Source organism: Delphinapterus leucas, chromosome 1, assembly GCF_059928025.1.
Source record: "Delphinapterus leucas isolate spDelLeu-1000000601 "Yukka" chromosome 1, BTC_Dleu_Yukka2, whole genome shotgun sequence".
NCBI lineage: Eukaryota > Metazoa > Chordata > Mammalia > Artiodactyla > Monodontidae > Delphinapterus > Delphinapterus leucas.
This window is the reverse complement of record NC_143129.1, coordinates 81,768,330-82,012,070: the sequence shown is the minus strand read 5'-3', so window position 1 is coordinate 82,012,070 and position 243,741 is coordinate 81,768,330. Positions and strand designations below refer to the sequence as shown.

General features: G+C 45.3%; 17 protein-coding genes across 63 annotated transcripts; 10 read left to right on the top strand and 7 right to left on the bottom strand.

The window, feature by feature from the left end:
* The first annotated feature begins 3,730 nt into the window (after positions 1-3,730).
* On the top strand, positions 3,731-34,052 carry SETDB1 (SET domain bifurcated histone lysine methyltransferase 1). Of its 4 annotated transcripts, none has more exons than XM_022564175.3 (22): positions 3,731-3,850; positions 4,813-5,083; positions 5,779-5,930; positions 16,774-16,808; positions 17,742-17,841; positions 18,598-18,723; positions 18,891-19,092; positions 19,781-19,854; positions 20,793-20,983; positions 21,773-21,902; positions 22,582-22,738; positions 22,822-22,980; positions 23,617-24,249; positions 24,698-24,814; positions 29,156-29,325; positions 30,056-30,684; positions 31,472-31,500; positions 31,614-31,746; positions 32,022-32,187; positions 32,530-32,741; positions 32,989-33,077; positions 33,243-34,052. In XM_022564175.3, exons 2-22 carry the CDS (start codon positions 4,824-4,826, stop codon positions 33,358-33,360), a joined length of 3,882 nt encoding a protein of 1,293 aa, XP_022419883.1. In that variant the 5' UTR covers positions 3,731-3,850; positions 4,813-4,823; the 3' UTR covers positions 33,361-34,052. The 4 variants fall into 4 exon arrangements, with proteins under 4 accessions (XP_022419883.1, XP_022419884.1, XP_022419882.1 ...); XM_022564176.3 differs by having other exon boundaries at positions 3,739-3,908; positions 22,825-22,980; XM_022564174.3 differs by having other exon boundaries at positions 3,739-3,908.
* CERS2 (ceramide synthase 2) lies at positions 34,001-42,806 on the bottom strand. Of its 4 annotated transcripts, none has more exons than XM_089915908.1 (11): positions 42,665-42,804; positions 37,751-37,924; positions 37,207-37,324; positions 36,895-37,013; positions 36,608-36,665; positions 36,452-36,502; positions 36,123-36,215; positions 35,808-35,936; positions 35,475-35,581; positions 35,184-35,364; positions 34,001-35,004 (listed from the first exon to the last, which is right to left on the bottom strand). In XM_089915908.1, exons 2-11 carry the CDS (start codon positions 37,921-37,923, stop codon positions 34,864-34,866), a joined length of 1,170 nt encoding a protein of 389 aa, XP_089772034.1. In that variant the 5' UTR covers position 37,924; positions 42,665-42,804; the 3' UTR covers positions 34,001-34,863. The 4 variants fall into 4 exon arrangements, with proteins under 4 accessions (XP_089772034.1, XP_022419885.1, XP_089772044.1 ...); XM_022564177.3 differs by having other exon boundaries at positions 35,184-35,337; positions 42,665-42,802; XM_089915918.1 differs by lacking the exon at positions 35,808-35,936 and having other exon boundaries at positions 42,665-42,806.
* Positions 42,807-48,225: 5,419 nt separating this feature from the next.
* On the top strand, positions 48,226-55,115 carry ANXA9 (annexin A9). The gene is given in 8 exon segments (XM_089908038.1): positions 48,226-48,321; positions 49,206-49,338; positions 49,461-49,575; positions 50,065-50,146; positions 50,315-50,402; positions 53,652-53,723; positions 53,726-53,763; positions 53,990-55,115. Coding segments are annotated over 8 exon segments (687 nt in total). The 3' UTR covers positions 54,053-55,115.
* Positions 54,969-64,248, bottom strand: MINDY1 (MINDY lysine 48 deubiquitinase 1). Of its 4 annotated transcripts, none has more exons than XM_022564258.3 (10): positions 63,500-64,234; positions 60,471-60,939; positions 60,055-60,112; positions 59,595-59,659; positions 58,825-58,983; positions 58,386-58,488; positions 57,882-58,024; positions 56,617-56,808; positions 55,765-55,914; positions 54,969-55,488 (listed from the first exon to the last, which is right to left on the bottom strand). In XM_022564258.3, the coding sequence occupies exons 2-10, from the start codon at positions 60,921-60,923 to the stop codon at positions 55,408-55,410; spliced, it is 1,404 nt and encodes a 467-aa protein (XP_022419966.2). In that variant the 5' UTR covers positions 60,924-60,939; positions 63,500-64,234; the 3' UTR covers positions 54,969-55,407. The 4 variants fall into 4 exon arrangements, with proteins under 4 accessions (XP_022419966.2, XP_022419967.1, XP_022419968.1 ...); XM_022564259.3 differs by having other exon boundaries at positions 60,471-61,281; positions 63,500-64,233; XM_022564260.3 differs by lacking the exon at positions 56,617-56,808 and having other exon boundaries at positions 60,471-61,281; positions 63,500-64,248.
* On the top strand, positions 63,697-87,300 carry PRUNE1 (prune exopolyphosphatase 1). 4 transcript variants are annotated; one of them, XM_089915900.1, is made up of 9 exons: positions 63,697-64,759; positions 65,163-65,232; positions 72,476-72,568; positions 73,119-73,321; positions 74,957-75,141; positions 75,871-76,029; positions 77,338-77,432; positions 79,569-79,727; positions 85,434-87,300. In XM_089915900.1, exons 1-9 carry the CDS (start codon positions 64,704-64,706, stop codon positions 85,860-85,862), a joined length of 1,449 nt encoding a protein of 482 aa, XP_089772026.1. In that variant the 5' UTR covers positions 63,697-64,703; the 3' UTR covers positions 85,863-87,300. The 4 variants fall into 4 exon arrangements, with proteins under 4 accessions (XP_089772026.1, XP_022419969.1, XP_022419970.1 ...); XM_022564261.2 differs by lacking the exon at positions 63,697-64,759 and having other exon boundaries at positions 64,835-65,517; XM_022564262.2 differs by lacking the exons at positions 63,697-64,759; positions 79,569-79,727 and having other exon boundaries at positions 64,835-65,517.
* Positions 87,301-87,759: 459 nt separating this feature from the next.
* Positions 87,760-95,310, top strand: BNIPL (BCL2 interacting protein like). 4 transcript variants are annotated; one of them, XM_022564271.3, is made up of 10 exons: positions 87,771-87,999; positions 88,800-88,895; positions 89,097-89,161; positions 89,372-89,596; positions 92,162-92,344; positions 92,514-92,616; positions 92,780-92,911; positions 93,870-93,956; positions 94,146-94,244; positions 94,706-95,310. In XM_022564271.3, exons 1-10 carry the CDS (start codon positions 87,956-87,958, stop codon positions 94,740-94,742), a joined length of 1,071 nt encoding a protein of 356 aa, XP_022419979.1. In that variant the 5' UTR covers positions 87,771-87,955; the 3' UTR covers positions 94,743-95,310. The 4 variants fall into 4 exon arrangements, with proteins under 4 accessions (XP_089772047.1, XP_030616487.1, XP_022419979.1 ...); XM_089915921.1 differs by lacking the exon at positions 94,706-95,310 and having other exon boundaries at positions 87,760-87,999; positions 94,088-94,174; XM_030760627.2 differs by lacking the exon at positions 88,800-88,895 and having other exon boundaries at positions 87,769-87,999.
* A 123-nt stretch (positions 95,311-95,433) lies between these two features.
* C1H1orf56 (chromosome 1 C1orf56 homolog) lies at positions 95,434-98,400 on the top strand. The gene is given in 4 exon segments (XM_022564272.3): positions 95,434-95,708; positions 95,710-95,801; positions 95,804-96,621; positions 97,522-98,400. Coding segments are annotated over 4 exon segments (1,017 nt in total). The 5' UTR covers positions 95,434-95,622; the 3' UTR covers positions 97,543-98,400.
* On the bottom strand, positions 98,078-105,838 carry CDC42SE1 (CDC42 small effector 1). 3 transcript variants are annotated; one of them, XM_089915959.1, is made up of 5 exons: positions 105,687-105,838; positions 102,240-102,557; positions 101,598-101,708; positions 100,787-100,875; positions 98,078-98,360 (listed from the first exon to the last, which is right to left on the bottom strand). In XM_089915959.1, the coding sequence occupies exons 2-4, from the start codon at positions 102,291-102,293 to the stop codon at positions 100,801-100,803; spliced, it is 240 nt and encodes a 79-aa protein (XP_089772085.1). In that variant the 5' UTR covers positions 102,294-102,557; positions 105,687-105,838; the 3' UTR covers positions 98,078-98,360; positions 100,787-100,800. The 3 variants fall into 3 exon arrangements, with proteins under 3 accessions (XP_089772085.1, XP_022419982.1, XP_022419983.1); XM_022564274.3 differs by having other exon boundaries at positions 98,078-100,516; positions 105,687-105,832; XM_022564275.3 differs by lacking the exon at positions 105,687-105,838 and adding an exon at positions 105,509-105,609 and having other exon boundaries at positions 98,078-100,516.
* Positions 105,514-110,662, top strand: MLLT11 (MLLT11 transcription factor 7 cofactor). 2 transcript variants are annotated; one of them, XM_030760630.2, is made up of 3 exons: positions 105,514-105,814; positions 106,652-106,724; positions 110,384-110,662. In XM_030760630.2, exon 3 carries the CDS (start codon positions 110,390-110,392, stop codon positions 110,660-110,662), a length of 273 nt encoding a protein of 90 aa, XP_030616490.1. In that variant the 5' UTR covers positions 105,514-105,814; positions 106,652-106,724; positions 110,384-110,389. The 2 variants fall into 2 exon arrangements, with proteins under 2 accessions (XP_030616490.1, XP_030616489.1); XM_030760629.2 differs by having other exon boundaries at positions 105,514-106,034.
* Positions 110,663-113,347: 2,685 nt separating this feature from the next.
* On the top strand, positions 113,348-144,885 carry GABPB2 (GA binding protein transcription factor subunit beta 2). 6 transcript variants are annotated; one of them, XM_022564269.3, is made up of 11 exons: positions 113,348-113,461; positions 117,475-117,582; positions 119,306-119,473; positions 120,030-120,224; positions 122,349-122,487; positions 127,824-127,940; positions 130,409-130,594; positions 134,654-134,784; positions 134,911-135,093; positions 140,245-140,286; positions 143,324-144,885. In XM_022564269.3, the coding sequence occupies exons 2-10, from the start codon at positions 117,475-117,477 to the stop codon at positions 140,266-140,268; spliced, it is 1,251 nt and encodes a 416-aa protein (XP_022419977.1). In that variant the 5' UTR covers positions 113,348-113,461; the 3' UTR covers positions 140,269-140,286; positions 143,324-144,885. The 6 variants fall into 6 exon arrangements, with proteins under 6 accessions (XP_022419977.1, XP_022419976.1, XP_022419974.2 ...); XM_022564268.3 differs by lacking the exon at positions 140,245-140,286 and having other exon boundaries at positions 143,324-144,882; XM_022564266.3 differs by lacking the exons at positions 140,245-140,286; positions 143,324-144,885 and having other exon boundaries at positions 134,911-140,014.
* Positions 144,886-146,084: 1,199 nt separating this feature from the next.
* On the bottom strand, positions 146,085-158,195 carry SEMA6C (semaphorin 6C). Of its 2 annotated transcripts, XM_089915883.1 has the most exons (20): positions 157,800-158,195; positions 157,086-157,135; positions 155,183-155,354; positions 153,511-153,625; positions 153,163-153,226; positions 152,951-153,007; positions 152,487-152,588; positions 152,171-152,261; positions 151,844-151,963; positions 151,576-151,664; positions 151,027-151,244; positions 150,611-150,742; positions 150,185-150,337; positions 149,771-149,944; positions 149,353-149,499; positions 148,983-149,060; positions 148,803-148,858; positions 148,579-148,623; positions 148,124-148,219; positions 146,085-147,732 (listed from the first exon to the last, which is right to left on the bottom strand). In XM_089915883.1, exons 3-20 carry the CDS (start codon positions 155,298-155,300, stop codon positions 146,687-146,689), a joined length of 2,901 nt encoding a protein of 966 aa, XP_089772009.1. In that variant the 5' UTR covers positions 155,301-155,354; positions 157,086-157,135; positions 157,800-158,195; the 3' UTR covers positions 146,085-146,686. The 2 variants fall into 2 exon arrangements, with proteins under 2 accessions (XP_089772009.1, XP_089772006.1); XM_089915880.1 differs by lacking the exons at positions 148,124-148,219; positions 157,086-157,135; positions 157,800-158,195 and having other exon boundaries at positions 155,183-156,676.
* A 10,014-nt stretch (positions 158,196-168,209) lies between these two features.
* TIPE2 (TNF alpha induced protein 8 like 2) lies at positions 168,210-171,026 on the top strand. 2 transcript variants are annotated; one of them, XM_022564189.3, is made up of 2 exons: positions 168,210-168,306; positions 169,951-171,026. In XM_022564189.3, exon 2 carries the CDS (start codon positions 169,956-169,958, stop codon positions 170,508-170,510), a length of 555 nt encoding a protein of 184 aa, XP_022419897.1. In that variant the 5' UTR covers positions 168,210-168,306; positions 169,951-169,955; the 3' UTR covers positions 170,511-171,026. The 2 variants fall into 2 exon arrangements, with proteins under 2 accessions (XP_022419897.1, XP_022419896.1); XM_022564188.3 differs by lacking the exon at positions 168,210-168,306 and adding an exon at positions 168,337-169,131.
* On the bottom strand, positions 171,025-178,638 carry LYSMD1 (LysM domain containing 1). Its single transcript, XM_022564186.3, has 3 exons — positions 177,863-178,638; positions 173,078-173,436; positions 171,025-172,257 (listed from the first exon to the last, which is right to left on the bottom strand). The coding sequence occupies exons 1-3, from the start codon at positions 178,040-178,042 to the stop codon at positions 172,119-172,121; spliced, it is 678 nt and encodes a 225-aa protein (XP_022419894.1). The 5' UTR covers positions 178,043-178,638; the 3' UTR covers positions 171,025-172,118.
* Positions 178,639-178,843: 205 nt separating this feature from the next.
* On the top strand, positions 178,844-181,462 carry SCNM1 (sodium channel modifier 1). Its single transcript, XM_022564185.3, has 7 exons — positions 178,844-178,987; positions 179,233-179,303; positions 179,853-179,941; positions 180,042-180,139; positions 180,259-180,347; positions 180,773-180,967; positions 181,116-181,462. Exons 1-7 carry the CDS (start codon positions 178,937-178,939, stop codon positions 181,213-181,215), a joined length of 693 nt encoding a protein of 230 aa, XP_022419893.1. The 5' UTR covers positions 178,844-178,936; the 3' UTR covers positions 181,216-181,462.
* TMOD4 (tropomodulin 4) lies at positions 180,917-186,910 on the bottom strand. Of its 2 annotated transcripts, XM_022564184.2 has the most exons (9): positions 185,141-186,910; positions 184,777-184,933; positions 184,347-184,463; positions 183,774-183,863; positions 183,461-183,591; positions 183,258-183,365; positions 182,718-182,861; positions 182,309-182,453; positions 180,917-181,904 (listed from the first exon to the last, which is right to left on the bottom strand). In XM_022564184.2, the coding sequence occupies exons 1-9, from the start codon at positions 185,261-185,263 to the stop codon at positions 181,882-181,884; spliced, it is 1,038 nt and encodes a 345-aa protein (XP_022419892.1). In that variant the 5' UTR covers positions 185,264-186,910; the 3' UTR covers positions 180,917-181,881. The 2 variants fall into 2 exon arrangements, with proteins under 2 accessions (XP_022419892.1, XP_089771930.1); XM_089915804.1 differs by having other exon boundaries at positions 184,777-186,910.
* Positions 186,911-187,018: 108 nt separating this feature from the next.
* VPS72 (vacuolar protein sorting 72 homolog) lies at positions 187,019-197,801 on the bottom strand. Its single transcript, XM_022564183.3, has 6 exons — positions 197,601-197,801; positions 194,129-194,281; positions 193,836-193,950; positions 193,259-193,435; positions 188,113-188,257; positions 187,019-187,608 (listed from the first exon to the last, which is right to left on the bottom strand). The coding sequence occupies exons 1-6, from the start codon at positions 197,715-197,717 to the stop codon at positions 187,221-187,223; spliced, it is 1,095 nt and encodes a 364-aa protein (XP_022419891.1). The 5' UTR covers positions 197,718-197,801; the 3' UTR covers positions 187,019-187,220.
* A 4,353-nt stretch (positions 197,802-202,154) lies between these two features.
* PIP5K1A (phosphatidylinositol-4-phosphate 5-kinase type 1 alpha) lies at positions 202,155-242,806 on the top strand. Of its 21 annotated transcripts, XM_089915732.1 has the most exons (16): positions 202,158-202,630; positions 211,432-211,470; positions 218,519-218,550; positions 220,451-220,531; positions 224,363-224,493; positions 224,930-225,047; positions 225,224-225,376; positions 231,612-231,911; positions 234,531-234,736; positions 236,414-236,497; positions 237,306-237,354; positions 237,559-237,643; positions 238,711-238,857; positions 239,053-239,182; positions 242,029-242,077; positions 242,326-242,806. In XM_089915732.1, exons 1-16 carry the CDS (start codon positions 202,549-202,551, stop codon positions 242,326-242,328), a joined length of 1,689 nt encoding a protein of 562 aa, XP_089771858.1. In that variant the 5' UTR covers positions 202,158-202,548; the 3' UTR covers positions 242,329-242,806. The 21 variants fall into 21 exon arrangements, 19 of the variants coding, with proteins under 19 accessions (XP_089771908.1, XP_089771837.1, XP_089771828.1 ...); XM_089915719.1 differs by having other exon boundaries at positions 242,029-242,806; XM_089915702.1 differs by lacking the exons at positions 242,029-242,077; positions 242,326-242,806 and having other exon boundaries at positions 202,157-202,630; positions 239,053-242,022.
* Positions 242,807-243,741: the final 935 nt, after the last annotated feature.

The following is a 243,741-nucleotide window of genomic DNA, read 5'->3' as shown; positions in this document are numbered from 1 at the left end:
TGTGGCTCGCAGGCTCAGTAGTTGTGGCATGCGGGCTCTAGAGCGCAGGCTCAGTAGTTGTGGAGCACAGGCTTAGTTGCTCTGTGGCATGTGGGATCTTCCCAGACCAGGGATTGAACCCATGTCTCCTGCATTGGCAGGCAGATTCTTAACCACTGTGCCACCAGGGAAGTCCCTAGAACAATGATTCTTAAACTCTGGTCCCAGTACCAATGGCATGGGCATCAACTGGGAAAATTTTAGACATGCAAATTCTCAGACTCCACCCAGACCTACTCCAAGCGTGGTGTGGGGACAGCAATCTGTGGTTTAACAAGCCCTCCAGGTGATTCTGATACATACTAAAGTTTGACAACTTCTGGTCTATGAAAACTTCACAGAGAAGACATTTGAGTTGGGCCTTAGAGAATTAATATTTCACCAACAGAAAGGGAAGGGTCATTCCAGGAGATAGATCACAGTAAACAAAAGTATGAAGATATAAAAGTGAAATGCATAAAATTGTTGTGTAAAGAGCATATAATCAGGAGTGTGAAAGGAGAAATGGGAAACATGGCCAGAGAGGTAAATTGGGGCCAAATTATGAAGAGCCTCAAATTTTATACTGTAAAGTTTAAACATAAAGAAAACAGTTTTAAAGCAAGGGAGTGACATGATCAGAGCTACTGATAGAACTGATCTACAATAAGGCCTATCAATTAGGAGACTATTTTGTCCCGGCAAGAAATAAGATCTAGGGGACTTCCCTGGTGGTCCAGTGGTTAAGACTCTAGGCTTCCAATGCAGGGGGAGCGAGTTCAATCCCTGGTTGGGGAACTAAGATCCCACATGCTGCGTGGTGTGGCCAAAAAAAATAGAAAGAAAGAAGAACAAAATAAAGGCAGTAGAATAGGAAAAGAAAGGAGGGAAAAGATATAAAAAGCATTCATAAGCTAGGATAAACAAGCTGTATTGTATAAAGGTTTAAAACCACAAGCTGTAAGGCCAAACTGCTATGCTCTGACACTTTTTAACTTTGTGGTTTGGGAAATTTATTTAATTCTGTACCTCAGTTTTCTCATCCATAAAAAAGAGACAATAATATATACAATGGAATGTTATTCACCCATAAAAATGGATGAAATCTTGCCATTTGAGACAATATGAATGGACCTGAGGGCATAATGCTAACTGAAGTAATTCAGACAGAGAAAGACAAATACTGTATAATCTCATTTATATGTGGAATCTTAAAAAAAAAATAAAGACCACCAAAAACCAATTTGTACAGAGAACAAATTGATGGTTTCCAGAGACGGCAGGGAGTGGGGGGGTGGTTAGGTGAAATGGGTGAAGGGAGTTGAAAGGTACAAACTTCTAGTTATAAAAGAAGTCATGGTGATGTAATATACAGCATGGCTACTATAGTTAATAATACTGTATTGCATATTTGAAAGCTGCTAAGAAAAAAATCATAAAATTTCTCATCACAAGAAAAAATTATGTATGGTAGCGTGTTAACTAGAATTATTGTGGTGATCATTTTGCAATATACACAAATATCAAAAAAATTATTTGATACACCTGGAACTAACATAATGTAAGTCAGTTATACCTCAGTTTAAAAATTTTAATTTAAAAAAGGAGACAATAATAATAGTTCCTACCTCATAGGATTATTGTGAGAATTAAATTAATGACTGTAAAGTGCTTAGAACAGTGCCTGGTATGAAGTAAACACTCAATAGATATCGTATGTGTGTGTGTGTGTGTGTGTGTGTTTTATAAGGAGTAATATGTCTAAAATTTCTGGCTCAGGTTACAAAATAATACGATCATGAGGTGAGTCTGGAATATTCTGAATTTCAAATATCTAGAGGAGACATTTACTTCTCTGTACCTCAATTCCTGGTGTCTTAACAATTAGAAATAGGCACTTAGTGTGGTCCCAGGAAACTGGTGGGCAGGTGATATGAGCATAGGTGAAAGTGTGGTTACCCGGAGAGGATTTTAAAAACTTTGATAATCCTGGATGCTCAGGCCCTATTTCCAGTGTTACAGAGCAGGTTCTGGGGACTTCCCTGGTGGTCCAGTGGTTAACACTCCAGGCTTCCAATGCTGGGGGCACGGGTTCCATCCCTAGTTGGGGAACTAAGATCCCACATGCATGCGGCACGGTCAAAAAAAAAAAGGAGTCTCTGGTTTATACTTTTTAAATGAAGTTAGATGCAGTTAGTGTAAATATAGCTGAACAAATTAAAGCAATAATGAGAGTCTGTGGTAGTCAATAGTGCTGATTCATCAAATACATCTGCTTCTCCCTCCTTCCAGAGATGAGATGTGACTGTTCTTCCTGGCCCCCTTGTGTTTGGGTAGGGCCTTATGACTCATTCAAGCCAATGAGTTGAAAAGTAGCGTCCTGAGTCACTGTAATTGCCAACGTGAGACCCTCTAGTGTTCTCTCCTTTTGGCAGGGCAGCTCATCAGCCTGGGTTTCTGAGTAGCTATCATGAGCAGAGCTCCACTGTCAACTTTCTAGAGATGATTATGCGGTGTGAGCAAGTAATATGTGTTTTTGTTTTAAGCTTTTGGAGTTGTTTCTGCACATAGCACAGTCTATCCTGATACAGATACTATTTAAACACATATCAAATTCTTAAAAACTAAACAGTTACCAGTGACTTCCCTGGTGATGCAGTGGATAGGACTCTGTGCTCCCAGTGCAGGGAGCCTGGGTTCAATCCCTGGTCAGGGAGCTAGATCCCACATGCATGTGGCAACCAAGAGTTCGCATGCCACAACTAAGGAGCCCACCTGCCGCAACTAAGACCTGGTGCAACCAAATAAATAAATAAATAAATTTAATAAATAAATAGTTAACAAATAGTCCTAATGAGGGTGTGGGGAAAAGAGATGCTTTCACAGATTTGCTAGTGGAAGTAAAAATTGTTTCAACCTTTTGAAAAGTAATTTGACAGCAGATCCTAATAAAAATGGGAGAAAGTACATTATTTTTTTACTCAGATTCCATTTTGGGGAATCTCTTTCACAGAAATTAAAGTACTACTGCAAACGGATGTTAATGTTTATTGTTGAGTTATTTGTAGTGCCTAAAAATTGAAAACAATCTAAATTCCTAAATATGGTTTAGCCATATTATGAAATATTATGCAACTGTTAAAAAGACAACTTTTATCCTTTTTATTGACTTCATGTGATGTCCACGTGCTAAATGAAAACAAAACATAACAAAATAAATCCACATGTTTGACCTTGTACACCCAGGCCTAGAAAAGTAAGCTGTTTTATCTCAAAGGAGCAGGGATGGTTAAGTGATGGGGTGGAGAGGAAATTTTCATATTTTTCTTATTACAACTTAATATTCGACTTGTTACAATTTGTACAACTTACGTAATAAAACAAACTCAAGTAAAAGTGAGAAACAATTCTAAACCTAAGAGTGTTTGCCAACTGAGCCTTTACACAATAAACTTAGTATTGCTGCCACCAATTGGGGGTGGTGGAAGAGGCGGAGCTTCTGTAATATACTCTAGGCCACGCCCACTTTACCCGACCGGTCGTTTCTCACGTGTGCCCTGGAAGGCTCTGCCTCGACGCATGCGTACTCGCCTGAGTTTGCCCAGCCTTTGAGGGTTACCCTGTACCTTTGGGTTTGACCCCGTCAGGCTACCGTCGCGGCGACCGGAACAGCACCTCAGGTTTGCTTCCGGCGTCTTCTTTTTTTTTTTTTTTTTTTTTTTTTTTTGCTTCCCCTTCCCTCCCTCACGCTTCTTCCCCTCCCCCTGCTCCCTTTTCCCTTTGGTTTCGTTCTTTCCTGCAGAGGCCGACCCCTGAGTCGTGAGTCTGTTTGGTGAGAAAGAGCCTTCATAGCTGGAAGCTGGGAGGTGTGGGAAATACTGTTAATTGAGGTATTTGGAGACCAAGGGCTTGTATGGAATGTTTTGTTTGTGGTAGGAGGTCGGGCGAGGGTGGGAAGGAGGTCTTCCCCGGGAGACTAGCGGGGGCGGGGTTGAGCTGGGTTTGCGGGTGGGTGGGACGCACCCCTAAAATGGATAGCGCGGGGGTGGGGCGGTGTGTGGGCCAAAGAAAAATGGAGGCAGTGAGAACTGGCGCTGGGGTCGCACGGCATTATGGCATCAGTTTTGCTTTAACCGTTTGATAAAAAAAGCAGTTAACACCAATGTGAGTTGTATGTGGGAGTATTTGAATTGTCGATTTTAGGTAGCCACGGTTTATTCCCAAATTGCTTTATTTCCTTTTACTTTGGGGAAACCTCTTTGCTGCAAGCTTTTCTGTCCTTAAGTATTATACTTTTCAAACAGAAAATTTCCACACAAAAGCAAAGTAATGTAAAGGGAAAAGTAATTAAAGAGAAAACAACGAATTAGGGAGTTGTAGACCAAACCCTCCCCTCCAGGTGGGGAGTATTTGTTCAAATTAGGCAGAGCGTGCAAACAAAGATTTATCTCATTAGTCAGTTAAAGAACACAGGCCACAGAAATATCTTCCTCAATAAACTGGTTCTCTTCAGTTTCCTAAAACATTGTTTTCAGTAGCTCCCTGTTGCATAATATATGTCTTCCGTGCCCTCTCAAACTTTTGCATTTTATTCAGGCCTATAGTCTATAGCCTACAGGAGATGAGAACTCTACAAAATCTCAGCTTCAGATACTGGAGAATGGGGAAAGAGAACTAACTACATATATTTGAGTAACAAGTAGCAGAGTAGGAATGAGTTTTATTAGGGGACTGAAATTCTCTATTGCAGTCATAATAACTCCAAAAGTAATTCTAGTTTCCTGCTCCATGTAGAGGACAACAGTATGTCCTCCCTCCCTGGGTGCATTGGTTTGGATGCAGCAACAGCTGCAGTGGAGTCTGAAGAGATTGCAGAGCTGCAACAAGCAGTGGTTGAGGAGCTGGGTATCTCTATGGAGGAACTTCGGCAGTTCATTGATGAAGAACTGGAAAAGATGGACTGTATACAGCAGCGCAAGAAGCAACTAGCAGAGTTGGAGACATGGGTAATACAGAAGGAATCTGAGGTGGCCCATGTTGACCAGCTGTTTGATGATGCATCCAGGTAAGAACCACATAGGAAATAGGAGGAAATCTACCTATTGGCAGACATTTTTAAAGTAGTATAATTGTTCATGACATTGTACACTTTGTACTTTAGAAGGTACAGATATGTAGAATCTTACTCTTCCTCAAGGGTGAAGGGCCATAATCTGACCTCACAACCACCCATATAATATAATATTCATCTATCAGAGGCTAATATGCTCAACAGTAGGGGAGTCCAAGTCTTGACTCCCTTCCCCTTCTTTATACTTCACTCTACTTCAGAGCAATTGTTTTGTTTTCTTAGTAGAATCATCTAGGGAGTGCATATTATAAAAACTTGCTGTTTTATGTAACTGCGAAGCTTTAGTAAGTTCCTAGAGCCCTGTTTCTACTCCTAAACCCCCAGAAGATTTGTTTCTCCTGCCCTAGTTGTCACTTAGAACATATTTTCAAATAACAACAAGGTAAATAACGAGGTAAGGTTGAAAGGACCGTGCTTTGGGCTTATTTTGGATTTTTGAAGAACTAGTCTGGAAACCACTATTTAAACATTTTTCTATGGGATAAGCATTTAAAATTCAAAACAGAGACACTTTGGAATATGGCCTGTTTAAATAGAGGTCAGTGTATACTGAAATATATATAAATTCTAATAGCTTTTACACCTGCTTCTGCTGGCTTTGACCTTTTCTATGTGTGTTCCAATATTAGGGCAGTGACTAATTGTGAGTCTTTGGTGAAGGACTTTTACTCCAAACTGGGACTACAGTACCGGGACAGTAGTTCTGAAGATGAAGCTTCCCGGCCTACAGAAATAATTGAGATTCCTGATGAAGACGATGATGTCCTCAGTATTGATTCAGGTAAGAAATGAGGCTATGGACGGGAAAATCTCAGGATTAAAATTGAAACGTGGGAAGATGAGCAAATAGAAGATAAAAGAGAGGAGAAACCATTCTTACTAACTCCATATTCCTAACTGTTGGACTTGTCTGTTACAGAAAAAAAATAGAAGATTGTTAGTATTGATATCATAGATTTTCACTTCTTGCTACTTCCTGATTGAATTATTCTCCTTTCCCCATTCTATGTAACCTGTATTCTGAACTCCCTTGTTTTTCTTTATAGGTGGCATTAGCACCTATGTATATATCTCAAAACAGATTATTTGGTTTTGTCTATTCTTTAACAGTTTTTTATTTGTTTGTTTTTAGTTTATTTATTTTTGGCTGTGTTGGGTCTTCGTTGCTGCGCACAGGCTTTCTCTAGTTGTGGCGAGCGGGAGCTAGGCTCTTTGTTACGGTGTGCGGGCTTCTCATTGTGGTGGCTTTTCTGTGTTGCGGAGCACAGGCTCTAGGCACACGGGCTTCAGTAGTTGTGTCTCGCAGGCTGTAGAGCGCAGGCTCAGTAGTTGTGGCACACAGGCTTGGTTGCCCCGTGGCACTTGGGATCTTCCCAGACCAGGGATCAAACCCGTGTCTCCTGCACTGGCAGGTGGATTCTTAACCACTGCGCCACCAGGGAAGTCCCTGGTGTGTAAGTCTTAATGTCCACATTATGTTTCATGTCTGTTGGATACTCCACCTAGGCGTGGAATTGGTTAAGTCTTAGGTAAGTGCATGTTTGAGTTTTTAAGAAATCGCTGTTGTGTTTTCCATAGTGGCCATACCATTTTACATTTCCACTAGCAAAGTGGGATTGTAGCTTTTTTTTTTTTTGGCCATGCTGCGTGGCTTGTGGGATCTCTGTTCTCCAAGCAGGGACTGAACCCAGGCCACAGCAGTGAAAGCCGGAATCCTAACTGTTAGGCCACTAGGGGACTCCCTCACATTGTGATTGTAGTTTGCATGTTCCTAAAGACATTGAGCATCTTTTCACATACTTATTTGCCATTTATGTATGTTCTTTGAGGAAATAGCTATTCAAATAGTTTTGCCTTTTTTAAAAAATTGGATTGTCTTTTTATTATTGACTTTTCTAAGTCAATATATATAAGTCTTCTGACTTACTATACTTTAGGTACGATTCATTTATCAGACCTATTTTACAAACATTTTCCCAGATGTGGTCTTTTCATTTTCTTAATGGTGTCTTTTGAAGAATAAACATTCTTAACTTAAGAGCTGAGGGTAGTTGGTTGGTTTGTTTTGCTTATGGCCATCCAGTTGTTCCACCACCATTGGTTGAAAAGACTATTCTTTTGGTATTCAAAAATCAGCTGGCTATATGTTGTAGTTGAGGGTCACATTGAACTAAATGTTTATTTTTATACCAGCACCACACTGTCTTAATTACTGTAGCTTTACAGTAAGTATTAAAATCACTTAGTGAAAGTCCTCCAAATTCATTTGTATTTCATATATAATCTAAATAAATTTTAGCATCAGCTTATCAGTTTCCTAGAAGTTTTTTGTGGCTCCCTTAGGATTTTCTATACATTAGACCATGTTGTCTGCAAATAGTCATTTTACTTCTTCCTTTCTAATCTGGATGTCTTGTGTTTTTCCCGTGCCTTATTATGTTTGCTAGAACCTCCAGTATGATGTTAAAAAAAGAGCAGACATCCCTTCCTTGTTCCTGATTTTATCAGGGAAGCATTTTATGTTTAGTCATTAATTATGATGTGAGCTGTAGGTATCCTTTATCAGGTTCAGAGAAGTTGCTTCTATTCCTAGTTTGCTGAGAGTTTTTATAATAGCTGGATTCGATTTCAGATTTTGTCAGCTACTTTTTCTCTGTTGTCCTCAGGTGATCATATGGCTTTTGTCCTTTATCCTATTAATAGGATGTATTACAATAATTATTTTTTATATGTTAAACCAATCTTTTGTTCCTGGAATAACTCTCCCATCCCCACCCGCCACTTTGTCTTAGTGTATAATCCTTTTTATATGTTGCTGTATTGGATTTGCAAATGTTTTAACAATTTTTGCACATATGTTTGAGGGCTGTTGGTTTGTAGTTTTATTGTGATGTCTTTGGCTTTGGTAGCAGGGTAATATGGGCCTTATAAGATGAGTTGGGAGGTGTTCCTTCCTCTGAGTTGTGTGGAATGGTATTATTTCTTCCTTAAATGTTTGATAAATTAAGCAATGAGACCATCTTGGCCTGGACTTTTCTTTGTGGAAAGATATTTTTTAAGTAAGCTTTTTAGTTTGGAATCATTTTAGATTTATGGAAAAATTGCAAAGGTAATAGAGAGTTCCTGCATACCTTTCACCAGTTTCTTCTAATGTTAATGTTACCATGGTATATATTGGTCAAAACTAAGAAACAAACATTGGTACATTACTTTTATCTAAACTCCAGACTTTATTCAATTTCTGGACTTTTTCTGTTCCAGGATCCAATCCAGGATATCACATTGAATTTATCGTGGGAAGATAAATCACTAATCCATTTTCTTTACCTGATATATCTATTTTAATATAATCACTAATCCATTTTCTTTACCTGAAATATCTATTTAGATTTTCTATTTCATCTCAAGTTGATTTTGTTCATTTGTGTCTTTCTAGGAATTTGTTCACTTTATCAAAGTTGTCTAAATTATTGCCATAAAGTTGTTCATAGTATTCCCTTATGATCCTTTTTAATTTCTGTAGGTTCTGTAGTGATGTCCCTTTCATTCCTGATATTGGTTATTTAGATCTCCTCTTTTTTTTCTTGATTAGTCTAGATACAGGTTTATCAATTTTTGTTCTTTTACAAGGAACCAGTATTGGGGATTCATTGATTTATTTTTGCTACTGTTGCTCTGTTTTCTATTTCATCGATTTCTACTCTGATCTCTATTTTCTTCCTTCCACTTTTTTTGGGTTTGATTTGCTCTTCTTTTTCTAGTTTCTTAAAGTCAAAGCTGAGACTATTGACTTTAGACCTTTCTTTCTTTCTAATATAAACATTTAAAGCTATAAAATTTCCCTCTGAGCATGCTTTACTGCATCTCATAAATTTTTATGTTGAATTTTCATTTTCATGTAACTCATAAATTTTAATTTCCTTTGTGATTTTTTTCTTTGACCTTGGGTTTCCTTTTTAACCAGGCACTCTTGGGTCCTCTTTGCATATGCATATTTTAGCAGTCACCCAAAAATGTATAGAGAATTTATCTAAGGCTGTCTGTGACTCTCTCATTTTCAGAATCTCCTGGTTAAATTTACTGGTTTGCCGCTTACCCTAAACAAGAGCTACAACCTCAAATTAGCAAATCTGCTTGTTATGGCTAGCACCTCAGTGATAAAGCTACAGTTTTTGCCCACCAAGCTAGAGGTGGAGCAGGGATGGGAGCTGCCCCAGGCAAGAGATCCATAGATTCCCACCTTTGTTACCAGAAGCTTTAGCAGTTTTTCAGGGATACTTATCAATCTATTTTTTGCCTTTGGTCAAATTTCCAGTGTCCTAAAATGATTTTTTTTTAATTTTTTGGCTGCATTGGATCTTCGTTGCTGCACAGGCTTTCTCTAGTTGCAGCGAGCTGGGCCTCCTCTTCATTGCAGTGCGTGGGCTTCTCACTGTGGTGGCTTCTCTTGTTGCAGAGCACGGGCGCTAGGCGCACAGGCTTCAGTAGTTGCGGTGCATGGGCTCAGTAGTTGTGGTGCATGGGCTTAGTTGCTCTGCGGCATGTGGGATCTTCCCAGACCAGGGATCAGTCCCATGCATTGGGAAGGGGATTCTTAACCACTGCACCACCAGGGAAGTCCTGAAATGATTGCTTTTGACAATTTTGTCCAGTTTTGTACTTGTTTTCTGCATAGGGGGATTGTCCAATCTTGTCACATCACTATTACCAGAAGTGCTGTAGTTTTGCCTGTTTTTGAACTGTATAAATGGAATCTTAGACACTGTATGCATTCTTCCATGACTTCTTCAACATCATGCTGATGTGTAATGCTTGGTTCGGTTGCTACTGCAGTATGGTGTTCCATTATGTGAATATGCCACAGTTTATCTAGTCTCCGAACAGTTGACATTTCATTTGTTTTCAGTTTTTTTGCAATTGTAAATAATGCCCTAAATATTCTTGTAAATGATTCTTGATGCACATGTGCAAGAATCTTTTTAGGATATCCTAGGGTACTGTAAGAGTGGAGTTGCTAGTTCTTAGGATATAGAATTTTCAACCTTGCTGGATAATTAGTGACCAAACAGCTTTCCAAAGTGGTTGTGCCAATTTATATTTATACCACCAGTGGCTGAGAGTGGCCTGTGTTCCACATCCTTGACAACACTTAGCACTCTCATTTTAAAATTTGATTTCCCTGTCTGCAGATGAACTTGGGAATCTTTTCATGTGTTTGTGAGTCATCTGTAGGTTTTCTTTGTTACGTCTGTTCATGTATCTTGCTCATTTGCTCAGCTGTTTTTTTTAATTCATAGGAAGTCTACCTATTATTCCTATAATTATAATTACTAATCCTTTGCAGTTATAAAATGCACATATCACTCCAACCTTATGTTTTGTCTTTACTTTTTATGTTATTTGTTAATAAACAGAAGTTCTAATGTTAACATTTTCTTTTATGGTCATTGCTTTTTATATCCTTACTGCCCTGAGTCTATAAAGATCTTCTTTTACATTGCCTTTGAAAGTTTCATAGTTTTGTCTTTCACATTTAAGTCTTAATTCCAAATGGAATTTATTTTTTTATTTTTTTCATATTGTTCTTAAACAATTTTCCAGCACCATTATTGAAATGCGTCCCCTCCTATTGATTTACATTGCCTACTCTATCATAAATTATTTCCATATATTTGTGTGGGTTTGTTTCTGGACTTTCTGTTCTGTTTCACTGGTCTGTCATTTCCTCCTGTTTCAACTCTATAGAGCCTATCACTGTGGCTTTATAATATCTTTTAACTCTAGTAACCTCAGTTTCTTGTTCTTCTTCACAGATGTCTTGGTTCTTTTTCACCTGTTGTGCTTATATTTATATTTGAGAGTTAGCTTGTCATGTTCCCCACTTCCCCCCCACCAATAAAAACCCCCAAACCATTGACATTATCACAAGATTAATTTAGGAATAGTTGATAATTTCATAGTATTTGACTCCCCTATACAAAGATCATTTATGTAGTCTTTAACATTTTTCAGGAGGGTTGATTAATTTTCTCCACGGAAAGCTTGCACGTCTTTTGTCAGATTTATTCCCAACTACCATTTTCAGTAGCCACAAAAAACATCTTTTTTAAGAAAATACATTTCCAGGGGCTCCCCTGGTGGTGCAGTGGTTGAGAGTCTGCCTGCTAATGCAGGGAACATGGGTTTGAGCCCTGGTCTGGGAGGATCCCACATGCTGCGGAGCGACTAGGCCCGTGAGCCACAACTACTGAGCCTGCGCGTCTGGAGCCTGTGCTCCACAACAAGAGAGGCCGCGATAGTGGGAGGCCCGCGCACCGCAATGAAGAGTGGCTCCCGCTTGCCACAACTAGAGAAAGCCCTCGCACAGAAACGAAGACCTAACACAGCAAAAATAAATAAATTAATATCCTTCTTTTAAAAAAAAAAGAAAATATATTTCCAACTAGTTGCTGCTGGTATATAGACATGCAGTTGACTTTTGCATATAGATTTTTGTATCTGACAATCTTACTAAATTTTTATTTCTATGATTTCATTTAAGTTTTCTATGTAGACTGTCATCTGAAGATAATTGCAGTTTTTCCTCCTTTCCTATACTTATGGCAGATAAGTCTTGTTTTTCTTGTCATATTTCACCAGCTAAGACCTTTATTATAATGTTAAATGGGAGTGATGATGATGACAAGGACTTCCTTGTCTTGTGGCTCGTGTGGTGGTTATTTTTGGTTGTTTTGTTTTTGATAGGTAAGAAGTGGATTTATTTAGAGAGAAACACACTCCACAGACAGAGTGTGGGCCATCTCAGAAGGCGAGAGCGGCCCTTGTGGCTTGTTTTAAAGGGCATGTTTTCATCTTACACTATTAAGGCTGATTGCTTGTTACAGGTTTTCGAAGATGTCATTTGTCAGGTAATAGAACTTGTCCCATATTTTTAGTTTGCTGGGAGTTTTTATCATGAGTAGATGTTGATTTTATTGGACATACCTTATATAGCTAGTAAAATTACTATGTGAATATTTTTCTTTAAATCACTAAGTTTTCCAGCCTTATAGTCCTTGGATGACTCCAACTAAATATATCGTTTTTAAACATTTCTGGATTTGTTGTGCTGATATTTAGGATTTTTGCATCTTCACTTTTATAACAGAGATAGGCCTATAATTTTTTTTTTTTTTTGGTACTACCCTTCTGTGATTTTAATACTGAGATTTTGATGGCCTTGTAGAATGGAATAGGCAGTATTTCTTCTTTTAATTCTTGGGAAGTGTTTGCAAAATTGGAATTATGTATTCCTTGAGTGTTTGATAGAATTTGCCTGTGAAGCCATCTAGGTATCTGTTTACTTTGTGCAAAGCTTTTCTATTTCTTTGAGTCAGATTTGGTAACTTGTAATTTTCTGGTAATTTATATTTTTTCTTAAGTATTCAATTTATTGGTGTAAAGTTTCTGCTTATGTTTTTAGCAAAGCTGGACATTTAATTCAGACCTTTCGTACAGATGACTATACTCCCTCATGCTCCCTCTGTCCTGTTTCTCATGTCTTAACTTGGTGACTTAGAGTTCTGGAGATGACTGATGGTAATGGTTGCACAGTGACATGAATGTACTTAATACCACTGAACTGTGCACTTAAAAATGGTTAAGATGGTAAATTCTGTGTTACGTATATTTTGCCACAATAAAAAAAATTGGGGGAAAAAAGAATCAGATTTGTAGGTCCTGATAGGGAATACTTTCCTAGTAATTTTAAGTGTGGAGATAAAAAGCAACATAAAAACTGCATGAAGGGGACTTCCCTGGTGGTCCAGTGGTTAAGAATACGCCTTCCAATGCAGGGGATGCAGGTTCAATCCCTGGTTGGGGAACTAAGGTCCCACATGCCGTGGGGCAGCTAAGCCTGTGTGCCTCAACCAGAGAGCCCGCGTGCCGCAAACTACAGAGCCCACGAGCTCTAGAGCATGCACACTATGGAGCCTGTGCACCACAACTAGAGAATCCCGTGTGCCGCAACGAAGAGCCCACGCACCATAACGAAATATCCTGCATGCCACAACAAAGATCCCGCGTGCTGCAACTAAGACCCGATGCAGCCAAAAATAAAAACAAAAAAACTGCATGTTGGGACTTCCCTGGTGGCACAGTGGTTAAGAATCTGCCTGCCAATGCAGAGGACACGGGTTCGAGCCCTGGTCCAGGAAGATCCCACATGCCATGGAGCAACTAAGCACATGTGCCACAACTCCTGAGCCTGTGCTCTAGAGCCCGTGAGCCACAACTACTGAGCCTGTGTGCCACAACTACTGAAGCCCGCACACCTAGAGCCCATGCTCCACAACAAGAGAAGTCATTGCAATGAGAAACCCGTGCACTGCAACAAAGAGTAGCCCCCGCTTGCCACAAATAGAGAAAGCCTGTGCACAGCAACAAAGACCCAGTGCGGGCAGACATACATACATAAATTTATTTTTTAAAAAACCTGCGGGCTTCCCTGGTGGTGCAGTGGTTGAAAGTCCGCCTGCCAATGCAGGGGACACGGGTTCGTGCCCGGTCCGGGAAGATCCCACATGCCGCGGAGCGGCTGGGTCCGTGAGCCATGGCTGCTGAGCCTGTGAGTCCGGAGCCTGTGCTCCGCAACAGGAGAGGCCACAACAGTGAGAGGCCCACGTACCGCAAAAAAAAAAAACCTGCATGTTGAGTGTGAGTAAAAGGATGAAGGCAGGATAGAATACATATGTAACTTTGCAGAATATCTTTGGCTGCAAAAGATACTGTTAATATTGGTTATTTCTGAGGCAAGTAACGAGAAGCAGGGGCAGGAGGGAGACTTATTTTTGATTGTGTGTCCTTTTATAATGTTTGAATTTTTTACCACATGAATGTATCTAAATATATTTTAAAGGTAAAAATCCCTGCAAGATTAATAACCGTCCGTCCTTAATTTGTCCTCAAATATAGAACATGTGTTTTGAAGCCTTTTACAGTTGTGGAGTTCTAAGATAACAGATATTAATCATATACCATAGTCACAGTTCTTTGAGGAATGTGTGCACATGTACAGGTGTGTCTGTGTATTCTCTCCAAGGTTGAGTTCATATCAAATAAATAATTTTGTATCCTAACTTTTAAAACTTAATATATATCATTAGCATTGCCTCGTGTTATTGAAGATTCTTTATGAACCTCATTTAGATATGTTGTAGTTTATTTAACTATTTTTGTTATTTTCAGAAATGTACATTGCTTTCCATTTTTTTATTTATTTATTTTTGCTACTTTTTCCCCCCAGTTTTATTGGATATAATTGACAAATAATATAGTATTAGTTTAAGGTATAAGACATAATGATTTGATATGTATGTTTATTGCAAAATGATTACCACCATTGCCTTCCTTTTTTAATTTTAATTTATTATTTGGCTGCGTCAGGTCTTAGTTGTGGCTTGTGGGATCTTCATTGCAGCATGCAGGATCTTTCGGCGCAGCATGCGGGCTTCTCTCTAGTTGTGGTGCGCGGGCTACAGAGCGCACGGGCTCAGTAGTTGCAGTGTGCAGGTTTAGTTGCTCCACAGCATGTGGGATCTTAGTTCCCCGACCAGGATCAAACCAGCGTCCCCTGCGTTGGAAGGTGGATTCTTAACCATTGGACCACCAAGGAAGTCCCCCCATTTTTAAATATATGTTATAAATATCTAAAATTTCACTGTACGATACAGTAGCCACTATCCACACGTGGCTATTTAAATTATGTGAAATGTGGGAATTCCCTAGCAGTCCAGTGGTTAGAACTCCACGCTTTCACTGCCAAGGGCCCAGGTTCAATCCCTGGTCAGGGAACTAAGATCCCACAAGCCACGTGGTGTGACCAAAAATAAAAAAATATATTATGTGAAATGTGAAGCCTAGTATTTTCCAGAATGTATAAAGAACTCTTACAACTCAAGAATAAAAAGACAAATGACCCAATTAAAAATGGGCAAAAGATTTGAATAGATATTTCTTCAAAGAAGATGTGAAAATGACCAATAAGTATATGAAAAGATGTTCAACATCATTAGTTGTTAAGGAAATGCAAGTCAGAACTACTTTATACTTATTAGGATAGCTGTAATTGAAAAGATAGACAGTAATAAGTGTTGACAAGGATGTGGAGAAATTGGAAACCTCTAAATTGCTGGTGGGAATGTAAAATGGTACAGCCAGTTTGGACAAATCTTTCAGTTCCTCAAAAGGTTAAACGTTATGGCCTAGCAATTCCACTCCTAGCCATATACCCAAGAGAAATGAGAACATATGCCCACATAAAAACTGATGTTCAAATGTGCCTATCAACATTATTCATAACAGCCAAAAAGCGGAAACAACCCAAATGTCCATCAACTGATGAATGGATAAATAAAATATGGCATAGCCATACAATGGAATATTATTCAATCATATAAAGGAATGAAGTGCTGATAAATGTTGCAACATAGATGAATCTGATATGATGCACCACATATAATATGACTCTGTTTATATGAAATATCCAGAATAGGCAAATCCATAGAGACACAAAGTAGATTAATGTTTGCTGGGGGTTGTGGGAAGGGTGGAATGGGGAGTGAGTGCTAATGGGTATTTTCATCACTCCGAAAAGAAACCCCATCCTCATTAGTGGGGTTTCTTTTCAGGGTGATGAAAATGTTCTAGAATTAGATAGTGGTGTTGGTTGTACAACCTTGTGAATACACTAAAAACCACTGAATTAAACATTTTAAATGGGTAAATTTCTTGGTATGTGAATTATACCTGATTTTAAAAAAATTTTTAGTAAAATTTAAAGTTCATTTCAGGTGCTTAGTAGCCAAATTTTAACATATTAGGCAGTGTAGATACAGAACATGTTTATCATGGCAGGAAGTTCTGTTGGAGAGCACTACTCAAGAAGAAACATTTTTGCTTAATTCACTGACTGTATTTCACTTTTCAAATCATTCAAATAACCCATAAGTTATTGTTATAAGAATTCAAATATTTGGGCTTCCCTGGTGGCGCCGTGGTTAAGAATCCACCTGCCAATGCAGGGGACACGGGTTCGAGCCCTGGTCTGGGAAGATCCCACATGCCGTGGAGCAACTAAGCCCATGTGCCACAACTGCTGAGCCTGTGCTCTAGAGCCCGCGAGCCACAACTGCTGAGCCCGTGTGCCACAACTACTGAAGCCCAAGCGCCTAGAGCCTGTGCTCCTCAACAAGAGAAGCCACCACAATGAGAAGCCCATGCACCGCAACGAAGAGTAGCCCCCGCTCACCGCAACTAGAGAAAGGCCACGCACAGCAACAAAGACCCAATGCAGCCAAAAAATAAAAATAAATAAATTTAAAAAGAGAGAATTCAAATATTTGAAAATCCCACAGAATATCACCTGTCCCAGTACTTTATCCCCAGGTAAGCACTGTTACCTATTTGCTGTGTATCTTTCTAAATGCTTTTGGTACTTTCACATAGATATGTATATCTATATCTAGTTTTCAGTTGTTATCAATAATGTTTCCATGGTAATCCTGTTAAGTAGCTTAGTTCTTGATTTCTTGGAGATTCTTATGTGTAAGTCCCTTACACTCAAGAGTTTTTCTCATCTGTAGGTGATGCTGGGAGCAGAACTCCAAAAGACCAGAAGGTAAGTTGGGATGGGTAAGAGAAGGGTGAGAGATAAGAATATGAAAATGGGAGAAACTTTTGGCCTGACCATTCGGTCAGTTCAGCTATCAGCATATAATCATTCACCCTGCATAATCAGCCCTATGGGTTGCATTTCTCTAATAGGTGTTAAAAGAATGCAAAAGTTTCTTATAGATGCATGCACTGAGTGCTGTATGAATGTAGAATTTGGCAGTTAAATTAGTCAAGGATAGCTTCCTAAAGCTGATTTCTGAACCAGATTTGTAAGAAAGGGCAGGTTTTGCCTGATAAAGTAACTATAAGCTTCTAAACATAACTCATTCTATTTTGCTTTTTAAAAGACAAGTTCTTATTCTCAAGAACTGGTACTATGTATATACAATGGAATATTACTCAGCCATAAAAAGAAATGAAATTGAGTTATTTGTAGTGAGGTGGGTGGACCTAGAGTCTGTCATACAGAGTGAAGTAAGTGAGAAAGAGAAAAACAAATACTGTATGCTAACACATATATATGGAATCTAAAAAAAAAAAAAAAAAAGGTGCTGATGAACCTAGGGGCAGGACAGGAATAAAGATGCAGATGCAGAGAATGGATGTGAGGACACAGGGAGGGGGAAGGGTAAACTGGGATGAAGTGAGAGAGTAGCATTGACATACATACACTACCAAATGTAAAATAGATGGCTAGTGGGAAGCAGCCGCATCGCACAGGGAGGTCAGCTTGGTGCTTTGTGACCACCTGGTGGGGGGGGATAGGGAGGGTGGGAGGGAGAGGATATGGCGATATATGTATACATATAGCTGATTCACTTTGTTGTACAGCAGAAACTAGCACAACATTGTAAAGCAATTATATTCCAGTAAAGATGTTAAAAAAGAACCGGTGCTACTATTTTAAAACTTGATTCCCTCATCCCTTTCCTTACAGCTCCGTGAAGCTATGGCTGCCTTAAGAAAGTCAGCTCAAGATGTCCAGAAGTTCATGGATGCTGTCAATAAGAAGAGCAGTTCCCAGGATCTACACAAAGGTTAGAGTCAGGAGGCACCTCGGTATAGGTGCGGGCATGAAATCCTACAAAGAGATTTCATGGATAACTGGCTTTGTTTTAGCATTTCAGAATCCTTCTTCACCTCTGTTTGGTTCTTTTAACACCACAGATTTTCCTTGCTGTCTGCTTGTCGTTTCTCCCCCTGCTGAACAGCTTACGGGATCTTAGTTCCCCATCCAGGTATTGAACCTAGGCCCACGGCAGTGAAAATGCAGAGTCCTAACCACTGGACCACCGGGGAAGTCCCTTGGCTTAAGTCTTTTGTCTGCTGGTTTTCTACTGTGTGATGGCTTTGTCCAAATACCTTTTTAGCTCCATGCTCGTGATTTCTTCTTCCAGATGAAGGGTAAAGAGAAGAGAGTAACTCAAACCCTTAAAAAGAGGTCTGAGGGAAGCTTTGTAGAGTGTGGCTGTTAAGAGATCCCTCCCAGGAATATGTTTTATAAAATGCTATGTGACATTTAATGAGTGGTAATTAATGTTATTAATAAGGAGTTGGAAATATTTGGTTAAAGTGAGATGGTCTTGAGTTACATGTGAATTTCAATTCAAGTTTTTCCTGTTAGCATAAACAGTTGATTCAACTGTGTCTTATATTTCTGCCCTTGGCCAACAGAGCAGTAAAAGTGGCTAAGGATCAAAAGATTACCCCACTTGCCCCAATAACCCAGTACTCTCTTTATTTTTCCATTCTTTCCCCAGTCTATGCCATATCTCTTTATGCTTTCTTCCTAGGAACCTTGAGTCAAATGTCTGGAGAATTGAGTAAAGATGGTGACCTGGTAGTTAGCATGCGCATTCTGGGCAAGAAGAGAACTAAGACGTGGCACAAAGGCACCCTTATTGCCATCCAGACGGTTGGTATGTTCAAGCTAGAGGAAGAACTAATGAAAGACAACCTGCAGGTCTCCAATGCTGATTGTTTCTTTTCCCCATAGCCTTGCCTTTTGTCTCTCACGTAGCAACCAGGATTCACACAGAAACTGATGGTTTTTAAAATTTTTTGTTTATCTTTCCCTTTTACTCAGGGCCAGGGAAGAAGTACAAGGTGAAATTTGACAACAAAGGAAAGAGTCTTCTGTCAGGGAACCATATTGCCTATGATTACCACCCTCCTGCTGACAAGCTGTATGTGGGCAGTCGAGTAGTGGCCAAATACAAAGATGGGAATCAGGTCTGGCTCTACGCTGGCATTGTAGCTGAGACACCAAACGTCAAAAACAAGCTCAGGTACCTGGACAGAGGATTGTAAAGAGAGTGGGAGCCGGGAGCACAGCACCTGCCCTGTTCAAGCCACAGTCCAGATCTCACAATTAGCTTTTGTGTTCTTAGTCCCCAGTGGCCAGAAACTCTTTCTTTGCCATGGAGTCATGTGGATGATTCTTTCTCACCCCCCCCCCCCACCACACACACCCTTTTTTCTCCTTTTCTCAAGGAGAAAACTAGGTAGGGGAGAATAATTCAGATTGATTAATGGTTAGGTGGAATAGAGAATTCATATAGAAGGAAGAAATGGAGACTAAATGTTTTTCAGCAGTTTAGGAATCTGACAGTATAATGAGAATAAATGGCTTTTGGCAAAGTGGGGATATGTTGGTTAGATTAAGGGAGAATTCTAATATTCTTTTCCATTATGGTTTATCACAAGATATTAAATATAGTTCCCTGTACCATACAGTAGGACCTTACTGTTTATCCATTCTGTATGTAATAGTTTGCATCTGCTAACCTAAGGGAGAATTCTTAACCCTTGGGGTGGGAAGAGAGAATAGTAGGAAGAAAGTAGTGCACCGAACATCTTCCCTGGAGTGTGTCCTGTTTGTGATCCAGAGGCGTGGAAACTATGATAAGATAATTTCTGTCGGTCGAGTTAAATATCATAACCCCCAATCTTTCTACCATCACTCTTTCCTTACAGGTTTCTCATTTTCTTTGATGATGGCTACGCTTCCTATGTTACACAGTCTGAACTGTATCCCATTTGCCGGCCACGTGAGTGTCCCTCCTTTCTTCCTTAGTTCTATCCATTTCCTCTTCTACCTTGTATTTCTTCTTAAGACAACCAATTAAAAGGCCCTAATGTTTTTGGTGCTTTAGTCTCAAAGAGGATAAGTTTCATTAATGTCCTTTGAGAGTTACAGTTTTATTTGCTCATCTCTAGTGCTGGGTCTTTGCAGCCAAAGAGTCAGACACTAGGATAGCATGACTTACCTTGAGTGGATGCTCATGTTGTAGATGTCTTTTGATTTCATTTCTGAGTGATTTAGGTTTGAGAAGATATTACTTCTTTCCTAGTCTCATGCTTAATCTAACATTTGTATAAATCTGTAGTCTACATAGTGCTTTCATAGCACTTTCTCATGGTGCTTTCTACAGAAGCTGTATTAGATGGGGGCTTCATAGTGTCCTCTGTACTTGTGACTCTGGCTTGGGAGAGACTCTTAACAGAAGCAACTGTTTTTAATTGCAGAAGAGTCAACTAACATAGCTGTGTTTCCACATAACATGGCAGTAAATACATTCAGGGTCCCTTAAAAGCCTGATGGAGCATGAGAAGGAAGGACAGGTTTTTTTAAATCAATTTCATGGTGCCACCTATTGTTTTTGATTTACCTTTAGACTTACCAAGTTAGCAAGAATTTCCCCTTGACTTTTCCTAAGAAGAAACAAACATTTTTATGAAGTTAGTGCCTCACCTATGTTTTCATATTGCTTATTTAGTATTTACTTGATTTGAGTGTACATTTACACATTAGGTTCAGTACTTTTAGGTGATCTTGGTTTTGGTTCCCTTGAGGTTATGATTTCTTCGTTTATTTTTTCTCTCCCTCCCAACCTGAAAAATACCAAATGTCTCCTTGCCAACCATTTTCCCCTATCAAGACATGCCCTACCTGCCCTCTCTCAGCCCTACTTCTTCCTTGGGACAGTGAAAAAGACTTGGGAGGACATAGAAGACATCTCCTGCCGAGACTTCATAGAGGAGTATATCACTGCTTACCCCAACCGCCCCATGGTTTTGCTCAAGAGTGGACAGCTTATCAAGACTGAGTGGGAAGGCACGTGGTGGAAGTCCCGAGTTGAGGAGGTGGACGGCAGCCTAGTCAGGATCCTCTTCCTGGTACTCTTCTTCCCTAGAGTTTTAGAGGCAGGGATTTGGGTGAGATGGGGGAGCATAAGAGGCGATAATGATGATGATTTTGTAGAAATGCCATAGTTTTCCTCTTTCTTATCCTCTTACCTGTTCTTGCTGTTTTGGGTCAAATTTTACTTTATCTTCTTTTTGGTTCCTGTATGAGTGGTTATTAAAAATAAATTCCCTGAATTTAATTATGACACTAATCTGCATGACACTGTTTTTGTTTTTCTCCAGGAGTATCCACAATGCATGTAGGTACAGAGAAGGCGGCTAGTTCTGTTTGCCAGGGTTAGGGCTTTGATAGCATAGTGGGACAAAAAAGAAGGATCAGTGAATTCGAGGTCTTGATGATCTTTCAAGGCCCAGTTTAACTCTTAGATCTTCTATACCTATCCTTTTCTTCTGTCTCATGCCTTTCTTAGAATTATATTTCTTCTCTGAACTATTTCAGCCCTTTGATCCTAAGGCCTTATGATCCTTGTTACACTTCTTATACTCAGTATAAACATCTATCTCTCTTATAATTTTTCACGCAAGGAATATATGTGTTTTTGTTTTGGGGTTTTTTGTTTGTTTGTTGTTGTTGTTGAATTTCTGATGCCTGTCATGGAGCCTGGCACATAAGTTTATTGAATAGATAGGGAATTCAGGGCTCATCAGGGAGATTTCGCCCAAGGGAGGCACATAGTATATATTCTTCACAAGCGGCGGTGTAGATTCTAGCCTTTAACCCATTCGCCCCACCACCTTTCCTTCCTCCCAATCCCCCAGGATGACAAAAGATGTGAATGGATCTATCGAGGCTCTACACGGCTGGAGCCCATGTTCAGCATGAAGACATCCTCAGCCTCTACACTAGAGAAGAAGCAAGGCGGACAGCTGAGGACACGTCCAAATATGGGTATGTCCTGAAAGATACCCTGGGAGAAGGAAGAAATGGACAAACCAGCAAAGGGGTTTATGTACAATGGCTATATCCTTTGTTTGCCAGGATTACACTACTGACTCATTGAAAACAGGACATGTGCCCTGAATTGTTTCCAGTAGTGGTGATGGATTTGTGATGCTGCCTGCACATTCTGTGGCTCTGATTTGTTGTAAAAAACACATAAAAATCTGAAACAACTGGCTTAGGTTAGGGGTATTGTTGGTAGTAATTACCTCTGTTATCCACGTGAAGATTATATGCTTTGTGTGTTATCTGTGGTCAGTTTTTTTAAAGCCCAAACCAGTTTTGTTTTTGTTTTTATATATTCCTGGCATACTTTCTGGTTAATCTTTCCTGACAACATTAGTTGATCAAAGAATGCGTTTTTGAAAAATTTTACCAAAGTATAAGATAATTACTAATGTAAATCGTCTGAGGCAGGAAGATGAAATCTTGTTATTTAAGTAAAAGTCAGCCTGTGCCAGTATTCCCACTCATTGGTGTAAATAGTGAGATCTGACAGTCTTAGCACTTAGTCAAAATGTTTCCATTGTTGCTTTTTTAGATTATATAAATTGAGGATTAGATGTGTGCATGAATATAAATGACACAGTTCTCATCTTCTCAATGGTCAATTTCCTTTTTCCTATAGGTGCTGTGAGGAGCAAAGGTCCCGTGGTCCAGTACACTCAGGACCTGACCAGTACTGGAACCCAGTTCAAGCCAGTGGAGCCCCCTCAGCCTACAGCTCCACCTGCCCCACCTGCCCCACCTGGTCCACCTCTGTCCCCCCAGGCAGGTGACAGTGAGTGAGTGCTATTCCTTCTTTTTCGCTGGTTTCTTTCATATTGTATTTTCTGTATCCCTTACTATATGATCTCTAATCTCCTAGAAGCTTGGAAAGCCAGCTTGCCCAATCTCGGAAGCAGGTAGCCAAAAAAAGCACATCCTTCCGGCCAGGATCTGTGGGCTCTGGTCATTCCTCCCCTACATCCCCTGCACTCAGTGAAAATGCTCCTGGTGGGAAACCTGGGATCAGTCAGACACATAGGTGAGAAAATCTCAGGCTCTCTTTTGGGGGTGTTGGCAGTGTGGACTGAATGGTCACTGTATAGGGAGGTTCCTTAGCCACAAGGGGTCTAGTTAAGATTATGATGGTGAGAAGTTTGAACTTGAAAAGGAAGCTTTAAACTTGGACGTTTCCAGGAAACAGAATGTAAAAATAATTGAATTAGAAACTAGGCACCTAAAAATACAATCACCAGAAAGTCATTTGTTAAGATTGCTTATTGAATATGGTGTCATCATTGGTACGATAGAAAGGGAACTCTGTAGCCTCTTTCCTTGAATCGTGGGAGTCAGTAAGGGCATTTATACGACACATAGCCGGAAAAACTAGCATTGGTAGAAGACTGGACTCTACTTCCATAAGTCTCAGGCAAAAAAAATTTTAGGAAAATATATGCTGTTGAAATAGAGATATTATCAGTCACTGAAGAGTAACCAGAGCATGTCATTGTCCAGGTTTAGTAAGGCAAGGGGAAATTTGACTTTCTTGTATCATCTTTAGCTTTAAGAGGACAGCTATTTGAAAGGTTAGAGAAGTGGTTGAGCCAGCTGATGGGCTAAGTGTACACTAGAGAGGTGCTATTGCTTTCTCATCTGAATTCTTGCATCTCATTTGCAGATCACCTTTAGGATCCACAACCTCTGCCCCAGCACCCCCAGCACCCCCAGCTCCCCCAGCACCCCCAGCCTTCCATGGCATGCTGGAGCGGGCCCCGGCAGAGCCCTCCTACCGCGCCCCCATGGAGAAGCTTTTCTACTTACCTCATGTCTGCAGCTATACTTGTCTGTCTCGAGTCAGACCTATGAGAAATGAGCAGTATCGGGGCAAGAACCCTCTCCTAGTCCCACTACTGTATGACTTCCGGCGGATGACAGCCCGGCGCAGAGTTAACCGCAAGATGGGCTTTCATGTTATCTATAAGACACCCTGTGGCCTCTGCCTTCGGACAATGCAAGAGATTGAGCGCTACCTTTTTGAGACAGGCTGTGACTTCCTCTTCCTGGAGATGTTCTGTTTGGATCCATATGTTCTTGTGGACCGAAAGTTTCAGCCCTATAAGCCTTTTTACTATATTTTGGACATCACCTATGGGAAGGAAGATGTTCCTCTGTCCTGTGTCAATGAAATTGACACAACTCCCCCACCTCAGGTGGCCTACAGCAAGGAACGAATCCCGGGCAAGGGTGTTTTCATTAACACAGGCGCTGAATTTCTGGTTGGCTGTGACTGCAAAGATGGGTGCCGGGACAAGTGAGTTGGTTAGGGAATTGCTGGCCCTGCCTCCAACTTTGTTGTGATTGTCTTTCTTTCCACTTCTTTGCCTTATACTGCACTCCTCCTTTTCTCACCTCCCTTTACCTTCTTAGCTGGAGCTCCTGCCGTAAGGCCTCCATGAAAACTATGAGACTGAGAGGCTGGGGCCCCATAGCTTAACCCTGGGTGCATGTGTCTTATGTTCGTTTCTCTGATTCTCCTTTTCCTTTGCTTCCCTCCATTATGCTTTCGGTTGCCACTTGTTTTGTTCTCTGTCTCTTTATCTTATTCTCACTCTGTCATATTCTGTCTTTAACATTCTCATTTATATGTATGCAAGAAGAAAAATTTCACTACTCTGTCACCATCCTTTTATCAGTAGTAACTTCTTGCCTCTAAAGAAAGTGTCACAGCTGTAGCTGTTGTACCCTTCTGTTCTATACAGGTCCAAGTGTACCTGCCATCAGCTAACTCTCCAGGCTACAGCCTGCACCCCAGGCGGCCAAATCAACTCTAACTCTGGCTACCAGTACAAGAGACTAGAAGAGTGTCTTCCCACAGGGTAAGTAGTCAGGGGAAAGTGAAGCACCTCAGAGACTGAATTCTTGTTTTTCTGTGCTTGTAACAACCATCAGAATTCTAAATATTGGAGCCAAAAATAGGATAACTGAAACAGACATTTTATCAATTAAGCCTCAGTTACTGAATTCTCAGCCCATGTTTCTTCCTTGAGCTTTCCTCGAAATGAATACATAAAATGATTGAATAGTATCTAGCAATTTTCTGTTGCAGTAAAAGATCACCTTGATTTCAGAGCTGTACTATTATTCTAACAGATTGTGGTTTACTCTGGCAAGCGAGATGTGTTCAGAGAGGAGACCTGATTATATAGGACTTTGTAAATCAGAATAAAAATTAGAGTCAAATTCATGATGTGACGGGAAGCTGTTAGGGAATTTTAAGCAGGCAAATGATGTGATCTGCCTTTTAAAGATTACTCTGACTTCTCTATGAAAAATAAGTCTTTAGGACAGCAAAAGTAGAATTTGGTAGACCAATTAGATATTTTCAGGAACATAGGTAAGAAGTGGTGGTTGCTGGGGCTTGTACTAGAATGAAGGTGGCAGTAGAGATGAAAGCGGATACACTTGGGGATGCACTTGGAGGTAGAGCTGCAGAACTTCATAGATTGCGGAATGCGAGGGAAAGAACAGATCAAGGACAAGTCCTAAATTTTATAGTTGAGCAACTAGGTGGATGCTGGTGCTTTTTACCGAGATGGAAGACTAGAGCTAGAGTTGCAGGTCTGAGTAAAAGTCAGCTTCTGTTCTGGCCATGTTAAGTCTGAGATGCCTATTAGGCAACCCAAGTGGAAATGTCAAGAAGGCGTTGAGGACTTCCCTGGTGGCGCAGTGGTTAAGAATCCGGCTGCGAGTGCAGGGGACACAGATTCGAGCCCTGCTCCGGGAAGATCCCACATGCCGCAGAGCAACTAAGCCCATGCACCACAACTACTGAGCCGGCTCTCTAGAGCCCACGAGCCACAACTACTGAGCCCATGTGCCACAACTACTGAAACCCGTGAGCCTAGAGCCCGTGCTCAGCAACAAGAGAAGCCACCACAATGAGAAGCCCGCGCACCACAACAAAGAGTAGCCCCCACTCGCTGCAACTAGAGAAAGCCTGCGCGCAGCAACGAAGACCCAACGCAGCCAAATAAATAAATAAATTTATTTAATTTTTTTTTTTTTTTTTTTTTTTTTAAAGAATAAAGGGCATTGAGACTTCTGAAGAGAAGTGTAAGGATTGGGCATAAAGAATTAGGAGTCATCAGCTCAGGAGTGATAGTTAAAGCCTGGACGAGTTCATCTAGAGAGAATATTGATAATAGAAAAGAGAAGGGGCCCAGAGTAAGCCCTGGGCTATCCAACTAGAAATTGAGCAGAGGAGGTGGAGCCAGCATGTGAGATTGAGAAGGACAGGTCAGGGAGAGAGGAGGACAGTGAAAAAAGTGGGATATAATGTGGTAAGCTGGGTGTATATGAATATGTGAACTAATTAGCCTAGTACTCAAGATACATAATTAACAGAGAGGATGAAAAAGGAAAGAATCATCAGTGAAATAATTCAGATGCTTTCCCATAATGGAAGGGACTGTGTTTCCAAAGTGAAAAGGCCAGTCAGGTCCTAGCATAACGGATGAAAATAGATCCCCACTAAAACACATGATGATAAAATGTGATCATTGTGTCCACAGAACACTGAGGACAAGAAGAAAATACTAAAACCTTCTAGAGAAGAGAAAGAGACCACAAAAGAAACAAGAATTCAAAAAAAAAAAAAGAATTCAAAGTGACTTCGGCCTTCTCGAAATAACATTGGAAGCTAGATGGCAATTAAGGAATCTGTTCAGAATTCTAAGGAAAATTATTTCTAGCCTAGAGTTCTAAACCCAGGAAAACTATCAGTTGTTGGTTAAAGTAGGCTAAGGCCTTTTTTTTTTTTTTTTTAACTTATTTGGTTTTGGCTGCGTTGGGTCTTCGTTGCTGCACACAGGCTTTCTCTAGTGTGGCAAGTGGGGGCTACTCTTCATTGTGTTGCGCAGGCTTCTCGTTGCGGAGCGTGGGCTCTACACTTGCGGGCTTCAATAGTTGCAGCACGCAGGCTCAGTAGTTGTGGCACGTGGGCCCTAGAGCACGTAGGCTTAGGTAGTTGGGGTGCGTGGGCTCTAGGGCTCATGGGCTTCAGTAGTTGTGGCACGCAGGCTCAATAGTTGTGGCTTGTGGGCTCTAGAGCGCAGGCTCAGTAGTTGTGGCACATGGGCTTAGTTGCTCCGTGGCATGTGGGATCTTCCCGGACCAGGGATCAAACCCTTGTCTCCTGCATTGGCAGGCAGATTGTTAACCATGCGCCACCAGGGGAGTCCCTAAAGACATTTTTTAGACATGAAATACCTCAAAATTTTCCATTATTTTCCCTCTCAGAAAATTACTGGAAATGTTTACTAAAATGGGGGGGGAAGACAAGAGAGAAGAAGGCATATACTGATCCAGGAAACAGAGGCTCCAGCTCAAAAGAGGAGTGAGGGGAATCCCACATGATAGTGAAGTCAAGGGGGCTTCCAGGCTGACAGCTGTGCACCAGATGTAGAGAACAGCCAGTGTCAGAGCAGGTCAGATTTGGCTGCAGGAGAGACTTTTGGGAAAGGGGGTTTGATAGAAAACCTGATGGTTTTGAGTATCTTCAGAGGAGATTGAGACTACTGGGGAAATCAGGACATAAATTTGAGCTGAGTGCATATTGAAAACTAAGCAAAGGAAAAGACACCTGTTAGCTTTAGCTGCATTGTATCATTTATGTTTTAATTATAAACAAAAATATTGAATCTTGTAACAACATTTAGATTTGATAATGCTGAGTAGTAGGTGCCTGTTCATTATATCTTTTTTACATGTTTGAAATGTTTCATAAGAATATTTCCACAAATATGTCACTCCCCTGCTTAAAACTCTTTAAAAGCTTTCCACTGCACTTTGGATATTATTCTAACTCTTAATCTTGGATCACAAGACAATGTACTATCTGGCCCCTTCCTATCTCTCTACTTCCAAAACTGTTCCAACCACACTGATATTCTTCAGTGCCTGGATCCAGTTCACCCAGTGTTTGCCAGCCTACCTCAAGAGGCTTTGTACGTACTGTGCCCTCTTCTTGGCATCCTTCCACTGTTGTTTGCATGATTATCTTCTTTAACCTTGAGCTCTCAGCTTTAATCTCATCTCCTCAGAGAGACCTTTCCTGGTCACTCTAAAACTAGGTCATTTTCACTCCCTTAATTCTCTCATTGAGAGAGTGTCCTTTAGTATCTATGACAACTTTATTTTATTTGTTGACTTGTTTTTGTTCTCTTTTCCGTTAGAAGGTAATCTCCATGAGGGCAGGAGCCTTGTCTGTCTTGCTCACCATTGTATCACCAGCAGCTAATTTACCCAGTGCATGGCACATAGTAACCATTCAAATTTTGTTGAATGAATGAATGAATGATACTCAGTATAGCTACTCTGAAAATCTCATGTGTTGGTGATTAGACCTGAGTTCAAATTCTGGTCTTGTTGCTTCCAAGCTGATCCTGTTTTATCAGCTGTAGACAGAGTATATGAGCGCTAATACTTTCCCAACCCCGGTGGGGTTTTAAGGGACCTAACAAAGATGTTTCGTTTCTTTTTTTTTTTAAGATTTATTTATTTTTGGCTGTGTCGGGTCTTAGTTGCAGCGCATGGGCTCTTTGTAGCAGCACATGGACTTCTCTCTAGTTGTGGCGTGCAGGGTTTTTTTCTTTCTCTAGTTGTGGCACACAGGCTCCAGGGTGCGTGGGCTTTGTAGTTGGTGGCACACGAGCTCTAGTTGAGGTGCGCGAGCTCAGTAGTTGTGGCGCGCAGGCTTAGTTGCCCCGCAGCATGTGGGATCTTAGTTCCCTAACCAGGGATCGAACCCGCGTCCCCTGCATTGTAAGGCGGATTCTTAACCACTGGACCACCAGGGAAGTCCCTTAAGTATCTTTATTTTATGTATCTATTTCTACAAATTGACTTATTTTAATGTCTCTGAATCCATATTCACCTCATAGTTTGCTTAGCTTTTCTCCAGTTGTTAGGCATTCTGTTATTCACTGTTACTATCTGTAGTGCTATAAATATCTGTATCAGTCACTTTTCCCGCTTCTGAGTTATTTCTTTGGGCTATATTCCCAAATGAATCAAAGAGCATAGACAGTTCAGTAAATCTGCTCATTTAGATCATTACCTGATAAATGATGACACCTTAAAAATTATAAAAGTTCTGTGGATGTAATGGATGCTCTAGTGATCGTGTTATGATTGATTTTATTGTGACCTCCTCCCAGAGTTTATGAGTGTAACAAACGCTGCAATTGTGACCCAAACATGTGCACAAACCGGTTGGTGCAGCATGGACTGCAGGTTCGACTGCAGCTCTTCAAGACCCAGAACAAGGGCTGGGGTATCCGCTGCTTGGATGACATTGCCAAAGGCTCCTTTGTCTGTATTTATGCAGGTTGGTGATGAAATGAAAGGGTTGCTTTCTGGGGTTAGGACACGGTGGGACATTGAATCATAGACAAGTTGAACTTAAGAATGCTTAACATGTGAACTGGGGGAAAGGGGAAGCCAGAATTTTCTTCTATAAAGAACATGAGTGATGTGCCTGTCTGGGTGGATCAAGAAGGGACAGAAGTGCTTCAGGAGGACGAGAACAAAAAGGGATGAAGGAGTGGGATAGGGAGGGCGGGAGGGAGGGAGACACAAGAGGGAAGAGATATGGGAACATATGTATATGTATAACTGATTCACTTTGTTATAAAGCAGAAACTAACACACCATTGTAAAGCAATTATACTCCAATAAAGATGTTTAAAAAAAAAAAAGGGATGAAATTGTGGACATGATGTTTCAGCAGAGAGACATGATAGTAGAGTCCAGTGTTTCATTTTTTCCCACATCACTCCACTCCACCCAGAGATTTAGCATAACTGAAGAACTCTCTTTTGGTAAACAAAGTAAAGGGGAAGAATGGAATGGCAGAAAGGGCAAGATTTAAAACTATAGTAAGTTCCGCTTACTCTCATAGTTAAGACGCTAAGAAGGAGGTATCATCAAAGAGAAATGAGACACCATAATGGAGGCGATTTGACTCTCTTTGCTGGTGGGCTGGATATTGATGGAATGAACTTTATTCTTTCTAAAAGCACCTCATAACCCTGGAAGGCCTTTCTCTTCATTCCCAGGCAAAATCCTGACAGATGACTTTGCCGACAAGGAGGGCCTGGAAATGGGTGATGAATATTTTGCCAATCTGGACCATATCGAGAGCGTGGAGAACTTCAAGGAAGGATATGAGAGTGATGTCCCCTGTTCCTCTGACAGCAGTGGTGTAGACTTGAAGGACCAGGAAGATGGCAACAGCGGTACAGAGGACCCCGAAGAGTCCAATGACGATAGCTCAGATGATAACTTCTGTAAGGATGAGGACTTCAGCACCAGCTCAGTGTGGCGCAGCTATGCTACCCGGCGGCAGACCCGGGGCCAGAAGGAGAATGGATTGTCTGAGATGCCTTCCAAGGACTCTCGCCCCCCAGACCTTGGGCCCCCACGTGTTCCTGTCCCTCCATCGATCCCTGTAGGTGGCTGCAATCCACCTTCCTCTGAAGAGACACCCAAGAACAAAGTGGCCTCGTGGTTGAGCTGCAATAGTGTCAGTGAAGGTGGCTTTGCTGACTCTGATAGCCGTTCATCCTTCAAAACTAGTGAAGGTGGGGAAGGTCACGCTGGGGGAGGCAGAGGGGAGGCTGAGAAGGCTTCCACCTCAGGGCTGGGCTTCAAGGATGAGGGTGACATCAAGCAGCCCAAGAAAGAGGTAAGCAGCGGCAGGAAACTTGAGAATTGTGGCTTTTGTGTAACTTTTTTGTGGTAACAAACAATGTGGTCTCACCATGAGTCTTTTTTTTTTTTGGCCGTGCCACGCGGCTTGTGGGATCTTACTTCCCTGACCAGATATCAAACCTGTGCCCCCTGCAGTGGAAGCGTGGAATTCTAACCACTAGACTGCCAGGGAAGTCCCTCATGAGTCTTCACATACAGATTATTTACTTGATGGATATTTCTGTGGCAAATCTGATTAACCTACCCCTAATACATTCCTAGTGTTGGTTTAAAGAACCAAATTATTTTAAAGTCAGCCTGCTGGGGGGAAAGTATCTGATTTATTCCAAAGTGAAGGGTTTATAAGTAATTTTTTTTAATTGCTGTTTCAAGTTATCTACATCATTGCTTTCTTTTATTATAGTAGAATGATCTTACAAGAATTGATCTTACGTGTATTTTTAATGATGTTGAAACTTAGCGCATTACAGGTGGTGAACTGTCCCTTGTCCTCGTAAGATTCTGCCCATGGTGTTTTCCATGTACATTTTTTAATACCCTATTGTTGGGAAGGGTTAAAGACCCCTCCCAGGGGGGCTTCCTGATGAGAATGATTGTTACTCTTAACTTGCAGAGTAATTTCTTCACACACACTCCACTTTAGATAGTGTACCTGTTACTGGCTAATGTCTTCGGAGGTCATTTGAGATGAAGTCTGTAATCGTTGGATTTGTTATTCAGGACCAGAAAACATTTAACCCTTCACTTGCTTTCTTTTCCAGGACCCTGATGACCGGAACAAGATGTCAGTGTGAGTGCCTCTCTCTTTGACCTTTTTCCAAGTCTACCTTCTCTAAAGCCTACAGAAGTAGTCTAAGAAACATCCAGTAACCTGACCCCTCTCATGTCTTCCTCTCCCATCAGAGTTACTGAAAGCTCTCGAAATTATGGTTACAATCCTTCTCCCGTGAAGACTGAAGGACTTCGCCGCCCACCAAGTAAGACTAGCATGCATCAGAGCCGACGACTCATGGCCTCTGCTCAGTCAAACCCTGACGTAAGTGACCTTTCTCAAGCTGCACCTTACCCAGCTTTCTGTTTTATTCAGAGTCTGAGTAAAGGAACATTCTCACCTCATCAAGTCTGTCACCGTAATTACTGTTACATATCTTATTTCTCTGGCCTTGACTTCCTGCCTCATTTTCTTTCACCCAGCATCTAATCTTGCTATAGTCTGAGCTCCTTCCTGCATAACCATAGGTAAAAGCAGAGATTCAAAAGGGCACTCTCCATTTACCCTTATTCCTTCTTTTCACCCTTCCGCTTCCCCAGGACATCCTGACACTGTCCAGCAGCACAGAAAGTGAGGGGGAAAGTGGGACCAGCCGAAAGCCCACTGCTGGTCAGACTTCAGCCACAGCCGTTGACAGTGATGATATCCAGACCATCTCCTCTGGCTCTGAAGGGGATGACTTTGAGGACAAGAAGAACATGTCTGGTAGTCTGAAAGAATTTGGGGGGTAGTAGGAAAGAACCAGTTGGAGGGAAAATTCAGATCCTGAGGGTTGAAGCATCTCTGGGAGGGCTCCCTGACTCCCAGCTAAACTGTTAATATCAATGTTTGACACATCCCTTCCCTCTCTTCTTCCCAGTTCCCTACTCTTTTCCTTCAGCCCCTTTATCCAGCAGATCTAATCCTGCTTGAAAAAAATGCCACGTAGGTTCTTTGCCTCAGAGTCCCAGCTTATTGTATTCCTGAGCTGCCCTGGGTGGGATAAAAATGGAAGTAGAATGTCCAGTCATGAGGTAGGACAGGCCTAACCCCATTCTTCCTGTCCAGGTCCAATGAAGCGCCAAGTGGCAGTAAAATCAACCCGGGGTTTTGCTCTTAAATCAACCCATGGGATTGCCATTAAATCAACCAACATGGCATCCGTAGAAAAGGGAGAGAGTGCACCTGTTCGTAAGAACACACGCCAATTCTACGATGGGGAGGAATCTTGCTACATCATCGATGCTAAGCTTGAAGGCAACCTGGGCCGCTACCTCAATGTGAGACCCCTTTCCCTCGCCTGTATGTGCTGATTATCCCACGGTCCTCACATTTCTAGTACTTTTAACACAACTATGTAAACCCACCTTTTCCTGTTATAAATTCTTGATCTCAAAGGATCTTTCAAAACTTCTCTGTTGTGATGGGGAGGATCAAATGGCATTGTTTTCATCCAACTCTCACTCACCCCACAAAGCCAGATTCTGTTTCCTTAGTTCTTATTTGAATCTGTCCTTAACCCTATAGCACAGCTGCAGCCCCAACCTGTTTGTCCAGAATGTCTTCGTGGATACTCATGATCTTCGCTTCCCGTGGGTGGCCTTCTTTGCCAGCAAGTAAGAGGGAGTCAGGAAAGGGGATGGCTGGGGAGGGGCAAGGACTACAGAAATTTGAAGGGTCGCTCCTCCATCTGTGATCCAGCGCCACCTGCATGCTCAGTCACCCCAGGTGCCTGGGTTATCTGCTGTTTCACCACACTCCTTCCTTTTCTTCCTCTTCAGGAGAATCCGGGCTGGGACAGAACTCACCTGGGACTACAACTACGAGGTGGGCAGCGTGGAGGGCAAGGAGCTGCTTTGCTGCTGTGGGGCCATCGAATGCAGAGGGCGTCTTCTTTAGAGGACAGCCTTCTTCCGAACCCTTCCTGAACTGCCCTTTCCTCAGGAACTGGGTCTTCCTGACTTGAATTCTGACCCCCAAGTCTCTAGTCTGGCTACTCCCCCAGCTCCTAGTAGATAGAAATGGGGGTTCTGGATCAGGAGATCCCTTCCACTGTGGTGCTAGCAGGCAGGGCCCCTCCCCCACCTCCTGAGGCATAGAGGTGGGAGAGGTCACCACTCTAACCTAGGCCTGACATCCCTTCAGTCCTCCTGTTGCTCACCCCTCCCATCCTACATTTGTTCAGGTGTTCATGCTTCTAACAGACTTTATTCCTAGAATGAGGGCTGTGTATTTTATTATCCCTGGTTTGTATTGTTTCTTGAAAGTCTTTTAACAAGATGTTAAAACTAAGATTGTGATTTGATTTCTCTCCCTCAACTCCCAATTCGGGGTCTTTTGATGAGAGAGCTGTTTTCCCCCCATCCTTCCCAGTGGGCAGCTGTCATTAATCTTGACCTTTCTCTACTTTTGCTTTTTCTTACTTGCCATCTGAAATTTTTAAATGTTATGTAACCGTGAGGAAGGCATGAGGAAGACTACCTTAGTTTATTTAGTTGATCCCTCTTCTCAGTTCTTAAGAGTCTCAAACACTTGTTGCCGTGTTTTACTTAATCTTTAATATATTTTAATTAAAAAAACCATTAACAGTACGTTTTGGTCTGAAGTGGTCCCTCTGCTGAAACGCCAGGCGCTAGCTGTAATTCTGGCTTTAAAACCAAAACCCCAAATGTTTAATAAATAAAAATTAGAACTAGTTGCCATTCTACTCCAAACCAGCTAGCCTAGGGAAAGAGGCCAGAGAAAGGAGGCAGTAAGATCTTGGACCTGTGACTACGGGGACAGCTGGCAGAGAAGTAACAAAAGACTGTCTGAGCAGTCCCCATTGTGGCCCCCACTTTTTGGCAGAGGTAGGGTAAGGGTCATGTGCACCCTCCTACACTCAATTCATTTGTATCTTAGGAGGGAAAAAGTTAAAAGCTCAGCTTTGGTTTCTGGTCCAAGTTAGGGAGATTAGAAAGGTGAGCCTTGGTCCAACTTTGGCAGAATGAGGCCCACGGGTGGGACAGTAAGGCACGACCCTGGCTCTGGAGGTCTGGGAGTCAAAGGCAGACAGCTAGGGCCAGATTCTGAAGAATAAGGAATGTGAGTTGTGACCCCCACCCCCGGAGCTGAGGAAAGGTCTCGAAAGCAATAGAAAGGACAACTTGGAAAGTAGAGAGGAAAATAAAACCATCCCCCGCTCTAACAAGGATATAACCAACCTCCCCTTCCCTGGGGATAGGCTGGTTAGAATTTGGTTTAAAGGCAACTGGGTGAAAAAGCAGCAGGGGTGGGGACACAGAGAAGAACACCCTCCTCTTGCTTTCTCCTTTCTCCCCAGAGCTTCAAGCGACCCTGTGGGGAGAGTGGGGTAGTTCCTTGGCTTTATGCATTAATCTGAGGGGCAGCAGGGACAACGGTTCAGTCATTCTTACGATGGTTGTTATTGAGGATGGGGTGGCCGTTGGCTAGGGGCCGGCTCTTTGCTCCTCCCCCAGCTGCAGCCTCCTCCCCCTCTGAGCTCTCTGTTTCTTCCCGGTCACTGCGTTCATCTTCTACCAGCTGTGGAAAGGGACGAGAAGGGTTACAAACCCCTAAGGACTGCCTCTCTCTGCAGGCTTTTTCCAGCTACACCCAGGGCCCCCCAGTAGTTTTTACAGGGTTGCTGATATGGGAAGGGAATTTGGGCAGTACTAGAGTTGAGGGGAGTAGGGCCTACACAATGGGGACAGAAGCTTCACCTTTCCAGTTATGAACTTGTGGGCCATGCGCAAAATGAGGTAGGCCCAGAAGATATGCAGCAGCTGTAGCACTCCCATCATGAAATTGAAGAAGTAATAGCCAAAGAAGGCAGGATAGAGCTCCAGTGGGTACACCAGGGTGCAGTGCAGGATCCTTGGGATGAAAAGGGAGAGACAAGAACTGTGAACACAGAAAAGAAGGGGTTAAGGTGGAGGACTGAAAATGTGGGTGCGGAGCAGGGAGACTCCTGATTTCTTGAAAACAGGAGTATAGTGTCGCCTCCTACTCACCAGAAGGGCAGGATGACCAGTCGGGTGATGATGAAGACAATGGCGAAGACGATGAAGATGTTGTTGCAGGTGTTTTTCCATCCCGCATAGTTAAACATCTTGGCTGACTGTGTAGATAGCCCCCATCCATCATGAGCTCCCTACTCTCCCGTATACGTTCCTATGTACGCCCCAGTTACCACACTGGCTCTGTGCCCCCAGCTCCTTAATCCCAGGAACGTCCACCCCCCACCACCACTACCCCACCACCACCACCCCACCGAAAATGGATAGAGGGACAGAAGAACCTGCACCAGGGTCTCTAGGCTTGAAGAAATGCCCAGAAATCCTGACCTCCAGCAGGTAGTCAGAAGAGTCATGCAGAGCCATGATAAGAGTCCCTGCTCGGACGTAACTGGCAAACCAGGAGAAGCTAATGAGGATGATGGTGGCCACGTGGTGGATGATCTGTTCCTTGAAATCCTGTAGAAAAGATGCAGCCTCCAGAGGACCTTTTCCTGGTCCCTAGCCTCCATTCTTCCTCCCCCTCACCTTTAATTCCACTTATCCCACAACTCCATCCAAAGCACCCAGAAGTCAAAGGGGAGGCTATTCATCCCAGGGCTTCATTTTGGCTCCTAGGCTTAATGGCACAGCCCCTTGACCCACCTTTCGCTTGACATCAGAAGCAATGCTGAAGAGCAGGGACCAGTAGAAAGACAGTTCAATCATGTAGTACCAATACTGGGAAGGGATCATGCTCTGGGAGAGGGGAGAGGAAAGAGGAAGGTAAGGGACCCCAGAGCAACTGGACTCAAGGGTCTCACCTCTCCAAACCCAGCCCTCCCAGAACATGAGGTTATGTTTAGCACCATGACTCCAGTCCTTTCTGTCACATATTCTGAGATCATCTCTTCACAAGAATGTGTATGTCCTAATCCTATCCTACACTGGTTCTCTTAATCACCCCATGTAAGGAATCAGGACCCATCTCGTACCTGTATGGGATATCCCTCCCAAACTTTCCTCATGTCATAGAACCAGGGTTTCTGCAGAGAGATGGTGAGAGGTTGAAGGAGAAGGGACCCAAATTCTGTGGCCTCATCCCACCTTGCCGGAGAATCTACTCCCACCTCCCAGTAATCCCCACTCACGTCTACAATGACAGCCATGCCGGCAATGAAAGCAATCAGGTAAAACGTGAATCTCCAGCTGGAAGAGGAAGCAGAAATAGCTAGGAGAGTGGGGTGGGAGAATGGCACAGCCCTCCAACCAACCCCCAAGTACCTCCCTCCAGATAGCCTTTCACGGATATTAATAACCGAATTTCCCTCCTCAGCTGGGTATAATCTCCCTGCATACAGCTACGACCCACCCCTCCCACCAAAATACATCAGACCTTCCTCTGCCGCCCAGTTTCTCTTGTTCCAACCTCCCCTACCTTGCTTCTCGGAACTTCTTGAGGAGACTGGGCCGGTCCTGGTTGCGGCGGCGGCGGAACCAGCGCTCTACCTGGCGGCCAGAGAGCCCGCTCTGCCGTGACAGAAGCTCTACCTCTGCCTGAGTGTAGTGAAGAAGCCCATTACACTCCGCTTCAGAACTCAGCAGCACCCCACCCTCTGCCAGTAATGACCCAAGTTGGCCCCACTGCTTTCCCATCTCTTCCGCCACCAGAGCTGGCATTCCAACCCTATCTCCTCCTCACTCCCCACCAGAACTCTTTAACTCCCAGAACAGGGTCTGCAGCTCATACCTGTTTGGGCTGCTTGCCACTGGTCAGGTAGAAATGCTCCAAAGTGGGGTTGAGAGGTGCACGCAGCCGAGTTTTCTCTTTTACATTCAGGAGGGCAGCCAGTGGTGTAGCCACGTAACTGGGGAAGGGATATGAGTGAGGACCGTCTGGCTCTCTTGAAGCACCTCAGTCTCCTGGTAGCCCCTAAGCTAGGGGGCTGGCGGGGCGGGACTGCAAGCTCAGACAACTTTATCCTGGGCCTCAGTTTCCCGGCAACGCCCTCTCTGGCTGCCTTGGGCTGCCCAGAGCTGACAAAGCTGCCTGTGTTCACTAGCGACCAGGCGGGTGAAGGGTGAGAACAAATAACCATTGAAGGAAAGGGCCTGGGGGTGCTGAGCCCTCAGAAAGACAATGCTGCCTTCAGTAGGGGGCACACAGTAGGCAGGGACCTGGGTGGTGAGAACACCAGGGTCCAGGACCAATTAAACAGCAAGAGACAAACTTGAAGTACAAGAAACTGTGGCTGGCAGCCAGGGAAGGCATAGGGGTATGTTGGTATGCTCACAGCTCAAAGAAGTATCGAATGATGAGGAAGAGCAAGGCCAGGGGTAGTGTGATATAGAGGTCTGAGGCTTTGGCGTAGACACGTCCATCTCGGTCTTCTAGATCAGCCCAGGTTAAGTTCACAGGGAGCCACAGCCGTTCCCACCAGAAGTAGTCATATAAGGTCTGGAGCATCCTGAGTGAGGAAGGGGAAGGTAGAGGGCATCAAAGCAGGCAGCAGTGTAAGAAGAGACAGATGAAAATTTTCACAGTGTTAACAGAAAGAGCAGGGGCAGAGACTCAAGTCCTGGGTTTTGGTCCTGGCCATGTGGACAAATCAGTTTCCCCATCTGAAATATGGTGGCTTTCCAGCTCTAACATTTACTATGCACATCAACCAAAGGTGATGCTAACACCCCGTAGAAGTCCTGATTCCCTAGACTTAAGAATCTTGGGGTCTCTCCATCATTTTGCTATCCTCAAGTGGAGGACAGGCAGGATCTGGCCCTAGAAGCTGTAGCCAACAATCTTAACTAAAGTCAGAGGCATCCTCCCTTCCCCGCACTCTCCAGCCTCCCCCTAGTGCCCCCAAGCAACCCATAACTGGAAGCTTCCTTGCCAGGGAAGCCCAAGAAAGGATTGCAGGGTTGGGGCAAACCCTTCCTCCTCCTTCCCTCTAAGCCACTGAGGCAGCAGGTCCTAGGGAAAATTAAGAGGCCTGAGTAAAGCAAAATTATGCTCCCAAAGAATGCTGAGCTCCAGGACAACCAATGGACATCAAAATAGTGCACACAAGATTAATACCCCATGCCAAGCCATCCAGTTCCAAACATAAGGCAGAAGAACCCAATCTGAAGCCTATCCTCAGAAACAAAATGAAGACAAGGCTTCAGGGAGTCAGGGATTGGGGGACAGAGAGTCGAGACAGCAGACTAAGACATCTGGTAGAATTAGGAGCTATTTCTTATTAAGGCTCATCTAGAAAATAAAATACTAGTCTGCATGGGGAACACCCATCACAAATACCCTCGGCTAGGAAAGAGCTGCTGCTTTCCCCCGCCTCCCCGCTTTCCTCCGCTGAAAGAGAAAGGATCTACAGGGTGTTAGTGACTACCTGAACACCCGAATGAGGAAGGGAGTGATCTGGGCCCCAGGCGGGGACAGCAGCTGCTTGGAGTTGAGAGAAGCAGCAAGATGATCCTTAAGAGACAGTGATGCTGGGACCACACAACACCTGGCAGTCCCGGGACTGAGCAGTGAACCCAGAAGGATGACAAGGGCAAATCTGCCAGGCTCCTGACCCCTCGTCCTCCCAGGAGGGAGGCTCGGTGGGTGGTATCCAGGCTGGCCTTGAGACTAAAAGCTGACACAGAAGGAAGGTAGTCCCCTCCCAGCCAGGGAGGAAAGAGAGTTGGGAGATTGTTCTCCGCTGTGAACTGGAGACCAAATGGTGCCGCTCTACAGCTGAAGGCTGATCGTATCACAGCTGTGCTGGGCTGCTCCTCCGACGGCTCCGCCCCCACCCACCACAGAAGCACTTGCGAAATCCCTCTCAGCCTGTCACGGGTCTGTATTCCAGCTCAAGGACTTTACCCTCTTGTCCCCACTCCTGGTCACTGCTCTCTCAGAGGTCAGCACTGACAGTAAAGGAGCTTCAGCTCCACCCGCCCCCAGCAACACACACACTCACTCACTCACACACACACACACACACACACACACATTCCAGGCCTCAGCTCCTGAGGGTACTGCCACTTCCCCCTCCACCTCAGCCAGAAGAAATACTTAATTAGTTAAAAGAGATGGAAGCCTTTTGAACTAAACAAAATTAAAACACAATTATCCACAGTAGAACTCTCCCCACGCAACCAGGCACACACACACACACTTTTTTCCTGGAGAGAAGTTGTAGAAAATTTAGTAGAGAAGGGACAAGGCAGAATGCCTAGATGTGGTGGCACACCTCTGGCTCTTCCCTTCCAACTTTTTTGCTTAGCTTGATTGGAGATGAGGAAATAGACCTGACCCAGTCACCTCACTGCTATACCTCTTGGAGCCCAACTTCTCCTCCATTGAGGTTTAAAGCCAAGGGCACTGTCAGGCCTAGAAATTGGGTCCCATCCCTGACCCGGCTTCCCGTCAGTGGAAACCGGCAGGGAAGTTTCTCTTGCCACAGATATTGTGAGGATTAAAGATTCAGAGGGCTGGCTGGGGTCCTGGAGGGTATGAGTGGAGCCCCTCTCCCTGATTCCTGGGGTCCAGGAATGTCTTATGCCAGTCTGATCCTGACAAAGAAGATGAGGAGCTGGGGGAGTAGGCAGAGGGTCAGAGAGAGGTCAAGGGCAAGCGCCTGGACAAGATCTCAACCCCAGGACAAGACAGCACCTGTCCCCTTCCTGCTCCAAGCAGGGAGAGTGGAAGATGGTGTGAGCAGGACAGCATGATGTGTCAGGAGTCCAGAGAGGCAGATTCTGAACTAGGGCTCTCTCACACCTGGGTTTCAGGCTTTCTGTGACCATAGCCCTCCCTTGCCACCCAGTACTTCCATTAGCAGAGGAGCAACTGCCCCAGCCCTGCCCGTCACCCCCCAGGGCCTAGCCCAGCAGGGAGAGGCACCAGATTCAGCAGGGTCAGGACTTCTGACTCCATGTGAGGGGGAAGGGAGGACAACAGGGGCTCCCAGCCGGCCTCATTTACACTTCCCCACAGAACCAATCAGTCTGCTCCCAGTGGCATCCCTGGCACACCCAGCCAAGTAAAGGGATCCCACAAACAAAAAGCTGGGTCAAGAAAAGGGGATGTTCCCTCAGGATAGGGAGACAACCCTGCTTTTCTGGGTCACGTTACTTAATCTCCTGGTGGAGAAAATCACACCTATAAATATTTTTCCACTTATAGAATTTACTCCCACACACACATGACAAGACAATAGTGTGTGTGTGTGTGTGTCTGTCTCTCTCTCTCTCTCTCTCTCACAGACACACATCCTCACCCAGAGACCCAGACACCACTTTCTGAGGCACAGGCTGGAGAGGGGCCAGCAGAGCGGGGATTTCGTGGGCACTGGATTACCAGCAACTTGAACAGGGCTCTGCCCAGCCCCCAACATTTGCCCCAACTCTGACTGACCTGTCCCAGACCCTCACCGATGGACGAAAAGGGGCAGAAAGTCCCCATGGGGGCTTGTAGACCCAGCTGGCTAGGAGGGCAGAAGTTTGAGTCTGGGACGAAGAGATCTCACAGACTCAATGGGATAACGGTCCCAGCAGCTCTCAGTTTGGAGGAATAATTAAGGAAAATATAACAGGATCAGTAAGTAAGGGAAGAGAGAGTGACAAAGAGAGGGTCCCACAGACTCCCAGCTTCCACTGAAGCCTGAGGGACTACAAAAAAGAAGTGGAAGAGGACCTGAATAGTCCTCCTTGTTTCAGGGAGCAACAGCAGGTCATGAACTAGAAGGCAGCGAGCAATGGATGAAGCCAAGAAGAGGTGTGTCATTGCTCCAGGCTGCAGTGTAGGTCCCAAAATTTTCATTTTTCTGGGCTGCCCCACCAGAGGCCCCAACGCACCCGAATACTGCATGAGACTACAGCCCCCATGGGCAGGTGGAAGAGGAAGATGGGGGGCAGGAGGGGGTGTGTGCAGAAGGCACAGTAAAGGATCAGCCAGCCCGTGGCCAGTGACAGGGGAAAGTGGAAGCCCTCCTTCCCAGGGGGAAAGCTGGCCAGAGGCCCCAGTGAAGGAAGTGGATTGTGGGGCATCACGGCAGACAAGGAACTCTCTCTCTTCAGAACAGAGGGTGTGCAGGTCACTGTATGGTTAGGGCCAGGCCCAGTGGGAGGAGGCTGCAGACAAGTCCTTACCCTTAGGAGTCCCATCACAAGCACTGTCGGCCACCCACAGGGGCCCAGTCACCTCGACTCTGGTACGGGGCAGCAACCCTTCCAACACAGATGTGGGAGGGAGTGATCACCTGCTGGAAGCCTTCCCTGATTCAATTCTCTGGAAAGAGGGGCTCAATCCATTGCTCAGGATCCTCAGAACCCCCTGCTTCCTGGACCTGTCTACTCAGGTGACAGACCAGATTTTGATGCCAAGAACCTGGCTTGGGAAGTGAACCCCTAAGCTGAGGCCAAAGACTATAATCACACACATGCAATTAACCTACTCTCCAGAGAGCTTCTGGGCCAAAAATTAGCCAGGAGGGGAGGCCCAGAAAACCAGTTTCACCAGAAGCTCCCCCCGACCGCAGCCCCACACACCCCATAACGGTACAAGAGCCTTAGCCTTGGGGGGCCGGGATAGACACTTAGAGCCGCACCTTCCTGTTTCCCGTTAAGCACATGGACGCTCTGACCTCCCTCCCGGAGTGGGCACAGTGAACCGGTAAGAAAAAGCAAGACCCTCCACTCTCCTCCCACTCTATAGCCACGGGACCCTCCGGGCCAGGGGCCACGACGCGGGCCCGCAGCCGGGCAGGGGTCTCTCATGCAAGTGTTCACCGGGGCTGCCTACTCCCCGACAACGGGGCGCCTGGGGCTCAGCTGTCCGCGAGCAGCCCCGCGTCCCCACCTCCCGGTCCCTACCTGTTGCCCAGGAAGGCTCCTCCGGGCTCGGGGCGGCGCGCCCGGGGACGCCCAGGCGCACGGCCAGCCTGCCCTCGGACGGCGCTGGGGGCCCGGCCGCTCCCGCGAGGCGCTCCGGCCCGCCCTCCCCCAGGCCCGCCGCCATGAGCGCACCCGGCAGAGGCCCCGAGCCAGCTGCGGCGCCCCGCGCCCGGGCCCCTCTCCCCTCCTCGGCCCGCTGCCTTCCCCGCCGGCCCTGTGCGTGGAGCCGCGTCCTCACGGCACCCCAGTTCTCCCAACTTTTCCGCGCCGCGTCCCGCCCCACCCCTGCGCGCGGCGCCTCGGGCTCCCGGGAGGCCGTCCCGACTCACTCGGCGGCGGCGGCAGCGGCGGCGGCGTCGCGGAGCTGGCCGGGCCGGGAACCGCTGCTCGGTCTCTCCTCTCGTCCGAGCTCCGGGCCCCCTCCGGACTGGCTCCGCTCACTCCTCTCCTCCCCCTTCCGCCCGCCTGCCCTCCCGCCCGCCTGCCAGCTCCCTCCCTCCTCCCCCTTCCGCCCGCCCGCCTGCCAGCTCCCTCCCTCTCCCTCCTCCTCCTGCCGCCCGCCGAGCCCAGCCGAGCTGAGAGCGAGCCCAGGCAGCCCGGGAAAGAAAGGCCGCGAGCAGCACAGGAGCCGGGAGACTGGGCGTGGGCCTGCGGCCCGGCGACGAAAAGGGAAAGGAGGGCGGGCGGCGGGGCCGGGGCTTCGGCGCGGGGCAGCCGCGCCCAGCCACCGCCGCCTGCCACCGCCCCCTTCCCGGCCCGCGGCCCGGGGCGAGCGGCGGAGACCGAGGCGAGGACCCGAGCCCTCGCGGCGCCCGGCCGGCGGCCTAGCCCAGTAGAATCACCGCACTGGGGGAGAAGTCCCCGATGAGGGCAGGCAGTGTGGGGACTCTCCCAGTCTCTCCGTTAGAGGTGCGCTGTAGTCCCGGGCACCCTGGGACAGACCCGCGAGGTGCCCGGGGATCGGGGCGCGGAGCGGTCGGGCCCCTGCACCACTCCGCCCGCCCCCAACTGAGGTCCTCGACCTCCGCCCGGCTGCGGCCCCCAGTTCTCTTTGCCCGACCAATTGCCACACTTACCCCCTCCAGACCCACTGGGCAGCGGAGGGAGGGGGGCTCCCCGGCTCCCGGCCGGCGCAGCCTCTGCGAGTCCATCCCAAGTGCCGCACGCCGAGGCCGAGCACCTCTCCAGGGCCGACCCAGGCAGCGGACCCTCGAGATTCGGCTGCCCTTCCCAGCGCAGAGCCTGCGACCCCTAGGGCGGTCCCCCACCCAAGACCTGCCTTAAAACAAACAGCGTTTCCACCCAAGTGCTGTAAAACCTACCCCCAGTGGCACACATAACCTATAGTAGCAGACTCTGAAGGAGCCAAACCCCAACTTTTGTTGTGTAAAATGTATTTGAGTTTTAAATCTAGACCACGTTTATCCGTATTCAAGTTCATATTTTAAAATGTTTTTCCCTTGGACTGGTAAAACTGATGTTTCAGGAAGAGGCAACATGTTTATCCTAGAAAACTGGCCTTGATTCCTAATGAGGACAGAGTGTGACTAAGATGTGTTTGAGGGTTTATTTAGAGAGAGAGCCCGCCTAGTAGAGGTAACTTAATTTTTTACCTTAATGAAATGGCATTTTTATACTGTCACCGTTAGAACCTCTGACAGTAGCTTGTTTCATGGTTTATCTAGACAAGTTCAGGTGCTTTGACAGTTCTCTTAGGAAAGAATGTGACCTCCCACTAATCCAGTTTGAGAGCTTGGCCCTCACTTAAGACGCTATCTGGAGAGGTAGAGAGGCAGAGGCTGACTGACTTACAAACTTTTCCTTTGCTCTTTGCAGTGGGACCCCTGGCCCAGGCCTACATTGGGGAAATGAGACTTGGTCCACCCCCTGGCCCCTGGCCCCTCGCCCCCTGAACCGGTACCCAGGGGACTCTCCAGCCTTTTTTTAGCCCCAGACTTGCCTGATTTTCCAGTTCCCAGCAACCCCTCCAGCCCTTAATTTCTTTGCCCCAGGCTGAACTTTATTAGCATATCATATCTTTCTACCCCTTTGTTTCTCCCCCTTCCTCTGCCTTCCAATTCCTAAGTCCTCTGTCTTGAGTGCCCTCCCCAGATTCCCTTTTCCAGCAGGGTTCCAGTGTCTCCTCTTTGGGCCCCAGCTAAACTTTGGGTACCCCTCTTCTCCCTCCCCATCTCTGTCCTACTTGGCTCCCCTCCTTTAGTTTCTGAACCCTTTTCTCGGGCAGTTTTCCTAGACTTTCCCAAGTCCTCACCAGACTTTTTAAATGATTCCTCAGAGAACTGAAGACCAGTTAACTTTCTTTTAAGATAGCAGTGGGAGGGGAAGTTTGGGGCAGAAGCTGAATAGACAAGGCCTGAAAAATAAAGATAAGAGGGTGTACCCCTCCCCCAGGAGACAAAGGAGAAGGTGGATGGAGAAAGGGAAACTGGGCCTCAGGCAGCATTAGAATGATGCTACCAGTTTAGAAACACACACACACACACACACACACACACATACACACACACTCTCTCTCTCTCTCTCTCTCTCTCTCTCTCTGCCTGTTTTGGACCAAGGGATTTTGATCACTGTGACCCATCCCCCACCACCCTGGGCTGGCATGGCCACGCCCACAGTGCCCCAAGCTGCCCGCCTTGTTGTGACTCACTTCCTCTGTATGGGCTGCTGAGGTGTCCGGAGGTGAGGCTGAGGACACAACTAGGCCTTTGGCCTGGGATTTAGGTATCTGGGACAGGCAAAGACATGGACCCCAGTTGTGGAAAGTGGATCTTGGTCTTCCCAGGTCAGGCTGGCTTGTGCAACACAGAAACCTATTTGGATAAAAGAGTAGAGCTTGGCTAGTACGTGAGCAGAGGGATTGAGGTGCCAGGAATTCTGGGGAGAAAAAGTTTTATAACAAGAGGAAATATGGCCAGGAGGAGTTTCTATGTATTCTGAAACCATGCAATGCAAAGTATTTGCAGAAAAGCAATATGGACTTAGAGTTGAACAAGTTTTCATGAGTCAACAGCTAAGACTCTGTATGTTACTGCTTATCCTCCTGCATTCCACTAAGAGGGACCCCAAGTCAGCCATGCCCTTGTGAATGAAAAAATGTTGCCTGCCATATCAGTAAACAAAGGATGTTGCAGCCAGCAAGACATCATATTACAGGGACTTCCCTGGTGGTCCAGTGGCTAAGACTCTGAGCTCCCAATGCAGGCGGCCCGGCTTCGATCCCTGGCCAGGGAACTGGATCGCACCTACCGCAACGAAGATCCCGCATGCCTCATCTAAGACCCGACACAGCCAAATAAATAAATATTTTTTTAAAAAGAAAAGGCATCACATTACAGCTGCCCTGACAGTGAATCCTAAGAGAACTCAGGATGGAAATGGGATGCCCACCATCAAGCTATCAGCCACTGCAGCCACCCCCCCCCAACAATGCACCCTGAGGAGACTCAGGATGGGAAAACACAGGATACTGGCCCCAGATAGCTGAGATACATATCAAAGGAATGATTTCAGTGAGCCTAGACTTTTGCATCTTTCCATACATAGAAAAGCACTGAATTCGTTAACTTGACATGTCTTATTTTCTTTAATGAACAGTAATCTTTTGATATTCTTTTTTTATATAAATTTAATTATTTATTTATTTATTTGTCTGCGTTGGGTCTTCGTTGCAGTGCGCAGGCTTCTCGTTGCGGTGGCTTCTCTTGTTGCAGAGCGCAGGCTCTAGGCACGTGGGCTTCAGTAGTTGTGGCACGTGGGCTCAGTAGCTGTGGCTCGCGGGCTCTAGAGTGCAGGCTCAGTAGTTGTGGCGCACAGGCTTAGTTGCTCCACGGCATGTGGGATCTTCCCAGACCAGGGCTCGAACCCATGTCCCCTGCATTGGCAGGCGTATTCTTAACCACTGCGGCACCAGGGAAGTCCCTCTTTTGATATCCTGACTGCCTGGTTCTTGTTACAAAACTCCTATATATCCTGCTTCTCCCTCACCTCTTCAGAGCAGTCCCTCAGAGCTGTCTGAGAGACTGCGTCCCAGGCTTAAGCCCTCAGTATTGTCTGCCAAATAAAACATAATTCTCAACTTTTACGTTGTGTGTTATTTTTCAGTCGACACCCTCATCTGAGTGATGAGGAAAACACTGAGAAGTTAGGAGACCTGGATTCTGGTTCTAACACGACGGCCTCTGGAAGTCACTCAGCCTCCTTGAGTCAGTAACAGGAGGGTGGTAGACCAGGTCATCCCTAAGATCTCCTCCAACTCTGAAATTCTAAAATTTAGAGCATGGGGTTGGAGGGTGATTTAGTAAATCTGAAAACAACCTCAATCTGGCCCTGGAGTTGAACAAAACAAAACCCAGGGACAAAAGGAGTGAGATTCCACCAGCTTCAGGCGAGCATTTGTAAACACATCACACACACACTCCTAGGCAACCAGGACCACTCTTCTGCCTCCAAATTCAGGATTCAGCCTTGCAGGTCAGCCAGCAGTACCTTGCAGAGGTTTGGACTGGGGAAACAGGAGCCCTCTCTCACCCTTCATTTCCCCCTAAGCCTGCTTGGAACGTGTGCCCAAAGAGATTCTGAAGGGTACAGAAAACCAAAGGCACAGGGACCCTGGCTGTGGAGCCGCTGTACTACGGTCTCCTGCATGTGTCCTGAGGTCTGTCTCAGCAGGGTCGCTTGCGTAGATGTCTACCTGAGGCTCTTCCCCGACTCTGCCTGCCCACCAAGTTCACCTAGGAACCTGATGTCCTCGGGAGACTGTGCTTCCCAACAAGTGGGCCAAGAGAGCCCCTGGATATCTGTGGCTGGAGCCAGAGCCTCAGAGACCTCAAGTAGCCGCCAGGAGTCTCGAGGCTCTCTCTCAGTGGGTTTCGATGGCCTCTTGTGGCCAGATTGGGGATTGGCAAGAAAGAAGTTACAGAAGAGAGCCAAGGTTGGAATTCTTAGGGAGATGCTAATAACAGTTATCGTTATAAAATAACATAACAATATTAATTATTACATATTAGTTAACATTTTGACATGTGTACTTACCATTCTGTGCCCAGCTCTCTTCTAAAGTGCTTTACGTGTATTAATTTATTTAATTCTCACAATAGCCTATAATATAAACACTGTTATTATCTCCATTTTGACAAGGAGGAAACTGAGCACAGAAAGGTTAAGGTGGTTGCCAAGGTCACACAGCAGACCAGAATTCTAAGTCTAAGGAATCTGGCTTCAGAACCTTTGTTTTTAATCACCATGCTGAAACTGCATCCCATTTTTCAGGTTGCCAGGTAAAATATAGGATGCTCAGTTAAATTACAATTTCAGACAAACAGCAAGTAATTTATTAGTATAGTATATCCTACGAAATATATGGGTCATACTTAATACTAACAAATTATGTGCTGTATTTACTAAATCCGGCAACCCTAATTTACAAGGCACTTTTCTCTGCCAAGTGCCATCACACATATTACCTCATTTAATCCTCCCAGGAAGTCTATTCTCAGGTGCCCCAGGATTCCCCCTCCCCACCACCCCCACACACACACAGTTCATCTTCTCCCAATATTGCCTTTTTTTTTTTTTTTTTTTTTTCAGGTAAAGAAAACAGAGGGACTTTCCTGGCGATCCAATGGTTAAGACTCTGCAAACCCAACGCAGGGGGCACAGATTCGATCCCTGGTCAGGGAAGATCCCGCATGCCGCATGGCATGGCCAAAAAAGAGAAAAACAGAGACATGATGGAGACCTGAAGTGACTAGCTGAGGTTGCAGAACATAATAAGTGGCAGAGCTGGGACTGAACCCACATTCTCCAGCAAAAATTGGTGCGTGTTTTCCACTTTAACAGGAGAGAAAAGTGAGAAGCAGTGATTGCCACCATGGAAGTCTCCCTTTATAGCATCTCCTTAGGCCTGGTCTGCTCTGAGGAAGAGCTGCTGGTCCCTCCTCAGAAAGCCAGTGAGGACCTTCCCAGGGTGGGAGAGTGGCAGAGGATCTCTGGCTTCTGTGCCCAGCCCCCAGCAGACCTGTCTAGGGCAGCAGGAAGGAGACTGCTCTCAGACCCTAGGGAGTTGGCTGTGAGATTCGAGTAATTGTCTGCTCAGGGGCCCCTGAGGCTCCCCAAGACTGTTTACCTGCTGCTCTGTGCACAGACAGCCTCCAGCCCAGCTGCTGGGGTTGCATCACCTGCAGCTAAAACAGCCCTGGCAACCAAAAGGCAACACAAGGAATCTAAGACACAGGGACCCAGGGAGCCTCTTTCATCTCCCTGTTGCCTTTTGGAAGCACGGTGCTTCTGCCCACAGGGAACACCCTGTGCGTTTTTCTCTCTTGACTCTGATCTGCTCCTATCCCCGGAATACCTGTGCCCTTCCTTCCCTAAAGATTTACACAGTCCCGTCCCCCCCCCCCCACTCTACTACTCTCTTCCAATCACTCCCACTCGCTACTGCTCTAATACCCCTCTGGGATGCAGGCTGGGGTGCCCTGCTGGTATGTGCCCCAACAGGTTTTTCCGTACCAGCCTCCAAATAAGCCTGGAGCCTTGTCTGACCTGCCCCCACCCCCACGCCCCCAGGGAGCTGGAGTCAGAGGCAGAGCCAGGTCAGAAGCTGGACTTAGAGACTGGGCTTCTGTGGTCCCACCTGGCCCCGCCGGGACGGCAGTGCACAAAGCCTCCTGTGTCGGGGCCGAGCTGCTGAGAGGCCAGCGGAGTTCTCCGCATGGGTTAAGGCCAGTTCCTGGGAGGAGAGATGCTGGGTAGGGAGGTGTTGGCATGTGGGACCCGATACAGCCTGGTCCTCTCCCACATTTGGGAGGGGCCAGAGCCTGAGAGGATAGCTGGGCTGGTCTGCTGGAGAGGTCATCTGACTGGCTGTTCAGCTTGGGCTGCACACACACCCTCTCCTGTACCAGGCCACACAGGAGCTGGTGCCCATACACGGTACGCCACCAGGCTCTGAGGACACCCACTTCGCCCCCAGCGCCTCCGGGTAAGCACTGGACCTGGGCTCTCATGCTGCGGCTGGGGGTGGATGGCGGAACTTGTTGATCACTTGGGGGAGGGAGAAAGGAGTTTTCCTTTTCTAACATGAGTGCCTGCTTCCTTCTCCAGGCACCCATGTACCCACAAGAACACATACTCATGTCAGCTCAGAGATTGCACCTGCTGACCTAAAGATCCCAGCTGGAGACTCTGAGGGTGAAAGGCGCACAGTGGTGGAAGCTCTGTGGGCAGGGCGTGGGGCTTACTTGGAGGCTGGGGCTGAAGGTGGGGGAAAATGCGGTTATCTCCCGCCCCACATACTTAATCCTGCTGCCTCGCCTCGCCTCCCTTACACTGCCCCAGGAACACCCAGCCAGGCCATTGAAGGAAGGGAGGTGACCTCAGAAGGGGATCATCCACCTCAGACCAAGGGCTGGGGAGCCTTGGGACCAACCCTAGAGTCTGGGAGGGTTTGTTTGGTGCTAGTTCTAGCAGCATCCCTGATCAAACTTGCTTCCGGAAGGATGGTGAGTGGTGGGGAAGGTGGAGGCTCGCCTCTTACCCTCCACTTGGGCTCCCAAACCTGCCACGCAGGTTGTTCTTTTTTTCTGCAACAAAGGAGAGGAATGGGTAAAGGGAATCCAGGCTCCGGACCTGGGGTCATAAAGCGGCCCAGAAAGGCTGGGACGTTCCCCTGAATTGGCTCCTGTGTCCCTCCTCCCAGGGCATCCAGTCGCACCATGTCTGTGACCAGTGGGAAGATGGGACTATCCCTGGCTCAGGAGATCCTCAGCCACCTGGGCCTTGCCAACAAGGTAGGTGCTGCTGGGATTGTAGGAATCTTTTCTTTTTTTTTACATCAACACAGGGGCTGGGGGGTGGGACGGGGAATAGGAAAGGGAGACCTGGCCCTGAGGCCATGCCCAGGGCCTGGCCGGGGCACTGGGGAATGGGCAGACTCTGGTACCCCCGTGCTCTTACAGACCGCAGCTTGGGGCATCCTCAGAACCTTCTTGAGCTTCAGTATAGACAAGGATGTGCAGAGGCTGCCAAGGGCCATTGCAGGCCAAGGTGAGCCCCTTCCCTCTGCACTTGGGCATATTACCTTTTAGAAACCAGTCTGTAGACCGAGAAGGAACCCGGAAGGAGGAACTGACGATACTCCATAGAGTATCTCCTGGGCAAGAGAGAGGAGGTTTCACGCTCCTGCTAATGTAACAATCTCATATTATTTTGTAAACATAGAGCAGCTCTCTTTTCCTAGGTTTACAAACTGTCTTGTCAAGAGTAGAGGAGTGAGCTGTGGTTAGAGATAGGTTAGTTGACCCACCAGGGCACCAAAGCTAAAATTTTTGGCCCAATTAATGTCTAGGTGGCCAAATACAGATATGGATTCAGTTGCCAGAATGAGGATGGTGATAACACTAGAAAAAATAGCAAAAGAGCCACCATTTCTTAGGGGCTCCTTGTGTGCCAGGGCCTATGCCAAGCACATTACACATTTCAGTGAATCCTCACATCCACACTCACATCCTTGTTTTATAGATGAAAAAACTGAAGTACAGAGAGGTTAAATACCTTGCCCAAGGTCACACAGCTATTAAGTCACCTAGTCTCCTACAATACACATAATGATCCTATAGGACATGTAACTGCCATGTATCAACTCCTGGTCTATATCATAGGTGTTGGTCTATCCTATAAGCTATAGCATACTCTTGGCACCCAAGACCACCTTTCTCCACACTGGTCAGACTTCGTTCCGTATTATCCGAACTTAAATTGGCGATCTTGGTTTGAGGAATTTCATAAACAGAATCCGGTCATTGTGCTCGTTGAGCTAGGTCTCCTAGTACAACTGTCCCCCAAAACTTATAAATAAAAAAGCTCACCAAAAATTTGAAGATGGAATAGCTTTTTGTATACTGGTTGAGAAACCATCATGCCTATTAACAGCTATTCAAGACAGTACATAGAAGCATTTATTTTATCATCCAGAGATTTCCATTTTGACAGTAGATTACTGTGCTCATCCAATAAAGCCTGTACTTTTATAATGAGTGAACACTAAGATTCATTTGAAGAGTTGTGGTTATCTAAATTCCTGTCATAAAAACAAACTTATACCACAGCAATAAATGATTGTAAAGTATTTGGATTACAGGACTCTGTAATCCAAATACTTTACAATCATTTATTGCTGGTAGACTTTTGGATGTAAATGCCAGATTTATCTTAGAAGTACGAGTCAAAAAATAATACAGGCCTATTTTTCTGAAAAAAAATTTTAAAAAAGGAAAAACTCAATCAAGACACTTCCAAACTATTCTTTTATGAGAGAAATGTGAAAACATAATTGTGATGAATATTTATTCAGAAAAATGACCTTTAAATGACAGCTGATTCAGGACAAATTCAGACCAATCTGAACCATAAAATGAAGGTTCATTATAAAGATCCTAGGGCAGTATGAGATGCCAAATTTATTCTCAAGTAACAAGACAAGAATTATGTTTGATATAGGTTTGGTATAGAGGGTACTTGTACACCATTGGGAATATTCAGTTAATGAGTGACTCCTACCCCAATTCTATAACTATGGAGTAACAAGAGTTGGAAGAAGGGAAGAATGGATACTGGGAAGCATTTGGCAGTCTTCATCACAACATAAAACCAATGATACATGGAATTCAAAAGAGTAGCCATCAGGGAATTCCCTGGCGGTCCAGTGGTTAGGGCTCCTTGCTCTCACTGCTGAGGGCCTGGGTTCCATCCCTGGTCAGGGAACTAAAATCCCACAAGCCACAGCCAAAAACTAAATAAATAAATTTAATTTAATTAAGTGCAAAAAAAAAACAAAACAAAGAGTAGCCATCAGGCCCACTGACAATTAGGTAATGAATGAGTCCAAATAAAATATAGCATCCTGTATTCACTTCATCATTTTTTTTTTGTTTCTTTGTGGGAGTTTATGATCTGTGGGGTTGCCCTAAGTGTAGGTTTCAGGCAGTTCTGCAAAGGGTCTTAGGAGTCAAGTGACTGGGATAACTCTGAAAAAGAGGATAATAGGAAATGATGACAGCACCAGTGCACAGCTCATGACACAAACAGGTTTTTTGCAACCAAAAAAAATTTTTTTTAACATTTCTTTCCTTTTTTTTTTTTTTTTAATATTTATTTATTTATTTGGCTGCACTGGGTCTTAGCTGCAGCATGCAGGATATAGTTCCCTGACCAGGGATCGAACCTGGGTCCCCTGCATTGGGATTGTAGAGTCTTAACCACTGGACCACCAGGGAAGTCCCCAAAATATTTTATTATAATCAGTTATAGCTCATGATTTGAATATGTACTATATCTCTATTATTTCTAAACTGAACCCTCCATTACCATCTTTAACCAAAAGGCAAGAGGCCTGGTGCAGGTATGAGAGAAGGACAGTGATGCTGAACCCCAGGGGTCCAACCAGGAGAAACTGATGTATAAAGATGAGGATAACAAGACGACCCTGGTAGGTCAGGATCAGAACGGGAAGTCACATGACCCTGCTCCCTATCAGAGCCCCATCAACTCAGTTTAGGGACAGGGTGGGTGTATCCTCCTTGGACTTTCTCGAACTTGTAAGTTAAAAACAGTCTTTCTGGATTTCATTCTGTAAATCTTTTTTTTTTTTTTAAGATTTCTTTTTTAAGATTTTTTTTTTTTTTGGCTGCATTGAGTGTTGCTGCACGCAGTCTTTCTCTGGTTGTGGAGAGCGGGGGCTACTCTTCACTGTGGAGCGCGGGCTTCTCATTGCGTTGGCTTCTCTTGTTGCAGAGCACGGGCTCTAGGTGTGCGGGCTTCAGTAGTTGTGACATGTGGGCTCAGTAGTTGTGGCGCATGGGCTTAGTTGCTCCGCGGCACGTGGGATCTTCCCGGACCAGGGCTTGAACCCGTGTCCCCTGCACTGGCAGGCAGATTCTTAACCACTGCGCCACTAGGGAAGTCCCTCATGCTGTAAGTCTTTATAGGTGGCAAGTCTCCTCTATCTTTTCTTGAGTACATGCCCTTGGAGCGAGGTACTCAAGAGCGAGGCTCTAAGCTAGTGGCAGGACCAGGAAAGACGTGGATGGAACAAGTAATTGTCCAGTAATATTCCCCACAGCAATCGATCTTTCCTGCCACATCATTACCCTTACATAATGCATATTTCTCTTTTCCTTGACTCTCTCTTCACCAACACTCCCTAGAATAATTCACCATGTGGCCCAATCCCTAGTCTGTGAGAATGTCACTACCACCACATCCACATTCTCTTTCTTCCTCTACCAGCAAACTGAGACAATTACCAAGTTCTGACGCGTATCCTTATTTCTTGAAGTGAGACTGATCTTCTAAGTATCCGAGCTGAGTTCAAAAGAAATTTGGGAAGTCCCTCTACTCTTCCCTCCAGGTGAGACTTCGCTGGTTCTTAACCTGGAGCCCTGGAGCTTCACCCCTAACCTCCACACTGCACACAGTGGAGCATAGTCATGTCCTGGAGAACTCATGGGTCTTTGGTGAATTTAGTGCAGGACTCCAGGCACCACACAATCTCTGGGCCAGCACGAGGGAGAGGACAGAGTGCCTAAGCCATAGTGGTGGTGGGTCTTTCTAATACTTGACTTTCTTGTCTGCAGAACGCAGTGAAAGGGAACTGCCGGTCAGCCCTACTAGCCCTGTGCAGGGCTGAAGACCTCTGAGACCTCATCCCCATATGACCTTCAAGAATCTGAGATTCCCATGTATGGGTGAGCCTGCAGGAGACCAGCTGGGCCTCCAAATAAGATAACCCCTCACTTGAGCACCACATGTTCCAGCTTCTTGTGGAGTCTGGAACTCCAAGTTCCTCTTAAATCCCTTAATTTCCCTCATTTCAAAGTGATATCTGCACCTGGGTCCCCTAGCTCTGTCTTGGGTATGCGATAATGGGATCTCTTTGATAGTTTCTGCTCTACTCATTCTTTCCGTATTCTGGCCAGCACATCTCACTGATATTTGAATTCTTTTGGCAAACTTCACTGTCATTTGTGTTCCCTGATTGAAGTTTGGGTGGAGCAGGACATGGGCTGGGAGGAGGCCTTGAAGCTGGAGGTGCCTTTCATGTTGGATATTCAACAGGAGTCCTGTTTGAGGCTCTAGACTGCAGTTGTCAACAACCCCCCTCCCCTCGGTGTCTCCCCTCCCCCCCATTAATCTCTCTTCACCAGGAAATTTCAGGTAAAATAATTGAGGACCAGGAACCACAATGAGGTCAGAAATGGTTAAAGGTAGCAAGGGACCATCTGTATGACCTGAGAAGCAAGCAGAGGATCAAGCTACCCCTCCCCTGCACGGGAAGATTGGGTTATCAGGGTGCACAATCCCCAAATTCATCTGTCCAAATCAGGAACTTGGAAACCCACCTCACAAATTATAGTACTACTTCCAAAAGAAGACCTACCGAAAACAGATAAAAAACAAAAAAGGAAAAAGCAGGCTTTGGCTCCCCCTGCTGCTTGTATTAGAAATGACAGGCCACCCCCTCACACCTTTTTACCTCCCCCTCCCCCTTTTTGCATTCCTCAGTTGAGTCAAATACTTAACCCCATAGCTGCAGGGTAAGGCAAACAACAGACCTCAGGAAAGAAGTTTTATTTCCAATCCCCTAGGAAGGCATTACAAATAATGGAGATAGAAACCCAAATTAAACCCTGAAACAAACAGATGGATACGGGTGGGCCTGCAGGAGCAGAAAGTAGGGGAGATGGGTTCTAGACAGGAACCTCACCCTGGAGCCTGAGTCTGTATATTAATGTGACTATTCTGGGGAAAGGGAGTTGGTAATCAGAAATCCTCACCCGACCAACCCCAATGTTGCCCAGGATGGCTGGGAGGAAGAGGAGGCAGCACGTGAGGGCAAAGACGTCACCAACTCTGACCTTGGCATTTACTGCCTGCTCTGATCCCCAACATTCCATAAATAAGTTACCCTGCATATCTCAAGTTGAGCCAGGGAGCAAGCAAAATAGCCCCAGCCTCTGCAAGCGGAGGCAAGGCAGCCTGGCACTGAGCGGGGCTACAGGAGGACACAGTCGGACTCTTGCTTCGGCCTCTGCCGACGCTCGGCAGCTGGGCGTCCAAATGCAGCTCCTCTCCCCTGTATCAGATTTAACAATTGGTCACCCGTCAACTGTGGAAGAGTCCAGGACAGAGACTCTAGATGGAAGCAGGGTCAGGATTGGGAGAGGCAGTGGGGAGAGAAAGACAGGAAGGGACCCAGGGGAGAGGGACAGACAGGAGAAAGGCCCCGAGGGAAACCTTGAAGGGACATGGCAGGAATAACAAGTGTCTGGACCAGGGGAAGCAGGAGTGGCACACTGAGGATGTGGGAATGCTGGAGGGGCAGCGCTAAGGGCAGGGGGAGCAGACCCACCTGTGGTAACAGGGCACGTGCTGCCACGGGCTGGGCGGCTTGGTGCTGTTGGTACTCCTCTTGCTGAAGTTGCTGGGCCAGCTCCAGGTCGCTAAGACCCAATGTGCCTTGCGACGGCTGCTGCTGCAGGGACAAGGCGATCAGGTAGTCCTGGAGAGAGGGGAAAGAACGGGGATGGTGAGGGAGGCTGGGGCGGGGGGATGTCCAGGCTGTGTTTAGGTTTCCAAACCAGCCTTTCCTGGGAGTTCCCTGGCAGTCCAGTGGTTAGGACTCTGAGCTTCCACTGGCAGAGGGCACGGGTTCAATCCCTGGTCGGGGAACTAAGATCCCACAAGCTGTGTGGCCAAAAAAATAAATAAATAAATAACGACAACAAAAAAAGCAGCCTTTCCTCATCCTTCCAATTCTCCAGCTCCTTCTCCAGAGCAACACATATAGCCAAGTTTTTTGTTTGTTTGTTCTTTTGCGGTACGTGGGCCTCTCACTGTTGTGGCCTCTCCCGTTGCGGAGCACAGGCTCCGGACACGCAGGCTCAGTGGCCATGGCTCATGGGCCCAGCCGCTCCGCGGCATGTGGGATCTTCCCGGACCGGGGCACGAACCCGTGTCCCCTGCATCGGCAGGCGGACTCTCAACCACTGCGCCACCAGGGAAGCCCCAGCCAAGTATTTTACCTCTGGTGCCAGAGAATACACACCAAGTGCTGAGATGGTCCGAAAGGTAACAGAGGAGAAGGGCATGGCTGTCATATGTCACAGTCTCTAGATAATAAGATGCAGGCAGCTCGCACCTATGGCAAGCAGCTCTCTGAGGCGGACATGCTCTCTGAGCCGTCCCCAGAGACCCCACACACCTGGTCCACCTGCCGCTGCTTTTCTGGGGAGCCACTCCCACCTTCTGCTCCAGGTCCCTTGCCTAGGGAGTGACTTAGGTGAAAGTCAGAGTCACAGAAACAGCTGTCTCCGTCCACGTTGTGCAGGCTCTCCCACACCACTTGCTCCTCCTGTAGAAAGCCCTGGTCGGTGACCAGTAGGTACAAGTGACCCTGCAAAGAGGAGGACAAAGTGCATTGGTGGGACAGGTGACAGAGGCACCTATCTGAGATGCACAGAGACCATTGGAATCAATCGGTGTGCTAGCTGGAACGTGTCAGTGTGAGCATGTGGATCTTTTATAAATATGCGCGGCTGTGGGGAGAAGGAAGGGCTGTCTGAGTCGTGGTCAGCTGGGTGTGAGTATGGTGGTCACTGTGGTCAAACATGGAGTCCTCGGGCTAAAGTCCCGCATACAACCCTGCTTCCTATCCTACTTCCCATGGTTCTCTGGGCTCGCCTGATGGTTATAAGGATAAATCCTTTGAGAACCAACGACCTTTCCCTCTTCTACTCAATTCCTAGAGAGCTCAGACAATTTTTAGCTTTGGAAAACTATAGTATTGTTCAAAAATTCCACTGCCCCTTCCTGGGAGAGGATTTACACTTTCTTGTCCCACTGATGGCAGGCTTACTCCATATGGCTCGCTCTGGCCAGTGAGATGTTAGCAGAACTGACATTGTCATTTCCAGGCAGAAGCACTAAAAGCACGCATGCGGTGTGTTCCCCACCCCCACACTTTCCCCTCCTATGTTCCAGATAAAGGCTGTTTTGTCAGCCTGGGCCCCAAAGTGAAGATGATGTGGGACAGAGCTGCAGCCAATCTGCAGTGGATGTGCAACATGTGTGAGAAATAAACCTTTGGGGACTTCCCTGGTGGTCCAGTAGGTAAGACTCCGTGCTCCCAATGCAGGAGCTCGGGTTTGATCCCTGGTCGGGGAACTAGATCCCGAATGCATGCCTCAACTAAGAGTCCGCATACCGCAAGTAAGAAGTCTGCATGCCGCAACGAAGATCCCGTGTGCCGCAACTAAGATCGGCACAGCCAAAATAAATAAATAAATAAATAGATAAATATTTTTTTGAAAAAAGAAATAAACCTTTGTTGTGGTAAACCACTGGGGTTCAGGGGTCATTTGTTATCACAGCTTAATCTACCTTATCCTGACTGAAACACTCATCCAGAAGAAAAAGGCATGAGGGAATGACAGCACTCCAAACCCCCACCTCCTAAACCCTCATCACCTTGTGCTTAGTCATAGTGCTAAAGTGGTTGTTCCGGAAGAAGACGCTAAGTTCGCCTTCCTTGGCAGCTGTTGTTAGCTCACACAGACCATGGTAGGTCAGCTGTGCAGCGGTGGTCTCCAGGAACTGCTCTGCAATCAGGCCTGGCAGCAGGGCACAAGAAAGGGGGGGGGGTAGCTTAAATGCAAAGTCCACGGTAGGATCATCCAGAGAGCCCCTGTCAAAGCCCTAGGGGTCAGCCCCACCTTGTGAAATCGCTTCCTTGAAGCCTGGCTGTATTCGTTCATTCAACAGATTCTAACTGAGAAGCTACTTTTTGCCAGGCGTCGCACTAGGTACCGGGGGATACGTCAGTGAACTAAATAGACAGTTCCCCAAACTCCCTCTCATGGAGCTCACATTCTAGTGGGACTTGGTGGTGGGGAGACAGACAATAAACACTAAACCTAAGTAGCCATCATTCCCTCCCCATAAGATCCACAGAAGAGAAGGGAGGGAGGTCACCTTCTGTCACGAGGTTGGTGTCACTGGAGTGCTTGCAGGTGATGATCTTCTCTACCAGTTGGTTATAACTCAGTTTCCCAACTGCACTCACAGCCTCAGGACTCTGCATGAGCAGCGGGGTGGGGTGGTACCAAAAAAATGGAGATCTTTTACAGGAAGGAAGTGAAGCAAGCCCACAAAGACTGCAAACCCTATGACCAAAGCTTCCTGAAACTTTTGATGTCTGAAGAATTTACCTATTTCCATATTGTTTGCTTGTATTTGAATGTTACCCCCCAGAAAGGTGAAAATTAAAGGAATTCTGCACTGGATCCAGCCTCTAAACCCTAATCCCCTCCCAAGCCAATCTACTCCCTACCTCCCTAAACCCCTCCACACAAAATTTTGCTTCTCTCTCAGCTTGAGCTGACTGAGTCTCACTTGCGCCCCCTACCCTCACCTGTGGATCAACAAGCCAGCCATGGTACAGAGGTATGCCTAGTAGGTCAAAGATGCTGCACTCAGGTGTATACTCAAAATCAGAGACACCTGTGAATCGCACATTGACATCCAGACCTGTGGCCAGTTTAGGCAGCACTGTCATTGCATCGTCCACATTCTGGGGTAGAAAAGAAAATAATGGATAGATCAAATCAACACATGTATATTTTAAACTTACACAGTGCTATAGGTAAACAAGGATATACTGTATAGCACATGGAATTATACCTAGTATCTTAAAATAACCTATTATGGAATATAATGTGCAAAATACTGAATCACTACTCTGTACACCTGAAACTAACACAATATTATAAATCAACTATACTTCAATTTAAAAAATAAAATAAAATGGAAAAAAAGAACCTGACACAGTGTTATATGTCAATTAAATCTCAATAAAACTGGGGAAAAAAAAGAAAATGATGGCTATTCTAGCCTCCCCTCCCCCCCCCTCTACTCCCACCTCCAGAAAAAAAAAAAATTTAATCTTGTTGCTTTTCTTCCCTGGTGTTCTCTTACAATGGAAATTCCTCCCTTGTCTCAACCCTTCTTTATCTTATGTAAATGAACATATTTTCTAGGACAGAGATACACCCTCCCCCTCCTGCAGAAAGAAATTATGGTTCAAGGAACCCTCCTGAGAAGCATCAGAAAGGCCTCTCTTAATAGCCTGGGTGTCTCCTTATAAGCCTGCAAACCCCCATGTCCACAGACCTTTCGCCTCACCTGCTGAAAATTAAGCTGAAGTCCTTCTGACTTCTCTTGGGGCTTGATGGATAGAAGGCAGTCTCCTACAAGACAGGATTCCTTATCAGCTTACCCCACCAACAGTCCCAAAAGCTGCTTCCTATTCTCCAGGAGAATGGAGGTAATGTCACAGAACCACAGATTTTCACAGTTGCAAAGGGCCTTAGTTTCTCAGAGGAAGAAATGGGCCCACAAAGGTGAAGGGTACACGCAAGGTTCCATGTGAAAGCTAAGGGAAGAACTGGGGTGACGACCCAGGACTCCTGACACCTTCACTTTTCCTTTTCATTCCCCAGCCTTGCAGAGAAACCCCACAGATTTTTACCTTCCCTGCCACATAAGATCCCCGCATGGGAGTCCCTCAACACTCTGGATTTCTGGCTGAGTAGATAGCACTGGAAGATTTTGGGTAATTCCCCTTCAAGGCCCAGTCACTCACCAAGATGGGCCATGAGCTCATCTGATGCGATCACTTCCTTCTGAGGTGGCAGCTTCACCTGGAGGCAAGGAATGACAAAGTGTTAGCCAGGTGTGTGCTTTCCTTCATGGAGCACTGAAGGAGGAACCCATAGAAAGGCAGGGGGAGGGCAGGGGTTGTCTAGCAGTCAGGTGTGGTGGAAAAGAAAAGCTTGCAACTGGAGCAAGGGAATGAATGTGGAAAACTGCAAGGCATTCCCATTTGCTAGACAGTAGAAGACAGAGGAGTAGGACAGATCATTGTTTTGTTTCGTTTTTAACGAATATCTTATCTCATTTGTTCAAGCTGGAGAAGTAGGAAGAATAATCTGGAAAGTTTGGCTTGAGAAAATCAGAAAGATCAAGGTTTTCTGAGCCCCCATCCAAGCTCTCTCTTACCTTCCACTGAAGAAAAAGGATGTTCATGATGGCGATGAGAGGGCAAGGGCCGTTAGTGCTCTGGGTGATGATGGGTGTCCGTTCTCCCTTCCAGGGGATCCACTTTACACAGTAGAAGTCTAGCTCAGGTTGTCGGGCCCTGGGGGACTGGGGAAGTTCTTGGGGCCAGGAGCAGGCCCCCACTGTCTCTACCTCAGGCTGTGTCCCCTGGGCTGGCCCTTCTTGGCTTGAGCTAGCATCAGGTGGAGGCGACTCGAGGTTATCCTGGCCCTGGGCTGGCAGCAAAGCTTCATCTACTGGCTCCTGTTCTCCAGCTGCCCCATCAGCCTCTTCGGCATCCTTGTCCTGAGGGGGCTCACTGGGTTCTGACAGGACCTCATCGTTTTCAGGGCTGACCACTTCCGCAGTCCTGGCCTCACCACGGACTGGATGCTCAGGCTGATGGTGTTCCATGGTCAGGAGGGGTCAACTGAGGGGAACCAAAGGACTTTATTGTCCTCAGGGACTGGCTTAATCAAGGCTTGATATGCAAAAGAGAGAACGATCCAATAAGAAGGAAATCATTGGGCTGGAACGCAAATAGAGCCAGAAAAATCTTGGAAAAGGAATGTAGTGCAGAAGGCTCGGTTAGCGTCTGTTGGCCACTCCTGGCTACAGGTAGTACAGCTTTGGGGTAAACAGAAGGGCCCCAGGCCGGGCTCTTTCACCTCTAACTTGCTGTGACCAGATAGGACCAACGAGGGTACAGGACTTTCAGGCTTGGGGGGGATGATTCCGGTGGGATTGAAGACATTGGGTGGCGTCAGCTTCCCTGAAACAGGAAGGACAAGGAATGGAGACAAGACAGAAAGGGCGGGTAAAAGGAGAAAGAAGAAAAAGAGATGGAGAAAGAAATGTTAAAACTATACTAATGATTATTAATACAGTGATCTTTAGCTCACCCTGTAATAGGCATCATGTCAGTAAACCCCACCATAGCCAGAATGAGAGTAATTCCTCTGCCCTACCCGAACCCTGTCCCTTGGCTGTTCAGGAAACATCCTGAGCACACATGGCTTATATCCTTAGGGCCATCTTCTCTCTGCCTCATCCCAAGGGCAAAAAGATGAACAGTCATATAGTGCTTGGGGTGAAGAATAAAGAGAGTCAATACCATGCCCCTAAAGGTGAAACACTGTTGAGAAAGAAGTCCTTCTCCTCAAAGGACTCCACCTTCACAACTCCAGATTTACACAATCGCAAACCACAACAAAAAGATCCTGGGAGGAGCTTCCTGTAGGCTGGAGAGGGGAAATGCAGGCCCTGGGGACTTGAATCAGAGATCAGTTCTGATAAGTAATTTCAGATTAGACGTACAAAACACACACACATACACACACACACACCCCCCACCCGACCCCATTCTTCCAGTAAGCTTCTCTTGAGAGCTAGAGTTGGGATCAGCGACGTCTCCTCAGTTCCTCTATGCTCCGAAAACTGCCGAAACCCAGAGATACTCTCTTGCCCACTACATGGAATATAAAAATACTGATTATTGATTTCTGTAAAACAAAAAATGCTCTGTCTCCACTCCTCTACCTGTGCATATGTTCTTTCCATCTATTCCCATCTAGGTCATTTTAGATGTCAACTCTGGACCTGTTTAACCCGCTCTCTACCAGCAGCACTAAGCATAGACATTTAATTAACACCATGGATCGTAGACAATAAAAAGCCACAAACCCTGCCCCCTGGAAAACATTTCCCTTCAACCGCCTTACTTCCCTCACCCCCTTGATCAGGGTGAGAAAGGGGGAGAAATTAAACTTGTCAGAAATCTTTTCTCTTGCTTCCGCCTAACCTGAGACTATGCTTCCTTTTGTAATCCGGCAGGAATTTAGGGCTAGGGTAAAGCCTGGGGGGTGAAGTTGAGGAACAGAAAAGTTACCGAAATAAGCCTAGTCACCCAGATTGATCATCCTCCTGATTCAAATATAATTTATGCTAGCTGCATCTCATTTACATGTTGTTGATTTCGAATCATAGCAGCAAAAATTGCCTGCAGGCCTTATGCTTTTTTTTTCCCTCTCTCTCCTTTTTTCCTCCCTTCCCAAATGACACTTAGGATGAGCCTTAGAAGCAGAAACCAGAGCCTGGGACACTTTTTTAAAAGCTTGGAGAAAAACAGCGCTTATTTCTTAGCTTTTCTGTCCAATGCCAGAAATGATCAATAATTAAGCAGGGGTTGGGCCACTAGCTGGCCAGGCCAGTGGTATCCAGGAGCTGGATACCAGAGGGAGCTGGGTCTCAGAGAATCTGGGCAAAAGGCTAAGTGGGCTAAGTCTTCAGAAGAGGGGCCAGAAGTGTGATGGAGGAGTTCCACTCTACAGGGGGCATGCCTGGTGGGTTGGGCATAATGGAGTATTTCAGAGCAGGAGAGACTCTGAGACTCATAGGTTCTCAAACAAATCAGGATTTCATGCTTTTCCTCTTTTCTTAACTCAAGTCCTACACTTTCTCTCCAGCTGGAATTATCCTCTGGTGGCGGTAAGGGAGTCAAAAGAGCCCTGGACCCTCCCTATAGCCAGAGGCAGTAAATAGCCAAAAGTTGGAAGAAGCATATAAAAGTTGGAAGAAGCATATAAACCGGGTATGTAGCTTCAAGAAGACACCCGTGTCCCCTGCCCTGGCTCCCCAGGAACTTTACTCTCCCCTCAAGTGCCTGACTGTCCCACTCTAATCTCCCTCTCAGTCTGACCCAAATCTTCATGCAACTAATGATTTAGATTTTCCCCTCAGAATAAGGCAACCACAGTGCGCTGTCTACTTGCTAGCAAGGGAGAGGGGGAAGGTGTCATTAAAAGGAGGAAGTGTAGGGACCAAGCAGCATCTCTTTTACGTACTCCTTCTGCCTGAGCTCCTCTCGAAATCCAGACTTATAGAGACCCAAGGTGGAAGGACAGCCAGTGTCACCTCCCCAGAGATGGAGAGGAAAAAGAGCAGTGGGGGTTAGGAGAAAAGGCGAAGGAAATGGTTAAAACAGTTTTTACCTTACAGAAGTGGGTGCTGTTCCAGGACCTAGAAGGGGGGTTCAACTCTGGCAATGCGATGGCGGAGGTGGGTACAGGGAGGGGCGCCACCACAGTCCCAGCTGCCTTCCAGCTGTCAACGCCAGAGCTTATACAGGTTTACCCAGGTTTACGAGCGGCGGTCCTGGCTGGATTGTGGCTACTTCCGGACTCACGCCCACGACCGGGGGGCACTGGAGGAGGGTGCAGGCAGACAGGGGTGCAGCCCAGGTGCTCCCAGGTCGCTCAGAGCGTCTTCGGGATTTCTGAGTCGCCGAGTCTAGGGCGTGCGCTCCAGGCCCTGTCTACAAGCTGGTTTTCAAAGGAAGTTTGTGGGTTTTCTTTTTTCTTCTTTCTCTCTGTCTCTTTTTTCCCATCAGGACAAAGAAAAATCAGTCAAGGACAAGCTCCCCAAAGGAGGAGGAGCCTGCCCAGCACTGGAGGATTTCCATTAGGGCTTTCTGATCTGGTCAGCAGCTTGGTGATCAGCAGTGAGGGAGAGAAACAGGGAGAGAAAAACAACAGACCCTTTCTCTTCCCTCCGCCTGCCGCTGGAAGGGACGGAGCACTTGTGCCTCTCTGGTGAGAATAGGGAAGAGCAAGGGCCCTTGCTAAGTGGGGAGGAGCAGGGCTGGACAGCAGCAGCTTGTTGGATCTCTCCGGGCATGGCAGTCCTTTGCCCTGGATCCAAAGAAGCAGGGCCAAAGAGCGTGATATTTCCATATTTATTCATTTAAAGTGAAAAAATCCCGATCCTTTCCAAGTCCTTAATGAATCATTTTTTTAGTCTAGAAATGAAACCGGTTGGGCTGTGCCTGGGTAGTGCAGAAGAAGGTGTGGAAGAAGCCCCAGGCTCTGGGAAGAGTGCAGCAGGGAGAAAACCAGCTGAGCAAGCAGGAGATCCAATACCCCTGTGCTCTAGTCCTTGTTCCCACCACGGGCCACAGCTTCTCATCTGTCACCTCCTCTCAATTCCTAGCTTGGGGAGCAGGGAAAGCTGGTGTGAGGCTGGTGGTAGGAAATAAAGGGATGGATTAATAAATAGGGGAACATTTGATGATGAGAATACCTTTATTTGCAGTACTCTGCACCACCCTGGGGCTGGAAGGTGGCAGTTAAAGGAGGTTGGAACCCTACTCTACGTTCTGAAGGGCCCTCCAAGCTCTACTTACAGGGCTGCCGCAGGATGAAACTTCAAGCAACTCCGAAGGCTGAAAGAGCAGTTGGAACAATGAGGGAGGCAGGGAGCAAAGAACCCAGGTTACAACAGTCCAGGAAAAGAATGAGACATTTGCCGACACTGTAGAAAAAAAACAGGCTACAGAAAAGCAGCAGCAGGAGTTGGCGAGAGACTGTAGGTATTAAGTAAAGAAGAGCGGTCAAAGACTACTCTAATGTTTTTATAACATGTATAATCACGCAATTGGTGGCAGTTTGTCAGTTTGGTAAGGAAGAGAATTCGAGAGAGAGATGAGGAGCTGTTTTTGCCCAGTGTAATTTAAGATGTCAACCAGATGGGCGGTGTAATATATGGAAAGATGCTATACTTAGCCTGACTCAAGAGGGAAAGTTCAGATGCCACAAAGATAGGTTATGTGACACATATACACTGTGATCTCAGAAAATTCTCCTTCCCTCAATTCTTGGGGCCATTTTGGCGCTTCGAGACTACACTTCCCAGGACGCCCTGCACCACGCCCCATTTCGCGCCTCCAGCCCCCACTTCGCTCCTCCCGTGAGTCCCTGGGCGCAGAACTCGGCCTCCGCCGCTGGGGGCGGGGCGACGTCGGACTCCCGGGGCCCTTGCTTACGCACTTCCTCCCGGGGTCGGGGCCGAGTCGCGGTGTGGTGGGTTCGAGTCCCACCTCCCGACTCGTCTCAATCCCCTGAACCCGGGGCGGGGCTCATTCGCCAGTTAACCTCTCCGCGGCGAGGGGCAGTGGCACACCTTGAGCTTCACCATGGAGGACTATCTGCAGGGTTGTCGAGTTGCTCTGCAGGTAACGGACCCCTGTCTGTGATCGTAAGGAATGGATCCTGGGGTCGCGGAAGGACAAAGATGTGGGACCTGGGGAGCCCCGAGGGTCTATGTGGAGGGAACGCGGAATTGTGGGGTGGGGGCTTGGGATCTGATCAGGCTTGGGGCCTGAGGAGTGAGGAACGAGAACCGATCCCTTGAGAGTGGGAATGCTGCTCAGTCACCCCACTCCTGAGCTGGGGGCTCCTGCCTTTGGGGTCTGCCCGAGAGCGGGGAGGCGGAATTGTGGGTCTGGGTCCTGCCGCTGAGCCGCTGCTCGCAGTTTCTGGGTCAGTTCCGTCAAAAGGATCGGAGCTGTGCCTGCCGCGACGTGTGTTTGTTCCTTTCTCCCCGCCCCTCTTTCAGTTCTCCGCTCACGAGGCCTCCCGGGCCCACTGGCCTCCAGGTGAACCCCGCGGGTACGAGGGAAGCTGCGCCCACGGCTTTGTTGCCTCTGAACGGCGGTTTCTGTCTGGCGGGCCTAATTCATTCTGAATTAAAAGTGGTGGTAGCAGGCATGTCTGTTGACTACAACCTGCATTCCTTTGCCTCCAGTTTTCTTCATTGGCCTTAACACACACAAATTACATAAAAATCCGCGGCCTGGACTGGATAAGCACAAAGTGTGTTTGGCATCAAAACTATAAGCATGACTCCTGAATGCTTTGTGGCTTATTTTTGGTACTCCCTGAGCGGGCTGGAATCTCCCAGCCTTGCTGACTGGTCATGCAGCCTTAAGCCGCTATCCCCAGTTAGCAGCAAAAAGCTGGCCAGAGAGAGGCTCCAGGAGGCCACCTGGCCCCCCCTACTTCAAGTTACACTGCCCCTGGAGAAACCTAGACAGATGGTTGACTTTGTTTCCTTTTTAAATATCTTAAACTCTACAAACTCCCCTGGGTGATAAGATTCTGGTCTTTAACAAATCCTAAAAGTCACCGAATTCCTCCTGCAGACTCAGCTGCTGTCGTAAATGAATACCCTCACCTGAAGAATAGGAGTGAAGTTCAATTTTAACACCAATTACACCAAATTTTTCCTTGTGAAATACAAATTTGGGGAAAGTTGTTTTAATGCATAAGGCAATTTGGGACCAATTCATTTTGGTTACCTCTGATTTCCACCACAGGGAACTCATTGGAGGACTAATATAGAGTCTTTGTGGCACATTCCAAGGGCCAAGAAGTTGGATTTTGTTTCCCCCCGATAACCCAAATGACCAGTCTGTTCTCCACCATTTGGTAGAGTCCTTGAACCTGAAACCTCACCAGATAGCATTTCATTGCATGCATCTAGACTACAGCATCTGAGTACATCTTCCTCAGGAATATGAAGCTGAAAAATACTGGATTTTTTCAGTATTACTGATATCCTGACCTTTGTCTGTCTGCATTCATCCCCCAAGGAGCAAGATCTATATCTTCCTTTTTCCAAACTTGTGAACTTGTGAAGGTGAGGTCATATCTTAGCGCTCTTATCACACAACCTGGCCGGGGCCAGGAGAAATGAGAAAATTAGACTCTAGCAATGTTAGTGGGTGAACTGGTGGCAGGACATACAGGTGGACACCAACAATTTAGATTGCTTTTAATTATAGAAGTAGTAAATGTACATAGGGAAAACTGTTAATACAAAAAGGATATGAAATTAGAAAAAGAAAAAGATCCTTTTTCTTCTCCCTATCCAATTCCCCAGAGGCCACACGGTTGTTTCTTGTGTAAAGAAAGACATGATTTAGACAGAGACACTATTAAGTTTGAGTGTTGCTATTAAACCACATATAACTTTTAGGAAATTGTGAATGCTTGCCTTTTACACAAGACAAACAGCTGATAACCCAGCCACCTCTCCTGCTGATACCATATTTTCAGCATTTGATACCAGAGAAATTTTCTACAGTCTCTGCCACAATGATAGTAGGTTGTTCCATTTAAAAGAAATCCTGTTTGGGGTTCCCTGGTGGCGCAGTGGTTGAGAGTCCGCCTGCCAATGCAGGAGACACGGGTTCGTGCCCCGGTCCAGGAAGATCCCGCTGAGCCTCCTCCTCGTACCGCAAAGAAAAAAAAAAAAAGAAATCCTGTTTAAGTTAATGTCCTATTCATGGTGAGTTATCTTTCACTTTTAGTGGGGAAAAAAAAAATCTTTCCTTCAGGGTGGGGCTGCATTCAAGTTTAGGTGTTCATCCAGAAGCTTTGGATAATCTGTGTTGTCTGCACTTCTCAGGAATGAGGCAGGAATCAGGAGTGGCTGACTATCCTTAGAAATTTGCAGTCCTTGCATCAGTATCAGTCAGTCCCATTTTCCCTGCTGGGAAGGCTTCTCTATCTCTGGCTCCTTGTCTCCTTTTTTCATTTCTCCCTCATTAACTAATTTGTAGAGTAGGCATCAGACCATATGCAGCCTTGGAAGGGAAGTAGTTGACTTTGCCAGCCCTGAAACCCATCCCCTCTCCCCCCCAACTCCATGTTGAGGCCGCAAAGAACATCAGGATACAGTCATTTCAGCTAGTGGGTTTTTGTTTTTTGGGATGTTTTGTTTTGTTTTGGCTCCGTAGCGTCTTTGTTGCTGCGTGCGGGCTTTCTCTAGTTGTGAGCGGGAGCTGTGCGGGCTTCTCATTGCAGTGGCTTCTCTTGTTGTGAAGCACGGGCTCTAGGTGCACAGGCTTCAGTAGTTGTGGCACGCAAGCTCAGTAGTTGTGGCTCGCGGGCTCTAGAGCGCAGGCTCAGTAGTTGTGGCGCATGGGCTTAGTTGCTCCGCGGCATGTGGGACCTTGTTCGAGCCGCACCAGGGCTCGAACCCATGTCCCCTGCATTGGTAGGCGGCTTCTTAACCACTGCGCCACCAGGGAAGGCCTAGGTTTTTTTAAAGAAGAAAAAAAGTTTATATCTACTAGTGGCTCTCAGATTGTATTTCTTCCATTGGCAGCTCAGGTTTCCTCATGCTCTAAGTATAGCTATATTTGCCCGGAACTCTTCCTCTGATGGTCAGAAAACTGAGGCTTGTGCTTTCAGCTAGTGGGGGATGGGGTGGGGGATAAGAGTTAACATGTTTTTCCTAAACAAAGAGGAGAATGGTACCTTGTAAGTTAGGCATCCATATACCCGACTTGCCTAGGACAGTCAGTTTATTGAGACATAATCATTAATTGCACCCCTTTTCATTCTCAAAAGTGTACTGGTTTGGGCTTCCCAGGTGGCGCAATGGTTGAGAGTCCGCCTGCCGATGCAGGGGACACGGGTTTGTGCCCCGGTCCGGGAAGATCCCACATGCTGCGGAGCGGCTAGGCCCGTGAACCATGGCCGCTGAACCTGTGCGTCCGGAGCCTGTGCTCCGCAACGGGAGAGGCCACAACAGTGAGAGGCCCGCTTACCACAAAAAGAAAAAAAAAAGTGTACTGGTTTGAACAACAAAGTATATAGTCACCTAACTTGTATGCTACGTTAAGGATTTGTGATACATGCCTTTGAAAAGATAGCGAGTTCCTTAAGGTAGTAGTTAAGTTCTGTATGAGAATCCCAAGTGCCAGAAGCTGGAAGTGCAGGGGAAGGGACTGCTGTGGCCCGGGTGCAGGGAAGGCTTCACAGAGAGAAGGGGCTTGCGGTTGGGCTTGACTGGACAGCAAGGGCTAGAGAAAGGAGAAGACGGAAGGGAGCTCATCTGTACTACTACAGAGTAGGCTCTTGTGTGCGATCTCATTTAATCCTCATAACAACTTCATGAAATTGCTTACAGTAGTCTCCTTATTTTTATATGAGGAAAAAGAGGCTTAGAGAGGCCAAAGTCCCACAACAAGAAACACAGCTGAGATTCAGCTCCAGCCTGTGGTCTTTTCAAATGGCAGTTCTGCTGATTTCAGACAGAGAAGAACAAATAGTGCAAAGGACAGCGCTGGGAATGTGCACATCATGTATTGTGGGTGGCGAATGGACCAGTCATGGTGGGGTAGTGGTGGGTGCTGACAGGGGAAAGGAATGCCACCACCTCCCTTGGTTGTTCCTGTTCCAAGATTGGCTGAAAGTCCCAGAGTATTCCTTTTGTGTTAGCTCCTTTGGTTTGCTGTCTGAGCTTGACTGAGCACAAGGGGTTAGTCATTCACCTTCCTCTGGGGGTCATTTCTCCTCCCCTCAGAGCCATGAAGTTGCATTTGGTCCCTACTTTCTGCTTTTCTGCTTAATCTTCTCTTGGTGCTGGGGATCTGACTGATCCTGATTCGGCTGCCACTTGGAATAAAACAGCACTAACATGAGTTTTGGAAAGATTCTCCGAGGGCCTCTTCAAGCCCAGCAATAGGCCTCTCCCCCTTGCTCTGCCTTTTCTCTGTTCCTCTTCCCTTTATTCTCCAGAGTCAGGGCCATATGGCCTCTCATGTTTGTATAGTTCCCTCTCTAGAGAACATGGTGCCCTCCCTTACTGCTTCACTGATCAAGTTATCTCAGCAGCCACTTATCTCAAGTGCTTTGTTGCCACTTTGGTCCACAGCCATCTGGGCAGTTCTTGGTATCTAGGAAACAGAGGGGCCTTCTCTGGTATCAGGAGGACGAATTGCAAGTCAGAGGAGTTAATATAGGCCTTGGGTCTTGGGTACAGAATTCTCATATTGTGTTGGCAAAGAGTTTAATATTGAAAAGAATCTTCCCACTCCCATGCTGTTCAGTATGAATGGGTCTTGGCTGCCACCCTCTTGAAATAGGCTTAGAGAAATGGGCACAGGGGAGAACCCAAGGGCAGACTTTCCCCAGAGGCCCTTTGCCCAAAACCTTGACAGATAACCTCTGTCTTTTGTCCTTGTCTCTAGGGATGGGAGTAGGAGATGGAGAAGAGGGTGGTTTAAAAATAAAAACCTTTCTAGTTACGAGATAGGACAATTTATGCCACCAGAAGTCTTCTAAAATTGTCCCTTTCTGGCTTTGGCTTTCTGGGCAAGTGAGGGGAGTGGGTAACAGCCAATACAAGGAAGATGATTCTAGGTTCTCTTTTTTCCTAAAGTTACATTACTTGATAAACTGTTCCTTGTTATGTTTTATTCCTCTGAACACCTTTCCCACTTTTCTAAACTCTTCTATCTAGCAAATCTTCCCTGATTGAAGAAGCCAGAGTAGATTTTCACCTTTCTGGAACCCAGTATTTCTCAACTGGGGGTGATTTTGCCCCGCAGGGAATATTTGGCAAAGTCTGGAGACATTTTTGATTGTCATGACTGGAGGTGCTGCTGGCATCTAGTGGGTGGAGTTTGGGGGATGCTGCCAAACACCCTGCAATGCACAGGACGGCAGCCCAGTGCTGAAATCAAGAAACTAGTGTGTTGCTTTTGTCTCTCTTATTCCTTCCTCTCTTTCAGAAGTAGGCTGAGATAGAAATTCAAAAGTAAACTGGTAAGATAGAATCCTTGTGCCTAAGCTGAGCCATGGACTGTATAGTCTCATTCCACCTGGCCAAATGCTTCTACTTGGAATGAAATAATAATTCTTACAGTGCCTACCCCTTGGGTTGTTTTGAGGATTAAATGATCAGCTAATGCATGTAAAAATATTAGAACAGTACATGGGGGACTTCCCTGGTGGTGCAGTGGTTAAGAATCCGCCTGCCAATGCAGGGGACACGGGTTCAATCCCTGGTCTGGGAAGACCCCACATGCCGCAGAGCAGCAAAGCCTGTGCACCACAACTACTGAGCCTGCGTTCTAGAGCCCGTGAGCCACAACTACTGAGCCCGTGCGCCTACAGCCCGTGCTCCACAACAAGAGAAGCCACCACAATGAGAAGCCCAAGCACCACAATGAAGAGTAGCCCCCACTCGCCGCAACTAGAGGAAGCCCTCACACAGCAACAAAGACCCAACACAGCCAAAAAAAATTTTTTTTAATACATGGCACACTCAATAGATATTTTGAAACAAAACCCCTCTCTTTGCTATTGTGGGCACCTTTAGGTGTTTTTGTTGTTGTTGTTGTTGTTGTTGTTGTTTTTTTGCGGTATACGGGCCTCTCACTGCTGTGGCCTCTCCCGTCATGGAGCACAGGCTCCGGACGCACAGGCCCAGCGGCCATGACCCACGGGCCCAGCCACTCCGCGGCACATGGGACCCTCCCGGACCGAGGCACGAACCCCCATCCGCTGCATCAGCAGGCGGACTCTCAACCACTGCGCCACCAGGGAAGCCCAACACCTTTAGGTTTTAATGAATTTTATTTAAAATTCTGGTAGGGAGATGCAAGGGAACAAGATTAATAATAACGACAGATATGCCTCCCTCCTCAGAGTTCTTATCAGCAGAAACTTTTCAAAGCTTTAAAAATAAAAGTTCCAGCAGCAGCAGCAACTGTTCTTGCTTTAATCTGAACCTGCTGGGGAAAGTGTCTGTTTCTTGCGTGTGAGAGTGTTGTTTATATCTGGTTATGGTTGAAGCTCCTCTGGGTAGGGGGAGTTTTCATGGACTAGATATCTAAATAATGAACTAGATCTTATTTTTACCTTTATTTTCAAAGTCTGTTCACCTATTCTCGTGATTTAGAAATGCAAGGATTCTTTTCCCTATTTTAAAAATGGGAAAAAAGTACAAACCAGGGTTGATATGGTTTGAATACATCAGCTACCCCAGATGCTTTACTTTTGACTTCTCCTCAAGTGCCCAGAGAAGCATAAGAATCAGAGAATGATTTACTGCTGTTCTTCTGAAAGTTAACATTCAAGGAGACAGTGTAGTAGAGAGGAAGGAGCACTTTTCCACTAACTATAGATATGTGTGGAATGCTTAAAGCTTAGCTAAAACACTTATGCCCTCTTAACTAATATCCTTATCCATGAACTGAGGACCCATAAGACTATATGACCTACCTCCTCGGTGAAGATCAGTGAGAGGATGTGTGTGCAGCCCTACATGAGAATAAGGTAACCAGAAATGGATGGAGATGCTTTTGTTAATTTCCCACTCTCCTGCCTCTCTAGGAGTCCCGACCCATACATGTTGTGCTGGGAAATGAAGCCTGTGACTTGGACTCCATGGTGTCAGCTCTCGCCCTGGCTTTTTATCTGGCAAAGGTGAGTACCTAGGAACAGAGTGCCTTAAAATGAAAAGATTTGGGTTCAAGACCCAGCTCTGCTACTTAACAGCATTTAGCCTTGGGTAAGTCAGATCTCTTAACTTTGCTGAGTCTCCTGTCACCAACTATAAAATCTGAAATGATAATATTTTGCAGTGTTGCTGTGAGGATCAAATGAACAAATGTATTTTGAAGAATTTGTAAACTATAAAGCAATATTCAAACAGTTAACTATTGAATTCCTTATGGGTATCAGTGGTCTGTGTATGTTCCTCATGCCCATGTCAGCTCTGGAGGACTGATATTGCCTTCTCTCCAGCATCTAGAAGTAGGTCTTTTCCGTGAGTTGTCTTGTTGACCTTCATGCTATTGCCAAGAAGGAGAGAGGGGAAGGGTCATCCTTTTATTTTGATAAGACTGGGTAACTGCGGCTTTGAGGAAGGCAGTGACTTACCCAAGATCATGTCTCCCTTGGTCCCAATAGTCTTGTGACTTTTCCTATCCTATTACAGAACATAGCCATACCTTCTTTTCACTTTCCTCTCTAGACAACTGAGGCTGAAGAAGTCTTTGTGCCAGTTTTAAATATAAAACGTTCTGAGCTACCTCTACGAGGTGACAATGTCTTCTTCCTTCAGAAGACTCACATTCCAGAGTCCCTCTTGATTTTCCGGGATGAGATTGACCTCCATGCATTGCAGCAGGCTGGCCAGCTCACCCTCATCCTTGTTGACCATCATGTCTTACCCAAGTAAGTGGAAGAAAGTTAAGCTGATACTTACCATGTGCCATGGGCTGTGATGAGTAAGGTTTTTAAAGAGTAGAAGAAAGAATGTTTTCTCATAGGATCTCACAGGCTAAGCATAGTTGATGGGTGATATCAGATATAGAAAGACAATAAAAAAATATTGTCAGTTCTCTAGTTATACAAGTAATAAAAAGAAATAGAAACACGGAGAGTTCAAACTAAAGGATAACTCAGAAATATTGTAAATCTACCTTTGGTATCATTGTTTTAAGATTTCATGGCAGATTTATTACAATAGAAACCTTTGAATAATGGTTACAACGGCATTTTTAACTTTAAAAAGTTAGCAACATCATTTCCTCCATAAAGCAATATTTCTTTAATGCTATTTAACAAACATACACACCTATAATAATCCCATCCCTAATTTAGGACTGGAAAAAAAACTGCCAACAAAGCAATACGAGTACAAGACCTTCCCAAGTGTGTCTAGCTCCTGCTAATAGTAATATGAATATTTTTTCCTTAAGCACACTGGTTATAGCAGGACATTGACAGAGGACAGCCTAAGGGTACTAATCCAGCTATCCACTCACTCATTAATAAACTTCTATTTAGAGGACGAAGGTGAGGTAGAATCTCTGTCCTCAAGAAGTTGTCAGTCAGAGGAGGGAACTAGGTAAACAGGTCATTGTAATGGGTGTTAGAGGTAAGTGGCGACCGTCACTCTAGGGGACAGTAGTTACATGAAGGATGGAGTGGTTAAATATGCAAGAGGGGAGTAGAGAGGAGTGTCAGGAAAGGTTTCCTAATGGAGTTGATCCTTGATCTCAGTCTTGAAAGACTAGGTATTTGCTTGGTGAATGAGGAGTTGAGGTAGTTAGCAAAACGCAGGCAGGTATGAAATAGCATGGTGAGTTGGGAGAACTGAGATTTGTTTTGCATAACTGGAACATAAAATATGAGGGAGGAGTAGGACATAAAAACGATAAGACTAGAGAGGTAGGCAGGGGCCAGATCATGGAGATCTTGTAGGCCTTGCCAAGGAGATTAGACTTTATTTTGAGCAGTGGGGAACTATTGTTAATTCTATTTATTCCAGATCCTAGCAGAACCAAATTTGCATTTTTCAAATGCTCTTTCAGGTAGTCTTATAGAGGACAGTTTCGGAGGGCACTGGAAGCAGGTGTTTGGTTAAGGAACTATTGGAGTAGTTCAGATGAGAGAGATTGAGGGCCAAGAATAAGGCAGTAGCAGAGGGTTGGGAAGGAGGGAATGGATGGGAATTGAGCCAGAAGCCACAGGTGACCTGCATGAAATTTGGATATTAAGTGAATTGAGGGAACAGGAGAGATTTAGATGTTGGGTGTCCAGGTGTCAACTGGAAAGACAACCCTAAAGGATATCAAATATGTGGGTGAGATACTGGTAGCAGATACTTCATCAAATTCACCTATACGGTGTTTAAAGATGGCTTTAGTTATAATATTTAAGAGAAGAACTGAGAGGAGTGAGGCAGAGGTAGAAGTGATCAAAGGTCTAAGTGTCTGCCTATGATGTCTGTTTTCTTCATGAGTGAGGTGCCCCTACCTATCTTTCTTTCTCTTTTCCCCCACATCTCCCCCATTTCCCACGCAGAAGTGACGCAGCCTTAGAGGAGGCAGTAGCAGAGGTGCTAGACCATCGGCCCATCGATCAGAAACACTGCCCTCCCTGCCATGTTTCAGTTGAGCTGGTGGGGTCCTGCGCTACCCTGGTGGCCGAGAGAATCCTGCAGGGGGCACCAGAGATCTTGGACAGGCAAACTGCAGCCCTTCTTCATGGTGAGGGTGGCTTGGGGGTTGGGACCTGATTAGATCCTTTATTCCCATGCCAGAGAAGGGAAAGTGGAGAAGTCTAGACTCTTCCAGCCTGACCACACCCTCTCAAAGCCATTTAGTAGGTATGAAGGAGGGGATTCTTTCAGGGGGCAATTAGGCATTAAAAAGGCTGTGGGATACTTTGTCCTTTGAAGGCCTGTGGAATACTTTGTTGGAGAAAGCAGAAAGGGAGCACAGAACAACAGACCTAGAAGCTGCCTATTAGTAGCATTGTATAATGGAAAGAGGACTAGCCAAAGAAGCAGGAAATGAATTCTAATACCATTTCTGCCCAGGAAGTAGTTATATGACCTTGAGCAAATCTCTTAACCTTTTTTGTTCTTATTTTCTCCATTTGTTAAAAAAAAAAAAAGAGAATTGGATTAGACTATCTCTTCTAACTGGAATTTGGCCTGTGGAAGAGAGATCATCTCTCTCTGACTAGGTTTCAAAATCTCCAAGAATTGAGATATTTACACTTCCTTTCTACCTTTTCCCCATTTCCCTGACTACATTTTAGTTTGGATTTGGGATGTCTTACTCAGGACATTGTCCCAGTTTGTTTTGTCTTCAGTGAGTTGCCATACAGTCTCCTTTGGTATTGTGTCCATTTGGTTTGAGGGTTATGTGTGTTCTAGTTGTCAGGAATGGAGGGCCACAGGATTTGAGTTCTGCCATCGTCCTTCTCTGCAGGAGCAATCATCCTGGACTGTGTGAACATGGACCCTAAAATTGGAAAGGCAACCCTAAAGGACAACCAATATGTGGAGAATCTAGAGGCCCTCTTCCCAAATCTGCCCAAGAGAAATGATATCTTTGATTCTCTGCAAAAGGCAAAGTTTGATGTATCAGGTATGAAATGTTAAACTGGTGGACAAAAGCCTTGTTCATTATGTTCTTGAATACCGTCAAAACAATTTCAGAGCGTGCATAATGATTTAAGCTTTATACCAGAAAGAAGCTAGGTAGTGTGTGAGTCTGATCATGAATTAATCAGTCATTTACTGGATTGTTCTATCCTGGCTATTGGGTGGATGAGAAGGAATATATTAAGAGTCTCAGAGGTTTCTAGTCTAATTAGAGAATATAGACATATAAATAAAGTATGCTGAGGGAATACAGTCATCCCTTGGTATCTGCAGGGAATTGGTTCCAGTATCCCCCACAGATACCAAAATCCTCGGATACTCAAGCCCCTTACGTAAAATGGCATAGTATAATGAATACAGTCGGCCCTCCTTATCCGCAAATGTGAAGCCCGTGGTACAGAGGGCCAACTCTACTGAATTATCAGAGTGAGATCTGGATAAATGGTTAGGGAAGCAGAAGAAACATTTAGGGTGAATATACAAAGGACGAAGGAAGAGAACAAAAAAACTTCCATGATTTGTTACCCAGCTACCGCCTGTTGACGTTAAAAAAAAAGAAAGAGAGCTTCCCTTCCCTGGTGGCGCAGTGGTTGAGAGTCCGCCTGCCGATACAGGGGACACGGGTTCGTGCCCCGGTCTGGGAAGATCCCACATGCCGCAGAGCCGCTGGGCCCGTGAGCCACGGCCGCTGAGCCTGAGCGTCCAGAGCCTGTGCTTCACATCGGGAGAGGCCACAACAGTGAGAGGCCCGCATACTGCAAAAAAAAAGAAAGAGAGGTCCCACTTGTACTTTTAGAAAAGTAAAACAACACAGAATGGGGAAAATCAGGAGTAAAAGCCTCTCTTCTTCCATTTACCCTTCTCCCCAGAGTCCCTTGCTCTAAAGGTACCTATTGTGACCCAGTAATCAAAAGTAATTTTTTATTTAGAGTAAATTTCTATTGGGACTTCCCTGGTGGTTCAGTGGGTAAGACTCCGTGCTCCCAATGCAGGAGGCCCGGGTTCGATCCCTGGTCGGGGAACTAGATCCCACATGCATGCCACAATGAAGATCCTGCATGCCACAACTAAGACCCGGTGCAGCCAAAATAAATAAATATTATTTTAAGTGAATAAATAAATTTCTATTATATAATTACATCCTGAGTTACTAGCCCTGTTCATTGCCCCAAAGAGAGGCTGTGTTTTTCCTCTTCCTTGACCTGTCTTGGTGTCTTCACCTTCCTGGTCTTGGGACCCTGGGTTCTCTTGGTTCTCTTGTTTCACCCTTAGTCTCACATCCACTTTCTAGGACTGACCACAGAGCAGATGCTGAGAAAGGACCAGAAGACCATCTCCAGACAAGGCACCAAGGTGGCCATTAGTGCAATATATATGGATTTGGAGGTAAGAGCAAGATGTAGGTGTGGGTGGGAGAGAAAACCTTTAGTTTTTTATGTAACCTTGCCCCTCACTCCTGGCTCACCTCCAAAATGTATCTTACCCCTCCTTTTCTCCATCTCTACTCCACAGTCCATCGTCTCTCACTGCACTACTGTAATGGCCCCCATGCTGGTTTCCCTGCCTCCACTTTTGACCCCTGCAAACTGTTCTCCCCACAGCAGCCAGAGTGATCTCTTTAAGACATGTCAGATCCAGGGGAGTAACCTGGTGGTCTAGTGGTTAGGACTCAGCGCTTTCACTGCTGTGGCCTGGGTTCAGTCCCTGGTCGGGGAACTGAGATTAAAAAAAAAAAAGATATGTCAGATCCTATTGGCCCCCTCCCTTTACTGCCTTTTCATTGTACTTCTAATAAAATCTAAAGGCCTTACAGTGGTTTATAGGGCCCTCCTTTATCAGGCCTTTGTCCTTTTCTCTGACTTCTTCATTCCAGCCCCATTCCTACACTCACAGTACTGTAGCCACCCCAGTTTTCTTTCTGTTTTTCAGAACCATTAAGTTTACTCTTAGCTCTCAACTCAGAGCCTTTGCACTCCTTTTGCAGAGCTGGCTCCTTCTTTTCATTCAGGACTTAGCTCAGGTGTCTTCTCTTTCAGGAGGTTTTTCCTGACCACCCTAACTAAAGTAATATCCTCCATGCTCAAAAATCTCTAAATATTACTTTTTTTTTTGTACATGCAGCTTGTGGGATCTTAGTTCCCTGACCAGGGATTGAACCTAGGCGCCCTGCAGTGGAAGTATGGAGTCCTAACCACTGGACTGCCAGGGAATTCCCATTTTGTTTTCTTCATAGCACTTAGCACACTGAAATAATCATGTTTCATGGTTTCCTTGTTTACTGTCTGTATTCCTCTGCTAGTTTATCAGCTCCACCAGAGCAGAGACCCTATTTCTTTTGTTTCTGCTGTATCTCCAGCACCTTTGACAATGCCTGGCGCATAGTGGATGCTCAATGAATTTTGTCAAATGGGTGAAGGAATATAACTCCGATAGTGGTATTTTAATACCTGGCTCCATATCTTATTGGTTTAAATCATTCATCTGATCTGAACATGTACTCTCATAGACTGCACAGCTTTCTCCTAAATAACATGTAAAAATTTTTACTAAATAATTAACTGAAACAGAATAGCATGGCCTCTTCCCTTGCTACTTATAACCTAGTTTTGTAACCAAACATAAGAACACAAAAGGCTTGCCAGAGTACCATAATCATAGTACAAATTGACACATTAGAAATGCTAAGGATAAAGAAAAGCCCTGATCTAAAGCAGCTGGTGGTATTATTCATTGGAGGAAATACTGCGTGAGATTTTGGAGAAGAATATAGATAGATAGACAAAGAATGAAGAGCCAAGGATGGAGTTGTCGTGTGTCTGTACTTATTTGTATGCGCCATTGTTCTGCTTTAGAATAAAAATATCCTCAAGGCAAAGACCTTGCTTGATTGATTGTAAGAGCAGGATAGCCTTGGACATACCAGGCACATTACGTACGTTACCTTTTTTTTTTTTTTTTTTTGCATTACGCGGGCCTCTCTCTGTTGTGGCCTCTCCCGTTGCTCCGGACGTGCAGGCCCAGCGGCCATGGCTCACGGGCCCAGCTGCTCCACGGCATGTGGGATCTTCCCGGATCGGGGCACGAACCCGTGTACCCTGCATCAGCAGGCGGACTCTCAACCACTGTGCCACCAGAGAAGCCCCATTATCATTTTTTAATTCTTAAAACAATCAAGTTTGGTAAATGATTTATCCTCATTTTACAGATGAGGAAACTTAAGTCCAGGGATCCTTGATCATATAGCTGATAGGTAACACAGCTGATTTTCAAACCAATTCTGTCTGAACCCAAAGCCTCATTCTGTGAGGCTCATAGAATGGCCTCATAGAAAGGCTCATTCTCCTCATTCTATATATTGCCTTCCAGCACATAAATAGCACAGAGTAAACATTAGATACCTTTTTTATGGAGTACAAGTCCCAGGTTAACATGCAAAGAAACCCTTCGTAAGCATCTTCTGTTGAGGGTGATAATGAGGATCCAGCGGCAGCCCCTCATCCCTGTCCATTTCTTCTGTTTTAGGCCTTTCTGCAGAGGTCTGGCCTCATTGCAGATCTCCATGCCTTCTGCCAGGCTCACAGCTATGATGCCCTGGTCGCCATGACTATCTTTTTCAACACTTGCAATGAGCCAGTGCGGCAGTTGGCAGTTTTCTGTCCCCACACAGCACTCCGAGTGACGGTGAGTCCCTGTCCCTTCTCCAGCCTGAGGACCCTACAGAGTTCTGCCTGTACGCACTGTCCTGTGCTATAAAGACCTCTCCTTCATTCTTGTATTTATCCAGAGGTCCTTGATCTGTTTCCAGAATCGCCACTACCTGCTTTTTTCCATTCTCTCTATGTGTGAATATCCTTAATCATACTCTTGTTGAGAAAGGGAGGTTCCAAAGAGAATTAGAGACACAATTCCTACTTAGAAGAAATTGAAATCAGGTTAAAAGGACGTGTTATAAATCTGGAGTTAAAACTAGATTCTTGGTTTAAGCATTAATTCCTCACCCCTGAAAATCAATTCCTTTCTTTTTACCTTATTGCCTTGAAAATTGGAAACAGATGAGAAACCTTTTCTACTACTTAAGCAGTTTGTGCTAACTCTGTAGAGAAGTGGTCTAGGAGCAGGTTTGGTTTTTTTCCCTGATCTTCCATTTAGCCACCTTTCCCACCTCCTCCCCTTTCTTTTCCTCTGTTGGTTACTGATAAGCCCAGGGAAGAATTTAAAAGTGGACTTAAGGCAGTCCAGGGATTCTTCAGATTTCTTAGCAGCGAGGACTGCTGAAGACTGGTCTGAATACAGCTGGATAATCTTTTTTGTGCATGAAAGGCATGTCTGCCCCTTCCCACCTCTCTTTGTCTTTATCTTCTCCTCCAGGAAGCAAATGTAATTTCATTCAGTGGAAAGTAGTTTGGCATTGTGGAAAGAACTACAGCCTTTAAAGGCAGATATATAGGCTTTTCTGTCCCAGATTTGCCACTTACTTGCTCTTTGACCAAAGGCAAGTCAGTTGACTTCTGATTCTGTAAATGTCATATTACCACCTACTAATTAGTGTGATGTAATCATTAAACATAATATTATATGTAAGGTTCATTGCTGGGCACAATGCTCTCTTTACTAATCATGTCATGAAGGAAAGGGTGCTTTGACCATACGAAGTACCTCTCCCCACCTTCCTAAATCTCCCCTCCTTCTCCCTGCCATGGTCCCTCTGGAACTCTGTAGGTATCTGATAACTCTACCATTGCCCAGGCTGCCTCTGTGCTGGAAAGTGGTAGTCCTCTTTTCACGGTCTGCCCTACCATTTCCTCTCTTCCTCCTGTGTTAGAAATAGTATAATATAGTAATTTAGAACACCAGCTCTGATGACAGACCTGAGTTCAAGTATCAGCTTTGTTTCATTCAAACTTGACCTTTGGCGACACATAGTAATCAAACTGACAACAATTAAAGACAAAGAAAAACTATTAAATGCAACAAGGGAAAAATGACAAATAACATACAAGGGAACTCCCGTAAGCTTAACAGCTGATTTCTCAGCAGAAACTCCACAAGCCACAAGGGAGTGGCACGATGTATTTAAAATGATGAAAGGGAAGAACCTACAACCAAGATTACTCTATCCGGCAAGGATCTCATTCAGATTTGATGGAGAAATCAAAAGCTTTACAGACAAGCAAAAGCTAAGAGAATTCAGCACCACCAAACCAGCTCTACAACAAATGCCAAAGGAATTTCTCTAAGTGGGAAACACAAGAGAAGAAAAGGACCTACAGAAACAAACCCAAAACAATTAAGAAAATGGTAATAGAAACATACATATAGATAATTACCTTAAATGTGAATGGATTAAATGCTCCAACCAAAAGACACAGGCTCGCTGAATTGATACAAAAACAAGACCCATATATATGCTGTCTACAAGAGACCCATTTCAGACCTAGGGACACATACAGACTGAAAGTGAGGGCATGGAAAAAAGATACTCCATGCAAATGGAAATCAAAGGAAAGCTGGAGTAGCAATACTCATATCAGATAAAATAGACTTTAAAATAAAGACTGTTACAAGAGACAAGGAAGGACACTACATAATGATCAAGGGATCAATCTAAGACGAAGATATAACAATTATAAATATATATGCACCCGACATAGGAGCACCTAAATACATAAGGCAAATGCTAACAGCTATAAAAGAGAAAATCTACAGTAACACAATAATAGTGGGCGACTTTAACACCTTCCTTACACCAATGGACAGATCATCCAGACAGAAAATTAATAAGGGGGCTGCCCTGGTGGCGCAGTGGTTGAGAGTCCGCCTGCCGATGCAGGGGACACGGGTTCGTGCCCCGGTCTGGGAAGATACCACATGCCGCGGAGCGGCTGGGCCCGTGAGCCATGGCCACTGAGCCTGCGCGTCCAGAGCCTCTGCTCCGCAATGGGAGAGGCCACAACAGTGAGAGGCCTGCGTACAGCAAAAAAAAAAAAAAGAAAGAAAGAAAATTAATAAGGAAACACAGCTTTAAATGACACAATAGACCAGATAGATTTAATTGATATTTATAGGACATTCCATCCGAAAACAGCAAGATTACACTTTCTTCTCAAGTGCACACAGAACATTCTCCAGGATAGATCACACCTTGGGTTACAAATCAAGCCTCGGTAAATTTAAGAAAATTGAAATCATATCAAGCATCTTTTCCGACCACAACACTATGACATTAGAAATAAGTTACAGGGAAAAAAACGTAAAAAACACAAACACATGGAGGCTTAACAATACGTTACTAAATAACCAAGAGATCACTGAAGAAATCAAGGAGGAAATCAAAAAATACCTAGAGACAAATGACAATGAAAACATGACGATCCAAAACCTGTGGGATGCAGCAAAAGCAGCTCTAAGAGGGAAGTTTATAGCAATACAATCCTACCTCAAGAAACAAGAAAAATCTCAAGTAAACAATCTAAACTTACACATAAAGGAGAGAAAGAAGAACAAACAAAACCCAAAGTTAGTAGAAGGAAAGAAAAAGATCAGAGCAGAAATAAATGAAATAGAAACAAAGAAAACAGTAGCAAAGGTCAATAAAACTAAAAGCTGGTTCTTTGAGAAAATAAACAAAATTGATAAGCCTTTAGCCAGACTCATCAAGAAAAAGAGGGAGAGGACTCAATAAAATTAGAAATGAGGGACTTCCCTGGTGGAGCAGTGGTTAAGAATCCACCTGCCATAAATGCCCATCAACAGACGAATGGATAAAGAAGATGTGGTACATATATACAATGGAATATTGCTCAGCCATAAAAAGGAATGAAATCGGGTCATTTGTAGAGACGTAGGTGCATCTGGAGACTGTCATACAGAGTGAAGTAGGTCAGAAAGAGAAAAACAAATTTTGTATATTAACGCACATATGTGGAACCTAGAAAATGGTACAGATGAACTGGTTTGCAGAGCAGAAATTGAGACACAGAAGTAGAGAAAAAACGTGTGGACACCAAGGGGGGAAAGCAGTGGGGGGTGGGAGTTGTGATGTGGTGAATTGGGAAATTGGGATCAACATGTATACACTGATGTGTATAAAATGGATGACTAATAAGAAAAAATAAAAAAAGAATCCATCTGCCAGTGCAGGGTTTGATCCCTGCTCCGGGAAGATCCCACATGCCACAGAGCAGCTAAGCCCGTGCACCACAGCTGCTGAGCCTGTGCTCTAGAGGCCACAAGCCACAACTACTGAACCCATGTGCCACAACTACTGAAGCCAACACGCCTAGAGCCTGTGCTCTGCAACAAGAGAAGCCACCACAATGAGAAGCCCGTGCACCACAACGAAGAGTAGCCCCCACATGCCACAACTAGAGAAAGCCCACATGCAGCAATGAAGACCCAACACAGCCAAAAGACAATATGGTACTGGCACAAAAACAAATATAGATCAACGGAACAGGATAGAAATCCCAGAGATAAACCTGAGCACTTACGGTCAACTAGTCTATGACAAAGGGGGCACAGATATACAATGGAGAAAAGACAGTCTCTTCAATAAGTGGTGCTGGGAAAACTGGACAGCTACATGTAAAACAATGAAATTAGAACACTTCCTAGCACGATACACAAAAATAAACTCCAAATGTATTAAAGACCTGAATGTAAGACTGGACACTATAAAACTCTTAGAGTAAAACATAGGAAAAACACTCTTATACATAAATCACAGCAAGATCTTTTTTGACCCACCTCCTAGAGTAATGGAAATAAAAACAAAAATAAAGAAATAGGACCTAATGAAACTTAAAAGCTTTTGCACAGCAAAGGAAACTATAAACAAGATGAAAAGACAACCCTCAGAATGGGAGAAAATATTTGCAAACGAATCAATGGACAAAGGATTAATCTCTAAAATATATAAACAGCTCATGCAGCTCAATATTTAAAAAAACAACCAACCCAATCCAAAAATGGGCAGAAGACCTAAATAGACATTTCTCCAAAGAAGACATACAGATGGCCAAGAGGCACATGAAAAGCTGCTCGACATCACTAATCGTTAGAGAAATGCAAATCAAAACTACAATGAGGTATCACCTCACACCGGTTAGAATGGGCATCATCAGAAAATCTACAAACAACAAATGCTGGAGAGGGTGTGGAGAAAAGGTAACCCTCCTACACTGTTGGTAGGAATGTAAATTGATACAGCCACTATGGAGAACAGTATGGAGGTTCCTTAAAAAACTAAAAATAGAACTACCATATGACCCAGCAATCCCACTACTGGGCATATACCCAGAGAAAAACATAATTCAAAAAGACACATGCACCCCAATGTTCATTGCAGCACTATTTACAATAGCCAGGTCATGGAAGCAACCTAAATGTCCATCGACAGATGAATGGATACAGAAGATGTGATACATATATACAATGGAATATTACTCAGCCATAAAAAGGAACAAAACTGGGTCATTTGTAGAGACGTGGATGGACCTAGAGACTGTCATACAGAGTGAAGTAAGTCAGAAAGAGAAAAACAAATATCATATGTTAACACATATGTGTAATCTAGAAAAATGGTACAGATGAACGGGTTTGCAAGGCAGAAATAGAGACACAGATGTAGAGAACAAACGTATGGACACCAACGGGGGACAGCAGGGGCGGGGTGGTGGTGGGATGAATTGGGAGATTGGGATTGACATATATACACTAATATGTATAAAATAGATAATTAATAAGAACCTGCTGTATAAAAAATAAATAAAATTTAAAAAAGAAACAAAAAAAACTTGACCTCGGCAAGTTACCTAATCTAAGCCTCAGTTTCCCTACCTGTAAATGAGGGTAACAGTAATACCAACCTGTAAGGTAGTTGTGAGGATTAAATGAGGAAATTAATATTTGAAAATGGCCAGACGTGGCACAATGCTTGGCATACTTCCCACCCCAACTTGATCTATTTATTCTTTCTGCCTGTATTCTTCTCCTGACCTCAATATAGTAGATGCTTGTCCCATCTCAGCTAAGGATAGAGTTCAAGTTTTTGAGCACAGGAATACCCTTGCAAATAACAATATTCGAGGAGGTGGGAGTCCCAGGTTCTGGTTCAGACTCTACCATCATCTACATTCAAGGCACTTAATCTCTCTGGGCTTTGGTTTACTTATGAATAAAATGGAATATATCATCTCAAATGTTTCTTCTGTTTCTAAAATACTGTGTGTATTAGTTGATGTGCCTTTGTTGCAAGCAATAAAAAAACCCTAGATGACTTAATTAAAAAAATATATTTTTTATCCTCTATAAGAGAAGTCTCTTAGAAGTCTCAGCTTTTTGCTTCACCACCTTATATACCACTTCCCCATCTTGTCTCCTTTTTAGGTCTGTGGAGTCCTGGAACGCTCCCATTCTCCGTCCCTGAAGCTGACCCCTGCCCCAAGCATCCACCCTAACCTCCAAACCTATCTTCAAGGCAACACCCAGGTCTCTCGAAAGAAACTTCTGCCTCTGCTCCAGGAAGCCCTGTCAGCATATTTTGACTCCACGAACATCCCTTCAGGACAGCCTGAGACAGAGGGTTTGTCCAGGGAGCAGGTAGACAAGGAATTGGACAGGGCAGGTAACTCCCTGATTCCTGGACTGAGTCAAGATGAGGAGGAGCCTCCACTGCCCCCCACACCCATGAACAGCCTGGTGGATGAGTGCCCTCTGGATCAGGGGCTGCCGAAATTCTCAGCCGAGGTCATCTTTGAGAAATGTAGTCAAATCTCACTGTCAGAATCTACCACTGCCTCCCGGTCCAAGAAATGACTGTTGGGAGGGGAGGGGGAAGTGAAAGAGGTTGCTTGAACCACCCTGAATGCATGTTTTGAGATGTTTCAGCAATTTTGTCTTCATTGTTCCAGGATCTGGTATACTGTTCTCATAAACCTAGGAGGAGAAAGAAGTAAAAGAAAGCTGAGCTGGCATTCTCCCTTTTCCCCACAATCTCTACCAATCAAACAAATTTTATTATTTAATTTAACTCCTTAAATCTGCACTGACTCTCCTCTATTTCATTTGCCAGGGTCATGATGTGATAACATACACAGTTCCAGCAGAGTGGCACAGAAAGAATGTGTACCCCAAAAGTGCCCTAAGTCAGGCTTTTTAACAGAACCAGTATTTCTTATGGAACCAAACATTCATTGTCTCCAGTGTTCATTTATTCTCTTATTAATTCAAGTATTTATTGAACACAATACCTACTTTTAGCTTCTTCCAGTTTTTAGCCTTTAGTTGATTTTCACCTCCATGACTCCTCTTTCTGCCCCCAATTAGGTGATGGTGTCTCATTCCCAGTTTGCTAAATTTCTACTCTGAGCTTATTGTGACTGTTTCGGGATTGTTTGGGAGCAGATTGGAGGCCATTATCTTCTGTCCTGATCAGCTGGCCTGACTCTCAGTTTCTTTGGATCCCTCTGACTCAGAGCCACAGGGACCCTGAAGAGACCCAGAAGACCCCCCTGGTTCTTGAGAGTTCAGGAGACACCTGGGAAAGCCTTAAGACCTCATGGGCACTCTTCGCAAAAGACAGTAGAACTACAATGAGACCCCTGGCTCTGTCGATTTCTTATCCATCTGATTTTCTCCTTGGGCATAGTAGAAGGAAACACGGAGTTCATACCGACTGCCATCAACTGTGTGTCTTTTGTCCAGACACTCACTCCTCTAGATCTCATTTCCCCGTCTGCAAAACTGATGTTCCCTGGTTTCTGTGATCTGCCTGTTGCCACACCGTCCTTTCTTGCCTCTGCTTCTCTGGTTTTTTGTTTGTTTCTTTTTCCCTGGGAGTGCTCAGGGTCACTGAATTGTCTGTTTATTTGTGATTGTACCAAGGTACTCAGCCTCATGTAGCATGTACAGGAGTATGATTCATACCATAGTGACCCAGCAAAGAGCTCCCTTCCACTGACTTGTTCTGCATGTGTATAGTCTCCCTTTTCTCTTCAGACCAACCTGTTCCCCCTTTTCCTACCCCACAGCTCTGCTCCCTGTAAGTTTTCAACAGTTTTGCTGAACAGTGGGGTATGTGATGGTTTTGGCATGATGTCTTCATATGAGGGAAACTGACTTCACTTTGAGGGGATGTTTGTAGCCATTGGAAGGTAAAAAGTGGCGTGATTACTGAACCAAAGGAATTTATGTTTTGTAACTTGGGTACTTTTATTTTGCATTTTGTTAAAGTATTAAATACTTTTTTCCTGTTTGGGGCCTTATTGTCTCTTTTTACAACTATAATCAGGCCTTTCCCTCTGATAATTGTTTTAACCTTCTCAAGATTCATTTCCCTTCTTTCTGCTGTACATACTGTCTTCCTTCTGTTGACTCTTTTTGGGAATAAGGAGCAACAGTCTTATGTCTCCCCTCATCCTCAGCCTTTCCTTTAATTTGTTTCTTCCAGTTAAGTGTAACATACTTACACATAACATAACATACTTCTGTGTCCTTGATTCTGCTTATGCTTGAAAAGTAGGCCCACGATAGTCTTAAAACTAAAATGGTTTCTACCATTACCTCTTCTTTTTTTTAAAGCAGCTTCCAGAAGGTTTTAAGGAGCCTAGAAAATTGCCTTCTTTGACTCACCCAAGACTAGCCACTTTAGAATACGTAGTCTCCTCCCCAGAACCCGCCCCAATAGGCATGGTTTCTCTTTTGTGCAAACCTGCTTCTTCGGAAGGGAGGTGGCAAAACCTGTTTGAAGGTGAGGTTACTTACCTCCCTTCCACCCTTCCCTCCTCCTTGGAGGCAAGAGCAACAACAGCTGAGACAGAGAAAAAGGGGATACAGAAGTGTTGGGGAGTTGAGACATCCGGCTCCCCGACAACTCCAAGTGTTTAAAGGCGACAGGAAGACTTCTGAAGATGGGAACTATACAAGAGGCAGGAGAAAAGACATTGGATCTCTGGTAAGGAAGACTCTGGCTAACTTGATTGGAAGCAAGGAGTGACTAGTCTTAAGGGACTTTCCCACCATCCAGCTCTTTCCAAGTCAAATCTTGGGTTCCTAGAGGAGATAAGAGAATTAATTTGCAGAGAAGGGATGGAGGTGGCTTTAGGTAGGAAATATCATTAAGGTATGGGAATTAGGGAACGAGGGATTCCAGGATAATTCCCTATTGCTTTTTTTTTTTTTAAAGGAAGTTTCTATGTTTTGTTCTTGATAAATCTGCCCCGTTTTCTGGTTTCTAATACCCACCCTCCAGAATGGCCATCAGGAAAGCTGACCCAGAACTAAGTTAAGGTCCAGGCTCTCCTTCCCAGCAAATCCCTCTTCCTCCTTACCTTCTTCCCCTACCCCTCCACCGTGCTTTCTCCTCACCACTCCCTAGTGTGGTGGAGGAAAGGCAGGCCTGACTAGGTGACATCTTCCCCAACTTTGCCCAGTGACAGCTGGGCAGGTCTGTCGGGCTCCAGCCAATTGTAATGTGAAAAACCTCTCACCCCTACTGTGCAGGTGGAGCAACTGCCAACAGGTAAAAATAATTAGCTTTACCTTCCATGCCTCCTCTGCTCCTAAACCCAACAGTAGGGGTGATGGCTTTCTAACAAGTGGTGAAGGTGGTAGAAGCATCTAGGAGACCAGAGATCTGACTTCTTTTTAAGGCCTGCCCTCTGCTCTGTACCTTCATTACTGCTCTTCATTCCAGTTCCCCGTAAGACACTGCCTAGTTTGTCTCATAATAATCTTTTTTTCGGGAGACTATAGGGTCAGGGAGAATGCAGAAACAGCAGTACTAGGAGCATCCTTGAGACTTGGGGAACTGGAGCTGAAGGAAGACTGGCAGGATGAAGAATTCCCTAGGTGAGGAAGTATGAGCGAGGCTGGGAAAAGGGAGGGCTGGTCACAAATGGAAGGCAGCGATGGTAATTGGGACTTGAAGGAAAGAGGTGGAGAAAAGAAAGAAGAGGTGATATCATGGCGGGGACACGGAATTGATAAGTTGATACCGGCTTAATGCCTTTAGCCTATATTTCTTCCCCCTTTTCATCTTTTCCCCTCTAGATTGCTTCCTGAAGAGGCTGACCCTTCTGGAGATCCTCATAATCCTGAAAGAGACTCACAGGCAGGTAGGTAAATTAGAACCCAGGCCTCCCTGATTCTAGTCCAGGGAAGGGTTATGCCACCCTGTCCCTTGTGGTTCTACTTCCCAAATGTCCCGTGTTAGTCCTTCTTTAGAATTCACCCCATATTGTCACTTACATAGACAGGAATTCTAACATCCCCCACCAACACAAACCCATCTTTCTCTTCTTTTTTTTCCCCTCCTCCAACCCCAGGAACCCCCAGCACTTTAGCCCTGTGTGGCCAGCGCCCCATGCGTAAGCGTCTTTGTGCCCAAGAGTTGCGACTGAATCTGACTAAGGGGCCTGGAGATAACGGAGCCTCTCCCACCCACTCTGTACCTTCCTCTCCTGATGGCAGTTCTGACCTGGAGGTAGAAGAGTTGGAGACACCTTCAGACTCGAAGCAGCTGGACAGTGGACATGAATTTGAATGGGAAGGTGGGAAAGAAAGCTGAAGACTGAGCTGGTAGAAGTAGAGGCCAGTGTTAAAAAAGCTCAGGATGGATTTAATGGGATGGAAGTTAGAACTAATAAGGTGGGGACCAAGAGGTAAGACCAGCAAAATTTCATCAGAATGGAAAGGTAGAGCTTATTGGTCCAATGTGAGAGTAGTCAGTATAGGGGGAGAAGGGGGTACTTCATTTATTGAGGGCAGTTTTATTGAATAACTGTTATATTGCTATCATTGAGCTAGAACTGGGTTATAAAGATGAATAAGATAATCCCTACCCTCAGGGAATTCTCTGTTTAGTATGAAATAAACATATGTACAAATAAGTGCAGTTAAAGGTTATGATCTACATGTGTATAGGGTACAGTGTAAGCAGGGAGAAGGCAAAGGTCAGTTCCACCTGAGAGGTGTTAAGAAAGACTTCACAGAGGATGCCATTCTGAGCTTATCAGGTAGTTGGAGAGACATTCTAGGTGGAAGAAGCAAATTGGGCAGTAGCATGGCATGGTGGGGAATTCAGAGTATTAAGTATGACTATTTAGGTATTAAGGAAAACTTTGTTTCTTCTCTACTCACAGCACTTTTGACACCAAATGTATGGGTTTTCCCCACACCAACCAGTTCTCCAACTCTCCAGACACAAATTGGGTGTCCTACAATTCAGTCACGACACTTAACTGGAGTTAGCACAGACACCACAGGTTAAGGGCTCACCCACAAGACTGCCCCAGACTTCAGACACCAATCACACGTCCAGGTTGTCACCTGTGCATCTGACCGACAGGCGATAAATCAGAGGTGCATGCCACCCCCTCCTCAGGTTTGATAATTTGCTAAAACAGCTCACAGAACTTGGGAAAACAGTTTACTTATTAGATTACAAGTTTATTATGAGAGGATACAGATCAGGAACAGCCAGAAGGAAGCAATACATAGGACAAGTTATGTGAAAGGGGGTGTGGACAAGTTATGTGAAAGGGGGTGTGGAGCTCCGTGGGTGCACCACCCTCCCAGCACCTCCATGTGTTCACCAACCCAGAACCTCTCAGAACCCCTTCAGTTAGGGTTTTTTTATGGAGGCTTCATATGTAAGTATGATTGATTAAATCACTGACCATTAGTGATTTAGCACAACCTCCAGTCTCTCTCCCCTCCTCAGAGGTCAGAGGGTAAAAGTTCCAAACCTCTAATCATGTGGTTGGTTGGCCTGGCAACCAGCCACCCATCCACAGAAGTTTTCCAAAGTCACCTCATTAACATAAACTTCTGTGGTTGAAAGGGGCTTGTTATGAATAGGAAAAGATACCTCTTTTACCTTTATCATCAGGAGCTGTTTTAGAAGCCAGGAACAAAACCAAAATATATATTATTATATCACAGAATATAATATATATTCTGTGGCTGGGAGGTGAAGAGAGAATGAAAAAAGACTGTGTTAAGTAGGCAAGGGACAAATCATGGAGGTCCTTGCTGCCACACTGAGTTTAGATTTTATCCTGTAGGCAATGGGGAGTCCCTTGAATGGTTTTAATCAAGGGACTAACATCAGATTTGATGGCTTTCAAAAGATTGAAAACAACCTAAAGGTCCATAAATAGGATGTTAGTTCTACAATATTACAGTACATCCATACCATGGAATACTAAATACTAGGCACTATTTTTTAAGATGAAGCAGTTCTTTTTATTGCTATGGAAAGATCATGCAAAATCAGTGAGTATAGTATATTGTATTTTATGTATATTGCCATTTGAGTGAAAAAGGGAGAGAAGAAAAGAAAGCTTGCTCTAGCAGTGCTGTAAAGGGTAGAATGGAGGAAAACAGACAAGAGGCAGGGAGACGAGTTAGGAGGTTAGTACTAAGGCCAGATGAGAAAGGCTCAGAACCTGCACTGGGACACTAATAGTGGAAAGAATGATAGAAGGAGGATATAATGGAGATAGATGGAGGAGGACCTGGGGTCCTGTTGGCTTGACGGCTGGTAGAGAAGAAAGGGTCTCGGATGACAAAGGGTTTTTTCTCTCAGGCAACTAGATGGATGGTGTCATTCATCAAGAAAGAATATGAGAGAGAGGAGGAAGAGAATGAGTTTGAGTTGCACTTGGAGTCTGGTGACTTGGAGATGACAGAGAAACACAAAGTAGTTATGTCCACCCTAGGCATTTAGGGATATGGGTCTGGTGGTAGGAGAGAAGTCTGGGTTAGAAAGGAATCATCGCCTTACTGGCAGTAATTGAATACATGGGAATAAATGAGCTCACCCAAGGAAGGAAAAGCATGGGCAGAAAGAATCTGGAAAAAGGCAGGGGCCGTCAACCTACCATAGTGTAAGGTTACCTCCAGGCCATTGTCTAGTGAAAAAGTGAAGATAATGAGTCACAGGAAAGAAACCAGCAAGGGGTTGAGTTGACTGGACAAACTAGGGCTAGAGTCATGGGTAAAAAATGAGGAATTAGATGTTGAGGTAATAAACTCTAAGAAGCTGAGGAACTTACAAGATACTAAAGGTACGTATTCTGCCTTGTTGATCCTTCCCCATCCCTCTTTTTTAGATGAGCTGCCCCAGGCAGAGGGCCTGGGGGCCAGTGAGGCAGCTGAAAGGCTGGGCCAGGATTGTATGTGGGATGTGGCTGGAGAAGATGGTCATCGCTGGAGGGTATTCCGAACAGGACAGCGGGAGCAGCGAGTGGACATGACCGTCATTGAGCCCTATAAGAAAGTCCTATCTCATGGAGGTAATGGAGGGGTAAGAACTGTGACTTCTTAAGTAAAATGCCGAAGCTGGAAATTCAGTCATGGGTTCAGAATCCTTCCTGCAACTTCTAGAGACCCTCAGAGTCTCTCAACCTAAACAGATGTACTGTCCATCAATGACTGAATGAGTTTTCCCCTTCTCCTCCTCAGGCTACCATGGTGATGGCCTCAGTGTTGTCATCCTCTTTGCTTCCTGTTATCTACCCAGAAGCAGCATCCCCGACTACACCTATGTCATGGAACACTTGTTTAGGTGAGGTGGAAGGCTTAAAGTGCTCCAGAGTGGATGTTAGAGAGGGAAACATTAAAAAGAACCCCTTCTCTGATCAGTAACTGATTGTAGAGTCTACAGTAATGTGCCTCTCTCTCCGCACAACCCCAAACGCATACCTTCCCTGACAGTTTCATCTCCCCAGGTATATGGTGGGTACTCTGGAGCTGCTGATAGCTGAAAATTATCTGCTTGTTTACCTGAGTGGAGGCACAAGTAGGGCCCAAGTTCCACCTCTGAGCTGGATACGCCAGTGTTACCGCACCCTGGATCGGCGGTGAGCCTCTAGGACAAGAGGGCTACCACGCTCTATCTTATCTTTTTCTTTTCCATCTTTCCATCCTTTCTTCCATTCAATCTCTTCCACTTTTTTTTTACCGCACCACATGGCTTGCAGGATCTCAGTTCCCCGACCAGGGATTGAACCTGGGCCCTGTCAGTGAAAGTCTGGAATCCTAACCACTTGGCCACTCAGGGAACTCCCCCTTCCACTTTTCTTTGTCCCTCTATACCCTTTTCCAAGCCTCTCCTATCTTCTGTCCTCTCTTGGAGTCATGGAAATCTAGTTTCAAATCTTGCCTTTATCACTTACTACCTTTATGACTGTGGACAAGTCACTTAACTTTCTGGGACTCAGTTTCCTTCTCTGTAAAATGTCAATGATAATACCTTTGCCACTGAGTATTTGAATCAAATAAATCAACATGGCGCATTGCCTGGCACATGGAAGGCAGCCCTTCCTTTTCTCATAGTCTTGCCGTTTATTTCACTTTTCACATCTCCATTGTCTTCTTCTCTTGTCTGCCTTCATCCCTGACCCTTATGCCTTTTTTCCTTGATATCCCTTTTCTTGTTTCCTTTCTTCCCTCCGTTTTCCATTTGCTCACTTTTCTCTTCTTGTTCCTTTTTTTTTTCTCCTCACTGGTCTTCACCTGGTCATGGAGGGATGGAGGAATGTACAAAAGGAACTATGGGAGTGTAGGGCACAGGAAAGAAGTGGGGTAGAGAAGGCCAGGCTAAGGTGTTCCAAGAGGAGAGTTTCCTAAAAATGAGGAGGCTAAGCAAGATGGATGGAGCTGAGATTGCAGTTAAAGGAATGGGGATTCGACCCAACTATCAGAGAAATCTAGAAATTAGAGAAGAAGAGAAGGAAGTTAAAGTACAGAAGGTAGCTCCACCTGATCTTCAGGCATGAAGGTGGAAGGAGAGTTGAATGGGCTCATGTTCTTCTTCAGGCTCCGGAAAAACCTGACTGCCCTGGTGGTTGTCCATGCTACGTGGTACGTGAAGGCATTCCTGGCACTGCTTCGGCCCTTCATCAGGTACTAGCTTGGGGGGCAAAGACCCCGTTTCCACTCTCCCCATTTTCACAATCAAGATTAAGAACTTCTTGTCCCACCCTGACTCTTTCTAGCCTTAACCACTTTCTACTTATTATGTTTCTCTTTGTAAGGATCTCCAGGAGCCCACTTCCCCGTATAAAACACACTTGGTTGATCCTCTCTTTTTAGTTCCAAGTTCACACGGAAGATCCGTTTTCTGAACAGCCTTGGAGAGCTGGCCCAACTCATCTCCATGGATCAGGTCCACATTCCAGAAGCTGTCAGACGGTGAGTCCTGGCTTAAGGATAAAAGTTTGGGATGGGATGTGTAAGAGCCAACTCCCACTTTCTTAATGCCTTGTTGGAACAAAGGAACTAAAAGACAGAGGCTCTGCTTTCAGAGGCTTCACTGTATCTTGGAAGACTCCATACATGTAGGACACTACTGTACCCAACAAGAACAAATGAAAAAAATTAATCCTATAAGTGCATCAAGGAATAAAGGAGTAATCACAGCACAGAATTTAGAGGAAATTCAGACCAGCCCTAGAAATTAAGAAGGGATATGTTGGCAGTGAATAGGAGAGAATATCCAGTGGGGGAGTATTGCTAGAGAGCAAAGGATCCTACATGATGACTGACCCAAGCATCTAATCTACCTCTTCCAGTTCACCTGGCTTCTCTCCCTAAACCCCTGAGTAAAACCCAGTCTGCTCCTGTACCACTTTTTTTCCCTCTCTTTCTCCTAGGCTGGACCAGGATCTCCATGGCTCAGGAGGGACCTAGCATAGGACTGGAATAATGAGCTTAAGAACCAAGCAAAGATATTGATCTGCTTACACCCTAAACACTGAAACATCTGAGCTGTTTTGTAAATCATCTCATCCTCAATCCCAGTACCACTGGATCTAAACATCTCAATGGGATGTCGTTCCTTCCATGACCCTGACTTCAAAGCAGGGCTCTGAGGTCCAGAGCCTGATGTGCTGGGTGACTTTCATTTCAGCTGGAGGGGTGCATGTTGTGGCATTTTATATAGGAAAGTGCAAAGCTGTGCTGCTTTAGCTGTAGAACCTTGGGCAAATAACCTCCTCTCTTTGAGTCTGAGATCCTTTCCACCTGGGGTATTCTAGCAGTCTGTGAACGTGACGGGGTGGATGGGGAGGGCAGGGCTCCTGCTGGGAGCCAGGAGTCAGTGCCCTAAATGTTGAAGAGCCATTCTGTTTCCCTCTTTCCTTCAGTAGTCACGTCTGCTGCCTGTGAGCCTGGGGAGGGGCATTTTCAAAACGTGTGTTTTGTCCTCTTTCGTAAATTCAGATCTGTAGCGATTAATAAACTGCGATGAGAGATTCAAGCGCCGCGCGGAGGAAGTGAACTACTCTTTCCTCAACCCCTTACATCACAATCCGTCTGTCCGTTCTGGCACAGGAGTTCTTGCTGCAGAGTTTCCCTGGGATTTTCAGCTGAGCCCCTGGGCCTGCCGGAGCTGACCCGCGGGGAGAGGGCCTGGGGGAGGGGCGTGGCGCGCGCGTCAGAGCCCCCCTCCCCTCCCCCAAGGGCCTAGGTTCTAACGACCCGGTGGGTCGAGAGCCGAAGGGAGGGAGAGAAGGTGGGAGCCCCGGCCTTCCTCACTAGCCTCCCTCCCAGCCCCACACCGCCCAGCCCCATGGTCCCCGCTGCTGGCGCGCTGCTCTGGGCCCTGCTGCTGAGTCTGGGGCCCCGGGCGGCGGGGGTCGAAGGCCTGACTTCGACCGCGGGACAGTTTCCGCTTCGGGGGCCCTATGACCCGCAGCTACCGGACCACCGCCCGGAGCACCCGGAGCGTTGTTTCCCAGAAGATGAGGGTAACATGGAGGATGAGGATGACGTCGTGGCCGTGGCCGACAGCCTGGCAGGCCCGGCCGCTGCCGAGCTCTTGGCCTCCACGGTGTCCACAGGTAGCAGGTCGCGATTGTCGGCGAAGGAGGATGGGTCTTTGGAAGAGAGGGCTGTGATTTACGCTAGAAAGAATAACACCGAGTTGGAGACTCGTAATACGACTTCCAGTACACCTGGGGGGCCTAGCCCAGGGTTTACAGCGAATGACCAGGATTCCGAAATCAGGATGAGTTCAAGCCAGCGGCCCTCCACCTGGAAGGCTAATGTGGACCAGCTGCTCTCCGACACTACCCTGAACCAGTGGTCAACAGCACGGTCCACCCCAAACCAGTGGCCACCGCCCTTGCCCACAGCCATGCCAGCTCCCGAGGATCTGCGACTGGTGCCAATGCCCTGGGGCCCGTGGCACTGCCACTGCAAGTCCGGCACCATGAGCCGGACCTGGGCCGGGAAACCGCGTGGCCTTTCGGGGCGCCTGCGAGTTGGGGCGCTGAGCCAACCCCACACTGAGCACCGGCCTTGCACCTACCACCAATGCCCCTGCAACCGCGAGCGGGAGGAGTGCCCCCTCGATGCAGGTCTCTGTCCTGACACCAGCTGCACCACTCAGACCACCACCAGGGCCACCACCACTACTCCTCTTCCCCTACTAGTCAGCCGACTCAGACCCACCCCCTTCATCCCCAGTCTCAGGCCCAACCCAGCCCTTGCTTTTTGGAAAAGGGTCAGGACTGGGCTGGAAGATATTTGGAACAGCCTGTCTACAGTGTTCACAGAGATGCAACCAGTAAGTGTTTAGTGATGAGCCAGCATCTTTGTTAAGGCATCTGAAAAGTCCTGATATCCAGAACCCTGTTGCTAAGCCAGCCAGTGTGTCTGCGTGAACTATTGCTTATGTTTGGTTATTGATTCATAAAATGCATTGGTTATTCACATTGTTGTTAGCCATTGATTCCACCTATCATTTCTTGAGCAACTGCTGTTTGGCTATTAGGCAACATGTAGGTCATTAGATGATTATTGACCAAACTGTTAAGATTGTAGATACATAAAGAACTCTTGATGTGGAGATAGTTGATGGATGTGGAAGATTTCGTAGTTTTCAGCTTATTAACGCAGCTGAACAGTAACAGCTGCCAATATCTGAGGTCTTTATGTGCACTCTACCTGGATCAGTCCTCACAACAATAATATGGTATTATTATTCCCACTTTACAGATAAAGAAACGGGGGGTTTACAAAGTAGGGGAGTCACAGCAGGATTTAAACCAGGTTTGTTTGACACTAGTGCCGATGATCTTAACCACTACTAACCCAAAGAACTGTCCTCCTGGGATTATTCCCAGAAACTTAAGAATTCTCAGGGAAGGACTGTCCTCTACTTTACCGAAAGAGCTACCAAAGTTCCTGATCGACCTGATAAAATATTCTTAAGGTCTCAGGATGACAGGACCTTTGGGGAAAGGAGAAGGACAATAAAATGTATACTTGGTCATTCTGTCAGTTTCTGGTTTTGTCTTTCTCCTTATTGTGTCTAATACCATTATTCAATATAAAAAAGCATAAATAGTGGGCAGCAGTGTTAAGGGAATGAGGGTTTGTGGGGAGAGGGAGATGAGGCAAGGAGGGGAAAAGAATATGGATGTGGTTATATTTTCCCTTTTCTCTATTTCATTTCCTTACCCAGATAAACAGAAATCGGAGGTAACGGCCACTTCATCCACAAGAGGAGGTGTCAGCATCTCAACCTCTCCTCCCCATTCAATCCCAGCACCCACTGGATATTTTTAGTACAGAAAAACAAAACTAGAAAAAAAAATATTGTTTGGTCTTGTGTCTTTCTACAAAGGTACCTGAAGGTGGGGAGACCATAAATCTCTTGAACCTTAAGACTGAACTGTGTAGCTAGCAGCATCTGGCTTGGTCCCTTCCACTATCCTCCAGGATAAAAATGTTGACATTGCTCATCTTCTTCATTTCCAAAGTTGTTTTTAACAAGTACTTCTTTAAAGACTTGAAAAATCTCAGATGAATGCCAAGAAAAAGGAACAGGAAGAACAATGAGTTGAGCCCTTGGGAGGTGATGGTTATCTTCTCCTTGCCTTCAGGACACTTGGCCTTCTCTCCTCAGAAAGGGCAAGGTCGGCACAAAATTCCATGACAGCCACTTTCTAGGAGTTGCCTTCATTAACCACGTCTACCCTTTAACCCAACACACACCTGTAGTGATTACTCTGGGACTATTTTGCTTAAACTTTTTTTATTTGAAAATGTATTTAAAAGTCCAACAATTTTTAATATAAATTATGACTCTCAAACCCATTCCCATCACTCTAAATATTGTTAAAGTGACGGTAGCATACACATTAGAGAAGGTAGCTAAAGGTGAGAGAGCACCAAAGAAAAGATTGTGTCTAAAGAATAGGCAGTAGAGGGACTTCCCTGGCGGTCCAGTGGTTAAGACTCCTGCTTCCACTGCAGGGGGCGTGGGTTCGATCCCTGGTCCGGGAACTAAGATCCTGCGTGCTGCATGGTGTGGCCAAAAAAAAAAAAAAAAAAAAAAGAATAGGCAGTACAATAAGGCTCAAGATCAGGGTGACTGGAGATTCCAGGAGTTCCCCCATCTTTCTGCCCTATCCTGTTAACCTTTTAGATCTAGTATAACCCTTAGGCTATTCAGCTACTTTAGGCCAACAAGATGAGCTACTTTCAGAGCAACTAGCTAGACTGGAATTGGGTACATTGGGAAAGTATCTCTATAACCAAGCTTAAACACTTAAAAACAAATCTGCAGGAAATACACTGAAATTAGAACCTCAGTCACTATAGGTGGGGGCAAACTGGATGGATGGTGGAGTCAGCAGAGTGGATCTTAGTTCTCACATTCCTGACTCCCACTACCATCAAACAGGATCCTTCCTGTTACTGAGCTAATGAGATCCCTGCCTTCTCATCTCAGAGCAGACAGAAGCTCATCTGTTCTGCCCTCCTCATCACCCTGCAAGGAAGGGGCCAGAACAAATCACCTGAGATAACTGAAAATGCCTGAAGACCCGACTCCTACATTATTTTCCCACCTAAAGCAGACTCTTCAGCCAGGTGGGCAGTGGGACCTGGTCTTCAGACAAAACTCCCTGAGTCTTATTTGTGTCTGGTTCTAGGACTAGGGCACAGAAACAGAGCTTAAAATTTGGAGAGGATAAGCTGGGGTATCTATGGCTCTACTGTTTTTCACTCCCTCCCTTCCCCAGTCCCCCCATACCCTGTTCATGTCTCCACACTGCAGGAACCCCTCCTCCAGACAGCATAAGCATGGAGAAGCACAGTACACGTCCATCGCAGAGACATGAACCCATGCAAGCACGAGCAACACACTGAATAAAGTGTTTGGAGGTTATGTGCAGCCCTATGGAGCCTACTTTACACAGGGCCCTAGTTCATCCATGACTCAGGCTTAGGATGAACAAGTGGAAATCATGTGAGAGAAAAATACCAAGTGGCTCTCAGCTGGGGGTGATTTTGCCCCCTCGGAGACATTTGGCCATATGTGGGGACATTTTTTGTTGTTATAACTAGGGTGGGCCAGGTATGCTGCTAAACACCCTATAATGCACAGGACAGTCCCTCACTACCAAGAATTATCCAGCCCAAAATGTCAAAAGTGCCTAGTTTGAGAAAACTTGCTCTAGAGGTCTTCCGGCTCTCATGCCGGAGGATCTTAAGATCACTCAAGGATGATTGTTTTCAACCTATCTATTTCACCACCACTCCCATTCTCAGTGATCAGTAAGTCTACCCTGAGACATAACTCCTAGTTTTACTGCATTCTGGGTTTCTCTCCAAGATCCCTCTTCCTGCTCTCTAGGCCAGCAGGGAGGTGGGCAGAAGGCAGATCCCCAAGACTTCAGGTTAAGACCCACCTCTTAACTCTTATCCAGTGGGAAACAATAAGGCTCCTGACAGGGATGGGGTTAAGGATAGAGGTAGTAGCAGGATGGGGGTAATTAAGAGAACTCATCTTAAATTGAATTTTTAATTAATTTAAAAAAAAAAGGAAAGACCTTAGGAGCCAGCAATGCTACAGAAACATAGGGTTAGAGGCCTACCTAGAGAAAGACCCTGGTATCGGCAGAGAGATACTGAGGGACTGAGTTTCAAGTTTGAGATCTAAAGAGAAAAAGTAGACTAGCCAGTGGTCACCCTCCCAGACCCTGCTTGACGTCTGCTTCAGTTCATTCCAGGATGAAAGAAAACGGCAGGGAGGTAGGGAGCTTCTTAGCAAAGCCGGCTTCAGCTTTGGTAATCTCACCTACCCACCACATTTAAGGAGTTCCAGGTTAAGAGTTTACAAACATATGGCACCTAGACCGTCATTCAGGAGAAGGGAACTCATTCCAAGTTCCCAGAAAACTCCTATCTCAGATCTGATAGTGTCCAGGGCTTCAGCTGAGCTCCTTCTGGCCAACCAGTAGTCACTTGGTCAGTCCTGCTGCCTTGACCCCATCTCCAGGAGGGGCTACAGCCAGAGGGAGTAGAGGGAGTCCAGCCCCCAAGCCATTTGAGGCACAATTAGACAGATAGGGAAAAGAGGGGCCCTGGGGTTACTGATTCTAGGAGGGAAACTGGTAGGGCCAGCATCTCTTCTGGGCTGGACAGGGTGAAGGCTGGACACACAGTGGAACCTGATTAAAGGAAAAAAAGAAGGAAGATTAGCCTCGAAGAAAACCTTAGGGAGAGGGTACCGCCTGGTTCACACTTAACTATTTCCACAGTGTGCTCTTTTTTTCTATTTCTACCTGTCTGCACATCCCTTTCTCTCTGCCTTTCTGGATCCTACCTTTTTGACTTTTCCATTCTAATTTTCTTCCTCCCTTCACTTCCCATTCTTGCAGAGGATCACGGTTCTGAGGCAGGGGGCTGGAGGTGTTGGATGGGTTTCTCTAATCACTCACCAGTCGTATTGGAGCTACAAGCCCCTAGAATTGCTCCACGGTCTGTCTCGGTTTCCCTTGGATCTCATCTGCTCCTGAACTGCACCTGTCTGTGAAAAAAGCACACGTGAGACCCTCTCCTAAATCTTCATATGGCACAGTAAAAGAGCTCCCCTGTGCCCTCCAGGGAAGAGGTTGACCCCATCTCCTTGACAAAATAAAATCAATCTGAAAAGGTTAAAAATAATCTCTATTTCTCCAAGGGAAGTAAGTCTCAATGCCTCGCTTCACAATGACCTTCATGAGGATGAGACAAAGTGGGTCTTTTACTAGTAAGATCCTCTCACAAAGGACTCTCCCATATTTATCTGTGTTTCATAACTGGTGAAAAGATTCCTTCACTACCTCCAAGCCCATTTCCCTTATTTTGAGAGCAGAAATGCATATTAAACATTACTCAGGATAGAGGTGCTCAGCCTTTTCCCTGTCCCAACACTCCCAACCACGATATGACTTACTGTGGCGCTGAGATAGCAGTTCTTAGTTAATAGAAGGAAGGGTTATGGTTTTTGGAAAAAGCCCTCCAAGTAACTATTAAGACATATATATCCTCCATCCAATGAAGAAAAATCTGCTAATTGTAAAGATGAGGGAGCCTAGGACAGAGACCTGAAATGCCAGATCTCAGATTTATGCAGCCTGTGACCAGGACTAGAATCCTAGCTTCTAGCTTCCCATCGAGTATTCTGTTATGCCCCCAGCTTGAACTTTCAAAAAAGGGCACAGTTCTAGGTCACAACCTCATATCAACTTCTCCCCATTCCCTTGTTACCATGGCAAGTCCATCTCCAGCACCCATCTCCCCAGAGCCAATGTGAGTCAGGTGGACAAAATTCATTGGTTCCCCAATCATGGTCCGGTCAATCCGTCTCCTCTTCTTCTTCTGATTGGAGAAGACAGGGAGTTACATCACAGTGGAGGAAGGGAAGAGTTGCAAACCACTAAGGGGAAAGCTAAGGGCCTAGTGGGAAAGGGGATACGGCATTACAACAGGGAAATCACTAGGGTATGAAAGGCAAGGTTAGAACAACATAAACAGAGAGAGGACACAGGCAGGGTGGTAAGGGCAGTGGCCTGCAGAGTGAACACTGGACAAAGAAAGGACATGTCAAAGTCACCTCTGGCTGATGAGGAAACAGTGGGGAAAACTGACAGGTATTAAGCTCCACCTACAACCCCGTCCAACTCAAAATGGACAGGAAAAAGAAGTGATAGCTAAGACTGTTCACTTCCTCCATCACCCAGTCCCCTTTATTCCATGTACACACCTGCCAGGCCATAGAAGCTATCCTGACAGAGAAGAAGGCAAGAAGTGTGCTTTTTAGACGGCGGATCCTAGACTGATGTATCTATGTCCCAGTATACGGTAACTGGTTTCGGTGGGGTGGGGTGGGGTGGGGTGGGGGAGACTTACCGGCTGGGGTTTCTCTACCACGCAGCAGCCCAGTTTGTGCCAAAATTCACTCATGTTCCCCGATGGTTCCAGTTTCACGCCTCTGCCTGAGGCCCCAGAGGGCTCTTGCTCTGGTGCCTTGACCGCCCACTCCTCACTCCCCTCAGGTGTAGCAACACCCTGGGTTTACTCAGCTGGACAGGTCTAGAGAAAGTGGAGTCCTCGGAGCCCTTAAGCTGAGCGGTGAAGGTCAGTGTCTCAGACCCTGAGAGACTAGCAAGGTCAGAGAGTGGGGTGGGCAAGCAGGCACGAGGTTACGTCTTCCACAGACCTGGAACTCTGGATGAGCAGAAAGTAAAGAGAGGAGAAAATTTAATGAGAAATCCACTCCCCCACTCTTTGAGAAGGCTCCTGATGAGTCCATATCTTCTTGCTCCCCTGTAAAGGCCCTAGTCCTACAACCAACACTAACCTTCTCCAAACATAAGAACCTCCAAGTCTGACTCTCAGAGAAAGGCAAACAACCAAAGGGGCACCAAAGGGTTACGGAACAGTAGCTGCTGGTACCGACGGAGGGGAGAGGAAGGGGGCTAGAAGCTAGGAAGAGAGGATGGGAGGGGACTAAATGATACTGGCAGAAATGAGCAAAGTTTGGGGGTGCTACAAGCTCCATCTCCCTTCTCCCTGGGCTTAAGGCAGAAGGGGAGGGGCGTTTAAGTGACTGAAGAGGAAATGGTGGTTTTTTGTTCTCACAAACAAGGCCTCCACCCCTGACCCTCCCTTTTTCCTTACCTTACCCTGAACACCTAGATTTTCTTTAAGACCAAGAGAGGCCTTGACTACCTAGGTCCTAGGTAACCAACTGCAGCAGGTTGGAACCTAAGACTTTCTACAGTGAGGAATTTCTTCCCTCTCTGTTCCCTGCCGTTGTTCTTCCTCATTTCCCTCAACTGAGATCCAACCCCTCCCAGAAGCCATTTAACAGTTTTTTTATTACTTGACCTTGAGATCCTTCCTGAGGGCTGCCTACACTCTGTTTTATCTGTGTTCTATGTCAATGCACTCCTCTGTGTGCACCTCTGTTTGCACATATGTGGCATGACCCCATGTCCACATGTGTGTCTTGTGGAGATCATCTGTGCACAGGTTGTAGGTACACGTGCCAGGTATCTTCTGTCCCATGAGGAATCTTTTTCCAGCCTCCCCACCCTCTTCACATGTCCTGTCGTGCCACTCCGCTCTGCTTCACACCCCATAGGGCCTGGGCCTCCCTCCCTCCCTCCTCCCCTCATGCTGTGACCTGTTCTCTCTTCCCTCCTTACCACTTCCAACCCCAATCTTCATCAGCCAACCAGACATGAGGAACTTTCCAACAGCATTAGTGTCCAAGGAAGAACTTCCTCCCCTCTTCATTACTGCCAGCCAGGGTAGGGCACATATAGGTTTCCTCTATTTTCACTGCATTCCCCTAGTGCAACCTCAAAGATTCCAAACAGGGCAGTTTCACGCACATTACACTTTAGCCTGAATAGGAATCTCCCCTCCCTCCAAGATTGGAACCCTGATGCTCTGGCACCCTACACTGATCTAAGAATTGAGAGGGTTTCTTCTCAGCCTTGAGATGAGATCACAGAAACACTGAGACACAGCTTCTGAGGGATGGAAGGACCCGGGAGTCCAGGCTTTCTCTTACTTCCCTTCCCACCACTGGAGGGGAGGAGTAATGAGACAGGGCGGAAGTCAGAACACAGCTGTCCAGAGAGGGGAGCTGTGGTCAGTGGGGAAGTCAGTCAGTCACAGGGTTTGTCGTGCTGGTGGTGGTGTTGGGTGGTAAGGGTTGTGGGGGTGGGAGGGGATGAAGAAAACAATGAAGAATCAGAGGAAACCCCCAACACTACCAGACACGCTGTACTGAGACTGGACTCTCCCCCAACACCCTCCTTGCTCAAAGCTGAGTGAACAGAAGTAGATGGTGGGAGGGAAAAGGAGAGAAGAGGGGGAGGAGGAGAGAGGGAAAGGGGCAGTGGAGGGAACAAGGACGTTTCTGTTCCTTTTCCACGGACCTGGCCAGGGCTGGGTGGAGGGAAAGTGTGTGTGTGGGACTTGGCATGAAATGACCAATGATGGTGAGAAGTGACCAGGAAATTCCATTCCCTAGGACACAGGACATAAGGGTCTCTGAAACCTGGGGGTGGGGTCAGCGTGAGGAGAAGACTGGGCAGGGTGAACATGGTGGTGGTGGTGAGGGGGGAGGGGAACAGGCCAGAAAAGGAAGTAAGAGTGATTGGCTGCCACTCTCCTTTAAAATATCTAGAGAAGAGTGGGTTGAGGAAAAATGAAGTCCTCAACTGGTCAGCCCAGGAAGAAGAGGCACCTGAACCCACTACTCACTATTTCAACTCCACAATTAAGGGGAAGGGCTGGGTAAACAGTAGGAGGGGTCAGGATTAGATCGTATAAGGCCATACCCTGACTGCCAAGTAGTGCTGTGACTTGGGCCTGAGTCCCAAATAGGAAGGGTGAAATACAGAGCTGGAAAAGACACCAAGGTCACAGGAGAGCTTAAGAGTTTTAAAACTATTGGGGAGTGAGCAGGAGAATGGATGGGAGAAAGGTTCCAGGGAGGAAGGATGTACAGAGGTAGTTCCCTGGTCCTGTTCTAGCCCCAAACCGGTTTTCCCGGTCCCGCTGACTCCAGCCCCAAGGCCTCCTACCCCGCTGCCTGACAAGCCTTCACAAGAAGCAGCTGGAGAGAAAGAGAAAGAGAATTGAGAAAATGGAGCGGGCAATTCTGGCTATGAGCCCAGGGCTGCAGCTGGTCCCCTATGGAGACCTCCAGACATGAGGGCTGCTGCGGGGCTCTAGAGAAGTGGGGGTGGACCCCAACTTTCAGTCAAGTGACAGGCATTTGCCCCAGCACCAACCGTGCCCTTCCCCAGGAAAGGTCTTGTGGAGGCTTAAGAGGAAACAGGGCTAGGCCCTCAACTCCCCCTGCCCAATAGGTTCAGTCACATAGGCTCCTTTTCTGCCCACCCCCGGACTCTACCCAGAAATTCTCTGCTCCTCCCAAGTTTGAACTAGGATTGGGCCTCTCTGTGAATCCTTCCGACTTTGTCACTGTCTGGCGTGGCTACTTGTCTCAGATTTAGACCTTCCCGGACCAGCTCTGCTTCAGTTTGCTGGCACACGGCAGCACCGAGGTTGGCGAATCTCAAGAGACCTTTTTCCCACCTCCCGTCTCCCCCCAACACTCCAGACCCGTCTTCCCTTCTGCTCTTCATTGGCCTCACCTGCGCACCGCCGGAGCACGGACAGGGACGGCTCCTCAGCCGGCGCACCCCTTTTGCCACCGACCCAGCATCTCGACAGCCGCGGACGCCCTCCTCCCCCACCCCCAGCATCCGGTGCGTCTCCGCCTGACTGGGCAGGCGGGGCGCACGGGCCGAGGGACCGAGTCCGAGGCCTCACCTGCTCTGCTCCGGCATCCAGGCGTCCGGCGCCAGCTGGTGGGGGGGCTCCCGCTCGGTGCCCGCCAGCGTGGGGCTCCCGGGCTCGCTCCTCGGCGCGGTGGGGGAGCCGAGGGCAGAGCAGCAGAGGTGCGGCTGGCTGAGGGCGGAAACGGCCGCGACGCGATTACGAAACCCGTCCGGCTGGGAGCCGGGCGCACAGCTCCCCTCTGGACTGAGGTGGCGCTGCAGGACGGAGGGACGTGGGAGGGGCCTCGGAAGCCCCCGAGGGCCGCCGCCCCTGCCGGGAAAACCCGGGAAAGCGGACCCTCGAGGAAGGCCTGGCACGCAAGCTGGACCCTCCAGAATCGTGCGTTCTGTTTGCGCGTCAGGCGTTGCGGGGCGAAAGGAAGCGGAGCCCCCAAATCTTTCGGCCCCAACCGAGTTCAGAGATTGGCAGAAGCACACGCATCCCCGATGTTCCTGTGCCCTACCGCAAATGCAATAGGGCTAGGTTTATTTACCCATTGTGAGGGTGGGAAGGCAAATCGGGAGGTACCGAGGGAGAATTTTTGTGATTCTCAAAAACACTTCGGGTGATCTGAAATCCTTAAATTGGGGAATAAAGGGACACTCCTCTTCTCCACGTTGTCTAGAGTCAAGACTTTTAATCCATAAACCTAAAATTAGAGGACAATTAACTACTCATTCATTACACCCTCAGTCTGCACGGGGGAGCTGGAAGAGCTCGGGAATCAGACCAATAAGCCTACGGAGATGCTTTAGTCCTGTCTCCCTCCCTCAAGTGTTCTGGAACCTATCTTTTGAATTAGCCGAGTCAGGCCGGGAGGGGGCGGGGAGTCCTTCCGCCATTCTTAGGAGGGGCTGCATTGCAGGGGGAGACTGAGCAGACTGACTCAGTCACTGAACAGAGAGGGAGTGAGAAGACAAAGCCGTCAAAGCCCCAACAGCTTTCTTGTTCTCCAGCCCAGAGCAGACATCGGAGCCCTCGAAGTACTCCCTCCATCTTTGGAACACGCTAGTAATTCACTGATAACAGGTAAACGAAACCGGGGCGGGGGTGGTGGGGCGGCGGCAAGGGGCTGAAAAGATAGTCGGTGCTTCTAGTTAGGTTGAAGACCCCAAATGAGGATGGGGTTGGGGGACAGTTCAAGAGGAGCGAAGGCGGCGCTGTGAACAATAGGCAGTTATTCACAGTTTTACATCTTTGCTAAGATCTCCATCCATGCCTTATAATCCTTTACACAGATATTAATTTCTAACAATTTACATGTAGTTATTTCTCAGCATTTATCTCATTTCAGTTGTCAGTTTGCCTATAACATTGTCCTGAAGATAATAAAATTATTAATTTTATTATCTTCAGTTTAGTAATCTACATCTTCCTTTTCAAGCTGTCAATTTGTTCTCCCAGCTTTTTGATGAATCTCTAGTCCTACTGTACCACTCTAGCCTCTACTTCCCTGTATCTTCAAATGTTTTCTGTTGTGTTCCATTGATGTGTCTACCCTCACCCCAAACTTATTTGTCTCCATAGGAAGGAGTTTGGAGGGAAGGATACGCGATAATATTGAGATAATATTGAGATTAATCCTGATCTTTCTTTTAACAGTCTCCTCCCATTCCCAAACCTTTTCTCCAAAGAAAGAGGCAGTTTGAGGTAGGAAGGTAGGGGCTTCTGTGTTGGAGAACTGCCTGATCCCATATTGAAATCAGTACAGTCCACAAGAGCTAGGTATGGGGGCAGATTCTGGAAAAGGAATGCTTATTTGCAGCAGAATGAGACACATATAATGAGATGCCAGAGAGGTTCCATTCCCCTCCACCACCATCCCTTGTCCTCCCCTCTACAGTGGCAGCATGACACAGCAAGGCCCTGTTGGGTAGGCCCTAGAGTCCCACTGAGGATCTGGACAAAGGGTATCTGGGCGTGTCTGTGTGGCTCAGAGAGAGCCACTTTATGCTATGTATTTGCTAATTGTGTATCTCTAAGACTAGACAGTGATATTTAGAAATTACCTTTGCCTAAAATACCTGAATAATTTAAAATGAAGGATAGTGGGAAGCATTTATTGAGCATATATTGTGGTACAAGGCACTGTCCAAGCCCTTTAAAATAAGTAAATGAGAGATATAAAGATAGATGAGCTATGGGTAGAAAATATTTGGGGAAGAGAAAGCTAGCTGAAATGGGACCCTGTGCAAATTTTGGGTATTTGGGAATTAAATCCATACTATATTAAATTTAAAATGTTCGGGTATTTTAACGTCAATTTTCGGTGCAATGTTCTTGACTTGATTTTAAATGCTGTATATACTTGATTGAGTGCCTTTCCGAAATGCATTTGGTACTCTGTACATGTCTCTGAATCAATGGCATGGCTAGAGATTTTGGACCTTTTAAGTTAATATTTTGTACAATTTCCTTTACCTTTTTTAATTGCAAGAGAAGCTCTGCCAGACATTCAGAATTGTCAGGACTGTTTTTATACATATACTGGTTGAAGAAAAGGAGTCAGTTTGTCAAAGAGCTTTTTCCCTTTCTCAGATCCTATCTTCCTCTCTTCTGCCTTTGCATTTTCACCATTCACATCAGAATCACACTTAACCCACTGAATATCTGTTCTTCAGGAACTAAGAATTCTTGCAAGTTTTGAGAATATTGGTATAGGATTATAAAAAGCTGCAGGCAACTATCTATGTATAACACATCAAAAAAGAATCAAGACTGGAAATTATGAGACCCTATCCAAACTGACTGGATAATTTCTAAGGTGTTTTCTAGTTTTAAAATTCTATGCTTTTTTTCCCCCCTATGATTCTATTTTTTAAAGAGCCTATTATGTGCCCAGCATTATACTAAGCTCACTCTGGAGGGGACTGGTAAGGGAAGGGATACAAAAGAAGCCAGCTAGATTGGCAAACAACTAGTACTGTTAGTTTAAAAAAATCCCCATGGGAAGAAGTCAATAATGCTGCTGACGCCTAAGGTTTGCTTCTTACAATCTCTACAGTCCCAGACTAAGCCAGGGTTGGCTGGTTGATAGGAACAACATTTTTTGTAGCTTTCTGTGCACAAGCCTCTGCAAATTACTGTGGAGATGATCAGGGCTGAATATCACAGGATGATGACCTCACCTTTTCAACATGCTCCCCCACGCTTTTACAGTCCCCGAATTACCCTCCTTTTAAGCAGCTTGTCTGCTGAGTAATGCTCAGCTCCCAGGGTTTATTTTGGAGCTTGAACCTAAGAAGAAAAAGAGTAACTCTAACATTAAAAACATCCTGGTCTACCCACTTACCATTCCTAAAGCCCCTACACTCACACATAACTGTATTCTAGATTAAGGCCTACTTTTTCTGCCACATTATATGGGGGCATTGTGGAACCTACTTAAGGCCACTATTTAGGAGTCTCAAGGCCTGGTGAGAGCCAATGGACTCTGTTGGAGGAAGGCCTTGTGAAATGGGGTTCTATTTTTGGAGGCAGTGGAATGTTCTTTCTGCTCCTTTGGGAACATTTCAACTAATGCTTCTTGCCCCTTCCCTTGGTTAGTAAGCAGCAGGGTGGGGGCTGCAGGGAGATATAATAGTCTAAGTTCAGGGTGTGGGTGGAATGGGCAGGAAAGGTGAGAGAAGTACTCATTAAAACATGGAAAAGTATCTAATTCTGTTAAAAGACTTTCTCCTTCCAATCTAAACTTTTCTTTCCTTACCTGAGATTTCTAATCCATTTGCTCTATCATCAGGTGTATTCTAGCACTGGGTCAGAGAAGCAATCCTGTTACGGCATAGAAAAATTCTTTTAGCACCTGCATTTTGTTCTGAAGGGGAGGTAGGCTAGAGAGAAATAGGCTGTTAAGGTTTATCTGTGGGGTTTTAAATGGGAGTGGCAAGGTATTCATTGTATTAAATACTAAGGGAAAATTAGTCAGCAGCCTTGAGTGTCTTTTGTGTTTGAAGCCCAGCACTTGTGAAGAAGGTACAAAGTAGACTGGTTTTTACCCTTGGGGAAACTCTCAGTTCCTTGAAGGAGATAAGATTATCCCTATACAAGACATATAACAGTGATCTGTAACCCCAAACTGATATAGTCAGGTAAAACTCTACAGGCATTGTGGGAGATACTGGAAGAAATAGGGTAGATGGAGCTGAGTAAGTTTAAGGATGTCCTCCAGGAAGAGGTGAGTTTACAGTAGGGTTTAGAAAGCAGGGAGGAAAATAGAAAGTAGAAAAATCATGGAAACCCTTTTCAGAGGTACCATGACCTATTAAACGAAAGGCAGGAAGAAATCAAGAATATGAAATATAATAAGAGTTCAGGGGAAAGATTACTCTAGGGACTTGAATGGAGTCTTGAAACTTGGATAGTATTTTAAGGTGGAGAGTGGAGAGAGTTAAGACAGGAATAAGCATAGCTGTAGCAGAGAACGTACTACTGCTAGGAAGAATGGGGCCAGATTCTGGAAGGCCTTGAAAACCGGACCCAAGCAGTAGGCAGTAAATAAGTCATTCCAAGATGGGGAGGAGTTAGGAAATGGTAGAAAATGGTAATAGAGGAAGATTCCTGAAGCTTGTCCTAGGGAACCCAGATTATGTACAGAGGCAAATGGGGATGTAAAGTTTCTCAGTAAGGAAAGGCCATGGGCCGCAAAGAGGTGGCAATACCATGAAGACTGATAAGTGGTTTCTTTCTAGGAAGTTATGAGGGACCCTGTGAGTAGCCAGTACAGCTCCTTTCTTTTCTGGAGGATGCCCATTCCAGAACTGGATCTGTCGGAGCTGGAAGGCCTGGGTCTGTCAGATACATCCACCTACAAGATCAAGGACAGCAGCGTTGGCAAAACAACGGGGCAAGCAACCGGAGCAGAGCAGGAGAAAAACCCTGAAGGCGATGCCCTCCTTGAGTACAGCACCTTCAACTTTTGGAGAGCTCCCATTGCCAGCATCCACTCCTTCGAATTGGACTTGCTCTAAGCCCAAGACCTCTCTCCCACCACCTTGCCCTCCTTTCCTGCCCTTTCAAGCCCCTCCTTTCCACCCTTTTACCCTATCAGTCTTGCTCTCTCCCCTCTATTGTGTTGAGGTGGTGCTGATGAATCTGCCGGAGTTGTGATTTATTGATTTATTTATTTATTTTATTTATCTTTCTTTCTTATCAGTTTCTCAAAAACCCTCAAGCCACAAAGTAAAGGGTTCAAGCAATGGAGTATTGGGTCACAGGGATTCCTTTCCTCCCCCCCAGATATTAATTCCAGAAAACAGGCCTGATGAGGGCACCAGAGAGTAGTATGGAGTGCAAAATGGAGGACTGATTTTTTTACTTCATTTTAATCAGCTTCAGAGATTGCTCAAACCTTCCTAATTTCTTGCTCCAGGCCAGTAAACACAAATATTTCTTCAAGTGTTGATGAAAACCCTGTAAGTTTCAGTTTGAGATTATCTGCTCTTAAGACTGTAAGATTTCTAAAAGGCTAAGGTGGTCCTGCTCCTTCCTGTAATACACTTTTTCTCAGAGAAATTGGGGATAAAGGTTTAAAACAAGAGGAAATAATACATCATGGGAGATGACAATAGGGGAAAGCACTGAATCATTTCAGAAATAGATATGCTCTCTCAAAAGGGTTTTCCTTCTTCAAGCTTACTTTACAGTTTTGCTCCTGTGGGCTGAAAACTCTAGCTGAGGAAAACCACTGGGATTTCAAATCTTAAAATGCAATCCTGCTGACTTATGATAATTTGTAGGGTATTATTCAGTTTCTAAAAGCCTAGAGTTTGGTCCTTAGTATTTTAGTTTTGCCCTCCTGCATTTGCAATGTAGAATAATGATCAAATGGGCATCAGGCACAGTTCTTCAGCTACCTTGATACCATGAAATGAACAATCAACTCTGACCCTACACCTTGTCTCCACTCCTTCTGAAATTACGGCTGCTGATTTGTGCTGCCATTTAATCACTTCTTTAATAAAGACATTCAATCCCAGGACTGGATTCTAGTTTTCTCTCTTCACAAGGAAGCAGTATAGATCTCAAAAATTAGCCTTGCTTCCAAGTTCAGCTTATATATTTTATCTAATATTCAACTTTGAGGAAGGGTTTGAGTAGCCTTTATACATTAAAATGATGAATCTCAAGTTGAACAGATAGATAACAAGGGTGAAATCAGCTTGAAATTATTTAAAGTATTTTGGGAGAAAGCTGTAACCAACTACTCTTGTGCTTGCCCACTGACTACCAGTATTTGAGGTAACAATTCCAGATGCCTCAGAAGGCACCTATGGCATTAAATCTGCACTGCATTATCTCAGCCTGGGTGCCTAACAAAATAAACGAATTAACCCAAATACATTATCTGCTTACTTATAACTCACCTCATTAAAAGAAAAAAAAACTATTTGGACTAATTTACAAGTAGTTTATGGGTGCCTACTATATGAGACAGAGTCGGACAACAGAGAGGTTGTAAACAAGAATGAGACAATGATTTTGACCTTCAAAAAGGGAAGCTGCAAATACCAATTTGGGCAGTATGCCGTAAATTCTTTAAAGTACATGAACAGGATCTAGAGAAATTCAGGAAAGGGGTGGATTAGTAGTTTGGGATTAGCAGATGTAAGCTATTATATATAGAATGGATAAACAACAAGGTCCTACTGTATAGCACAGGAAACTATATTCAATATCCTGTGATAAACCAGAATAGAAAATATAAAAAATATATGTACAATTGAATCACTTTGCTGTACAGCAGAAATTAACACAACATCGTAAATCAACTATATACTTCAATAAAATAAATTACAAAAAAAGAAAAAAGTCCAGAGAAGGAGGTATCATGTAAATCTTCCCCGTAGACTTTGAAAGGCCCACCATCAACGACAAAAGCCAAAATCGAATAAAGAGTGGAGCAATGATATGTCCTCTATTTTTACTTATTTTTGAAGGTCTTCCTTCCCGACTTCTCGCTGTCCTTTAGTTCAAGGAGAACGGTGGGTGGAGATGGGAATCAACTGTTTGGTAAATAAAGTACTTAAATGGATTTGCAAACTCATGCTCCATCCTCTTCCAGGCCCCCCACAAAGAAATGACTCCGTTGTTTCAATATTCGCGCTGACAGCTTGGCTCTGGGCTCCTTACATTAAGGCTGTATCTGGAAATGTGGCCGTCCGGCACCAGAGCTCAATTCATGCGCAAAGCCAGCAATGTCCCAAACATCTTCACCCGAGGTTGAGACAGAGAAATAGGGTTTTCTCATCAACCCTAAGGGTGGCCCCCTAAAAACGAGCAATAGAGAGCAGGACCGATGCAGAATCCGATTTCTCAGCGGTTTGCGGGGTTCTTGGCGCCAAAACAAACCATCGGGTCCGTCCCCTGCCGGAACTATAAGACACGTAATCGATAATACTCCGCCTCGCTAAATAGTCCTGTCTAAAATGTCTCGGATACACACTATTTTACCTCAAAGCCCTTCCGGGAATAGAAAATGAGGTTCTGGGGTACATCACCCTTCTGCTTGAATGCAAATGTGGCTTTTCTAATCATTTTTTCTTCATAGATTCCTCCGCCAGAAATTATATTCTCCGTATTCACTTCCGGGTCCGCCATTTTGCTGCCTCCATTTCTCCGCGAGGGGGGGGTTAAAGGCCCCCAAAATATGCATATGTGAAAAGGTCAAAAAGTAACCGTCAGTGACAGGGAGTCTTAACTAGAGAAGGAAACAGGACCAAACTGGCGGGCTCGGTGAAAACACAGCCGGCAACGTCCCGGACGAGGAGGTGAGGGGGAAGAAGAGATGCGTGGAATCGGGGGGTGTCACGGCTGGGAGGGAGGCTGCCTTGTAAAAGTTGCACCGCTTCTCAGCCCAGCCCCGGACTTCTGGGTGCAGACGGAGCGGTGCCCCTTCACCAGAGCCGGGGCGGCTGGGGGAAGGAGAGGAAGGGGATGCTGCCGGGAGGAAGGGGAGGGGACTGGGAGGAGGTGAAGAATGGGGTGGGTGTAAGATCTGGGGCTGGGGAGCTGGACCGAGGGAAGCCAAGGCCACAGAGGTGACCACTAGGGGGCAGCGCGGAGCCCGGACCGGGGGCTGCCCCCTAGGCTGAGGCTGTGGCTCCCTGCTCCTTCTTCCAGAAAGACAGAACATCGCTGTGAGGCACGGGAGGAGTTGTGATACAGGAGAAAACGGAGACCCTAATTCTCTGACCCCAGTAATAGCCTAAAGATTATTAGTGAGCTCAGTAATCTGAGCAAGAGCAGTAAGGGCCCCGCCTCCAGTTCTTGCACAGTTGTTTGTACAGCTGGCGGGCCAGTGGGGACGTGTGCAATAGAAAAAGAAAAAAAATGTCGTCAGATCATGGATTCTTCGCTTCCATTTCTCCTTCCCGTTAGCTTTCTCCTATTCTCACAGAATTCCTTGAGCCACTTGACATCATCTTATTCTACTCCCCCTTCCCAGGAGGACTTTCCTCTCTCATCTCTCTTTTTAAAACATCTCGGGAAAAGGACATTCTATGACTTTCCTTTTTTTTTTTTTTTTTTTTTGGCCACGCTTTGTGCGCTGGTGGGATCTTAGTTCCCCAGCCAGGGATTGAACCCTGGCCCCGGCAGTGAAAGCACCAAGTCCTAACCACTGGACCGCCAGGGAATTCCCAGTAGAGGTGTTTGGGTCTTGGTGATACACTTTTTATATATAGTATAATTTGAGAAAATGTGAGAGTCATTTCTGCTAATAAACCACCTAAAATTTTGTTCTTATTTTTTTCACTGTTTCTATCAGTTTATTTTTTGTTTTTTTCTTTTTTTTTAACTTTTTATTTTATATTGGAGTATAGTTGATTAACAATGTTTGTTTTTGTTTTAAACTATTAGTTGGGACTTCCTGGCAGTCCAGTGGTTAAGACTGCGCTTCCACAACGGCGGGCATGGGTGCAGCCAAAACCAAAAACTATTAGTAGGGACTTCCCTGGTGGAGCAGTGGTTAAGAATCCACCTGCCAGTGCACGGGACACGGGTTTCGAACCCTGGCCCGGGAAGATCCCACATGCCGCGGAGCAACTAAGCCGGTGTGCCACAACTACTGAGCCTGCACTCTAGAGCCCGCAAGCCACAGCTACTGAGCCCGCGTGCCTAGAGCCCGTGCTCCACAACAAGAGAAGCCACTGCAGTGAGAAACCCGAGCACTGCAAGGAAGAGTAGCCCCCGCTCGCCGCGACTAGAGAAAGCCCGCGTACAGCAACGAAGACCCAACACAGCCATAAATAAATAAATAAATAGTAATAACTAAATTGAAAGGCAGGTTTGATATTTTAAAAGAAAGATAACCATGGAGGAATGCAAATATAAGTTTTCTGTAAGAAGGGTATGCTATCATTTTTTCTGTTACATTTTCTTAAGTCGTAAAAACTTAGATCAGATTATAGACTTTCACACTATTAAAATTCATCCTCTGCTCCAGTCCAGTCACAGGGCCTAGACTATATATTCATGTTGAACAATCTCCCCTCGTGGTCTCCTGGATACCCATGTTTGAGCACAATATTCTATGATATAGATTGGAATATTAAATAAAATAAATCTAAATCACATAGTGGCTAGATGATTCTCAAAATTTTTGGTTTTCAGGTTTTAATATTCTTAAAAATTATTAAGGACTCCAATCTGCTGTATCTATTGCTATTTACTGTTTTGAAACTAATTGTTAAATGTTAATTAAAATACAATAATAAATCCATTACATGTTAACATAAATAACAAAATTTTATGAAAGTAAATAACTTCCAAGTTAAAGAAATCGTGAGAAGAATGACATTGTTTGGGAATTACCTGGCAGTCCAGTGGTTAGGACTTGGTGCTTTCACTGACTGGGTTCAATCCCTGGCCGGGGGGAACTAAGATCCCACAAGCACGGCCAAAAACAAAAAAGAATGGCATTGTTTTATATTTTTGCAAATCTCTTTAACTTCTGGCTTAATAATTTTCATATGTATTTCTTATTTTCATATCTATTCTACATTCAATCTTTTGCAATATGTACTTGGAGAAAGGAGGAGTATTTTAATAGCTTGTTCAGGTAATTGTGGATATTCTTCTTTGATGTTACAACAAGTGGCAATTTCTTAAAAGTTAGTTGCAATGAGGAATCTGAAACCATGTCAATGAATGTTTTATACTTGATTACCTTAAAACCCATTGATCTGCTTTCACTTTGAATGAATCTTTTTACCGATTTTGTAACATGCATTGGTCATTTGAAAAATACTGGTTCACCAAATAATTCCCATCCTCCAAATGTTGATGCATTTTATACAATATTTAAAAATCACATTCATTAGTATCACCACTACTTTTATGAGAAAAGTTTATAGTAAGCTATCAGCTCATGGAGGTGGATATTCCCAAAATTCTGTTTTTTGCATGGAAGCTGAAATTATAATTGATAATTGGCAGTAAATACTGCCGATTGTCTTCCTTGAAATGGCAGACTCTCTTTGTTCATTTTTTAAAATGAGAAATTACTTTTTACAATATGGACAAAGCAGTACAAGTTGAAAGGAAACATAATAAAAATTAAATTTATCAAGAATAGCTGTTTCCCCGTTGGTTGGAAGATTTGTAGTGAGTGGTGATTATATACCATTCAGACAATTCTGCATTGAATATAGGAACTTCTCACTATCCTGGGTATCCTTTATACCCAGGCCAGTTTCTAATTTACAGTAACCATCATTTGGGGGGGGGCGCTGCAGTGGGTCTTCGTTGCTGCCCACGGGCTTTCTCTATTTGCAGCGAGCAGGGGCTACTCTTCGTTGCAGTGGGTGGGCTTCTCATTGCCGTGGCTTCTCTTGTTGCGGAGCACGAGCTCTAGGTGCACGGGCTTCGGTAGTTGTGGCTCATGGGCTCTAGAGCGCAGGCTCAGTAGTTGTGGCACACGGGCTTAGTTGCTCCGCGGCATGTGGGACCTTCCTGGACCAGGGATCAAACCAGTGTCCCCTGCATTGGCAGGCAGATTCTTAACCATTGTGCCACCAGGGAAGTCCCAGTAACCACCCATTTAAATGACCATTTTGCATGCTCTTCAGACTTAATCTCCACCATTTATTACCTTTGATTTCATGTGTTTAGCAACAGTTTTGTTTTTTCTTTTACCCTAAATAACTGAGAGTTGGCTATATGCCTTTTACAGGGAATAAAAAATCTTTCCTACTCAGATGCTTTTTTTACTATGAGCTTTCACAAAGATTTAATAATGCCCAAATTATTAAGTGAAAAACTGTAATGATTTTAGACATAACTATACTTTTAAACAAAGTATGTAATCTGGCCAAGCTGATGACTTTGTTTAAAAAAAAACTCTAGGTGTTGCTGAGACACCTTCAACAGGTGCAGTGACGTCTCTGTTCATTTTTGAAAAAGTGTCTGCCATGTACCTGAGTCTCAGTATCCTTGGTTTATCTATTCATTTTTTGTTGTAATGTACTATTTCTACCCATGGTTGTTTCAAAGGGGTGAAATGCTGTTTTATTGATTCCTTAAGCTAGAAAGGCAGTAATGTGTTTCACATATTTCCAAAGTATTTTTCTGGAGATTGAAGGTGAGGGAACTATGGTTTAGGGCCAGAAACTTCCCAAATATCTGACTGTGTTAGATGAAGTAGAAAAGAAGTGCCTTATCAGATAGTCTGCTTGAGAAGTATCTTACATATATACAAGAGGTCTTCTAAAAACATTTTACAGGCAGCTTTCCTTGTGTTTGAGTGACAGCTTCCCAAAAATTTGTGTTCCTATGCATAAAGATGTCTTTGGTGGACTTGGGGAAGAGGTTGCTAGAAGCAGCAAGAAAAGGCCAAGATGATGAAGTGAGAACATTGATGGCAAATGGTGCCCCATTCACCACAGACTGGGTAAGCTCTCTTAATTATTCCCAGCGTGCGCTGTTACCAACCTTTTTCATAAAGGCTAAACAGTCTGTACTGATTTTTCTTCATTCTCTTTCTGCCTCAGTCTCCTTACAAGCATTTCATTTTCTTTGCCTTATCTGAATATGTGGTTTTCCTTTTCTTTTAGTTTCCAAATTGAAAGAATCTCCTGCGGATATATGGGTGGTAATTGTAAGATACTATATACTTGTGATTTTCTATAATGTTTTTTTTTTTAATTTTTATTTATTTTTGGCTGCATTGGGTCTTCGTTGCTGCTCGCGGTCTTTCTCTAGTTGCAGAGAGCGGGGGCTACTCTTTGTTGTGGTACGCAGGCTTCTCATTGCGGTGGCTTCTCTTGTTGCGGAGCATGGGCTCTAGTTGCGTGGGCTCTAGTAGTTGTGGCCCACGGACTTAGTTGCTCCGCGGCATGTGGGATCTTCCCGGACCAGGGATTGAACCTGTTTCCCCTGCATTGGCAGGTGGATTCTTAACCACTGCACCACCAGGGAAGCCCTATAATGTTTTAATTTTTAGAGTATTTTCTAAAGGTTTACTTCCTCCCTGGAGTGTACTTGGGTTATAGGCTGTAATTAGCTAGAAATTAAACAAAATCAGTGTACTGAGTGCATTTCTAAACTAATGAAACTCCTTGTTTCCTTTTCTCTAAAATGTCCTCATTAATAAGGAATAGCCTAACCATTTTGTTTCCTTTACCACTGTTAAAAAACATTAAAGAGAAAGGTGTAATTTCATGAGTTCAGACAGTCAACTTGGAGAGCAGAGTGTCAGAAGGTCCAGGTCCCGGTTATAACATGGGTTTGCTTAGTATTCATAGATTTTGTAAGCATTGCCTAATTTTAACAATTCAATAAGCACTGTCCTCTGTTCTGGGGTGATTAATTCATAACTTTAGAGGCCAGCAGTTTCTTAGCACTTCACAAAAAGGAAGAAAGGAAACCCATGAGATTAGCATTTCTATAAATAGGCCTGAAAAGAGCAATGTGAATTAAATCCAATCAGGTAAAGAGAGTGAATATATGAAAAGCAAAGAATAAACGAAATAGGTTTTAAAATAGAGAGCATAACACGAAAAAGGAATAGATCTCTGGCCAAAATGGTTGCTGATAGATAACTGTGATTAGTAACAAGACTTACTTTGAGATGATACAGACTTGCTTATTGCTATTGACACACCATTGCTATTTTTTTCTGCGGGGTGTGGGGGGGCACTTCATCTCATCAGTATTTTTGCTTTGCTTTACTGTGGTAACAAACTTCTATTTCAACCAATTAAATTTGTACCCTAAATTTCACATGTAACTTTCTAGTCTCTGCCCTTTTCCTAGAATTGTTTTGAACTTGCCTATCCCTTCCCTTTATCCCTAACTCAGAATGCTCTTTTCTATCCATTTTTTTTAAACCTTCTTCTAAGCCCTATTTAAAATCATACCCTTTATGGAATTTTACCTGGTAAGTCTACCTGACTTAAATCCATTATACTTAGCGCTTCTTTAATTGGTTGTATATTTATTTGTCCATTAGTGTATTAATTTTAATGAAATAATTTCTTCAGCTTATCTGTCCAGCCAGATTCTCTCTCCAAGGACAGGAACCTAGGCGTCACCTGTTGTTCATTTGTATCCCTCCAGTAATGATTTAGGACTCTGCACACAGTTGATATTAAATGAGTATTATTTTCCCACAGCTTGGAACATCACCCCTCCACCTTGCAGCCCAGTATGGTCATTATTCCACAGCAGAAGTGCTCCTTCGAGCAGGCGTTAGCAGGGATGCCCGGACCAAAGTGGACAGGACCCCCTTGCACATGGCTGCAGCTGATGGACATGCACACATCGTGGAACTACTTGTTAGGGTAAAGCAAGAAGAGTGAGGGGGTCTATATTGTAAAAAAGACAAATACCTCCCTGTTTTTTTACTTCAACAGGTGGTAGGAAACTAGGTTGGGAAAGATTAAGTTTAGGACAGTTTATAGCATTGAATTGCATCTCTTTCAAGAGTCATCATGGCTATGAGGATTTTATTTCTAAGTTTTTAAAGTCTAAACAGACTTTATTGGTCTTTCTTCATTTTTCTTCTGCAGGTGTTCTCTGATCTTATGCCTATTTTTTCAGGCACTCAGCTCTCTGTTAATAAATGCAACAAAAATCTGTTCTTTTCCCCTTCCTCTCCCATCTGTTATAATTTCCAACTATGTCCTTAAAAGGTCCTCTCATTTAAGGCATTGTGTCTATCAGCATTCAGGAGAATTTGAATTCAGGAGACATGTTTTTCCCTTTGATATTTCTTAAACATTTCTAAATTTGAATATGTGTAATCTCTATGGAAATCCTCTGTATATGGTGATGGGATATTGTACCTGTGCTACTGTAACCAGTGTCTCTTTGAAAAAAATTACTTTTCTATGACAGAATGGTGCAGATGTGAATGCCAAGGACATGCTGAAGATGACAGCTTTGCACTGGGCCACAGAGCACCACCATCGAGATGTTGTAGAGCTACTTATCAAATATGGAGCTGATGTCCATGCTTTCAGCAAGTTTGATAAATCTGCCTTTGACATAGCCCTGGAGAAAAACAATGCTGAGATTCTGGTCATCCTTCAGGTCCTGTTCTTTTTATACACCACAGTATACTTCAGTTGAAGTTAAGGATTTTTTGTAGGAGCTGAATCAAAACTGAATTTTCTCTATCTTATCAAAGTAATACTTCCATTATGTCTCAATCTTGTGACTCAGTGTCATTAGTATCTTTAAAAAAATAATAATATTCTATAAAGCCCTGAATTATTCATGGTGATTGAAGAACAATGTTGTGGCCAGTACAAAAATAAGTTTTTATTTGGCTTTAGAATGTTTTTTCTCCATGAAAATTTCCCTTTCTAATTAAACTTGACTTGGGATAATATTAAAAACCTCTTTATGTTTTATGAATATACATCAGCTCTTGTGAGATAGTACATAGCTCTAAAGCATATAGAGTCATAAGGAAGCCATCTCAGAATTAAAAATCAGCTGTGATGATATCATCCATTGATTTCCTAAGCCAGCACTGATATATCAGGAAATAACAGGATGAGAGATACAAAGATTAGTAGGACATAGCCCTGTCCTTGGAGTGTTTACAGTATGATGAAGATAAAGACAAGATATAAAGCATTACAGTACTATGGTGGTAAACATATACCTAGTAAGTATTACAGGAGGGAGTATTGATAATGCTTAAGGCAAGGATTAAAGTATATGTAGGCTCTGAACTGAGTTTTGAAGGAGTAGTAGGCAGAGGTGTGAGAAGATGATATTCTAGGCTAGAAAAAGCAAATCAAAGACAGAGGTGGGAAAGGACATGGAATATTCAGGAAAGAGTAAGTAGTTCTGTGACCAGAGATTGGGCAAGAGAAGCAGAGTTTGGGAGTGGCAGGAGCTAAGGCTTGAGAGGCTGAGTTCTGAACATAGGGTTGTTAGATGGCATGCAAAAGAGCATGGGCTACTGGGCTTCCCTGGTGGCGCAGTGGTTGAGAGTCTGCCTGCCAATGTAGGGGACGCGGGTTCGTGCCCCAGTCCGGGAAGATCTCACGTGCCGCGGAGCAGTTGGGCCTGTGAGCCATGGCCGCTGAGCCTGCATGTCTGGACCTCAACAGGAGAGGCCACAACAGTGAGAGGCCAGCGTACCGCAAAAAAAAAAAGAGTATGGACTATTTTGTGGGCAAGGGGGATCCAATAGAAGCTTTTAAGTAGAGAATTGATACGATAAGATTTTTTAAAACAATGATTGTTTGGAGTGTGGTACAGACTTGAGAGAGAAGACACTTAATGCTGAAGACCTTCATTAGGCCAGGCAAGAGCCAATGAAGGCTTGAATTAAGGAAGTGATAATGGAGGGTAAAGAAGGAATTTTACAGTAATCAGAGAATGGATAATCTGTTTCAATTGAAGCTCTTAGCAAGGGGATAATTATATGTAAAAAAAATAACCATTTCTACTGTATTATCAGTGGTTGGTTGGTTTTTTCTGACATATGGTTCCCTATAGACTGGTTATTCTCTTCAACTTTCAATTCCTTGTTTAGAGCCCTTTTATAATTTGACTTTTTTTTAGTAGTGATCATGTTTGTAGAAAACTGCTTATGAAAGTAAAAAAATAAAATAAAGATAAGCATCTTTATACCGAAATTGTGCAGATATCTCTAGAAGCAGAAGTGCAGCATATGGAACTAGACTTTAAAATCCGGCACTCATTTATTTGCTTGTTATATATTCTCTTAGGGATTTCTTCAATGGCAGAATGGAATAAGTAGTTGGACAAAACTCTGGAGACTATTGTTCTCTGTAGATTCTCTGCAGGGATCTCCAGCTAACACATTGTCTTGTACATAATTGATCATAGAATATTAGTGCTGGAAATTACTTTTTAGGCCACCCCCTTTATTTTTCAAATTAAAAACCAATATCCAGAGAGGTTAAGTGAATTGTCTAGAAGTTTTTGCAAATAATAACGCCTTTTTTTTTTTTTTCTAAAGTAGAGATAAGCTTGGGAAAGCAATCTAATGTCTCTGTTGCCCTGGTTTGAGAAAAAACAGTCGTCTTAATGAGAACTGTGAGGTCCCTGGGACATTGTGCTCCGGAAATAGTTCTGCTTGACAGAGCATTGTAGGGGGGCTGTTCAGTAACTGTATAACTAAGGCTGGTTAGTAAGTGTTCTGACTTTGAAATATCTTGCATTGTTTTATAGGAAGCAATGCAGAATCAGGTGAATGCTAATCCTGAGAGAGCCAACCCTGTGACTATGGGTACCCCATTCATCTTCACGTCAGGAGAAGTTGTCAGCCTCGCAAGCCTTGTTTCTTCAGCCAGCACCAAAACAACCTCAGGTAATGTTCTGATAATGTGACCTTTATCTTAGACTTAAAATGAACAGAATTACTGGTTTTCTTATGAGATGAATAGGTACCCTGTCTGATACCCACTCCTTTATTAAAACGTTCCTCAAATGGAAGATTTATAATAGATTTAAAAGCTAATGCACTGGGCTTCCCTGGTGGCACGGTGGTTGAGAGTCCGCCTGCCGATGCAGGGGACGCGGGTTCGTGCCCCGGTCCGGGAGGATCCCACGTGCCGCGGAGCGGCTGGGCCCATGAGCCGTGGCCGCTGAGCCTGCTCGTCCGGAGCCTGTGCTCCGCAACGGGAGAGGCCACAACAGTGAGAGGCCCACGTACATCTAAAAAAAAAACTAATGCACTTATTCTTTCTAAGGGAAGGGAAAATCATACATTGGGATTGTACATAAGTGTTTACTGTGTTAAAAGTAAAATATTCTATAGATTAATCTGTTGAAGGGTTATGTCTGACCCCTAAATGAAAATATACGGGTGCTTTAATATGGTACTGCTAAGGAAAATAGTTAAATATTTATAGTCTAAGGCAGTAACAAAGCAGAATAAACATAAATGGTTGTTGGAATGCTGATATATAAGAGGTACATGTGATTATTTGACTAAAGTGTAAGAGTCTTGATTTGTTCTTGAGAACATATATAACAACAAAATAGCAAAGAAAAGCACTTGGTGTTGATCTTTTGAGACTTGTATGTTTTTAACAAAAATATCTGTCTAAAAAGGAGCAAATCCACTTTGCTGTACAGCAGAAACTAAAACAACATTATAAATCAGCTATACTCTAATAAAAAGTTTTTTTAAATAAAAATAAAAAGGAGCAAATTGAGTTTATCTTCAACATCTCCTTACAAATACTTGTTTTACAATGAAGGAACTTGTGTCCTCATTTAAATAAATTTTCCTACTGACTCTTGGTTTCTTTTTCTGTTTCTACTTTCATTTAAAAATACACAACTGTATTCATAATTAAGTTTGTAAAATATCAAAGGAAGATCTTGAATGAGGTATTATTATTGAGAGGCATTGTAAAATAGAAAGAACACACTATACATAGAATTTTGCATTCAAATACTGATTTATTACTTGGCTAAGATGCTTGACCTTGGAAAAATTACTTCTCTAAGCCTTCTGTACTCATATATAAAATTGGGATATAATAATCTACTTTATGATGTTGTTGTGAGACTTAGATTTTGTATTTCAGTACCCATTTTATAGCAGGGCTTCAATAATAGCTAATGTTAAGTGGAAATATAACTTCTCAGTGAAGGTTGAGTCCATCATGCCCACAAGGGGGCAGTAGTGACCTTCATTTTATAAACTATCAACTGTTGTTTAAAATCACTGTTAATCAGAATATTCACAGCCATTTGGATTTGTTGTGGTTCAGGCCTCACTGATTAGAACAAGTGCTTTTTTAATCCAAAAGTTTTTAGAAGCCAATAAAGTTATATGTTCACAGACACGTATTGAATAAAAAGAGCTAGAGTTAAGTCTTTAGTCTAACTACTGAAATTCTGCAGATTCTTATCTGGAATGATAAGCAAAGTTGAAGACATTCAGAATAGAGATTCTTAGTCTTGATTCCCATGGACCTATATCATGCTTGTCGTGTTGCTTTTGGCAAACCTACTCTTCTTTCTCTCTTCTGTATGTTGACAACGGCGAATTGAAATTGCTAAACCGTCACATAATTAGAGCTGATCTCTCCAGTGTCATCTTACTCTTGAAGCAGTTCTACCTAGCTATTCCCCTTTAGGGAATTGGCCTATCTGATGCTTAATCAGTGCAGATAAAAGAAAGGGAAAAGTTATAAGACAAATTCAGGTTGTGTTATTGAACTGGGTTAAAGGATTTTCTTTTCCTGAATGGTGGGGTAGGCCTCTTGTTTCCCATCATCCAGTAATATTTTTAAGAATTAACTGAAAAGACCTTAAAAAAAAAAAAGAATTAACTGAAAGTATCATAGGATTATCATTTTGGTGGATTTTTTTTTTTTTTGCTACGCCCCACACCATGTGGGATCTTAGTTCCCCGACCAGGGATTGAACCCATGCCTCCTGCATTGGAAGCCCGGAGTCTTAACCACTGGACTGCCAGGAAGGTCCTTGGTGGATATTTTTGATACCAAAATCCAGATTATAAAGTTTGCTTTCAATTTTCCATTTGTGACTTAAAGATATCAGTCATCAGTGCCACCATCAAACTGCAGTGATTTGGGAAGGCAGACTAATTTAAACATTAATCAGAGCAAAACAAAGTTATGAAGATGAATTTCCTGTTTCTGTAGAATCATAAGATGCACTCCAAAGTCAAATATAAATTGCCTTATATTGGTTCATAAAGGGTACAGGCTTTGGAATCTAATAATTAGGTTCTAATCTGGGCTCTGACATTTACTAGCTGCATGACCCTGGGCAAGTTACTTAATTTTTCTGGATCTAGTTTTCTGAGGTTGCCTAGCCAACCATAGCACACTACCCTAAATCCTGGTCTGAAGAGCTTATTTATTTATATAAGCCACATTCTGAATAGGTAAAAAGTTGTCACTAACAATGCCATTTCCCTTCCAAAAACAACAGCAACCATGCACATTTCACTTTATTTGATGTGGGGTCTTATATTAAAGAGAATGAAGGAATTAACATTATTTAACAATAAAGTACTTTATTTTCCTAGAACTCCCTGGGATAAGTCTAAAGAGGTAATTTGCATCATCTCTTCAGTTTCAACTGTATATGTCAGAATACTAAACCTAATTTGTCACATATGTTCTTCATTTTGCTATTGAGGGGAAGTTGGGTGAGTCATTATGTTTGAATCAAAGGGAGAGCACCCTTAGGTTGGAATCGTTTTATGCTAAGAAGTATATAATGCCTTTCTCATGAAGCAGTTCTACCCAGGTATTCTCCTTTAGCTTGGTGGCCTACCTGATGTTTGTCCTAGAACTTTAATTGTAACAGCCTTGCTTGTGTGTGTGTATGTGTGTGTATGTGTGTGTTTTAACTGTGGTAAAATAATAACAGCCTCTTTTTTTTATTGTTAGTGACTTACTGTCACATATATTCCAACCTCCATGAGGCATATATCTAAAAATTGCTTATTCCTTGTTTGTTTCATCTGTGAGTTTTATGTCAGCACTTGGTACGATAGTCTGAGTGATAAGAAAAACATGAACTAAGCAGGAAAATTAGGGTATAGGCTATAGCTGAATCTTGCTCTTACTGAAGTCATTAGATAGACACAGGCTCCTTTCTAGAGGTCAAGCACTGTGTTCTACTCAGACCATATGGTTCCCTGAGTATTTCATGAGAAATTAAAATAAGGATATTATTACTCTCTCTACCCTTATCTTCACTCCCACAGTCATCACCCAAAAGTTTTGATTAAGATAGTTTGCAGCTATGTGTATTATACAAGTAATCCACCTTTTTATGGAAAAATCTTCTGAAATTTAAATTTATAAACCAGTTAAACTAACTAGATTAATCATATCAGAAAAGGACTTTAAGGTTTTTTTAAGTACTTTATAGATAATTGACTTTTTTTAAGCATAGTAGTAGGAGAACTTAAGAGTACATTTAGGGCTTCCCTGGTGGCGCAGTGGTTAGGTATCCGCCTGCCAATGCAGGGGACATGGGTTCAAACCCAGATCCAGGAAGATCCCACATGCCGCCGAACACCTAAGCCCATGAGCCACAACTACTGAGCCTGCGCTCTAGAGGCCTCGAGCCACAACTACTGAGCCCGCGTGTCACAACTACTGAAGCCTGCACACCTAGAGCCCATGCTCCGCATCAAGAGAAGCCACCACAATGAGAAGCCTGTGCACCACAACAAAGTGTAACCCCCATTTGCCACAACTAGAGAAAGCCCGCGTGCAGCAATGAAGACCCAATGCAGCCAAAAATAAAATAAATGAAATTAAGAAAAAAAAAGAGCGCATTTAAAAAGAAAATAGGGCTTCCCTGGTGGCGCAGTGGTTGAGAGTCTGCCGATGCAGGGGACATGGGTTCGTGTCCCGGTCCGGGAAGATCCCACATGCCGCAGAGCGGCTGGGCCCGTGAGCCATGGCCACTGAGCCTGTGCGTCTGGAGTCTGTGCTCCGCAACAGGAGAGGCCGCAACAGTGAGAGGCCTGCATACCGCAAAAAAAAAAAAGAAAAGAAGTGTATCAGTCACATTTCAGTCAGGTGACAAAGCTACATATGGTGTAGTTTTATTATACGTAATTTTATTGTACATATAAAATAAATATATCTATTTTATTATACATATATAATAAAATATATATATTATAAGTATATAATTTATAAGCTTATAAACTTAATTTATAAACACTTTTTAGTAACAATGGAGTAACTACTATGAGGAGAGGAGAATAGCCAGTAAGGGGAGCAGCCACTACTTCTGTATGACAAAACTTAATCTCATGCCAGATGACAAGAAATATTTATGGGGTCCAGCTTCAGTATCACAAGATACGGCAAAGAAGGGTGGATTTGCAGCCAAGAAGCAATTAATTCACAACTGGTACAATAAGTATCTCTGAAATTATAGTGAAAGAGGGAAATGAAATTCATGTTATAAAAGTTTGATTTATGCAAAACTGTTGAGTAATACTTTCAGTTCATAAAGTTAGGAGTGCCTATTGCCAGATCTAATACAGTTCCCTCTTGGAACTTAGCTGTAAGGATATCACACAGATACAAGAGAAAAAGACTATGAACAAATTGTTTTTGAAAAGCACATCATGACTTAACTAAAGTAGGTAAAGTAGGTAATTGTTTAGCCTTTGACATTCAATATGTGAAACTTCAGGTTTTTAATGTCCTTGCACTTGAGGTCAATCCTAGTCTTCTCACCTCTCTAGCTGATGAATAGAAGTAGCATGGTTGAATAAAGCCCAGGAGGGGCCGATTCCCTCAACACTGCTTAGTTTGGGGTGAGGCATGCTTTGTACCCTTACTGCCTGGTGCCAAGGAGAGCTCTGCATAGCCAGCCTAGCGAGTGGGTGGCACTCTTGGTCTGTTAGCTACTGATGCTCAGCATTGGCAATGCCAAGGGAATGATCAAATGAAGGGAATGTAGTGTGGCCCTATACCAAGCATATTACCTTAATCCACTTTAAAGAGAAGGCTTGAAACCTTAAGAGTTTTAACACCATGATAATTGGTTTTTGTAAGTTTGTATTAGAGAGCAAGATTAAGCACATTAGAGTGAAAAGCTGAGGTTTTGATTTAATAAGCCATTTTTAGTTCATCTCAATTTATTCTCTCCGCTGGACCTCATTTGCCTTTTTTACCGAAATAGGTGACCCCCATGCCTCCTCAACAGTACACTTCTCAAATTCTACCACCTCAGTGCTGGCCACCCTTGCAGCTCTTGCTGAGGCATCAGCCCCCCTCTGCAACTCACACAGAGCCACAGGTAGGTAAGGGATATCTGCTGGGTGAATCACCATTTCTTCTTTTGCTTTTGAATCTCCAGCAGATTTAATTTGCATGAAATGTTAAAGAATTATGGTTAGAGACAGCTAGGATAAAGAGATGTAGAGTCATTGAGCATCAGAAAGAAAAATCGCTAAGTGATATAATCAGTCAGCCGAATAATATCAGAGAATGACTAAGTTATTCCTTTGTAGTTTTGCGGCTTCAGGTTTGTTTATCCTGACTCCAGTTGCATCATATTGAAATGTTTAGTCTTATATTAGCAGAGTTTTGGAAATACTCTTATGTTATGCTTTGTCTGATGCTATCATAGAATGATTCAAAATAGCAGCCTAAATATTTTGTATTAAAACATTAAAATACATGGGACTGCTACCTGGCTCATTGTTATATTCTTTGTACCTCAGGTTGGCTTGCTTCTATTTTCACTGGAGATGTTATTTTGGCATTTCCAGTGGATTTGTGAAGATACATTCTGTGTAGTGCCCTTCTTATTTTAAAACAGAAAGGTTTCAGGTCACTTAGCCCGAGCTAGTGACCCACAGGGAAAAGGCTTAAGGCTTCATATAGGTAGGGGACAAATAGTCATAGGTAGGGCTAAATAATCATTTAGGAATCTTTCTGGAAACCTCTGGCAGTCTGCTCCATCATAAATGAAAGCAGATTGTTGATTTCTTTCTGCCGTTGACACTTGGATGCTGAGAACATTCCTCCAATCCTATTTTTCCAACTGACAACAATCATAAAGATCTCTACTCAGATGTGTATGAGTTAACAGCATGGCAGAGGAAAAAACAATGTATTAAACTTGTGCTTGTTATTCTTTTGATTCGTTCTTTGATGTTGGATAAATCATTTAACTTCTCCAGGTCTCAGTCTGGATTAGATTACCTATCAGGGTCCTTTCAGCTGTAACATTTAACTGTTCTTTGTTTCTAAGAGGTGTGGATGCTCTATTTCCACTGAACTGCCTGAATGTGTCTCATATGGATAGTCCCTACCCCACTTATTGCAAAGTTCTACTTGTGACTCTTTAGATATAGAAATTTCATAGTGTTAGGAGCTGTTTCCCCTAATAGTTATTGGGGATACTGACTAACCAAACTGAAAATCTTTATTCAACATGATACATGTAAAGCTCTTAGAAAGGTACCTGGCACATAGTATCATTGCTGTTAATGTTATTGTTGATCTGTCAGACGAGAGAAGCCATCTACTATTTTTGTCTATGAGACTTCTTCAATGTTTTGACTTCTTGACATTTTATTTTGTTAATTCACTATTAAATGCCTTTATTTCTTATAGAAATAGATCTCTATAGTTATTTTTCTAAGCTCTCTAAAGTTGTTTAGACTTTCAAGATGCTTTCTGAAAAAGGAGTTCTGAGATCAAATATGTTTGGGAAACTCAGCATATCTTATTTTATATTAGAGAGTCACAATGCACATTAGTCTATTAGGGTCTCTGATACTTCCTACAAAATAAACACAAAAATTTAAGCATATTTAAACGAGCATTTTGAAAATGTATTTGTACATAGAACCTATCTTTAGTGAAAGCTAACATGTCAATGAAGACATTTTATTTATTTATTTTTATTTTTGGCTGCGTTGGGTCTTCGTTGCTGCACGCGGGCTTTCTCTAGTTGCAGCGAGCAGGGGCTGCTCTTCGTTGGGGTGCACGGGCTTCTTACTGCGGTGGCCTCTCTTGCTGCGGAGCACGGGCTCTAGGCGTGCGGGCTTCAGTAGTTGTGGCACGTGGGCTCAGTAGTTGTGGCACACAGGCTTAGTTGCTCCGTGGCATGTGGGATCCTCCTGGACCAGGGCTCGAACCCGTGTTCCCTGCATTGGCAGGCGGATTCTTAACCACTGCACCACCAGGGAAGTCCCTGAAGACATTTTAGAAAGTGCTGTTCTAATGCATTCCCTGTTTTCTTTCTTTTTAAAAAATTTTTTTTAATTTACTTTTATTTATTTTATTTTCGGCTGTGTTGGGTCTATCATTGCTGTGTGTGGGCTTTCTCTAGTTGTGGTGAGCGGGGGCTACTTTTCATTGCGGTGCACGGGCTTCTCATTGCGGTGGCTTCTTGTTGCAGACTACGGGCTCTAGGCTCGCAGGCTTCAGTAGTTGTGGCACACAGGCTCAGTAGTTGTGGTGCACAGGCTTAGTTGCTCCACAGCATGTGGGATCTTCCCAGGCTTGAATCCATCTCCCCTGCATTAGCAGGCGGATTCTTAACCACTACGCCACCAGGGAAGCCCTCCCTGTTTTCTTTTCGCCTCTGACTTAGCATTGTTTACAGGAGCTTGCTTTTGTGAACTGTGTTGAATCTAACTTTTTTTTTCAAGTTTTTCTATCCCTGATATTATCAGTTTTAAGGGGGCTGAAATTACTGTACTTCTATTTTTTTTAAAGCTGAAATGTTATGTTTCCTTTTGTCATCTGTAGCTAATTCAGAGGAAATCATAGAAGGAAATTCTGTTGACTCATCAATCCAGCAAGTGGTGGGGAGTGGAGGCCAGAGGGTCATCACCATAGTGACTGATGGAGTCCCTCTGGGTAATATCCAAACTGCAATCCCTACTGGAGGCATTGGCCAGCCATTTATTGTAACTATGCAAGATGGACAGCAAGGTGAGTTATCCCATTTAGACAATTGTTTATTAAAAGATACTTTAGACACTCAACACACCTCTAAAAATGAGGCATTAGGGGGACTTCCCTGGCGGTCCAGTGGTTAAGACTCAGCACTTCCAGTGCAGGGGGCGTGGGTTCGATCCCTGGTTGGGGAACTAAGATCCCACAGGCCACGTGGTATGGCAAAAAAAAAAAAACAAAAAAATGCATTAGGGCAAGTAGTGGGAATGGGAGAAAGCCAGATGCCAGATGGGACAAAGAAGCTCTGAAAAAGGAAAAGAAACAGAAGCCAGGCTGGCAAAGGCTATTTCTCCTCATATATATAAAATCTGTGAGTAAAACCAATAATCTGGTAGAAAAAAGAGCAAATAATGTCAACTAGTAGTTCACAGAAAAGAAAATAGGAAAATAGGAAAAAAATAGGAAAATACGTTCAACCTACTTCTTTCATGCAAGAGAAATATAAATAAATACTGCAGCAAGATACCATTAAAGCACTATATTGTCAAGGGTATGGGGAAACAGGCAATCTTATAAATCACTGGTGAGAGTGTAAATTACTGCATCCTCTGAAGGGCAAATTGTCAATATGTATCAGTATTGAAGATGCATATACCTTTTGGCTAAAAAGTTATTTTTCTATGAATTTATATTCACACACACAGAAATGACATATATACTAAATTATTCATTACAGCATTATTTGTAATCATCAGAGATTACAAAGAACCTAAGTAGAAGTCATTAAGGAACTGGATAAATAAATTATGATACACACCACCCATGCAATGGAATACTATGCAGCTATAAAAAAAACAATGAGGAAGATTCTTGTATACAAGTATGGTCTGATCTCCAAAATATATTAAGTGACAAGAGCAAGATGCAGGGGTGTGTAGAGTATGCTACATTTGTATTTTTAAAAAAGGGAGATATATGTATATTTGCTAATATGTCCATAGACTTAGACTATCTCTGGAAGAACATTCAGAAATAACATTGATAACATTGGTTCCCTTGTAGCAGGGCACCTGGGTAGCTAGGGATGGATAGGAAGCTTTTCAATGTATATGCTTTTATAGCTTTGAACCATGTGAATGTATTACATATTTTAAAAATACATAAATAAATTTTTTTTGAAAAAAGAAAGAAACTAATCGTTACAACTTCATTTCTCAGAAATACTGAAGGTTGAAGAAGGAGGGTTGGTATAATTACCTTTTGTGTCATCAAAATTTTGATCTGGCCTAAATAATTATGGGGATCTTATAATTTTCAAATTATTTGAATTGATGGATCTTTGCAGTATGGGAAGAAACAGTAGAAATTAAACCTTTATAATTTGGGCTTTGGTATCATAAGTTCTTGGAGCTTATTTGAAAATATACCACTGATATTTTTGTGGACATGATTATCATTTAAAGTTTTGGGGGGCTCATTGAGTAAGTGAGAGCCTCTGCTTGTAATGGAGTTAAATAAATGAGAACGAAGTTGTTTTAAGGAAAAAAATAAAATTTGAGGTTTTGCCTAGATAAACTACACTACTTTAAAAAAAAATTTTTTTTTTTTAAATTACTTACTTGTTTATTTTTTGGGGGCTGCGTTGGGTCTTTGTTGCTGCATGAGGGCTTTCTCTAGTTGCGGCTAGCGGGGGCTACTTTTTTTTTTTTTTTTGCGGTATGCGGGCCTTTCACTGTTGTGGCCTCTCCTGTTGTGGAGCACAGGCTCCAGACGCGCAGGCTTAGTGGCCACGGCTCGCGGGCCTAGCCGCTCCGCGGCATGTGGGATCTTCCCGGATCGGGGCACGAACCCGTGTCCCCTGCATCGGCAGGTGGACTCTCAACCACTGCACCACCAGGGAAGCCCTATCGGGGGCTACTTTTTGTTGCAGTGTGCAGGGTTTCTCATTGAGCCCGGAGCACGGGCTCTAGGTGCACGGGCTCAATAGTTGTAGCTCATGGGCTCTAGAGTGCAGGCTCAGTAGTTGTGGTGCACCGGCTTAGTTGCTCCGCAGCATTTGGGATCGTTCCTGACCAGGGCTGAGACCCGTGTCCCCTGCCTTGACAGGCGGATTCTTAACCACTGTGCCACCTGGGAAGTCCACTACACTACTTTTTACAGATGCATTTGACCAGGCCCAAAGAAGGAGAGCTGGAATTTTGTGAATTAATTGTAAGAAATTTTTAGTCCCAGACAGAATTTCCATTTCCACTTAGCAGATATCCAAGCTGCTTTCTACTGCTATCAGTTGATGAGTGTTCAAGGAATACAAGCTAATGTTAAAATCAACCAAACCAAATAACTAGGTAAATCTGCTTTAAACAAAAATCACAATGCATCCTAAAACCTAAGTATAATTTTAACTTTTTATTTTGAGATAATCATATATTCATTCATGTATAGTTGTAAGAAATAATACAGAAAGATCCCATATACCTATCACCCAGTTTCCCCCAATGGTAACATTTTTTATAACTCTAGTACAATATTACAGACAGGAAATTGACATTGGTACAATCCACCAACCTTATTGAGATTTTTTCCAGTTTTATATGCATTCATTTGTGAGTTTGTGTTCTATGCAATTTAATGCATCAGCACCACCAAAGTTGAGATACAAAACAGTTCCATCACCAAGGTTCCTTTTGCTACTCTGTATTCCTTGTGTTATAGCCACTTCCCTTCCTACCTCATTCCTAACCACTGGCAACCACTAACTAATTCATCTGTTCTCTATCTTTATATTTTTGTCATTTCGAGAATGTTATGTAAATGGAATCATACAGTATATAGCCTTTTGACATTGGCTTTTTTCTCTCAGCATAATTTCCTTAAGGTCTATCCAAGTTGATGTTTGTATCAATAGTTCATTTCTTTTTATTGCTGAGTAGTATTCCATGGTATAGATGTACCATAGTTTGTTTAACAATTTACCTACTTAATCTGTCTCCAGGTTTTGGCTATATCTGAGTAAAGCTGTTATGATCAATCGTGTACAGGTTGTATGGGAACATAAGTTTTCAATTTTCTGGGGTTAATGTCCAAAAGTAAAATTTCCGGGTCATATGGTAAATGCATGTTTACTTTTGTAAAACACTGCCAAACTATTTTCTACAGTGACTGTACCATTTTACATTTCCACCAGCAATTTATGAATAATCCAGTTTCCCACATTCTTGCCAGCGTTTGGTGTTATCACTATTTTTTTTTAAATTTTAGCCATTCGGATAGGTGTGTAGTGCATCATGTGTGTTGTGGGCATATGTGTGTTGACCCTTTTCTCACTTATCTATGAGAAGAGAAATAGTTAAATTAGACACAGCTAATGGCAAACTGCTTTCATGAAGGGTTTCTCAAAATTCTCATTTAAGATATCAGACCTACTTTAGATAAGTTATTTCTGCAGAATTGTAAGCTAAGTGGTCACAGCTTCTGATCTACAGTCAGACATTTCTATATAAAAGCCTCAGAGTTGGGTCTTAACTGCATGGCTTCCAAACCTGCAAATCTTCACCCTTCCTTTCTGAGGTCTTCTTAGTGCCTCTAATCTTTTTGGTTTCTCTCTGTAAAGCCATGCCTTGCCTGTTGATTCTAAAATCCAAAGAGATATGAACAGTGAGATATCAGAGAATATATTTCAGTTTAGATGATTTTTTTTTTTTTTGGCTGCGTTGGGTCTTCATTGCTGTGCGCGGGCTTTCTCTAGTTGCGGTGAGCAGGGGTTACTCTTCGTTGCGGTGCACAGGTTTCTCATTGCGGTGGCTTCTCTTGTGGCAGAGCACGGGCTCTAGGTGGACGGGCTTCAGTAGTTGTGGCTCACAGGCTCTAGAGCGCAGGCTCAGTAGTTGTGGAGCATGGGCTTAGTTGCTCCACGGCATGTGAGATGTTCCCAGACCAGGGCTTGAACCTGTGTCCCCTGCATTGGCAGGTGGATTCTTAACCACTGTGCCACCAGGGAAGCCCTATATTTTAGTTTATTGTCTGATTCAAAGTAAGCAAAGTCTCTTTGTTTTACTATGTATTCATCACCTCCAATTGGTGTCCTTTGGCTTATAGTTTTAACTGTACCTGCTGGTCAGGTTGCAGAGGAGACTGTCATTGAAGAAGAGGCAGAAGAAGCAGAGAAATTGCCACTGACTAAGAAACCAAGGATAGAAGAGATGACAGACAGTGTGGAGGAAAGCAAGGTAATGTTTTTAGCAGTGGTGGAGAGAAGAGAAGGCAAAGATTCAAAAGCCAGAACTTTCAAGGCCCATACCCTTCTTTTTTGTCTACTCTCAGGAATTCTTACCTGTGGCGATTTACTTTTACAGGAAGGCACTGAAAGAGAGCTACTTCAGCAGCAACTCCAGGAGGCTAATCGAAGAGCCCAGGAATACCGACACCAGCTCCTAAAGAAAGAGCAGGAGGCAGAACAGTACCGCCTCAAGCTAGAGGCCATGGCCCGACAACAGCCCAATGGAGTTGATTTCACCATGGTTGAAGAGGTGGCTGAGGTAGATGCTGTAGTAGTTACAGAGGGGGAGATGGAGGAGAGAGAGACAGAAGTGACTGGGGCAGTAGGGACCACAGAGCCTCATACTGGAGTTTCCATGGAAACTGTTTCAACTTAATGTGCAAGGGCCACAGCTTGTGCTGTGTCTATCTTTTTCCTCTTTTTAAAAGAAAATACAAAGGACAAACATTGTATAAAAATTAAGAATGTCCTAAAGAAGAAAACTATAGCAGGGTACAGAGTTTGGGCTCAGGAAGGCTCTCTATGCAACTGGAAAATTCAAAGCCAAATTTAGGGAACAAGTCTTTTGAGGGACCAAAAGAATAAGGACCAAATTTCTCAGCTCACATCATTGCTTGAAGCATAGAGGTAAAAGAATGCTGGATGTTGCAGATTGATTGTTTTTTAAATAACTGACTTTCTATCAAAAGATTTTAAAATAATATTCCTAATATGGACACACCCAGAGCCTTTAATATTATAGTTGTACCGTCAAGTGACCTGAAACTGCCTTAGATTTATGATGTGTACCTGTTAGAGGAGAAACCTAATTGGAAGGAGGGATTAGATGCAAGTTTTGGGGAAGAGAAAGAAATATATTCCACTTCCAAAGGAGCAGGCAGGCACTCCCCACTATCCTGAGTTAATTTCACTGAAAAGAAACGTGTGATTGCCTGACTAAATTTGCATCCATTGTGTGTCCATAGCTCAGATGCCAGTTTAAGAAACTGAAATAGAATTTTTAAAAACTGGAAAGGAGAGAAGTGTATATAAATCCAAAATCCTCCAGGCTGTGCCTCTACAATGCTGGAAAGTTGCCAGAAAGAGGCTCGTGGGGTTAGGAAACAATCTGGTCCTGAGATACCAACTTTGCTCTGGCTGGATTTTATGAAATCGCAATCAGGAGGGTAGTCTGTTGTCAGAACAACTTGCTTCCAACCATTTATTTATGTAATATCAAGCTTTAATATCAACTTTTTAATTTTATAAAATTTGTTGAGTTTTCTCAGTGTGCCTTTCTGTGGAACTTACATGGTATCCTCTCATATGCAAGAAAAGACAGGGGGAGAGATGAATGCTGAGGATGTTGTATAGCTTTCTCCATCTGATTTGGGTTGAGTAAATTGCTCTATTTCCTTAAGGTCGGGCCTTGTGCAGAGCTTTTGTGCCTTATAGTTGCTCAGTGTGTGCTGGCAAAGGGAGTGAGAACTACCAGTGCCGTAATGTAAGGAACCAAAGATTCTGACCAGATGCTTCGTCACCTGACTCTCTTCTCTCCCACTATGCCTGCTCCCTTTGCCAATATACTTTTGAAAGTGTTTCATTGCTGGGATTTCTTGGAGTTTTTTTAAAAAAAGGGAATATGGATGGAGAGAGAGGGGTTATGGAGAGGTCATCATCCTGGACTTGCTTGCTTGCTTTGTTGTAAATTAAAAGCAACTAGAGGGAGCTGTGCCAAGTAAACATTTGAATGACTGTTTAGAATATGGTTTTCTTAATTAGCAATCATGGGGAAAACATACATTTTTAATTTGGAATAAAATGTGACAGTTAACATGGTTCTGTTTACCTTGATTAGTGAAGTAATTTGCTGCAGTTTTCCAGAGGTGCAGAATCATTTGGGGCTTTAAATAGACTGAAAACATAACCCCCCAAACCAAATTTAACAAACAGAATTGGCTATTAGAGGTTTATAGACAAAAATATCAGTTTTGAAATTAATCTTGGCTACGGGCCAGCGTAGCTAGGTTTTCTCCATGGACCAAGTACTAAGCACTTCCCAGATGATCAGAGATTAGTCTGCACTGTTGGGGATGATGGAGAAATGCAGTAGAGCAGCCTAGGTAAGGGAGAGGGTAAAATTGTGGTATCTGCTGTCAAGTCGTCCTATTTCTGTTTGCAATATTTTTCCTTTTGCTGAGTCCCTTTGTGAATCAGGTGCTAACAATAAGCTGCTATTGTGTGCCATTTCAAAGCTTTAGCTTAACTATAGAGGGACCAAGTGTTATTTTAGATGTGTTTTGTGTGTGTTCTTGGTGCATACATTGACTTTAATTCCTTCTTTTATTCTTTCCTGTTCAGGGAGTGGAGGTTAACTGTGTAGAAAATATGCAGGCCCAACCACCTCACTCTCTGAGGTAGCTTCTTATTGAGGGCGGGGAGTTTCCATCCAACACTCTCTTCTGAGCATACAGAGTACCTACTGTTTGGGGGAACTGTTTAGAGTTTCTTATTATTCTGTTTTTGTAAGAGCCTATCATTCCCACCCAGTAAAATATCTAATACAGCCCAAGTCATTTTTGATGATGGGCTCTCTGAGATAGGGAGTTAAAGGGGGGGTTGGGATAGGGAGAGAGAGAAGGGAAATGTCTAGAAAGGTGTAGGTAGCAAAAGGGCATTTGTTTTTATTTACTTGGAATAGACCTTTTAGCATCCCAGAGAAGGGAAATAGGGCTTGATCTCTAATTGTATTGCCATAGAGAGAATGGTAGGTCAGGATCCCTTGAAGTAGTTAGATTAAATATGAAAGACATGAATGGCCGTACCATTGTATGATTTTGCATATTTTTCTGGGTCAGCCATGGAAGTTGGAAAAATGTTCCTAGATCTTCTGGGTTTGGGGATTCCAACTGGCTTATTGGTAAGGTTGGATTACAGAGAATCAAACAGACAAGTGGTTCAGAGATGGTACTTGAGCAGGAGAAACCTGAAGCCTAGGATGATTGCCTACTTTAAAATAAAGCTGCTTTAATAATATCAGTATTAATATAGGAATAGTAGACCCTACATTTACATTTTGGTTTTAAGCTTTCCCCTAAAAAGGAGAAAGAAATAAATCTTAATATTTCTGTTCTTGTTCCTGGCTTCAGGGAAGTTACTTACAAATGTATAAATGTACATTCCCTTCCTATCACTACCTCTGTGGGATCCCTTAATTGTAATGCCAGAGTTGAGGTCTCTTAATTGAAATATGGGAGAACTTGGCTTTAGGTTTTCTGTATATTGAACTCAGCACCTTAAAAGATGTTCTTTTTCTCTGTCAGATCTGTGTTTCATAATTTTTGCCTTTGCCTCTCCCCCTTTTTCAGCCTTAGCACTGCATTATTAAAATGTTTGTGTCTGCTCAGTAATATTAGAAATCTGTGGCATGCAAAATGACTTTCTTTATATTGCTGTAAAAGAAATGAATTTAACAGAGGGCTCTCCAGTTGAAGTTAGGTATTTTGTGACCAGGGCATTTTTCACACCCCTTTGCTGCACGTATATACTGTGTACATTTATAAACATATATGAATTTTCCCACTTTTCTCTTTGTTTATTTGAGGTTCAACTCTAAAGTACCTGGTAAAAGCTGGAAATATTTTTATTTCATTAAAAACATTAGAGAGGGTTTCTTTCAATTGGGTAAAGACACCGAGGAAGAAAAAGCAAGCATTACTTTGGCCCTTTTTCTGAGGCATGCTCAACTGGCAGTAATGAGAAACCTGAGGAGTGAGGCCCTAGGGAGAGCTAGTACCTAGCTTTGCAGAGATTTCTTTAGCATACAGTGTGATGACATTGGTAAACTGAAAGATTCAGAGCAGGGTCAGGGGTAGAGATGGAGCTGCCTTTCCACAGAGCAAACCTCCTTTCAGCTCCTATGGTAGCTGTTTTGACTGGCATTTGTATAATTTCTTACACCTCTGAAAAGGAAAGAAACCCTAGATAAAGTTCCATGGCAGAAGGAGCAGACATTCTATACATCTGCTTCCCAGTTTAGGCATCTCAGCCTTTTAAGGAATGATCATTTTGAGAAAGCTTCTGTGGCTCTTTTCCTAACAAACAACATTATAGACCCTCAGAGCTAGAAGACATGAGGCATGTAGTGAACTATTCCCAGAAGTTTAATATTGAGTGGGAATCGGTTTTTGTCCAGATTTGTTGGAGAATGGCCTCCTGTTCTCTACTTGTTATATAGACATCTCTGTATGGCCAGAAAAGGAGCTTTAGAATGGAATACATATTAAGACCACCTATGTGCTGCTCTAGGCTCTTATCTATTTCCACTTTATGTGATACTTTCCCCTTATGAGTTAGTACTCTATTTCCTATGCCAGTATATTTAACAAGAGACCAGGAGCAAGAAGGATGTAAATTCAAATTAAGTAGCTTTGAACCTCTGGTGCTGCCTTTTTTTTTTTTTTTTTTTTTTTTTTTTTTTTTAAGCCTCTCTTAAGATTAGGAGGTGGGGTGATATCCCTAGACTCCAGACTACTACATAGCAATTTGGCTTGTTAATGGCAGGAAATTGTGATTCCCTGTCTCTCTCCTCCCCTTTCCCCTCTAACTACTTCTGCCTTTGTGACCCCATTGTTCTTATCTCACTGAGTCTTTCCCAGGCACTAGAATTTAATTAATAGGTCATTTCTAATCTATGCGCCTTGTCTTTCCTCCTTCTGTCCCCTCCTTCCCTACCACATATTTTCTGTTTATTCTTAAGTGGTTTGTTTCTGAGAATTAATCTAGGTCATACCCTATATCCTGTGCTTCCTAGTTGGTCTCAGGCATCTTGCTCTATCAACAGTAATGATAGCAGCAGCTCCCTTCTCTGGCTTTGCCCTGTGTACTGTCCTTCTGCCAAGGCCATTTGTGTTGGGGGGGAGCAGAGAAAGGGTAGGTGGGGTGCCTAGCTTCTTCTCAAAACATCTTCAGTTTTTTGGGTTGTCTGACAGCTTTATGTACAGTATGTTTTAAGAAAACTTAAGTATAATTCTCTTTTTTATTTAGGATTTTAATTAAATAGGGTTTGATTCTGATGAGCAAGTTTGTGTGTGTGTGTGTGTGTGTGTGAGCATTTGTGTGTATGTACACCTATACAGATCTATATTATATATACAATTTTTGTACTATCATTTAAAATAAAAAAATGTTTCTTACTAAAATGTCAAAGTCTTACCATTTCAGGTGTCATTGAAATTTTTTTTCCATCTCCTGGGCAAAAATTGTATCTACTGCCTGGTCACAGATAATCCTTAAGAGCAAGTTTTCCCCGTCCTACTGAGCTAATGAGAGTGGAGCAGTGGGAGGGTGGTTTTGGTGGGGGGAGCATCTTCTTTCCCCTCTTTGGTGCCTCTTCTGACCCATTCACACTCTCTACCTTTTCCTTATCTAGCTACTCCTCAGCTGGTATTCTTAAGAGGCAGAGCAAGTTGAGGTAAGAACTGAAGTGAGAATGGAGAGAACTTTTGACTGGCTTATTAATGTACATCTTCTTTCCTTCTTTTATCCCCCACTCCATTCCCTAAAAGCAAACAACCAAGAGAGAATAGTAGCTGAAGTAAATGATTCTGTGCCTTGTGTGGGAGTTAAGTCAATGCCAAGATAAGGGGCAGGGTACGGGAAGAACATCAGGCCCAGGGAGGCTTGGACATAGTGCATTTGCTCTGCTGGCTTCTAAGCTACTCTTAGTTAATAAGGTGCTTGTTGTTATCTCAGTCTAATTCAGCACATATTTATTAAGTAAATATGGGTAGCAGTCTGGTTGTGGCGCAATCCCTGTTGATAGCCAGGGTTGAACAGACCCACTTGGCTGGCTACTTGGGTGTTCCCGTCTAGTGTATAGTGTTCTCAAAAGCTGCTCCATCGGCAATAAAGATGCCTTTCTCAGATAAAGGAGGGTAGGGCTTCCCTGGTGGAGCAGTGGTTAAGAATCCACCTGCCAATGCAGGGGACACGGGTTCGAGCCCTGGTCCGGGAAGATCCCACATGCCGCGGAGCAACTAACCCTGTGCGCCACAACTACCGAGCCTGCACTCTAGAGCCCGCGCACCACAACTAATGTAGCCCGCGTGCCTAGAGTCCCTGCTCCGCAACAAGAGAAGCCACCGCAATGAGAAGCCTGCGCACTGCAAAGAGTAGCCCCCGCTCTCCGCAACTAGAGAAAGCCCGCCTGCAGCAACAAAGACCCAACACAGACAAAAATTAAAAAATTAATAAAATTAATAAATTTAAAATAAATAAATAAATGAGGGTAAAACCAAAGTCAAGGACATATAAGTATCAGTGTTCAACATTAGAATCTCCAGGTAAGCTCTCAAAGTCAATATTTAGGAAATTGAACGCTTACCATGTACTAGGCTGCATGTGGATAATTGCTTTTTGGTAAACAGTACTGTGTACATATTAACTATAAGGTGCATCTGGCAGGTACCTCATAAATGTATATATGGTCTTTGCTCTGCCTAGAGAAAAAGAGCAGGAACTCAAAAAGCCTTGAGAAGCAAAGAACTGAAAGTGTTGAATTAAAATCCTAGCGAGAGGGTTTCCCTGGTGGCGTAGTGGTTAAGAATCTGCCTGCCAAGGCAGGGGACACGGGTTCGAGCCCTGGTCCAGGAAGATTCCACATGCCGCGAAGCAACTAAGCCCGTGCGCCACAACTACTGAGCCTGCGCTCTAGAGCCCAGGAGCCACAACTACTGAGCCCACGTGCCACAGCTACTGAAACCTGCGCGCCTAGAGCCCGTGCTCCACAAGAGAAGCCACCTCAATGAGAAGCCCGCGCACCGCAACAAAGAGTAGCCCCCGCTCACCACAACTAGAGAAAGCCCGCATGCGGCAACAAAGGCCCAGTGCAGCCAAAAAAAAAAAAAAAAATCCCAGTAAGAAAAATCATCAGGCATATGGGAAAGTTGGAAGGGAATTGGAGAGTTAGGAACCTAGAGTTCTCTGAAGGGTAAATATTCTTAAATGATGGAAAAAACCATGAACTAGGGCAACTTGCCTAAGATTTTCTCTCTCTGTGAAAGTGAGCCCTCTACTCCAAGATCAGTAGGTAGAAAATACAAGAGAAGGTTGAAGTGGGAGCAGCCTAGTGATAATTACACCTATGTAGGAGTTTCTGCAAGATGTCTGATAGCTAACAGTAAGTTTAGACTATAGGGGACCCCTGAGCCAGGTGTGGGGCTGCACTCTGCTACCATAAACAGTCCTAAAGTTTAAGAAAGTTCTTACTGTAAAGTAAAATGATATTTTAGAGAGAGGCCAATATCATAAATAATAACATGCTTTTAGTTTGTGCTACGTGTCCGTCAATGAGCTAGGAACTTTGCATGCACACAAACATACCTATCTTGCAAGGTGTGTATTATCTTCATTATGTAGATATTAAAAAACAGGCTGTGACTTTGCCCCAAGTCCCTCAGCTTAAAATTTTTTTTTTCTTTCTAAAACTACAGTTTCTACATAGAGTTAGTAGTGTTTTTTCCTCTGTAGTTTATCCTTTAGTCACAATACCATCTCACTTGACTTTGGGCAGCTTAATTCATCTCAAATTGCAGTTAAGAAACTGGAGAGAAGTAAATTCTCCAAGCAGCCTTTCTAGCAAAATCCCCAAAGTAAGTTTTGCTCCAAAACTAATTCAGGAGGCATCTTCATAAAGCTGCTGGTCAGCAACACTTGAGCAAGGAGAGTCAAAGATAACCTCTCTTGCAGGAAATGGATGGGGTCTTCATCTCTAGGTGTGCTGGATTCTTCTGTCTTTCCTTTAGGTCACTTTCCTCCTTACTGTATCTCGTTCTCTATCCTGGGAGGCTAACCTGTATGAATTTCATCAACGGGTTCCCTGTGCTTTGGCTTCCAGTTGGATTCAGTCAGTAGGGAGCTCTGGGCAGGAGACTGGATGGAGACAAAAGACTGAAATCAGTGTATTGATTTCCCAGGTTCCCTCCCTTGGGGTCACCTGGACCTAGCTGTATCCTTTGATTAAAGGCCACTGCCCCACTCAATGCAATCTCTCCTTCCAAGTCTCAGTAGCCATTACCTCCCTTTGTCCTTTCAGGTGTAAGGCTGTTCCTAGCCTCCAGTTACTGACCTATCCCTTGCCAACACTTTTTAAAAGGAGCCCTTCATTATTTTGAGCATGTCAACTATTTTCTCTTGGGACCCTAATACACCTGGTAAAGATAGGTGATCTTTTGGATTCATAGACTTCATATTTTATCCATGTACTTCAATCTTACTCTCATACATGTGACCTTAAATTCTTATGAGTCAACAGTTCTGAAGGGTCAACTGCTGGATTAAGTAACAGAGAGTGACTCACACCTGTGTGGTTCCCAAGTGGGGGGTAGTAGCATCAAGGAGACATAAATCTGAGAGATAATAGCTCAGGCCCCTATGACTTAGCTACCAAAGAACCCAAGATGCTGAACAGCTTTTCAAGTTTTGTGACTGTGGAACCTTCTGTGTTTCAGGTCCCCAAAGCTTTATACAAGCTGTTGGACTCTGCCTACTGGGGCCCTGGTTTCTCCATAACCTCCCAGGATACCTCTGAGAAATCAGCTTAGAAATCCCTCAGGATGACAACTTTATCCTGTTGGCACACTCTGTTTTTTCTAAAGACAACGTTTGAGCTAATATCCTAATTTTAGAAAAAGACTATCAGGGCTTCCCTGGTGGCACAGTAGTTAAGAATCTGCCTGCCAATGCAGGGGACATGGGTTCAAGCCCTGGTCTGCAAAGATCCCACATGCTGCGGAGCAGCTAAGCCCATATGCCACAACTACCAAGCCTGCGCTCTAGAGCCCGCAAGCCACAACTACTGAGCCCACATGCCACAACTACTGAAGCCCGCATGCCTAGAGCCCATGCTCAGCAATAAGAGAAGCCACCGCAATGAGAAGCCCGTGCACCAAAACGAAGAGTAGCCCCTGCTCACCGCAACTAGAGAAAGCCTGCATGCGGCAACGAAGACCCAACATGACCAAAAATAAATAAAATAAATAAATGTATTTTTTTAAAAAAGACTATCAGCAGATTCCTGAGTTAGGATCATGTTTATCCCTGTGTTGATAGTGATAATAATTTCTTTCAGTTTATCCCTAATTTATTATTCACTGCTGTCAGGATGAGGTGTTTCAGGATGAGTGCTAATGAATTGCATTCTTAATAGTCTATTTTGGGCAAATAACCGTTTCCCACAAAGCACTTAATTTAAGCCTATATATTTATATGGTGCTTTATAAACCCCATGTTGGCATATGTTCTTTCTATACTTTACAAAAGAAATTGAGGCGCAGAGAGGTTAGTGGAATTGCCAAGGTCACCCATAAAATTATTAAGGGGCAGAGTCCAAGGACTGTTGCTCTCACTGCAACATAGTTGCTTTCACTAGCCCTGAGAAGGTTCTGAGAGTCCAGCTTAGGCGTTCTTGGCTAGAGAAGTTGCCATAGTGTTTTTGTTTGTTAATATTTATTTTTGGCTGCGTCAGGTCTTAGTTGCCGCAGGCGGGATCTTTCATTGCCACATGGGCTTAGTTGCCCCTCAGCATGTGAGATCTTAGTTCCCCGACCAGGGATTGTACCAGTGTCCCCTGCACTGGAAAGCGAATTCTTAACCACTGGACCACCAGGAAAGTCCCCATAGTTTAGAAATACTAATAAATGAACATCCTTTACAATTAAACTGAAACCAGGACTTTAACCTGTAAATTGTTAAATTTCGATTGTACTTCTCTTTTGGGTCTACATTTGAACCTGAGGATCTTTTACCCCTTTGTGACCACCTTCAGGGCAAGAAGTGAAGTATCTGTGAGACTTGGCCCTTAGAGGGCTATGAAAGGTTGCAGTCTTAGAATTTTTCTTTGTCCTGGCTTGGTTTGAAAAGGATAATGAAGTCAGGTGACTGGAAAGATTCTTTACTTCTTCCTTTCTCTCCTCCACTATCTAGCAACTATCAATGATTTCAAAGTATCTCGGTTTAAGTAAAGCATCCAGTGAGAAAAAATTGAGATCTAAAGGACCTCTCCAACCCGGTGAAACAAGCTCCAAGCAGAAAGCGGGTAGACTCTGGAGGACAGCCAGATTTGATGGAACAAGCTATCCGATGTGTGAGAAGTGTTCAGAGGGCATTTAAAAACCTTGAGGGTAAAATCTATAAACGAAGTTTGTAAGGATACAAAGGGAAACGGATTGCTGAGTAGAAGCAGATCGCAAAGTTAGGAATAATAGCCCAGGGTGAGTTTGAAGTAACCGCCATCTCACAAGATACCATGTTTTCTCCTTTAGAAAGGGTTTTCACGTACATTATCGTACTTGAGCCTCTCAACCCCATTTTTCAGGTGAGGAAACGGAGGCTTAGGGTAGAGCTTTGACTAGGCAGGATCACAAGCAGTAAAGGGCGGAGCTAGAAACCATCTCAGGGTTCTTCAAACTGTTCCCAGCGGATTCCTGTCGAGGGCTTTTAGGCAAAAAACCCGGAGAGGAACTGGCGAGGCTTCCTTAGCTGCAAGGCGTGGTCTGGCCTCCAGGAGGCGCCAGCGGCAGGGCGGCCTAGGGCTCCAACCCGGTGGGTATCCCCGCCACGCGCCGGTAAAAACGAGACTTGTAAATCCGCAAAAGCAGCCACCGCCCGCGCGAGGTCTTTAGGTCCAGGCAGTGGGCGGGGCAGGCCGTCCTGCTCGTCCCTCTCATTGGCCCCCGGGAGTAACGGACAGGTATCTGCACCCAGCCCGGACCAGAGGAACCTTACGACACACGCTAGCTGATCTTCGGCGCGCAGGGCTCGAGTGCGGCCCGGGAGTCCGCGAGAGGAGGCTACGCATGCGTGCAATAAAATGCGCTTCTCGGCACCCCTCTGGCTCCGCGAAGGGGAACTCCTTAGGGAACTGCTGGGGCAAACCCCTAACTTCACCAGTACTTTGCTGGGGTTTTTTTTGCAGCCTACCCCTCTTGCGACCCAGGTTTTTCCAGCCAAATTCCCTTTATGACAAGATTTCCTGATGTGAAACTTCAGTCACTTACGCTGCAGCTTCGTTTTATTTCTCCAAAAATACCCTCCCCCCACCCCATAAAGCATTCTACGAAAAAGTCCCTCTTATCTCGGTCCAGAAACGTGCTCGGAGTACCCTCCCTAACCCCACCTAAATTCTACCCGGGGTCTCCTGGGCCCTGGTTCATCTCCACGCACCATTTCTTAGCTTGCCTCCTTCAGGAAATCTTTCATGATAAACCCCGGTGGGAGCGCAGCCATCCCAATTACTCGGGAGAGAGCTCAAGGCCAAGTTGAAGGCAGAGATTCTGGAGAAAAAGGGCTCAGAGCAGCCGACCGACTCCCGCCCCGCCCCCTCCGCGAGTAAAGTCAGGCAGCGGCTCGGGGACACAGCTGTATTGGGAAGGGGAGGCTCCTACACAGTAGGAGGAGGCACGTCCCAGGAGGCCCGAGGACTGTACACAACGGGCGTGGCGCAGCCCCGTCCGTCCGCCGTGCGGCCCGCCCGGGGCCCAGTCTGTGGAGGCCCAGAGGGGCGAGTTAAGGCAGCTTGGCTGAGGGAGGTGGGGGAGTAGGAGTGTGCCAGTTCCCCCCGAAAAGCTGGCTCACTGAGGGGGCGAGCTTCTCACCTCCCACTCCTCTCTCGAGGACAGGGGGAAAGACAGTCGGCAGTCAATAAATACACCCGGGGCGGGCGGGGACCCCGGGAGACTCTCAGAGTCCAGGAAGGCTGCAGGTGTGGAACAAGGAGAGAGGGATGTGATCTGTCCTTGGAGATGCGTCCACGCTCACGGCCTCTGAGGGCATGGGCCTCGAGGGTACCATTTGAGGCCTTGGAGCAGCTCCCTTTAAAAGTTAAAATGGTTGCCACTAGGGACGGCCGACTGCGAGGAAGGCCCGACGAGGGGAGGCTTCAGGGGCACCTGGGGCTTCTCGACGTCCACCCTCTTCAGGGCGCGGCCCCGGTGCCCCTCAGGCCGGCCCAGGTACAGGAGGTGTCTCCCGGTACCCCCGGAGTACCTGGAGGGGCCTCCCGAGGGGACTCGGGTGAGCAGCGCGGGGGGTGCACGGTGCGTGGAAAAGGGCAACCTCCGGCTGCCGCCCACCCCGAGCCGGGGAGCTGGGGCGGAGAGAGCAGGCCGGGTGGCGGGGGCCGGGCGCTTGCCCTCCGGGGGCACGTCCAGCCTCCGAGGCGTGGCACAGTCCCGGGGGAGCAGGCAGGGGCCGGCAAAGAGGGTGGGGGCGGGGGCGGGCTCGGGCGGCAGTGCCCGCGAGGTGAAAGGGGCGGCGGCCGGGGGCTCGACCTCCTTCCTGGGCGGCTGCGGGCCGTGCAGGTAGCGCAGCAGTTCCTCCAGGGTGGTGACTTCCACGGCCTGCCCGGGACAGCCGGGCGGCGGCGGCCTCACCAGCACGCGCGGCGCGGGGCCGCCCGCCGTGTTCCCGCCCCGGGCGCGGCCCCGGCCCTCCTTGGCGTTGTTCCCGTTCTGGTTCCACTCCCAGGGACCCCCGGCGTGGCGGAGGTGCTTGACCGGCAGCTCCGGCGTGGACTCCGGGGTGGGCAGGCAAGCCAGCTCCGGCGGGGGTACTCCCTCGGGAGGAGGCAGGAAGGTGGTGTAGAGCTGGGGTGTCTGTGCGCCCCCTCCGTCCTTGGACGTTGGCTGCGGCTCTGGGCCCGCCCCGTGCAGACGGGCCAAGCTGCGAAGGGATAGAGGGCGCGGGAGCCCCGCAGTCTCGATATCCTTGCTCCGACGTCTGTGGGCGTGGCGACAAGCGCAGGAGACCAGGAGGCCAGAGACCGAGGCGCCCAGGGCGAAGGCTGCGGCCACACAGGCCAGGAGGAGTGGGATGGGGACGGCGCGGGAGACTGAGGCTGCCGGGAGGTCCCGTCGCACGCCTGACGACCGAGAGGAAGGAGGGAGGAGGGAGGCTCAGGGAAGGTGGGCCAGCGGGATGGCAGGTTCCGAAGTGTCGCCTCTCTCCTGCTGCTGCTCAGCTCCAACGCAGCTTTGACCCTCTTTAGGAATCACCTCCCCTGACCCCTCAACACACACAACCCACCGAACTACCTTTCACACGCAAGCTAGAGCCTGGGCCTGGGGAGTCCCCATCCCAGCTCTGGCCCCTGTAGCCATGCCAAGAACAACTGCCAAACTCTGCCCGTGCTGAGGGAGGCGGGGCTGGGAGGGGAGGCTCCAAACAGGCATTATTAGTGAGCACCAAACAGCGATCAGTGAGGGGCTTAGAATTCTTCAAGAATCAGCATCCCTCCCAGCCAGCCCCCTTACCCTGAGTGTGAGCTCCAAGAGTGGAAGACTGGGGCCGGGGGTGGGCATCACTGGGGGGGCTTGGGGTCTCAGGGGAAGGGCCAGGACTCAGAAGCACTGGTGACAGAGACCAGGTCAGAGCCAGTGAGGCTCCTGCTCTCCACCTCTGATACCCATTGAGTGGCTTCCCGCACCCCCTTTGGAGCCCAAAGGTCCAGAAGTGCAGCCTTCATTTTCCTCTGGAAATGGGCGAGGGCTCACTATGCAAGGCACTCTTTCATTTATTTGTTCAAAAACTATCTGTTAAGCACCCTATTATGTGCCAAGCACTGAGCTATATGCTAGGTATTTGGAGGATGCTAACCCTTTTCTGAGACTCTCTCAGGGTGTCCAGGGTGCTGGTCTGCTGCTGCCATGGGGCACAGACTTGGGTGAGTGTGGGCTGAGCAAGGTGAAGTTGGGACAGTAGAACTCACCATAAGCAGAATCCCCTGTGCCAGACTGACTCCCAGTAGCTCCATCTATGAAAAAGGGAGAGAGAGGGTGAAGATAGGGGCAGAGGGAAGCCTCATGAAGAACTGATGGGCATGACTGTACCACAGAAGGAGAGAAAGACAAAAGCCCACACCTGGGATAGTGTCTATGGCCATCAGAGCCATGCGCAACAATGGCTACAGCTACCCCTGCCGCGTCTGTTTACCTTGGCAGTCATCATGCTCCATGGATTCCTGGTTCCCAGCTGGATGCACATCAATCCTAGGAGGAAATGGAGGTGGCTCAGTGCAGGTATACATCTTGCCCCCATCCCCCACCCTAGCCCTCAGCTTCCTCTCTTAGTGGGGAACTTTCTCCTCAGGAGATCCACGAGCCTCTCACTTACCCGCCAGGTCCCCTGATATCCACACAGCCTCTGGAGCTGTCCCATCCACAGTATGGGTCCTGAGAAGCCAGACAGCTCCTAGGGAAAACTGAGTCATGTGAGGCTGGGACCCTCTCCACCCTAATCACATTCCATTCCCCTGCCTCTTCCACTCTCACCCTGGCCTGCAGGAGGCTCTTAGCCTGATACTCCCATCCTATCCACCCCAATCCCTAGTCCAGTCCCTGGTTACTGCCCACCTGCAGAATGCTTGAGATACCCACCCCCAAACCATCCCCTGCGTTTCCCTGCCACCCACTATGCCTGTGTTCCTGTGTGCCTGCAGGCCCAGAGCCCACCCAGACAGGGCCTGACCTCAGGTCCCTCTCACCTCCGACAGGCCCCATGCCGGGCACATCGACTGAGAGGGAGGTAGATGATACAGCCAGAAAAAGCCACAAAGAGCCTGTGACCTTCGGTGTCCAGCTCCAGCCCTGTAACCCGCCGTGCTGTTTGGGCTGCCCGCTTCCCACTGCACCTAGGGTGAGGCCAGAAGGAATCAGAGATGGAGCAGGTGAGGCTCCTTTTTCCCTGGGTGAGTTAAAGAACAGAAGCGGGGGAGGCATACAAGCAACTGAGTACAACTCATAGGGCTACTCTGCCCCAACACAGTGTCCAGCTTCTCGCCAAGGCCCTCTCTCTTCCCCACAACTTCCAATATTGGAGTCCCCACCCCATCCCTATATCCCCATCTACCACTCCACATCCCATCCCTGCTCTGCAGGGGGCCTGCTGGACAAAGGGCTCACCGGGAGGGGCTGTAGGCATCGATCTCTTCCAACAGAATGGGCTCAGGGCCCCCAGATTGCCCCCATGGGGGCAGCACCTTCAGCACTGTCCCATCGTTGGAGCCAAGGAACAGGACTGTGGTATTACTGTAAGGACCAGCCATGCCATCCACAGCTACCTGGGTCAGTAGGGCCCTGGAGGGATAGGCCTCAGGTCAGGACAACCTGACCAGTGGAAGCTTGAGTGTTTCAAGGACAGCGCATGTGTCTGGGTACCCCCTTCTCTGCCCTTCCCCCAGCCCAGTGTTTCCTTCTTAGCTCTCTCCCTTCCACTTTCACGGGTTCTTCCTCCTACCAATATGATTTACCTTGTGGGGTCAGGGAAAGACTAGCTGAGGCGGGGAAGGCAGTGGTCAGCATTTTCTAGCCCCATACCTGCTGGTGAAGGTAAGCAGAGGTTGATGGGTGGCAGGTGGCACGGCAGGGTCCAGGAGTGGGTGAGCCTTGATGAAGGTCAGGACATCATCAGGGAGGTCTCGAGAAGAGGGGAACAATGCAGCTACACCTACTCCTGCACAGGATCCTGGCCTGGTGGACACAAAGGAAGAGGGAGCCTTAGGGCAGGGAGCTGGGGCTTAGTTAGGCTCTGTGACCACCACCTACCCACTGCTCCCAAACATGATTGGTAACCCTTGTTCCGCCTACACGCAGACATTCACACTACTGCTTCCCTTCCCTGCTGCCAACCCTCTACAGCCCCCTCCCCAGGCCTTGGACACCTTGCCCTCTCCTCATAATCCCATTTGGGGAGCAGACACTGCTTGTTTCTACCTCCACAAAGGCCACGCCCACCCTGCGTACCTGGGGGAGGGGACCCTGTCCTCAGACACAGGGGTCCAGGCCCCATCCAGACTCCTCTGCTCCTTGAACTTTCCCTCAAACCCACGCTCAATATCATCCAGGTAGAAGGCACAGACCGCAGAGCCGGGGATGCTGAGGGAGCCAGAAAAGGATGCGGGCTAGGTGCTGGAAGGGACAGCACAGTTCCTCCTAGGTAAGACATGGCAGCTCCCCTTCATATACCGTATTAGGGCAGAGCCTGAGAGGGTGGGGCAGCCCCTGGGGGCCACGCTAGGAGAAAAACGGTGGGCAGAACAGCCAACTGGCTTTGAATGGAGCTTCCGCTCACTGCCCTCATCAATAGGCGTTGAGAGAGGAACCTGGATGCTGGTGGGGCAGGGGACAGATTGGGCCACATTGGTTAGTCTGGTACCAACCTATTGGTCTGGGTGGTGAAGACCCCAAAGAGAGCAGAGCGGCCATACAAGTTCACAGGCCCTGTCAAGGCCTGTAAGACGTCAAAATAGAAGGTAGAGTCCCCAGGGACAGAGCAGTTGAGCCGCAGCTTCAGGAAAGATGTCCAGTGGCGGTCCAAGGCCCGAGGTGAGCCGCCCATGTCACGCTTACACACACGGGCCACACGGGAGAACTGTACCTGTGCGTGGGAGAGTTGGAGACGAGGAGAACGGTGAGAGAGAGCCCCAGGGCCAGCAGGGTGAGAGCAATGTGGTGAGTTAGAGCACCAAGAGACAAATGTTAGGGGCACAGCAAAGGAAGGGTGTGGTCGGTCAATGGGGGTCAAGGTGAGGGACCTAGCAGGATGCGGGGGCAGAGGCCTGGGGGCTACTCCAAGTTGGGGGCCTCAGAGTCCAGGGGATTGCATTGTGGAGATTAGGGCCAGGAGCCCCTAATCTCCCCTGAATTACTGGCTCCTCACCATCCAGCAGAGCCCTCTAGCTACCCACCCCTGGTGCCCACTTCCTTACCCTCCCCAGCCGGGCGTCCTCCACAGAGACTTCTCGGAAGAAGAAGTAGACATGGTCTCCATGCTCCAAAGCATGGACAAAGTGTGGCTCTGAAGGGGGAGTGACAGGAAAGGTACGGAAGAGAAACTACACCTGTTCAGAAACTCCTGGCCCCCCACAGCCTCTCCCCTCTGCATACATGCTCACCATTACCACCATCTGCCTGCCATCGACCGCCCCCTGCACCTCCTCCCCAAGAGCAGCCTCCCTGCCCTAGGCCTGCCCTGACCTCGGAGCCACTTGGAGTCGTACTTGGCGGAGCGGAGTGGGGGCTGAGGCCCAAGGCTTCTGTAAACCACAGCATCACTGGCCTGGAAATCCGCGGCTGTGGCTGAATACAGGCTGCCCTCTGGAGGGGTAGGGTGGGGTCAGGGGAGGGCTCAGGGATCTGTATCTTGGCTCTTCTTGGGCCTCCCACACCCCTCCCTTGGCCTGACCTTGGCCCCTACCTTAACCCTCCACTCAGGAGCATGGGGGAAAGACCAAATTAGGAAAGGGGCTAACGTGGGAGTTCCCTCCGGCCACATGCCTGCTGCTCACATGCCCAGGTGCATACCTGCAAAGACGGCCACGTTGGACTGGGTGGCATCAAAGGGGCATCGAGCCTGCCCGCTCAGCTCCTCACCCTCCTGCTGCAGCGAAGTTATCTGGAGGCAGAGGAAACAGGTTCTTGGACCCCTTGGGGTGTTGCAAGTCTGGCTCCATAGCCCACTTCCTCATGTCCCCTTGCCTCCTTGCTCCACCCCTTCCTGACCCCTCCCCTCTGGGCACTCCTGTTCCCCTACCCCTGCTGGTCCATCCCCACTGAACTGATTGCCCAGCTTGGGTTCTTCTCCCACTCCAGTCCTGATGCCCCGCCCTCGCCTTTGTACCCCATAGCTGCGGCACACGGGGCTGAATGAGTTCGTTCCACAGGCAAGGAGTGTCTGGGAGTCCCAGGGAACGAGAACACGAATGTAGTTGTAGCACTCGTCCTAGAAAATCCAGAATTCTCGGTCAGTGACGGGGCTCCCCGGGACTGGGACGGGGTGGGGGTCACAGGAAGTAGGGCTGCTCCACTTGAGCCAGGCAGAGCAGTGTGGGGTGAAGTCCCAACTAAGCTACCTACTCCTAGTCCTCTGGCCTTGGGCAAGTTCTTTGGCCTCTCAGAGCCTCACTTTCCTTTTGTGTGAGGTGTGTAAAGGAAGCTAAAAATCATGAATTCCCTTTCCTGTACATTTTCCTCTGTGGACCAAGATGAGAGAAGTGAGGGGAAATGGGCACAGAGGAGGCCACTTAGACAGAGCCTAGAGGCAGGGTCATCTCCTTCCCTCAAGATTCTCATCCCACTCCTCACCGTCAGCTTCCCCCGCACGGCACAGTTCTCCATGTCTTGACTCCTCCATGTTAGATACTGGCGGGAGAAGTAGAAGGGGAAAAATCATGGGCAACCTGGAACCACCTCACATTATGCCTCCTCTTGGAGTCTTCTACCTACCCACTTGATCCCGGTTAGAACTTTCCCAGCCTCATCTCCATGCCTCAACCTCCTCCCACACAGCCCCTCACCTTGTTGGGCACTAGCCCCTCCCCTTCTTCTTGGGCTTGAAGATCGAAGGAGAAAACGTGATCCCTGAAGAGGCAGGCAAGGAGGAATCAGAGCCAAGCCATGGATCCCCACCTGAACTCCTGAGCCTCCCACCTTGCCCGTGTTCAGCTGCTCAGGGACAAACAGTGCCCTCTCTCCTCCCCCTTACTCCACAACTTGGCAGTTGTGCTCTGGGTCCTAGCATGCCCATGTCCCATGGCTTATACACCTGCATGTGTCCCCTGCAAGATGTTGCAGTGGCCATGCAGGTCCCATGCCTGCCCAGCAGCAGGCCTGTCAGCCCCACAATGGTGCCACAGCCAGTTTACCGCGCAGCCACTAGCAAGGTCCGGTTCAAGGTCAGGAATCTCTGAAAGTCCAGCCCAAGTTCTGCAACCACAGCGTCATCTTCCAGGCCCCGGAACCAGGATAATGGGGAAATACCTAGAAGGCACAGAGAGGTGGGTGCTGAGGGCCAGCCAGAATACCACGTACTCCCTCAACACCCTCTCCAACCAGATGAAACCCAGCCACAGACATAAAATGGATATGTGAGATGAGTTGTGAGGTATTAATAAAGCTATTAATAAGGCTATTAATAAATGTAATACCAGCTAACTCTGAGCACTTAACCTCTGCCAAGCACTATGTTAGCATGTTAGATGCATTGTCTCAACAACCCTATGAGGTAGGTACTAACATTGGCCCCATCTTACAGATGAGGAACCTGAGGCTTAAAGCCATTAAGAAATTTGCACAGCTCATTTAGCTTGGAAGTGGCAGGCACCCCAACTGAGATCCAGGTCTGTCTGACTCCAGAATTGAGCCCAACCCCTTCTTGGAACTGCCTTAGGGCTAGCAATTCCCTTTCACTCCCACATTGTACACTGTCCCATGTGGACCATTTACTCACCCCATTTCTCCCAGCCCTCTCTTTGCACCCTCCCCTCAAGGCTCTTCACAGGCCACCTCAGCCCTCCAAGGTTTCTGCCTCCTCTGACCAACTCCAGCATCCACCTGGCCTGATCATGGAAACCACAGTCATCAGCGTTCAAAGGGACCCCAGAGTTCAGAGAGAGATGATTTAACATTCGTATGGTGCTTCGAACCACGTCTGGCACATGTGTTTGCTGCTCTTATCTATCCCCCAACAGTTACTCCCAATAACCTAACTGCCATTCCTTCATCCTGAAAATTACTCTAAATCCTGCATATATAACAGGAACTTGCAAACAGATAAAGGTCCTTCTCAGAAAAAGTTGGCTGGTGGTTTCCCTCACAGTGGGACCTAGACTTGGTAGTGATAACGTGGTGGAGAGGGAGGTAAGAAGTGTTGGGAACCACTGAATTAGTCCCAAGCCTTCATTTTGTAGCTAATAATAATAGCAAACATATATAACTCATTTACTTTGTGCCAGACAGTGTTCTCAGAACTTTACCTGTATTACCTCATTTAATCCCTAAATAACTCTATGAGGTAGAATACTATTATTAGTAGTATTTTTTTTTTGGCTGCACTGCATGGCTTGCAGGATCTTAGTTCCCCAACCAGGGATTGAACCCGGGCCACCACAGTGAAAGCACCGAGTCCTAACCATTGGACCACCAGGGAACTCCCGGTAAAATACTATGACTACCTTCATTTTGCAGACGAGGAGACTGAGGCATAGAAAGGTTAAATAACTTGAAGAGCTCACACAGCTAGTGAGCAGCTTAGCAGGGATTCAAACCTGCTAAGGTCTGGTCTGGCCGAGAGTCCACATTCTTTATCACTGAACAATGCTGCCCGGAAGTGAAGGAAGTAGGCCCACAGATGAGAAGTGACGGACCTGAGGTGCCAGCTCACTCTACCTGTCTTCTCCCCTTTTCTGGTCAGGCTCTTTGCTTCCTTGAGACTGAGAGCCTTCCTGCACCTTGCCACCCACACAAGGGGTCTCAGTGTCTACCTGCCAAGACTGAGTGCTGAGCTCATATAGAGGGGGTGAGGTACCAAACACTCACCTTGCAGGTCAGAGGTCAGCAGAGGGAGGGGGTCCTGGGGAAAGGCAGCCTGGGTGTGGGGAAGTGAGAGCAGCAACAGCAGTAGCAGCAAGGGCATGAAGCGGGGGTCACGGGGCATCCTGTGTGGGGCAGCTCAGGCCCCAGGGGGTGCCCCCTCACCCATATGCTGGCCCTGAAAGAGAAGACAGAAAAGTGGGGGAAGGGGCCATATTTCCTCCACCTTCTGAAGCAGGCGGACCCCTTCCCAGGTCTATCACCAGAAGACCCAGTGCAGTAGGGAGAAGAAACCTCTCTCTGGCACTACCTCAGTCCCAGCCAGCTGTCACTGTCACTCAAGGCCCTTCCCTGTCCAACTGGCCCAAACTGGCTGGTACGAAGCCTGCCAGCATGACCCCAGGTAAGGACAGGAACCGCCTGCTCCCCCTCCCAGCCTTCTCACTCAGCCTTTTCTCCTCTCTCCTGACTGGGCCTGGGACATTCAGTAGGTGACACCTCGTGGCCCCCCTCTTGCTAACCTCTTCTCAGCTATAATTAGACACTGAAGCCTTAAAATTATAAATAGTGACTCCTTGGCACTGGGGAGGAGGAAGAGGGCACCATGTCTGCCTCCCCCCTCCCTCACGGACCCCCATGGCACCCGGGAGCAATTTAGGCGCTGTGCCCTGGTAGAGGCAGCTGCGAAGCAGCCATCATTGTCTAGGGTTGAGGAAGAACAGAGTGGGGGAGGCAGCCTAGGGGTCTTTGTCCTGGTCTAAGCTCACGCTTCTGGGGCCCTTCCCATGGCTAGGGAGAAGCTGAGTGAGTAGGGAGGGGAGTGGGGGAGGGGGGCTGTCTTAGCCAAAAATGAATCTGCATCAAAGCCAGATCAGAGGCTAAATTTAGCTCTGGCCGCAGCTGTCTGCCCGACCACTGTGCCCCCTCCCAGCCTGCCTAGCCCCCTGTTCCCTCCCTGACTCCAAAGAACCACTGCATGTGCTTAATGTGGGGAAGAGCAGACCCACCCGCTACGAGGAGCCAGGCATAGAAGGGGCTATACTGGTGAGGCGATATGGCTGAACATGTCTCTCCTTCCCTTCCCTTCCCTCTTCGGACTGCCTTGGAATGAAAATATAAATAATTCAATGACAGCCAGGCGATTGTAGCCCAAAGTCCAGGAGGAGATAGATATGGTGGCAGGGACAGTGAGACAGCCCTCCTTCCCACCCATCAGCTTCCATCAGCCTCCCACAGCCAAGCTGACCCTGGCTGGAACCCACAGTGGGAGGTGTACACCAGCTTCCTGCCTTCCCCTGAAGTTGAAGTGAAAGGCTGAGTAGGCTCGGGAAATCAGGTCAGGAAGGGTGAGACTCCTTCCTTTCTGTGAACAGACAGTTACCTTCACTAATCCTTAGTTGCCTGTCCCACCATGTCCCCTAAAGAAGAGACCCTGGGCTTCCAGGCTTAGCCCATTCCATCTCCCCAACAACTCCACTCTCGGAGCCAGGACCCAAGTGTACCCCATCCCCAGTCCAGCATCACTGGTGGGGAGGCTGACGCCAGATGGGGTCCCAAGAGAGCTGGAGGAGGGTAAGGGGTAGGAGCACCTAATGATGACCCCCTCCCCAGGGGCAGAGCAGTCAGCTAGCTAAAGACCCTCTGGTGCTGAAAGGCCAAGCCTCCCTCTGCCACCCCCGCCCCATGCTTCGGATGTTGGTGCTCCCAGGGGAAGAGAAAGGGACACAGCTTGTCTCCTATCCTCCCCCTCCTGCCCACCCCCCCACAGGTTGCCCTGGGCAACTGGTATCTTCACCCAGGAAACAACTTCAGTCTCAGGCAAGTGGGGAGAACAGTCAGACCCTCTTTCTGCTCCCAGGCCATGCCTGTTTCCATCCCCTGCCCTCAGAAGCTGTTGCCCTTTCCTTACCTGTGGTGGTGACTCCTGTGGGGGTTTGAGGGGGATAGGAGACCTCTGACCTGATGGAAGAAGGGACAGAAGGAGGGAAGAGGCTGAGCTATACCTCCTTACCACATCCAATAAAAGTGAATGTGAACATTCAGGAGAAGTCTAATGAAGCTAGGGTAGGGGAGATGCTGCCCTGGGAGTGGGGGGCACATTGACATTGAGCCTGATTACAAAGGTGCTGGCTGCTTCATGCCCAGAGATGTGAGGGCAGGGGCTGGGGCTGGCCCCTACCCAGAAACTCCTGGAACTGCAGGACCAGTCTTGGGAAAAGGGGTGACTGGGAGAGTTTGGAGGGCATGACGACCACTCCCACATTAAAACCTTCAGAATCCAGCAGGCTTCTTAGCAAAAGCTCCCTAGCTGGGGACAATAGAGGCTAATTTGCATCTCATTTGCATGCTCTTCATTTCTAGGCAAAATGCTCTGATAGCAAGCACCCCCAGCCCCTTCCTTCTTCCCTGAGAGCAGTCCCTGCCTCCCTCCCACCCAATCTCTCTCCACCCTACCCCCCACCTTAGACTGGATTAGTCCAGCCTCTAAAAACACTTGGTTGGCCATTGCATTGGCCCCCTAGACTTAACTATGACATATCTTTAAGGGGGCTTCCCATAGCTGATTTTAGGGAGCAGCATCTGAGCGGCCCCCATCTGACCCCTGGCTTGGGGAAAGGCTTACCCTGCCGGGACCAATCCCAGCTGCTTCATACCCCCCATTTGGAGCGAATGGGGGAGGCCTGGCCGGCTCTTTCTCCCCTTCCTAGGTTCTCCCCTTGCTGAGAAGAGGAAACAGCCCTTCTGTCTCCTCCTGGCCCCGCAGCCACCTCTGGGGAGTGGCCCGGGTCAAAGCCAGATTCTAGCGGGGGCTGGGGAAGGGATGGAGAAGGGGAGACTGGGCGGGGGACAATAGCAGGAAGCCCTCGGGCTGGTCGCCCGCCCCAGTCCACCTTCCTCTAAGGAGCGGGGGGGCGCGCCAAGGAGCCTCACGGAACGGGCACGTTCCCTTCTCCAAGACAGTTCCCCCCCACCCTTAGCTCTCAGCCCCAGGCTTGCTACCTACCCTCCCTCCCACCCAGCCCCCAACGAGGATAATCCAGGTGTCTAGAGCCTCGCATGAGGTGGGCCTGAGGCCAGGGGCTCTACGTGTCTCCCCCTCACTGGATCTGGGGCTCCGAGAGGGGCGGGTAGGAGAGTCTGGGCCGGGACCGGGTCCCAGAGCCACGTTAGCGGGAGGAGGGGCTGGAGGGGCCTGCAGGCGCAGACCGAATGGGGATGGGAGCGGGGGTTGGGAAGTGGAGGCGGGTCTCCGAGGCCAGGGAAACAGGGCCAGAGGCTTGGAACCGATGAGGGCGGGCCTGGGGCCAGGGCTGAGCGGGTCCGCGGGCTCGAGATGCAGTCGCCAGCTGGGCTCTCCTCCTTGGGAGACCTCGGTCTAACAAAGCCCCAGGGCGAGTGGGGTGAAGGAAGGATATGGGCACTAGGACCGGTGTTTCTCAGGGGCCCCATTCCCGACTCTATGCCCAAGCCAACCCCCTGGGAGGTGCTCAGACTCCCGCTTGCACAAGGACAGAGGTGCAGCTGTAACACCAAAGTCTGGAACGACGTGTTCCCCTTCCCATCCCTGCAGGGGCAACGAGAGGGTCCAGTTCTCCACGGGTCTCGAAGCCTTAATTTCTCTGCTGGAGAGGAAAGAGACCAGGTTTTCCACCCTCTGTACGGTGCGCGCCTCAAATAATCCCTTTCGCGCTCCCCAATCCAAGGGATGCGACTCAGAGAAGCCGGGTCGCAAGAGGTGCCCAGACCCTGCGCCCCACAGTCCCATGACGGGGCTCGGCCACGGTCCCCTCTTCCCTCCACGCACCCCAACTCCGCTGACCCTCTCCGTCAACCAAGCACACATCGCTCTGGCACCCTCCCAGGCGGGTCCCTCTGGTACTTCGGAAGCTTGCCCCCAGCCTTAGGCGCCCCGATCCTCCCCGACGCCCTGCAGCCCCAGCCCTGCTCCGGGGTACTTGCTCCGAGATCCGGGTCAGTGGAATAGAGATCTCAGCGGGCGGGCAGCGGCCGCGCACCGCGCCGAGTTCGCAATCGGTGGTTGGGGCTCTAGCGAGACGTGATGAATGTCTGAATTGGATGGAGCTTGGATCTGGGCTCCCGGGCGCTGTCAGGTCGGGTGAGCCCTGGGTCCCAGTCGCAAACCCCACTCCCGCCGCGGCTCCGCGGAGGAAAACAATGCGACCGCCCGGAGCTCTGGGCCGGGCCCCAGCCGCCCCGCCCGCCTCCTGGCCGGACCCGCCTCCGGCCCGCCTCGGGGTCTGCACAACTAATCCGACTCTCGGAGGCCGGCTAGACACCGCCTTCTCGACACCTCTCCACCAATAGCCCTCGGAGGAGGAGGGGCGCCAGGAGCACCGCCCACCGAGAAGGCCTGGCCGGGAGGTTGAGCCGGAGACCAAAGCCAGGCGCGAGATCCACGGACAGTCGCTGAGACCCGGACAGAGGAGGGGGTCACACGCTTTAACATGGAGAGGCCCTGGGGAGAAATCTCACAACAAGAGAGGAAGGAACAGCAGCTGGGAGGAGAGACAGGAAACCCGAGGACCTCGGCTGGGCTGGGCTGTCAGAGCCGGCGTGACCCTCCCTCTCTCCTTTCTCCTCTCCAATGTCTTTGGCTACCTTGCTCCTGGGTACACCTCTCCCCTACTCTGCCCCCAAACCTCTGTTCCTCCTCTCTACTCTTTTTAAATCAACCCCTTTATTTCTTCCCATGTGCCTCCTCTGGTTCATCCTGACCCAGATAAGGGAGGCCTAGCATGCACTTGAAGACTTGAGGCCTGGGAAGGGAAAGGAAGATGTCGCCAGGAAGTTTTCCTTACCCCCATCATCTCCCCTCCCACCCCTACTGTCAAAGCAAGATGGGGTTGGGCCAGTTGGCTAGGAGCTAAGGAGCCAGGAACCAGGGTGGCCAGCAGTGAGGATGTTGGTTGATGGAAGAGGACAGGTGAGTGGGGCTGAAACCAAAAGAGAGATGTGGAGATCGGGACCAACTGACCCAGAGAGTCACACAGGAAGAGGAGCAACACGGAGACCTGAAAGAGGGAAAGTAACCAGCTGCCCCAGCACCACATAGACTTACTGCCCCGCAGACAAGGATTAGTGATGTCCGGTCTTTCCTCAGAGGGCCCTGGACATCCCTCCAAACAGCAGAACTAACTGCTCCTTCTCCATCCCCACCCTCCATAAAGACCCTTTGATTCCAGGAATGTCAGTGGGGAGGAAGAATGAGGCTACTTCAAACATCACTGCTTGGCTCCCACCTGCTAAGATTCTTCCCTGTGTGGGGACTGGGACAAAAGACGTTCTCAAAATTTCTAGGATAGTGGGTGGCATGGGAGACATTGAGATTATTGGATAGTTTTATATCTAAGCGGGCACACACACACACACACACACACAAAAACATGGCCTGGTCTCTGGACTGAAGGAAAAGAGGGGCAGGGGTTTGCTACTTCCGGACAGTCTTTAATGGACTGAGATCAGGGTGGGTAGCATCACTGACTGGGCTAAGCCCCAAAGTAAGCAAGAGATATAAACATATACACACACAATCACAGAGACAGAAATGGAAGGTGAACCAATGAGATAAACAGAATCAGAAACAATGGAACAATACTTACACAAAGTTAACTGCAGGGGGGTCTTGGGTCCAATGTAATTCAGTGGTCAGTCGGGGCTGTTTTAAAGGCTGGAAAGAGGTTTTTGGGAGAAAGACACCTCAAAATATAGAGGCACTCAGAGATTGAAAGAAATGTCCCCAGCTCCTAGCACAGGGCTTAGATATTAAAATATGTGCTTATTGAATAGATTAGTGAATGGGGATTAAGGTATAACTCATTTAAAGTTTTAGGGTCCAACTAAAATCTCAATTCAATCCAATACATATTAAGCACTTACTTCAAATACAACCCACTGTGGGATATAGTCCCAGTCTTTAAGAAAATGACCATGTATTTGAACTAAAACAAGACTTATATGTACTAAATGATTAAAAAGCAATACCAAGGGACTTCCCTGGTGGCGCAGTGGTTAAGAATCCGCCTGCCAATGCAGGGGACACCTGTTCGAGCCCTGGTCTGGGAAGATCCCACATGCCGTGGAGCAACTAAGCCTGTGCGCCGCAACTACTGAGCCGTTGTGCTACAACTACTGAAGCCCACGCCTGTGCTCCACAACAAGAAAAGCCAATGCAATGAGAAGCCAATGCACCACAACAAGGAGTAGCCCCCACTCGCCACATCTAGAGAAAGCCTGTGTGCACCAATGAAGACCCAATGCAGCCAAAAGTAAATTTAAAAAATAAAAATAAAAAAATACCAAGTCTCAAAAAAAAAAGCCCCGCCCCAAAGCTACATTGAATGTAATTCATAAATGAAAGAAAAGACAATAAGTGCTCTTCATAATAACTGCAGGGAAAGATGTTGGATACATTTTATCACGGAGGCAGGGAGAACTTTGGTGGGAGTTGGCTTGGTGCAAAAGAAAGGAGAAAATCTTCCAAAGAAGATACTTTCAGCAAAAGCTTTTACTTGGTAAACATGGAGCCTGAAGCATGGATAGCAAAAGGGCCTGTGTGATTGATATGTAAGAGAGATACTAGTTAGAAGCAGAGGACAGGGGAAGAGGGAGACAAACTATGGAAGGCCTGGAATACCAAGGTGAGTAGGTTAAAAAATTTGATAGGAAAAGGACATAATTTCGAGTTCTTGAATAAAGGTTTTACTGTCAAAATGCTTTATTTTAGCAAGATAAGGAGACCTTCTGGTGAGAAAACAGGAAGGTTCAAGGATGAGGGGAGAGAGGCAGTGAGACAAGGATGGTGGCATTGGGTATGGAAAGAAATGGAAGAGCCTTAGAGCTGTTTCAAAGGACAAATCCTACTCCCCAGGGTCTTCTGGAGAAAATCACAGTCCCACAGATTGGAGCCTTTAATAAACTCAGGATCTCCAAGCTTGGAAAATTACCCTCTCCCAACCCCTACAAGTAGCTGTGTGAAATCCTTTCTCAAGTTCCTTTCCTCACAGCTTCCTTGCTCATCTTAGCAGAACCCACATCCATCTTCAGAGAAAAATAGAGATAATAAAGTGAGCATCCTACCCACATTTTGCCCTCTAGAGCATTCTCACATCTCTCTCATCCCAGCAGGTGGGGCATCTGTACTGCTTGTCTAAGGTTCACCTTTTGGCTTTACTGTAAGCTCCATTCACACAGGGCCCAGCAGTCTAGTCTCTCTCACCGCAGTTATCCTTTGCAGTCAGCACAGTGCCTGGCACATTGCAGCTATTAACTAGTAACACATTGGTTGAACAAATCTGACTCTATAGCTCCTACTTAGGTGCTTTATGCCACATGTCTTCATATAATTTCTCCTTCCTTTATTTCTAATCTCTCCTTTTCTACTGACATCTTCCCTTCTGCATATACACATGCTCAAATATCTCCCATGATCAAACGAAAAAAAAATTCTAAACTTTCTCTTAATCCTTGCCTGTATTTAGTCAACACTCAATTTCTCTCTTTCCTTCACAGCTAAATTTGTAGAGTCATCTATTCTTGCTGTACCCATTTTTTCCCCCTTCTCAATCACTTCTCAATCATTTTCGTTTTGGCCCCCCATCACTCCATTGAGATTGTTCTCATCCAGGCCACTAATGACCTCCTTGTCACATTCAATGAACAGCTCTTCAGTCTTTATCCTTTGGCCCTCTTTATGGCATTTGGCCCTGTTGACCCTTCCTTCCTTGAAATACTCTCCTCTTTTGGCTCCTGAGTCCCTCTTTCTTTCAACAAAGACTACGGACTTAATAGATACATTTTTTAAATGAATAAATGGCTTCACTTCTATTGATGTGGCCTCTCTTTCTCAGCCTTTCTGACCTCTCCTTAAATGTTGGTGTTTCCTAGGTCATGTCCTTAGCTACCTCTTCTTGAGCTCTAAACTCACTTTTATAATTGCTTATTGGATACTTCCATTTGGATTGTCCATAGGTACTTACCACTTAGTCTAAGGACAGGAAGCTTGTCTCTTATCTTTGTATTCCCAGCACTTAAGTCATAATGCCTGGCATATAGTAAATAGAGGAAGAAATAAATGCACCAAAGATGAAAGCTACCTCCAGCTATGTCAGGCTGAAGTCTTGCTTAACTGCTTCAAATCACACTGAACTTTTTCTTTCTGAACTGATATGGGAGTACTGGTCCTAACCATGGTAAAACCTCAGCTGAGCAGAAACATAGGAATGTTCCATTCTGAGTATTTTTCCAGATAGTTTGATTTTACCAAATTAAGTGCAAAACATTTTCATGTTAACTGTTTCAAATAGGGATTATTCAAAAAGATGTTGTTAATTTCCTGTGGATTATATAGTGGAAAGACCACAACTAGGATTCATTAAGACCCTGACTGACCTTGTAAGATAAACCACTTTATCTCTAAGGCAGAGTCTCTCACCTGTGAGTGGACACTTTACCTGCCTACTTACTTCACAAGATGAAGTAAGATAACGTAGGTGAAATGTTTTGTAAATCTCAAAGTGTTTCACACATTCAAGACATCATTTAACCAGATTTTTGCTTGCTCAGAGGAAGCACTGTGAACTTAATTGTCCAGGTGAACAGTGAGGACCCCAGAGTCTAGAATATATGTAGTTAAGACTGTTTGCTCCTCCTCCACATGGCCAGAAACGCTGCAATTTTCAATTGTCGGCTTTTTTGTTTTCCTTCTCTTCCCTTGTTATTTGTGTTAATTCTCATTGTTATCAGTGTTCTTCCTTCTAAAAGCTCCTCTTTCCTCTTTTAATTTGCTACTAATTATATGCTGTGGGTTCAGAGAAGATTACTAGAAATGGGTATTGATTAAGAGAAAATAAAAGAAAGACTTCCCCATGAGTGAAACAAACGAACATTATTGCATGTGACTGTTATGTTGCTACCATTTCCCCCTTATCTCCTGGTTATTGGATGTGTTTTGAATTTCTTGTTTCAGCAAACATTTATTGAGCACAGTAGTGCCAGGCACTAAAGCATAACCGCTGCCCTTATGGAGTTTACAGCCTAGTAGGGAGGCAGTTAATAAAATCACAAATTACAATGAAGAGTAATTATCATGATAAGGGAGGTATGTCGTTCTACAGGACTATGGAATACAGGGGTGCTGTGTAGTTTAGGGAGTCACGATGGCTTCACAGTCATGATGGCTTCTGATGACTTTCCAGCTGAGGCCTGAAGGATGGGTAGGAATTAACCAGGCAGGGCAGAGGTATCCATGGGAAGAAAGTTCCAGGCAGAGACACAAGAAGTGGGAAAGTCTAGAGTACAGGAAGAGGGAGAAGGAGAGGGAGAGAGAGAAGCCAACCATGATGCATATTGGAGGAGCTGAGAGGATTACAAAACAGCTAGAGCAGAGTATAAGGCAAAGCTGAAGAGGTAAACAGGTAAGGAGCTGGTAGCAGAATTCTGGATTCAGAAGGTATTACTGTATTTGCATCTTCTTGTACATTAATTCCTCTTTTATTATCCAATTAGATTATATATTTCTTTTAAAAAGGACTTTTACTTTTCCTGTGATTTTGGTAGTGCCACCTACTATTGTTCCCTGAATGTGTGATCAGTGAATTAATAGAGCGTATAGGAATAGAATGCTGCCACATTCATTATAAGGTTGAAGTTATTACCTCCTAACCTTGTGAGGTAGTTGTCAGAAAAACCATAGGCTTGGAAATCACACAGGTCCTCAGTCTGCCATTTATTAGCTCTCTAATTTGGGAACAGGTTATCTAACCTCTTTAAGCCTCAGTCTTTTTCATCAGCGAAAAGGAGATAGTGACATTTAGTTCATAGAGGTATCAGAGGATGAAGTGAGATACTTATATAACATCTAGCAGAGTGCACCCAACAAATGCCAGCTCCAGTTCTTTCCTCTTGCTTCCCTCCCCTGAGCTCTCAGTCCATTCTTTTCCATCTGCCCCCACACCTTGCTCCATAAACATTACCTCTCCTTTGCATTTTCTAAGCCTCCCTTTCCACTGGCTCCTTCCTTTCAGCCTACAAATGGCCTCGAACTCCAAGCTAAAAATAGTCCCTCTGTCAATCCAGTTTCCCATTCCCTTAAGCTACCTTTCCATTTCTCTTCATCCCTTTACCACCATACTCCTTAAAGGAGTTGTTAACATTTCCCAAACCAAGTTGTATCAAGGACCCTCAGCTCTGGAACCTGGGCTGAGAGAGGTGGGAATAAGAAAGGAGCCAAGGAGGAGAACCAATGGTTTTGGAGTCACTGGTATGCTGACTGCCTCCACTTCTGAACTTCAATCTTTACTCTTCAACTTTTCACAACCGGACAATGTTCCAATTCTTCCCTTTCTGTTAGAACTTCTTATAAAACCACCAGCTCTCAAGGTCTCTCACTGGTTCTCATACTGTGCTTAAGCAAGCTATACCAGTGATCACTTCCTTTTAAGCATGCCCTTTCCTCAGCTAAAATTTCACTGAAGCCTCTAACCTAGTCCCACTGGGCTAATGATTTCACTCCCCCGATCAAAAACCTTTAATGTCTCCCTACTGTCTACAGCAAAAGTCTGAAGTGTTGAGCAACTCCCTTAAAGCCTTTCATGATCTGGTCTTTTTCCTTCTTCACTTTTTTTCAAACAACCTATGCTCCAGTCATACAGAATAAATCACCACTTCCTGAACATGCCCTGTATTATCATTGTTTGCTCTATGGCTTATGCTTATCTCCATTATCTGGGAAGCAGAAGCATTTCTTCCACACTCTGCCTAGTAAGTAGTTAAATCCATCCTTCTAAGTCCACCTCTTCAGCCCTCCTATCAGAAATAATCTAAATTTCTCTTTACTCTCATAATTCCTTAAACTTCTGTTACAGCTAATGACATCATTTGACTTGTATTACAGTTATGTGTGCTTACATTTATCTCCCTGACCAGGCTGGGAGATAAATGTAAGCACATTTCTTTTTTTCTTTTTTTTTGGCCGTGTGTGCATGCGGGGTGTTAGCTAGCGAGGCATGTGAGATCTTAGTTCCCTGACCAGAACTGAACCTGCACCCTCTGCGTTGGAAGCATGGGGTCTTTTTTTTTGGAAGCGCGGAGTCTTAACCACTGGACTGCCAGCGAAGTCCCTGTAAGATTCTTTCTTTAAAAAAAAAACAAAAACTTCTTTTTATACATTTATTTATTTTTGGCTGCATTGGGTCTTCATTGCTGCACATGGGCTTTCTCTAGTTGTGGCGAGTGGGGGCTACTATTCATTGCGGTGCACTGGCTTCTCATTGCGGTGCACCGGCTTATTGCGGTGGCTTTTCTTGTTGCCGAGCATGGGCTCTAGGCGCTTGGGTTTCAGTAGCTGTGGAACGCGGGCTCAGTAGTTGTGGCTCGTGGGCTTAGTTGCTCCGCGACATGTGGGATCTTCCCGAACCAGGGCTCAAACCCGTGTCCCCTGCATTGGCAGGTGGATTCTTAACCACTGCGCCACCAGGGAAGTCTCTTACCTTCATTCTTTTTTTTTTTTTTTTTTAACATCTTTATTGGAGTATAATTGCTTTACAATGGTGTGTTAGTTTCTGCTTTATAACAAAGTGAATCAGCTATACATATACATATATCCCCATATCTCCTCCCTCTTGCGTCTCCCTCCCACCCTCCCTATCCCACCCCTCTAGGTGATCACAAAGCCCTGAGCTGATCTCCCTGTGCTATGCGCTGCTTCCCACTAGCTATCTATTTTACATTTGGTAGTGTATATATGTCCATGCCACTCTCTCACTTTGTCCCAGCTTACCCTTCCCCCTCCCAGTGTCCTCAAGTCCATTCTCTAGTAGGTCTGTGTCTTTATTCCTGTCCTGCCCCTAGGTTCTTCATGACCATTTTTTTCTTTTTATTTTTTTTTAGATTCCATATATATGTGTTAGCATATGGTATTTGTTTTTCTCTTTCTAACTTACTTCACTCTGTATGACAGACTCTAGGTCCATCCACCCCTCTACAAATAACTCAATTTTGTTTCTTTTTATGGCTGAGTAATATTCCATTGTATATATGTGCCACATCTTCTTTATCTATTCATCTGTCGATGGACACTTAGGTAGCTTCCATGTCCTGGCTATTGTAAATAGAGCTGCAATGAACATTGTGGTAAATGACTCTTTTTGAATTACGGTTTTCTCAGGGTATATGCCCAGGAGTGGGATTGCTGGGTCGTATGGTAGTTCTATTTTTAGTTTTTTAAGGAACCTCCATACTGTCCTCCATAGTGGCTGTATCAATTTACATTCCCACCAACAGTGCAAGAGGGTTCCCTTTTCTCCACACCCTCTCCAGCATTTTTTTCCCCCAGCATTTCTTGTTTGTAGATCTTTTGAGGATGGCCATTCTGACTGGGGTGAGATTAGTATATGTGCTGCCGAAGTGAGCACTACCTTCATTCATAACGTGTTAGCAGCTATAAAGCACAGTGAGAGCGCTGCCTCTAGTGGTTCAATGATGTGCTGACACCTGCTGGTCATATCTAGTTCGGCAGCCCTGACCCCAGCACCTTCGTCTCTCTTAAGTATTAAGGGTGGGGAACCCCCTTACCCAGCCAGACGCTGAAAGCGTATGCTCGTGGTAATGTCTCCCCACAGCACCACCCACCCCTGGACACTCCAGGGACACACTCCGACCTCCTGATCTCTAACTTGCCTCTGGTGTCTCCAGTCTAAGCTCAGTTCAATCTTCACAACTTTCCCCACGGACCCCCCACCCCAGCAATCTGTACTTAACATTTTCCCCATTACCACAGACATATAAGGAGAACAAGATCTCAAGGAACTGGGCAGCAAGGATAGAAAGAGGCAGACAACTTGGGAGCAGGAGATGTACAATTCCTCTTCCTCACCTCAAAGAATCAAGACTATTTCCTATAGAGTGCTATTCCTTTTGACCTTTTATTTCTAGGAGGCTGTCGGGGTCATAGACCTTCTTGGTGACAGTGTGATGAAGGGAGGTTGAGCACAGAGTAGGTAGGCGGGGCTTAGGGGTGGGGCCAGGCCAAAGGGCCTCTCACTTAGGAGCTTCTCCATTCTGTCAGCTCTCCCGGAACATCCAAGGCAAGACTGGCACCCAGGGAGCAGCAGGTGAGGGACCAGGCAATGACAGAAGGGTAGGCTTTAGGGGTGATGGTGGCAGAAGAGTCCTAGCTCTGTCAGCCTGAGCTTTCCATATTGTGAGACTCTCATTTGATAGAATTCTTGAGCCCCCAGTGGGGAGGTCCAGCTCAGTTCTTCCTGGGGACAGGCAGCCTCAGTAAGACATGGTTTGGTTTGGGTGGGGGCAGGGCTGAGGGATGGCGGTGGATAAGGGTATGTGAGAGACTACTGAGAGGTGCAAGGAGATCTTAGGAGACATGGAGGTAGATGTAGGGGCCAGCAGGAGAGCATGGCCAGAGGGCCACAGGGCAGGACTCAGACAAGAGAAAACAGGAGACTGAAACACGGAGAGGGGGAGAGGACAGTGGACAAAACGTGAGATGGCAACGGGGGCAGTGGAGAGCTGGGTAGCAGGAAGACCAAGGAGGAAGGAAGGCTAACATGGAGCAATCTCCTCTTCCGGATGTACAGCGTGGTCCAGAAAGCCCCAGGCAAAGCCGGGAGCAGAGCAAGGTTCCAGATTCCCACTGGACCGATTCAGCTGGGGGAGAACCACCCCTCCTCCCAGTTACCCACCTCCCCTGCTTCTTCAGGCTCCTATTTCGTTTGGGGGAGAGGGCAAGGCTGCTCCTCACTGCGGTCAGAGCCACATCCTGCAGAGCAGGGGAGGGGGAAGTAAGAAGCAAGACAAGCAGAACCACCACAGGCGAAGACCACGGGGAGAGCGCCCTGGATACTTGCAGCTGATGTGCCGCCAGGAGGTCCTCAGCACAGTCCCAGCAGAGGACCTGAGACCTCTAGGGCTGTCTTGAGGTGCTTGTTTTTCATGATTCCTCAGTGTGCTTCAACCTCATTGAGCGCATTCCAAGGGAAGGAGGCTTCTTTGGATTATATGGTTCAAAGCCCGCTTTTATCATTTGCTAATGACTTTAGCCAAGTTGCTTAATTTTTCTTAGTTTCATTTTTCTCGTTGCAAATTGGGGATACCTACCTTACAAAGGGTTGGGAAAACTGAGATAAAGCACTTGGCACATAATAGGTTCTCAATAAATGTTCATTATTATTTTTGTCAGGACTCCCAGGACCCCTATATTTCTCACGTCTTTAAAGGCAGTACAGCACACTAGCTGACATGGGCTTTTGGAGTCAGAAAAACAGTTGTGTTTGACCTTGGGTAAATTATTTAACGTAAGCTTCAGTTTGCTCAGCTGTAAAACAAGGATAGTAATACCTACACCTCACAGATGTACGGTACCCAGGCAGTGTCCAAAAATGGCAGCTGTGAGAACTATCTGCCAGGTAAGCTTTATCTTCTCCACTGTAATAGTAACAGCCTACTTCCCCTGAGGTCTTAACTTGTGGTGCGCTAGCGTCCGGTGTGCCCTCATTCCTCCAGCCAAAGCTATTACTGCTCCTCTGGTTTTAGAGATCATGATTTCCTACAGTACAAAAGGAGAAAAAATGGAAACAAAGCACAGAGGACTGAGGGGGCCCAGGGGGAGAAAGATGACAAATAAAGATGAAGATGAGATAGAAACCAAAGAGACAGAAAGGGGAAAAGCCATTTCTAAGGAAGCCTGTGGCCTTTCTTCTAGTGACGACCACATACCCTCCCATCTAACCCTTCCCTAGGAATCATGGAGTCCTTCAGTTCAAAGAGTCTGGTGCTGCAAGCGGAGAAGAAGCTGCTGAGTAAGATGGCAGGTCGATCTGTGGCTCATCTCTTCGTCGATGAGACGAGCAGCGAGGTGCTAGACGAGCTCTACCGTGTGTCCAAAGAATACACACACAGCAGGCCCCAGGCCCAGCGGGTTATCAAGGACCTGATCAAGGTGGCCGTCAAGGTGGCCGTGCTGCACCGCAGTGGCTGCTTCAGCCCCAGCGAGCTGGCCTTGGCTACCCGCTTTCGCCAGAAGCTGCGGCAGGGCGCCATGACCGCACTCAGCTTCGGCGAGGTGGACTTCACCTTTGAGGCTGCTGTGCTGGCCGGCCTGCTGACCGAGTGCCGGGATGTGCTGCTGGAACTGGTGGAGCGCCACCTCACACCCAAGTCACATGGCCGCATCCGCCACGTGTTTGATCACTTCTCTGACCCAGGCCTGCTCACGGCCCTCTATGGGCCTGACTACACTCAGCACCTTGGCAAGATCTGTGATGGGCTCAGGAAGCTGCTGGATGAGGGGAAGCTCTGAGAACCCTGACCCCGGCCCGTTCCTTCTTGGCAAAATGGCTGACTGAGAAAAAAACAGATAATGGGCTTTCTAACCCGCTCATCTGCACTAATGCTTTTCAACCCTCAGGTTTCAGTCTTTCCCAAGAGTGCCTGTGACTCTGAGACCACCCCGTGCCCAACTGCTGGTGGAGAAGAAGCGATGCTGAGGGTTGAGGCCTCTCTCCTACTCCAGCCCCAAGACAGGAAACAAAACTGCCTGAAAAAGATGAAGCGAAACTTGGATCTCTATTTTCCCCACAAGGGACCTTTCAAACAGGGAAGCCCCCTCCCCTCAGAACCAGGGGAAGAGGGCGTAGCCCATCTCACTCCTCTGGGGACACTAAAGACAGGCGGCGCAGGGAGCCTTTAGAGATATCCTAGACCTTCAGTTCTAGGCGGAGTCTGGACAGATACCAGAGACTCTGCTCCAGAGGGCAGGAAGAAGGGGCTAGGGCAGGGGAGAGTCTCACAGAGGAAATAAAACTATTAAAACATGCACAGGGCTCAATGTTTAATCTCTCCAGCTTCTTGTATCTTATGATCATCACAGAGGAAAGAGGTATATAAACACCACTCATCTCACCTCTCACCATTTCCATACAGGAGACTGAGGCATATTTCCAGCATCACCGGGGTTCCCTTGCCTACTTCTTCTGTTTAAGAAACTCAAAAAAAACTGTACCGCAGATCAGTGCTACAAATTGCAAATAAATATGCAGTAAGGAGCAAGACATAGATCAATAGGCTCTGGTTGGGAGAGGATATAAGAAAAAGACTCCCACAACTGTCCTCCTCTTCAAACTCCACGGCAATTCTTCTTCCATCCCTTAGCCTCACACAGGCTGAACAGAGGAGCAGATTAGAAGGGTGAACTGGTGGCATGGAGAGTTCAGGACCCTACATAGCTGTTTTTTTCTCAGAGCAAGAGTTGTGAAAAAGTTATAGTGACCTGGTTAGTCAAGACTGAGCCCAAATTCTTCCATTTGAGATCGGGGGCGAGGCACAGTCTGCCATTCCCTGCAGCAGTGCTAGATCACTGATTGCCCGTTCTCAATAACATGGCTGGCTAAGAAGGCGGGGAAGGTGGGCCAGGAGTCACTGGCTCACTTACTGTTCCTGGGTTCCCCTCATCCCAGGGCTATAGAAATCCCGTTTTTCAGCTAATAGTGGGAAAGAATAAGATATAGCAAATAAATAATACTTCAATATAGCACCAAATAAATTAGATAACATAGTTGGAGATGGGGAGGAAGTTCGGGGCTGTGAGAGTCCCTGCCTCCCTGCTCTAAGGCCAAGGGATGGTGAAAGGGATGGGAAAGGCAGCAGGGATGTTAAAAGAGCCTTTTGAATCTAAAGGACAACCCTAGATTCAGCCCCAGAACTGAGAAGGGGTTCTATTTCCCATCCCCTACCCTTGCCAATAGAACTGCTCCAGACCAAGGAACTCCTGACGGACAAGTAGGCTCGGAAGATGGCAGGAGTAAGGGAGGTGGGCTGGGAGGCCATGTTCCTGAGCCTCACCTCAGGCTCCTCTCTCCCTCAAGTTGCTCCTTCAACATCTGGCTTCTCTCAATCAGTTCTGGAGACATCAGAGTTTGAAGATTTCATCCTCCTGGTCCCGAAGTGTCCGGGTCCGAGAGGTCCGGGTCAGCGGCACAGGACCTAGGACTGCTCGTTGCTGCATCCGAGGAGAACTCAGGTGAAGACCTGAATCCTCCCCAGGTATCCTGCAGGTGAGGAAAGGGGGAAAGAGCGACAGATCAAGGGAAGAGGCTGAGACTAGGCTGAGCGAAGAAGTACGTGGGAAGCTGTCCTTCTCTAATATACATGAGCTGGTTGCCTTAAGATGGAGTCTCAGTACCCTCTGGATAAATCCTAATCCTAATGCTCCTTCGTGGACCATCAGAGCAGTAAGAACAGTCAACTATTTCACTCCACTGAGAACACAGAACCATTACCCAGTGCCTCTACCCATTCCAGCAGCCATAGGCTCTGCTCATTGTCTTGCGGCCACCTGAGGGAAAGGCTTCACCTTGCTTCTGCTGACACTGGAATTACTTACTTTGTGTCTGGTCAGGTATGGTTGGGGGAACAGAGAGTCTATGGACGGACTTAAAAGGACCCATTCAAACTTCCCTGGTGGCACAGTGGTTGGGAGTCCGCCTGCCAAGGCAGGGGGCACGGGTTCGAGGATCCCACATGCCACGGAGCAACTAAGCCCGTGTGCCAAACTACTGAGCCTATGCTCTAGAGCCCACAAGCCACAACTACTGAGCCCACGTGCCGCAACTACTGAGGCCCATGTGCCTAGAGCCTGTGCTCCGCAACGGGAGAGGCTGCCGCAGTGAGAGGCCTGCGCACCGCAGTGAGAGGCCTGCGCACCGCAGTGAAGAGTGGCCCCTGCTCGCTGCAACTGGAGAGGAGGGCCGCGTGCAGCAATGAAGACCCATTGCAGCCAAAAATAAATAAATAAAATAAAAATAAATTTAAAAAAAAAGAAATAGAAAAAATAGTTTATAAAAAAAAAAGGACCCATTCAAGACTCACCCACTTTCTCCCTTTTTCAGCTTCTGGGCAGCAGCCTTCTTTGACAAGCTGATCTGTGAATCAAGCTTCTTAAGGAAATCAGAGGCAGAGAGGTCGTGAATGGGGGGCTCCTGGCCAGCTGTGGGAAGGACTTCACCATTGGCACGTCCCGAACCTGTCTCTTGTTTCTTCCTCACAGCTGAGTGTGGCCCAACTTCATCCTTACTTGGCTGTACCTCTTCCTCTCCATCCTTCTCTTCCTCAGAATCCAAACCATTGAACAGGTCTCTGGGCTCTGTCAGGATGGGGATGTAGAGGGTTTTCTTCAGGAAGATCGAGTCATTAGTATAAAGGCGGTTTGCACGCTTAATCTGTTCCATCTTTAAAAAAAAGTCACCACAGTTAATGACAGTAATAACAATCCATCTTATATTTGTATAGCACCTCATGCTTTTTAAAGTGATTGTACAAAGTCTTATCTGACCCTATAACAACCAAAACTACAGTGGGCTGATATTATCCCTATTTTATTGATCAGTAGCTTTCATACTTTTTGGTCCTAGGGCCCCTTTACATTTAAAAAAATTATTGAAGAAAAAAGCTTTTACTTATGTTGATCACATCTATCAATATTTAAGGTATTATAAAATTAAAACTGAAAAAATTTAAAAACACTTCCATTACATATTAACATAAATATTTTGATGAAAAATAACTATATTTTCCAAAACAAAAACAACAAACATGTAGCAAGAACAGAGGCACTGTTTTACATTTTTGTAAATCACTTTAATGTCCGACTTAATGGAAGACAACAGGATTCTCATATCTGCCTCTACATGCATCTGCTGCAGTAACACATGTCACGTAGCCTCTGGAAAACAGTACACTCATGAGAATAAAAAAGACAAATAAAGTCTTGTTATTATTACCATGAAAATTGTTTTGACCTTGTGGATCCCTACAGCGTCTTAGGGACCCCTAGGGGGTCCCTTTAACTACTGTTAAAGATGAAGGAACTGAGGTTCAGAGAGGTTAAATTACTTGCCTAGCAAGTTACTGACAGAGATAAAACTAGAATTCTGGGCCTTTTTACTCCTTCCAGGAATGCTTTTCTTATTATATTAATAATTTCACTGATCAAATATTTATTTAGTACTTATTTATTCATCACTGAACATAGTGACTGACATCACCATCTCTATCTACCTGCCTCCCAAGGTAGAAATATCAATGTCATCCTTAACTCATACTTTTCTTTCATGATCCAGACCTAACAGGTCAACAAAAATGCTGTAAAAATCTCTCACATCTGGTCTCATCTTCACATTCATTGCCATTGACTTAGAACAGACTCTTAATATTTCTCATCTGGGTACTGTAACAGTTTTTGTTTTGTTTTCTATAAATGTATTTATTTTTGGCTGTGTTGGGTCTTCGTTGCTGTGCTCAGGCTTTCTCTAGTTGTGGTGAGCGGGAGCTACTCTTCACTGCAGTGTGTGAACTCTTCTCACTATGGTGGCTTCTCTTGTTGCGGAGCATGGGCTCTAGGCACGCGGGCTTCAGTAGTTGCAGCACGCAGGCTCAGTAGTTGTAACTCGTGGGCTCTAGAGCAGCACAGGCTCAGTAGTTGTGGCACACGGGCTTAGCTGCTCTGTGGCACGTGGGATCTTCCTGGACCAGGGCTCGAACCCGTGTCCCCTGCATTGGCAGGTGGATTCTTAACCACTGCACCACCAGGAAAGCCCCAACCCGCTACCTTGCTTATAAACCTTCTATGGCTCCCCATTGGCTCAGAGATAAAATCCAAATTAGCAGGACTTCTCTGGCAGTCCAGTGGTTAGGACTCAGCACTTTCACTCACAGGGCCCGCATTCGATCCCTGGTCGGGGAACTAAGATCTCACAAGCCACGTGGTGCGGCCAAAAAAAATATCCAAATTAGCATTCAAGGGCATTCTCAATCTAGCTCTCATAGGAAGTCCACCCACACCTCCCTTCTTATGCCACTTATACATTTTGCCATCCTGAACTTTTTATTTTTCTTCCAACATTTCATGATCTTTCACCTTTTTGTGTCTTTATCTGCCTGGAATGTTTCTCCACTACTCCCTTCTCTCCCTGGAAAACTTCTCATCAACTATCATTCCCTTTGTGTTATCTTCTTCAGGGCTCCCAATGCATACTGTAAATATTGCTGTAATAATACCTACCCTATTATATTGTTATTCATCTCTTTGCATATTTGTCTTGCCCAAACTGTGAGTCCTTTAAGGGCAGGGTTGGTGACTTGCCGTCTCTGTATGCCTAAGGCACTCTTCAGCATTGCACAAACTTGGCACACAGCAGAGGCTCATTAATGCTTTATGAGTAAATAAACTAGATAATAAAATATAGGAACCACAGACACAGTATGTCAGTATTTTATTATTCGAGGCCAGGCAGCCAGTTTTACTAAAAATTCATCCCATAATGGCACCAGTTTGGGAAATCATAATTCTTATATCTGTCAAATATCAAAGCTGTTTCCACTCTAGGGCAAGACTACTATAATAAAGTTGACTTATAAAATCTTATGCTATAATGAGTTTAAAAATAAAATTGGATTGATCTAACAATAAAAAAAGTTAAAAATGGCTTGCAGTTTTGTACTTTTTCTTCGCCAAGTGCTTTGATGCTATTCATTTTATTTTGCCTAGATAATATCCTAGGTCTCTTTTGTCTCGATAATATCCTAGGTCCTTTTCTGTTGCTTTTATTATTTCCTAGCAGTACCATATAAGGGGACATTGTTCCACTTCCATCGAGCCAAGAGCTAGAAAGGTCATTAGAATCTAGTTAGTTTAATAGAGCAATTCAAAGTGAGGATTTTAGAATGAGACAACCTGGTCTGAATCTTAGCTCTACTAATTAGACTAGTTGTATTTACTCTATGGCAAATTATCTCTCTAAGCTTCAGTCCCTTATCTTTAAAATTTTATTTTTATTGAAGTATAACTGACTTAAAATATTTTATTAGTTTCAGATGTACAACACAGTGATATTCCTTACCTTTAAATGGAAGTAGTTACATCTACCTCATAAAGATTTACAGAGAAATATGAGATAATATATAGCGCTTGGCACATACTAAGTGTTCCTTAAATGACAGGTAAGTAATAACTTAGGTAATTGATTTATCTAAGTTTTGTTTGTTTGTTTGTTTGTTTTGATTTATCTAAGTTTTAAATTTAATACATCTTCCTCATTTTACAAATGATAAGAAACTGAGGCCCCAAACAGGGGAAGTGATTGACTATTCAGTCACTCAGCTAGTAAGCAGCAGAATGAGGCCAGAACCTAAAACTCTTCTTCACTAGACTACAGAGGTTTTCTGTACTCAGAAAGGTACAGGGCTGTAAGAAAACCTCAAAAAAAAAATTGTTGATTCACTAGCAGCACAGTTTCCTTCATTGCATGGCCTCTGAGCCTCTGCTGGGATGAAAGCACTGCTCAGTACTTTCACATCTACTTCCTTTGTTTAGGCCATCCCTCTACTTGAAATGTTCACTTTACTATACTCCCAAATCTCCATGTGTGGAAATCGTAGCCATAATTTCATTCATTCAAAAAACATCTATTAAGCTTTTATGTGCTGGGGACTATGCCAGGCTCTAGAGATATAAAATTGAAAGGAAATAGTTCTGTCCTGTCCCTTAAAGAGAGTACAGGCTACCAGAAATACAAAGATGTAAAAGGTGTAAACCACTGGATTACATAGGTTTATAGAGAGGAGCATAGAGGAAAGAATGTCCAAGTCTTTAAAGGCCCATTGCGATGGCTCCCTTAAAATCTGCACTGATGTCCCCTTCCAAATAAAAATCAGTCTTCTTTCCTGACTTCCCCCTCTTTGTTAACACCTCTACGAACTCACCACATTCTGTCACCTACAATCATTATTTGTGTCCCTGTCCATATCTCACTAGACTGTAAATTACATGAGGGCAGCAACTATACACTTTATTTATGTTTCTGTCTCCCCAGGTGGTTACCACAGTGCTTTAAACATACCAAGCATTAAAATGTTGACTAAATTCAACAGGATATGGAAAAAAAAAAAACCTTTATCAACTTTAAAACAATGTATTTTTACATCTACCAAATACACCCTATGCAGGAGCTGAAATGCTTGGCATAGAGAGTACCTGTTTTGTACCAAGGAGACCACCTTCCAGAAAAGAAGAGGGCAGAGCATTGAGGAGAAAAAAGAACAAGAACAGACAGGCACGTAGGGAACTTAGGACTAAAAACTAGCTCTCCACTGTTTGCTGTAAATGTTTAATCACTCAATTAGTGTTGCTATGTGGTTAACAGTACAAGCTTTGGAGTCAGACAGACCTGTTTGAATTTTCACTTCAACACTTTAGTTATTTGACCTTGGTCAAACTGGTTAACCAATCTAAGTCTCGGTTTCTTCATCTGTAAAAAGGGGACAATAATTGTGTGCTTGACAGGGATGTGAGGATCAAATGGGCTAATAGATGTAAAGTCTTTAGTATAGTGACTGGCATAATAAATAGGAGTTGCTCCCCTCCATTGGGATAGTGGGACAGGATTTGTCCCAACCAGACAGTGCAACACTGAGATGGGAACACAAACCAAAAGACAAAGGTGGACCAGACTTACACCACAATTAATTTATCAAAATTAGTTAATTTAAACACAATTAAGAAAATTTCAGGGGAAGTTGCCTAGAGGGCCACTACCTACTCATGAGAAATAAGTCTCTTCTAAGTGGGTGTCTGCGTCCCAATCCTGTTAGACTCACCGTCACCCCGTATTTGAGTGCTAGTCCAGCCAGGGTGTCTCCGGGCGCCAACTGATGCTCCAGGCGTCTTTCCCTCACCGGGGAGCAGGCAGACTGCACCAGGCTTCCATAAGAACGAGCCCGGCTCCCTTGAAGCAGTCCTGACCCGCCAAGGGGGGCCTGTCTAGAGGGAGAAGCCATCTCCTCACCCTGCGGACAACTGGGGTTGCAACTGCGGGAGGCCTAAGTGACCAATAGTGACGGGCCCGGGGTCTCTAAGACTTAGAGGATTCCTTTCCCCTTCAGTCTTCTGTCCTAAGTCTCCCCGCCTCCCCCGGCACTACGCGACCTCACAGCCCTCGCTTCTCCTCCCTCCAAGCCCCTTTCCCACCAATCTGTACTCCGACTATTCAGTCTCTACCTGAGTCTCTCCTTAGCACCCCTACGACTTTCGATTCCCCACGACAACTCGCGACATTGACCTCTGACCTTTGAATTCTAGACAACCTCCTCAACACTCAGCTCAGTTTGCCCCTAGGTCCGGCAGCCCGACCTCCCGGCCCCTCAACACCCCGACTCCGCCCCGTCCCGGGGTGGGCCGGCTAGGGTCGGGAACAAATCAGGCCCACCCCAGGTGGGCTGTGGCCGCAGGAGAAGCGTGTGATGAAAGCGAGAGTCTACAGCACACTTTCCCCTCAGAGATCCTCAAAGGTACCCTCCACATCAAATTAGTCACACCCTCAAATTCGGGCTCCACATCTAGGTTCTTGTCCCTCCAAACCCTCGAATCTGTCAAGATGCAGGGGCCTGTATCCAGCCCAGCGGCAAGTTCTTTGAAAAAAAGACTTCATTTCCCTAAAGGCTCCGCGCCGGCGGGGTCGCAGGGCACCATAGGAAATGCAGTCCCCATCCGCAGGCAAGGGGCGGGCTTCCGGGATCGCGCAGTGCATGCGTGGAAGAGCGTCCCCGGAAGTAAGGGGGCCAACCGGAAAGAGACAGGAAGGAAGGTAGCAGTCCCACTCTCGCTACGGTGGCCTGAAAGGAGTGTCGAAGGCGGAGCCGTAGAATTGATCATTTCTGGGGCTCACAGTCGTGATGTCTTTCAAGAGGGAAGGGGATGATTGGAGTCAACTCAATGTGCTCAAAGTAAGCGCGAGAGAAGAGCGTCTGGAGCAGCTTCACCTGCCCTCTGAAGGATGTGAAGGAGCTGTTTTGTTGCTGTGACAACAACTGGTGGGGGGTGGTGCGGAGGGAGCCAGACGACTAGAGCTGCTGTTGACCCCTTCTTCGCCCCAGATCTCTGCTCGCCCCATGGTCTTTATTCCCTTTGAGTCCTCGTCCCTATCATTTCACTTTTATCCCGTCCGGACTTCTTCCCCTATCTCCTGCAGAAACGAAGAGTTGGGGATCTGCTGGCTAGTTATATCCCAGAGGATGAGGCGCTGATGCTACGGGATGGACGGTGAGGGCGAGGAGTGGATCAAGCCTAAGGGTTCTGCGGTTAGAGGCTCAATAAACTTTTTTTTTTTTGGCTGCGTTGGGCCTTTGTTGTTACCCACGGGCTTTCTCTAGTTGCGGAGAGCGGGGCTTACTCTTCGTTGCGGTGCGCGGTCTTCTCACTGTGGTGGCTTCTCGTTGCGGAGCACAGACTCTAAGTGCGCGGGCTTCAGTAGTTGTGGCTCGTGGGCTCTAGAGCGCAGGCTCAGTGGTTGTGACGCACGGGCTTAGTTGCTCTGCGGCATGTGGGATCTTCCTGGACTAGGGCTAGAACCCGTGTCCCCTGCATTGGCAGGCGGACTCTCAACCACTGTGCCACCAGGGATGCCTAATAAACTTTTGTTATTAAGGAGGAGAGCGGGAGTATCTAAGATTCTTTAGCTAGGAGTGAGCGACAGGGATGTGGTTGGTGGACATTGGAAGACTTTGGAAAGGAGTGCTAGGATGGGGTGGGACCTATGGCCGAGACTCCACTACTCTGGGGCCAATTATCTTCTTCTTTCCTCCTCCCCAGCTTTGCTTGTGCCATATGTCCCCATCGACCTGTACTGGACACTCTGGCCATGCTAACTGCCCACCGTGCAGGCAAGAAGCATCTGTCCAGTAAGTTTGGGAGAAGACAGAGGATGGAGAATAAACCCTTAAAATCTCTTCAGACCACCCTTGGTGCTCTGCTTTTAATTATCTTCCCCTTCCTCCTCAGGCCTGCAGCTTTTCTATGGCAAGAAGCAGCCAGGAAAGGGCATGGAGCAGAATCCAAGAGAGCAGAATGAACTAAGGAGGGAAGAGACCAAAGTGGAGGTAATCTGAGTGGGGAGGTTGTGTTCCAGGCAGGACTGTGCTGCACACCTTAGGCTTGAAGGGCTTTGGCTTCTTTCTAGCTCTGAAGGCTCTGATTCTGTCTCCCATCTCCATGCCAGGCTCCTCTGTTAACCCGGACTCGACTTATCACCCAGAATGCTCTGCACAGAGCTCCTCACTATAACAGTTGCTGCCGCCGGAAGTACAGGTGTGTGGGGTGGGAAAGCCAGAGATAGGGAGGGACAGGAGATAGATGGCTCTAAAGTGATTGTTTTCCTAATTGTAATCTGAGGAACACTAGTGTTCTGGAGGTGTTAACTTGTATTTCAGGAAAAAGAATCTTGTAATTAAGAAAAAAGTTTGGGAAGTGGTGCTTTGTAATCCTATTTGAAGAATAGTAATATTAGTGTATTTTAAGGGGTCTACAAAGTCTTAAGATAAAAAAAAAACCTTAAAAAAGTTAACTTAGCCTTTCCTAAATTCACTGGATTCCAAAATCCTTTTTATGCACAACGCTTATTAATATCTTGAGGAACACAGTTTTAGGAAGCACTGCTTTAAGGGGTTGGGAGTCACAGGAGATTTGGCCCTTTCCTTTACTGCTTTTACAGACTTTGATTCTTCTCTACCCAGACCAGAAGCCCTTTGTCCCTCTGTCTCTCGTTCCCCTTTGCCACCCCCAGAGGTTGAACCCCAAGGTGGGAAGATCGGTAGAGAACCTGAGCCTGAGGCTGGCTCACAGACCAAGGAGTCAGCAACTGTCTCATCCCCTGCACCTATGAGCCCCACAAGAAGACGGGCCCTGGATCATTACCTCACCCTTCGAAGGTGAGTATGCAGAATCACTTTCCTCAGATTTCCCCTTTTCTCTCTGACCCTCCTTTTTTCAAAGCTTTTCAAGTGTTTTTACTTATCCCCACTAATTTCTTGATAAACTTCCTTTCCTGACCAATTCTCTTTTTTCTGATGTTTCCAGCTCTGGATGGATCCCAGATGGACGAGGTCGATGGGTAAAAGATGAAAATGTTGAGTTTGACTCTGATGAAGAGGAACCCCCTGATCTCCCCTTGGACTGACACCCTCTTTCCCCGTTCAGTTCACAAATAAACTACAGTGGGTGCTGGGAGCCTAACTTTCCTTGAGTCTGGCTCCTTGTTTCAGGATTTCAGAATTGTTCCTTCTCAGCCCAGCCAATTCTTCTCTGCAATGTACACAGCTCCCCATACTTCTAACCCCTCCCCCACCTTCTACCAAAGTCATGCCAAGCGTCAGCTGCATGCAGCCCGGTGCCCTATTAATAAGTCTGTCAGAAGGAGATTTTTGCCCTTCATGTTTTCTGCCTTCTTCTCCACCTCCACTCAAAGTCCTTTCCTCCTTCAAATAACATGGGGGTTGTGGGTAGGCGTTCGGGGGGAGGGGCTGGACATGTCAAGAAACAGGGCCAGGGCTGGCCACCCTGTGAAAGTAGAAGAGACTAAAGGCGTTGGAAGGGTTATGGGGAACACCAAGGGAGGGAGCTCCCCCACCTCCTGCTGGTAACCTGAACCTCCCTGCCTGCTGATCCCCAGAGTATAAATAATCCCCTGATGAACTGGCAGTAACCCTTGGGGGTTAGCGCCAAGATTTCCACCCCAAAGTCGAAGGAAGGAGGCAGGCAGAGCGGACAGAAGGGCTTTTATTTACAAGATGAGGATTTAAGCTTTCAGGGCTCCGAGCTCTAGTTGGTAAAGGGAAGGGTAGTGTTATCTCTTCTTTTGCTGGCGACCTGTAAAGGAAGAAGAGTAAACACAAGTCATTATCCCATCTCTTGCTTCCTGCAAAGGTGCTCTTCTTTCTTGTTCCTTGGCCAGACTCATAAAGAGGTAATGTCTTAGGCCACCAAACATGCCCTTCCCCCCTCACATTAACAAAATAAGAAACAACGCAGCAAATAGAAATACCATTTCCCCCAAACAGGTATTTGTAGCTTCCCTCTGCCTCTCTCCTGGTATATTTGGGCAGAGGTGCTTTTCTGTCTACTTTCGGATCACCTATGGGGTTTGAGCTTCTCATGTGAGTCACTTTGGCAGCACCCCAGGCTGTTAGTCACTAAGTCAGCTTTCAGGAGCATCCACCAGCTTCTGCAGCTACGTGCCCTCTCCCACACACACCACCTCTGCAGCTACTCACGCAGTTCATTGTTCCGGGTCATGGCCTGGGCTGCCCGAGTTCGTGGCCCCTGCTGTGTAAAGTGGTAGCCAAAGCGGACAATGGAGGGGCACTGTTCAAGCACGGTGGCCATCTCCATCTCCACTGCGTCGCCAGGCCACTGGCGCTGGGGGAAGGAGAGATGGAAGCTGTCACCAACCCTGTCTGGCTTGTTCACTGTCCTAGACCACCGACCCTTTGGGAGGTCAAAGAGGCTTGTTTCTCCGGAGTGGGTGATAAGAGGTGCTGCCTTGGCTCCCCTCATAGGGACAAAGAAGAGGAGAGTTCAAACAAGATCAGATGAGATCCTGCCCCAGTGGCTGCCTCTGGGAGGAGGCTCAGTGAGTATTAGCTGACTGCAAAGACCACGAGATAGGAAGGGAATGCTGACCTGGTTGTCTACACGGAGCTCAGTGAGTGTGGCATTCTCCCGAACTGCCTTCAGCACAGCCATGAGCCCTGTGCTGCTAATGAAGTTGGATTCAATGTTCAGGCTCTGGAGGCTACGATTCTCACGCAACATGTCAGCCACCGCCTGGGTAGTAGGAACTTGGGTTAGGGTTAGGGGACAGTTTCACAGATGACTGAGGAGAGAAAGAACAGGAGCAAGAGGGAAACACAGCTCCTGGAGAAGAGTCCTTGAGCTGTGGGTGGGGCTTGAGGGAGGCAGGTGTGGGAGTAGGTAGCAAGGAAAGCAGGGAGATTAAGTGCGCAGTGGAGTTGGCGTGGGTAGGAGGGTTGTGGCTCTTCAGGAAGATGAGCTGAGGATTTCAGAGCAGTGAGTCATAGGACTGAGGGTAGAAGTCTCCAGCAGGGCTCCCCTAAGAGAGCATGATGGGAACAGCACCCCCAGCACAGCCCTTTATGTCAGCCCTGCCAGCGGGGCATGTCAGGGTGCAGGGAGAGGGCTAGGGATGTCAGCTAGCCTTACACTGGCAACGGGGTCACCACTCCTTGTGGCCACCAGACTGAAGCTCCGGACATGGGTATTTGTCTTCATTGCTTCACACAGCTCAGTTAGCATGGGTATCGGGATGTCCTATCAAAGGGGAATAGGAGATGGTGGGCTAGGGGACTCACATATGTCAGCAGAGTTATCCCAGTGTTATTGTTTAGAGGATGGGGGCCAGATACCTGGATATTATTGAGGTTCACCTCCTCCAGCTCCTTGTCATCGCTTCGAACACTCTTCAGTATCTCCTCGATGTTTGTGGGATTTGGGGGCTCATCTGGCACTGGCTTATACTTGTCAGGCTGCACCACACCTGGTGGGTGAGGGCAGGAAGGAAACCCCAACATGTCCCCCACAATCTCCTCCCCATTGGTTCTCATGACTTATGCATCATGTCCTCTCCCTGATTCACCTGTTTCACCTGTTGCTACCTTCGCTCAGACTCTGGGACTGCCTGCCAAGAGCCCTGGGCGCCATGCTCCCAAACACACTTACTGCTAATGCCTTCAGTGTTGCAGATTTCTCCGCTGCAGATAGCATCATAGTATTGCTTGTTGCTCATCAGTGTGTACATGCCCAGAATGGCTGGAGAGAGTAAGCAGAGGGGAGACAGGGAATGAGAGAAATGGACTTGTTCCAGGTCCCCCACCGACCTCATTCTGAATCTGTTGCATTTTTGAAGGCTGACCTCTTCCACTCTCCCTTGGTCCCAGGGGTCCCTTCCATTAAACTGCGTTAAGGCAGTGGTTTTTAAAACATTGAGACAGGGCTAAGGGAAGATCCCTAAGGAGACACTACAGGGTGAGGGAGTCTGTCAGACCCTCCAGTTTTCAGCCAGAATAGTTTTGCTTTATAATCCCCGTAAAATTGCCCTAGAGTTGTTAACTTATTAAATTTAAAGATGAGTGAATACATACATAAACAAGTAAGAAAAATTTAAAACCACTGCCTGAGGCTTTCTCAAAACGTCCACATCCTGGTTCAGGGCCTTCCCCGCTAGCCCCATGCCATGGTTAGGAGCCCCTGCCCCAGATCTTCCCAACTCCTCAACTTCCCACAGCTGCCCACCTGCTATATCACACATCTCAGCATCTGTGGCATGGGCCAGTGCCTCCTCCAGCTCAGGCTCCAGAGTGATCTGCTCCTGGACTGGAATTTCTTTCTTGGGCTGAATATAGGGTTTCCCTGATGGGGAGATGAGGATGGTTCAGGTACAGGTCATTTCTCCTAAGATCCTGGCCTCCAGATTCCTTTCCTTCTCCAGGAGGTGGAATGCTGGGTCACTAGGAGCCACTATAAAGCCTGAGTCCTCTACAAGCTCAGGACTCCTGGGTCCCCTTGATCTCTTCTAAGAGCTGAAGAGTGCAAGCTGGCATGCAGGTGTAGGCAGCTGAGTCCCTGGGCAGCTAGGAGCTGGAAGGTGAGAGGGAAGCTGGAGGGGACATTTGAGAGACAACAATTTGGGTTCTGGGAGGCATGGATGTTAGGGTCTCCATACCCTTCTTCTCGCCTGTGTAGGGAACCAAGTCATCACGCTCTTTGACCTCTAGTGCCTGCTGTTCCAGGTACTGCAAAAGGGCCTCTCGGTCCAGCGGCCCCGTTGGGCTCTTCTTTGTCTGGTCACGTTGTCTTAGTCCAGCTGGCAGGAGCATGTTCTTAGGGATGAGTTTTGGGGAGCAAGTCAGACCTCCCCTCTGACCTGGGGCACCTCCAAGTCTCCCTAAAACATCTCCAGACACCATTCCCCTGACCCGCTTGGGACTCCAGGCCCTGTAGATAGCCCTGGTCTCAGTCACCCAGGGCCCCACACCCTTCCCAAATGCCTGGGGACTGCCCCTGGTACCCTGCGCTAGAGCCCCTACCTCGGGGTCCATCTCCTGTAGCTCGCAGTCCAGCTGCTCTAGCTCCTCAGGGCTCAAGGTCCTTAGGATCTCATCTTCATCTATGTCTCTGTATTTCTCCAGTTCCTTCTGATACGATGACATGATGGCCCCCACCCCCTCCCCACAGTGTGGCACTCACGGAGCCTGGGGTACATGGGGAAAGTGGTTGGACAATGGAAGGATGTACATGGACGCAGTAGGGAGACAAAGAAACAGGTCAGTGGGGCAGAACAATAAACTGCTTGCCTTGGAGGATAGACCTAGTTGGATATGGGAAGATGGGGGAAGGCTAGGTTGTTTAGCTAGGACCAGAGCCTCCTCCTGGCTCCCACAGCTTCCACCCACTCCGGATGGGGATCCCAGGCATCCAGGCTGAATCTGCCTTCCCCAGTGTATATGAAATCCTGGCAGTACCTCTCCCCTATTACCTCGACTGTCCGTGCCTCTTGCCCTAGCACAGCTGCCGGGAGCCCTGCAAGCACAGCTGGCCCCAAGCCCAGTTCCTATTGAAAGGAATGGGGGCAGGCAGAGAGCTTCAGGGATATTCCTCCTCTCGTCCCCATAATCCAGTTTTTCCTAAACTGGCTTAAGAAAGCAAGGAGGATTGCAGCGGGTGGGGGGGGGGGGGGAGACAGTGCTCTGACTCTACCCTCATTTCCTTTTTTATTGTGTCAGATCAAGATTTCACTATGTTTGCTAAAATTCTAAATCCTAAGGCAAAGCAAGGGCTCAGAGGAGCTGGGGGACTTCCAGGTTGGGGGAAGGGTGGTATGGCCTTAGAAGCAGGTACTGAGTTCCCATAATTTGTCCCTGGCTTTGGACAGGAAGGTGACACCAGTCTAATGGGTGGGAAATGCCTTATAAATGGGATAAAGTTTCTCTAAAAACAGTGAGAGGATTAAACTTGCAATATCTTTTACAATGTGAAAAATAAACACAAGCCACACATACACACCATACTGAATATGAAAGATTCAGAAAATGTGTGAGATACTTACACTGACAATGTAAACTACAGTTAAGGGAGAACATAAGACAGTGGCAGAAACATGCTGAGTGACAAGAGGCGCACACTCCATTTCATTCCCAATAGGAGCCACTCTTCTCCTCCCATCTCCCACCAGGCTCTGATCCATAAGGCCCCTGCCTTCCCCACCTACCAGTCCTGGTGGCCACCTCCGTTCTCACCTCCCCTTCTGTAGGTTGGTCTGTCTGTTCTACTGGAGCACTGTCCTGGCAGCAGGAGAAGCCCAGCGACGGGGGAGAGGGTGGGGGAACAGTGAGCTCAGCATTTTATTATTTTAGCTCTGGCCAGGTGGGGGGTAGTGGGAGATCACATATACACAGCCCCCATAACCTGCCCAGCCCTGAGAGCCTCTAGTGGCCACTAAGAGCCATGGCACCTCCTCCTCTTCATACAAGCCCGAGTCCTAGAAACAAGTTCTATGAGAATCACACAGTTCCTACTTATTTGGTGCCTGCTATATTCAAAGCAGTGACTATACAGAGATATAAAGGTCAGTATAAGGATTTTGTTTTGGTGTCTAATTTTAAGGTGTTTATAAACTGTTGGAGGGATGAATATTTTACAATTCAAAAAGGGCAACTCTGGGAATTCCCTGGCAGTCCAACGGTTAGGACTCGGCGCTTTCACTGCTGAAGGCTCAGGGTCAATCCCTGGTCAGGGAACTAAGATCCTGCAAGCCACGCAGCACAGCCAAAAAATAAAAATAACCCTTAAAAAAATAAATAAGTAAAAAGGGCAACTCATAATAAATGCTATTAAATATAAAGGCCCATATATACGCAGACATTCACAAATACTTTTTGCTCCCAACTTAGACTAGACACCAGACAAAAGGGATCTTTCTATTTTATTAGATTAAAAAACACAAACAAAAGCAGTGTAGGAACTAAGGGAAAAGACAGGGAAAGAAATACAGAGACGGGCTGGACAAAGATCAGCGATGACAAAGGGGAGAAGCGGGCTTCTTAAGAGCCCTAACTTAAGAGCCCCAAGTTAGGACAGGAAAGAGGTTTCTAAGGACTAGACATCCCTTCATTTGATGACAATTTTCTGGCGCAAGGCTCGGGGCCCAGAGCCAGGGAGGGGCTCAGGAGGTGGTGGGCCAGGGCCCAGGGCTGAAGCAGTAGGTGGCAGTCCGTGGGCAGTGATGTACTTCTTGTAGGCCTCACGGATGATCTTGAAGGCTCGAGCAGTGGCGTAGGGTATGTCTGTAACAGGGTCCCGGTACAGGGCTGGGCGATGGGTCACTGGGCAGACCTCCTGAACAGGGACCTTTGGAGGCCGCCCTTGGGGAAACCATTCCTCAAACGTCGCATCGTCACTAAAAGTGATGAAGGTACGTGAGCAGCGAGCAGGAGGGATGACGGGTCCAGTCCCAGCACGGGGAGTCAATGCAGAAGCTGTGGGAGCAGGATCAAGTCTGAGGGAAAAGACAGAGAAAAACACAAAGAGCTGAGGGACTTCCCTGGTGGTCCAGTGGTTAAGACTCCTCTCTCCCAATGCAGGGGACCCGGGTTCGATCCCCAGTCAGGGAACTAGATCCCACATGCACACCGCAACTAAGACTGAGCGCAGCCAAATAAATAAATAAATAATTTAAAAATTTAAAAAAGCTGAGGAGAGAAAACTGATAAAGAAAGAGATCAGACAGGTGAGGAAAGAGGAGGAGGCAGTGGGTGGCAACATTCTGAGAGAATCTATTAAGTGATAGGACAAAACAAAGCAGAGCTGGATGGAAAACCAGAAAAGGAGAAGAGAGAGGCTAAAAGAGAAATAGGAGATGACAGGAAGAGGAATCTGAAAGATACTCAGGTGTTAGAGAGCTGTGTGAGGAAAGCAAGTGAGATGGGGCTGAGGGAATACAAGCTGAATACAGAAGGGAGAAACTGCACTCCTCTTCTCCCCTTGAGGTTCACTCACTCACCCTTCTACGTCGACATTCTCTTCTTTAGGGCCTGGCTCCCCAACTAGTGGCACTGTCACTGAATGGTAGGTGATTATGGGCCCAGGGCACTTCCGCTTCTTGTGGACCTGCTTCTTTTTGTCAGCCTCAAGCCGCTCATAGGTCTCTTCAGGAAGGAATGAGCGGATGGTCAATTCCCGTCTTCCCAAACCCCAGGTCTGTCCTACAGTCTCTTATCTTCCTGGCTGTCTAGTCACTGCCTACCCAAGCCAATCAGGAAAGTCCTCTAAGGCCCTCAAGCATCTCCCATTTCATAAGCTTTCTGCTTGCCCTTCTTGACATCCTCTCTGCGCATCATTTCTTAGGTCCACTTGGTTCCTCACCCACTCAGAACTGTAGGACTTCAGAGTTGAAAGGGACCCTTTGATGAAGAGCCTACTCATTTCCCCAGATACCTCTCCGTTACAGCCCTGTCAACTTGCTCCCGTCCAAGGCAGTGCACTGCATCTTCAGGCATCTCTAGTCATTTAAGAGTTCTTTCCCATTTTGAGCTGCAACATACTTCCTGTTGACACTGTTTTACCTTTTAAGGCCATAAGGGACACAAGTCTAACCTGTCTTCCACTTGACAGTCCTTTAAATAGTTGAAATTAGTATCCACGAAGCAACAGACAAGGGATTAATCTCCAAAATATACAAACAGCTCATGCAGCTCAATATCAAGAAAACAAACACCCCAATCAAAAAATGGGTGAAGACCTATATAGACATTTCTCCAAAGAAAACATACAGATGGCCGAGAGGCACATGAAAAGATACTCAACATAACTAATTATTAGAGAAATGCAAATCAAAACTACGATAAGGTATCACCTCACACCGGTCAGAATGGCCATTATCAAAAAATCTACAAACAATAAATGCTGGAGAGGGTGTGGAGAAAAGGGAACCCTCTTGCACTGTTGGTGGGAATGTAAATTGATATAGCCACTATGGAGAACAGTATGGAAGTTCCTTAAAAAATTAAAAATAGAATTATCATATGACACAGAAATCCCACTACTGGGCAAATACCCAGAGAAAACCATAATTCAAAAAGACACACGCATCCCAATGTTAACTGCAGCACTATTTACAATAATCAGGTCATGGAAGCAACCTAAGCGTCCATCAACAGATGAGTGGATAAAGAAAATGTGGTATATAAATGCACTGGAATATTACTCAGCCATAAAAAGGAATGAAATTGGGTCTTCTGTAGAGACGTGGATGGACCTAGAGACTGTCATACAGAGTAAAGTAAGTCAGAAAGAGAAAAACAAATACTGTATGTTAACACACATATGTGGAATCTAGAAAAATGGTACAGATGAACCTGTTTGCAAAGCAGAAATAGAGACACAGACGTAGAGAACAAATGTATGGACATCAAGGGGGGAAAGGGGGTGTGGGATGACTTGGGAGATTGGGATTGACATATATACACTAATATGTATAAAACAGATAACTAATCAGAACCTGCTGTACAGCATAGGGAACTCTACATAATGCGCTGTGGTGACCTAAATGGGAAGGAAATCCAAAAAAGAGGGGATATATGTATACATACAGCTGATTCACTTCGCTGTACAGCAGAAACTAACACTGTAAAGCAACTACACCCCAGTTAAAAAAAAGAAAGAAAGAAATTAGTGTCCGTCTCTCTCTACAGGCTGATCACAACACCCCTTCCACTGAACCATTCCTCATACAACGTGGTTCTGAGTCACTCCCTCCTTTGCCACCCCTGTGCCTAAAATACTCTTCTATTCCTGTACTTATCACAGTCTATGGCAGAGGCTGCAAGATGGCAGCTCCCTTATGTGTTTTGCTTGATTTGGATAGTGTTTTAAAGAAAATTTTGAATTAGTTGCTGACATTTAAAAGTCAGGAAATTACATTTAAATACAGAGATTTCTGGTCCCTTTTAAAAATAATAAGAAAATCTGGCAACCCTGTGTCTGTATTCTCACAGGGCAACAATTAGCTGAGCTGAGTAACTGCTCCTCCTTTCAGGCACTCCTCTCTAGTTCACCACAGTTCCCCTGGCTGGACCCGGTGACACTGCTCTATGGCAGTTCATTGTTGGTATATATGTCTCTTCCTTAAGGGCAGTGACTGTGACTCATATTACCTATACATTATCACGGTCACGCAGCATTCCACACATTACAGGAATTCAATAAAGATTTGTTAATGTATAAACAGATCTAAATATTCCTAGTCCCTTTGTCCTCCTTAAACGTGGGTACTGTGAACACAATCCTCTAGATAGAGTAAGAGCAAAAGAGTCCTCTGGACTACACCCCTCCGCCCCCCATCCCCCCACACCCCCAGTGATTTAACCTCTTTTGTACTTGAATTCTGGTTGGTAATACTGCTTTCTTTCTCTTGAGCCAACCTTCCAACCCTTCTCTTGAACACGTCCCTGTACCCTCTGTAACTCCTGCTCTATAATCAGCCAGCTCATCTATTTCCTCAATTTCCTCACTCAGCATGCCTTCCAAAACTTGCCTTACGGGAAACCTGTCTTCCACAGAGGCCAACACTCTCCTCTGGTACAGGCTGATTATTCTCCCACATCCTGGGCAGGATGTGCCCATGTACTATTGGGCCCCACACTTCAGGTCTCTTTGCTCTACACTCTAGATACCTCTGTTCTTCTAGGTCTTCAGTACTTCTAATACCAGAATATCTCTTCATTCTATCTATCAACCCTTCCAGCCTTCATTTTCATTGTTATTTATTTATTTATTCATTTAAACCCTCTGTTTTATTTATTTTTTGGCCGCACAGCACAGCATGGAGGATCTTAGTTCCCCAACCAGGGATTGAACCCGTGCCTCCTGCAATGGAAGCGCGGAGTCTTAACCACTGGACCGCCAGGGAAGCCCCTTGCTTTCCTTTTTAAATCGAGCTTAGGTTCCTCAATCTATCAGTCATTCTCTTGTCAGTCTAAACTCCCTCGCCCAGACCTGGATTGCTGAGTGCTACTGGAGAAAAGTTACACAATAGGTAGAATGGAACCCCAGAAATTCATGGTCCCAAACTTCAACAGACCTGCCAACACCAGCAGATGATCCTATCTCCACAACTATTTCAAACAGTCTTCACTCTCAAGCTTCCAACTCTATTCCCAACACCTGAGAGATGACAGTGCCTAAAAGACATCAGATGAAAACTACTGCACTGTCCTGCTCTGGATTTACAACCCTACAACTATGAGCCACCCTTCCTTCCTTCCTCTTAATGGAGGCCAATTCTTCCACCCATGCCCTAGCTCCCACCCCGCCTCCCATTTCTCCAAAACCCTACACTACTAACAATCCTTTCTTTCTTTTCTGTCTTTAAATTCTTTCAGTTGCATCTCACGAGAAATACACACTCTCCAATCTTTGAATAAAACAGAACAATGACAAACTCTACCTTGACCCCAGACCTCCCTGTCCCCTCTCCTACCCTTCATGGCCAAATTTTAGAAATCTGGCTTCCCAACCAACTTCCAAATGGCCTGGTCCCCAAAAAGTGCTAAGGTCATCTCTGACCTCCATGTCACCAAAACCAATGGACACTTCTCAGTTCTCTTCACTGGTGTCTCAGCAGCTCTCAGCAGCTACTGTCCTCTAACAGTCCCTTTCCTTAGTGCTCTTATGACAAACTCTCCTGGAGTTTCCCACTCTCTGGCCACTTCTCAGATTCTTTTCTAAGCTCCTCCTCTTATAGGAGACCATTACATTTTAGTGTCTGCAGGACCTTCTTGAGCCTCTGTCTACTCTTCTCCCTCTATGCTTTCTCCCTGGGTAATCTCATCCACTCCAATGTCAATTACCATCCATATTCTAAAACTTCCGAATTTATATTTCTAGCCCAGATATCTTGTCCAAGCATCAGATCTGTGTATTTAACTGACTTCTCAGCACTGCATGAACTGCTCATAGACACTTCAAATCCAACATGTTCAAAAATGAGCTTATTATTTTTTCTCCTGCTAAACAAGCCCCTCCAGGATCTCCTACGTCAGTTACTGATATCAGAAGCTTGGGAATCACTTTCTTCACAGTGGCCTGAAACAATCAACGTAGTCAAAGGATACAGATTGTAATTGCAGTGACATCAAGTGACCACGTTATTTGTGATGGTTCTCAGTCATTTATATGTTTTAAGGGATAGCTACTGTTTTAAAGCACGGCATTGCCATTATACAGACAGAGGTTATATTTCCCATTTTAAAGCGAAAATATTAAAAAAAAAATGTCACGAGAATACATCCTGAAAATGTTGGAAACGAATTAAATCTTTTCTCGGTCATTGTGGTCTTTTGGAGTTAAGTTATCTAAATTTCAAAACTATCATTAAACTGAAAGGAGTTGGGTCCAGATATTCTGGGTAAACAATCTTCTACTCCACAGTGAAATTGTATTTGGGTTATACATGTTCAATTATATGTGCTTAGTCAAAAAAGAGAGAGATTCAGAGAGAGAGAAATAACAAATTAAATGTTGTAGGAGATTTCACCTGTTGTTTCACTCAATGACAGTATGCCCCAGAGTGAGCATGTGATGCGAGGTAAGAAATCTGCTGTTCCCTCAATTTCTCACGTACCTCTCATGATCTGAGAATCCTCACCATCCTTCAAAGAAATGTATGTTTTTGTACAATATATTACCATACATGACTGTGTGCCCAACAGCACATAAACTGAAGAGATTTTAAAGAATTTTTACTTTATAGCAATGTATCCCATGAACTGACTGATTCTACTCAACTTCTAATTCTCATGATCATTAAAGTAGGCATCATCACCCCATTTTGTGAACAAGGAGAGAAAGATGCAAGTAGGTTGCACATAATTTGCCTGCAGTCTTACAGCAAACCAACAGCAGAACTAGGATCTGCACTGAGTTCTATACGATTCTTATTTTACACCAAAGTACTTCAATATAACTTGTTCTTCAGAGCCCTCATAACTGCTTACTTCCTTGCCCCTAATCACATACTCTCCCCATTTCTTTCTTCTGATTCCCTTGTCCCAAATCTCCATCTTTCCAGTTCTTTGGGTCCTCCAGGTCTCAGTTTTTCTCATGCTCCTCAGCCCCTCTACCCACTGTTCTGAAAACCACAGACTGACCCAGTGAACGTAAGTTGAGCTCCTCTGTGATCTTGGCCTCCCTGAGCAGCTCCTCCTGGGTCAGTGGCCGCTCACAGTGGGGCCCCTTTCGCCGCCGTGACTGGCCTTGCCTCTCTTGTACCCGAAGGAATGTTTGTCGTGTGTGCTCAGCTGTAGACTGCCGCATGGACTTCCGACCTGGGAAGAAAATAAGAGAGGGAGAAATCTTTGAATTCATGTCTACCTCCTCTGTATTTTTTTTTTTTAATTTTAAAAGTTTTTATTTGGAAATCATTTCAAACTTACAAAAAATTTGTAAGAATAGTACAAAGAACACCCATGTATCCTTTACCAGATCACCTGTTAATATCTTGCCCTATTTGCATTGTGTGTGTGTGTGTGTTTTCTGAATAATCTGTGAGTTAAGTTGCACACATCATGGCTCTCTTCCCCTAAATACTCTGTCTATATTTCTTAAGAATAAGAATTGTCCTTACATACCCATAGTACAGTTACCAACTTCAGTAAACTTAACACTAATACAATATTTTATCACCATATTTCAATTTTGTCAGTTGACCCAAACATCCCCACTCACTGTCAGAGCCATCATCCTGTAGTTCTAGTGGAAGCAGTGCCTTCTCTTCTCGGGTCTTCTGAGAGCTACCAGCTGGGGTGCTGACCTTTCGAGGCCTCAAGCTCTTCAGAGGCTCCTGGGGACAGATTGGAATCAGACACCAGGGAAGAGAAGAAATAGAAGAAAGAAGATGAAGATCTTAGGAAGAGAAAACCAGCAGAGTAGGAAATGAGATTGGTGTGGGGACAACTGGGACCTGATGAAAGGGAGACTACAAATGAAGGAAGTCCAAGAAAACCAGGCCTCCCCTGCACCTTATATGCTTTGGTGACTACTCGGCGCTTCCTTCTTGGCTCTTCTGCTTCTCCATCACTGGATGGTTCATCCCCTTCGTCGATGTCAAAGTCAGAGTCCACCTCATCCTCTGTGTCTGACTGGTCTCCTTGATACTCATCATCTCCTGATTCCTGGGGACATAGGGAGATGAGGTTCTCACTGGCATCAGTTGTTAATGCCCCTCCAGGACGAAGAGAATCCCTTTGCGTATTGATAAGGGCTGCCCCACTCTCCTTCCCATCTCAACCTTTCATTTGCCTCAAGCAAGAAGCTTTCCTAGCTGATGGCTCCAGCACAACCCCTTCTAACATTAATTGCTTGCCCTTCTCCTCTAGCACACTGTGTTAAGTGCTGGGGTACAAAAGGATATGGTTTGATCTCTACCTTCAGGGGTCTCACAGTCTAGTAGATGTCACAGCATAATTATAAAAGGAAGTTTTAATACAAGGCAACATATAAACTACCAAAGGCAATAAAATGTTACAGGTGTTCAGAGGAAGGTACACCTGCTATGAATAGGTGGCCTGGGAAGGTCTAAACTTTAGAGTTTATTCCTTTAGAACAGGGGTTGGCAAACTTTTTCTGTAAAGGGCCAGATTAAAATAGGTAGTGGGCCAGGTTCAGCCAGCAGGTTGTAGTTTACTAAACCCTGCTTTAGACTCTAAAGAATGAAGAGGACTTGAGCCATGGTTTAAAATACTGGTAGTGTTTAGATAACCAAGAGGGAAGAAGGAATCATGGGCAGATCAAATGGCAGGAACAAAGATGCAGAAGCAGGAATGTGTATAACATGTTGATAGAATAAGCATTTAGACCTAAGTAAAGCAGGTTTGTCTCTGGCAAGAAGTCTTCCTAGCTGACTGCTTTTGGCTCCAGTACAGCCTCCTTCCAACATTAACTGATTGCCCTAGAGAGATACAAGATTTGAAAAGAAGGTTGCATTCAATCTGTAGAGAAACTTAAATGTCAGACTAATAAACTTATGACTTTAACTTGCAGGTCAGTGATTCTCAATCCTCTCCCTCTCCTTACTTGTCCCAGCATTGATAATCACTGCTGAAGTAAACTAAAGTTACCAAGAAATATGTCTCATTCCTCAGGTGAGTTGGGACAGAAAAATAGTTGGGTACTACTACTATCTATAATGGGAAGCCACCGAAGATTTGCGGGGAGGGGAAAACTGTATACAAGGGGTGTTTCAGAAAGCTCTGGAGGTGGTCGGATGTGCTGGGGAAGAGAACATGGAGTAGAGCCAAGGCCTGAGGTGATACAAGCTAGGGCTAAAACGGCAGCCACACTGGAAAGGAAAGAGGAAAAAAAAAACAGTTGGGGGCAGGAGAGTTAATTGGGCGGGGCTGCACCTCAAACATGTGGCTTTCTCTTTAATCAATGATGAGATTAATGGGCTAATCTTGGTACACATGGTGCCAAAGTAAGCAAATAACACAGACAGTTGACACTCCAAGCCAGCCAGCCAGCGTTCAGTCTTGCACTGATGACCATCATTTCCTCCCAACTAATGTCTGTGAAAGACAACCTGGGAACACATTAATCCCCTCAGCACTGACCTGGTATTAAGTCAAATCACCAGAGGGTAGTAGTTCAACCACACATTAGCTTAGTGCCCAATTGAAATGCTTTCACTAAGTTTCGTATTTACTACCATTTCTTTGGCTTTTATCGAGGGTCATTAAGAGACATGACTAGATAAGAGAATGTTTTTACAACATCTACTAAACCCCTGTTACTTTATATATAAGGATACAATTCTCCCTAGGTTTAAAGCTGAATAAGTTTACCTCTCTTGAAGAACTTATATGCTTCTTTCTTACTAAAAAAAGAAATTCAGGATTTGGTTGCCAGGAAAGTCACAGCTAAATTTAATATCAACTGCTATTACCATTTTAGCAGAGGCCCTGGTACAATTACTTCTGATCTGTCTCTATTTTTACTGTTCCTACTTTTTGTTTATATGGTAAGCCTCCTTAGATCCTTTTTGGAAGCATGAAGGGTACATATTAAATAATGACTTGTAAAATGACAGGAATAGGAAAATGGCTTTTGGAGGAGGAATGAGAAGGTTCTATTTTAAACTAATTGGTCAGGGCTGTGTAAGTAATGATCCCTAATCAGTCACCAAGTCCTGTGGGTTCTATTTCCTTAATTTCTCTTGAACTCTCCTATCCATGTTTTTCCACTCCCACTGCCTCCTTCAAATCATTTTCCTCATTACAGAGTGATCTTTCTAAAGTACAAATCTGATCATGAAATAACCTTCTCAGTCCTTTGAATGAAGAGCAAAACTCCTTAACATGGCTCACAAGGCCTTACAGGATCTGGCCCATGCCTACTCCCTCTAACTTTTATTCTCCTTCACGGTCTGGAGGATGAGAGTAGATGTGTGAGTTCCAGACAAGGATCTCAGTGCCTTTACATATTTTGCCCCACCCCCTCGCTGGACTAACCTTCCTCCTCTCCCTGCTTCCAGTCCTACTGCTCTTCATCCACCCAAGACCTACTTTTCATACTGTCCTCAGCTTAAACATCATGTCCCCCAGGGATGCCCATCCCAAACAACAACTTTGGCTCCCATGTGTTACCATAGTACTCTATATGCTTAACACTTATTTTACTCCTTATCACACAATATTTTAACTGACTGTTAACTCAGCTAATTCCCCCATTGGAGTCTGGAATATGTAAAGATAAAGAGGTGTTTTTAACTCTCTGTTTCCATAGAGCCTGTCACGGTGACTGGCTTGCTCTACGCGCTTAAAACATTTAAAGAATGGATAGATTCAATCAATAAAAATTTAACAAGTGCCAACTCAATCCAGACACTGGACATATGCTGTTGAACAAAAGAGACCACCTCTGACCTTACAGAGCTTACAATCTAATGGAAAAGTATAAGCAAATAAGCAAACCAAATCTAATTACAAATTGAAATATGTTTTATGAAGGAAATATACGGGGACACTTTTTAGGACAGTCAAGGAACAATTATCTAAGACATCTATACAACGAGATCTGAAAGCTGAAAAAGGAGTAGGCTAAGTTCCTCTAATTTTTTTTGAGAGGTTCCTTTCTATACTTCACGTTAATAACCAGGCAGCGGGCCAACGAGTATATACCGCGTGACTACGATGTGCCTGGCATATGCTAGACACGTCAAAAGTGCACTGAGAGACACAACTGGGGAAATACACAGTAGGTTTCAGCCACACTCTGGGGTCCTCCGGACAGCTTCTCCATTCCTGACCCCTCCAACCCCATCCAGGGCTCCCATTCTAGGACTCCAGTTTATCCCCCCATCTCGCCCACCCCATCTCTAGGATCAGCTACCAGGGCTCCTCTCTCTTCCCCGCCCCCTTCTTTGTCCAAGGTTTCTCCCTTCGTCAGGACTCCTTTTAGCTTTCTTCCCTCCCTCTTCCTGGGCCCGGCTCTTACCTCTGTGAAACCCCCATAAGTCGTCTGGTAGAACTCATCTTCCTCCTCTGCCTCCAAGAGCCCAGAAAGTCGGTTCCCCGCGGTCTTCCGGGGGGCCCGGCCCCCAGCCAAGCTCATATCGCCTACACGAACTGCGTTGCCACCAGCAGCTCCTCACCCATCACCGTTCTCTGGGCTCGGTGCTCGACACCACTACTTGCGGGCGGGCAGCGGAAGCCGGTCGCCTACAGGCAGAAGTAGCAGAGCGTCGAGAGGCTCCTAGTCCCATCCCCTACGCCTTCTCAAAGCTTCAGCCCCGCCCACTCCGGCGTAGAGACCACCCCAAGCTCCCCGCCCCAGTTCGCGCGCCCATCTGGGCTGTGGAATGACTCCGCTCGGAGACACCAGGAGCCACACTACCCCAAGTACAGAATTTGGGAGTCTAGAAATTTTCATTTAGAAGAGGTCAGTCTCCCTCTGCTCCAGTACGTTTTCCACTCTGCTGTCAGAAGAAACCTTTCTAAAAACGCAGATTTTGTCACTCTTCTGCTCAAAAATCTTTAATGGCTCCCCGTCAACTACAGGATAAAGTCCAAAATCCTTGTGGCAGAATAGTAGCATGGTTAAGAGCACAGCTTTAGAGCCAGTCAGACCTGAGTTTGCGTTTGAGCTTAAGGTCTTCTAGCTGTGTGACTTTGGACAAGTTGCTTTACCTCGCTGAATTTCAGTTTTCTCATCTGTAAAGTGGGACTAATAATAATACCTACCCTTTAAGGTGGTTGAGAAGTTTAAGAAATGTAATTCTTGTAAACTGCTTAGCACAGTATTTAGTAAGCACATAGATGTTTAGTAGGTGATAATTATTAATTTTTTTGTATTTATTTGGTTGCTCTGGGTCTTAGTTGCGTCAGGCAGCCTCCTTAGTTGCAGCTTGCCGGCTCCTAGTTGCGGCATGTGAACTCTTAGTTGCGGCATGCATGTGGGATCTAGTTCCCTGACCAGGGATCAAGCCCGGGCCCCCTGCATTGAGAGCATGGAGTCTTAACCACTGCGCCACCAGCGAAGTCCCTAGGTGATAATTATTCACATGGCACTCAAGGTCCTTCATAATTTAGCCTCTCCCTGCCTTTCATAGCCTCAACTCCTGCCACATCATCCTATTCTAGCATCATTTCCCTGACACCAATTCACTGTCATGCCTCCATGCTTTTCCTTCTCCTTAAAATCTCTTTTCTTTCTTGTCTATCTGGAAAAATTCCAATTCTATACGACAGTGGAGTCTTCTCAACACCGATTCCTCTCTTCCCAGTCACAGCTCCTATAACGCTTGGGATCATGCCTCCTAAATCCTCGGGAATAGTTCCAATCTCAAATAGTTTGTGGTATTATCAAGAATGTATCGGTACTTCCCTGGTGGTCCAGTGGCTAAGTCTCCACGCTCCCAATGCAGGGGGCCTGGGGTTCGATCCCTGGTCAGGGAACTAGATACCATATGCCGCAACTAAGAGCCCACACGCAGCAACGAAGATCCTGCGTACCGCAACTAAGACCTGAGGCGGCCAAATAAAATATAAATAAATAAATATAAAAAAAAAGAATGTATCAAAATAATGCCATTCACAGCAGCATGGATGGACCTAGAGATTGTCATATAGAGTGAAGTCAGAAAAAGAAAGACAAATATGGTATAATATCACTTATATGTGGAATCTAGAAAAATGATACAGATGAACTTATTTGCAAAGTAGAAATAGAGTCACAGATGTAACCACATCTGTGGTTACCATAAGTAACCACAAACTTATGGTTACCAAGGAGGGAAGGAGGGAGGTGGGATGAATTGGGAGACTGGGATTGACATATATACACTACTATACATAAAATAGATAACTAATGAGAACCTATGTATAGCACAGGGAACTCTACTCAGTGCTCTGTGGTGACCTAAATGGGAAGGAAATCTAAAAAAGAGTGGATATATGTATGTGTATAACCGATTCACTTTGCTGTACAGCAGAAACTAACACAACATTGTAAAGCAAATATACTCCAATAAAAATTAATTAAAAAAAAAGAGTGTATGGGGCTTCCCTGGTGGCGCAGTGGTTGAGAGTCTGCCTGCCGATGCAGGGGACACGGGTTCGTGCCCTGGTCCAGGAGGATCCCACATGCCGCGGAGCGGCTAGGCCCGTGAACCATGGCCGCTGAGCCTGTGCTCCGCGACGGGAGAGGCCACAACAGTGAGAGGCCTGCGTACCGCAAAAAAAAAAAAAAAAAAAGAGTGTATCAACTTCTCTTCCCATTTTTTATTCTGAAAATATGGTTTTCAAAACACAGTATTTGTGCATACTCTGTGATGGCACCTATTATGTTTTATTCTGATCATTTCTGTGTCTGTCTTTGTCATTAGTCTGTGATCTTTTTGAGGCCAGGGACTTTATCTTCATCTGTGTATACCAGGAATTCCCATAGTGCCTAGGATGTAGTTGAGGCTAAATAATGCTAATTCAATGAATGAATGAAATAATGACTAACTGAGTGAATAAGATACCCATCCTCTTACTTTGCCTCTATGTTGACCTAGCCACTCCATTTTGACGTTAGGAACTGTCCTAAGACATGAAGGTCACTTTAGTAAGGCTGTGTGTGTTTGTATCTGTGTATACACTATTTCCTTCAAGTCTGTATGTGTGGCTCTATTTTGAGATCACCAGATTGCCACCCCCCTTTCTAAAGGATATATTGGTGAATTCCCTTTTGCATATCCTTGGGGACACCAAGCCAATGTGTCCTGTTCTGCCCCTGCTTCCACACCCTGCCACGTCACCCCAGTACTGCTATGCCAGGAATGTTACTGGGGAAGAGTGGCTCTATGACTCAGAGGCCACGCCAGGGATTGACTGGGAGTGGAGGCAAAGACAAGGTTTTGGGGAAAATATGGAAAACACCCCTAGCCCCACTTTTTGAATTTTGCCCTCATCCATTCATATATTCAGGAGCATGTACTGGGCACTGCTCTGTGCCAGGCACTATTCTAGATGTCTGAGATATAAAAATGGATAAGATGTAATCTTTGCCCTGGAATGTTCACAGTCTTATGAGGGAGACGAACAAGCAAACAGACTGACATAATACAAGGTGGTAGGAGTAATAGTAGCTATTTTCTGGTACGTAAAGGAGAAACAAAAACCCCTAAGAAGCTACAAAACAGGGGTCTCTTCTTTCAGGAGGGCTGAAATCTAATTCATAGATCAAATCCGAGGGAGAAGATCCCCCTGTTGACTTACCGCCTTGGTAAGTCAGGGTTTTATTGGTCTATTTCCAATTTTAAAATCAGAATCATAAAATACTTCAATGTTACACAATCCCACTGCTATGGAATTATAAGTGGTAATACAAGCATTTGAAGTTTGTCTATCTTCAGTACCTAAAGAAAGATGAATAACCCAGCAGGTGGCAGCAGGGAAACAATTATTTTAGATCTTGATGACGCAGGGGGTAGAAGGCAGAGGTAAATGCTTGGAGATATTTTCTGGACGTTCAAGTCCTATGTTCTCTTTCGAAGACCCAGAAGACATCCGGATAGAGGATAACCAGGCCCATGTTGGGGGCTGCAATACCTAGGATTTTTCCTCCATTCCTCTTCATTTATTCATTCCACGAATAATTATTGAGCCCCTACTAAGTACAGACTTACGTCATGGGAGGAGCTGGAGATACAAGGGTGAAACACAGTCCTTGCTCTCTAGCAGCTTACAGTCTGTTCAGAGAGAGATAGTCAGGTCTTCATATCCCCAACGGGGTTCATAATCTCCAGGGTATTTTGTTAAAATTGAGCGGGGTTAGTACGAAGACTAGACTAGAATGGGGAATTTCTCTGAGTCTCCATGCCCTTTGGAGCATAGGTAACTGAGAGAGGCTAAGGGCTTGGATCACAGGAAGATTGTGTTAGGTTTCTGATCGCCTTCCGTGGCCCTTTTGGACAGCTCTTTATTCCTGTCCATTTATCAAATAAATGGACATTATTCGTTCATTTATCAAATATTTACTCAACTCAATCACTGTGCCCAGTATTGCGTTTGAGGCAAAGTGTAGATCTGTTTCGAATGTCATTCAGAGGAAGGCAAGACATGCACGCATGTTAAACTAAATGGTAAACAAGGCAGTAAAGCCGGAAGAATACTTGGTGGAATGTGTTTTGTGATATTCAACTGTTTAACGTCTTTGACTTGACACCGGCGCTTCTATCGGGAGTTCTTCCTGGGCTGTGAACTGAAAGGGTCAGCCCCGCGTACTAAGATCCCCTGCTCAGACTTCGCAACCTAGTCCTTTCAAAGAGTCGAACGTAGATTGACTCACCGAGGCACCGTAGACAGGAGCGCGCCGTCTTCGACTCTTGGATTTGTTAGGGCGCGAGGGACCCGCGTCATGTGACCAGGAGCAGCTTCCTGATTGGCTTGATTTCTCTGGGGCCCTCCCTCCTCCCCTATTGGATGGGATGGGCCGCGGAGAAGGTTGGGCGCATGCGCGATGCCTGGATTGCTTTGGCCACCGGGAGTGGAGCGGTGGGGTTGGGCGATAAACAGGCTGTGGCTAGGGAGGAGGGGGAGGGGGCACTCGCTCCGCTGGGACTTCTCACTCCCCACCTTGTTCTTTTAGGTGTGGTTTGGTCCGGACGCGGGGTCCCGGCAGCTGGCTTGAGCTTCCTCTGTTGTGAAGGGGGAAAGGAGCTCCCGCGGAAAGCGGTTAAAGTTGCGGAGAGGGTGCGAGACGAGAGTTCTCCCCCATGCACGCCGAATGGTGCGGCCCTGAGTTGGTCTCGGAGCCGGCGCGACGTATCTGAGAGAGGGGGCGGGGAGGCGGCCCGCAGAACGCGGGTTCTGTGAAGAGACGTGGGGAAGATTCGACTCCGAGAAGAGGAAGAGGATTGAAAGGGAGCGAGGCCGCTGAGGGGGAGGGGGCTGCCAAGATGGCGTCGGCCTCCTCTGGGTCGTCGGCGGTCGGGTTTTCATCCGCGGATTCCGGGGTCCCTCCCTGCACCTCGTCTTCAGGTAATCAGGGCGGAGCGTGGGCTGGGGGCTGTTGACAGCTGTGCGGTGGGGGGAAGAGCGAGACCCAGGAAGGGCACCTGTAGTTGGGGATGTCCGAGTCGTTGCCGGTAAGGAGGACAGAGGACTAGGCTTTTCTAGCTTTCTGAGCTGGCAGGGGGAGTGTGAGGAAAGGATGGATTTGACTGAGAAAAGGGAAGCTGTCAGGAACATTGGCTGGCTTCGAGGAGACCGGGTTGAGGGCTTTGAAGGAGTAGGGTCAGGAAGGGATGGAGATTGACGGTGGGGGTAGGAAGGCAACAGAAAGGGAACCGAAGGGAGTAGAGAAAAGTAGAGTAAATGGAGGCTTCGTAAGTAGGGAGGAATTACGTAGTGTGAGAGGCAGGTAGAATCCAAGTTAATTGCGGGATTAATTGGATGAAACTGTGGAAGAGAAGCCATGGGACTTAAAAGGTATGGAAGCGTTATGGGACGCTTTCCATTGCTGGGGAGTTAGGGAATTGTGGATTTTGTTGGGGGTGGGAGTTATTGGAGCCATCTTTTTAGTCACACCTTCCCGTAATGCGTCATTCCTTCTCACTTCGTGCCCCCCGCCCCCAAACACGCGTGCGCTCGCACAGATACACGTACACATTTTATCAAACATTCTCCTTTGGAGACTCCCATCCCTAGACTGCCCAACTTTGGGAAGGAATGGGAGGTTTTGAAGAAAACCTGAGGAATGTGGGAAATCAGGGCTAAAAGACCCTGAAAACAGATGGAGAAGGCGGAACGGTGGCGTCTCGAATTGCAGTAAAGGTTGAGGGAGGTGATGCTGGGAATTAGGCCTGAGAAGGATGGGGTGGGTGGGGGTGGTGGCTCTCAGTGCTGTGGCGAATATTGCATAATAGGAAATGGACTGGAGGAATGATTAGGCACGACATTGGCACTTGGAGAAGGGAGCCAGGGAATATAGCTCAAAGTGGTTAGAAACTATTGAAGATTGAGGAGGGCTGAGGAGCCCACAAGAAAAGCAACAGATTGTGTGTAGGAGGGAAAATGTGTGGTGTTGGGGTTTGTGTGTGTGTGTGTGTGTGGGTAGTTTGAGTCAGAAACTGTTCTAGAGCTTCCATCAGAAATGTCTGGGGTTCCACAGTGACTGTTGCCTCTACACTGTGAACAGGAGAGGCTGCCACATGATGGATGCTTTACCTGAGACACTGACATTTCCTTAGGCCTGGGATTGCATCCTTCCCATTTTGAGTTGACTAAATAGAGGGTTCCACCTTTCATATTCCAGTTCAGATGAGCAAATACTTGGTCACAAATATCTTTTTCCAAACTGCAGTTTTATTTACGTACATCTATTTTTAGTTTCTTGAGAGGTGATTTTTACCTTTCCTATAAAGGATTAGCAGGCCAGAACAACTCATGTTGCATTCTAAATGTGAAGAAGGATAAAGTTAAAATGACAGTGTTTTTAATACAGTGGCTCCTCAATTTAAAGCCTCTTCTCCCGCTCCCCCAGTGCTGAAAGAAGAATGGTTGTGTACAGTCGTTAAACAGACTTAACTATCAAATCAGGTATTAGAAACCAGGTTGATCTTTTTTTTTTTTTTAATTTATTTATTTTTTATTTTCGGCTGCCTTGGGTCTTTGTTGCTGCGCTCGGGCTTTCTCTAGTTGCGGCCAGCGGGGGCTACTCTTCGTTGCAGTGCCCGGGCTTCTCACTGCGGTGGCTTCTCTTGTTGCGGAGCACGGCCTCTAGGCGCACGGGCTTCGGTAGTTGTGGCTCCTGGGCTCTAGAGCGCAGGCTCAGTAGTTGTGGCGCACGGGCTTAGTTGCTTCGCGGCATGTGGGATCTTCCTGGACCAGGGCTCGAACCCTTGTCCCCTGCATTGGCAGGCGGATTCTTAATCACTGTGCCACCAGGGAAGTCCTACTATCTATTTAAGATGTCACTATTTGATATTTTTGTATGTTTTTATATTTTCTGCCAGATCCGAGGACTAGCAAGATGTAATTCAGATTGAATAAATGTTTTTTGCTATTGTGTTTTCACCAGAAAATCAAATATCAGATTTTAGCGGACTTTACAGCTCCTTGGCTTTACTGTGTTCATATGTGAAGTCAAGATATATAAAAATGACTAAAAATAAATAGCTTAGATTCCTTTTTTTACTTTTGTTTCTTAACACCGTCCTTTTCTGCTTCTTTGGCAAATACTGAAATGGATTAAGAAATTAAGAAAAATTCTCATAAATGAAAACATGGGATTATCTGTGTGCAGATAAGCATTGTTGACTTTTTGTTGTATCTGCATGTTCACTTAGGTTTTGGCTTACTGAATTTAATTTAATAGAATATTTCGTTTCAAGGATATGTTTTTGAAGAGGATGTTTGATTCTGATGCAAAAAAGGCTACTGAGAATGTGTTTTATTTGTGATTGGAGGGGAGTGGTGCTCTGTCGGAATGGTACCAGGGGAATTAAGACATTGGCAGGAATAAACAATGGTTTATGATTTCCTAAATTGTTAAAGGCTAGCTTTGTAGAAATTCAAGGTAGGACTGTGTGTGTTTGTGTTTTAATCATCCTAAAACCAAGTTACTGTCCTTAGGTGTTTAGCTGAACTCAAATATTGGTGAAACTGAAATCCTAAAGGCAAGATTCTCTGGCAGTGTTGAAAGTGGATACAAAATAAGAATGTCAGGATTCAGGGACAGATTGATGTTTTAGATAAGTCACTCATAACCTTTGGAGGCTCAAAATCTTTTGGCATTCAAATTAGGAAGGACAGGTAATTTAGAATGGTTGTTCCCTGCCGGTATTAAACCCCTGTCTATATTATTTCACCATTAAGTGAGAGCTGGTCTTTTAAGCTGCTGACAAGTGAAATACAGAAGGTAGAGCAAAGCACTCGCTCTGAGAGATATGTGAGAGATGTCTGAGAGATCCTTTCCCATTGGAGTGATTACCATGTTTGGGTTTGTGGGAGGGAGGCAATTATAAATGAATATCAGTTTACAGCAGCCATTATCATGTGCTTGTTCTTAAACTTTGGTTAAGAAAAGGTGATGCAGTTTGCTGTCAGCTGTTGCATGTGTTAAAGGAAATGTATTCCCTCTCTTCCTTTCCCTCCTATCCTCATTATTTGGACAGAGGCACCACTTAAAAAATAAAATCAGCCCTGATAAGGTGCTGTTGACAGTGCGACCATCTGTCACACCAGTGTAGGAGAGCCCCCTGTCTGCAATTTGACTAGTCCATCAAGAGTTTGAAATTCAGCCGCTGAGTCCCCTTTTTACCACCAGGAAGGGAGTGAAGAGTTTCTGTTTTGGAGACTTGATTTGAAGTTAGTGGAGGAGTTAAAAAGTAAAGTTAGAGTGTTGAGGTGTCCTTTGCTCCCCTGAAATAAGAGCTGTGTGATAAAATCATGTGTGACTCCCCTAAGAAAAAGCACTTGAAACCTTAGAAGATCATGAACCTATAGCTCCTTTTGCTTCAGACCAGAACATTTCTGAAATTGTCACACATCACCAAATGATTTTATCATGAGCACAAATGATTTGGAGGTAACTTGTACAGCTCCTTTTCTGACTTTCCCTTAACTAGTGAGGGAGACCCTGGAAGACACAGGAGAGAAGATTTTTGCTTGGAACTTTTGTAGTAGAGCCAGTCTTATCAGTCCTTGATTCTGGTGGCTTTGTTCTTCTCAGCAGAGCTCTACCAGTAAATGTATGCTGTAATCTGATAACTCCAAATGGTAGGGGTTTTTTGTCTGTGTTCTTTGGTACAGTGTAGGCCATTTGCAGACTGATCTCTTTCCTTTCAATTCTTCCATACTAGTGAAAAATAAAGCAACTTAAGCCACTTTATTGGAGTGAGAAACTGAAATTTGGAAAGGTAAAGATAGAACAGAATGCCATGTAGGCAGAATATCACCAGGTTTCGTTTTGATTGGTATTTTATAAGTAGGGAGAGATTTTTCATTTTGCTTTCTCTGCAGAGGGTTTACACCCACCTACCCCCTCCTTTTTTCTTTTGTCCCCTTGGTAGATTCTGCCGGAAAACTGACATTAGAATGTCATTGTTTTTAATTATCCATTTATTTCTGCCATGGCTGCTCAAGCCCACTGTCAAGTATAATTATATAGACTTATTAGGTATCCAGTATCTGATATTAATTGGTAATGTGTACTTATAAGTTAGCTTTGAATATCAAAATACATATTATGTTTTGTTTGTTAATTTCTGTGTGCTGTTCTGGTTTGATATAAAAGTGTTCTGATTAATAACTTTGCTTAAATATGTGCTAGCTACTAGCTGTTAAATATTTTATCAGTCTATTTTTCTTTGATAATAAATAATGGAAACTATAGCCTGTGAAGTGAACAACAGCGATAACACCAGGCCAAATTCAGAACTGGGGAGAAGGAAAGTGTGGGGGGGTATTTTGTCCTTTAAACTGGATATTTTCTTTCCTAGAAATTCGGGATATTCTTACTTGACATGAAGAAAGCAAAAAGACCAAAGTTGTCAGTTTCTTCTCTCTCCTTTTTACTGGGTGTATCCTCTTGATCAAGGATACATGTATGCTTCAGGAAGTATGCTGTTTCTGATAGCTCGGCAGAGAGAATTTCTGTTTCTCTGTGTTCCAAACCCCAGCCCATCATTCAGTCTCAAAGAGAGAGTGTTTGGACTGATGGTGTTTCCTAGAGGAAACCCCTTCCTAGTTCATTTCCCCTGTTGCCCTTCACTTCTCCACCCTTTCCTATCAAAAGAGAACATTGTTTAGTTTGTACGTGTGTTGGTTCTGTTTCATTCATATCTCCTATGAGCTTCTGTTGTTTCTTTTACTGTTGTTTTGTTTGAAGTGAACTTTTTTCCCTCAACCCCTCCATCTTTTTAAACTTTGTTACTGATCATTTTTCTTTCTCCTCCTGTGAAATTAGTCTGTTTTTAATGGCTGTATACAATATGTATTAATTTTTAAATATCTGATTCCCAAAAAGTCACCTTATTGTTGGAGTCTGAAGAAGACTGGTAAGAGAGAGAAGGGCAGATTCCTTGTAGGGAGTTCCATATATCTTATTATTTGCCTTGTGTACTAAACTGAGCAATATGGAGTTAACCAAGAATAAGCACTATCCCAAAGGATCAGTAATGTTGATGGGGAGTGGGCAAAGGGAAGTTACAGGAAGAGAATGGGAAGAGGTTTTTTTTTTTATTTTAAGGATATATAAATAGCTTAGAGTATATTAGCTTTTCTGTGCACAGTGTAGGTAAACATCCCTGGTAAACTCCAAGTTGTCATTGACAAGAACCTGTATAAAAGGGATGGCAGAGAAGTAACTTGGCCGTATCACTTATTTTCTTGCATTAGTGTCTGGGAGGTGATTGAAGTGCATTGTTGAGGTAATTTATGCTCGTTATGATATCATTTAAGTTACTTTCTCGGCTCAAATATGTACATTCTAAGCCAGCAATATCCACTGCTTTTTTTCAAGATAGATAGAACCAGGTTTGGAAATAGAATTGGGAGGTGGTGATCTGCCAGAAATCTCAACTGCTTCTTGGCTGTGGGTTGGCTTATCCAGGAGACTCGGGTCTTTTAAAGAAGGACTCAGATTTTTTCACAAATTTCAATCAAAATTTTACTGCTAAGAGATACATATTTGAGGCCTGAGAACCATGAAATTTGGCTTATAGAACTAGAAGCAAAAATTACCACTAGGGCTTCCCTGGTAGTGCAGTGGTTAAGAATCGTCTGCCAGTGCAGGGGACCCGGGTTCTAGCCCTGGTCCGGGAAGATCCCACATGCCACGGAGCAGCTAAGCCCGTGCGCCACAACTACTGAGCCTGCGCTCTAGAGCCCGTGAGCCCCAACTACTGGGCCTGCGTGCCATAACTACTGAAGCCTGTGCACCTAGAGCCCGTGCTCTGCAACAAGCACTGCAGTGCGAAGCCCACGCACCACAATGAACAGTAGCCCACACAGTAGCACCACAACTAGAGAAAGCCCGCATGCAGCAACGAAGACCCAACGCAGCCAAAAATAAATTAAAAAAAAATTATCACTAGAGGGAAGTGTAGAGATATTTTAATTTAACCCTCTCCTTTTCCAAATTAGGAAAGTGAGATTCAAAGACATTGTTAATAGTGGCAAAGACTTTGCATAAAATCTGTATGTTGTCAAGATGGGTCTTAATAAATTTGCAGCTCATTCCTTGCTACTTACTTAGTTGGCTCTTAGCTGACCAGGTTGGCTCTCAGCTGACCCCAGGACTGGTAGATCAAACTGCTTTTGAGCTTTTGTTTCTAAGAGCATCCTTGCCTTTCTCATTTTTTCTAGAAGATCCTTAGGAAAAACTGACACCTGCTAGGAAACAAAATTTAGCTCTTCTCTAAGATGTGGCTTGGTTTTCTTAATTGGCTTGGTTTAGTTCTTATTGAGGGCATAGTAATAGTGCCTTTTTAAAATTTCCTTTTAACACTATCTCTTAGAGCTTTGTGCTCAGCAGACTTCTCATTAGGTAGGCTGACACTTCAGACATATTTGTGAGTATTTTCATTTGGATAACATATTATGCCTCCTACATGCAGTGGTATAATTAAAGTTCAGTATTTCAAGTTAAAGAGGACCAGAGAGCTTGTTTGAGATAGTCCAGCAAACAACTGGGCTGATGGCTTTTGTTTTTTTGTGCAAGTTTTTGCTTTTGCTCCTTTTTTTTTTTCTTTTGAAATCTCTGGCTCTCAATATTATCAACCAGGAGACCCTCTAAGAATTAGCATTTTGCTTCCAAAAAGCCTGCTTGTCTCTTTCTGCTTTATATAGGAATTACAGACACATTTTTGTAGTAGTATTGGTAGGTCTCTGGAATTGCTTCTCTATGACCTGTTCGGGCAAAACTCGTCTGAGCAATGCACATCCGGCCAACTTCTAGCCTCCCGAAATTATATGAGTACTTCAAACATTGAAGTCAGTCACAGACTGCCTCTTAGTTTCTCATCTGGTAGATGATGTCATCTCATCTCCGACGGAAATGCTTCTGCTCTGAAAGCACTGGGAGAGGCTCTGGTATTAAGGCCAACTCTGTTTTGTTCCACACACTGAGAGCAGGGCGGGGGAGGGGAACAACAACTCATATTTTGGAGCTATTTACTGTCTGAAAATACCTTTGTTTCAATTATCTCCTCTTTTAAGGCCTTGGGTACCTTTTTCATCACAAACACAATTTAGGGTGGGGCCAAGGACCAAAATGGAGTGCTTCCTTGAGACCAGTACAGAGTTACTCAGAAAAATTTTCTGTGACATGGTATGATGATTCAACTTTGTATTTTAGCAGGAATTGATTGGGTTGTTTCCACTTAGGCACTTGACTTGGCTAGTTCAGCTGTTGTGAAATTATTTAGTAACATTAAAGATTTCTCAGCTAATTTTCATAATTTTGAGGCTCGATCTTTATTTTTCAAGTATCCAGGAGATCTGCTGAAATTAGGTATACCTGTTTTATAGGAGAAAATTGATATTCTGAAGGATATGAAAGGTAAATTCTTCAGAGAGAACCTCTTATCCTATGTGCTGATACAGGTTTGTTTCAGGTTGTATAGGCATCTCAAAGTAATAATTAATAAAGAATGGGAGGGAGTGTATAGGAGTCATGCTTATTTGTGGCTTGGAATTGTCAGCAGCTTTCTAGACATCTTTTCACATTTTTCCTCTATCTCTGCAGCATCATAATACGTTGTAATGAGCTTGAGTTAATGTGTGGGGAGGGGATTCATGGTGGTATGTGTGGGACTGTTGAGCACTAGTTTACTGGGAAAAATGGTTATAAAACAAAGATAATAAAGCCATTCCTGTGTATCTCTTTCCTTTAATTGTTAAATTATCTAATTATTTGTTACAGAAAATTTATATAGATAAGGAAAAATAGAAACTTAAACTTACAATATCAACTTAATCCCACTATCCAGTATAGTCGTATTTTAACATTCTGGTATATAATCTTTTGGACGTTTTCTATGTGTATAAATACATGTGACTTTATAGGTAAGTGTTTTAGAAAAATATTGCATTATGTAATTTTTTACCTTTTTCCATTCAGCAATTTATTGTGACATCCTATCCATAAAAATAAAGGATTTTATCCTACACATAAAAATAATGGTTGTATACTAGTCCATTTTATGACTGCACTACAACTTATGTCACCTATATTGTTCATTTAGATTCTTTCCCATTATATCTACCCAATTATAGTTATTATGTACAATGCTACAATAAATATCTCTGTATATATGTCTTTGTCCACTTGACTATTTCCTTAGGATAAATTCTCACTTCTGGGACAAATGGTACATATTTGTTTTTAAGGCTTTTTGCTAGATATTACCAAATTGCCCTCACAAGTGGAAGACCGTCAGATAAAATGTATACACAGTCTTTTTTAAAAGGATAGAAGCCTGCATGCAAGGAGCTTTATACCTGAAATTTTTTGGCCAATCTGAAATCACTCCAGTGTGAAATTGTTTGGGTTGCAAGTTTTGTGATCACTCCTGGAATTTTTCTTTTTTTTTTTTTCCCTGGAATTTTTCTGCCTGAGCTTCTCCTTCTGTCTCTTTTTTTGACATTTACCTAGAACTGCAGAAAATCATCTAACATTTCCCAGTATGGTACTGGGGGTCATCAGGTCAGGTCCTGTTAATAATTTTAAACTTTAGCATTGTTGTGTGTTTTTTGTTTCTTTAATGTGCTTATTCTGCTGTTAAGCAGGTAGAACCCCAGAAGTAAGTGATAATTTTCTGTTTTTCCTCATTTAGGTTTCAACTTTCTGTGCTGTGGGGTCAACCGTAAGAGAGGTAGAACTGATGTGTATTTGTGCTGAAGAAGCATGAGTCCTTGTAGTTACTAGCAGCCAACTCCTCTTCCCCATAACAATTGCAGACTTTTTTTTAGTAGTAGTGCATGGCCTTCTGAGAAGGCTGTGGATGTCTTGCAAGCATTATTTCACTTTAGCTCCCATTTCCCTCTGTCCTCTCCAAAAAAGATGCTGTCTTAACACAGAAACTTCTTTTCTCACAGTTCCACAGTATGAAATGAATCCGTTCAGTATCTTTTGTCTCCCTCGAAGTCTTCCCATAACTCCATTTCCTTTTGTTTCAGTAAATGAGTCTCTTTTTCTTTTCCCTTTCTGTTGTACCTCTTATTTCCCCTGACACTTCCCATCCTGTAGATGGGGTTTCATAATTCACAATGATAGTAGTAATAATTGCTAGTATTTATAGAGCATTTATTACATGTTAGGTGCTATACAGGACTTATTTAATTCTCATAACAACCCTATGAAATACATGTTATTATATGTCCATTTTATGGATGAGGTAACCAAGGCCTAAAGCATTTTAACCAACTTGTCCAAAGTTACCTAATTAGTAAATGGTAGATCTAGTATTCAAATCTAGCCAACCTAGGTGTTCTGATTTCAGAGCCCACATTCCTACCCACTATACCTTATTGCTCTCTCAGTAATCTGAAAGGCTGTTTGTGAACTAACTTGACTTTAAACCAGATTAAATATTTGTTGTTCAACAAAAGAATAGTGCAGAAGGGAACTTCCCCTTCTGACTTTAGCTGTCCTAAAAAAGCAACAAAATTCTGAGCTCCTCCATGCATAATATGTGGAGTTATTGATCATACTTTAAGAAAATATTTTAGAAGTTAATGTGGATTTTTGCCAAGGATTGGTGACTGATTCTGCAGTCAATTCTAAGATCACTGAAACAGAGTGCCCATCAGATGCCCTCTTTTTGTCGTTGCAAATTCAATGATCGTAACCCTTATGCTTTTAATCAGAGCAAGACATGGTTCCACTTACACCAAAAAGAAAACTCCAATCTGAGATGAATTAAAAACTTTTTCTCTCTCTCTCTGCTAGAGTTGTTCATGTCTTATTACAAAGACAAAAAGGTACTTTCTACTGCTAGTGAGGACCTTAACATCTGTGAAACTGCTCTTTCAAGTATCAGACTTGAAAGATAGCTTCTGCTCCTCTAGAATACTGGCATTGTCTGATTCAGAACAAGGATAATCTCACTAAAAGAAATGAAAGATACTTTCCTACTGTTTTTGCCAGTGACATTGATGACTGTTGCTGGAGGAACAGAGTGTTGTTATTCATTTCATTGAGAGGAACTGAAGGAGGAGGTCTCTGCTCTTAATCCTCTTATCAGTGAAAATGGAAGGGAAGGGAATACCTCAAGGGAAGAAAATATATGTTCATGTTGTCCATTAGCAATTCTGAGATTTATTTAGTTTGTAAAAGTATTCTAGTTCCCTTGGTTTCTTGTCTTACCTAGACTCCAAGTGGCCAGGAAATTGTAAACAAAAGATAGTTTAGAAGAAAGAGAGTTGAACTGGGGCTTAGGAATATGGATTCCAGTTCTGGCTCTGTCACCGCCTTTGCTCTGTGATTTTGAGCACATCCCTTATGCTCTGTACTTTTACTTATAAATAAGATTAGATTAAAATCTCAAAGGCCCTTGCTGAATGATTTTTTTCTTAATATAAATTGTTATTGATTTGTTTGCTTGAAAATGGGCAAGTAGTTTCATATGTGGCTGAAGGAACTAAGTTCTCAACTTGTTCTATTTAAAAATCAACTTTCATTTAATGTCTATAAATTTCAGCCAGATTGAACCTGCTCTGGTCAGAATTTTTTAAAAATTCCCAAAGTGAGTACACCCTTGCTCCTCTAGGTCTTTTATTAATATTTTTGGTGAACAACAAGCCAGTCTTTTTTTAGTAAATATGTAATTGAGTACAGTTTTGTACCTTGATCCTTGGTAATGTTCTCTAGGTCTTTTACATTTCCATCTTTCTGCAGAGGAACTAGGGCTTGAAATCACCATGGTTGGCTCTATATCATCTATTGAGCCACTCAGAATTAAGTTATTTGAACCATTATTTTTCTGATGCAGCCTATTTGTCATGGCTTTATTTTTTGCTTCCAGTAGAGCAACATTAGCTGGTTGTTTAGAATGCTTCTTGGTCTAGGGCCTGTTAATAAGTAGGAGTTACATAGTCATGAAGGAAACAAACTATGGAAACGTTTTTCCCTGAGGAAGAGGAAATTTAACATTGGAACTCTGCCCTATACTCAGTTTCCCCACCCAAAAAGAGGATGATACATATGGATCGTGGATATGGGGATTATAAGATGATAGTATATACTTACCAGAGATCATTTTTCACACAGATGCTAGAAAACAAACTTTAGTCCTATCCATAAGGATGAATCTCGTTCTCCTTAAACATTGGCTGGATGGCATTGCTAAGCCGGGTGTTGCCTTGCTGAGTTGATATTCTTTTCTTTTCTCTCTTTTTTCCCCTCACTTCTCCTCCCCCCTCCGTCCACCTCCCCCCTCTTCCTCTGTTTCTGCTCCTCCTCTTCCTTCTGAAGAGAAAGCTTGATTATGAGATGAACAGGTACAGTGCTGGTGACTCTTCAGTCTCAGTAGGCACTTTCTCATTGGCAGAGCCTTGGGCCAAATGGTCAAGCCTTAGCAGATGGTACCTGGTTCCCTGAAATATCACTCTGCTCTTCATTGGGTTTCTTCTGGACCAAGCTGGGTGTTACAGCAACATTGATAAAATTCTCCAGATATTTTTCTATTCCTGTCCATTCTTCTTTGGGAGGTTGGAGCTCTGACCTGTGCCCTAGGGGCAAAACTTCAGACAAGAAAGAGAGTAAGTCTTGGGTCCCAATTCTCCTCCCTGTGTTACTTGTTCTGATTATTATTTAGACCCCAGTATCCATCCAACTGCTTCAGCTATAGTGTTCTTGGGATTAATCCAAGCTTTGCAGTTGCAGATAGCTAAGTAGTTGGCACCATATTCCACTGAGTGAAGTCCTCCCACCCTCATTCTGGGTACTTTGTAAGGGTGTAGCAGCCCTAGAGCTATGTGTTTTTGTGATAAAACTTGGAAAGGTAGCAAAGTAGAACTTTTTAGGGAGTAAGAAAGCCCCAGACCGGGCTTCCCTGGTGGCGCAGTGGTTGAGAGTCCGCCTGCCGATGCAGCGGACGCAGGTTCGTGCCCCGGTCCGGGAAGATCCCACATGCCGTGGAGCGGCTGGGCCTGTGAGCCATGGCCACTGAGGCTGTGCGTCCGGAGCCTGTGCTCCGCAACGGGAGAGGCCCGCGTACCGCAAAAAAAAAAAAAGAAAAAGAAAGCCCCAGACCTACTCTCTGCCTTGAAAATCACTTACCTGCTTTTTTTTCTCCATTGTTTAACTTGGTCCATTGACTCCTTGCATGCAGAAGAGGTTGTGTTCTAGGAGGGACTGTCAGCCTAGGACTGGATGTTGGCTCTTGGTTCTGCCAGCTTCCTCCAAACCCCTTCCTCTGGGGTAAAAGAGGAAGGGATAAGCCAGGTACTGACCAAGAAGTCCAGAATCAGTGTTGTCTTCTCAACTGAAAGCATACTGATTTCCTTATTGAGACTTACTAATTCTACAGTTGCCTGTACACTTGCACAAGGTTATGTTGGGGGGGAGGTGGAGGCGGAGGGTTTGGGGAGGAGCCAAGAACTTTGAGGTGCTAATTAGAATTTCATATAGGTCTAGGTAATTGAACATTAAACCTTCCTGGGGGCCCAGCTTTACTCTTGCATTAGAAATCACATATGGGCGCAGTGGCACAGTGGTTAAGAATCTGCCCGCCAGTGCAGGGGACACGTGTTCTATCCCTGGTCCAGGAAGATCCCACATGCTGTGGAGCAACTAAGCCTGTGTGCCACAACTGCTGCGCCTGTGCTCTGGAGCCTGCAAGCTACAACTACTGAGCCTGTGTGCCACAACTGCTGAAGCCTGCGTGCCTAGAGCCTGTGCTCTGCAACACGGGAAGCCACCACAAAGAGAAGCATGTACACCACGACGAAGAGTAGCCCCTGCTCGCTGCAATGAGAGAAAGCCTGCACGCAGTAACGAAGACCCAACACAGCCTAAATAAATAAAATAGATTTTTAAAAAATTAAAAAAAAAGAAACCCTCTTGCACCGTCTGTGGTCTCTTTAAAAAAAAAAAATTCACATATGACAACATATTTGTATAGCACGTCGCAGTCCATGAAGTACTTTGATTTAGTTTATCCTTTTTTGGGCTGTGTTGGGTGGGCCTTAGTTGTGGCACACAGGATCTTTCATTGCAGCGCGCGGGCTTCTCTCTAGTTGTGGCACCCTGGCTCCAGAGCGTGCGGGCTCAGTAGTCGCAGCACACGGGCTTAGTTGCCCCACGGCATGTGGGATCTTAGTTCCTTGACCAGGGATTGAACCAGCATCCCTGCATTGCAAGACGGATTCTTTTTTTTTTTTTTCAATGCGGTACGCGGGCCTCTCACAGTTGTGGCCTCTCCCGCGGAGCACAGGCTCAGCGGCCATGGCTCACGGGCCCAGCAGCTCCGCGGCATGTGGGATCTTCCCGGACCGGGGCACGAACCTGCGTCCGCTGCATCGGCAGGCGGACTCTCAACCACTGCGCCACCAGGGAAGCCCTGCAAGACGGATTCTTAACCACTGGACTACCAGGGAAGTCCCTGATTTAGTTTGTCTTATCTAATCTTTACATAAACCTTCTAATATGGTTCCTCTTTTCTTAGTTAAATATAGAGAACAGTTTACCTGATGTAACAGGGATTTGAACCCAGGTCTTCTGATTTTTAAATAGCTCAGTATGTTGGCTCTTGTCTAAAAGGTTTTAAGTCAGTAACAGTTTTATCATAAATCTGACTCGTCCTGGCCTATTGTTCCTTGGAAGCTTTAGCTTAGGGTTCCAGTTCTAAAATGGTCTTTCACCTACCTGAACTTGACCTGACTGAAGATGAAGCATCCTGCAAAAAGCATAGATTATTGGGCTCTGCTGTTTTTCTAATTTTCTGGGCCATTTTATGCAGCACATCTTCCTAACAGCTAGATGACATTTCCCTTACCTCCTTTTTTGGGAAGAGGAATGAAAACCATCTGTTCCCCATAGTTTTGCTACTCTGACTCACTATGGGGAAGGAAATTTGCTGCTCTGCTTATTGGTACCAGAAATGCTTAGTCTGTGGCCTTTGTACTACTAAGGTCTACCACAATCTCTTCTCTGAGCCCAGCTATATTCTGAAATTCTTAGGGCCCTTGATCGTTGGTCTTAAACAATAGTAATTAGAGCTTTACCTGATTGCCCTTAAGCCCATCTTGTCTCTGCTGCTGTTCTACCATTAAACCTTATATATGGACCAGAACTGGGGTCTTCCTATTCAGGTATTATATTATTGAGGATTCGTCTGAATTGGATTCTTCTTTTTAATTCTCTTTAATACGGCTAATCTTTATTCATTTTGAATTCTTTAGAACTACATCAAAGTAATATATCAGTAGTCTTTGAAGAAAAAAGGCCAACATTCTTCAATATGAAGGGGAGAAAGTTCTGTCTCCCTGTTTCCAATGTGATCATGGATGAAAGTTATAGGGATCGCAGACCCTTAAGAATTGATTTAACCTTTTAGAGTATTTTTCTATAGATAATGGTCTTTTAGTCACTTTCTAAACATATTCTTGAAATCTTTTTCTACATTTAAGTGGATAAAAGTCATAATATTGATGAGATTTAACTACACACTTATCTTACACATCTCCACTGATTATATATTTACTAAGTACACACCAACAAATTCCTGTTGCTTTTACAGCAGAAATCAAGATGAGGATGGAAGGATGTAGAGTCAGGTTCTGCCTGCACTCTGTGCTCTTCCATTTTTTTGACATTGCATTTTCCCATCCATAGCCTCCTCATCTCCATAGATCAACTCTTTTTTTTTAAATTGAAGAATAGTTGATTTATAATAATATATTAGTTTTAGATGTACAATGTAGTTATTCAGTATTTTTACAGATAATACTCCGTTTAAAGCTATTACACAATAATGGCTATATTTCACTGTGCTGTACAATATATCCTTGTTGCTTATTTATTTTATACACAGTAGTTTGTGTCTCTTAATCCCCTACCCCTAGCTTGTCCCTCCCCCCTTTTCCCTCCCCACTGGTAACCACTAGTTTTCTCTCTCTGTGAGTCTGTTTCTGTTTTGTTATATACATTGATCTGTTTTATTTTTTAGATTTCACATATAAGTGATAACATAGAGTATTTGTTTTTCTCTGACTTATTTCACTAAGCATAATAACCTCTAGAGACATCCACGTTGTTGCAAATGGCAGAATTTCATTCTTTTCTATGACTGAGTAATATTCCATTTGCATAAATATGTATATGTATACACACACATACACAGACACACCACAGCTTCTTTATCCATTCTTCTGTTGATGGACACTTAGGTTGCTTCCATATCTTGGCTACTGTAAATAAAGCTTCCATAGACCAACTCTTTACCTTTTTTCTGAAATAATTAGTAGAAGTGTAAAGCACCATAGATATGCTCTAAGAGTACCTACCCTTTTAGCTCTACAGGAAAAATTATTAATCAAGCCCAGGTTGTCCAATAAGTCTTGGTATCTCTTATGCCCTTTCTCTTTCAGCCATGGTATCAAATGAGACCCTCTGGCTCTGATGGTTAAATGTATCAAGAACAGATATATTTCCTAGAGAAAATATGAACACTTGTGTAAGAAAAAGGACTAGAATGAGAACGGACTATGCATAAGGCCTCTGTGAGTATGGAGGAGGAAAAAGAAGGGACGTTTAAAATCCCTATCCAAAAGGATCTGTTATCAATGAGCAAGAGGCAGGAGCTCATTGTCAGGTTTACTGTGACTCACATCCTGATTGTTTCAGTGGGCTTGATAGAGATCGTTGTGAGTGTGTGTATATACTTATGGTTGTGTTTGTTTATTTTATTTTTTTCACAGCATCTGGAATCAAGAGACCCATGGCATCTGAGGTGAGTTTTATATTGATACAGTGGTTCTAAAACCTTCATTCTGGGATAGAAGGATACTTGTTTATAACATCCTTATTTTCCCCCTACTTGGGTCTTGGAATCTAGATAGGGTTCTCACATCTCTTTGGTAGGCTAGTAATTATACAACTCTACTTTTGTCACAGTTTATTATGAATATTAATAATAGCTCAGATTTATTGAACTTTTTTTTAATGTTTTAAATTTACTTATTTTATTTATTTATTTTTGGATCTATTGGGTCTTCGTTGCTGTGCGCAGGCTCTCTCTAGTTGCAGCGAGTGGGGGCTACTCCTTGCTGCAGTGCGTGGGCTTCTCAGTGTGGTGGCCTCTTCCGTCACAGAGCACGGGCTCCAGGCGTGGGGGCCTCAGCAGTTGCAGCATGCAGGCTCAGCAGTTGTGGCTCACGGGCTCCAGAGGGCAGGCTCAGCAGTTGTGGCGCACGGGCCCAGTTGTTCCGCGGCACGCAGGATCTTCCTGGACCAGGGCTTGAACCCTGCATTGGCAGGCGGACTCCCAACCACTGCGCCACCAGGGAAGACCCTGAGCCTTTTTTTAATGTACCAAAGAGTAAATAAGGTACCTAAGTGCTCTTTATAGGTATTCTTATTTAATCCTGCAAAGAGCCTCTATGAGTGTAGGTACTGTTGTTATCCATGTTTTATAGATGAAAAAGTGAAGTTTAGAGGTTCTATAGCTTGCCCAAGGTCCTGTAATTAATAAGGTTAGGATTCAAAGCTAGTCTGACACTAAAGCTCATTCTCTTGTTTTGCTGTTAATACCTCCTGACTGCGTAGCTTCAGTGAATGTGGCGAACTTCTTTTAACCGTACTGAAGCTGTTGATATTCTAAGTTTTTCTCTTGTGCAGAGTATCTTGTATTTGCTTAATTTTCTTCCCACAGAGTATTTCCCATTCCTCTTTTTACTTCTTGCATCTCTCCTGGGTTTTGTGACGGGACCTCAGAGTGCAGACCATTTTGGCGTAGGATTTTAGGCTTTTTTCTCAGAACATCTTCCAAGATCTGTCAGGTTATATACTGAGGGTTTTCTGGCACTAAGGGTCTTAGCAAGAAGAGTAGAACTTAAATATCAGGCCCTAAGATGGTAACATGCTATTTTCAGTAGTCTTTTTGCCTTCTGGCTTGTTAACTTGAGTATCGACATCGTGAAGAATACCTTCATGTCTGTTGTGCTGGCATCTTGGCTGTGGAGAATAGCCTTCTAGCCTCTGCTTCACTGGTTTTACTTCTTCCTTTTTTCAGAGGCTGTGATGTATGTGAGTAGAAAACAAAGCCATACCACGTTCTCAGGAATCTCTTTGAGGCACTGAGGCCCTTATCTTAGAGGACTCATCTTATTGCCACAGCCTCTTAATACTTGGGCTCGCAGTACTTGCATTTGCCAGTGGCTAGATCATTTCTGCTGGTGAATTCAGTTTGAGCAAATAGTGTTCAGGTTGGGTTGAATATTAGAGGGGTAGTAGTTTCTGAAAGAAAGCTGGGTCTGTGGAGCTCTACTTCTCTCTTCCTTTTGTAAACTGAGGGTCTTTCCTTTTTTCTGGGGCTGCTATTGCTTACTTCCCCTGTTTCTCCTTTTCTTTAATGATAATCATTTTAATTTTCTATGTCATCTTTCTGAGAACCAAAGGTGAAATATGTGTCCTTTGGAGTTTTCTTTGTGTTCTTTTAGTCAGTTTAGTTCTTTGGGGAGCAACACTATAGCTGTGTGTTTGCATGGGAGGGATCTTCTGAAGATTTTATAAAACGTTCTTAACCTAAAAAGGGTGTGTTGCATGTTTTGTTTTTTTTGATTTACTATCGTGGTAGCTGTTTGGTGTGTTACATGGGAATCATGTACTAATCTTGACTCTTCTTATTCTAGGTGCCTTATGCCTCTAGCATGCCCATGAAGAAAATAGGCCACCGAGGTGTTGATTCCTCAGGAGAGACAACATATAAAAAGGTGTGTCTGGGTGAAACCCATTCATCTTACTCCAGGAAGGGATAGTTCTGTCTCCCTGATATTATTCTCCACATTCCATCCCATTTCTTGATACGCTAAACCTTTGCACAATAGCCATAATACAACTTGAACTTTTTTATTTTTTATAAATTTAATTATTTTATTTTTATTTATTTTTGGCTGCGTTGGGTCTTCGTTGCTGTGCGCGGGCTTTCCCTAGTTGCAGCGAGCGGGGGCCACTCTTCCGCTGCGGTGCGTGGGCCTCTCACTGCGGTGGCCTCTCCTGCTGTGGAGCATGGGCTCCAGGCGCATGGGCCCCAGCAGTTGTGGTGCGCGGCTCAGTAGCTGTAGCTCGCGGCTCCAGAGCGCAGGCTTGGTAGCTGTGGCACATGGGCACAGTTGCTCTGCGGCATGTGGGATCCTTCCGGACCAGGGCTCGAACCCGTGTCCCCTGCATTGGCAGGTGGATTCCCAACCACTGTGCCACCAGGGAAGCCCCGCAACTTGAACTTTAGAATTTACTTTACAAAGGGTAAATTATTTCCCGTCTGTATATATGGGTTTTGTTTTGTTTTATAAATTTATTTATTTTATCTTTGGCTGCGTTGGCTCTTCATTGCTGCACGCAGGCTTTCTCTAGTTGTGGCGAGTGGGAGCTACTCTTCGTTGCGGTGCGCAGGCTTCTTATTGCGGTGGTTTCTCTAGTTGCAGAACATGGGCTTTAGACGCACGGGCTTCAGTAGTTGTGGCACACAGGCTCAGTAGTTGTGGCTCATGGGCTCTAGAGCACAGGCTCAGTAGTTGTGGCACGGGCTTAGTTGCTCGGCAGCATGTGGGATCTTCCCGGACCAGGGCTCGAACCCGTGTCCCCTGCATTGGCAGGCAGATTCTTAACCACTCTGCCACCAGGGAAGCCCTGTATATGTGTTTTTCGTTTTGTTTGTTTTCATTTTTGTTTTTGGCTGCATTGGGTCTTTGTTGCTGCTCGCCAGCTTTCTCTAGTTGCAGCGAGCAGGGGGCTACTCTTCGTTGCGGTGCATGGACTTCTCATTGTGGTGGCTTCTCTTGTTGCGGAGCATGGGCTCTAGGCGCACAGGCTTCAGTAGTTGTGGCACGTGGGCTCAGTAGTTGTGGCACACAGGCTTAGTTGCTCTGTGGCATGTGGGGTCTTCCTGGACCAGGGATGGAACCCGTGTACCCTGCATTGGCAGGCGGATTCTTAACCACTGTGCCACTAAGGAAGTCCTTGTATATGTGTTTAAATGAGAATGTTCTTAATGAACAAATCTGGTGTTGGATGCTTTTTCACTGAGCTGAAGAAATTGTGTTTTCCTGTTAGATATACACATGTAATAAGCCCCCAAGGCCATTCTTACCTAGCTTTAGGGAACCATGTTTCTTGTGCTGGATGTACATAAAGTGAAGGCTGGATCGCATTCAGCTTGGTGATACAGAGATAGACAGCAGGTCAAGAATTTTTCTTTGTGTGTATGTTTTGTTTTATTTTGTTTTTTGTCTGTGCTGGGTCTTAGTTGTGGCATGCTGAGTCTTCATTGCGGCATGCGGGATCTTTAGTTGCAGCATGTGGGTTTCTTAGTTGCGGCATGCGGACTCTTAGTTGTGGCAGGTGGACTCTTAATTGTGACATGCGGGCTCTTAGTTGTGGCGTGCAGGCTCTTAGTTGCGGCATGCAGGCTCTTAGTTGCGGCATGTGGACTCTCGGTTGTGGCATGCATGTGGGATCTAGTTCCCCGCCCAGGGATCGAACCTGGGCCCCCTGCATTGGGAGCATGGAATCTTACCCACTGGACCACCAGGGAAGTCCATGGGTTTTGTTTTTTTAAGATTGTAGTTTCAGTTGGTGAATAGGGCCTAGAATACCTGATTTTGAGCTAGAGATAGCAAATGGATTGGAAAGATAGTAGTAATAGCCAAGAAGAGAAAATTGAACTGGTGAAGGGAAAACAGGAGAGAAGCGTCCTGGAGTGACCCAGTTCCCCAGTTCTGGACTAATTGGAGATGCTTAGGTTTCCTGGGGTACAGTGTTCAACCTCCTATTTGGCATCTATACCTTGTCTGGCCCATGTAAATTTTTCTTGTGTTTGTTCTCTGTCTTTATTGTATTGTCCGAAGTGATAGAGGTGGACTGACTCATTCTCAGTCAGGGACCTGACTCTCCCTGGGAATGGACTCTGAGGCCCATGTCAATTAAACAGACATTTACTGAGCTCTTTTTATGTGCTGAACACTGAGACAAAAAGATGAGTTTCTAGTCTAATTGGAGAGGCAAGCACTTAAAAAATTTGTTATAATTCTATTTATTTTTTTAAAATATTCTTACTTAAAAATTCTTTTTTAAGTGTTAAACTTTTTTTGGCCGTGTTTGGTCTTCGTTGCTGTGCATGGGCTTTCTCTAGCTGTGGCAAGCAGGGGCTACTCTTCATTGCAGTATGCAGGCTTCTCACTGCGGTGGCTCCTCTTGTTGCAGAGCACAGGCTCGAGGCGTGTGGGCTTCAGTAGTTGTGGTGCGCGGGCTCAGTAGTTGTGGTGCACGGGCTTAGTTGCTTCGTGGCATGTGAGATCTTCTTGGACCAGGGCTCAAACCCGTGTCCCCTGCATTGGCAGGTGGATTCTCAGCCAGTGTGCCACCAGGGAAATCCCTATTCTTATTTTTAAAAATATTTATTTATTTGGCTGCATTGGGTGTTAGCTGTGGCACATGGTATCTTTCGTTGTGGTGTACAGGCGCTTCGTTGTGGCTCACAGGCTTCTCTCTAATTGTGGCATGTGGGCTTCAGAGCGCATGGGCTTAGTTGCCCCATGGCATGTGGGATCTTAGTTCCACAACCAGGGCTCGAACCCGCATCCCCCGCACTGGGAAGCAGATTTTTAACCACTGGACCACCAGGGAAGTTCCTAGTTATAATTTTAATGCCCAATGAGGACTAGGTAGAATATTGATACAAGTAATATTTGGTGAGGGTTGGGGGGATAAGGGAAATCACTTAGAACAAAACTGTCCAATAGAACTTTCTGCAGTGATTGAAATGTGCTATATCTGTGTTATCCAGTGTGGTACCCACTAATCATACCTGAATGTGGCTAGTAAGACTGAAGAAATGATTTTTAAATTAAATTAACTTTAACTTAAAATTAAATAGCCGAGTGTAGCTAGTAGCTACTATATTGGACAGCACAGAACTAGATAATACGACATTTTCCCATGACATTGAAATCCTGGATTGTAAGAGTGGGGCTCTTATATTTGTGTTTTGACCACAGTATGATAATTTTAAATCTAAATAGTTCTCTCAGAAATAATTTGAATCTTTCAGGCTTTCTTCTTCAGTCAGGAGCTTTTTTTGCCACTCAGTTGTCCTTGGAACGCCAGTCAGCCCTTGCCTTAGAGAACTGAACTTCAGTAGCTAGGCAGTGAATCAGAGTATCAGTTAATTTTAGTTACATTCTGTATCAGATGAATAAAATGTTTGGAGGACTCCATATACTCTGGGGGCAGGAACCTTTGGAGTGAGACCTAGGATTGTTCTCTCAGTACAACGTATCTTCCAGATATAGATGTGGATAGGAGGGAACACCTTGTTTAGAGAGTCCCCACTTTGCTATTCTGTATCTTCATGCTCTTCCAATCTTTGCAGGCTTAACTGCCATGTAGAGTGTGGGGATGGGGAAACTGGATTGCCCCACTTTAGTCTGAACTACTAGATAGGCATTTACTCTCCTGTGTTCCTTCTGGTTCTTCTCTCCTGAGTTTTTATTGCTATGATCAGATTTAATACTAGAAACTTTCTCCTTGTTTCTCTTGTTTCTTAGACAACCTCGTCAGCTTTAAAAGGTGCCATCCAGTTAGGCATTACTCACACTGTGGGGAGCCTGAGTACCAAACCAGAGCGGGATGTCCTCATGCAAGACTTCTATGTGGTGGAGAGTATCTTCTTCCCGAGGTACAGAGGTTAATGTGCAGGGGAATGTCCTAGAAAATGTGGCTTTTTTATATCATCATCAGGGCATTTTAGGGTTCATGTCTAATTTAGGCATGCATCCAAACCTTAACCTGATTTTAATCAGGGTGATATGGGGACTGGAGAATTTGAAGAGCACATGCTCTCCTTTGGATGTTTCCATGAGCCTCCGGCCTGTGGACTGAGCCCTAAAAAAACAATTTAGTGCATCGGGAGGAGGTAATATGATTCCCTGTGCCCATGTCTTAATCCCCATGTTGTGCCTTGTCCCATTATGTAACTGACTCATCCAGTCCCTTTGGTTCTCTCAGGAGGGATGTATTGACCTGCCTCTGGGTGACTGAGTGTCTTTCCAGGGTGTGGACTCCCTAAATTACGGGGACTGGTAAGTTATGGCTTCTTCTGTTCAACCCCACAGTGAAGGGAGCAACCTGACTCCTGCTCATCACTACAATGACTTTCGGTTCAAGACCTATGCACCTGTTGCCTTCCGCTACTTTCGGGAGTTATTTGGTATCCGCCCTGATGATTACTTGGTAAGCTTCCAGATTTCAGGACCCTGGGACTCCAGTATCAGAGGGATACTTCCAAAGGAAGACCCTCTCTCCACACTCTTGCTCTAGTTTTTCTTTAGAATTGCATCTGTAGTTGATTTCTGGTTGGGCATGCCCTTGTATCTCTGAACCTCTTGCTCTCTTTTCTCTGGGCCCAGTACTCCCTCTGCAATGAGCCGCTGATTGAACTCTGCAACTCTGGGGCTAGTGGTTCCCTCTTCTATGTGTCCAGCGATGATGAATTCATCATTAAAACAGTCCAGCACAAAGAGGCGGAGTTTCTGCAGAAGCTGCTTCCAGGATACTACATGGTGAGAGGACCAGGAGCACTGGCTGCCTGAGCTGCCCACTCCACTCCAGGACAAGGCTGGGGAGGCTGCCATCAGGGGGACAAAACAATGTCAGCCCTTCTGTCGTAGGAATGTAGTTCATCTTTGTGCTTTTCCCATCTCTTTTGTCTCTCTATGGCTAAAGGAGGTTTTGTTTATCTGTCCTATTTTAAGTGTTCTTAGCTTAGACCCTGCTACCCAAAGACAAGATTCAATGATGATTAAAAAAAAACTTTTTTATTGGAGTATAGTTGATTTACAGTGTTTTGTTTCTGCTGTACAGCAAGCAAAGTGAGTCAGTTATACATGCACATATATCCACTTTTTTTAGATTCTATTCCCATATTACAGAGTATTGAATAGAGTTAGTTCCCTGTGCTATTCAGTAGGTTCTTATTAATTATGCGTTCTGTGTATAGTACTGTGTGTATGTCAATCCCAGTTTCCCAGTTTACCCCCTGCCTTTTCCCCCCAGTAACCACAAGTGTGTTTTCTACATCAGTGACTCAACTTCTGTTTTGTAAATAGGTTCATGTGTACCATTTTTAAAATTCCACATATAAGTGATAATATATGATATTTATTTTTCTCTTTCTGACTTACTTTCACTCAGTATGACAATCTCTAGGTCCATCCATGTCGCTGCAAATGGCATTATTTCATTCTTTTTTATGGCTGAGTAATATTCCATTGTATATATGTACCACATCTTTATCCATTCCTCTGTTGATGGACATTTAGGTTGCTTCCATGTCCTAGCTGTTGTAAATAGGGCTGCAAAGAACACTGAACAGGAGTGGAATCGCTGGATCATATGGTAGCTCTAGTTTTAGTTTTTTAAGGAATCTCCATGCTGTTCTCCATAGTGGCTGTACATTCCCACCAACAGTGTAGGAGGGTTCCCTTTTCTTCACACCCTCTCCAGCATTTATTGTTTGTAGATTTTTTTTTTTTTTTTTTTTTGTGGTACTCGGGCCTCTCACTGTTTTGGCCTCTCCCAATGCGGAGCACAGACTCCGGATGCGCAGGCTCAGCAGCCATGGCTCATGGGCCCAGCTGCTCCATGGCATGTGGGATCTTCGTGGACCGGGGCACGAACCCGTGTCCCCTGCATCGGCAGGCGGACTCGCAACCACTGCGCCACCAGGGAAGCCCGTTTCTAGACTTTTTGATGATGGCCATTCTGACCAGTGTGAGGTGATACCTCATTGTAGTTTTGATTTGCATTTCTCTAACAATTAGTGATGTTGAGCATCTTTTCATGTGCTTTTTTGGCCATCTGTATATCTTCTTTGGAGAAATGTCTATTTATATCTTCTACCTTTTTTTTTTTAACATCTTTATTGGAGTATAATTGCTTTACAATGGTGTGCTAGCTTCTGCTTCATAACAAAGTGAATCAGTTATACATATGTTCCCATATCTCTTCCCGCTTGCGTCTCCCTCCCTCCCACCCTCCCTATCCCACCCCTCTAGGTGGTCACAAAGCACTGAGCTGATCTCCCTGTGCTATGCGGCTGCTTCCCAGTAGCTATCTACCTTACGTTTGGTAGTGTATATATGTCCATGCCTCTTGCTTGCTTTGTCACAGCTTACCCTTCCCCCTCCCCATATCCTCAAGTCCATTCTCTAGTAGGTCTGTGTCTTTATTCCTGTCTTACCCCTAGGTTCTTCATGACATTTTTTTTTTCTTAAATTCCATATATATGTGTTAGCATACGGTATTTGTCTTTCTCTTTCTGACTTACTTCACTCTGTATGACAGACTCTAGGTCTATCCACCTCATTACAAATAGCTCAATTTCGTTTCTTTTTATGGCTGAGTAATATTCCATTGTATATATGTGCCACATCTTCTTTAATATTCATCTGTCTATGGACACTTAGGTTGTTTCCATGGCCTGGCTATTGTAAATAGAGCTGCAATGAACATTGTGGTACATGACTCTTTTTGAATTATTGCTATAAACTTCCCTCTTAGAACTGCTTTTGCTGCATCCCATAGATTTTGAGATCTTGTTTCTAGGTATTTTTTAATTTCCTCTTTGATTTCTTCAGTGATCACTTCGTTATTAAGTAGTGTATTGTTTAGCCTCCATGTGTTTGTATTTTTTACAGATCTTTTCCTGTAATTGATATCTAGTCTCATAGCCTTGTGGTCAGAAAAGATACTTGATACAATTTCAATTTTCTTAAATGTACCAAGGCTTGATTTGTGACCCAAGATATGATCTATCCTGGAGAATGTTCCATGAGCACTTGAGAAAAATGTGTATTCTGTTGTTTTTGGATGGAATGTCGTATAAATATCAGTTAAGTCCATCTTGTTTAATGTATCATTTAAAGCTTGTGTTTCCTTATTTATTTTCATTTTGGATGATCTGTCCATTGGTGAAAGTGGGGTGTTAAAGTCCCCTACTATGAATGTGTTACTGTCGATTTCCCCTTTTATGGCTGTTAGTATTTGCCTTATGTATTGAGGTGCTCCTGTGTTGGGTGCATAAATATTTACAATTGTTATATCTTCTTCTTGGATCGATCCCTTGATCATTATGTAGTGTCCTTCTTTGTCTCTTCTAATAGTCTTTATTTTAAAGTCTATTTTGTCTGTTATGAGAATTGCTACTCCAGCTTTCTTTTGGTTTCCATTTGCATGAAATACCTTTTTCCATCCCCTTACTTTCAGTCTGTATGTGTCTCTAGGTCTGAAGTGGGTCTCTTGTAGACAGAAAATATATGCGTCTTGTTTTTGTATCCATTCAGCCAATCTGTGTCTTTTGGTGGGAGCATTTAGTCCATTTACATTTAAGGTAATTATCGATATGTATGTTCCCATTCCCATTTTCTTAATTATTTTGGGTTCGTTATTGTAGGTCTTTTCCTTCTTTTGTGTTTCTTGCCTAGAGAAGTTCCTTTAGCAGTTGTTGTAGAGCTGGTTTGGTGGTGCTGAACTCTCTCAGCTTTTGCTTGTCTGTAAAGGTTTTAATTTCTCCATCAAATCTGAATGAGATCCTTGCTGGGTAGAGTAATCTTGGTTGCAGGTTTTTCTCCTTCAACACTTTCAATATGTCCTGCCAGTCCCTTCTGGCTTGCAGAGTTTCTGCTGAAAGATCAGCTGTTAACCTTATGGGGATTCCCTTGTGTGTTATTTGTTGTTTTTCCCTTGCTGCTTTTAATATGCTTTCTTTGTATTTAATTTTTGACAGTTTGATTAATATGTGTCTTGGCGTATTTCTCCTTGGATTTATCCTGTATGGGACTCTCTGTGCTTCCTGGACTTGATTAACTATTTCCTTTCCCATATTAGGGAAGTTTTCAACTATAATCTCTTCAAATATTTTCTCAGTCCCTTTCTTTTTCTCTTCTTCTTCTGGAACCCCTATAATTCGAATGTTGGTGCATTTAATGTTGTCCCAGAGGTCTCTGAGACTGTCCTCAGTTCTTTTCATTCTTTTTTCTTTATTCTGCTCTGCATTAGTTATTTCCACTATTTTATCTTCCAGGTCACTTATCCGTTCTTCTGCCTCAGTTATTCTGCTATTGATCCCATCTAGAGTATTTTTCATTTCATTTATTGTGTTGTTCATCATTGTTTGTTTCATCTTTAGATCTTCTAGGTCCTTGTTAACTGTTTCTTGCATTTTGTCTATTCTATTTCCAAGATTTTGGATCATCTTTACTATCATTATTCTGAATTCTTTTTCAGGTAGACTGCGTATTTCCTCTTCATTTGTTAGGTCTGGTGGGTTTTTATCTTGCTCCTTCATCTGCTGTGTGTTTTTCTGTCTTCTCATTTTGCTTATCTTACTGTGTTTGGGGTCTCCTTTTTGCAGGCTGCAGGTTCGTAGTTCCTGTTGTTTTTAGTGTCTCTCCTCAGTGGCTAAGGTTGGTTCAGGGGGGGTTGTGTGGGCTTCCTGGTGGAGGGGACTAGTGCCTGTGTTCTGGTGGATGAGGCTGGATCTTGTCTTTCTGGTGGGCAGGTCCACGTCTGATGGTGTGTTTTGGGGTGTCTGTAGACTTACTATGATTTTGGGCAGCTTCTCTGCTAATGGGTGGGGTTGTGTTTCTGTCTTGCTAGTTGTTTGGCATAGGATGTCCAGCACTGTAGCTTGCTGGTCGTTGCGTGAAGCTGGGTGCTGGCGTTGAGATGGAGATCTCTGGGAGATTTTCGCCATTTGGTATTATATGCAGCTGGGAGGCCTCTTGTGTACCAGTGTCCTGAAGTTGGCTCTCCCACCTCAGAGGCACAGCACTAACTCCTGGCTGCAGCACCAGGAGCCTTTCATCCACACGGCTCCTTAATTTGGGATGATTCGTTGTCTATTCATGTATTCCACAGATGCAGGGTACATCAAGTTGAGTGTGGAGCTTTAATCCGCTGCTTCTGAGGCTGCTGGGAGAGATTTCCCTTTCTCTTCTTTATCCCACAGCTCCCAGGGGCTCAGCTTTGGATTTGGCCCCGCCTCTGTGTGTAGGTCTCCGGAGGGCGTCTCTTTTTTGCTCAGACAGGACGGGGTTAAAGGAGCTGCTAATTCAGGGGCTCTGGCTCACTCAGGCCGGGGGGAGGGAGGGGCACGGAGTGCAGGGCGAGCCTGCGGCGGCAGAGGCCGGCGTGACGTTGCAGCAGCCTGAGGCGCGCCGTGCGTTCTCCCGGGGGAGTTGTCCCTGGATCCCGGGACCCTGGTAGTGGCTGGCTGCACAGGCTCCCCCGTAAGGAGGGTGTGGATAGTGACCTGTGCTCGCACACAGGCTTCTTGGTGGCGGCAGCAGCAGCCTTAGCGTCTCATGCCCGTCTTTGGGGTCCACGCTTTTAGCTGTGGCTCGCGCCCATCTCTGGAGCTCCTTTTTTTTTTTTTTTTGGAGCTCCTTTAAGCAGCGTTCTTAATCCCCTCTCCTCGCGCACCAGGAAACAAAAGAGGGAAGAAAAAGTCTCTTGCCTCTTCGGCAGGTCCAGACTTCCCCGGACTGCCTCCCGGCTAGCTGTGGCGCACTAACCCCCTGCAGGCTGTGTTCACGCTGCCAACCCCAGTCCTCTCCCGGCGCTCTGACCGAAGCCCGAGCCTCAACTCCCAGCCCTGTCCGCCCCGGCGGGTGAGCAGACAAGTCTCTTGGGCTGGTGAGTACTGGTCGGCACCGATCCTCTGTGCGGGAATCTCTCCCTGCTTTGCCCTCCGCATCCCTGTTGCTGTGCTCTCCTCCGCGGCTCTGAAGCTTTCCCCCTCCGCCACCCGCAGTCTCCACCCGCGAAGGGGCTTCCTAGTGTGTGGAAACCTTTCCTCCTTCACAGCTCCCTCCCACTGGTGCTGGTCCCATCCCTATTCTTTTGTCTCTGTTTATTCTTTTTTCTTTTGCCCTACTCAGGTATGTGGGGGGTTTCTTGCCTTTTGGGAGGTCTGCGGTCTTCTGCCAGCGTTCAGTAGGTGTTCTGTAGGAGTTGTTCCACATGTAGATGTATTTCTGGTGTATCTGTGGGGAGGAAGGTGATCTCCGCGTCTTACTCTTCCGCCATCTTCGAAAGAAGTCCCCATTTTTTGATTGGGGTTTTTTTTTTTTCTGATATTGAGCTGCATGAACTGTTTGTATATTTTAGAGAAAAATCATTTGTCGGTCACTTCATTTGCAAATATTTTCTCCCATTTTTTGGGCTTTCTCTTCATTTTGTTGATGGTTTCCTTTGCTGTGCAAAAACTTCTAAGTTTAATTAGGTCCCATTTGTTTATTTTTGTTTTTATTCAATGATGATTCTGCTTTCCATTCTTAGTCCAGCTCCTAGAGTAGAGTATGAGGTTGGTTACTTCCCTTGATAATACTGTATTTTTTCTTACTCTGACTGATACCTCTTGGAGGTTCTGGAGAAGTTAGGGAACTCTCCTTTGCCTCCTTTCATACTCACAAGAATATACTATACAGAAGGCTAAGCATTAAGTCTTTTTCAGTGCTGTCTTCTCTTAAACCTCTCTGAAGGAATATGTTCATCATATGTTTAGTATCCTGACTGCTTACTGTATTGTAGGCCTTCCACTCGGCTTGGTGGTGATCTCATTATTGAGATAGATACATTGGGAAATTTTAAACAAATGTAATGTGGGCTTATGGGCAGATTGTATGTGAATCCCATGTAACAGACAAAGGAAGGGGGGTGACAGCCTTTGCCCTTGAGTTTTATTGAAAATCAGCTACCTTGCTCTTCTACTTCTTTTTACTTTCTTGTCCTCAGAACCTCAACCAGAACCCTCGGACTTTGCTGCCTAAGTTCTATGGACTGTACTGTGTGCAGGCAGGTGGTAAGAACATTCGAATTGTGGTGATGAACAATCTCTTACCACGCTCAGTCAAGATGCATATCAAATATGACCTCAAGGGCTCAACCTACAAAAGGCGGGCTTCCCAAAAAGAGCGAGAGAAACCTCTCCCCACCCTTAAAGACTTGGACTTCTTACAAGACATCCCTGATGGTCTCTTTTTGGATGCTGATATGTACAATGCTCTGTGCAAGACCCTGCAGCGCGACTGTTTGGTGAGTTTGTCACATTTCCTTCTCTCTCAGGCACCAGAAATCTCAATCTGTAAAACAGCTTGGTCATTCTTAGGCATCTAATCTGTGGGAGATGGGACTCTGTTCCTTAGCTCCATCTGTGCCAGACTTCATTTAAAATAACTTTTATATTAGATCCTTTATGCCTTTACATTTTTACTTTCTCCCCGTTTGTCTAACTCCCCTCCTGTCTTTTTTTTCTCTACCTGCTACCTGTCCTGGGCCTCATAAGCATACATTCTCCTTATTTTCATACCAGCACCATCATGGCTCAGTTTTTGATCCTGTCTGCCAAATTCAAATTTATATCTTAGAAGCTGAGTGCTGCTGAAAAAAATCACACAACTGTGTATACTGGCATCTCTACAGATTTATGATATCCACCCCTTACCTGGACCCTCAGTATTCCTCATCAATCCATTTCCTGTTCCTCCCAGAGATTGCACATGATTGGCACTCTCTTCAAACAGTTTTCTGACTCTCATCCCCCCAGCCTTGTTTCTCAACAAACTACCTCAACTTTCTATTCTGTACCATCCCTTTGTCCTGCCCCCATCATCACTTTATAAATGGATCTACACTTAACCATCCTTAATCTATATTTTCTTCCCAACTTGGTCGATTATTCCAGGTCAGTCCCTTTTGTGACCTAGATCCATTTCCTCCTGTTTCTCTAGGATCCTGCTTCATCACTTACTTCCTTTCCCACCTCTGGCTTCAGCCTCAACTGACTATTTTCTATATCTATATACAAACAAGTTTATCTCTTTTTCATTTTAAGATTAAGAGAATGTTTTTCAATGTCTTCATTTAACGATGCCTCCATTTCTCTTTTCCCTTTCTCTTCTCCTATTCCTGCCTCAACCCACCGTGTCCTGGCTTTTGCTCTCACCACTTCAATTGAACTGCTCTCTCCAATGACCACCTAGATGCCAAATAGAGAGTACTTCTCAGTCCTTCCTTGAATTTTCTGCAGTGTTTGACAGTTGATTGATTCCACTTTCTTTTTTTTTTGTTTTTTTTGCGATACGCAGGCCTCTCACTGCTGTGGCCTCTCCTGTTGCGGAGCACAGGCTCCGGATGCACAGGCTCAGCGGCCATGGCTCACGGGCCCAGCCGCTCCGCGGCATGTGGGATCTTCCCGGACCGGGGCACGAACCCGTGTCCCCTGCGTCGGCAGGTGGACTCTCAACCACTGCACCACCAGAGAAGCCCTGATTCCACTTTCTTAACATCTGTTGGTTTTTGTGACATCTTTCCCTACTGATTTTTCCACCTTTTTTTTTTTTTTTTTTGGCAAACTGCTTTTGTAGGATTGTCATCTTCTATTCAGTCCATGATGTTATCCATCCTTGCCTTTCTTTGCTTACTCTGCATCTACTTCCAGGATAATGCCTATTTTAGTTTGGCTCTTTTGGTTGTGAGGACTGGAGACTTGGTGGAGCAGAGAGGTTTTTCATACCACACATAAGAATCAGTCCTGGGCTTCCCTGGTGGCGCAGTGGTTGAGAGTCCGCCTGCCAATGCAAGGGACACGGGTTTGTGCCCCGGTCTGGGAGGATCCCACATGCCGCGGAGCGGCTGGGCCCGTTAGCCATGGCCTCTGGGCCTGTGCGTCGGAGCCTGTGCTCCACGGCGGGAGAGGCCAAGAATCAGTCCTGAACTCTCTTTATCCCTTACTCTATCCACCTACCAAAACCCCCAAAGTGAGCTGCTGGAACTGGTGGAAATATACAAGGTTGAGAACTGTAGGAGACAATCCAGGCTCCTTAATATGACACATCAGGCCTGTCATTGTCTTGCCCCTACCATCCTCTCTCACGTGCCAAACACCTAGCCTTTGCATTTTATGTTCTAGCAACACCAAATTATACCTCCCTGCACGTAGCCTGCTGTTTTATGCTTCCAGGCCTTGGCATTCTTCTTTCCTTCCTTTATTTACTTGCATTTATTTTCTCTCTAATCGATCCCTCATAAACCTATTTATGTACGTCTCTGTAGTATTCCTCAATCATGTATGCACTTCCATTGTTAAACATAGTAGACTGTATTGTATTTATTTTTACATTAGTTTCCCTTTCTAAATTATAATATCCACGAGGACAGAAGCTCTCTTACGTATCTTTGTATCCACATAAGCAGGCACAGTGCCTACAGATGGTAAGGATTCAGCAAATAATGAACTGAAGTGAAGCTGGCCATATAAGGACCTGCCACAGATCTGCTCTGTCACAAAGTTTACTTTTACCAGACCCTCCTTGTGGATTTTTTAGAGCTCAAATATGTGTTTCTTCTTTCATTGAGAATATAATGCTCTTTTCATGAAGAGATACAAAGAAAGAACAAACAAAGAGGATCTTGTGGGCTAGGCCGTGGCCTAATTTGTATGTACTCTGGTGAAGGAAAGCTGAAGGGGTATCAGTGAAGGGTGACCAGAGGAGGTCAATGTACTGTTCTCCAAGGAGTAGGAGGAGCAAAGGCTGATCCTGTGGTTATAGCTCTGGAGGTTTGCTATCAAAAACAGATCAGGAAAGCTGTGAGATCCTGAAAAAAGATTCTCATACCTCCCAAGGCTCAGATCATGTTTTTTCCTTCCATTAGGTGCTGCAGAGCTTCAAGATAATGGACTATAGCCTCCTGGTGTCAATCCATAACATAGATTATGCACAACGAGAGCCTTTAGGCAATGAAGCACAATATTCAACTGACACTCGCAGACCAGCCCCCCAAAAGGCTCTCTATTCCACAGCCATGGAATCTATCCAGGGCGAGGCTCGACGAGGTGGCACCATGGAGACTGAGGACCAGTGAGTGGACTCGGGCGCTGGGAAGGAGTGCATAGGCTCAGAGCACTTTTTCTTGAGGGAGGGACGCAGCTTCTGAGAAGGAGTAGCCTTTATTCAGTAGTTAAGTCAATAGCTTTAATGCTTACAGAACTATAGGATGAGCTTTCCTAAGACTGTAAAAGGAAAGGAAGATGTCTTAAATTTGGGATTTGTACATCTGGGAAGGAAAACTATTCAAAATTAAGAGACTTTTTTTTTTTTGGAATTTAAAAAATTTATTTATTTATTTTAAAACAAACATATAATTTCTTTTTTTTGTTTTTTTATTTTTATTTATTTTTTATTTTTGGTTGCACCGAGTCTCAGTTGTGGCAGGCAGGCTCCTGAGTTGCAGCTTGATGGCTCCTTAGTTGTGGTTCACTGGCTCCTTTAGTTGCAGCACGTGTGCTCCTTAGTTGCGGCTGGTGGGCTCCTTAGTTTTGGCATGCAAACTCTTAGTTGAGGCATGCATGTGGGATCTCGTTCCCTGACCAGGGATTGAACCCACGTCCTCTGCATTGGAAGGCAGATTCTTAACCACTGTGCCACCAGGGAAGTCCCGAGACTTTTTTTTTTTTAATTTTTGGCTGCGTTTGGTCTTCGTTGCTGCGTGCAGGCTTTCTCTACTTGCGGCGAATGGGGGCTACTCTTCGTTGCGGTGCACAGGCTTCTCATTGCGGTGGCTTCTCTTGTTGCGGAGCACCGGCTCTAGGTGTGTGGGCTTCAGTAGTTGTAGCATGCAGGCTCAGTAGTTGCGGCATGCGGGCCCCTAGAACGCATGGGCCTCAGTAGTTGTGGCACGTGGGCTCAGTAGTTGTGGCTCATGGGCTCTAGAGTGTAAGCTCAGTAGTTGTGGCACATGGGCTTAGTTGCTCCGCAGCATGTGGGATCTTCCCAGACTAGGGATTGAACCCATGTTCCCTGCATTGGCAGGCAGTTTCTTAACTACTGTGCCACCAGGGAAGTCCAAGACTTTTTAAAAAATGTTCGCTCAGAGTCTTAGATGCACGCCTGCAAATTATATTAGAACTTCATCAAAAACAATTTATTATAGACTTCTTTATGGAAGGCGTCTTTGTTACCATCATGGATCAAGGAAGTGTAGTTACTAAAGTATCAAATGTCTTTTAAGTGGTTTCATTTTAAAGTATTCTTTACCATGACTTTCCAGAAGAGTGTCTCAGTGGGCATAAATTAAAATATGAAAGTACTGGGGAGGAATTCCTGGGCGGTCCAGTGGTTAGGACTCTGTGCTTTCACTGCCGAGAGCCCTGGTTCGATCCCTGATCAGGGAACTAAGATCCCACAAGGCTTGCAGCGCAGCCAAAAAAAAAAAAAAAAAAAGAGTAGAGTACTAAGAAAGTTTAGAGTTAATTGGGAGAGTATTCCTAAAATTGCTGAGTAGGGGTGATTTTTAGATTCTCTTCTGTGGATTTGGGGTGGGAGAGGCAGGCAGGTGAGATTTGGAGAGAAAGAGGTTACAATACATAAGCCAAAGTGGGTGGGGCTGGGCGAAGTCTCTCGCTCTTCCCCAGCTTATGGAAGATGGGACTTCTAACTATGCTTAGGTCTCAGTTACATGTCCTGATTTGAGGTTAGCAGAAGCCTCTGCCTGCTAGACAAAAGATTTGCTTACTCTTTCCCTCTTGTCTTCCCCAGTATGGGTGGCATCCCAGCCCGGAATAGTAAAGGGGAAAGGCTGCTGCTTTATATTGGGATCATTGACATTCTTCAGTCTTACAGGTGAGGAGCATATAGATCCTAGGGGTAGAGTGGATGTGGATTTACTCACATCGCTTTTTTAGATGGGTGTCACCAAATTCTTCCTGAAGCAAGAAGAGTAAGTTGCAGTCTGGCTGCTTGCTTCCTTGGGTTTCAGATGGTTTTTTATTTCCTGATTATGCCTGTCTGTTGGCTTCCTTATCCCACCATCTCCCCAAACATAGCATACACCTCTGTGGAAAGCTGAGTCAGTCCTTAGAAGCACCAGGGTAGAAACGCCATCTCTCTGGCTTTTTGTGGAAGACCTGTGAGATGAGTCATACTCCACATTAGGATACAGCTGGAAACACACCCCTCCTTTCCATGGAGGAAAAACAAGAGGATCACTGTGTTCTGTGAAAAGCATTAGCCTGTGGAATTCAGGCAGTGGTGTGGTAGTGAAGGAAGAGCTGGAAATGTTAGACCCCAGTTTTGCTCCTGTAAGGTTTCAGGTACTAATGAGAACTGGACAGTACTTGACCCCCTTCCAGGTTTGCCCATCTGTCCCTCCAGCTCCCCTTTTACAATAAATATTCTTGTCCCTGACTTGCCGGGACATATTAACTACCCCTTTCTGAGGGGGGCAATAATCGACTTATCTAGAAACAGCTTCGATCTCCATGTGGAATAAGCACTACCCTGTCTGTTCTTTGGAAAGCCAGCATAATAGTGGGGGTGCTTTCCCGGTCTCTCTCTTTGCTACTGCGATTGCTCTTTTAACTCTGTAAAGTAGAAAACTATAAGGTCATTCGTTTAATGTTGAATGCATGATATACATTTTTCTTGTCAGGTTTGTTAAGAAGTTGGAGCACTCTTGGAAAGCTCTGGTACATGATGGGGTGAGTAGCAGTCAGCTAGAGGCTCTCCTCTTTCTGCCTCTCTCACTTCTGATTTGCCCCCTCAGTTTCCTCTTACCTTATGTCATTTGTGGGTTCTACCCTTCTGCTAGGCTCTCATCCTAGGGAAAAATGGCCCTTGGACCAGAGATCCTCTTGCTGGGCCTCCTCCTCTCTAACTCTGCAGCCGTCTCTTTTGCTCTGCAGGACACCGTATCAGTGCATCGCCCAAGCTTCTACGCCGAACGGTTCCAGCGCTTCATGTGCACTACAGTGTTCAAGAAGATCCTCTGTAAGTGGCTTCTGCCAGATGACCCTCCAATGGCTCCCTTACTTCAAGAGATGGGGGGCAGGACACCTCTGTCAGGGAACTGCCAAAGCCAGAGGCTTCTCCTACTCTACCCACATCCCGTGAGAGCTGCTGCCCATCCTTATGTCGGTCACTTTGTCTGTCTCAGTTGTTTCCAAGTTGCTGCTTCCCCCCTGGCAATCCCTACATGTGTCATTGAGGGGAGGGGCATTTCTGAGAAATTGGTGGGGTTGTAAAAATGTTTAGTTGTGGGTGTAGGACCCATGCCACAGGCTGAGATAGGCGAAGCTGGACTTTTATGGACAGAGATAGGCAAGAATATTACCATATCCCCAAGGCCAGGAAGTTCTTAGATTAGGATCATAAGGTTGGAGAAGCACTTACTCTTTTCTGCTTAGCAGGTGTTCTTTCTTAGTCTCTTCCCTCAACTTTCTTGGTTGGGAAGTGCCAATGTTCTTCTTTCCAAACCTTTCACGCTGCTGCCACTGGCAGATTCCAGCTCCTCCTTCCCATCTCTGTCTCCTCATCATAGGCATCAGTTGTCCCTCGGTGAGGCAGAGCGGACTTAGGCATGCCAAACAGTCTTAAGAAACGTGGAAAAATCCTTTCAAAGTCTTTTCAAAGTGATATATAAACAAGTGTAAAGTATCACCATCGTGCTGTGTGTGTAAGTGCTACAGGGATATAGAGTGAAAAGGTCATCTTTGTCTGGTTTAACTGAAGGATACTATTAAAGAACAAAGGAATTACAGAATAGGAGACATGTCATCAGGCGGAAGCAAAGCCATTGAGGTTGCTTGTAGGAGGGGAGAGATATGTGTCTCCTTTCCTCTAGGTTCTCTGCTTCTTTTCCAAAGTGAAGTGGACTGAGATGCCCCCTCCTCTGAAGAGTAGTTCATGGAGCCCATCTTTGTTGACATTAACCCCTTTTCCTGCTTTGCAGAGGAACAACTTTGGGTTTGTGTTGGGGACGCTAGCAAGTTGTATCTATGTCTTGGTGACGGTTTCTGAGGTGGGTGCTAAGTAGGCTCTCTCTTTCCCTTTTGAAGTGAAGCCCTCTCCTTCCAAAAAGTTTCGGTCTGGCTCATCTTTCTCTCGGCGAGCAGGCCCCAGCGGCAACTCCTGCGTAACTTACCAGCCATCGGTCTCTGGGGAACACAAGGCACAAGTGACAACAAAGGCGGAAGTGGAGCCAGGTCAGCGCCAGGGTTGGGGTCCCCGTGTGATGGGGCACTCCCTCCCTTCCTTCTGAGTCCTTGTCTGCTTAGGACCTCTACTCCCCGTTCCTGTCCATGAAAATCCAAGTTGCTACATATTTTTTCCTATATTTTCCCCACCCCCTTTTCTCTTCTTTTTTATTTATTGATTTTCTTCCCCTTTCTTTTTTCCAGGCGTCCACTTCGGTCGTCCTGATGTTTTACCTCAGACTCCACCTTTAGAGAAAATCAGTGAGGTCTCGACTATTCCTGACCCCTATTTCTCACCTGTAGTTGGAGAGACTTTGCAAATGCTAACTACAAGGTTGGTTCCTTGGCCCCTTTCTCCATGTAATCTTCTCATCTCTCTCTTCAGGTCCTTGAGAACCTCCATAATTCTGTTTTTTCCAGAGACTATTGTTTGTCTTTTGCTCTTCACTAGATTTTTGCATGTTCATCTTCCTAAGAGCTCATCTTTAGTGATTTGGAAAAGTGTATCAACATCTCTGCATTTTTAGGGGGTGGTGGGAAGTCTTTATGTACAGACTTTCCTGGTATTCAATCAAAATACCCCAACTAATGCTTCATCTCCCGGTGAGTTAAGTGAGAATTCTTAGCTTAGGATTTAAGGCTGGAAAGATTCCCAGGCACTGAAGACAGTGAACAGTTAACCTTTCAAAAGGATGCAGTGTAAAGATTGTGATTTAATTTTTTGTTTTTGGTGTGTTAATCATCTTATTACATCATAATATATTACCCCAGAACTTAGTGACTTAAAATAACAAACATATATCATAGTTTCTGTGAGTTAGAAATGGGTGCAGCTTAACTGGGTCCTCTGGCTCAAGGTCTTTCATGATAGTGAAGCTCTTTGTCCAGGGCTAGGCTCATCTGAAGGCTCAACTGAGAGGCTTCACTTCTAAGCTCATTTATGTGGTTTTTGACAGGATTCAGTTTCTGGTGAGCTGCTGGACTGAGGGTCTTAGTTTCTTGCTGGCTGTTTTCTGCGGGCCTCCCTCAGTTCTTTGCCACATGAGCCCCTCCATAGGACAACTAAGAACATGGCAGCTCGCTTCCCTTAGCATGAGCAAGTGACAGTGCATGCACCTAAGCAGAAGCCACAGTCTTTCATAACCAAGTCTCCTATTCTGCATTCTAGTCACTTAATCTAGCCCACACTTGAGGAATGAATTACCTAAGAGTGTATCAGGAAGCAGCGATCACTGTGGACTGTGAAACTAAAGAGACAGGCTATCTTCTCCCCACACACCCAGCATACAATGATGAGACAAACAATAGATAATCTCTTCACACATTCCTGTATAAAAAAGGGAGAACGGGAGGCACAGAGGAGTCTGATCCATAGCTAGTCTAAACCCCAGCAAATGTTGGAGTTTCTTTTATCAGGTCTCAAAGCATGAGAATAATTCGTGGCTCTTGGCTCTACCTTTTGGACTCTTGGTTTTGCCTTCTGAGTCTTCCTTTTTCATGAAAACTACAATGTGTTTGCAGCTGAGTAATTTTCTCAGCCTGCTTCTTGCCAGAATTTTGGGGATCCAGTGGTCTCTTTTCATTGTGTACTATTTCTGTCCCTTTCAGTCCAAGCAGGACAGTGTTTCTGCTGCTATAATACCCTCAAAGATTTTGTGGGCCTCCTATGAATCTCATTGGGATTCAGGCTATTAGAAGCCACAAATACCTTCTTGATAAGCTCTATGCTTCTTAGAGATCCTGTTAAGTTGAGAGGATCTGAGAGACATACCCTTAATCTTTTGAATCACCTTTTGTATGACTGAATAGTACTTTGAGTTCTTAACAGATATTTTACAGTCATACCCTTGGCTTCATCTGTAGACCACATTTTCCTGGCAGTGCCTTAGATTTTATCCATTTCTTAATTTTAGCATTATTTGCTATCTGGAGAGGCTCAGAATTTTCAAAACCATCAAGTCTTGGCTTCCTTTTGTTTAATAGTCCTCCCCTGAACTTACTTTTCTTCTCTCATATTTTAACTATAAGCGTTAAGAAGAAACCAGGTGGCACCTTCAGCACTTGGTTTAGAAATCTCCTTAGCCAGATCACCCAGTTCATGAGGCACGTATTCTACTTTTCACATAACTGTAGATGACATTGTTGCTAAACTTTGTTCCACTACCTTGCAAAGATCCCCTTTCCTTCAATTTTTAATAAGATTTTTTTCACTTTAAGCCCTTACTGGCAATTCCCTTAAAGTCCAGAATTCTACAGTATGCTCAGGGCACTTTTAAACTTTCACTAAAACTGTCCTCAAACCCAGTTCCCTCTTCCAGAGCCGCTTCCACATTTTAGATTTTTATTACAGCAGTACTTCACTTCCAGGTACAAAAATATATATTATCTATTGTGTAACAAATCTCCCCAAATTTTAGCAGCTAAAAACAACAAACATTATTATCTCAGATATAATGTAGCTTAAGAATCTGGGTGTAGCTTAGCTGGGTGCCTTTGGCTTAAAGTCTCTCAGGAGGTTACAGTGAAGCTAGTAGCCAGCAGTGTGGTCTCATCTGAAGGCTCGCCCAGGGAAGGATCAGCTTCCAAGCTTATCTATGTGGTTGTTGGCAGGATTCAGTTTCTTGTAGGCTGTTGGGCTAAGGGCTCAGTTCTTTGTTGGCTGTTGGCCATTCCCTCAGTTCCTTGTCACATGGTCCTTTCCATAAGGCAGCTCACTGTATGGCAGCTAGCTTCCTCAGAGCAAACAAGTGAGAGAGCATGTACCCAAGAGGAAGCTATAGTCTTTTTGTAGCCTAATCTCAGAATTGACTTTACATCTCCTGTGGTGCATTCTGTTCGCTAGAAGAAAGTCACTAAGTTCAGCCCACACTCAAGAGGAGAAAATTACACAATGGCATGACTATCAGACGGCAGTGTTCATTGGGTGCCTACCACGCCTGGGGATTGAAGAAGGTAGAGCAGAGTGTTAGGAAATATTTTATAGAAGTCAAGACAGAAAAGTAAATAGTTAATTAAAACAATGTGCTTCCAAATCTGGTAGCTTCTTAGCCCCTTCTTTTTGAATCCTAAATTGATTCCCGATGAAATGGAGAAGTAGTATGAGATTTGACCTGAGAGTCCCTTTTCTCATTTATTTACTAATTCTTCTTTCTGCCTCCATTTTTTCCCCCCTCCTGTTAGCTCAACCCTCTTGGAAAAGCATGAAGTTCCAGAGTCAGAGTTCATCCATGTGAGTGTCTGGGATGTGGGGGAGGTGGATGCTTTGGAAGGGTATAAAGAGCATCACTGATGGAGTGGAGCAGCAACATAATTGGCAGGGTTAGGGGGACTGGGTGCCCCCCAAAATCTTACTTAAAAAAATTTTTTTTCTGATACCTTGTACTTGGAAGCTGAGACTGAACTAGAAGGAAACTTGAATTCCTTTCCTGCCTCATCTCATACTGCACATCCTTAACTTTAAACCCTTTCCCTTTTCAGTGAACAAAAATCCTCAGAAGACCTGGAGCAAGATTCTACCATCTCTGTGATCCCAAGATGTCAGCCCTTGACCCAGCAATGCTGAGTTTTCTTTTACTTGGTCATCAAAAAAAGTGTAATGGAGGCTAAGGGAGCTCTCCGTCTCCTCCCTGAAGAAGAACCTCTTCTACTTCCCCTTCCTCATGAATGGGCATTAGTGCCTCGGACAGTTGAGGACAGCAGCATCCTCTCTACTCCTGAGCTGGGTGGCACAGGTTTTCTACTAGCCAGCCTTCCTTCCACAACTGAATTGTTTTCAAACCCCCATTCTTCCTGTTGGAAGTGGGGTTGCTGGACTTGGTGGTTTTCTTCCCCCTCATCTACCTTTCACCAGGAGCTGGACTCTTAATTTCCTCAGGACAGACTGGCTGGTACATTATCCCAACCGTAGCTCTTTTTCTGTGGAAGAAGACCCCTGTACTCTTTTTTTTTTTTTTTTTTTTGCGGTATGCAGGCCTCTCACTGCTGTGGCCTCTCCTGTTGCAGAGCACAGGCTCCAGACACGCAGGCTCAGCGGCCATGGCTCACGGGCCCAGCCGCTCCGCGGCATGCGGGATCCTCCCGGAGCAAGGCACAAACCTGCGTCCCGCGCATCAGCAGGCGGACTCCCAACCACTGCGCCACCAGGGAAGCCCGTCCCCCCGTAATCTTTGTAAAGGTGTTTTGGGGGGTAAGGGTGTTTAACCACCTCCCAGCCTTCTTCTTTTGGTTCCTTAAAAAAGGAAAAGAAAAATAGCACACAATTTCAAGCCAGACAGTTTCAGATCAAAACTCCGTAAGTATTGGAGAGATGCATATTCATAGGGTTCCCTCAGAAGAGCCCTGGTGTTTGAGAAGCAGAAGCTGCTCTGCCAGGAGCAGCTCCTCTTTAACTCCTCCTCTCTTAATGAATTTCTGAAAGCTGAAGGAATGGAGAGAGTGGGACATGGGGTAATCTTTACCCCTTTTGTTAAACAGTGGGGCAGTCATAGGGCTAAAAGGTCAGAACCCTTCCTAGGCAGGACCCTACTCACGGCCAGGCCATAATGATTATTACTGTTTTGCAATTTGAAATGTATTCTGCTTGTTTTTCTAAATATGAAGACTTATCAAATGAATTTTAGATTCTTCTCCAAAGGAGATTTCTTCCTTGCTCTTACCACCTTTTCCAACAGCGTTCTATTGTTCATGGAGCTGAGATGGAGAAGGGGACACCTGTGTCTGTTTAACAGGTAGTCCATAACTGTGAGGCTAGAGAATATTCTCTTAAACTCATGGAGAGCCAGCAGATTCTTGCCTTAGTGAGGTCATTGCTGTGCCACATGCCCTGCCACCTCTCTTCATGCAGAGAACGTGGAAACGGGCTGTGTAATCCCTCTCCTCCCCATGTTCTCCATC

What these genes read in the sequence shown, in the direction of transcription:
- SEMA6C (XM_089915883.1), bottom strand. Translation starts at nt 155,300, where the DNA reads ATGCCCCGTGACCCCCGCTTCATGCCCTTGCTGCTACTGCTGTTGCTG. An exon ending in CAACGTGGCCGTCTTTGCAG is followed by an intron (nt 151,964 to 152,170) that starts GTATGCACCTGG and finishes CTACCCCTCCAG; the next exon opens with AGGGCAGCCTGTATTCAGCC. An exon ending in GATGCCTACAGCCCCTCCCG is followed by an intron (nt 149,500 to 149,770) that starts GTGAGCCCTTTG and finishes GCCTCACCCTAG; the next exon opens with GTGCAGTGGGAAGCGGGCAG.
- PIP5K1A (XM_089915702.1), top strand. Translation starts at nt 202,549, where the DNA reads ATGGCGTCGGCCTCCTCTGGGTCGTCGGCGGTCGGGTTTTCATCCGCG. An exon ending in GAGAGACAACATATAAAAAG is followed by an intron (nt 220,532 to 224,362) that starts GTGTGTCTGGGT and finishes CTTGTTTCTTAG; the next exon opens with ACAACCTCGTCAGCTTTAAA. An exon ending in GACATTCTTCAGTCTTACAG is followed by an intron (nt 236,498 to 237,305) that starts GTGAGGAGCATA and finishes TTTTCTTGTCAG; the next exon opens with GTTTGTTAAGAAGTTGGAGC.
- MLLT11 (XM_030760630.2), top strand. Translation starts at nt 110,390, where the DNA reads ATGAGGGACCCTGTGAGTAGCCAGTACAGCTCCTTTCTTTTCTGGAGG.
- SCNM1 (XM_022564185.3), top strand. Translation starts at nt 178,937, where the DNA reads ATGTCTTTCAAGAGGGAAGGGGATGATTGGAGTCAACTCAATGTGCTC. An exon ending in GTCAACTCAATGTGCTCAAA is followed by an intron (nt 178,988 to 179,232) that starts GTAAGCGCGAGA and finishes TATCTCCTGCAG; the next exon opens with AAACGAAGAGTTGGGGATCT. An exon ending in TGCTGCCGCCGGAAGTACAG is followed by an intron (nt 180,348 to 180,772) that starts GTGTGTGGGGTG and finishes TTCTCTACCCAG; the next exon opens with ACCAGAAGCCCTTTGTCCCT.
- CDC42SE1 (XM_089915959.1), bottom strand. Translation starts at nt 102,293, where the DNA reads ATGAGTGAATTTTGGCACAAACTGGGCTGCTGCGTGGTAGAGAAACCC. An exon ending in TGGTAGAGAAACCCCAGCCG is followed by an intron (nt 101,709 to 102,239) that starts GTAAGTCTCCCC and finishes TTCTCCAATCAG; the next exon opens with AAGAAGAAGAGGAGACGGAT. An exon ending in CTGGAGATGGACTTGCCATG is followed by an intron (nt 100,876 to 101,597) that starts GTAACAAGGGAA and finishes CTTTTTTCACAG; the next exon opens with ACAGGTGCAGTTCAGGAGCA.
- VPS72 (XM_022564183.3), bottom strand. Translation starts at nt 197,717, where the DNA reads ATGAGCTTGGCTGGGGGCCGGGCCCCCCGGAAGACCGCGGGGAACCGA. An exon ending in TAGTCACCAAAGCATATAAG is followed by an intron (nt 193,951 to 194,128) that starts GTGCAGGGGAGG and finishes ATCTGTCCCCAG; the next exon opens with GAGCCTCTGAAGAGCTTGAG. An exon ending in ACAGGATGATGGCTCTGACA is followed by an intron (nt 193,436 to 193,835) that starts GTGAGTGGGGAT and finishes TTTTCTTCCCAG; the next exon opens with GTCGGAAGTCCATGCGGCAG.
- LYSMD1 (XM_022564186.3), bottom strand. Translation starts at nt 178,042, where the DNA reads ATGGCTTCTCCCTCTAGACAGGCCCCCCTTGGCGGGTCAGGACTGCTT. An exon ending in CACTCAAATACGGGGTGACG is followed by an intron (nt 173,437 to 177,862) that starts GTGAGTCTAACA and finishes TTTTTTTTAAAG; the next exon opens with ATGGAACAGATTAAGCGTGC. An exon ending in CTGAAAAAGGGAGAAAGTGG is followed by an intron (nt 172,258 to 173,077) that starts GTGAGTCTTGAA and finishes CCTCACCTGCAG; the next exon opens with GATACCTGGGGAGGATTCAG.
- SETDB1 (XM_022564175.3), top strand. Translation starts at nt 4,824, where the DNA reads ATGTCCTCCCTCCCTGGGTGCATTGGTTTGGATGCAGCAACAGCTGCA. An exon ending in CTTTGTCTGTATTTATGCAG is followed by an intron (nt 29,326 to 30,055) that starts GTTGGTGATGAA and finishes CTTCATTCCCAG; the next exon opens with GCAAAATCCTGACAGATGAC. An exon ending in GGACAAGAAGAACATGTCTG is followed by an intron (nt 32,188 to 32,529) that starts GTAGTCTGAAAG and finishes CTTCCTGTCCAG; the next exon opens with GTCCAATGAAGCGCCAAGTG.
- CERS2 (XM_089915908.1), bottom strand. Translation starts at nt 37,923, where the DNA reads ATGCTCCAGACCTTATATGACTACTTCTGGTGGGAACGGCTGTGGCTC. An exon ending in GTGGCAAGCAGCCCAAACAG is followed by an intron (nt 37,014 to 37,206) that starts GTATGAGCTGCA and finishes CACTACACTCAG; the next exon opens with GCAGAGGTAGAGCTTCTGTC. An exon ending in AAGAAGTTCCGAGAAGCAAG is followed by an intron (nt 36,666 to 36,894) that starts GTAGGGGAGGTT and finishes TTCCTCTTCCAG; the next exon opens with CTGGAGATTCACGTTTTACC.
- TIPE2 (XM_022564189.3), top strand. Translation starts at nt 169,956, where the DNA reads ATGGAGTCCTTCAGTTCAAAGAGTCTGGTGCTGCAAGCGGAGAAGAAG.
- PRUNE1 (XM_089915900.1), top strand. Translation starts at nt 64,704, where the DNA reads ATGAAACTTCAAGCAACTCCGAAGGCTGAAAGAGCAGTTGGAACAATG. An exon ending in GTTGGAACAATGAGGGAGGC is followed by an intron (nt 64,760 to 65,162) that starts AGGGAGCAAAGA and finishes CCCTCAATTCTT; the next exon opens with GGGGCCATTTTGGCGCTTCG. An exon ending in GACCATCATGTCTTACCCAA is followed by an intron (nt 73,322 to 74,956) that starts GTAAGTGGAAGA and finishes TTTCCCACGCAG; the next exon opens with AAGTGACGCAGCCTTAGAGG.
- BNIPL (XM_022564271.3), top strand. Translation starts at nt 87,956, where the DNA reads ATGGGAACTATACAAGAGGCAGGAGAAAAGACATTGGATCTCTG. An exon ending in ACATGAATTTGAATGGGAAG is followed by an intron (nt 89,597 to 92,161) that starts GTGGGAAAGAAA and finishes CCTCTTTTTTAG; the next exon opens with ATGAGCTGCCCCAGGCAGAG. An exon ending in GAAAGTCCTATCTCATGGAG is followed by an intron (nt 92,345 to 92,513) that starts GTAATGGAGGGG and finishes TCTCCTCCTCAG; the next exon opens with GCTACCATGGTGATGGCCTC.
- TMOD4 (XM_089915804.1), bottom strand. Translation starts at nt 185,263, where the DNA reads ATGTCATCGTATCAGAAGGAACTGGAGAAATACAGAGACATAGATGAA. An exon ending in TGAACCTCAATAATATCCAG is followed by an intron (nt 183,366 to 183,460) that starts GTATCTGGCCCC and finishes CCCCTTTGATAG; the next exon opens with GACATCCCGATACCCATGCT. An exon ending in GTGGTGACCCCGTTGCCAGT is followed by an intron (nt 182,862 to 183,257) that starts GTAAGGCTAGCT and finishes CCTACTACCCAG; the next exon opens with GCGGTGGCTGACATGTTGCG.
- MINDY1 (XM_022564258.3), bottom strand. Translation starts at nt 60,923, where the DNA reads ATGGAACACCATCAGCCTGAGCATCCAGTCCGTGGTGAGGCCAGGACT. An exon ending in TCCTTTTTCTTCAGTGGAAG is followed by an intron (nt 60,113 to 60,470) that starts GTAAGAGAGAGC and finishes CCTTGCCTCCAG; the next exon opens with GTGAAGCTGCCACCTCAGAA. An exon ending in TGAGCTCATGGCCCATCTTG is followed by an intron (nt 59,660 to 60,054) that starts GTGAGTGACTGG and finishes CCTGTCTTGTAG; the next exon opens with GAGACTGCCTTCTATCCATC.
- GABPB2 (XM_022564266.3), top strand. Translation starts at nt 117,475, where the DNA reads ATGTCTTTGGTGGACTTGGGGAAGAGGTTGCTAGAAGCAGCAAGAAAA. An exon ending in AGATTCTGGTCATCCTTCAG is followed by an intron (nt 120,225 to 122,348) that starts GTCCTGTTCTTT and finishes ATTGTTTTATAG; the next exon opens with GAAGCAATGCAGAATCAGGT. An exon ending in CAGCACCAAAACAACCTCAG is followed by an intron (nt 122,488 to 127,823) that starts GTAATGTTCTGA and finishes TTACCGAAATAG; the next exon opens with GTGACCCCCATGCCTCCTCA.